Raw genomic sequence first — 284009 nt, 5'->3', positions numbered from 1 at the left:
CACACACACACACGCACACACACGCACACCAGGTTTCCATCAGGAAGGGAGTGGGGCGGGAGCGGCGCCAGTGGGACTCCAACGGCCAATGGGGGCGCAGAGAGAGGGCCTGGGGCTGGCCCATAGGAAAGCTCAGCCAATAAGAGAGTGCCTCACATCCTAGCTCGGCAGCGCCGCCCCCGGCAGATCGCATTCCAGCAGGTCGCGCCCAGGGCCACGCCCGGCTGCCCAACACCCGAGACCGGTGCCCACGCGAAGGGTGCAGAGCATGCGGTGAGCCCGCGCTGGAGTCGGCTGAACAACCATTGTGGCGTGAAGCCCGGCCATTTGCTAGGTGTGAGGGACCCTCTTCAAGAACTACCAGCCTCGGTGGGGTCAAAAAGAGCCCTGTGTACCCCCAGGAATGTACGGGGTGCCCAATAAAGGAGATCACCAAGCCCGGGTCTCCGAGCGCAGGTCTGCGGTTTTAGTCGTGCCATCTACCACTTCCTCCAAGATAATTCCGCACAAGACGCAGGGGTGCTAGAGTACTTAAGAATAATGGGTACCTCTGAGGGATGGCGGGCATGTTGGTTCGGTGGGAAGGTTCTGAGCTGGAAACGTTCTTTTTCTTGATCTGAATGCTGGTTGCAGTGCTGTGTGAATGTGTGAAGATCCTTCCAGCTTTTCATACACAGTACACTGTACTCCGTTTATGAATGACAACTGAAATTTTAAAATAATAAGAGGATTGTGACAATTGCACTGTAATAGACAATCCCCACCATTCAAAAATTACGAACCATTTTAAGTAAAGGGAAGAAGTAAAAATGACCAAAAGTTCTTGGCATGGTGAACTTTCAAGGACGTGCCTAGATGAATGCAGGTGATTTTTACCCCTCTTGTGGGGGATTTGAAGTTAGTAGCATGAAATCACTGGTAGTACTGCTCCCAGTTAGGAACCTTAAAAAAAAAAAAAAGCTACTGAGTTTGCCTACTTTGTGGCAGACCTAAATTCTGAGCCCAGGACATGAATACTGTGGTTTCTTTCTGCTCTGGAGGAACTCAATCCAGGACAAATAAAAGATTACAGAAACACAAAGCTGACAGCTGCTTACTTACATTCAGGTATGACTCAGTCTGTGTTAGGCAAAGCAACGGTGGCCTAAAACCCATTCAGTCCAGTAGCAGAATTCTCAAATAGCCAGTGGGGTGATTGACATCACTAAAACAAACATAAGAACTTGGCCGTGCCAGGTACTACCCATCCCAAATGATTTGAGAAGCTACACTGGGAGGAGGAACACTTGAGCCCAGGAGTTCAGCTTGCTGCCAGCCTGGGCAACACAGCAAGATCCCATCTCAAAACAGAACAACAAAAAGATCTCTGGGCCAGTTTCTTAAACTCCAGAAGAATGCCAAAATAAAGTTGAAATACAGTGTAAATGTGTGGAGATGTAACAATCAACCCCCCATATAACTAATATAAGCTAATATTAAAAATACTACAGTTTTCATATATATTGATCCAGTGATTAATTTAATTGATTCAGACATGCCTTTGTACAAAGTCTCTAAACTGGGCACATGAAGTTATGTATGCCGATATTTTTCACAGAGATAGGTTAAATGAAACAACTTCAATATAATGAAGTAATATACAGAAAGAAACCCTGAATAAGAGACTGGGAGACTTGGGAGCTAAGTTATCCACTGATAAGTTTTAGCAGCAAATTATGCAGTTCGGCATTATTTCTAGAAAATACTTTCTTACAGAACTTTTACCACTTGTGCAAATAGCTTTAAGAAATATCTGTATATAAGTGCAAAAATGAGTGCTTAGTTTTAGCCAAGTGCTGATTGCTCATGTCTGGGATCCTAGTTAGTCAGAAAGCTTTGATTTGGAAGATTGGAATAGAAGCCAGAAAAGTCCACAAGACTCTCCGCAACAACCAGCAAAAAAAGTATGTGGGGCATAGATTTAGTGATAGAATGCTGGACCAAGAAGCAAACTGAATGAACTCGAGGCCCTGAATTCAAACTCTAGCATGCCTTCAAAAACAAATGAATGAAACTTATTTCTGGGTAAAACATAATGGAATCATGTATTGTTATTATGTATTTGCTTAATGAATACATTAGTTTAAAGTGTAAAAGCATCTCAAATGGACTCAAATCAATGTGTTTTAGTATGTGCCTCCACAGAGGTCCTACACAGATGAGTGGAGAGCTTTCCAGAGGAAGACTTAAAAATAAAAATTTCACTCTCAAAACTATCGAGCTGGGTGGTGGTATAATCCTAAGCCTGTAATCCTAGCTACTCAGGAGGCTGAGATATGACGATTGTGGTTCAAAGCCAGCCCCGGCAGGAAAGTCCATGAGACTCTTATCTTCAATAAACCACTAAAAACCTGGAAGTGGCATTGTGGCTTAAGCAGTAGAGTGCTCACCTTGTGCTAAAGAACGCAGGGACAGCACCCAAGCCCAGAGTTCAAGCCCTATAACAGACAAAAAAAAAAAAAAAAAAAGATGGCACTATCCCATTGATAGGATATGTTATATGGCCAGAATCTCCTATGAGGAACAATCAATGTTAAATGCAGATTTTCATATAGCTATAAAATGTAATTAATAATATTCACAAAAAGTAATGAAATATTTTGCTCCAGAATTTTTTTCTAGAAAAAAAGTAATAATTCTGCTACAGTTTGGGTCTGAATTGTTCCCTAAAGACTTGTGTTTATTTTAAAGACTTGATCCTCAGCTTGGCACTATGGGAAGCTGTATAACCATTAAGACATGAGGCCTGGTGGGAAGTCTTAGGTCATGGGGGTATGTTCTCAAAAGGAACTATGGGACACAGACCTTTTTCTCTTTTATTCTTCACAGTCACCATAAGATGAGCAGCTTGCTCCACCACAGGCTCCCTGCCATGATTTGCTGGCTTGCTAGAGGAGACAAGAAATGGATCCAAAGATAATGGATTCACCTAACTATGGACTGCAATCTTGAAAACTATAAGCTAATGTAAACCTTTCTTCTTTTATGCTAATTATCTTAGGTATTTGTTACTGTAGGGAAAAATGAATTAACACATGCACATATGCACACACCCACAAAAGACAACTTTCATTTTACTCTTTTCAATCTTTTTTTTTTTTTTTTTTTGCCAGTCATGGAGATTGAACTCAGGGCCTGCGCACTGTCCCTAAGCTTCTTTTGCTCAAGGCTATCATTCTACCACTTGAGCCACTACACCATTTCTGGCTTTTTTTTGTTTATGTGGTACTGAAGAATTAATCCAGGGCTTCATGCATGCTAGGCAAGTACTCTACCACTAAGCCACATTCCCATCTTTCCCATCATTCTTCAAAAGGTCCTGGGCTGCTAGATATTGGGTTCTACTACATTGCAATTTTTTTTCAACTATGAAACACCTGTATCTGCTTTTGATCTATGCAATAGGAAAATAGATCAGTAAATTACACCAAGGAAAAACTGATGCTATTATTGTTTCCAGACTAAAGATTGACACCAAATATTTACATAGAGAGAAAATACATAGAAGAAAAAAAAACAACCAAAAACCACATCTGCTACATGTAGTAGTTATGGCCCTCTCAAGAGTTCATAACCTCTTAGAAATTAAAAACACATAAAATCAAACATTAAGTTTATGCAAATGCCATCTCTTCCTACTCCAAGGAACTATTTTTCTTACAATCTGTATTATTTTCTAGCTCATAACATAGTTTTCTATTAATTTCTTATTGAGCATAGTTTTGATGTTCTCATTAAAACTTCACTTCATTCTCACAGCAACTCACATAAGTGTTCTCTAAGTTATTTCTAATAAGGAATTGAAGCTTAAAAGACAAGTAATGAAGTTGCTTGGTTGCAGAACTAAAATCTGTCTATTTAATGGAAATGTCATAGTCTTCCTGCCACATTCCATTTCCCTACTCCAAACCAACATCAAGTCTTTTGTCTACTGTATTCCCCACAGTCTTATATGTGTCTTTCATGGAATCCAGCAGGTTAACAATTATTTTCATCATGCTTTAGCTTTACAGATTTCTTGACAGTTTAAAAGCAGGTATTGCACATTAAAAAATGTTTGGCAAAACTGAAGGTAATTCAACTCTCCATAGTCATAGTGGAAAACCCATTGCACCTACCTGGAATTCATCAGAGATGGTCACCCTCATAACAAAGTTTCAGGCAAGCAAAATTCTCTATAAGATAGCTATTCTCTGCAGTTTGTTTAGTAAGCTCTGCTTTGTGCCAAATTATAATATCCAGAATTTATCTGTTTTCAAAAATGTTTTTGTGATGGTGGGGATTGAATTCTAGGGACTTGCACATTCTAGGCAAGTGTTTTGCCACTGAGCTACATCCTCAACCCTTTAAAAATAGTTTAAAGGCTATCTATCAGTGGAAATGCAAAACAACAACAATAAAAATATTGTTAATTTTCTATATAATTTCCCCGGACACAATTGCCAGTCTGGGCAAGTATAAACAGATTCTTGTGGCTTCATTTTCTCATCTATAAAAAGGAGAGTTAAAACCCAGTGTCTGTATTGAGTATTTGAGAGAGCCATAAAATACAGTCTGTTTTTATCCGGGGGTGAATGATTTGATCTTCAGATATTCTAAACTAGAGCATAAATTGCTATATTCCTGGCTCATCAAGGTACTCTTTGTGTTCTGGTCATTGATTTTCTGGTTCTCATTTGTCTCCTCTAGAAATAGAGTTTGTAGATAAAGATATCCTGGTGTTATGTAGCTCAGAGGTCTTCAAAGAAAAAGGTACTTTTTCTTTTCCTTTTTTCTTTTTTTGGTTTTGCAAGAAAAGATTTATTTTGGCTCACAGATTTGGAGTTTCTGGTCTGTGAGAAGGTTTCACATTTGTAACATTTCTTTAGATCCCATCATTTTTATCAGTTTTCCAGTCATCATTGTGACAAGAAAAAACTACCTTGCTGGCCAAGTTCTTTCTATATCTGATTACCTAATTTGGGCCATTGTTTTGTGGTTACAGTGTTTTTCCCATCTTTTGTGGTTGGCATTGTCATAGTTTCGGCTTTAATCTTGAGATAGCAGTCATTGAATAAAAACTCAGAGAACTGGAAATTCTATTTTTCCCCTCTGTTCTGCTTTTTATTTCTTTCCTAGGGATTTACTCCCTTTGTGTATGAGTCAGAACAGAACTGCTGTAGATTGCCAAAAACAAGAATCACTTCTTTGTCATCTTTTTTTTTTCTAACAACATAGCATGCCCAAAGTGTAAGCCATAGGCTCTGACCAGTCCATTTCCTGTTCTTTGGATGATCCCTTTTGAGAACAGAGCCTGAACTCTCCAAGGTTAGTAGTTACATGCCCTTGAACTACTAATGTAGGCTTTCTCTCAGGCATAGGTGCAAAAAAAGACCTCAAAGTAGAAAAAACCTCAGCAGCGAATCATACTTTTATGTTAAAAAAAAAAAAAATGTTGCCGGTGGCAGGTGGCTCACACCTGTAATCCTAGCTACTCAGACTCAGATCTGAAGATCCAAATTCAAAGCCAGCTTGGAGCAGAAAAGTCCCCCAAAAGACTCTTATCTCCAATTAACCACTCAAAAACTAGAAGTGGAGCTGTGGTTCAAAGTGGTAGAGCACTAGCCTTGAGCAAAAGAGCTCAGGGACAATGCCCATGCCATGAGTTCAAGCCTTACAATGGACAAAAGAAAAAAAAAATTGCTGTGCTCCAAAGGTTTGACTCTTGGAGGAAATAAAAATTGTTAACCTCACAGATTGATTTATTCATAAGCACCACCATTTAATCACTTCAATATGCCATGTCTTAGAGCCAGTTGTAGATTTCTTTTTTCTAATGAAATCAGCAGATAACTTGGCTTGAGAAGACTAGAAGAAGGAGCCTGATCCAAGAACTGAATCCTTAATGTAGACTAGCACTGTGATTTACTACTTACGTGATCTTGGGCTAGTTGTTTAACTACTATGCCACAATTTCTTGAAGCTAAAATACAAATGACTGTAAAAATACCTACTCATAGAGTGCGTGAAGTGAAGCTGAATGTTTTAAACCTCTTAGAATTTTCTAGCATATGGTAAACTCTAAGAGTTTTGGTAAAACTTACGAAAAAATTAAGTAAAAGACTTTCCATAGCCAGTAATAATCTCTCTGCTATTTTCTTTTAAGATGCTTGTTCATAGATATTATTTTGGAGGGGGCAGGAGTATGGGATTTGAATTCAAGGCCTTGCTTGCACTTTCTAGACAAATACTCTTACCAGTGGAGTTATGCCCCCAGCCCATCTGTGTTTTAGTCATTTTTCGCATAGGATCTCAAAATTTTGCCTGGGGCATAATCACACAATCCTCAGACAATAATCCTACTACCTGTGCCTCTTTTTTTTTTTTGGGTCCGGTAGTGGGGCCTGAACTCTGGGTCTGGGCGCTGTCCCTCAGCTCTTCAGCTCAAGGCTAGTGCTCTACCACTTGAGCCACAGCGCCACTTCCGGCTTTTTTGTTTTTGCTTATGTGGTGCTGAGGAATCGAACCCAGGGCCTCAGGCATGCAAGGCAAGCGCTCTCCAATGAGCCACCTTCCTAGCCCACTACCTGTGCCTTTTACTTACCTAGTATTACAGACATGTCTTACCACCCCCAGCTAGTCAGTTGGGTGTCTTGCTAACTTTTGCCCCGGATGCAATAGAATAGAGAGCCTCTTTATCTAGGCCACCAAAGCAGCTGTGATTACAGGTTGCATCATCATACCTGGCATAGGTATTAATTTTAAGCCTCATAACAAGGTCAGTACTACTACTTCCATTTTACTTACAAATAAAGAAGAATTTAGTCAAATTGCCTAAAGGCATAGAACTGAGAAATAGACTTGAACATTCTATTACCTAATTCCAAAATATTGCCCTTCCACCATACAACATTACATCTTAAAACATCCACCCATCTAATGTTTCTCAATAACTTTGTCCTAAATACTCTATGTTCAGATAAAGCCATAGTATTTTAGAGACAATCTTAAGTTACTTTTCCATTTACAAAGAAGCAAACTGACAGCATAAGGATTAGGTGATTTTTCCCAGACTCCCTAATTACTTATTAGTTATCAAGTCCTTGAATATTAGCTAACCATTTTCTGGTAAGAAATAAACATTTTTTTTGTTTTTGTTTTTTTTGTTGGTCCTGGGGCTTGAACTCTGGGCACTGTCCCTGAGCTCTTCAGCTCAAGGCTAGTGCTCTTCCACTTGAGCCACAGTACCACTTCCAACATTTGTATTTCTTTTTTCTTTTTTTTTTTTTGGGTCCAGTCATGGGGTCTGAACTCTGGGCCTGGGCGTTGTCCCTCAGCTCTTCAACTCAAGGCGAGCGCTCTACCACTTGAGCTACAGCGCCACTAAAATCAAGCTGCATTTTTTTTGTTGTTGTTGTTGTTGTTGGCCGTGGGCTTGAACTCTGGGCCTGGGCACTGTCCCTCAGCTCTTCAGCTCAAGGCAAGCGCTCTACCACTTGAGCTACAGCGCCACTCTAATGAGCATTTCTTGACTTGTAAAATAGCCAGTTAAAGCAAGTATCTCCCTTAAGGAAGAAGTCAACTCACAGACCAGTAGATTTAAAGACCAATAATAGAAATTTTAGGGAAGGATATGAAGAAACAGGAACTCCTTTGCAAACTAGCATTTTGAGCTTTGTAGAACACTTTGACAGTTTGTAGTAGAATTGAAAATGTGCTTGAATACAATTCAACTGTTGGGCTTTTAAATTCTAAACCTTTTTGAATTCTAAACTCCAGGACATTTGTTGGAAGAAAATGATTACAGCTTCTAATTGTAGGCATTTAAAAAATATTGTTTCTGAAATGGAAAAGAAATTGAGGTTAGTATAGAAGGATTGAAGCTGTCACTGTGAAAAAATACCTAAAAGAATCAACAAAAAAGCCAGGCGCTGGTGGCTCACGCCTATAATCCTAGTTACTCAGGAGGCTGAGATCTGAGGATCATAGTTCAAAGCCAGCCAGGGCAGGAAAGTCCGTGAGACTCTTATCTCCCATAAACCAGTAGAAAACCGGAAGTGGTGCTGTGGCTCAAGCAGTAGAGTGCTCGACTTGAGCTGAAGAGTGCAGAGACAGCACCCAAGCCCAGAGTTCAAGCCCCACAACCGACCAAAAAAAAAAGAATTAACAAAAAAAGAGAAAAGGGTGAGGTAATAGCTCAATGGTAAAGCATCTTTATAGCATAAAGGTTTGACCCCTGTAATACACACACACACACACACACACACACACACACACACACACACACACACACACACACACACACACACACACACACACACACACACACACACAAAATCATTTAAGTCATTGGTTTATACTTATGGAGGTTTCAGTCCATGATCAGACCCATCACTTAGGGCCTATGAAGAGGTAGTTCATTGGCAGGGAGTACATGACAAAGGAAGCTATACCTCTCATGATAGGCATATATGTATATAAGCATATACATACATACATACATACATACATTTTTCATTGAAACATGGAAATAGTAAGAAGTTAATAGATAATTTATTACTAAAACAGATGAGCCAAGATAGTAGTACATTCATATTACTTAGGTTTATAAAAATAAATGATATATTTATGTAATGAGATACCAAAGACATAAGGACACTGATAGTAGACTATTCCTGGTGTAAAGCCACTGACATGAATTCAACAAAAACCAGTACAGGAAACAGAATTGGGTAAGTGTTGAGGAGTGTAGCACATGGGCTTTGTGGCTAAGGAACATCTGGCCAGAGGCCTGACATGAAATTAGTAAAGAAAGGATCTAAAAGTTAAAGCTGTAGAAAATAGAGAAACAGTATGTGAGGGAGTGGAATTTGCCCTATCTTACCTTTTCATAAAATGTTAATTGGAAAATTCAAGTCCAACCACCCTTTCTTGTTGATGGTAATAATACAAAAACTAGAATTGGGCACAATCGCTCATGCCTATGAGCCTAGATATCTGGAGGGCAGAAATCAGAATAATCAAGGGTCAAGACTAGCTCAGGCTGAAAGCTCCTAAGTCCCCATCTCAACTAATAAAACATAGCATAATGTCATTTGCCTGTCACCTAGCTACACAAGAGGATTGTAGCTGTGCACTGATGGCTTACATTTGTACCCCTACCTACTCAGGACACTGAGATCTGAGGATTATGGTTTGAAGCCAACCCTAACAGACAAATCTTCAAAGCTCTTATCTCTAGTTAACCAGCAAAAAGCTAGAATTAGACATGTGACAAAGCTGAATAAGAACATGAAGTCCTATGTTCAAGCATCATTACCAACATGAGCACATGCACACACACATACAAAAAGGACAAGGGTAAAGCAGTAGAAAAGGACATGGTGTAAAGCATGGCAACAGCAGAATGGTCATTTGCTTTCATTTCTTGCATTCTCCCTTACTTCATTTCTCTTTAGCAAGGAAGAGAAATAAGGACAAAATGTAAAGGGAAGCTGAGTCAAGGTCTTGAGATCCTGGTAGAGGTGGTAGTTTCCAGAGAAAATAGTAATGAGAGATTAACTGGTAATATACAATGTATGTGGAAGAAAATTCCTCACTGTTTACCCTATCCAGAAAAAAGAGTACACTGAAGTTGGCCTCCTATAAATGTAGGCATGTCTATAGTAATAAAGCAAATGTTTTATCAGTTAAAATTGTCTTTTGAATGTTTTTAAAGTAAAAAAAAAGATAGAATTTGTTTGCTACAGTAAAAAAAAAACAAGCTATATGTAATAAGGTTTGAAAAATAAAAAGGAAACAAATATGTCACACACCATTTTTCATTCTAATTTAACACAATGTCTCTAGGCTTTACAATCTAATCGCTAACACAAGACATTTTGGTGGAGTTTGAACAGTAAAACTCCCAGTAACCGTCATTAATTATTAAAAGTAGTTAGTTATTGACATCCAGTAGAACTTGAAGTTCATAACAAAGTCTGTGAAATGATTTAAAAAATAAAGTGAGAAAGAAGTACTTAGTAAATGAAATGCAAATAAAATGTATGTTTCAGACTTCATTTCCAAGAAGAAAAAGTGGCAGTTCAGGTTACCCAGGCCTTCATGAATAAAGAATGACAAGGAAAAGAACAAGGAAGGGACACAGAGATTTTTTGAAAGTCATACAGGATGGCTTTTCTTTCTACATATTAATCTTGTTATGGCAAAATTCTAGAGTCAGTTTTTTTGTGCTGAAATTTTGTTTTGAAGTTTAGCAAGGGTTTATTTTAATGTGACAGGATAGAAAAATATAAAAAGATCAGAGAAACATCTCCTGCTTTACATGAATGAAAACTTCAAATGGTGGTTAATTAATAATTTGTTTTATTTTACTTATATAGTTTTCTGGTTTTGAAGCTTGAACTCAGGGCCTAGATGTTGTCCCTGAGCTCTTTTGCTTGAGGCAAAAACACTCTATCACTTGAGCCACACCTTGGTGGTTAATTGGAGATGAGTCTCATAGCTTTTTGCCTGGGCTGGCTTTGAACCTCAATCCTCAGATCTCAGCCTCCTGTGGGCTTGTGTGTTAGGATGATGAGTCCAGCCTGGCCTCATGCTCACCATGTAGCCCACACTGGCCTCAAACTCATGGTCTTCCTGCCACAGCCTTCTTGTTGAGCTTTGTTGTATTCTAGTTTTTCCAAAGGGGGAAAGAAATGCTATTCTAAAACATGACCGAGACTGATATTCCATTGTCCAAGAAAGTAAAAGAAACACCAAGGTATCAGAAATAGCTTTATCCTATATATTGCTATGGGAATTTCTGAAAAACGAAACAAAACTAGCTGCCAGGAGGCATGGGCTAGAACAACTGTGGGGAAAAATAGGTGAAGGGACAAGGACAGTAGCGAGGAGCTGGGGATCTCTCCACACTGTAGGATCTCTTTTTGAACTTTGTGGTCTGGAAATTTGACTTTGATCCTATGATAGGCAAGTCTCAGTGAGAGACTCAGTAATCAAACTATTTGAGATTGGTACAATTGATTTGAATGCCAGAAGATTTACTTACATGTAAGGGGGCTATCTTTTTTCCAAGAGGATGCTACATGTGTGCTCTTCAAAGCTTTATTTTTTTCTCAGGACCATACTGCTATGGGCTGAATTTCAAAGGTTACTGGGTCACCTGGGTGTATTAGTCTTTTTTTGTCACTGATAAACACCTGAGAGAAACAGTTCAAAGACTTACTTTGGCTCACCATTTCAGAAGCTTCAGACTGTGCTTGTTTGCTCCATTGTTTATGTGCCTGATGAGTCAGAGCATCATGATAGCGAGAGTGTATGGTAGAGCAGAGGCATTTACCTCATGGCACCCAGGAAGCAGAGAGAATGATAGGAACAGGCCTATTAAAGTCATATACTCAGTGACTTACTTCCTCCAAGTAGGCTTAATCTCCTAGTTTCTGATAGAAATAATTCAGTCCCTGAACTAAATGCCAATTCACAAACAGTGAGAGTGTTGTAAGGTAAATTTCAGTTGTGTATCCAGTCGAGAGAAAAGAAAGAAGCCACATTTTGAGAAGTTGAATCTGGAGTCTTTATTAACAAGCCAGCATCTGCAGGTGGACTCTTGTCACAAAGACAAGATACACCAACTGCACCAAGCTTTTAAAGACAAAAACCACATGCTTGGGTGGGGACAAAGCTTCCTTGTCTGGGTCTAAACAACATGATACATTTGCATATCCTTTCTGGGGCTAAACAACATTATGCATCTTCACATTCTCTAAAACAAAGTCCTCCTTGCTCTACCAACTGAGCTAGGCATCTTCAATTCAAAGGATGGCTTGTCTTACCTCTAAGCCTTTGAAGATGGGTGAAAAGCCCCCATCACCCAGCTAGGTGTCAGGATGTCTGTGAGAACAAGATGGCAGCATCTAGACCTGGTCTCCCTACTTCAAGAGCAGGGTTTTGGAGAAAAATAACAACTGTGTTAATTTTGCTACGCAAAATGAGGACCATCTATGACATCTGAACAGGAACACCTCCTTCCCTCTTGGCTAAGTTTCCGCCCAGTATCTGTTACCTAGGTAACTGGCAGACCTGGAAGCAGTCACCTTCCTCTCCTGCTACGTCCTATCCTGGGCCACCTCTGGTCACATGCCTCCCATCTGACCTTAGGAGGGTCCCAGACCCTGAGGTCACATCCAGATGCAGTGTGGCTACTATCCCTGGTCTAGATAAGTTCTGGCTCAGGGGTGGGTCACCCCCCTTTACTTTTCAGCCAGGCCTCTTCACCATGCAGGGTGGGGGCAGCAGTTCAGTAAATAAACTTCTCCTGCTCATGGTGTTCTCTTCATCGGCTACCTAATGGGGAGAAATATAGTCCTGTCCTGGGAGATATGGAGGTAGTGAGTGAAGAATGGGCTTTTAAATGAAAGCCCAGTACCATATAAGTATGTACTTAAGACACAATTTCAAGCCAAATGTTGGCCATAAGTCCACTTATTTTCCAACATGCTGGCATTAGTCTCCAGAGATGAATTCCTTGCTATTCTGAGTGTGACTTTATTCCTGTAGTCAGCAAGATAAGGTAAGAAACATTGTGATCTTACCTGGAACTGGAAAGACATTTTTGAGTTCCCTCATGTGGGAAAATGGTGGTGGTAGGTGCAGTGTGTGTGTGTGTGTGTGTGTGTGTGTGTGTGTGTGTGTGTGTGTGTGTGTGTGTGTGTGTGTGTGTGTGTGTGTGTGTGTGTGTGTGTGTGTGTGTGTGTGTGTGGTAGGATAATGAGAATGGAAAGAAGAAAAGTCATTTTTTAGAACTTGCATAAATAGAGCCTGGGAATGTGGCTTGGTGGTAAAGTGCTTGCCTAGCATGCATGAAGCCCTGGCTTTGATTCCTCATTACCACATGAACAGAAAAACCCAGAAGTGGTGCTCTGGTTCAAGTGGTAGAATGCTAGCCTTGAGCAAAAGTAGCTCAGGGACTGTGCCCAGGCCCGGAGTTCAAGCCCCTGATGGCAAAAAAACAAAAAAACAAAACAACAACAAAAAAACTTACATAACTAGAAGCAATCTAGTCAGTAAAGTGAGTTATTGAGCTGAAACTGTAATTGTGAACATACTGATGAAGTTTTTCTTCCATTCCTATGGCAACAAGGGCATTATAATAATCTGCTTCCTGATGAAGTCAGACAATAAGGGATTCTTCTAATGGAAAGTATGAACCTGTCTCTATCAATTATCCTTATGGGCCTTGACTGTGGTTTTGCATATGTAGGGTATGCAATAAAGTGCTAAGAGGAAAAATAGGTATACTGATCCTATAATTAATGTGATAGTCACACCAAAATGGAAGACACCTAACAGAACACTTTACCTTCATTAGGGATCTGGTAAGATAAGCTAGAAAATCAATGTGTCAGTTTGGCCCCAACTCAAATCACATTTGTGATATTCATGTTTGTTGTAACCTAATAGTTTGTGATCTGATTTTTTTCTATATTAGTTTCTACTGGGGATGAATTACTTATATGGTAAAAGTAGACATATTAGAAGAAGTCACATATACTACAATGGACTGCCCCAATGTAAACTTTTCACCCTCTTGGAGCAGGTCATAAAGACCAGCAACAGTCTCTAAACAGGTCTGTCATCTTTTCACTGTGATTTTTCAAGTTGTTTTGAGGAGACACAATCAGTTAGGGTATACTTCCCAAAGTCTGCAGAAGGACTCTGAGGGCTAGGCCTTGCTTTTCACATGCACACAATTTAAACGATGTTGTAAATTCATGTGGTATTGTTTTAAAGGTTTTCTCAGTCCAAACAAAGGGTTCAATGTCAGTTTATTGCTGAGGGCTTCATAAACTCTGCTATTAGCACAAGATCCATTCAGTTTTCTCTTGCTCGGTAGGACAGGTAGTTTAAAAAAAATAACCTGTTTCAGTCTAACATGAGGTGTAAGTTCTCTGGTTAATCTGAAAACCTTAGATAGGTAACCTGTTGCATGCAAATCTAAGCCTTTTAGGTGATACTATAACTGCATCAGGAGAGATGGTTCCATACTGTGATTATGTTAAGACAGTGCTCAAAATTAGGGCCAGTCACTGTGAGCTCATTCACATATTTTAACCAGACCATCTGAACTAATTGCAATTCCCAAATGTCTCTTGCGAGGCTTTTACTAAACAGGGTAGTTGAATCTTTAAATCTTTGTGAAAAGATTCTCCAATAATATTTCATAGTCACCTGAGTACTGGGATCTCACTGTTCAAATGAAAACAATAATTGAGAATTTTTCCCTAAAGGATAAAAAAAAGTATCTTTAAAATTCAACACTATGAACCATTCCTAGTACCCTGGCATGATAAAAATATTTCAACACTTGTGTCATATTAATATCTAATCTCTCCCCACCCTTTTCTCCCCTTCTCTCTGTCTTTCCTCCTCCCTCCTCTCTTTGCCAGTCCCTGCTTTTTGTGCTTAACTGGACATAAGAGTCTCACAGACTTTTCTGCCTGGGCTGGCTTTGAACCCTGATCCCCAGAGCAGTCTCCTAAGTAACTAGGATTATAGGTGTGAGCCACCAGTGCCCAGCATGTCTCTTTCTCTTTCTTTCTCTCTCTCTTCCCCCCTCCCCCTCTCTCCCATGCAGGTCCTGGGTTTTGAAGTAAGGATTTGGGCACTGTTGCTGAGCTTTTCTGCTCAAGGCTAGAGCTGTTCTACAATTTGAGCCACAGCTCTATTTTTTTTTTTTTTTTGGTGGTTAATTAGAAATGAGTGTCACAGACTTTCCTTTCCAGCTTTGAACCATGATCCTCAGATCTCAGCCTCCTGAGTAGCTAGGATTACAGATGTGAGCCACCTGAGCCCAGCTTCTCTTGAATCTTATTTATGCTCTTCTTAGATATTGCTCTGCAAAGTCCTCTATACCTTTAACACTGATTTTTCTTGTCTTTTCTTTCTTTTTTAAAAATTTATTTATTTATTTATTAAAGATCCTAGCTTGCAAAGGAATAAACTTTTCTGTTAAATAAAACTTTGTCATTATGTGACTATATGAAAAAATAAAATAAAATAAAAAAATAAAAATTTATTTATTTATTTATTTAATTGTGGGTCATGAGGCCTGAACTGTAGGCCTAGGCGCTGTCCCTCTGCTCTTCAGCTCAAGGCTAGTACTCTACGCCACGCACCATTTCCAGCTTTTTCTGTTTATGTGGTACTGAGGAATTGAACCCAGGGACTCATGTATTCAAGGCAAGCACTCTACCACTAAGCCACCTTCCCAGCCCTATTTTCAGTTATTTTAAAGGTAATATACAGAAGGATTACCATTTCATAAGCCAGGTAATAAATACATTTCTTTTTTGGAAATATCACCACTTCTTTCACTCTCTCCCAGTTTTTCTCTCCCACACCCACCCGTAAGTTGTATAGCTCAGTTTCAACATAGTGTCTAGTGAGTATCACTGCTGCATTTTTTCACCCTTTATCCCTCCATTTCTGTGTTGGACTTAACCCCCCAAAGACAGATAAACAAACAAGACCAAAAAAACCCAGCAAAACCAAAAATAGACGACAACAACATTTTAACCAACAATAGCAGGGGGAAAACCACCCAAATTCTTGTTTCCATTTCCTGCAGTTCATTTCATTAAATATTATATGTTCCGAGGCACAGAGGCATTACATCTTTGGGTTCTTCCCTTAAGACACTTCCTTTGCTCTCACAGTGTGTATGCCTACAATCCTGTATAATTTATCATGTCCCAGTGTATATTAGATCTAGCCTTCAGCATGTGAGAGAAACATACACCATTTATCTGTCTGAGCTTGGCTTACCTCACTTAACATAATTTGTTCCAGGTCCATCCATTTCCCTGTAAATGACATATTATTCTTTCTGATTGCTGTGTAAAATTCCATTATGTATAAATACCACAGTTTTTTGATCCACTCATCTATTGTAGGTCATCAGGGTTGTTTTGATATCTTGGCTACTGTGAATAGTGTAGCAATAAACATGGATGTGCAGGTGTCTTCATGGTATCCTGGTTTATGCTGTCCTAGGTAGATGCCCAAGAGTAGTATGGTTGGGTCATAGGGAAGATCTATGTTTAGTTTTTTTGAGGAACCTCCAGACTGCATTCCAGAGTGGTGGTACTAATTTACATTCCCACCAACAGTGCAATAAGGTTCCTTTTCCCCCACATCCCCACCAATATTTATTATTGCTCAAATTCATAATGTTGGCTAATCTATCTAGCGTAAGATGGAATCTCAGCATTCTTTTGATTTGTTTTTCCGTTATGGCCAGGGGTGTTGAGCATTTCGTCCTATTTCTTTGCCAGTTTTATGTCTTCTTCTAAGAACTCTCTCCTTAGCTCTATATAGTGATTTGTTAATTGGTTTGGGTAGGGGTAAGTTTCTTGAACTCTTTGTATATTTTGGATATCAGACCTTTGTCTGATGTATTCCTGGTAAAGATCTTATCCCAGTCTGTTGGCTGTCTTTCTAGTTTAGTAACTATGTCCTTTGCTGTGCAGAACATTTTCTCTCCTATCTGATGTGTCTGTGGGACTTATTTCAAAAAGTTTCTGCCTATGCCTATAAGTTCTAGTGTTTGCAGTAATTTCAAAGTTTCAGGTCTGACATTGAGGTATTTAATCCACTTTGAGTTAATATTTGTGCATGGTGACAAATAGGGATCTACTTTTAGCTTTCTGTATATGGATGTCCAGTTTTCTCAACACTAATTATTGAAGAGGCTATCTTTTTTCCACTGTATATCTTTGGCTCTTTTATCAAATATCATATAACTGTAAGTATATGGTTTTATTTCTGTCCTCTAGTCCATTTCATTGATCTTCAGGTCTATTTTTGTGCCAACACAGATTTTCTTTTCTTTCTTTTTTTTTTTGGTCCGGTCGTGGGGCCTGAACTCTGGGCCTGGGCGCTGTCCCTCAGCTCTTCAGCTCAAGGCTAGCACTCTACCATGAGCCACAGCGCCACTTCTGGCTTTTTTTTTTTAATGTGGTGCTGAGGAATCAAACCCAGGGCCTCGAGCATGCAAGGCAAGTGCTCTACCACTGAGTCACCTTCCCAGCCCCAACACAGCTGTTTTTGTTATTATAGCTCTGTAGTAGAGCTTGAACTCTGGGATTGTGATACTATTAGCATTTGTTTTATTTATTTATTTTTGCCTAGAATTGCTTTGGTTATTTGAGGTCTTTGGTGTTCTATATGAAATGTTGAATTATTTTCTCTATCTCTGTAAAGAATGCCATTGGGATTTTGATCAGGATTGCATTAAGTTTGCAGTTCATTTTTGACAGTATGTCCATTTTTTACCTATCCATGAACATGAGAGGTCTTTCCATTTCCTGATGCCATGTCCAGTTTCTTTCTTCAAATTTTTATAGTTTTTGCTATGTCTTTTGCCTCCTATTTTTTGTGGCTTAATTTTGTGTCCTGCTACTCTGCCAAAGTTATTGATTAGCTCTAGGAGTTTTGGGATGAGGTCTTTCAGATTCTTTAGTTGTAAGATCATGTCATCTGCAAATAGGGATAGTTTGACTTTTTCTTTCCCTATGTGAATCACTTTATGTGTTTTTCTTGCTTTATTGCTCTGGCTAGGAATTCCAGAATTATATTGAAGAGGCATGAAAGGAATGGAAATCCTCGCCTTGTTCCTGATTTTAGATAAAATGGTTTTAGTTTTTCACTATTTAGTATGATGTTGGTTGTTGGTCTGTTATATAGCCTTTATTATTTTGAAGTATGTTCCTTCTACTCCTAACTTCTCCATTTTACTATGAATGGCCATTGGATTGTTTCAAAGGCTTTTTCTGCATCTATTGAGATGTTCATATGGTTTTTGTCTTTGATTCTGTTAATATGATGTGTTTCATTTATTAATGTATGTATGTAAAACCAGACTTACACCTCTGGGATAAATGCACCTGATCCTACTGTTTTGGTTTTCTTTTATTAGTTGCTGAATTCTGTTGGCAAGTAGTTTATTGAAGAGCTTTCCATCTATTTTCATCAGAGAGATTGATCTATAGTTCTCCTTTTTCATTAGATCCCTACCTGGTTTTGAAATGACAATGATGATGGCTTCATAAAATGTTTGGATTTGACCTTTCTACTTCATTGAAAGGTTTGAATAGTACTGGTGTTGGATGCAACGTTAAAAGTCTTGTAGAATTTGGCTGCCAATCACTAGGACCTGGACTTTTTCTTGTTAGAAGACTATTATTTCCTCAATCTCATTGCTGTTATGGAACTGTTTAAGTGGTTTATATCTTTTTGGTTCAGTTTAGCTACCTTGTATGTCTCTAAGAATTTATTCATTTCTACTAGATTTTCCATCTTGAGTATATGTTTTGAAAGTAGTCTTTCATAATCTTTTGGATTTCTTGGATGCTTGTTGTAATGTTTCCTTTGACATCTTCAATCTTGTTGATGTGAGGATCTTCTCTCCTTTTTTTGTCAAGCTACATAATAGTCTACCAATTTTATTGATTTTTTTAAAATAAAGAACAAGCTTTTTGTTTTGTTGATTCTATATATAGTTTTTTAAGTCTCTAGTTCATTGATATGCCCTAATTTTTACTATCTCTATCTGGTAATTTTATTTTGGTTTTTTCCTGTTTTGTAGCAACTTTTTTACTTAAGCTGCTTCTTACCAGAGAACCAGATAAATATAGTAAGAATTGATGAGACACAGATCCTTTGAAAGTGAGTAACATAGCAGGAACTACCAAACACGTCTCAGTCCTAACTCTTAATCATAATGGACTTAACTCACCAATTAAATGACATAGATTGACTAGTTGGATCAAAAAGCAAGATTCATCCACCTGTGGTCTTCAAGAGGCATATCTTGCATACAAAAACAATCATATTCTGAAAGTGAAAGTCTAGAATAAACTCTATCCAGCAAATAGCCACCATAAATAGACCAGAGTTGCAATCCTAATATCAAATAAAATAGACTTCAAGTTAAAATTAGTGAGAAGATACAAAGAAGTAAATTACATATTAATAAAAAGATCTCTCCTACAGAAGGATATAACATTCTAAATATCTATATAGCAAATTCCAGAGCACCCAACTTCATCAAACAAACACTTCTTATCCTAAAAATACACATAGATCTGAATACATTGATTGTTGGTGACTTTAACACACCACAGACTTCTCTGAATAGATCAACCCAGCAAAAACTCTACAGAAACATCTCAGAACAAAATAACTTCATAGGCCAAATAGACCTAACAGCCATCTACAGAATGTTTCACCCAGCAGCATCAGAATATACATTCTCAGCATCACATGGAACATTCTCCAAAATAGGTCACATTTTAGATCACAAAGAAAATCAGAAATTCAGAAATGCTGGAATTATTCTCTGCATTCTGTCAGAACACAATGGAATGAAATTAGGGCTCAAAACCAAAAGGCATCATAGAAAATTCTCTAACTCGTGGAGACTGAACAATATATTGTTGAATCCCCAGTAGATCATTGAAGAGATCAGAATGGAAATTCAAACATTTATGGTATTTAACAAAAATGAACACACAAAATACCAGATCCTCTGGGACACAGCAATGGCAGTATTCAGAGGAAAATTTATAGCTCTGAGTGCTTATATCAACAAATTGGATAAATCTCAAGCCAACAATTTAATTATATACCTTAAGCTCCTTGAAAAAGTAGAACAAGCCAAACTCCATGCAGTAGATAGAAACCAATAATTAAAATAAAATCAGAAATAAATGAATTAGAGACAAAAAACATAAAATCAAAAAATCATAAACAAGATTCAGAAATTATGAGAGAATACTCTACAAACCTTTATGCTAACAAATACAAGAATCTGGAAGAAAGGGAAGAATTTCTAGCAAATATTGATATACCCAAACTAAACCAAGAAGATTTAAAACAAGTAAATAGACCCTTTAACAAACAATGAAATGAAAGTGGCAATAAAAGACCTCCCATCCAAGAAAAGGCCAGCTCAGATGAATTCACAGATGAATTATATAAGGCCTTCAAAGAACTCACTCCAATCTTCAAACTCTTCAATGAAATTGAAAGTAAAAGATCTCCACCAAACTCATCCTATGAAGCCTGCATAATCCCCATCCAAAAACCAGATAGAGACTCATCAAAGAAAGAGAATTATAGACCCATTTCTTTGAAGAACAGTGATGCAAAACTTCTCAATAAAATTCTGGCCAGCCAACTTCAAAACCTAACCAAAAAAACCATGTACTATAATCAAACAGGATTCATTCCAGGGATGTAAAAGTGGTCCAATATATGCAAATGAATTAGTGTAATTCAACACATCAGAAGCAAGGACAAGAATCTCATGATCATCTCAAGAGATACAGAAAAAGCATTTGACAAGATCCAATATCCATTTATGATAAAAGCTCTGGAGAAGCTAGGAATCCACGGAACATTTCTCAATAAAATAAAGGCTAAAGGCTCTACGTGACAAACCTACAGCCAATATTATAATTAATGGTAAAAAGTTAAAACTATTTCCTCTAAAATCAAGAATGAGACAAGGATGTCCATTCTCTCTACTCCTTTTTAATATGGTATTGGAATTCCTAGCCAGAGCAATGAGGCAATAGACAAACATAAAGGGGATCCAAACAGGGAAAGAAGAAGTAAAACTCTCCCTCTTTACAGATGACATGATCCTGTATTTAAAGAGCCCTATAGCTTCCTCTTCCAAGTTACTTGAGCAGATTGGAAACTTTGGCAAAGTAGCAGGATATAAAATTAACCCACAAAAATCAATAGCTTTCTAGTATGCCAACAATTAGAAAACTGAGGCTGAAATCAGGAAAGCAACTCCATTTGTAATAGCCTCAAAAATAATATCTAGGAATTAACTTAACCAAAGATGTGAGGGACCTCTATGATTAAAAACTTAAAAAACCTGAAAAAGGAAATTAAAGCAGATTTAAGGACATGGCTGGAATATGATATGGCACCACCACCATGGAAAATAGATATAAATAAGGTTACTATGGACTCATGAATTCTACTTCCCTATATATACATATATATATATATATATATATATATATATATATATATCTGCTATAATTTAGATGTTGAATGCTACTTTTGAGTGGCATTATGTTAAATGCAATTCTTAAAAATATAATGGTGGCTCTCTGAGGACTTTTTAGGTACTCCACAAAATCCTTCCTTTTCCAACTTTATATCTATGTGATATCAGTCATTCTTTATGCACTTGAACCAAGGAGAATATCTTAAGTCATTGACTGTCATCAGAATGAGAATTAGCCATTTTCTATTGAGTCAAATACTAAAAAGATTTATAAAAACCATTTCATGGAAGTGCAGCTGTGGTTCAAGTAGTAAAGCGCTAGCCTTGAGCTGAAGAGCTGAGGGACAGTGCCCAGGCTCAAAGTTCAAGCCTCATGACTGACAAAAAAAATCATTTCACTATTTTTAGAAAATATAGTTTCTCATAAAAATTTTATTTCTGCTACATAACATTATTGTTATTAAATTTGAGAATTAAAAGCAATGATGTCATAGCTGTCATTTTTATTGTTATAAATGTGATATATAGAGAAGTTACAGTTATATAAGTCAGGTATTGAGTGCATTTCTTTTTGGACAATGTCACTCCTTCCCTCATTCTCTCCCAGTTTTCCCCTCCTGTTCTCACTAAAGTTATATAGTTCAGTGTCCAATGAGTACCACTGCTGCATTTGTTCATGCTTTGTCCCTCAATTTCTGTGACCCCACCCCCCACCTTACCCTCCCAAAGACAGATAAATGAATGAACAAGAAAACAAAACCAGCAACAAAGAAAAACCCTCATTTCCATTTTCTGGAGCTCATTTCAATTAGTTGTAATTTTGAATACAGGGAAAATATTGATAGATATGACTTCGTAAGTAAAAATTCTTTACAGTTCTAAGAGTAAGATTATGTCGAGACCAAAATGTTTGAGAACTACCCTTCTAAGGGCCAGACCTGGGTGGAACTGCTGGCGATACCACTTGGATATTGAATTTTCCCCAAGGGCCCATGTAAGGCTTGGCCCCTGGTGCTATTGGGAGGTGGTGGAAACTTCAGTATGTAAAGCCTAGTGGGATGTTCTTGCCTCCTTAGTGGCATACTCTCAAATACAACCATGTGACCCTAGCCCTTTCTTTCTCTTTTTCTTTGCAGCATGAGGTGCACAATTTGTTCCTTCCTGTGCCATCTCAGAGGCCTAAAAGCAATACAGCTGCCTGATATGGACTGGAACCTCCAAAACCAAAATACAAACATGTTCTCATTATACATTATCACATATGTTTTGTTAAATGATGGAAAGCTGACTTACCACACTACCACAAAGAATAAAATAATGTATTTCATACAAAAGCCAGTCCATGATGTTCATAGTAGCAGTGTTCATAATTGTTCAAAAATGGAAACAACTCACTGATTAATGGATCAATATTTTGTGATATGGTCATGAAATGGTAAATTATTTAGTCATAAAAGGAATAAAGTATGACACATGCTACAACATGAGTGACCCTCAAAAGATTAGGTTAAATTGAAGAAGCCATACACAAAGCCCCTTTGATTATTTGCTTCTCTTTTTATGGAATATTCAGAACAAGCCAATTCATAGAGACAGAAAATAGATGAGTAGTTTCCAAGAGCTGAGAAGGGAGGGAAGAATAGGAAAAAACGAATGAAAATATTAAAATTATATAATAGATGCACTGTAGTGGTTGTGCTGGTTGTACAGGTTTTGAATATACAGCCACCAAATAGTTTGTCTTTAAAGGGTGAATTTTATGGCATGTGAATCATATCTCAATAAAAGAAAAGAATGATGGTGTATGGTGAAGGCCCTTAAATTGCCCCTTATTTGTGCTGCTCTTCTGAGCCATACCAGGCTAAAACATTAACTGAGAAAGTAAATAACTATATTATGATCTCTTCCCTTTCCTCATGGAAAGTGCCCAAACAGAAAGCTGACAGGAAAGACAGGAGTATATAGTAAAATCAGGTGTGGTGGCATACACCAATAATGTCAACACTTGGAAGGCTGAAGCAAGAGGACCATAAATTTGAGGTCAGCAGGTAAGCCTGTGATACATAGAAATACTCCATCTCCAAACAAACAAACAAACAAACAGAAAAAAAAACGATGGGCACCAGTGGCTCAGACCTGTAATCCTAGCTACTCAGGAGGCAGAGATATGAGGATCGTGGTTCAAAGCCAGCCGGGGCAATTAACCACCAGAAAACTGGAAGTGGCTTAAGTGGTAGAGCACTTACCTTGAGCTGAAGAGCTCAGGGACAGTGCCCAGGCATAGAGTTCAAGCAAAAAAAAAAAAAAAAAAAAAAAAAGTAGCCCGTATAATCAAATGCTCCCCCAAAGAAGCATAATCACTTAAAAAAAAAAAAAAAGCTTTAATTTTTGTAGGAGATCCTAAAAACGCATGATAACAGTACTCAACAATACTTACTCAATAGGTACTAAAAATACATTACAACAGTACTCAACAATATTTACTAGCTATTTTGGTTATAGGAAAGAATCATTCAAGTACCAGTTTGGGATTACTTGTTATAACCATACTCATAGAAACCAAAAGACAGGAATCATAAGCACATAGGAAAGGACAATAATCTATGTTGCTTGGGGCAGTGGTCAGTTTATGGTTTAGTTTCCATGATTTCATCTTTTTCCCCTTCTTAGCACCCAATCTTTGCAGAATCAAAAGCAGCACTAGCAGTCTGCAAAAATTCAGGAAACCGTCTCTTACTAACATTTCTAACTACTTTCCGACTCTGTATCTGCTTCTCTACCATTTTTTTACTTCTTTTGTCTTTACAATTTTCTCCAGTTCAAAGTTTCTACACACTCAAACTTTTCAATATTTCTTAACACACTCATGATTCCCAAGTCATAAAAGGAAAAATTCAGGTTTTGCAGCTAGGCCTGCAAATTAAACAATTGTAACACAAATTTACAAGAGAAAAGCACATATATTTTATTTAACACTTCAAATGCAAATAGGAAAAATGAAGAGCCAATGAAGCAGTTTAGATCAATAGCTTATATATATATATATATATATATATATATATATATATATATTTAAAACCAAGAATGATACATTATAGAGAATTGTCATGACCAAAGAAAATGGCTTCCAGGGGTGGCAAACTGTGAGGAAAGCAATTATAAGATTTATGGGGGGAAAACAAATAGAAGATGAAAGTATTTTAGTAGATTTATTTGTACAAATCCTTTTTAGCATAGGCACTCTAATTTCAAGTGATATGAATATTCTCTTCCTGGTCCAGAGGAGTACCTTTCTCATGGAAAATGTTATGACCTACTTTTAGGGAGAAGAGAAGAGAGAAACAGCACATTTGCTGTTTCTGAATTATCTTTAGCTCAAAATAATCAATTTGCTAAAGTGACATACCTTGGTGTGGCATGTTTTGGAACCACTGAGAGCCTCTTTTTTGGAATATTTGTTCATTTTTTTTGTTTTGTTATGAGACAATTTTGCTTTGTAGCTTGGTCAGTGATCTTTTTCCTTCTGCCTCTCCAGGACTAGTTTTACAGGCACACATACCATCAAGCTCTGCTGTCCTTTGGATTTCTTAACCTCTGCTCTTATCTCCAACTTGAATGTTTCAGTTATAGTAAGCAATTCAGACTTCTATAGATGAGAATATGTTTGCCAACCTTCTCCTGCAATGATCTAGAATGCCAGAAGGCACCAAAATTTCAAAAGGTACTTAGTTTTGACAACCTTGTACTTGCATAGCTCTGAGAGACACACCCTGACAGACTCACCTGCTTTGTCCTTATACTAGCCCTTGCCTACTTAGCAAAGTGTTGGGTAGGCATGACTTATTTACCTACATAATGAGGGCTGAGCTAACTTTTGGTATAGTAACCAAGAACAAATTTCTCCTTCCCAATGATTATTTCTTAAATCCCAAGGTTTGGGAAAATAAAATTGCAGAAAAGTGCTTAAATCTTCCCCATAGTCTTCATTTTATGTGTCAGCATTGATCTCCTCCCAGGATGATTATAAGTAGAAGTACATATTCAATTTATATATACACTACCATCACCACTACCCTTAGGACTATCCTTTGTTATTTCAGAATCTCCCAAAAATTCCTCTGAAAAAATAAGCAATATATTTTGCACAATTTAAACAATTCAGCTTTTGATAATATAGCACAGGTTTTAGGTCAGCTAGGTTCATTGTGGATAATTATGGTTTGTCTCTGGTTCTAATTTTCTATTTTTAACTAGTTAGATTTAAAAAGTCACACGTATTTTTTTTCAAAGTAGTAGTTTTTGATAAAAGCTATTCGAATTGAAGATTAGAAGAAAATGCCTTTAATGTTTTTCCAGGGACACAGTTGAGAAAGACTTATTTTACTTCTCTAAACAAATCACTTTTTCATCATGAATCTACTATATTTGGATATTTTTATTTTTTCTTCCAAGAAATGTTGATAGACACTGGACATATATACACACTAAAAAGGTATTCCATCCTGGTGGCAGAAAGTGCTTACAAACTATAAAATGAAAATTTTTCTGCAGCTACATTTTTATTAGGGTTAGTGGTTAGCAAAGTCATACTTCAAGTCATTGTGCTGTATAGGATGTTGACCATAACTGTGTATTAAGGGTTCTTTAGAGAGAGACCTACATGGCTCCAATGAAATGTGGCCATGGGGTATGGGGTAGGCAATCAGTGATATAAAATAAGGTTGTCAATATGAACCATGAAGGGAGCACAGAACATGATAAGCATTTAAACTGCTCTTTCTGGTATCCATTATCAAATCAAGTATGTCACAACTTGATAAAGCAGACACATTATTCTAAGAACTTGCATGGGACCTCTGTCCTATAATCAGCTATGAAAGCAACCCAAGTTCCTCACTCAAGTTTCTGCTTCTACTGAGTAGCATTATATATTTGTGTATTTCCTGCTGAAAGAGCTTAAGTCCAGAAAACAGATCAAAATAGGTAAAAAAAAAAAAAAAATTTCAGGGGCTGGGAAGGTGGCTCAGTGGTAGAGTGCTTGACTTGCATGCATGAGGCCCCGGGGTTCAATTCTTCAGCACCACATAAGCAGAAAAAGCCGGAAGTGGGGCTGACACTCAAGTGGTAGAGCGTTAGCCTTGAGCTGAAGAGCTGAGGGACAGCGCCCAGGCCCAGAGTTCAGGACCCACGACCGACCAAAAAAAAAAAAAAAAAAATTCACTAGATAGTGGTGAGGTAAGAAGTGTTTGGTTATTTGGCAGAACTAAGATGAGATTTTCTTGCACTAGGACTACAGCCCTTTATTTGATCCTATGAGTTTCCTTTGTACAAGGAGAGGGGGAAAATGCATATAGGATGAATTACTATAAGCCAGAGATGAACTGCTTCTGGCTTAGAACTATGTTCAGCAGAATATTATTTTCTTCTTTATTTTATTTTAGAAGTTGAGTCTGCAATTGCCTTAGAGTCTTTCAAAGTCAAGAATGCCAGAGGCAGGTATTATTAGTTTCTGCCTGGCTCTGCAGGTAAAAGTTAAGCTGGGCATCGTGACACATATCTGTGATCCCAGAACTTAAAAGGTGGAGGCAGGAATCCCACAAGTTTGACTCACTGTATTGTTTCTCAGGCAATGACTCTGTTTCAGTTTTTGAAATAGCTTCTCTATCTTTGGACACTGTTCCCTCCAGGCAACATCTTAGGTTCTTATCACACAACTTCCTCTACAGTGAAAACAGCCCAAAGTGGACAACTGATCCTTCTTACAAGAGTCTCTAGCTAGTTTACCTTAATCCTAGCAGTGTTGCAAGCAGACCCACTGCCCTGAGCACTGAACCATGCCCTCAGATCATTTAGTGAGAAATAGGTCTTCAATCTGACGACTACACTGTCTTGCCTGAACACTGAGTCTGTTTCAACTAAAAGAATACAGGGTGGGACTGGGAAGGTAACTCAGTGGTAGAGTGCTTGCCTTGCATGCATGAGGCGCTGGGTTCGATTCCTCAGCACCACATAAAAAGAAAAAGCCGAAGTGGTGCTGTGGCTCAAGTGGTAGAGTGCTAGCCTTGAGCTGAAGAGCTGAGGGACAGTGCCCAGGCCCAGAGTTCAAGCCCCATGACCGGAAAAAGAAAGAAAGAAAGAAAAAAAAATACAGAGTGATTAAAACTTCAATCTTTGACTTGTTTTTAGATGTGGAATATCCTTCCCACCAGAGAAACACATAGGTCTTCTCCAAAAGCTAAGAATTCTACAATAGAAGATTGGAATGAGACTGGTGCAGATGAAATTTAAAACAATGCACTGAAAAGAACAATTATAAGGATGATCAATAAAATTCAATACAATGGATAAAAACACTTAAATGAATTCAAAGAGTCAACAATTCAACATAGACAAATGAACAGGAAAAAGGAAGACAAAAGGATTTCAATAAAATATAAAAATATACAAATTTTGAAAAAACAAAAATAAAATATCTGAAAACAAATGTTTAAGTAATTCACATAAAAACCCAAGTATAAGTTTTAGTAATAGGGGCTGGGAAGGTGGCTCAGTGGTAGAGCGCTTGCCTTGTATGCCTGAGGCCCTGAGTTCAATTCCTCAGTACCACATAAGCAAAAAGAAAAAAAGCTGGAATTGGTGCTGTGGCTCAAATGGTAGAGTGCTAGCCTTGAGCTGAAGAGCTGAGGGATAGCACACAGGCCCAGAGTTCAGGCCCCACAACCAGTAATAGACAAATTGAAAAATAGAGTATTTGTGACAGAAGATAGAGAAGTTACATCAAACAGACAAAGACAAAAATTTACTGAAAAATATTAACAGGACATATAACATCTCTGGGACACCATCAAAAGAATCATGGACATAGAGAAAAGGAGAGAGGTACAAGCTGAAAGCATAGAAAACTTTCAATAAAATAATAGTAGTAAATTTCCCCAATCTTGAGAAACATAGTGTCATCCAGGTACAGGTGGGTTTTTTGTTGTTATTTTGTTTTGTTGTTGTTGTTGGTGGTGGTGGTGGTGGTGGTGAATTGTGAGGCTTGAACTCAGGGCCTGGGCTCTGTCCCTGAGCTCTTCAGCTCAAGGCAAGTGTTGTACAACTTGAGCCACAGTACCACTTCTGGTATTCTGGTGGTTAATTGTAGATAAGAGTCTCATGGATCTTCCTGCTCGGGCTGGCTTTGAACTGGGATCCTCAGATCTCAGCCTCCTGAGTAGCTAGGATTACAGGTGTGAGCTACAAGCATCTGGCTCATGTGTTTTCTAATGGAACACCAAGCAGGAAAGTTCAGATAAGAAATATCTTTAGATATATTGTAATTAAAGGCATAAAATATATCACAATACTGAAAGCTGCAAGAGAGAAGGGATAAAACACATATGAAGGCAAACCTAACAGAATGACAGTATATTTTCCCATTAAAAATTTAAAAGCAAACAAAGCATTATATATTCTAAGCCTTTAAAAAATTATTAATGCAGATTAATGTATCTACAAGTATTACACTCTCCCAAGTTGTTCTTCTTTCTCTCTCTTTTTACAATTAAAACATGTTTCATTTTTGTATTTTTATATATGCATATAAAGTACTTAGAGCAGGGGCTGGGAATGTGGCTTGGTGGTAGAGTGCTTGAAGCCCTGGGTTCAATTTCTCAGTACCACATAAACAGAAAAAAACAGAAGTGGTGCTATGGCTCAAGTGGTAGAGTGCTAGCCTTGAGAAAAAGAAGCTCAGGGACAGTGCCTGGGGCCCTGAGTTTAAGCCCAGGACTGGCCAAAAAAAAAAAAAAAAAAAAAAAATCACTCTTTCCATTAGCTCTCTACTCTTCTACTGGTATTTCACTGATGTATTTTTATGTATATTAATTGTACAGAGGGGTTTCACAATAGTATGTGAAATACCATGCCTTTCAATGTCAACACTTAATGCTAATAGTTTCAGTACTTCAATCAAAAGACATAGAATGGCAGGTTGGAATAAAAAGTAAGACCTGACTGTTTCCTATGAGAAATGCATCTTACTGGCAAAGAAAAACATTTATTTAGTGTGAAAATATATATTTAAAAAATTTTATTCAAGCAAGCAGTAGTAAACCCATATCTGATAAAAAAAAAACAGACTTTAAACCAAAGGTCACTTTATATTAATAAGAGGAACAATACATCTAGAGAAGATAACACCTGTTAACCTATTTACACCAAATATTAGTGCACTCAGTTTCATTAAATAAACACAACTGGATCTACAATCACAGATAGACCCCAATACAATAAGAGTCGGAGTCTTCAATACTTTAATACTCCCACCAGTAAATAAATTATACCCCCAAAATCAATAAAGTGAGAATTATTCTTCTTAAAAGACCTTAAAGATGCCACCAAAAGCTCCTAGATCTCAGCCTAGCCTGAGTAGCTAGGATTACAATATACATATTGTGTAGTCATATATAAATATTATAAGTAAATATTTAAACATATATTATATAAAAGTATATATAAATAATATAGGTATATATTATATAATAAAATTCTGTAACAGTTTTTATAATACATAAACAATTATATATTATATATAACAATATATTATTTATTGATATTTTATACATGTATATATAATACATATTAATAAACATGTTTATATATTTATATACATTATAACTATTTATATTTATAATTATCACTAATTTGCACTATGAAATTCTATTCAGAGTGTGGCAGTTGAAAGCCACTGCAGAAACTAACATTTTTGAAAGCTTACCTAAACTATCTTGTCATGGGGCCTGAGCTCTGGGCCTGGGTGCTTGTCCCTCAGCTCTTCATCTCAAGGCAAGCACTATACCACTTGAGCCACAACACCATTTTCAGCTTTTTCCTCTTATGTGGTATTGACCAATCAAATCCAGGGCCTGCATGCAAGGCAAGCACTCTACCATCCTAGCCCCCTAAAATACTTTTTTAACACATAAGATTATTCAATAAAATAACTTCTCTAAAATAGATTTATGATTTTTTTTACTTTTCATTATTAAAGTCCAATTGAAGAACACTTACACTAGTACAGAATATCTTTTCTAAAAGATAAAAGACTGTGAATCCATTAAATGTAACACTTTCTAAACAGAAAGGTATTCAGAGTACTTATTCTGCAGCAACTCTTCATTGTGAAACTTAAGTAACATGCCAATCTTTTATATCTGGCCCAGATTAAAGTATTTCTTAATTGCTAAAGGGTTACTTCCTTCTTTTATGCTTACTATTCTTGTGAAGGACTCCTGTATTATCACTGAACAACTTTCCTTTATCTCTGTACTTCATGAGACACAATTGCTTGAATTGCTGAATCATGAACTCTGTCCTCCTCAAGCTTCTTTGGAATTATGTCAAACATACTAAGGTGTGTGTGTGTGTGTGTGTGTGTGTGTGTGTGTGTGTGTGTGTGTGTGTGTGTGTGTGTGTGTGTGTGTGTGTGTGTGTGTGTGTGTGTGTGTGTGTGTGTGTGTGTGTGTGTGTGTGTGTGTGTGTGTGTGTGTGTGTGTATCTGGATGAGCTCATGGGCTGGAGAAAGAAAGAATATATATTTTTTCTAGAAAGAATATTTTTTAAAACATTAAATATTTTTCATTTACTTTCCTGGTATAGGTTTATGTAGCGTGTACTTTTTTGTCCCCTAGGCATCTCCATCCAGCATGGGGTGGAGTAGCAGCTCTGTCTTCAGTCCCATTCTAGGGACTGAGCCCTGGGGCCTAGTGCTAGTAGCAGTTCTAGTGGTGAGTTGACATGCAGAAGTTCTCCCTCCTTTAGCTTTTCTTGGGCTTTGATATTCAGCTGTTATTGCGCTATAGGGTATCCCAGAAACATTCCAGGGGCAAACATTGCTGGAGAATGAGAATCCTTGAAACAAAAAATACTTCAGCATCTTGAAGATATTTTTTTAAATGTTTATTATCTTTTAAGTATTTGTACAAAGGAATTGCCCTTCAACAAAGCAGTTTATGAGTAAGGTAATGAGTACCCCCTCCTTTATGATTCTTTAGGAGTGTCTCAAAGAGATTGAGCTTCAATTGCCCATGAAGTCCTTACTTACTTTAATAATACATCTGTTGTCAGCAGTCTACTTATCTATGTCATTCTTTTTATCTCTTCATTCCCCTATTCCTGTTTCCTAGGATTTTCTTTTGCAATTAAATCTTTTTTCAGACTACTATGTGGGAAGCTTAAGGGACAAAAGTCAAGTCTAGATTCTCAGTTGACCAAATTAACTTTCCCATTATTCTGTGATTAAGTAAGTCTTTAGTGACCTAGTAGTAGGATTTTGATTAGAAGAATTACTGTCTTGACACATTAACAGGGACTGCTTTGAGGGACTGACCCCTCTTACCCATTCCCATTACCACAGTAATACTGCATTTCTGGTTTTTTCTTTCCTCGAGGTCAAATTAAATCTTATACTAATGTTGATCTTTTCTCTAGCTTCCTTCTCTTTGTAGATGAAAGAATTATGAAGCTGGGCACTGGTGGCTCACACCTGTAATTCTAGCTACCCAGGAGGCTAAATTCTGAGGATCTGGGTTCAAAGCCATCCCAGGCAGGAAAGTCCGTGAGACTCTTATCTCCAATAAACCACTAGAAAACCGGAAGTGGCGCTGTGGCTCAAGCGGTAGAGTGCTTGCCTTGAGGTGAAGAGCTGAGGGACAGTGCCCAAGCCCCACCACCGACACCCCACCCCCAAAAAAAGAATTATGAAGTTTATTCAACTCCTACATAAATGGCTAGTGGAAACTCCATTCTTTAGACTTTTATGGTTATTTGTTCGAGAACTAGGCCTATTCAGTTCCTGAGTGGCCACAGGATCACCCCTTCTTAGACATCTCGTTGCACAGATAATTGTGTCCACAGCAACCTTTGTGACAGATCTCCAAATCACAGCACCCGGGATTCTGCTTTGCCTTCATGTAGGCATCTTTATCTTCTCAATCCCTGGCTTTTTGTTAGACTACATTAATAAATCCCACTGACATGTCTTTCTGCCTGCTAGAAGCAGAGGAGAAAAAAGAAGGATGGCATCACATCACAAAAACTGATGTTCTAGCAAAGTGCTGGTGACTCACTCCTGTAATCCTAGATACTCAGGAGGCTGAGATGAGAGGATCATAGTTCAAAGGCAGTCTGTGTAGGAAAGTGAGACTGTGAGACTGTTACCTCCAATTAGCCACCAGAAAACTGGAAGTGGCACTGTGGCTTAAAGTGGGAGAGAGCTAGCACTGACCTGAGGGACAGTGCCCAAGCCCTTGAGTTCAGCCCCACAATAACCAAAACAAGGCAAAACCAAACACAACTAAAACAGAAAAAAAACAAAAACAAAAACCAAACAACAAAAACTGATGTTCCTAAACCTTATCCACAGAATGAGCAACAAGCTCATTCTCTTTTTTTTTCCTAATTGGATTCTCCCAATGATCTGGATATCTAGTCTTTCAACATTGGAAAAGCACACTGGTTTTCTTCCCATTTACCTTCCTAATAGTTTTGACAGATTATTAGATGCACTATATATTGCAAACAATCAGGAACCAGTCTTCACATCAAAGGAGAAAACATTTTCTAAAGATAGGATGCTCTCAGTCTTTAGAAAATTAATAAATACCAGAGGTGAGCAGTATGCTTCTGTGCAATATACAATAAAAATATTGCTACATAATTCTTTCTACATTTTTCTATTTTTAATTCTCCATAACTCACTCTGTTCCACTTATTTTAATTTAAGTGGTATTGCTAGTATTTCTTGGTTAATTTTACGGTTAATTCTTCTTAGTAGAAAAATGACATGAGGGGCTGGGAAGGTAGCTCAGTGGTAGAGCGCTTGTTTTGCATGCATGAGGCCCTGGGTTCAATTCCCCAGCACCACATAAGCAAAAAGAAAAAAGCCGGAAGTGGGGCTGTGGCTCAAGTGGTAGAGTGCTAGCCTTGAGCTGAAGAGCTGAGGGACAGTGCCCAGGCCCAGAGTTCAGGCTCCTCGACTGGATCCAAAAAAAAACAAAAAACAAAAACAATGAAAAATGGCATGAATATGTAATGACAAATTACCTGAGCATATTTGTGAATAGTGCCCCTAGAAACTTGGGAATTAGAAGACCAGTGAAACAACTTAGGAGAAATTCTTTCTAACATCAGAAAACTGTTTTGGCAGGATCAGATGGCTATGCCTATCAAAAGATATAATGAGCCTGACTCATACTCTCAGCTCATATTATAAATCAACAACAAAGAATAGTTGAATACAACATGGGTATGTGGACAATGTTGAGCTGGTAACTCCAGTGATACTCCAAGAGAGATGGTTAGGAAAACACAATAGCTTTACCACAGAACTATATTGCATTAGAGAGTCTTTTTCTTTTTCTTCTTTTTTGGGAAGCACTAGGATTTGACCTCAGTGTCTTGTACTTGCTAGACATAACTTTACCAGTTGAGCCATGTTCCTAGCCCTACACATTCTCTTAACAGAGAGATAGTGTTCATAAACTTCTTCAGAATAAATTTCAGGAGCATCAGGTTTTGAGATGTGATGTGCATCTTTCTTTGCTCCTCTAGTAGGCAGAAGGAAAGTGAATCAAACTTGTCAATAGGATTAATAGAGTCTAGCAGAAGGCCAGGGATCCAAGAGAGGAACAACGGAGAATGACTAAATTGTAGTACCATGGGTTGGCAATGTTGGTAATAGCAGTTGCAAGTATGACTGAGCCTGGAACAGAGAATAGCTGTGAAAGAGTTTTACCAGCCCAGGACAAGCATGCTCCCTTGCTTTTATAAGTAATGGTGCAGGCCTAAATGAAAATGCAGACGTGATACTTCCAAGATGGGAATGAATCCAAGAAAATAAGGCAAAAGCAAATAGAGGGTGCTGAGCTGGCCCTGCCATGACTGGTCATGTACTATCCTGAGAGAAACTAGATGAAAGAAGATAATCTCCAAGGCAGAACTTTCAGGAAGAAGCTCCTGTTTCTTTAACTGTATCCTGATGAATGGTTTCATTGCCTACTATTAGTGCTGCCACAATTAATCATTTTATTTAGTAAGTTTTATATTGATTGTCTAAAAGAAGAAAAGTAGGATAAAAAAGTAAATAGAGAAACACAATAGCTTCTTAGAGTTAATAACTGTTGGTTGCAATGCTGTATAGAGATTTTTTTAAACACAGATAAGTTAAGCTTTTGTTGACTGACATAATACTTTTAAATATTTATGGGTACAGTAGGATATTTAATGCATATATTGTGTAATTAGTCTTTCTAGCGTCCCAAACATTTTGTATATCTATTTGTTAGGAACCTTTAGCTATTTTGAAATGTATCATAAATTGCTACAGGCTATAGTTAACCAACTGTGCTATAAAACATTAAAATTTATTCCTCCTACATATATAGACTCTAGTACCTTTTACTTAATCTCTCTCTCTATTCCCCAACCCCACATTTACCATTCCTAACTTCTAGTGACCACTGTTGTTCTCTTTTCTATAAGGTCAACTTTATAGCTCCCACAAATGAGTAAGAATATGCAGTTTTTATCTTTCTTTGCCTGACTAATTTCACTTAACATGATGTTCTTCTATTTTATTCAGTTGGATGCAAATAGCAATGTTTCATAATTTTTTGTAGCTGAAAAATATTCCATTATGTATATATATATACCACGTTTTTAATCACTTATCTAATGATGGACACCTTTGTGTAATTCCATTTCTTGCCTATCATGATAGATAGACACAGAAGAAGACATAGAAATGGCCAATATATATGGAAAGAAAGTTCAGTAATGCTATTTATCAGAGAAATGCAATGCAAAACCTCTTACTCTACTTAGAACAGGCTTATGATAAAGTAAAAAAAAAATTGCTGGTGAAGGAACATAGAAAGAGGAACTCATGGGGCTGGGAAGGTGGCTCAGTGGTAGAGTGCTTGCCTTGCATGCATGAGGCCCTGGGTTCAATTCCTCAGCACCACATAAGCAAAAAGAAAAAAAATGGAAGTGGCACTGTGGCTCAAGTGGCAGAGCACTAGCCTTGAACTGAAGAACTCAGGGATAGTTCCCAGGCCCAGAGTTCAGGCCCCACAACTGACAAAAAAAAAAAAGAAAGAAAGAAAGAAAGAAAGAGGAACTCACATGAATATTTTTGTTGGGGAAAAAGATGAATTTAAACAATATGTACTTTTGTGACTTGCATTCCTGAGGAACTGCTTGCTTGCTTTCCTTTCTTCTTTCTTTCTTTCTTTCTTTCTTTCTTTTCTTTCTTTCTTTCTTTCTTTCTTTTCTTTCTTTCTTTCTTCTTTCTTTCTTTCTTTCTTTCTTTCTTTCTTTCTTTCTTTCTTTCTTTCTTTCTTTCTTTTGTTCTTTCCTTCCTTCCTTCCTTTTTTCCTTTGTTTCTTTCTTTTTTCCTTCTTTCTCTTTCTTTCTTTCTTTGACTGTTAGAGTTTAGGTGTACAGAAATGAACAAAAAAGTTTATTGTGGTTACAGAAAAGACTGCAATTGTTTGAACTAGTGATCTACCTGGGATGGATCTCTCAAAAGGCCCCAAAGAACTAACTTGGTCTGAAGGTTTGTATGTTTAATTCTAAGACGATAAAGGACAGTTTACCTAATGCCCTAAATTTCAAGAGCTGAATAATGAAGCTAGCTCACAGGCTTATATCAGAATGATTGTGTTTCTCTCAAAGTCTCAGACCACATGGTCAAGAGAATGACTGAAAATAGACAGTACTTTAAGTCATCAGCAGTACCACTTCTACTCTGGTTTCACTAATACAACAGTTCCCACTTTTGAACATCGATATCTTTTATCCTGTTTTGTTTCTTGGGACATAGTCTTCCTATTGTTCCCCAACCTTCAATTTATTTCTTTGGCCAGTCCGGGATTAACCCCTTGAAGTTTTCTTTTGAGGAACAATGAGATAGCTCCAGAACAGCAGCCTAGGAAATTTTACATAATGCGTATCCATTGCCAGGTAGCTCTGGATTTAGTTTGTCAGGGAGTGGTATGACAGGTGACTAAGGACAAGACCACCGGGGTCAAAGTTCACAGGCTTCCATTTTGGCTGTGCTGTTTATTAGTTGTTAACTCACCCAGTGCCAGTTACTTCTCTGTTCTTTAGCTTCCTCATTTGGGGTAATTTTTATTAGAACTTACTTCATTATATTTATGAGTTTGAATGAATTTTTACATATAAAAGTACTTAAGGCTCAATACAGTCAACACTTGTTAACTATATTAGCTTTTATGGTGGTTAACTATATTGGATTTTTTTCTCACTCAGGAAGGGTTTCTCCCACAAACATCACTTCTCTCACAAATCTCCCCCTCCTGTCTTCCTCTACCCCACATTCAGAAGACTTGGGAAGCTGTCTTGTGTATTTGGGCTTCCTATAAATGATAAGAGGCATTTGAGATATCACAGGCTGTAACATGAATGTTGAAACTAGAGTTGTAGGTGGTACTGAGTTTATTTTATTTTATTTTATTTTATTTTATTTTATTTTGGGTCCAGTCATGGGCCTGAACTCTGGGCCTGGGCGCTGCCCCTCAGCTCTTCAGCTCAAGGCTAGCGCTCTACCACTTGAGCCACAGCACCACTTCCGGCTTTTTGCTTTTTGCTTATGTGGTGCTGAGGAATCGAACCCAGGGCCTCAAGCATGCAAGGCAAGCGCTCTACCACTGAGTCACCTTCCCAGCCCGGTACTGAGTTTATTTACAGCATTCCTCCTTCAAGAATATTCTGAAAGCTTACTGTCCTTGACCAGTAGGAAGGCCGTTATATTTATAAATGGTGATGCAATTTGGTATTTGTACATTATTGAAGTTATTAAATTACAACCCTGTGAATGTTTGTATATCAGGGACCACAGGCAGGATAAGAAACTTCTTTTTTTCTGTTCCTTTTTCACCATTACATACTCTTCCAATGCTTTTAAATATGCTTTTTCACTGCCTGCCTGCCTGCCTGCCTGCCTGCCTGCCTGCCTTCCTTCCTTCCTTCCTTCCTTCCTTCCTTCCTTCCTTCCTTCCTTCCTTCCTTCCTTCCTTCTTCCCTCACAGAAGTTTTGTAATTTGAACTCCAGACCTCATATTTGCTAGGCAGGTACTCTAACCACTTGAGTCAGGTCCTCAGCCTGTTTCTTTGTACTCCATTCTCCATTTGGTAAGCCTGTTCTATTATCCTTTTTTCATTTATGTGACCAACAGCTCCTCTAAGGCATTTCTATTTATCTTTAAATATTCAAAACACCTCATATTTAAAAGATCTCTACATCATTCATCTTAATTCAAGATTCTCAGTGTATCATTTTTAAAAATGAAATCAAAAAATCTTGTAATTACTTAGAAAACAATAAAGTTGTATTCCTACTTCACACAGTGACTACCTAGAAGCACTCCAAGTGGATTAGAAATTTGAATTTTGAAAACAAAATAGAAAAATGTTAAAAGAAAATATGAGAAATTCTTTTATATAACTTTGGAGTATGAAAGATCTTCCTAACCATTATTCAACATACAGAAGTCATATAAGAAAAGATCGAAACAATTGTATGAAAGAAAAAAAAACATTTGAATACTTATCTTGGGGTTCATTCCCCTAACATCAACTTATCTGACCTTTTCTGCTTGACTCAGACATATACTAGTTATTGCAAATAAGGGAAACCATGGGACCTATGTTTCTTTGGGCCTGGCTTACTTCACTTAATATAATTTTTTCCAAGTCTTTCCATTTCCTAACAAATGGGGCAATGTCATTCTTTCTGATGGAGGCATAGAATTCCATTGTGTATATATACCACATTTTCTTGATCCATTCATCTACTAAGGGGCATCTGGGTTGGTTCCATATCTTAGCTATTGTAAATAATGCTGCAGTAAACATATTTGTGCTGGTAGCTTTAGTATGGTCTTGTTTGTGATCATTTGGGTAAATGCCCAAAATTGGGATTGCTGGGTAATAGAGGAGCTCTATTCAAATGTTTTTTTTTTCTTTCATGAAATTGTTTCTAACATATTTATAAGATGATTTCTATGTTGCTTTGTATGTCCCTCCCCCACGGTATAACCCCTGCTTTCACTGTATTTGATGTTGGTATAATTTGTGGAGGGGAAGGGCAAAAACAAATCATTTAAATAGAGATACAGGTGGACCCATTGCAACAATGAGATGTACAAGTCATTATGTCGAAAAACGAACTTTACAACTTTGGGTGGGGGGAGGATCGGATGGGGGATGTGGGAGGAGTATGGGAAGGGATGGGAAGGGGAAACAAAGAGGAGGCAACCATGCTTGATAAGAAATGTACTCGTAATCTTGCCCATAATTGTAATTGTAATTGTAATTGTAACTCCTCTGTATGGTATTCTCACAATAAAAATTTTAAAAAAGGAAAAGAAAAGATTGATACAGTCAATTCAAATAGAATAACAGTAATTTTTTTTTTGGTCGGTTGTGGGGCTTAAACTCTGGGCTTGGGTGCTGTCCTTGCGCTCTTCAGCTCAAGGCAAGTGCTCTACTTGAGCCACAGCACCACTTCTGGTTTTCTAGTGGTTTATTGGAGATAAGAGTCTCACGGACTTTCCTGCCCGAGCTGGCTTTGAACCATGATCCACAGATCTCAGCCTCCTGAGTAGCTAGGATTACAGGCGTGAGCCACCGGCACCCAGCTAGAATAACAGTAAATTCTATAAAACAAAAGTAAAACAAAACCAGGAAAACATAAGCATAATCAAGAGGCAAAAAAAACCTAGAAAAGATATTTGCAATTTACATCATAGAGCTACTATTTCTAGTATGTAAGAAGTTCTAAAAAATTAAAAAGCCACCAAACCCAAAGGAAAAGTGGACAAAGACATAAAAATGTTCAAAACTTTCCAGCTGTCTCACTCTATTTTCTTTCCTCCATATTGGCACACTAAAAGTATAACTTCTGTTCAGATTATATAATCAAATTCCTCTTAACTTTCATGCTCAGTAACTGGATAAACATCGCTCCATCTTTTGCTTACATCTTATCTCAGCAACATTGTACAAACTATTAGCTTCCTATTGTACCTACTTCCCTTGATTTTCAGGCAACTCAAAGTAGGAAAAATATCCTCCCATCTCTCTAGGTTGCTTTATCTTTCTTCACCTTTTTCTGTTTACTCTTCTTTTCCTTCCCTTTTCTGCTGATACATTAAGTATTGAATTTCCTCAAGAACTATTATAAATTTCTTTTTCTCAGCATTGCCTCCTGAATACATTTTGCATGGAACTAAAGATTAAGTTGATAACAGTGACTTCTGTATTTATATTTTCCAAGCACTTTCACAACTGAGACATCATTTCTTAGCAGCCCCCTGACCAAGGATAGGGTGTAAAGATTGACCTGACTGTTGAGCTTCTTGTAGCCCAAACTTCTGGTAGTTGTGGACTGGAAATCTGGAGGGAGTATTACCATATCCTTTGCAGGTAGATGTGTTGTGAAAATTTTCTCTCAGTATGTGATTTGTCTGTTAATTTCCTTTTCAGTGTCTTGATGAAAGGGTAAGTTAAATTTTTATGTACTCCTATGAATCATTTGTCTAGTGTTTCTGTGAAGATTAAAATAATTTTACTATGGTTAAAAATACATACTATAAATACCATATAAGCACATAACATAATTTACCATCTCAACCATTCTTTTCTTTCAGATCATTGTGCTGTGAACTAAACTGAGGACCTAGTACATGCTAAGGATGTGGTCTACTACTGAGTTACATCCCAGCTTTCTAACTAATTTCAACAGTGTTAAGTGTGTTTGTATTTTGTGAATTAGATTTTTCAGCAGAATTTTTGATCTTTTAAATCTGAAATTATAACAATTAATGATAACTTTCCTCTTTCCCCTCTCTGAGACTCCTTGTAGTTGTCATTTTATTTTCTGTCTCCATAAATATATTATAAATATAGCATACAAGTATAAATCATATAGGATTTTTCTTTTTGTGACTATCTTGTTTGACTTAATATAATCTTCTTGCAAAGAATCCATGTTGTAGCATGCCACAGGATTTTCTTCCTTTTTAAGGATGTGTACGTATCTTATTTTACTTATCCATACATTGTTTGACCTTTGAGCTACTATAACTTGTTTTCTACTGTGAATAGTGACCTGTTGTGTGCAAATGATCTCCCTGAGACCTTGCCTTCAATTCTTTTGGATATAGGAAGTGGGAAGTACATCTAGTTCATATAGTTAATCTCTTTAAAATTTTTTGGTCACCTCCATACTGTTTTCCACTGAAGTGGCATTATTCTATAATCTTTTTTTCAGTTATTTTTTTATTGTGAAAATACTGTACAGAGGGGTTACAATTACATGGGCAAGATAATGAGTACATTTCTTATCGAGCATTGTAGCCTCTTCCTTTGTATTATTCTATAATCTTATGCTCAGGGTGCAAGGCTCACTTTCTCTAAATACTTAGTCAATGCAAGTATTTAGAGAATTTATATCATATTTTTAATTTTCTCTCTCTGATTCCCCAGTGCTTGGGATATAATCCAGAGCTTTGTGTGCAATGGGAAAACACATCCCCAGTCCCACTTTCACTCTTTTCTTTAAGAAATATTTCCATACCCTAAGGATTCAAATACATTCTTGTATGTTATAATTTTGACTTTCACATGTAATGATGCATCTCACAAAAATGTTTGTGGTATGATTTTTTTCCTGGTTGGCATCCAATTATCCTGACACTATTGATTGAAAAGACTTTCTATGTTACATTGATTTTTCTTGGCATCTTGGTGTTTTCTTTTGACACTGGCTTTATGAAGGATCTCAACTGCAGAAATGCTAAGCTGTGGAAATGAACATGAATTTTAAAATTTAGAAAATAGCTACTTCTTTTGTATTCCCGTAGCATCTTTGTCACAGTATATATGGGTTACACTCAGGGAGTAGCATATGGTATTTTGAAGATTAGAAAAATTAACCAAGTTAACCAAGATTATATTGGTAAACAATTGGTATTGTGAGGTAGTATGATTTCTAAACTACTTTCCTAATCATACATGATACCACTAAGCAGCCTGTGGGGCTAAGATTTATTCTGTTTTAAGGTCTTCAGGTTATATGGAATTAAATAGAGTGAATAACACATTACAAAGCTAGATTTCAAAGCAGGCAAAAAGGAGTATCATCTTTAATCTAGTAATGATGTGCTGTCTCATGACAATTGGCCCTAAATAGATCATCTCACTTAACCTTCAAAATACAAGGATTATGGATTACTATAGATGAAGAAACTGATACTCAGAGTCATTTAGTCACATACAGTGATAACTTTATTTGGTTAAAAGTAACAGGAAGCTTCACTTAGTATTAAACAGTAAGGGAACATTTTCTCTCACTTATTAAACCTATAAATAAGGTAGCCTTTTTATGCTGACAAGATGCTCTCCTTTAAGTTTCAGAATATAAGAACAATGGGATTATTTCAAGTTTAGCTAGGTAATTTATCCACATGAGAGATTAATAATACTTTTGGAAGCAAGTGATTGTGAACTTCACTCAAACTGTATTATACAATAAAGAAATTAATTCTCCCATGTAAGTCTAGAGATCAGGCAGCCTTTGAGAGGTAGCATTCCTAGATTTCAGGCTTATCTCTCTGCAGTTCCCTTGCCTTTTTCTTCCATAGTGAATTGCCTCATCATAAAGAATCTGGAGTGACTTAGGTATCTCATTTTAAATACATATCCAAAGGAAGAGAATTTTGGTCTAATTTACCAATGAAGGAATCTTTTTTTAGAAGATCCCTAGATCTTCTAGAAGATCCCTAGATCACATCTTATATTGCCATGACTGACCTAATCCTGCACTAACTACTGGTAAAGGGATAATTATGTTCCTACCTGAGGTGACAGGTATGAATAGTATAGCCTGATATACCAGGCTATAACTCAGAAAATATGGATGAGTTCTGGGTTATTTTTGCTCAGTTTCATCCCTGAAAGACCTGCTCTTTTTTCTGGCAAGTATTTTCTCCCAGGGACACCTCTTAGGACCCATTGACTGAAAGTATAGTTCTTGGGACCACAAGACATTTACATATAAAGAATTATCTTAGCCACAATCCAATCAACCAATTTTAAAAGAGAGATTTTTGAAGACGGTATTAGTTAAGCCACAGCCACTAGAAAGGCAATAAAGATTAAGTCTCTAGGGAGAGGGAATTGGCAGCATAAGGTAATATAGCCAGGAGAGGTGGCACACAACAGGAATCCCAGCATTGGAAGGTGGAGGTAGGGAGATTTCAAAAGACCTTGTCTCAAAAACAACCCCTTTCTCCACCAATAGTAAGGCAGTATAGCAAGAGCTAGAGTTGAAGTAGATAGAGGGGGAAACACTGTAACCCAGGTGACATGAAAATTGATTGCTAGAAGCAGGCTTTGATGGCTCATTGTTGTGATCCTAGCTACTCAGGAAGCTAAGAAGGTTTGAGGCCCATCCAGGCAGGGAACTGACATAGTATCTCCAAGTAACCACCAAAAAAGCTACAAGTCGAGCTGTGGTTCAAGTGATAGAGAGCTAGCCTTGAGAGAGGAAAAAGGAAAAAAAAGAAGAAAAAAAACTTAGGGACAACACTCAGGTCCTGATTTTAAATACCAGGTGTGTACATGTGCGCCTGTAGACACACACACACACACACACACACACACACACACACACACACACACACACACACACACACACACACACACACACACACACACACACACACACACACACACACACAACTTGATTGCTAGAAATCTGTCTTTATGGAATCTGAGAACAACACAGAGACTTACAAATCTGTACCAGAATTTCTACCATGGGAAGACAAATACTGCTAAATTGGAAATGGTTTTATAATCCTTTAATTTTATTGTTTGGGAACTCAGGTGGGGCAGTTGCTGGTCAACCATGATGCATTGAGCCAACAGTGAAAGAAGGGAAAAGACAGGAAAAGCAATGCCAGTGTGCTCCCTGCTAGGGAGTGGAAGTCAAACAACCAAGCCTTTACACATGAAAATCCCATTCGTTGTACAGTTCCAGAAAAGTAGGAAACCCTGATTTTGAATCTTCTGTTTATCTAAAAGAAAAAAAATTAATCATTTATTGGAAAAAAATAGGCTCTGGCTGTAGTTATATATGTAGTTACATCCTTACTTTGGGGGAGTTTTTACTAGTCATATAATTGATACTAGTTGGAATATTGTACATCTAATTTAAGAAAACATGGAAATACAGATATACACTTACAGATTTATTTCATAGAAATGTTTACAACATATTGTTGAGGGGAAAAAGTGCTATAGCAATAGGTATACTGTGATCCCATTTATGTTTCAAATGATTAATAAGTACGTTCTATTCATTTACTCAGGTATAAAATAAATTCCCATATCTTTTATTCTTCAAATGATAATAACTTCAATTTCATTCTGCACAGATTATCAGAAAATAAGAGTTTTCTCTCTGGTTCTTCTAGACTCTTAATGACATTCTTTAATGTTAAGTTTGTTTCAAGTTTCTTTTCAATGAAAATATTGTTTCTTTTCAAAGGACAGCTTTTTATTTTGTTGTTTTTTGGACTCTGTTTTTCTAGTCTCTATTTAATTTATCTCTGTTTTACCTTTATGATTTTTTCTTCCTTCTGCTACCTTTCAGTGTAGCTTCCTGGAAGGTGCAGTTAGGTTTTTATTCAAATAACACATGTCTGCCATGGGTTGCCTGAGTCAGCATACCTTGTGACCAGTTGACAACCACTTAAACTATTTAAGACCACAACTTTAATTTTTTTTTTTTTGCCAGTCCTGGGGCTTGAACTCAGGACCTGGTCTCTGTCCCTGAGCTTCTTTTGCTCAAGGCTAGCACTCTACTACTTGAGCCATAGTGCCACTTCTGGCTTTTTCTAAGTATGTGGTAGTGAGGAATCAAACCCAGGGCTTCATGCATGCTAGGCAAGCACTCTACTACTAAGCCACATTCTCAGCCCCACAACTTTAATTCTTAGTACCTCCTCTTAAGGAGGACCTGAAACTCATTCCTCTTGGAGGCACAATGCATCTTATATAAATTTTCTTCCTATCTGCTATAAATCTCAGATTATGTACATAACATAGGATGTATGATTGGAAGGATTTTACCAAAATACTAACAGCAGTCATAACATATTTGTTGAGTGAATATTTTTTTCTTACTTTTCACTTACATGTATTTTTGGGTTTTAGACTATTGAACACACACATTTTTAAATAATCAGAACAATAAACAGCTAGCACTAATCAGTTACTATATGTAAACATATTGCATTTAATCCCTCACCTGATCTCTGTTAGATACTATTACTGTCCTCATGTGATCAAGGAAGACACGCAGGTAGAAAGAAATCAGAGAATTTTCTGGAATCATACAGCTGGAAAATGGCAGAGTGAGGATACAGTCTGTGGAGTCTTTTGTTATCTTTTAACCCATATTTCATAAAGAATTTTTATTTGTGGCAATGAAAAGTTAGGACCCAAAACAATGTAAATTATATTCTCAATGTATTAATGTTAATGTTACAAAGGATTACTAAAAGACAACATTCTGTATAAGCCAAAAGATATATTACAAGATCATACCACATTAACACTAATTTTTAAAAAGTTTACCAAGTATTTCAGTGCTTGTGCAGCATATTCTCATGCATGATCAAATTTACAAATTTCTCCTTTTTTTCAGGGTCTGGGCACTATCCCTGAGCTCTTCACTAAGGCTAGCACTTTACCACTGTGAGCCTGAGTGCCACCTCTGGTTTTCTGGTGAATTGGAAATAATAGTCTCATGGACTATCCTGCCCAGACTCGCTTTGAGCCATGATCCTCAGATGTCAGCCTCCTGAGTAGCTAGGATTATAGGCATGAGACATCAGTCCCCACCTGTGAATTTGTTCTTTTGCTTAGCAGTGGTTATCATTTCCAGAAATTATGCCCTTATATTATTTTAAACTTAGAAACTTTTTGTTTAAGCAAAGTGAAAGTCATTGGTAATCAGATATTGCTAAATAATAGTATCTGGTAGAGGAACTTATAGTACAAGCAGCCATCAAGGTCTAATGAGTGAATGAGTAACACTATGAGTTGAATCCCTGACAGGGATGTTATCAAGGAAGAAGTGTGAATGATCACCTCTAAACCAAGGGAAGTTGTCTTTTGAGTCATTAAATTCACTAGACTAGATTATATACACCCAGTTTTTCTGTGCATAATATCTTCCCTGTAAGCAAACAGACCTAGCAAGGAATTACCAAAGAGGAAGTGACATTAAGTATAGTAGGGCTCTAAAGGAGTATATTCTTGAGAGATTATTATACAACAGAAGAAGCTTTAAAACAGATATAATAATTTAGGTATGTTGCTATGCTATTTTTGTCTCAGTTGCAAAATACCTACGAAAAAACTTAAAGGATAAAGGACTTATTTTGACATATGATTTGAGGTTTCAGTCCACTGTAACTTGGCTCCATTGTTTTTGGGCCTGTGCATGGTGAGGAAGACCTACACAATGGTGGTAGTGGGGATATGTTGGAACAAAGTGGCTCATCTCATGACTGCCAGAGAGTAGAAAGACAGACAGGAAAATGCTGGGGAAAAGATACTCTCTTCAAAGGCATGCTCCCGTGACTCAGTTCTACCAGTCAGAAACTACCTTTCAGAGTTTCCCCCATCTTCAAATAACCCATTCAATTATAATCCATCAGTAGATTAATCCATTGATTAAGTTAGAGCTTGCATGATACAGTCAGTTCCCCAGAGTGCCTTCAGCTGTCAATCAAGCCTTTATTACCTAAACCTATCAGGGGATCCTTCATATCTAAACCACAATAATTGTAGAGTTTGTTTTTATAATAATTTACTTTCATCAAGACTGTACCAATCTACCACCATTTGACATCATGATCCTGTAAAACACTGTATATCAGAGTGCTTACAATGAACAGAAGATTTGGAGCCAGTAGGCTCCACCATTTACTGGCTCTTATGTTCTACACAGAGATAAGGACAGCATCACTTTCACTCTGTAGCTCACACTCAGTAAACCCACCTTTTTTTTTTTCAAGCATATAGGCTCCAATGGGTCACTTAGATCTGGGAAATCTGACTTCTGATGGCTCTTAATTTTGTCCTTTTGTCTTTATCATCATGTGTCTAGTCTTATAGTCTCCTAACTGATCCACCTCCTCCATTTTGGTTTCCTGATTAGTTTCAATCATCTCCTTAAAACATTCCTACCTATTTTGTAAGCAGTGCAAACACACAGATTATTTTTTAAATCTGGACTTCTGCATGGCATTGATGTCCTATATTCACAGTCTGGTTCCATCTTATATTTAGTTTCAGCCCTTATGACTTCCCATTATATATCCAAAGTCCAACCCGTAAAATTTTCAACATTCTGTCACCACTTTGATCTTCTGTACTCTTGTATTTTTTTCATAGGATGTTTTCTTTGTCTGGATATCTCTTGCTCCTCTACATAACTACCAAATTGATTTATAATCTTTGAGATCCAACTCATTGCTCTTAAGAAGTACTTCCTATTTACCCATCCTCATAGTTAGAGACTTCTTACCCTATATTCTCTTTATGTTATTTTTTCACATTCACAATGAACAATATGATTCTCAAATTTATTTCTCTTTATAACTATGAAATCTAGTCATGGGTCTGGTAAGTAATAGAAGGAGTTAAATTTTAAAGTAATTCTTTAAAAGTTGTGATGAGGAAAAATTTTGCATTTCTAATCATTGGTTTTCTCTTCTTTAAAATGAAAATAATACCTACTGGCAAAGCTACTTGTAAGCAAAATCAAATAATTTGCAAAAAGCATTTTGTATGCCACACATTTTTATATACTTTCAATGATCTATTCTTTATATATCAGTCTAATACCTGCAAAATAAAAGACTCTTAGCAAAACTTATTGAATTACATGCAAGCCAAACATATTCTACATTGCTCGGGCTGGTCACAGAAACACCAAGGATTAGGAGCATTTAAATGGAGTCAAAATAGCATTTGTTTCTCCCCTCCTCTGGAAGGTTCTTTTGTCCACTTGAGGGCAGTATTGCTTAAGGCAGTAACCTGAATCTACACTAGAGGGAAATACATCTACAAATGGCAATCAACCTGAATACTTCTGAATTCAAGTTTGCTTCTTTTAAAACTAGGCAACAAATAATAGAAGTTACAAGCCTGGATGTAATATAATATCATACATTTCTAAACTACTGTCTGAAGTTTTCAGGTTTTTCCTTAGTCCATCTTTTTAAAATAGAGGGAAAAAAGAAAGGGAAACATTATTTTTCTTTTGCCAGAAAGATTTAAAAACCAAAAGTATGTCATCCACTGATGATTCAATATACTTTTTATGATCAAGAGGTTTGATTCCAGGTGGAGCTTAAATAGAAGACAAACTTGAGAAGACAAATGTTGAATTGCCTCCCATTTTCCCAAGAAGATACTGTGAGAAAAACCTAAAGAAATTAAAGTATATTTGATGCTTTTCTTTCTGAGATATTAAGCTGCAAGATGAAGACTCAGGATGATTCTAGTGCTGAATGGGCTTCTAAGCCCTGTCACTTGTAGATCATTCACTTTTACACTTCTTTTTTACTCTAAATGAAGGGTTTGGAGTGATGTTCTTAAAAAACTAGGTTGGCTCTATGTAGTCTGTAACTATATCCCATGATTCAGGACATTTTTACCTATGTTTTCTTTAAGGGTTTTGTCAATCTAATTGTTAAATTTTGACACATTTTGAGTTAAGTTTTGGCTATGTTTTTGTTTGCTTGTTTGTTTTTTTTGGGGGGGGGGTCCGGTCTTGGGGCCTGAACTCTGGGCCTGGGCGCTATCCCTTATCTCTTCAGCTCAAGGCTAGCACTCTACCACATGCGCTACAGTGCCACTTCCTGCTTTTTTTTTTACTTTTTGCTTATGTGGTGCTGAGGAATCGAACCCAGGGCCTCCTGCATGCAAGGCAAGCGCTCTACCACTGAGCCACATTCCCAGCCCCTGGGTATGTTTTGAAACAAGAATTAAACTTTATTTTTTGAGTGTGCAGATACAAGTCTTCATGGAACTGTCTTTGTAAATTTGTCAAAAATTTACTGACCACAAATATTCCTGCGCTCTTTATTTGATCCCATTAATGTGTAGGACTAGTCTTATGCCAGCATCATCCTGTTTTGACTCTAATAGCTTTGCACAAGTTTTGGAATCACAAAGTGTGCGTCCTCCAATTTTGTTCTGTTTCAGAATTGCTTTGAATGGCTAAGTTTTCATTAAGTTTCTTTCAACTTCAAATTCTATGAAGAAAATATTTAAGGGGTATTTTGATATATCTATATATACCATTTTATCATGTTAAAAACTCTGTAGTGTATTATGAATTTATTTAAGTAAATAATCACACTTTTTAGCATCTATTATGTGCTAGGTATCATTGATACAGAAGTCTGAATTAAATGTAGTATGATTCCTGTTTGCACACTAGGGCAGTTGAGGCTCAGAAAGATAGCTCACTCGCCCCAATAGCAAAATGTATTAGAATACAGTTCTATTAACTCTGCAAGAAAACCAACAGGTTGGTTCCTTTTGTATATTTCTCAAACTTCTGCTATGATTTCTTTCTGATCTAGGCTAGGTGAGTTGCAATCTGAGTGGCATGAGGACATGTAAATACTAGAATTTTACAGTCTTCTCAATTAGAGAGTACATCATTCATTTTGTAAACAAAGTATTCTTTTGAAGAATGTTTATCCAGGCTATCATACGTGCCAAGAATTAATAATAGAACTAAGACCAAACAGTGTTACTGTGTTCATGATGTTTACATATATATATATATATATATATATATATAATGTTATATAATATATATTATGAATTTCACAAATAGAGGAATAATTATAGATTGCTATAAAGAAGATGTGTTATAACTGAGAGAATTAAAGACAACTACTTTAGACAGCAGGTTCACAGAAAGCCCTTTTGAAAAGGTGAAATTTTGTCAAGCCATGAAGAATAAGAGGGAGAGATAGGCCTATCAAAAACATTCTAAGTAGAGAAAATCACAGAAGAAAGTACAAGAACCAAGTCCCCGAGGAAGGAAAGTGCGAAGTGTAGTCTAGGAACTGACAAAGTACCAGAGTAATCAGAGTACACCAAGCAAAGGTAGCCAGTAAACAGGTGATAGATAACTTGCAGAATGTTGTAGCCTAACTGAAAGAGCTGATGGAAAGCCATTAAAGTATTTTAAACCAAACATTTTTAAAAGCTTGCTGTGGCTAAAATGTGTGGAATAAATTGGGGTATACAGTGTAAAATGGAGTAGAATGAGGAAGAACAGTTAGGAACATATTGCAGCCATCAAAATGAAAAAACAAAAGTCTTTGACTGGCAAGGTATTAGTGGAGAGACTAATGGAAAAATCTCAAACAAATTTTTTGTATATATATATATATGCATACATATATATATAGGAAGTGAAAATAATGGTTTACATTTGAGTTTCTAGCTTTAATAATGCATTGGACACTAGCATTATTTGCTGAAATGAGTAAGAATGGGAGAGGATTACTAGGAAATATGTAAGTTAAAAATCATTGAGAGGCTGGGCGCTGGTGGCTCACACCTGTAATCCTTGCTACTCAGGAGGCTGAGATCTGAGAATCCTGGTTCAAAGCCAGTCCAGGCAGGACAGTCTGTGAGACTCTTATCTCCAATTAACCATCAGAAAACTGGAAGTAGTGCTATGGCTCAAGTGGTAGAGCATTTGCCTTGAGCTGCAGAGCTCAGGGACAGCACCAAGGCCCAGAGTTCAAACCCCATGAATGACAAAAAAAGAAAAAAATCATTGAGAATTCTATTGTCTATGGAAATACCAACAGGAATTTAGAATATGAGACACGTTCTTCCAGTGAGAAAAGCAAGGAAAAGGTAACTTTCTGGGTAGGTCTCAGATGAAGGAGGCTATTGTTCTGTGAAAAAAAAAACAACAACTAATAACTAACAGTGCTATCACAGTTCCTCTTAGCAAATATTTTTTGAATGGTGATAAGAAAGAGCACAGATATTAGCAAAAGCTATGATCTTTTTTTTTTTTGGAGGGGGATACAGTCGTGGGGCCTGAACTCTGAGCCTGAGCACTGTCCCTCAGCTCTTCAGCTCAAGGCTAGCGCTCTACCACTTGAGCCACAGCGCCACTTCTGGCTTTTTTCTTTTTGCTTATGTGGTGCTGAGAAAATTGAACCCATGGCCTCAGGCATGCAAGGCAAATGTTCTACCAGTGAGCCACCTTCCCAGCCCAAAAGCTATGATCTTAAGGAGATTAGATTGCATAAAGTCTAATGACTTTGATTAAGTTTAAGCTTCTTTTTTCTTTGTTAGATGACTGTGAAGACCAAGTGAAATAATCCATGTAAAAGCATTTAACTATACAAATGTAAGTTCATATAGTGTATTTGAGGAGAAGGAATTACTATGCATACACAGTAATCACAAATACGGGATAATATTGCTTTCTGAAGACAACCAGCAACTTTGACAGTGACTTAGAACAAGCTTAGCTGATCCTGAACAGGTAAGCTCTTGCATCAGTGAGGTGAAGCAGATCAGAACAAAATGATACCAAAGGTACTGATGTGTACTCTGAGCTCCCATGTGGGCGAAGCAATATCCCTTAGGCTCACTTAAGCTCAGCAGATGTTTACCTTGATTGCATGTGACCATTCTAATGTTCAGAGCTTTATAACATTGGCTTTAATCTCTTTGACATTTCATCTAAAAAATATCATTATTATCTATACAACTTGTACTGCTTCAAAAACCTTTTCAGCATTACCTCGCAGTCAGCAAAACATGCCAGGATCAGTTTGTATTTCCTCCTATACAATTACAATTACATTGCTGTTTTGACAAAACTAGTATTTTTTTAAAAATTCCTTCGCTGACATAGGACAATTCAAATTTTCTCCAACACTAGGTACTTTTACAGCTAAACCTTTGTATCTACAAAGGTTTCTTTGGTCTAGAATGCCCTTTCTACTCATCTTCTTGCTGATCTATTACTTATATATAAAAGCTCAGATAAATATAATTCCCATTTGTCTTCAACACACTAGGTGGAATTCATTATGTCTTCATCTATATTTCCTTATCAGGACTCTGATATTCATAACTCTCTTCTTCCCTCACTCCCTTTCCTTCATTGCTCACTTTCTTTCTTTTTCTTTCTTTCCTTTTCTTTCTTTCTTTCTTCTTCCTTCCTTCCTTCCTTCCTCTCTCTTTCTTTCTTTCTCCTTTCCCCTTTCTTTCTCTTCCCTTCCCTTCCCTTCTTTCCCTTCCCTTTCCTCCTTCATTCTTTGTTCATCTTCCTTATTTTTTGGTCATACTAGCAATTGTCATTTACACATTTATGATTATATACCATAATAAAATGCAACTATGACTGAAAATCCACATTTTTTCTGGCAGTGTATGAAGTTCTTGGCTTGCCACTATTTTTTTGTTCCTCAGACATTAAACCTTTCCAATGTCCAACTAGTTTTCAGTGTCTCAGCTAGATGCCCCTAATATGATTCTCTGTAATAAATCTACAAATATTATTGCTATAAAGAATTGCTCCAAGTAAAAATAATTATTAGAAGTCATTACTACACAAAAACCTATGGCCTGTTTTTCTAAAGTTACTAGTCCAACAGATAATAGAAAAAGTTAATTCCATTACTACTTCCCAAATCTAAATTTGACTGGTCTCACTTAAGAGTTACTCAATTGAGAATACTTATACATATTGTTATTTTGAGTTTTATGGATATTATTATATCACTCTGTATACAGCACATAAAACATGTGAGATACAGTCTGATTATCTTTTTACATTAATTAGCAGTTTTATACAAATAGTTTCTCCAGTGAATTCGTTTGAGACCAATTGGCCACTATTTAGAAGCATAACTACATTTAAACACTAGTGCTTTATTTTATCTTATACCTATAATTTAAGTAATGTTTTAAGTTGAAGTGATTTACTTATTGGAAGGATTACATGGGAATCCATTGTCTTGCTGGTTTGAGAAGAAAACTTAGGAATACAGCTCACTAAATTTGGATTCAGCATAATTCTCATTATTTTGCAAGTTAAAAAGCAAGCTGGGCCTTATAAACTAGAGTTCCAATTGGACTATTTAAAAAATTCAATTTTTTTTCTTTCATGCGATTGTTTCTAACACATTTATAAGATTATTTCTTTGTTGCTTTGTATTCCCTCCCCCACAGTATAACCCCTGCTTTCACTGTATTTGATGTCGGTATAATTTGTGGAGGGGAAGGGGGAAAACAAATCGTTTAAATAGGGATACAGGTGGACCCATTGCAACAATGAGATGTACAAGTCGTTATGTCGAAAACGAACTTTACAACTTTGGTGGGGGGGGGCGGGGAGGATTGGGTGGGGAGGGGCGAGGGAGTGGGAAGGGATGTGAAGGGGACGCAAAGAGGAGGCTACAATGCTTGACAAGAAATGCACTCATTATCTTGCCCATGTAATTGTAACCCTTCTGTACAGTATTTTCACAATTTAAAAAAAAAGAAAAAAAATTGTTTTTTTCTCCAGTTTTTCATGGCCTGCCACGCAGCTGCTAATGAGGTATAACCATGTCCTATTTGCTTCTCCTTTTGTCCATTCTCTTGAGCTTTGGTTGGTTCTCATTAACATTTCTAGATTGAAGGGCTAGATGTCATACTGCCTCCTCCCCACCCATCTTCAGCTTCTCTGTCACCTTTCAGTCTGCTTTTCAAATTTCACAATTTCTATCACCTGTTCCCTTCCTTGCTACCTGGTCCTGAGCAAGAGGTGTTGCTCTTTGATGGGCCTTTTCCTTTGTCTCCATACAGATATTTTCATGGACCAATCTGCTGAGTTCAGACTAGGAGTTGAAGCCAACATCTCCTCACTACACAAGTTTGGGAGAAGTTCTCACAACTTTCAATTTGGACTGTAATGACAGTACTTCCTTTTTTTCATCAATGCCTCCTTTTTGGAAAGAGAGAAAGAGCCCTGACAAGCTAGCTGCTGCTGCTGCTGCTGACCACTCCCTGTATCTCTAGCCCCAAGACCTAGAGCGTTTTATTAAGCCTTGTTTTATGGCCAGTCAAGTACAGGGTGATCCCAGCTATGGTTTTAGGTTTTAAATCATGTCTTACTCAAGGATAGCTGTAAAGTTTGTTTTGAAGTATGGTATCAGTAGCATATGCACTTGCTCTTGTGTACAGGCCTCAGGCATGACAGAGTATTTTCAGGGATTGCCTTAAGAAACTTAGGTGTTTCCTGGACTAACACTGTGAGGTCAGCTTCATGATTCTTAAAAACTTAATGTTTACTTCCTGTTGAAAATTAATCATTGCCTCTACTTTGGTTAACAGATCATTCCCTAAGAGGGGAATGGATACTCAAGAACATAGAAGACTAGGCTTTAAGATCTTTACATTCATTTCATAAGTCAGAGGCTTGAGAGACTGTAATTTGTGTTCCTGAAACCCCCTTTTATGTTATATTCCTTCTTGGACAGAGAAACCTTTTCATTAGTAAACAGTAAGTATTTGGCCCTACTATCAAGTAAGAAGTTAACGTCTCTAGCTAAATCTAAAATAATGTGGGGCTCTATGGAGGAAGTTCTGGATGACACTAAAGTGAGCTAAGCAGGGAGTTCAAAGCCCCAGTCCACCTTTATCTTCTGCCAAAAAAAAAAAAAAAAACTGAAAGGAGTGGGTTGGCCCTAGCTGCTTTCATAGTCTCTTCCAGTACAGCAGAATTTTCTTTCCTCATCAGAGGGGTGGACAGGAAAGTCTGAATATCTTCAGTGTAAGATTATGGTTTGTAATGATAGCCCTAATATGAGTAATAAATCTCAGACTTTGAGTGTGTGCCTTCCAGGTGCACAAGTCAAAGATAGTGAAAGGCATGTACACATGAACTGGACTCCCCTCTCTTTTTGGTACTTATTGAAGGGGAAAAAATTTCCCTCCTGGCCTGTAATTGGTCCTATATCTAGTGGTACCTGAGAAAGAGTGGGTCTGTAGGCTTCAGGGAAGGTCTAGGTACAGAGGCTTTGAGAGAGGTCTCCAGGCAAGGGGGCTGCAGCTGCACAGAGTGGAGGAGGCTGATTGGCCTGCTCAGCAGGAACCTGAGGAGCTGTAAGGGTTGTCTCTTCAGACCCAGGGGGAGGCTGAACAGGTTGTCCTACTCCAGAGGACTTTAAAATACTGGGCAGTTGCTTTCCTTTTTTTGGGGGGGGGGTCCAGTCGTGGGGCCTGAACTCTGGGCCTGGGCGCTGTCCCTCAGCTCTTCAGCTCAAGGCTAGCGCTCTACCACTTAAGCCACAGCGCCACTTCCGGTTTTTTTTCTTTTTGCTTATGTGGTGCTGAGGAATTGAACCCAGGGCCTCAGGCATGCAAGGCAAGCGCTCTACCACTGAGCCACCTTCCCAGCCCACTTTCCTTTTTTAATCAGAGGTCTAACATTCATTTTAATGTGTGTTCTTTTAGAGGCTCATATTCTAATATAAGACCATAAAACACCGTACATACAGACTTTTTGTCTTTTTCTTCCTCCTTCTTGTAAAAGGGAGCTAGTTGCAAAATAGTATTGTTTCTTAATCATGGTGAGTAGCTAAGCCTCTATCAAGAACTAAGGAGACACCACAGTAGGCTCTCCTCCAGTTTGGACACTTTGTTGCCCATTCTATCTACTAATGGCTGAAAAGAGAAACAGAGACTGGAAGCGAAAGAAGGAGAGGGAGAAAGAGAAAGAAAGGGAGAGAAATGGAAGTACAAATTTTACAATTCTTTGTGTAGGTAAAAATTTTGGTGTTAGAGGGGATTCAATTTAATGCCTCCACACTTGCTAGGTAAGTCCACTACACTTTGAACCACATCTCCAGTCTGATATCAGTACAATTTTTGAATTAATATTTTCCTACTGAAACCATGACAATACATATTTAGATAATGTTGACTAGTTGTTGACATTAGCCTAGACTGTTATATCTCAATTTCCTATTCTCAAACCCTAGCACCTTTGTAAGGTACCCTAACCTTCTCTACTCTGTTTTCAAGACCACATTAACAAATTAAAAAGTCCATCACTACTCATTGGTCCAGAGAAACATAGGCCCAAATGTCCCCCAAGATTACCAAGGAACACAATGGCTATGCAGGAGCACTAAGTCAGGGCCCAGGATGTTCCCTTTACTAGCTCAAGTCTTGTTTCTATTAGTATAGGAGGATTAAAGCAGAATGGTTGCTGACTCTCACATCGAGAGTTGGAAAATAAAAGCCCATGATGGGAATGTCTCATTTGGGGTACCAATTTGTAAACTGAAGGCAATGGGTTCATATCTTGGTAAGTGTAAAACCAAAACAAGGCCAGCCAGGAGACAGAAGAGTGGAGAAAGATTTCTTACTTGTAGCAAGTAAGGACAGGTATGGGAGTGATGCTCCCCTTGAACAATGGAAAGAGAAAAAGTATTTAATTCAGGGAACACACACACACACACACACACACACACACACACACACACACACACACACACACACACACATATATATATATAATAAATTCATGTGAGAATATATAATAAATTCATGGGGAAAGGCATATTCTTGAGCATGCTCTATATAAGAGAAACATTACATACTCAGTTTCAGACCATAGTGCAAGTAGGAAAGATGGACAGGAACATTCTGGATATGTTTAGCTTGTATTGTAGTGAACCACTGAGCATACTCAGCTTCTTTTCCAAAGAAAAGAAAACATATCTTTGAAGTCAAACACAACTTGAAGTTGCGTTAATTTAGAAATACCTCAGGGTGCTGCCTTCACTTAGCTGCTAACACACTCTGGTCACACTAACATATATATCTACTAACAACACAAAGATATTTTCAGTTTTTGTTTTAGTTTACAACTCCTTGTATAATTAGCAAAATCAGAACAGATTTGATGAACATCAAAGCTTCCTAATGACTAAGCATTCTTATTACTTCAGGAAGATGGCTAGAAAATATGGAAGCAAAGAGATCATGCCATGTGGACTGGAGCATGCTGCCTGGTGCTTTCTGTTTACTACTGGATTGAAATGGACATTATGGAAGGGAATGCATGGGGAATAGCTTCAGACTTTAATTCATTTTTTGAATACCAATTCTATACAAAGAACTATCATATACGATAGCTCTTATTTGAATGCTCATAACTCAAAGGAGGGAAGGTAGTATTCTACTTTGAAATGTGAAATTTAAAATACTAGAAGTATGACATACTTTATGACATACTTTAAAAATCATGTCAGAAGCCCCTGGTTCATACCTATAATCCCTGCTATTCAGGAGACTGAGATCTGAAGATTGTGATTTGAAGCCAGCCTGGACAGGAAAGTCTTTTGAGGTTTTTTTTTTTTTTTTTTTTTTTTTTTTTTATCTTCGATTAACTACCAAAAAGTCAAAAGTAGAGGTGTGGCTGAAGTGGTAGAGCACCAGCCTTGAGCAGAAGAGCTAAGGGACAAAAGGACAAAGCCCAAGTCTTGAGTTCAAGCCCAAGTACTGGCAAAACACACGTGTAAAAACATATAAAAATAAATTCAAGAAGATAATTATGGTCAAGAAAACTGCTACTGCTTTTTTCCTGTTTCAGGCAAATCTTTCCTTGAATGTGAATTCCAATTACAGCCTTAGCATTGGCACTCCTGAGCCAGAAACCTAGAACCATGACTATGCTTCAGATTTACCAGTGGGAATCCAATGCCTCTCCCTTGTTGTCTTCTCACTGTGTTTCCAGTATATATAACTGAGTCAGATCTACTCCAATTAACTATTGGAAAGGAATGTGAACATTAAATTGATTTGGTTTTGTTGTTGTTGTTGTATTGTTAAGATACCATATTATCTGAACCTCAAATTAGAAACTTTGGCCTGTAATGTATAATTACATTTTTCTAATCCATTAAGGAGAATATTTAGAATAAAAATGTTGACGTAATTGGGCAGCAGTAGTTCAGGCCTGTAATCTTAGCTATTTGGAAGGTTAAGATTGTGAGGACCATGAATTGAGGCCAATCTGGGCAAAAAGGTTCATTAGATTCCATCTCAATAAAAAGCTGCCATAAAATTGTATATACTTTTCACTCCAGCTATATGAGAGGCTGAGATCAAGAAGATTATAGCTCAAGGCAAAAATATTCATGATACCTACATCTCTGCATAAAAAGCTGGACAACCTAGTGCATACCTGGCATTCCAGCTGCAGCAAGAAGCATAAATAAGAAACTATATATGAAAAGTAACCAGAGCAAAAGGCTGCAGGCATGATCCAAGGGGTAGAAGGCTTGTTGAACAAGTGCAAAGCCCTGAGTTAAACTTCAAAACTGGGGGATGAGGGAGGCTAACATCAAGAATTTGTTCTGGTTAGTAGAAAAGCATACAAAAAACCTGAGACTTCACTTCTCAATTAAGTTGTTATGGGTGGTTATCTTCCTTATGGTCAACAAACACACAAACACCCATGACTCTGAGTTAAGTATTGTTTTTCCATTTCCTTAAGAAACCGACAATGCAAATATATTAAGTATCAAGGGAACTTTGAATGAGGAAGCTGCAAAGACATATGCTTCCCTGGGTCATAGAGAACATTGCAGAGGCACCTGCTCCACTAGAGATCTTTTCCCATCCAAAAAAGACCTAAATAATTCCACAAGTGACACCCCAGTTTACACTGTGACAAGAGAGAGACATTTCTTGAAAACAGCATCTCATTCTGGGTACCCAATAGCTCATTGTTTCCTTGTCCATCTCCAGAGAAACTTCTGACCATGTAAATAGTGTAGGTAGTTCACTTACCACTCTTCCTTTCCACACAGACATGTAGAAGGCTACAGACATATAGAGATTTGATGTTCCTTAATAGCATGGAGAACTATTTTACCTGTGAAGTAGTTTCATGTTTTATCTTTGAAGCCCTATCCAGTGCAGGTGATTCCAATTTTTCTAGCAGCTCATGCAGGTTAAACAGTCAGTGGGTTATTAAACATTGACTCAAAGAATCACACTCACAGTTCCTGTCAATAAAGATTATAAGAAAGAACTATAAAGAATCACATATTACAAAAATAGCTTCAAAATTCATCAGTTATTATGCACTAAGTCATTTAAAGCATTGGGTACATTATAACAACAAATAAGTTTTAGACCTAGGAGGGACAGCAAGAAGAAAACTTTTCTTCTACAAAATTAAAAGGAGCTCAGTATCCTACTGATGGGCTTAAAGCAAACAAATGAGTGAGCTGTTAAAATAGACACTATCCAGAACACAATGCTTATAGATAAAGATACTCTATTGTGCACTTCAAAATTTATTAAGAGGCTATCCCTCACATTAACTGTTCTTCTAAAAGTGGAGAGAATAAAAAGAACCTTTGGCAGGAGCTGGATAGGTCCATTACTTGGATTGTGGTGGTAGCATCATAAATATCTTTGTGAGGTTAAACTCACCAAACTTTACACATTAAGTAAATGGAATTCAGACTGGTCATGGCTCAAAGGATAAAGTGTTTTCCCAGCATACATCAGATTCTGGGTTCAATCCCCAGTGCTGCAATATGTGTGTGTGTTGTGTGTATGTGTATAGTGTGTATGTGTATATATGTATATTCATATGTGTACATCCATGTACATTCATTCCTTGTATACAATTGTAACTGAATAAATCTGTTCTTAAGAAAATAGACACCATAGACACCATCATTGGAGGAGTCTTACTCCCATTTTCTACATGTAGAGTGGAAATGTTTTCTTTCCCCATTTCCCCCTACTTTGTCATATTATATTAAAATAAATCCTTGCTAAAACTTCAAGAGTGAGAGAGTAAAATCTGTACACAAAGAAGGCATTAGGAGGGTTTTGGTTGGGTTTTCTTGCCCTGGGAGTTTCCTGCTGTTTGGGCCTCAAAGTCACCCTGATTCCTGCTGAGCAAAGAGAAGGAAAGAGTATCACTCTCCCATCAAACTTTCCCTAAGGCAAGCAGAGCAGAGCAGAGCCTCTAGTTATTTAGCATTTCCTAAATGCATGAGGTTTTCTGACATAGTTTTAGAGAACTTTAGAATGGCAAGAGAGGCAGAGCTTTTCAAAGCAAAAGCTTTGCTCAGCTATTTGTTACAGTGTCAACAGCCCCCTATGCCCATATCACCCTTAGCTTTTGATTTCTCAATAGTTTCCTTCTATCTAATGCCTGCAGTTCCAGAAGCCTGATGATTTAGATAAAGTATGGGAAGCTACATCTCTTCTTTGTGGGAAGGTCAGTTAGTCCTTTGAAAAATTTAAAGGACACCAAAGTATTACAAATGTCACATGGTTATAGATGAAAAATACAAAACTTCCTAGCACAATACAATAAATAGCCTTCCAAAACTGTACCCATCTTCTTCTTGCTTATCATCCACTTTTTCTCTCCTTGCACTACCATATGTTCCACATGCATGGCCTTCACATCTTTGCACTTGCTGTCCCCTCTGTCCTTTCTACTTTCCTCTGATGGAAAACCTCATCACACTTGAAACTACTGCAGTTTCTCAGTAAAAGAACTTCCACAATGCCAGGGAAGTTTAGTTGCTCTCTGTGCTTTTAAAAGTATTTATTCATATCTCTAGTAGCACACTTGTCACATTATGCTAAAATTATGTGTTGAATTTAAGAGCAGGGATTCTTTCTCAAAACTCCAGTGATGTGCACAACCCTTGGCAGATAGCATTTCTTTGATGTTTTATTTTGGATGTATGCATGAATGAATGAATGAATGGAGTGAGCATTGTCTAGATAGCTTATTTTTTCTGTAAAAGTAGTTTAATATTGCTACTATCAGGATAATTTGTTCTATAGACAAATGTAATTGGAGTAAGACAGTGAAAGCATGATTATGTCAATTATGTCAGCCCACTTCCCTCAAATGTTGGAAAAACTTCAAACTCAGAACCTGACAATTTGTTGTCTATGAGAAACACATTCCACTGATAAAGACATATGCAGGTCTAGGATTAATGGATGGAGAAAGATTTTCCAAGGTAATGTACTCTAAAAGCAGGCAGAAGTGGTCTCTATATTTATGTTTGGCAAAACAGATTTCAAACTAAATTTAAAAGAAACAAAGAAGATCACTTTATTTAAATAAAGAGGAAAAATCTATCAAAAGGAAATAACAATTGTTAACATATACTCACCAAATGTTGACATACCCAAGTTCATCAAACAAATATTTGTGATTTATATGTACTGGTAGACCTCAGTATAACTATAGTGGGAGAATTTGATAGCCCAGTTTCACCAATAAACCTATCTGAACAAACAAAAAAAATCAAAAAAGAAAACACAGAACTAAATGTCATTATAAACCAAACATTCAAAGAGTATTTCAGAAAATTATATTAAGCGAAGTAAGCCAGACCCAAAGAAACATAGGTTGTATGGTTTCCTTCATTTGTAGTAATTAGAATGTGCCATGATAAATTAAACAGGACTCTACAACATCAGAGGATATTCTTAGGAAAGGATCAAAAAGGCTCAATAGCTGTGTGCATATGATAATATGATGTTTATTGAAATGAACTCCAAGAAACGGAAATGAGGTTTTTGTTATTTTTGTTATTTTGCCTTTTGCTTTTTGATTTTTTTCTCCTTTGTGCTGTTTTTGATTTCTGTACACTTTATCCTTTGAGCCATGACCAGTCTGAATTCCATTTACTTAATGTGTAAAGTTTGGTGAGTTTAACCTCACAAAGATATTTATGATGCTACCACCACAATCCAAGTAATGGACCTATCCAGCTCCTGCCAAAGGTTCTTTTTATTCTCCTCTCCACTTTTAGAAGAACATGGCCGACAAAAAAAAAAGCCTCTTCAACAAAAGTTTCTTGGAAAAGAAATGGTTCTTCAGGAGGCTGAACCCTAACCCTTCTCTCACTCGGTAGAATGTCACCCTCAAATAGATCACAGATCTAAATATTAACATCTACAACTTGGAAATTAACTATACTAATACATATGAAAAATTGGAGTAAGATTCCACTTACCATAATATGAGTAAGAAGGGACAAATGGTACTACATCAAATTTCAAAGTTTCTACACAATGAAAGAAATAATTAGCAGAACCAAAAGATACCCCTAAGGAATGGGAGAATAACTTCACCAGCTATGGAATGGATAAAAGATTAACATTCAGAATATACAAAGATCACAAAAAATTAAGCAGGAAAAGAATAAACAGTAAAATTAATAAGTGGACAAACAAGTTGAGCAGATAATTCCTAAGCAAAGAAATACAAATGATTTATAGATACATGAAGAAATATCCAGCGTCCTTAGATATAAAGAAAATGTGAATCAAAACTACACTAAGATCCATCTTACTCCATTCAGATTGCAATTGTCAAGAAAACTGGTTAAAAAAAAACAATGCTGGTAGGATTATGGGAAAAAAGGAACCCACATATATTGTTGGTGGGAATGTAAACTAATCTAACAACTATGAAATCTGTATGGAATTTCCTCAAAAAACAAGACAAATATATCTATCTTATAACCCTGCCATGTATGACCCTGACGTACCACTCTTGGACATATATTTTGAAGGAGTCTAAATCAATATATATGTAAGAAAGACTTGTATACCCACGTTTATTGTAGCTTTGTTCACAGAGTCAGAGAGTTATATCAGCTGAGGATCCCAACAACTAATGAGTAAATACATGAAATATTGTACATATATATCATGAAATAATACTCAGTCACAAAGAAAAAAAGTGAAATGATGCCATTCTCAGGAAGGTGGATAGAGCTGGAGATTATCATATGGAGCAAGATAACCCAAACCCAAAAAGCTAGATACCATATTTTATCCATTTGCAGAATTCAAACTTTAAAGACATACACTTATGTATCTATGTATGCATGCATATACATATATATGTGTATATACTCATACACCTTGACTGTAACTATGATAATGTTTAGGAGAAGAAGAGAGGAGAGAGAAAAAGAGAAAGATGGAGGTTGAAAAATATCAAAATACAATGGAGAGCCAGGCACTGGTGGTTCATACCTGTAATTTTAGCTCTTCAGGAAACTAGGATCTAAGGGTTGCAGTTTGAAGCCAACCTGGGCAGGAAAGTCCTTGAGAGGCTAATCTCCAGTTAACCAGCAAAAAAAATCAGAAGTGGAGCTATGGTAGAGAAAACAAAACAAAACAACAACAACAACAACTTTAAAAAAAAAACAAACAAGAAAGCTCAAGCCCCAGGATTGACCCATGCTCATGTACCCATGTGCGCACATGCACACACCACCACCACCACCACCATAACAACAACAAAACAATGTGCCTATATATGAAGATGGCCTAAGAAACCTCTGAAAGCTGTTAAAACAATAGGAGGCGAGGAAATAGGAAAAGAGCAATAGAGGGGGTTATCCTGATTAAAATAATATGTACTGTGAAATACCATTGTGAAACCCTTTTGTACAATTAGTATACACTAAAAAATGAATGACAGAGGAGTAAAACAGACTTGTAAATAGGGAAGGGAGGAAGAATGGAGAGGTAAATGAGGGTGAATATGGTCGAAGTACTGTATAGGGATGTATGAAACCTGTTGAAATTATTTTAAGAAGGTGGGAGAGGGGTAAAAGAAAGTGATAGAGGGTAGAGGTTGATAAAATTCATTCTATTTATGTATGGAAATATCACCATTAAATTCTGGACATCATTTTTTTAATTTGGGAATCAAGCTGCCTCTACAAGCCCTAGCTATATCCAGGATACTGAGGTGTATTGATCAGCGAAGAGCAGGCTGTAATAATACTTGAAATCAAACAAGTCACACCATGATACTTTCTTTAGTGTTTGGAGCAAGCTCTTGATCATTAGTTGGAGAACATGAGAATCAGGACCCAATTCCTGGAGAAAGAGCTTGCAAAGCACTAGGTCCATGAAAGCCAGTAAGATTGAGGTTTAAAGAGGGGCTGCATTTCTAAGAGGAAAACATACCCAAAATCAAAGCAGGTCTGTTGAATTCCATCATCTCCACTAACTCCTGTTTCCTCATATCAAAATAGGAATGACTATCACATGATCATATGTAGTAGGATAATGTATGTGAAGAAGAGGACACAGGTAATGCTTATCAAATTTTATTATGATGCATTTAAAATGCATAAAATTTGTAAGTTAAATGAATTCAAAAATAATTTTCTTTTGAAGCTTTAAAAATGTGCACTGAAAGCTTTTCAAACATTATTTTAACATCAATAAAAGCACTAAATGGGCCAATTTGCTTTCTTTTTTTGGAAAAATGTTCAAAAGTTTTAGGAATTGGTTGGAAATGGATTGTAAAATAAATGTAACATGTATGATTTGTTATCACAACTGTTATATCAGTAGTGATAGCACAAATGGACATCAGGTTTTATTTTTAAATAGCATTAACAATGTCATTAAAAGCCTTTGAAATCAGGATCTGTAAAGCACAAACTCAATGTCATCAAAAATGTCAGAACATTTTTTAGATGGTACAACTCAGTATTTGTTAGAACTATTTTCCCAAGTCTTTTCTCTGGCATCATGATGTTTTGTTTTTGCTATCCAATTACTAAAAACTTTAGAGAAGTGGGTACCGCCCAATGGTGGTATGGGGCTACTTTGGTCCTATTGCTGAGATCTAGAGACTTAGGAGTGACATTTGTAACAATATAAAAGCTCCTCCTGTTGAGCAGAAGGTGTAATATAAAGGTCACACCTGAGGCGATACAACACAGCTCATCAGCTGTCTCAGGCTATTCTGTTAGTGCAGCATCAGCTGGTAGCACAGGTGAAAGATCTGCTCTGATGTCATTGTATGGTAAGTCATCTTTAAGTTTAAAAATTTCATGAGACTTCATGTGAATTATTACACAACTATCATGCTGTTTATTCACAGTAAAATGTTAAAGGAGTTGGATTAGGTTAAATATAATATACAATAATGATATAATAACATAATAAATTTGTTAAATAAATCATTTATTGGTATGATTAAATCCTGAGATTTTTTTTTAAAAAATCACTCAAATTACATAAAATTAAGATATGCTTTGGTAGGCTTTCAATGTTTTAAAATTAAAACTGACTGCTTTTATATGAATAATTCTGGATATAAGTAATATGAATTAAGTAGAATAAATTGTCTTTTTCCCCCATGGAGGATCTTTAACTAAACTATTTATTTTCTGGTTCAATGAGAGCTCACTCTGATACTGGAGTTGGAAAAGTTTCCTTTCATTGTTGAGTAGTAACTTCCCTTATATAATAGACTTTTCTATTCTGAAAGTTAACAAATTGAATGATGTTGTAAAGTCACTTTCAGCTTTTTCATGGCATTCTTGTGAAGGAGCCCACTTCCTCTTTAAAAAAGAAACAAAGCAGAGATGTCTGAGGTCATCAGGTGAAGGGGACAAAGCTAGGATTAGATACCAGTGCTCCTGTCCTCCAGCCAGTGCTAATTTGTGACACAAGGAAAGGCTTCCTTTGTTACTCTACCCAAAACTGTTTCACAGTAAGTAGTGATGTAGCAGGATCCAGTTTCTTAGGCAACTTTTAAGGGATGTGATTTAAAATACTCCTTTAAAATAGTGGCACAGAGATTGTGTGCTTTAAGATAACTATAAGCATTTAGAGAAAGTGTTCTGTAATAATATTCTTTGCAATTATTGAACTGCAGAATAGGCAAAATATTCTATACTGATATGAAAGCTTTGTGAGCAAAGGAAAGCAAAAGAGAGAAGTTACTTTTACTTATGACTATGTGTTTGTGTCCATAACTCTTATTCTTATTTAGAACAGGTATATGGATTTATTCACACACACATAAGGTATACCATTGGATGGAACTTTATATAATGGAACATCTTTAATATGAGTTTTAATAAAGAACTGGATTCAAAAAATAAATTAAAACGCATAATTGCTAATGAAGTGAGTTAAAGGAATAAGAAACGACAGATATTAAGAACTAAATTTCAGATTTTCAAATGCTGTCTGGGGCTCAACTGGTAGAATGCCTTCCTGGCAAATACAAGACCCTGAATTCAAACTCTAAGACTGTCAAGAACATATAAAGTTTAAAATGTGCACAACAAGTAATTCTGTCCAATTTCTAAAGGCTTTGACCCAAACTTTTTAACGCAATGAAGAAAATTCTCTGAAAAATCAGAGCAAGGTTGGTGTTTATGGTTATTATGGAGTGCCTAAAATGAAATTTCATCATGAAAACAGCATTTTCTAACCAATTTACTTAATTCTGAGATCAATTTCAATCACATAAGCATTTAGTTATAACCAACATAAATCAAGGGAGTAAGTCTTCAAGAGAAAGGTAATTTAAAATTCATATATAGTACGTGGCTTAAATTCATAAATTAAAACAAACTAGAAACCTCAAAAAGTTGCCTAGTTTCTCAGTGAAAGTGTGTGTACATGTAAAGCTATTTAAATAGTTTGTATTTAAATAGTTTGTAACACAGAATGTTTCTGAGTGTCTTGATTTTGCTGTTTCTTGTAGTGAAGATGATGTCTACCAAAGACATGGCTAAAGTAATGATTGTCATGCTAGCAATTTGTTTTCTTACAAAAACGGATGGCAAACCTATTAGGTAAGTATTGCAGCCTACTCTTCATTGGGAAGGTATGGGACTGGCTTGTTTTATCTGATTGATGGGAAGCTAATAAAGTGCCTCTCTTCTGCTTTTGTTCTTCCTAGGAAGAGAGCAGTCAGTGAAATACAGCTTATGCACAACCTGGGAAAACACCTGGCCTCCATGGAGAGGGTGGAATGGCTGCGTAAGAAGCTGCAGGATGTGCACAATTTTGTTAGCTTTGGAGCCCATTTAGCTGCCAGAGAAGGGAGTTACCAGAGGTTTCCTAAAAAGGAGGATAATGTCCTCATTGACAACTTTCAAAAAAGTCTTGGAGAGGGAGACAAAGCTGATGTAGATGTATTAGTTAAGGCCAAATCTCAATAAAATACAGCTCTGATTAGACTGCTGCTCTAGGCAGCAACATTAGAGGTTGTTAACTCTTTCTCAAGCTTTATTAAGATTATAAAGTGCCAATCCTATTACCAAAATTTGCATGTGATCCATTGCCAACTATCCTAACTGCCATTTTTGGATCATTTTAATATCAGTCTATAGTATATTATTGCATGAGAGAATAAATCACACATTTCATGTCTACCCCTCCTAATAAAGCAAAATAAAACTTTATGATCATGAATGGAAAGAAGTGTTTTTGTCATTAAAAGTATGGCTTTTGGGGGGGTTGTAATGGATGTCAAGTGATTATAGTGAGAAGAGTTTATAGAAAAAAACAAAAAAAGGGCTGGGAAGGTGGTTCAGTGGTAGAGTGCTTGCCTTGCATGCATGAGGCCCTGGGTTCGATTTCTCAGCACCACATAAGCAAAAAGAAAAAAGCCAGAAGTGGCGCTGTGGCTCAAGTGGTAGAGTATTAGCCTTGAGCTGAAGAGCTGAGGGACAGTGCCCAGGCCCAGAGTTCAGGCCCCACAACTGGACTCCCCTCCCAAAAAAAAGAAAAAGAAAAAAAATTTTCTCATCTATTTCACAGTTTGATGTTTTCATCATAATTTATTTCTAATAACAAACAACTAGATTCCCAGATCCTCACTATTTGGACACAGTTGTACCCTTAATTTAAGTAATAGCAGTGAAATATTCAGAAAAAAGGACAGAAACTGGTGTGAAGCTTGACCACTTGATTTGTCACCACAAAACCCCATGGATCAACTTTACTAGAATCCCAGACTCTAAGCAGTACAAATGTAATATGAATTATTAGCAAATGCCTGTTGAATATGTATTATAACATATTTGTTCTGCACTACACCCACAAATAGTCCAAACAGTTAACAAAATACATATTGTCCTTGTCTTCACTAGCCCCTAATTTTTTATTATTTCATTATAAGTCTGATGATTGCTATGTTGGAAAAACAAGATACTGCCAAAGTATAAAATCCAGAGCCCTATTTTTACTTAGCAATGTTGTCCAACAGAATTTTTTGCAATAATGTTGTATTCTATATTCCAGGCTAACTGGTATCATGGTCCCATAGGTATTTCTCTAAAATGTGGCTAATGTGACCAACTATGCATTTTAGATTTAATTTGAATTCATTTAATTCAAATAGCAACACATGGTAGATAATCACAGCATAAATCTATATCAAGATGATCCCCCAAATCAGGGAGATGAGTCAGAGAAAAAGCCAAGTAAAAAAAGTAGGTGAGGGGCTGAGAAGGTGGCTCAGTGGTAGAGCGCTTGCCTTGCATGCCTGAGGCCCTGGGTTCAATTCCTCAGCACCACATAAGCAAAAAGAAAAAAAAAGCCGGAAGTGGCGCTGTGGCTCAAGTGGTAGAGCGCTAGCCTTGAGCTGAAGAGCTGAGGGACAGCGCCCAGGCCCAGAGTTCAGGCCCCATGACCGGACCAAAAAAAAAAAAAAAAAAAAAAGAAAAGAAAAAAGTAGGTGAATCTCCCAGGGAGGCTGTGAGCAGGGAGGGGCCATAGCTAGATACTGCAAGCTGGGATGACACATGGTGAGCCTCAAAGGGTTCAAGTTCCTATGACAGAGAGAAGCAAGGGATCTTCTTCAAATGGCAACGCCTTGAGATACACAGAAGGGGAAGGGCTCTTCATGTTGGAAGGGACTTTAATGGCAAGTAAACTATGCCAATCAGAAGCCTATGAACAGTTGTCTGGCATACTGGTGTAATCTGTCAGCCTGTAAATTCTATGCTGGGAAGCAAATCTACTTTAGGGTAAAGGGAAACTGATGCATTACATAATCACTAGAATGCAGAAGAAACAAATCCTAACTGGCCCTGTGAAGAATGACTCAAAGGCTCAGAGGGTCCTGTTCTCTCTTCTTATCTCAATACTGCTTGAACAGAATCCTGAAACAACTCCAATGAGAATCAGGAGGCAGTTGTTCCTGCTGCTGTGCTGCTGTGCTGCTGCTGTAGAATGCAGTTTCCCAACAGCCCAGCACGTCATAAGTCCACTCCACTACCTCTTACTGTCCAGTCACTGGCTTTTGGCTGAAAACTTTGCCAAAACCAAAAAAGCTGATATCATACCCTCCATACTCATGCTGCAAGCAGGAATAATGTAGTGAAAATAGGGCCTTAGTTAAATCTTTCACAGTGTCCCAGGAGTTTATAAGACTGACTCTAAATCTCTACTAGAACCATAGTTGCAGAGAGGCCCTCTTTTGGCTCTTGAGCTCATGTGAGGAAAGAGTGCGCACTGGACAGTGGCAGGTACTTGCTCTTTACTCCTGATAGTACCAACTCCACAGGGAATATCTCGACTCCTTACCTATGGAGCTCTTTGGAAATCTCCTTGATGTCTCTATGAGTGTTATCTCAGATATAAGCCAGTTTTACAAGATGACCTGTGAAGCAGAAGTAGAGGCTATGTTCAGACCAGCAGACCTAGGTGATCCTGTCTCTTTAATTCTTCCTGCAATTTAGAATTATATCTCTTTATCAGAAATGCCACTATATTGATGTCAAGTTATTGCTCATTGTATTAAATGGTACAGCAGTCATTATTGGTAGAATGAAACTCTGGACAGTATTGGATATTTGGGCTTCCCTGACTTGTGTGCTGATTTTTCTCAGATGTCAATTTCTGTTTTAGTTTCTAGTCCAGCACATTTGGAGCTCTTTGTGTATTCTACTCAAAATATTTTATGGGTTTTATATGTCACAATCATTTTTCTCTCAGCATTTCAGACCATTTTAATTTTATCTATTCTAAATTTTCAGATACTTAATATAGCTTTTTTATTTGAAATTTTATTGTATTTTTTGTAGTTAGGGGACTCTCAAAGATTTTTGTTATTTTCCTCCTGATAGGATCTTATTATGGAGTCTAGGTGACTTCCAGCTGACTGAATAGCAGGCTGGCCTGGAATTCTCAATCCTCATGAGGTAGCATTCTACATGTTTTTGGTTATATGAGTGTAGCACCATGCTAGGCTTTTATATCTTTCTTACTCAAACAGGAATCACAAAAATCAATGTATCTAACCAAATTGTGGCAGCAAGAACATATGGTGTGTGTTTATACCAAGTAGAAGGAAGCTGAAAAAAAGAAGGGCCTTAAAATCTGGTGTAACATCCAAAACACTTCCTCAGAGACCTCAGCTAGGCCCCAAAATATACTACCTCCAAAATCCAAGACAGCTGAGAGCCCAGTGGGGACTTTACATATTGGAACCATAACTTGGTATAGGGCAGGAGAAGTAGAGGACATGATTAGTGAATATTAAACAGGAATCTTGGAAAAGACTCATGCCCTGCATAAGACATTTCTAGGCAAAGATGGTGGGCATATATGCTAAGTGCTTCTACAATAGTACTATACAAGGTGAGGAGTGTTTATTTTTTTCTATGCTTAGTTCAGCCTAAGTCACAGCACCTTCAATTGCTTACAGCACTCAGTACAATAACATACTGTAGGATTGCAGTCTAGTATAGACCATTACATAGAGCCAAACATGTATCAGACCAGGCAACCTGAGTTTAGATAAGTGTGCCCTGGGATCCTGTGATGCTCCTAATCCTCTCACTCTCTCTTGTATTCTTGCATTAATTGTGTTTCAGATAGGGGCTACGTTTTTTGGAATGTTCAATCCTGGAACTGTGATTCTCCTATGTAAAGCCTCCTGTATACCTCAGATAACAAGTATGTACCACCATTCAGGATTTCATATTGTGATGTAACCTTTTTTTTTTTAAATCAAGGTTGGCTGCTCAATATGATCTTCCTGATCTCTGTCCTCATTCCCTTGCCCCCAAGTACCTGGGATTACTAGTGTAAGTCATTGCTCTTAGCCCAAATAACCATTGTTTTTTTTTTTTTTTGTCGGTTGTGGGGCCTGAACTCTGGGCCTGGGCACTGTCCTTCAGATCTTCAGCTCAAGGCTAGCGCTCTACCACTTGAGCCACAGAGCCACTTCCAGCTTTTTCTGCTTATGTGGTGCTGAGGAATCGAACCCAGGGCTCATTCATGCAAGGCAAGCACTCTACCACTAAGTCACCTTCCCAGCCCCCAAATAAACATTTTTAAAGAACAATCTTTGTCTTTAAGTAATCCATGAATGAACTTTAAGATAGGTCACTATTTCAGTGTTAACAATTCTCCATTTTGTATTCTTAGGGAGATTGCTACTTTTTAACTCGGTTCTGGGCCTCTTATAGGAAGGCATTTTGCTTACTATATTACACTTGAATTATTGTTTCTTAAGCCGTGAAGCCTGAGACTTACTATTTTACCATTTTATTGACTAACCTAAGTTAATAACCTAAGTTTGTTTTGACCTTGATACATTTGTTCTAATAAGAGTTTATCTAGACAAACTGTACAACATAAATAGTCTTCTTTTATAGACATTTCTATGATCATATTTATCAGTTCATTGAGTTCTTCCAAAATATCCATCAGGATTTTTATGGGAAGCATGTTAAAATTATACATTGTTGGTAGGAAATTTTTCATCCTTACCTATGTCATCCAGTATGTCAGCATTGTGAGGTCCTCATTTGTTCTAATCTCCTTTTATGCTTTTTATATAATTGAATTCTCTCTAGAAGGATCTTCGGCATTCTGTGTTGTTAAATACTATATAGTATGATGGCTATTTTGGATGGCATCTATGTTGTTAAAATTTTTCTAGATGGTTATTTTGGCATAAAGAAAATTGTTCCTTCTACTAATTTTCTCCTTAACCCAGTATTGGAGACTCTTATTAGTTCTAATGGTTTGACTTTTGATTAAGTTTGTTTTGCAGTGCAGTTGATCACATAATGTAAAATTATGAAATTTTCATGTCTTCTTGTCTCTGATTATACATTTTATTAAAGATTCTTATATTAGTGTCTAGAAAGTAAAGTTTGTGTTGATGAGTGAAGATATTGGCCTAAGATCATTCTATTGTTGATATGAGAGCAAATATGCATTTACACTGTCAATAAGAATAAGACCCTTCCATATTGAGCACATTCTCTTCCATAATTAATTTACAACAAGTACTCAGGAAATGTCAAGAAGTATTTGGACTTTATGTTTTTTTGTTCAACCACATATAAATTTCATTTTTAGTCAGCGCTCTAAATTAAGGTCTAAATAGGGATACAGGTTGACCTATTGTAACAATGAGATGTATAAGACACTATGTTGAAAAACGAACCTTACAATTTAGGTGGAGGGGGGGAGTGTAGTTGTGGAGGCGGGAGGGAAAGGGTGGTAGGGGAAAAACAAAGGAGGAGGCAAAAATGCTTGATAAGAAATGTACTCATTGCCTTGCTCATGTAACTATAACACTTCTGTACAGTATTTTCACAATAAAAAAAACATTAAAAAATAACTAGGGAAAGCCAAATCATACTGTGCTAGAAGCCTCTTACTCCCATGAGAATGGCTATCAGAGAACAAAGTTGACCAAACAAACCAGAGATCCACAGAGATCCACAAAAGCTGGTAAAAAAAAAATCAAAACAAAACAAAACAAAAAAAGTTTAATATGCTCATGAAAAACTCTATTAAGTATTTTTTAATCTTTCAAACAACAAAAATGTATCATGTGTTTAGAATCTCATATACATGTAGTTTTTAAGAAAAATTAAAATAGACATCTATCATCATCTCTAATAAGATTATGAAACAGAATATGCCTCATAGCCGGGCGCTGGTGGCTCACGCCTGTAATCCTAGCTACTCAGGAGGCTGAGATCTGAGGATAGCGGTTCAAAGCCAGCCCGGGCAGGAGAGACCGTAAGACTCCTATCTCCAATAAACCACCAGAAAACCGGAAGTGGAGCTGTAGCTCAAGTGGTAGAGCGCTCGCCTTGAGCTGAAGAGCTGAGGGACAGCGCTCAGGCCCAGAGTTCAAGCCCCACGACCGACAAAAAAAAAAAAAACAAAAAACAAAAAAACAGAATATGCCTCATGGCTTAGAACTTCCTTTTAAGTTCTTCCTGATTACACACCAACTTTTTTCCACAACCTGTTTTCAGATTTATCATTATTTGCTTTTTGCTTGCTTTTCTTTGAACCACATATTTATCCTTTAAAAATGAATAGTCATATATATATATACATATATATGGGGAGAGAGAGAGAGAGAGAGAGAGAGAGAGAGAGAGAGAGAGAGAGAGCTTACCAGTCCTGCGACTTGAACTTAGGGCCTGGGCACTGTCCCTGAGCTTCTTTTGCTCAAAGCTAGCACTCTACCACTTGAGCCAGTGTCATTTATGGCTTATTCTGTTTATGTGGTATGAAGGAATCTAATCCAGGCCTTCATGCATGCTAGGCAAACACTCTACCAACAAGCCACATTCCCAGTCCCCATGTTTTTTTTTTCTTATACTTTCCTTTCAACAACTCAAGGCTATCTTTCCAGCCTATGATACCAATTTTTATTCTTTTCATCAGTGAAGGACAAATATTAAGTAATGGGTGTATTTTAGGTGTTTGCTAGTCAGCTACGGATTTAATGGCACTCATTTCGTATTACTTTAGATAATAAAATTGTTATGATGATAGATCTCAAAGTATATAGTACACATCTAACCTAAATAGGATTTGTTCAGCTGTTTGTACCATATGAATGGATGTAATATTAAGGAAGAGATGAACAGGTTCATAGGTTGCCTCTAGAGTCCACTCATATCAAATCATACAAGGTTTGTTTCCATTGCTTTTAGTCAAAGGTATGAAAGTACTATCAGGTAGGCCTGGAAAAATATATACCATGGATTTACATCTCAAGACTATGATATAATTCTGAAAACACACTTGATAATATATACAGGAATATACATAAGGTACAAATATGTATGGTGATCTTTGCCCTATAAGATACTTCCCAGTAATAACTCTACATCAGGAAATTACAAGTATTGACAACAACACAGATATCTCTGACACAATCCCCAAATACTATAGTAAACATCGTTAGTATCCAACTATCTGAAAGTTAAGAGAAGTAAGACTACCCATTGGAGTGGATGTGGCAGCTTTGGCACTGTCCTTGAGAGTCAATTGAGAATGAAATCATCTGTAACCACACAAAAGATCCTCCTGTAATCAAAGAGCAAATATAAAAGATACACTTGATATGCTACAGTCCAAATCATAGGCTGTCTCAGGTTGACTAGCAACTATTTAACATCATCTGCTAACAGATCTAGAACTTCTTTAGTGATTAAATGGTAGGTTTTGTTTAAATTTTTTCAAATCATTGAGCTTCTTGATCATTAAAAAATGGCTTGATATGTACCAATTTCTACAAATATGTCAATTGGAGATTAAAACTGGGAGAGAGCAAGGGAAAGGGTGACATTGTCCAAAAAGAAATGTACTTTTACCTGACTTATGAAACTGTAACCCATCTGTACATCACCTTTATAATAACAATTAAAAACTTTTCAAGTTAAAAAACAAATATGCCTGTTATTCAGTTTAAATATTAAAGAGAGTAACACTGGATTTAATATAAAGTGGCAAGCTACAGAGTAAATATATGACAGGAAAGACTCAAAAATTATTTTTGATTAAAGCTTTTTGAGTTACTTTTTTGGGAGGGGGTAGGTTGTGGGGCTTGAACTCAGGGCCTGGGCACTGTCCTTGAGCCTCTTTGTGCTCAAGGCTAGCACTCTACCACTTGAGCCAGCCCCACTTCCAGCTTTTAAGTGGTTAAATGGAGATAGGAGTCTCACGGGGACTTTTCTGCCTGGGCTGGCTTCTAACATAGTCTTCAGATCTCAGCCTCCTGAGTAGCTAGGATTACAGGTGTGAGCCACTGGCACCTGACTATTGAGCTACATTTGAAACAACAGTAAAAGAATGAATCCTTACTTATGTAACTGTAATTCCTCTATATGTCACCTTTACAATAAAATAAAATAATTAAAAATAAAAAAGAATGAATATCTGACATAAAATTCTTTAGAAATCTCTCTATCTTGTAATCAAAGAGGCTGGTGGGGGAGAGAAAGATTCTGATGCAATGTTAATGTATAGAAAGATTATTTTTCTGAAGAAGATCCTTACCTACTGTGTTTATTTTCTGGCTACACTCCAAATACTGACTACACTCCAAATACTGAAGTTGATAAAAAAAACTCCTTCACTCCTGAATAATCATTCTCTTCCACAGGTTTCAGCCTTTTCCAACTTTCTAGTCTGATGATTATACATGAATTTATTTTCAGCTCTTGTTCATGGCATTCCTATAAAGATGTCACTTCCTCTCAAGAACAGGATTAAAAACAGAGATATTTGAGGTCACTAGATAAAGTGGTCAAAACTAGGAATAGATAGCAATGCTCCTGTCCTCCAGGTAACAGTGCTCTTTTGTGACACAGTCCAAGGAAAGCTTCCTTTGTTATTCCACTCATAGCTCTTAGCTGCCTAGTAATGTAACTATCAGGATATATGCAGAAGCAGCAGAATATAAAGTTTCTTATGCTACATTTAAGGGATATAGTTTCCCTTTAAAACATGAAATTATGTGTTTTAAAATAACCATGAACATTTAACAAAAGCATTCCTGTAAAAATAGCCTTTGTAATTATTGAAAGGCACACAAGGTGAAAATATTCCACGCTGGATTAAAAACATCATGAGCAAATGAGGAAAGAGCACTACGAAGTAATAAGACATCATTATTAATAAAATAAACGGTGGAAATAAGATTCAGTCCAACATTCTATTAAGCAACACATCCCAAGATTCATATTCAATTGATGAATCCAATGCTTTTTCAAAGCTTGCACAAATTCTTTTAATGCTGAGAAGAATGTACATTAAGTCAGTAAATAGCTTAAAATCAGGCTCTGCAAAGTTGCTATTCATAGTTATGATAACAGTTATAATAATGAAGTTCCATCCTGAAAACATTTACAGTACTACTTAAGTAAACAGTGATCATATTGTTCCCAATCAATACATAAAATTTTTTTTGTCAGTCGTGGGGCTTGAACACTGGGCTTGGGCACTGTCCCTCAACTCTTCAGCTCAAGGCAAGTGCTCTACCACTTGAGCCACAGCACCATTTCCAACATCAATTTTTAATTATAAGTATTTAGTCATAAAAAATTTAGTCATAAAAATTTAGTCATAAAAAATCATATGAAGAAATCCTTAAACTTTGATTCACCTGTGGCTTACAATTTATATATCAAAATTTTCACAAGAAATCTCAAAAAGTACCTAGACAAGTAGTAGTATGTATACTATGTGATTTATATACATATAAAATCATGAATATTTAGTAAAGACATTACTGCAAAAATAGTCTTGGCAATGAAAAAAAATAGTCTTGGCAATGAAAAAAAGGTATTAAAACTTCTCTCTCATTTCTCCTAATGTGTATATATATATGTTAGTAACATGTCCATCCTATATAAAGGCTGATTCCAAAGGCTCTCATGAAAACCAACTCAATTAGTTCCTATCATATCTGTTACTAATTATGTGGCTATAAATGGAAATGGTTATCAATGCATTTATGTTGTTTAAATCACAGAATATATTTTTCAATAGCTAATTTTGCTTTCTCTCACAGTGGATGTCTACAAAAGATAAGGCTAAAGTAATGATTGTTATGATAGCAATTTGTTTTCTGATAAAAAGAGATTGCAAACCTGTTGGGTGAGTATTGAAGCCTGTTGGGCATTGGGAGGTCATGGAATTTTTTAAATTACATTTTATTATCATTAAGTAACTGTACATAGAAGTTACCATTCAATAAATAAGTTTATGAGTATGATACATGTTGCTCAATGTACCCCATCTGGAATGGATTTTTTAATGTTAGTTTTATAACTTGAACACTGAGAGTTTATGGGGTTGTCTTCTCTCTTATTGTAGATCTAAGATGAAAACCACAGCTGCAGTGCCATTCACTGAATATTTGGAAACAGATGTGATCTTCCAGGACAGACTTTCTTACTTGATTGTTACTTTAAAACTTAAGAGAATTTCAATGTTACATCATACAGATTAGCAATCCTACATGCTTCAAGAAACAGAAAGCATGACACAACATACATGACATACAGCTATCAAAAAAGTATTGGAGAAGGAGGCAAAGCTGATATTGTTGCATTACTTAATGCTAAAACTCATTGAAAACAAGATGTATTGAAAGCACTGTTCTACATGTCATAAGACAATCATTTTTGTAATCCTAGCTACTCAGGAGGCTGAGATATGAGGATCCTGGTTCAAAGTCAGCCCGGGCAGGAAAAGTCCTTAAGACTCTTATCTCCAATAAACTACTAGAAAACCGGAAGTGGTGTTATAGCTCTCAAGTGGTAGAGTGCTCACTTGAGCTGAAGAGCTCAGGAACAGTGCCCAGGCCCAGAGTTCAAGCCCCAGGACTGACCAAAAAAAAAAAAAGACAATCATTTTACATTTTGATGTTACATTTTACATCTTACATGCTACATTTTCAAAATCCTACTCAGATTTTAAGCGCCAATATTTCTAATACTAACATGGAATATAATCTATTACCAGATATAATAGCCACAAATTTAAATAAATTATCAATTTTTAATAAAGGAGTTTGCTCCTTTCTCTAAGTTTTATTTATTGTTAGTAATGGGGCTAGAATTCAGGGCCTGGGTATTGTACCTGAGCTTTTGTGCTTAAGGCTCATGCTCTTCCACTTTGAGCTACAGCTCAAATAACTTTTATTGTCATGATTATAATCATATGAGGTTAAATGTTCATCATATAATAGATACCCATATATATATATACATATATATATATATATACATATAAAAATGATTCTTATTATGTAGTGCTGTTATCCTTTTCATCTTAGGAAAAAAAATAAATTTTCAGGATAAAAAGACATACTCATTAGGTGCCAGTAGCTCATAATTCTATCTACTCAGGAGACTAACCTAGAGGATAATGGTTCAAAGCCAGTCTGGTAGAAAAGTCTGTTAGATTCCATGTCCAACTAATCAGCAAAATGAAGACCAATGGGTTGGAGACGTGGCTCAGTTGGTAGAGTACTAGCCAATGAGCAAAAGCAGTGGCAGATACTGCGTTTGAGTCTTTGTCTCAGACCTTAAAGAAAATAAAGTAAGTGAAGACTGAGACATTAATCAAGTGGTAGAATGCCATTCATGTGCAAGAAAGTTGAGTGAGAGATCAGTCATCAGTTCAATCCAAAATAGACCAGAATCAAAAAATGCAGATTAGTCTAATACCTAATGAATAACCAATCCACTCATGTTTCTCAGATGAAATCAAAGTTTTATTTTTACTGAAAGAAATTTAATTGCTTGTTTCATTATTATACTCAGATTCAGTGGCTTTTTCATGAAATATATCAGCCATTGCATGAACTGGTATACAATATAGACATGGCTCTTATCTTCATGAAGCCTACCACCTGGTGAGAAATATACATGATATTTGACTTTTTAACTTTGATGGTGTATAAGACACTGTAAGAAAGTGAAATATAAAACTATATAAATGATGTTCAAAGAACTTTCAGTAAAGATAAAGTGTTCTATGATCTATCTGATATTATGACCACTTAACAATTTCCTAAAATATAGCTAATATGATCAGTGATGGATTTTAGGTTTAAATTAGTTTGAAGTTATTTAATACAAATAGCAACACACTGGGAGAACAGTGGGGAAGGGATCACATTGTCAAAAAATAAATGTACGTTTTCTGTACATCACCTTTATAATAACAATTTAAAATATTAAAAATAGCTTGGGTTGGGAAGGTGGCTCAGTGGCAGAGTGCTTGCCTTGCACGCATGAGGCCCTGGGTTCGATGCCTCAGCACCACATAAGCAGAAAAGCCAGAAGTGGCACTGTGACTCAAATGGTAGAGTGCTAGCTTTGAGCTGAAGAGCTGAGGGACAGCGCTCAGGCCCAGAGTTCAGGCCCCACAACTGACCAAAAAAAAAAAAAAAAAAGGCAGGTGGTCACTTACTAAAAGAAAAATCTAGCCAATGATGGCAGACACATATGCACATATGCTAATACTTCCACAATAGTACCATACAGGTGAGAAATGTTTACTTTTTCTATGATTAGTTAAGCAGAAGTGCACAGCACGTACAATGGTCTATAAAACTCACTACAGTAATTTGCTGTAGGATTGTAATCTAGTAGTTTAGTCCATTCCATACAGCCTACATATATTAGACCAGGCAACCTGAGTTTATATGTGTGCCTGTGATGTTTACAGGGTGAAGATGCCATCTAACAGGATGTTATTTATTTTTGTGGTGGGATTCAAGATTAATTTCAGGGCCTCAGATGTCACTTGATTTTTAACTCAAGACTACTTTTCTTCCATTTGAGCCATACTTGCACTTCAAATGTTATTTTAATACTTTAAAAATTTTTAAATTTTATTGTAAGGGTGATGTACAGAGGGGTTACAGTTACATAAGTCAGGTAATGAGTACATTTCCTTTTGAATAGTGCTACCGCTCCCTAATATTTTAATGTATTTTACTTTATTTATGTTGCTAGTAATGAAGTGAACTCAAGGCCTGCAACCTTTCTAGGCAGACATGACACAACAAACCCAGTATCTTTTTGTCATTAGCTATTTTTTTTAGATAGGTCTTTTGTTTTGGAAAAGACCAGCCTTGGACTTTAATTCTCCTAAGGAATGTGTCACCATTTGGGATTATTAGTTCAAATGGAGTCTCACTAACTTTTTGCATGGTAGGCTGCCCATCTGATCTCTGACCCTCTTAAGAAGCTGGTATTTACATGTGTGAGCCTGTGTCTTGGCCCAAACAACAATTTTTAAAGAACATGTTTGTCTTTAAGCAATTCATGAATGAACTTTAAGCTAATTATTTTGTTTGTTTTGGTCATGGTCACCATTTCAATGCCATAATTCTATTTCGTATTTTGGGGGAAACTATTGATTTTTAACTGGATTCTGGGCCTTTTGCTTAAAACATTGTTTCTTTATTTTTATTTATTTTTTTTTTCCCATCCCTTGCCATCCTCTCCCACCTCCCCACTCAATCCTCTCCCCCCACCAAAGTTGTAAAGTTCGTTTTCAACATACATTGTTTCTTTTTAAATATAATTTTGTTGTTATTTTTAAGATGTTGTACAGAGAGATTACCATTTTATAAATCAGGTAAAGAACAATTTCTGTTTTTGGACATTGTCACCCTTTCCTTCTCTTTCTCTGAGTTTCCCCCTCCCATCCCTGCCCATTGTTACATACAATTGATTCTTAAGCCATGAAACCTGAGACTTTCTATTTTACCATTTTGTTGAATAGAATGACCTAAGTTTTTTGTTTACTTGTTCGATGGAGAGATTTATATGTACCTGTAATATGGCCAAACTGTTATTTGCAAATTCTTCTTTGTAAACATTTCTACTATCATACTAATTTATGAGTTTATTAAGTTCTCCTAAAATACCCATCAGAATTTTGTGGGGAGTATATTAAAGTTACATTGTGGGTAGAAATAATTGTTACTTTATTATCCTGTTTGTTAGCATTCTGAATCATTTATTTTAATCACTTTTTTTTTTCTTTTGGGTCTAGTCCTGGGCCTGGGCGGTGTCCCTCAGCTCTTCAGCTCAAGGCTAACGCTCTACCACTTTAGCCACAGCGCTACTTCCGGCTTTTCTTTTGGCTTATGTGGTGCTGAGGAATCGAACCCAGGGCCTCATGCATGCAAGGCAAGCGCTCTACCACTGAGCCACCTTCCCAGCCCTCTAATCACCTTTTATGTTTTCTATGTACTAAAATTTTTTCTGGGACAATCTCCTGTGTCCCACATCAATTGCTAAAAATATATATAGTACCAAGGCTATTCTGGATTATATGTTTTTAATGTTTGTAGATGGTTATTTTTGGTATAGAGTTAATTGTTTCTTTTGATAATTTTCTCCTAAATCAAGGAGTATTGTGGGGCTCTTATTAGTTCTAATAGTATCTTTTTTTCTTAAACTTGTTTTCCAATGTAAATGATCACATAAAGTGAAATAATGATGTTTTCATGTCTTCCTGTCTCTGATTACACTATTTTTAGTTTTCTTTTTTAAATCAAATTGAAAAAATTAATTATCCTCCGGTGGTTGTTTAAAGGGATTTCAATTCAACATCAGTTTGTGAAAACAATGCACCTTGATCAGTGTCACCCCTTTCATCAATCTCCTCATCTCACTTAGCTAACCCAACCCATTCCCTAAATTTATCTGATTACATGTTTTATTAAAGATTCTTATAGCAGTGTCTAGAATGCACAAGTTTATATTTATGATGAAGATGTTGGCCATGGTCATTCTATTCTTCATACTGACATTAACTTAAAAAAAACTTCTTAATATATTGATCATATTTCTTTCCATTATTAGTTTAAAAACAATTCTCTGGAAATGTCAAAAAGTATTGAATGTTATGTTTTTTACTCCAAACTTACATAAATTTTCCCATTTAGTCAGTGCTCTAAATTAAACACTTTTATATACCTGTGATAAAATCTACTTCCTAAATATTTCCTTTATGATTTTTAGTATTTTATTTTTAGTAACAGTGCTTAGGCTTAAACTCAGGGCTGTCCTTGGGTGCTGTCCTTGTGCTTTATCTGCTCAATGCTATCACTCCACCAAATGAGGCACAATTAAACTTCCTTTTTTATTTTTGAACAGTAAAATGCACTATATATTCAGAATCTTATAGAAAACATATTTAGTTCTTAAGAAAGAGCAAGCTGGGCACCAGGGGCTCACACTTGTAATCCTAGCTACTCAGAGGCTGAGATCTGAGGATCACGGTTAAAAGCCAGCCCGGGGAAAGAAAGTCCATGAGACTCATCTCTAATAAACCACCAGAAAACCGGAAGTGGTGCTTTGACTCAAGTGGTAGAGCGCTCATCCTTGAGCTAAAGAGCGCAGGGACAGCACCCAAGCCCAGAGTTCAAATCCCATGACCAACCAAAAAAAAAAAAAAAAAAAAGAGCAAAATGGATATCCATTACTCACTGTTCAGATTATGAGACAGAATATCGCTCACAGCTTAGTCTCTCTTGTAAGTTCTTCCTCTATCACACACCAACTATTTCCCATATTCTTGCTTACAGGTTTACAGTTACTTGATTGCTTTTCTTTATAATTTAAACACATATATGTATTTTTTAAATGGAATAATCCAATATATTTTCTTCATACACTAAACAACTCGTCTGTCTTTTCAGCCCATATATAAATTTTTATTTATGTTCACCAGTAATAGGAAAGTATTAAAACTTATCTGCATGTTTAATGTGTTTGCAGATTTAAAGGTACTTATTTCAATATTACTTTGGGTAATAAAATTGTTATGATTTTAAAATCTCAAATCTACATACATCTAATGTGTTTACACCATATAATTGGATGTAATATTAGGGTGAGGTTGAACAGGTTCATAGATACTAGGTTTGTTTCCATTTCTTTTAGTCCAAAGTATGCAAGTATTATAAGGTAGGCTTGTAAAAGCATATATCATGTGTTTATATCTCATGGAGTATGATATAATCCTGAAAACATGCTTGATAATATACACAGGAATGTAAAAAATAATTGAACTAGTATTCTTTGCCTGCATAGAAACTTCCCAGTAACAACTTTATACCAGGAAATCACAAGTATTGAACACTGCAAGCCAGGTATCTCTAAAACTAGCCTAATCACTATAATAAACAGTATTACTCTCCAGTTATTGGAAAGTTAAGAGGAATGGGGACTGCCTCTTGGGGATGTGGCATCTTTGGTCTTGTACTTGAGAACCAATTGGGAGCAATGTCATCTTTAAACATATGAAAGATCCTCCTGCTGGGCAAAGACATATAAAAGACACCTTTGACAGGCTCCATCCAAACATTTGCTGTCTCTGGTTTACCAGCAACTATTTAGCATCACCTAGAAGAAGTTCTTGCGTTTTAAGTCATTCTATGGTAAGTTTTTTTTTTAATCTTCTTAAAATCACTGAGCTGGTTGATTATCATACAATTAATTTGTACCAAGTGTTACAAATATGTGATTTGTCCTCTGTAAATATTAAAGACGCGATCATTGGGTTTATTATAAAGTAAAAATTACAGAATAAATTTATGCTGAAAAGTCATATTTCTTGGTTAATGTATTCTAAGCTACCTTTTTAAAAACACGTCTGAAATAACAATGAAAGAATTAAATCTGGCATAACATATTTTAAACATTTCTTTCTTATCTTGAAAGCAAAGAGGCTGTGGGAGAGAGAAGTCCTGATTCCAACTATTAATCTGTTTACTAACTAGAAAAGTGATTATTTTCTTAAAATCCTTACCCCAGTGTTTCTTTCCTGGTTGATACTTTACTCTGAATAAAGTCATTTTTAGCTTTTTTTCATGACATTTTCTCAAAGACACAAAGTAGGGATGTTTGAGGTTACCAGGGGAAGGGGAACAAAGTATTAGATTAGACACCAATGCTCCCATCCTCCAACTACAGTGCTCATTTGTGACACAAATCAAGGAACCTTTCATTTGTTCCTCTAGTCAGTTTTTATCTGCCCAGTAATGTAGTAATATAGATATGTAACAGGCTATGAAGTTTTTTATGCTGCTTTAAAAATAAAATACATAGTTTTAAAATAATGTACTTTAATATAAAAGTATTAGATTATGTGTTTTAAGATAACTGTGAGCATTTAGAAAATATGTTCCTATAATAATAACCTTTACGATTTTCAAAAGGCACAGGACACAAAAATATTCCATACTGGTATTAAAATTTTCATGAGTAAATGAGGAAAGAGCACTAACTTATACTAAAACATCATTGTTAACAAACAGAGGAAAGAAGATGTAGTCAAGCATTCTATTAAGCATCACACCTCAAAATGCAGAATCAGCTGCTATCAAAGAGGAGTGTTCATTAAATCAATAAATATCTGAAAAACAGGTCCGCCAAATTTTCTGTTCAGATATGATAGCAATTTCTCTAATAAAACATCCTGAAAATAGCACTTGCTTCATAAATAATGATTACAGTTTACCTAATTAAGAAAAATCAATTTCTAATGCATTGTACTTAGTATAAAAACTTAAAATAGGAATTTTTTTAAATTGCACTCATCATGTGATTTAAAATTTATATAATTTACAAAAGAAATCTAAAAAAATAAACAAGACAGTACGTCTTATGTCTAGTTTCTTTTAGCAAAAAAGTATCGACAGTAAAAGTCTTCTGTCTAGTTTATTTTAGCATGTATATATGATGCTACTAATGTATTATCCTATAAGACTGGTTATAAAGGTTCTCATGAAAAGTAACCAAATTAGTTTCTGTCATATTTGTTACTATGTGGTTATAAATTGAAACTGCAATCAATGGGTCTATATCATTAACTGAATGTATTTTTAAAATACTTTAATTTTGCTTCCCTTCACAGTGCAAATGATGTCTACAAAAGATATGGCTAAAATAATGTTTGCCATTCTAGCAATTTGTTTTCTTACAAAAACGGATGGCAAACTTATCAGGTAAGTACCAAAACCTATTGTGCATTAGGAGGTGATGGAATTGATTATTGTGGTTCTTTTTATGATTTGGACATGGGAAACTTGTGGACTGGTCTTCTTTGTTTTTGTAGTTCTAGGATGAAAATTGTGACTCCAGAAGATATGCTGGCCTGTGTGAATGAATTTGTGACCAACGAGGAGCGACATACTTGGTTGACAAGTTATCTGGAACAAATGAAAGTTTTGAGTGCAGGTAATCCAGATCCACATACTCATGGGCCTGAAGGAATGGAAAGCAATAATCCTGCTAACAGCTCTCAAGAAAGCACTGGAGAAACTGGCAAAGCTAATAGAAATGTATTACTTAATGCTGAAACCTAGCAAATACATGATGTATTTAAAGCAATGCTTTACATATAGGACAACTGTTTTTACATCTGCTACATTTTCAAAATCCTACTCAGATTTCCAAATGTCAATATATTAAATACTACTAACCACTGCATGTGATCCACTAATGAGACATGATAGCTACAAATTTCAATAGATTTTTTTATTGTCACTTTTATTCATTTTACAACTCTTTGAATAAATAGAATATTCATCACTTTAAATTATATTACTTCACTACTTTTAATAACTGCCTTTTCTTTATTATGAAAAATAAATCTATAATGATCATTATAAACATATGAAGTATTCATCATTAAAAGTATGTTTACTCAGTTATAATAGGCACTCAAATATTAATACTGATCAGGATTGCATAGTACATTGATAAAGATCAATAGCACTCACAAGCTGATTTGTGGAATTGAAACTCCTTTGTACTACTACTTAATATTAAAAAATTATGCAATTCAATAAAAGTATTGTTTGTCCCAATCATGTATTTCACAGTTTGACATCTAGATACTTTCTATTGTTAAGTATTAGAGCCCTCACTCCTCATTAGCAAGGTAATATTATCTCAGTCATTTTAGGAAAGAAAACGAAAAGTTCAGGATAAAAATGCAGATTGCCCACGTGCTGGTGGATTTCACTTTTAATCCTAGCTACTTAAGAGGTTTTGACCTGGAGGACTGTGGTTCAGAGGCAGCCTGGGCAGAAAAATCTGTGACATTCATCTGCAGTTAACCAGCAATATGTTAGACTGAAGGTGTGGTTAAACTGATAGAGCATCAGCCATGAATAAGAAAGCTAAGTACAATGACCTGATTTTAAGCCATAATACCAGTGCACACAGGCACGCATGCATATATGCACGCATACATGCATGCACACTCACACACACACAATGCAAAAATGCAGATTGGTCTTAAACCTAATGGGAAGGCTATTTATCTTTGCACAGACCCATTCTGATATTTCTTTTTTTTTTTTTTTTTTTTTTTTTTTTTAAATTGTATTTTATTTTATTTGAGAACATACTGTACAAAGGGGCTACAATTACATGGGCAGGATAATGGATACATTTCTTACCAAGCATTGCAGCCTCCTCCTTTGTTTACCCTTCACTTCCCTTCCCCGCCTCCCCCCTCCCCCCACCCAATTTTACCCCCCTCCCCCCACCCAATTATACCCCCCTCCCCCCCCACACCGGCATTGTAAAGCTGGTTTTGACATGACATTTTGTACTTCTCATTGTTGCAACAGGTCCACCTGAATCCTTAAACGACTTGTTTGTCCCCATCTCCTCCACATGTTATACTGACATCAAATATAGTGAAAACAGGGGTTACACTGTGGGGGAGGGACATACAAAGCAACAAAGAAATAATCTTATAAATGCATTAGAAATACATGCATGAAAGAAACGAAAACATTAAAATACATATTTAAGGGTTCATTTTCCTAGCATCACATTATCTGACCTTTTCCGCTTGACTCATACCTATACTAGATATTGCAAATAAGGGAAACCATGGGACCTATGCTTCTTTGGGCCTGGCTTACTTCACTTAATATAATTTTTTCCAAACCTTTCCATTTCCTAACAAATGGGGAAATATCATTCTTTCTGATGGAGGCATAGAATTCCATTGTGTATATATACCACATTTTCTTGATCCATTCATCTACTGAGGGGCATCTGGGTTGGTTCCATATCTTAGCTATGGTAAATAATGCTGCAATAAACATAGTTGTGCTGGTAGCTTTAGTGTGGTCTTGTTTGTAAACATTTGGGTAAATGCCCAAAAGTGGGATTGCTGGATCATAGGGGAGATCTATGTGAAGTCTTTTGAGGAACCTCCATACTGCTTTCCAAAGTGGTTGAACAAGTTTACATTCCCACCAACAATGAAGTAGGGTTCCTTTCTGTCCACATCCCCTCCAGCATCTGTTGTTATTGGAGTTCTTGATTTTTGCTGTTCTAACTGGAGTGAGGTGATATCTCAATGTTGTTTTGATTTGCATTTCTTTTATGGCTAGGGATGTTGAACATTTCTTCATGTGTCTATTGGCCATCCTTCTTTCTTCTTCAGAGAAGCTTCTCTTTAAGTCTTTCGCCCACTTATTTATTGGGCAGTTGTTTCTTTGAGGATTTGTTGTTGGGTGGTTTAATTTTTTGAGTTCCAAGTATATTTTAGATATGAGACCCTTGTCCGTTGTATGGCTAGTAAAGATCTTCTCCCAATCGGTGGGTTTTCTATTGATCTTGCCAGCTATGTCATTTGCCCTGCAGAAGCTCTGCAATCTTATGCAATCCCATTTGTCCAACCTTTCTTTGATTTGTTGTGCTTCCGGGTCTCTATTCAGAAAATTTCGACCTGAGCCAAGGAGACCTAGGGTTTCTCCTATTCCATCCTGTAATGTTTTCAGAGTGTCTGCTTTGAGTTCAAGGTCTTTGATCCATTTGGAGTTGATTCTGGTGCAGGGTGATATATAAGGATCTAGCTTTAGTTTTCTACATGTAGTTAACCAATTTTGCCAGCACCATTTACTGAAGAGGCTGTCTTTCTTCCATTCTATTGTTTTAGCTTCCTTATCGAAGATTAGGTGGCTATAGGTCTGTAGGTTCATTTCTGGGTTTTCAATTCTATTCCATTGGTCCTGAGGTCTGTTCTTATGCCAATACCAAGCTGTTTTGATTACTATGGCTTTATAGTAGAGTTTGAAATTTGGTATTGATATTCCTCCAGCAGTGTTCTTTCCGTTGAGGAGCGTTTTTGCTATTCGGGGTCTTTTATTGTTCCATATGAATTTTTGGATTGCCTCCTCTATTTCCTTGAAGAATGAGGGTGGAATTTTGATAGGAATCGCGTTGAATTTGTAGATAGCCTTGGGAAGTATTGCCATTTTCACGATGTTAATCTTGCCAATCCAGGAGCATGGGAGGTTTTGCCATTTTTTAAGTTCTGTGTTGATTTCCTTTTTCAAGATTTTAAAGTTTTCATCATAGAGGTCCTTCACTTCTTTGGTTAAGTTAATTCCTAGGTATTTTATTTTTTGTGGGGCTATTACAAATGGAGTTGCTTTCCTAATTTCAGCCACACTTTTCTCATTGTTGGCATATAGAAAAGCCATTGATTTTTGGGGGTTAATTTTATAACCTGCTACTTTGCCAAAGTTTTGAATCAGCTTGAGTAATTTGGGAGTGGAGTCTATGGGATTCTTTAAATACAAGATCATGTCATCTGCAAAGAGGGAGAGTTTTATTTCTTCTTTCCCTATTTGGATCCCCTTTATGTCTGCATCTTGTCTTATTGCTGTAGCTAGGCATTCTAATACTAGATTGAAGAGAAGTGGAGAGAGTGGGCATCCTTGTCTTGTTCCTGAGTTAAGAGGAAATGGCTTTAGTTTTTCACCATTGAGTATAATGCTGGCTGTAGGTTTGTCATATACAGCCTTTATTATATTGAGGAATGTTCCATGGATTCCTAATTTTTCCAGAACCTTCATCATAAAGGGGTGTTGGATCTTGTCAAATGCTTTTTCTGCATCTATTGAGATAACCATGTGGTTCTTATTCTTGCTCCTGTTGATGTGATGAATAATATTAATTGATTTGCGTATATTGAACCAGCTTTGCATCCCTGAAATGAATCCTGTTTGATCATGGTGTATCTGATATTTCTTAAAGGTCCCAGATTGAATGGAATAGAAATTTTATATTTATAAGAAGACAATTTCATGGTTATTTTCATGACCAAATTCTACCAAGTGTGCAGTTTTCCTGTACTCCTCCTCTCAGTACTACCTGAGTAAAAGCCAAAGGCCACCAATCAGGATCAGGAGGCAGATGGTCTTGTTCCTGCTATAGCATGCATGTCCCCTGCCACAGCCCAGTAGTCAGATGCTCAGTACTCTGCCTCATGACAAACTTGTAGACAAAAGAGATTTGGTTATTGTCTTCAGTAAGTCTACCTAATGAGAGAAATGTAAATAGCATATGCATTTTAACTTTGATGAGTCCTCTGAAGAAAAACTGCAGGACACTAGAGGAATGTGAAATACAGACCCCTACTCAATTTATATCAATGCAGTCCAAGGTAATTTTTCTCAAAGATGAAGTATCACAATCTGTGATAAACTGCAGCTAATGCAACTATGGCTTTAGATTTAACTTGAAATTAGATTAAATCAAATAGCAACATGTGGCAGCTGGCCACTTACTAAACAACATAGATCAATGTCACTATAATCTCCTGAATCAGAAAGATGAGTCAAGAGTTAGTCAGGTAGAAAGAATTCAATCTGGGGCTGCAAATGTGGCTTAGTGGTAGAGTGCATGCCTAGCATGCATGAAGCCCTGGGTTCGATTCCCCAGTACCACATAAACAGAAAAGGCTGGAAGTGGTGCTGTGGCTCAAGTGGTAGAGTTAGTTAGCCTTGAGCTAGCCCCAGGTGAAAAAAGAAAGAAAGAAGTCAATTTCCCAGGGAGGTGGTACAGCATCTTCAGAGGCCCTGAACATGGCTGGTTCTGCAAGCTTGGATGATCCCAACCTGATGGCTTCAAAAGGCTCTTGGCCCTATGAGGAAGACAAGGAAATCCACTACAAATGGCAATCCCGTGTGATACACAGGGGGTAGGGGTGGGGGGAGGGGAGCACTGTTTTGCCTAGTGGATGGGAAAGTGGATATGGGAATTTAATGTAAAGTGTACTTTGCCAAACCAGAAGACTATGAACAATTGTGTGGCATCCTGGTATAATCCACCAGGCTTCATTTAATGCACAGATTCAAATCTACTTGTTTAAAGAGAAAGGGATGACATTACAAAATCACTAGAATCCTTAAGAAACAGATTCCAGGTGGTCCTATGAGGACTTAAAGGCTCAGAGGGTCATGTTCTCCTTATCTCAATACTGCCCAAGTAAAAGCCAGAGACCACCCCAATCAATCAGCATCAGGAGGTAGTTGCTCCTGCTATAGAATGCATGTCCCTGTCACAACCAAGTAGTCAGATGTTCAGCACTCTGCCTCCTATCTAGTAACTGCCTTGCTACTGATCCATTTATCTATACCAGCATGTTGACATCCAACTCTCCACATTCATGCTACTAGCAGGAATGGGGTAGCAACACTAAGGACCTTCTTCCTTCTTAGTGTCCCAGGAATTCACAAGACAATCTACATTTCTTCCAGATCCTTTGCTGCAGGTGTCTTCCCTTTTTTACTCTCCAGCTTATGAGACAAGAGTGTGCATTGGAGGGTGGCAAAGACTTGCTTCCTTTATTAGCAGTGTTGCTATATGTCAATTCCTGTGAACTTTCTCTACATGCTGGCCATTTGGGAATAAATCTCCGATTCAGGAGCTGATTATTCCCCTTCTCCTGCTTTCACATTCCTGGCCCTGCAGACTTTGAGTTCTTTGTATCTTCTAATAATTCTTTGTTCTTTTTACATACAAAAAATATGTTCTCCATTTTTCAGAAAGGTTCAAGTCTTTCTATACTTAATTTTGATTATCTTAAACAATGAGTTTTACAGACTAGGGTAAAAACCTTTCACAAATAGGGTAGAAATCTTTTTCCAATTTTGGACCACAAAGTTGTACATTACATTGTTCTATCTTTACTTTCAGATACTGATTCTTCTGGAGTATAATCTGGCACCTAACAAAAGTTACGTTGTTTTTATCTTTTGTGCTTTATAGGGTCAGTTAATATTATAAACATTATGTGTTTATAATTTTATAATTATAAAATTATAATTTGTCATTTTGTAGTCTTTTAAATTCCTGGTTTATACGAGTTTAATTTTATTGTGGGAGCTGAACAATTGTTTCACTGTCCCTACTGAGTTTTTACTTTATGCAAAGCCAGTCTCAAACGATGACTCAGTATTCTCTATATTCTGACATTCCCCCCACCCAATCTCCTGAGTTTCTCCTTGTGCCTTCTAACAGTTTTTGGCCTCATGATTCCCCTTCTCTGTTTGGCATATACAAACGAGTCCTTCTGACCTCTGTCCTTAGAAGTTGAGTTCATGAATATTCATCTCAGATGCTCTTTAGATACTAGCTCTTGGTTACACGAAAAATTCATGGAGGTGGTGGTTTCTGGGAAACATGACAGAGGATGAAAGAAAATTTTAGTTCTGGTTCAATTTCAAGTAAATATCAGCATTTAGAATTAAGACAAGATTTTAAAATCAACCTTAGAAACTCTTGTCAATATTACAATAGGTTGGGTGTGTTTCATTCACTATGCTCCTCCTTTTGGGCTGAGATCCCAAGTCTCCTTTAGAGTATGGTGTCCAAATTTTAGCTCTTGTATTTTTTTTTTGTCGGTAGTGGGGCGTGAACTCTGGACCTGGACACTGTCCCTCAGCTCTTCAGCTCAAGGCTAGCACTCTACCACTTGAGCCACAGCACCACTTCTGGCTTTTTTTTTCTGCTTATGTGGTACTGAGGAATTGAACCCAGGGCCTCATGCATGCGAGATAAGCGCTCTACCACTGAGCCACCTTCCCAGCCCACCTCTTGTAGTTTCTTCGATACAGATCTTAATGTTATATGCTGTCACCTCTCTTGGGTTCTCAGGCCATTAGTGGGTAGAGCGACTTTCATGTAAACACATTCTGGAAGTGTGTGTTTAAAATCACTAGAGAAGTTGAAAAATGAATATGTTCCTAGGTCACAGTTTAAAAAAACCTTGCATACTACCACAATAGTACAGTCCCAGCAAATATGAAGTTCCCATACCAGACCCATGGATCTAAAGATTCTTGTAAAGTCCTATCTGACATGCCAGATTCTCTACAAATCTACAGACCATTCTGCTGCTCCTCCCACTTTTAATTTCAATTGTGTCTGCCACAAGTGAAGGGGGAGGTCAGCACACACATAGCAGAAATGAAACCTCAGGATTCTTTGAGTGTTCCATCTGGATATAGCCACATTAGACACTCTGCAGATCATTGGAAAATGAGGGAGTTATCTATGGCTCTGTGAACATAGACTCTCGGCATGCATCTGTAACATGCTTAGCCCAGGCATTCAGTACTTGGATTTCTAGGGCCGTGTTGATGAATCTTCTGGATCCAAGATATGTTAAGACACAGCGGACAGGTAAAAAGGCCATTCTGTCTGTTCCTCTCCAAAAGGCCTGAGGCAGATGGAGTAGAATGAGAAAAGGAATATCTGATTACAGATATGTACCACATAAGGATTGTTTGGTCAATATAAATGATTGTAGCTCCATAAGGGTATGACAGAACTGATGATCCTTTTTAAGAATTAAAAAAATTTTTTATATTGTTAATATAAAGGTGATATATAGAAGGGTTACAGTTTCATAAGTCAGGTAATTTCCTTTTGGACGTCATTCCTTCCTTTGCCCTCCTTCAGTTTTTCCCTCCTGTCCTCACCCACAAATTGTATAGTTCATTTTCAACATAGTGTCTACTGAATATCACTGAGAAGTGAAAATTCTTATTACCAGTATTAAAACTTTATCTTTGTGTTTAGTTATTCATAAAACACAGCACCTACAATTGACTGCAGCCATCAGTACATTAACATGCTGCAGGTTTGTAATCTAGGAATAAAAGGACATTCCTTATAGCCTAGATGCAGTAGGCAATATTACTTAGGTTTGTGTGTGTTCATTATAGAATAAGGACTTCACCTAACAATACTTTTATATCTTTAAGCAACATTTAACTAAAATTTAAGCAGATTTTTTTTTCTTATCTCTTGTGCTGTGACCACCAAGTCAATGTGACAATTCTGTTTTACATTCTTGTGGGGACTGCTGCTCTTTAAATATGTTTCCCGTGAAGGCATTGCCTCAATTATAATTATATTGTTTCTTAAGTTACCAAGATTGAAATTTTCTATTTTGCCATCTTGCTAACATCCTAGTATAGGTTTGTTATTGAGCTTTATTTGTGGATTCTATTTTGAGATATTTGTCTGTTCCTGAAATACAAAGTGTTGGCACCTGCACAAATCCTTTTTTTTTCTATTTATTTTTTTAAATTTTTTTGTGAACACACTGTACGCAGGGGTTACAATTACATGGGCAGGTTAATGCGTACATTTCTTATCAAGCATTGCAGCCTCCTCCTTTGTTTACCCTTCACATCCCTTCCCAGCCTCCTCCTCCACCCCCCCCATCCCCCCCCCCCAATCCTATTTTATAGACATTTACTATCACACTTCACTTACCTCTTTTACCTACAAGGATTTCATTATGATATGTGCCTAGAAATATATTATGTGGATCTTACAGTATATGCATCTTCACCTTTGTTAGCAGATACCAACCTATCTTCCCAAGTGGTTGCAGCATTTGCTTTTGTCCCCGCATTATATTCTTTTACTTAAAAAACTAAAAATTTTTTGCAAGTCTAAAGATTATCTTTTCTTTAAATTTCATGTCCTAGGTTACTTATGTGGTTTGAAACAAGGTCTTGTTGTATAGCCCAGGTTGTCCTCAAATTTACATTTTTCCTGCCTTAGTTTCGAGAATGGTGGGATTACAGATATGTACCCTCATACATAGCTGGCCCAGTTCTCTTTGTTATGCTGTTTATCTTTTACTATTGATTTATAAACATCTTTTATGAATTCTGAATAACCTCTTTTAAGTAATCTGTTTCTGTGATTTGAATGTAGTCTTTCAACAATTTGAAGCTTGATCCCTAGAGTAATGATGTTGAGAGGTTAAAACAGTTAAGTGATAGAGTGTAGTGAGAAGTAATTAGGAAGTTGAGAACATAGTCCTTTGAAGGAATTAATGTGGTTCTCAAGAACTTGATTCATTCTTACAGGAGGGGGTGTTGTGGAAGTGCAATTATGGATCCTCCTCTTTATTTACTTTCTATTTTTTGCCATGTGGACTCTGTTTTTCACATGCCCTCTCACCATTTGTCTTGCAATGCTGGGAATTGAACCAAGGCCTTGTATATGCTAGGCAATTATCACTGGACATTTGTAGGACACTTTGAGTCCTTACTTCTCCATAGTGCATTATTTCTCTGCATAACCAGACTTGTTTTCCTTTTGTTATTACCTATGCATCTTGTTATCAGAATATATATATCAGCAATATCTGCATATCTCAGTATTCTTAGAGTAGTATCTATATAGTATTTGCTGAACAGGGATAGAATTCCTTGTGTGCGTGTATAGTTTTCCTGTTCCTCTCATTAGTTGGCAGGATACAAACTTTGCACTACAAAGAAATCTAGGCTCCAAACCTTTTTTCTTTAAAAAAATTTTTGGGATGGGGTGGAAGCAGAACAAGTGCTCTATCAGTGAGCTGGACCCCTATGCCCAATTCCTATGCTTTAAAAGTAGCCTCTTGTTATGCATGGTAGCCATGCTTGCAATTCTAGCACTCATGCTAAGGTAGAAATATCAGTTTGGGCTAGTGAAATTTTGTTTAAAAAGTAAGACTCTCATATGAATTGTTAATTTACAAAATTATTCAACTTTAGGCTACCTTATCCTCTGCCTTGAAACCATTTTTATTTACCATGTTATAATGTAGGCAATTGTGGAGATCAAGCTGTGCCCTGGGCTAGATATTCTACATTGAATAGAACAGTAGCTTTTAGAATGTATCTTATCATGAGTAACCCCATTTTATGAAGCAGAAGTTTGCTTATTTATTTTATTTTGGTATGGTCATTGGAGCTTGAACTGAAGAGCCTCCTGCTGCTGTCTGGGCTCTTCCATTCAAGGATGGTGCTCTACCACTTGAACAATGCCTCTGGTTCGTTTGCTCAATTTTGAGTACAAATACTGAGGAAGAATGACTGCATTGTTTGTGCAAGCCACCAATCACCATTTATTCAGCTTAAATCAAAAGGTACAAACTGATAACTTACTTTCATAGATAAAAAATTTACCATCTATGAATTCAATCATTATGAACATGTAAATGCAGGGGCATATCAAAATCATTCCAGAGGAACTTAAGTCTGTGAGTTTATCAAATATAACAAATAAATGTAATCACTTCATCTGGATCAGATTAAAGAAGGGACACTTAACATTGGTGAATATAATCACCTACCAATCCCTCACTATATAATCACTATCAATTCCCCTACTGTATGACTCACAGGATCAGCAGGTGACAAACTCCTGTCACCAGAGTCCGGTTTGATATAGCCCACTGAAACTGCCATTGTGCCAAGCTCTGAAACTTGGATGAGTTCTGTGCCTTGAACCAACTCTGTTTTGGCATCTCTGATCCTGAACAGTTATGTGACTGGGATCATAATATTAATGTCTACATACCACTTGCAATGACTGCATTTTGATCAATTCTCTGGCTCTTATCTTCAGTAAGACTCCTTTGAGCCTCACAGCTGCTTAAATCCTCTTATCTGTAACTGGTATATTTCTGTGAAGTTTAATGGATGATCTGAGAGTTAATATCAGTAACAGATTGTGATGGGATAAAAAGAACCTGTGTTTGTCAATGACCACAAGAACCAAGTGAAATCAAGAATTCTTGGTGACTTAAAAGTCTATAAAATTGACACATCTTATAAATTTGTTTTCCAATAAGTTTGGACACTGGGAAGATACAAATATGTCTATGTTGCTGACATAATTTACAACAGCAACCACACAAACTTGTTAATTCATTACTTCTATATCAAACTGCTGGTTTATAAGATTTGTAAATTTATTTATTTTTTTGGGGTCTGGTCGTGGGGGCTGAACTCGGGCCTGGGCTCTTCAGCTCAAGGCTAGAGCTCTACCACTTGAGCCACAGTGCCACTTCCGGCTTTTTTCTTTTTCCTTATGTGGTGCTGAGAAATGGAACCCAGGGGCCTCATGCATGAAAGCAAGCTCTCTATCACTGAGCCACCTTCCCAACCCAAGATTTGTAAATTATTGAATAAAACAAATTTGTGGTCTGAATCCATGGCACTACATATATATTAATACATGCAAACAGTATTTGAAAGTTCTCAGTTAAAGTGAATAGGAACTTTACTCGATTTTTCTTTCCCCTTTCTCCCTTTTTGCCTCCCTCCCTTCTCCTCCTTTCCTCTTCTCTATCCTCTCTCATTTCCCATCTTTCTCTTTCTGAATAACTGTATGACATGAATTCTTTGTATCAAACCTTTCGTTATTTTTCTTGGAAAATTCCTAGAACTTGAACTAGAAGTTTTTTGTGGTCCTATTAAGTGCTGGGCATTTTTTGAATGGAGTCAAAAGTGTGTGTGTGTGTATGTGCTCATATAAATAAATATTTACTTACAGGGATATTTTTAGCAGCTCTGTGATCTATCAAAGACTTTCTTTAGAACATGAACAGATATATTGAAATAAGGAAATAATCCACGTTTGACAGACCTTATTATGCCTAGCTTGTGCTTTAGACTTATCTCCTTTGAGCATAGCTTGCAGGAGAAAATATTGATGAGGTTGTTGTTAGGCTTTTTTGTTGTTGGATTTTGTGTGTGTGATTTTTGGCTTGAGGATCTGTATTGCAGAGTTTCCATTGTACATTTTTCAAAGATTATTGGCAATAACAATTTGATACGCGATGACAAAAACCTTTGCTTTCCTTTGGTCTCTGACAGAATGCTTACAATTTGCCCATCTCAACTGCTCCTATGTTTAACAGTAAATATCGGTTTGGAAAGTTATCACATGTGGAAAACGGGGGAAATTCTCCTCCGAACTAAACAATGATTAAAGGATTGGCAACAAAGTTATTTCCATAAATCTGTTTCCATACCAAAATTACGTAAATCAGGTTCTCTTCCTTTATTTTGTCCCTTTGCAAGGCGAAAACTTTTTACTCATCTTTGCAGCTTCAATGTCTTCCTCTGGTAGTGGTTCTCTTCACCGTGGCAGGTGGAGCCTGTGGAGTTAACTACGCATTCTGCTCACAAGGCTCCCAGGGGCAGCAAAGTCTTTAGCAAAACGTAATAGGATTAGGGATTTCCCTGTGGCTCTTCTCCCCAGGACACGAACTTGCCTTTCATAATGCACATTTGGCACTGGGCAGGCTCCGGACCAGCCGGGCTGAAGCTTTGGGTGGGGGGAGAGGGGGCGGGGACCTCCTCACTGGGGCACGGTTCCCGTCAGGTGGGCCCTCGACGTCCCAATCCGCAGGTGCTTCAGCGGGAACACCGGCTCCCGCCAACTGAACGTCCGCGTGGGGAAGTGGAGCTGGTGGCTCAGAGCGGTAGAGGTTAGCGTTGAGCGAACGAGCTCAGAGACGGCGCCCGAGTTCCAGCCCCACGACGGAAACAAACTCCAAACCAGACAAAACCCAAGCCCGGGTGGATTCCAGAGGAAGAGGGCGCGCCCTTTGGGACCACAGCCTTCCATCGGGTCCCGTCTGTCCCCGCGCGCTCCAAGGCCCCGCCGAGGCGATTCGGGGCTTACCCTGCCGAGGGAGGGGCGGCGGACGAACCAACTCGGCGCTGGAGACCAGGCCTGCCCTTCCCCGCCCCCCTTCCCCCCGGGAAGTCGAGGGGGCTGAGTGGGACTCAAAGCCGACGTCGGTGAGGAGCGGGTCGCACGAAACTTCCCGCCGCTCCGCCAACACGGCTGGTGGACGGCCGACTCACCTCAGGCCCGCCACTGCCTCCACTGCCTTCGCCCTGAGCTTCCCACCCACCTGGGGCGGAGAGTCGCTCATTCTCGCGAGAACACGGTGAGCCTCGCCTCTTCGAATTGCGGGCTCTCGCGAGAAGAGGCTGAGGAGCCGGCCAGCAACCTGCCGGGGGCAGCTCTGGGTAGGCGCAGCCGCCCAAGTGGCCGCCTGGTAACCAGCCACCCCGGGAAGGATTCCGTTGACGGGGCAGGGGTGGGGGGGTGCGGCGGAAGGCGTCACCGACGCGGCTCTTGCTTTGATCCTCCGTGACCGCCCAGGAGAGACTACAGGTTCGTCGGAGAAGGGGCTCCTGCCGGCGAGCGCCGTGGGGGCGGCGCGGGAGGTCTGGCTGGCTGGCGGGTGAGGGAGGAAAGAGGGGCGGAGTGCGTGAGAGTCGGGGCCGGGGCCGAAGCGCGGGCGGGAGCGGGGGTGGCGTGCTGGGCCTCGGCGGCGGGCACCCAGCTCCGAGAAGCAGAGGTGGGACTGCTTTTGCGGTTGGCAGTGCGGAGGCCTTTCGCCGGGCATGAAGGCGATTCCCCCTCATCCTTCTTTTCCAGGGCAGAAGAACCGTGTGCCCCGCCCCTTTCCTGTCATCCTGGGCCTTGGCCGCGACCGCCTGAGGGGGGCGCATCACAATAGCGCGGTGAGTACTTTTCCTGGGGGGGGGGGGGGTTGGGGTGGGGGGGCAAGTCTCCCTTTCAGTGAAGAGGAGACACCCCCCCCCCAACACACAGACAATCATGTGCTGGCGTGGTTTTGTGTGCTCAGACTTGCACGTTGTGGTGAAAGCTTTGTTTCCCCAAAACTTGTAGAGAAAAGGTTCTGATTTCTTTCCTCTTCAGATACAAGTGCCCTTAACACCACCTCCCTTAGCGTGGGGGAGAACTTAAGACCTTACTAATTGGTTAGTAAGTGTGATTAGTGTTTATGAGTCCTGACCCTAACCAATTGTGTATTTCTCTTCTTAGTGTTTTAAGTCCATGATAGTAGTCCACACATGCTGAAGATAGTCCCATTTGGCTTGTCACTCGGTGCCTTTCGCATATGAAATTCTTTGAGGAATCTTTATGTTTTGTTTTGTTTTGTTTTGTTTTTTAAAGAACAACTCTAAATGAAGCAGCACAATATAGTGATTTTATTTGGACCTTTGATTTCCTGCTATCCATTCCTTCTATCCAATTTTGTCACTTTTTTTCTTCTTCTTAAATTTTTTTTAACTGTATTTTTTTTGTCTTTTCTTTTTTGGTACTGGGGATCAAACCCAGGACGTTGCACTTGCTAGGCAAGCGCTTTGCCACTGAGCTACATCCCAGCCCTCTTCTTCTTAAATTTTAGAGAAGGGTTTAAGGATAAATTTTCAACGAAAAAGCCTATGGAAAATTTTAGCGAAAAGATAAACATGTAGGCATATGGGCTAAACGAGTTTCAGTATTGGAGAGAGCATCCCAGGATTGAAATTTGTTCTTGAAACCCAAGAACTGAAGTGTCATTTGTACATCAAGCAGAAAGTAGTAGAAAATACTTGAGAAATGATTTGATGGTAGATTACTGGTAATAAAGTGTGTGAAGAGACTTATTTTTGAAGGTGTAAATGTATTTGATCAATATCCTAAACATTTCTTAAGAGTTAATGAATTAACTGAAAGTGATATGCATAAAGGAAAAGGAGGATGGGAGATTCTGAATACTGGCCTGTGGTAAGGAACTAAAATGTTAAACTTTTGGTATCATAGCAGTGTTTTTGAGTACTTAAACCTTTTTCTTTGACTCTCAAACAAGCTTTCAGATGGACTTGTGGCTTTGTGTATATTATCCCCCTAACCATCTGTTTTGTTCTATTGCATTTTTTTTTGGGGGGGGGTCCGGTCGTGGGGCCTGAACTCTGGGCCTGGGCACTGTCCCTCAGCTCTTCAGCTCAAGGCTAGCGCTCTACCACTTGAGCCACAGCGCCACTTCCGGCTTTTTTCTTTTTGCTTATGTGGTGCTGAGGAATCGAACCCAGGGCCTCAGGCATGCGAGGCAAGCGCTCTACCACAGAGCCACCTTCCCAGCCCCTCTATTGCATTTTTTATTCAAGGTGTTATAAATTGTTTTATTTTTAATTATGCAATCATAAACAACTAAGTTTTATTTTGTGGCCTTTTACATTTAGATAAATTAATGAAGTGTGAAAGATCTAGAAAGTATTATTCACCTTTCATAGGTGATAGGTTATAAGACTCAAACCCACATGCCTTCAAGGTACTGGACAGGTAATGAAAATGTGATGTTTATTAGAATGTTCAGGTTTTGTCTAAGAGAGTCTTCCAGTATTGAGGGCTACCTGATTAGTTCTGTATATGAATATGGTCTTTTAGCCTTTTTAACCTTCTCAGAGAGTACAGGAAATCTAGATTTTTTTTTTTTTTTTTTTAATGAGAATTTATGTTTTTTTTTTTTTTTTTTTTTGTTGGTCGTGGGGCTTGAACTCTGGGCCTGGGCGCTGTCCCTCAGCTCTTCAGCTCAAGGCGAGCGCTCTACCACTTGAGCTACAGCGCCACTTCCGGTTTTCTGGTGGTTTATTGGAGATAGGAGTCTCACGGTCTCTCCTGCCCGGGCTGGCTTTGAACCGCGATCCTCAGATCTCAGCCTCCTGAGTAGCTAGGATTACAGGCGTGAGCCACCAGCGCCCGGCCCGGAAATCTAGATTTTTATGTGTAGTCCCTTTTAAATATTATGACAGCTAGTTGAAATAATTAAAATAATTTTATGTGAGCCCAATCAAATGCACACCTGTCTATAATTGCATTCTGATTTCTAGGACCTGTGTTATTGATCCGGTGTAATCATTTTTGTTTTGTTTTCGGTTTTGTTTTGTTTTCGGTTTGCGTCAGTTGTGGGCTTGAACTCTGTTCAAGCTGAGTGCTGTTCCTAGAGCTTTTTCTCTCAAGGGTAGTGCTCTACCACTTTGAGCCACAGTGCCACTTCTGGTTTTCTGGTGGTTAATTTTAATTGGAGGTAAGAGTCTCACTGACTTTCCTACCTGGGCTGGCTTTGAGCCACAGTCCTCAGATCTCAGCCTCCTGAGTAGCTAAGATAATAGGCATGAGCCACAGGCACCTTGCTTGTAATAAGTTTTTAACTGGAAATAAAAAGAGGCATACATATGTTAATTAGTTTGGAATTTCAAACTGTTGGAAGACTTAGGGAAAGCTGTCAAGTCTAATTGAAACCAGTTGATAGGTTTAGTAGCCTTTAAACACATTGGGACAAATTGAACTGGAATTTCCTCAGAAGTCTCTCCACACTTTTAGTTTTTGTGGTTTATTACCTATAGTAACCAATGCCTAAAAATATTAAATGGAAAGTTCCAGATTTTTTTTTTTTTTTTTTTTTGCCGGTCATGGGCCTGAACTCTGGGCCTGGGTTCTGCTCAGCTCTTCAGCTCAAGGCTAGCGCTCTACCACTTGAGCTACAGTGCCACTTCCAGCTTTTTCTGCTTATGTGGTGCTAAGGAATCGAACCCAGGGCCTCATGCATGCAAGGCAAGCACTCTACCACTGAGCCACCTTCCCAGCCCCCCCAGAAATAGTTTTTACATTTCAAATTGCATGCTATTCTGAGCAACATAACGAAATCTTGTGACTTCCCCTTTGTCCTTCTTGGGATGTGAATTTGCACTGTATATGCTACCCATCCCTCAGTTACAGTTATGTTGGCTATTAGAGGGATTGTTAAAGAACCCTTATTTTACTTAACCCTTAAGTGTAAGAATAATGATCCTGACAATTCAGATATGATGAAAAGCCAGAGAGTGCTTCCTTTAAATTGAAAAAAAAATAAAGTTCTTGGCTTTGTAAAGAAAGAAAAAATTGTATGGTTGTTGAAATAATAAGGTGGTTAAGATCTAAAATAAAATATTTTGAGGAGTTGAGCGCTGGTAGCTCTCGCCTGTAATTCTAGTTATTCAGAAGACTGATCTGAGGATCATGGTTGAAAGCAAGCCTGGACAGTAAAGTCTGTGAGACTCTTATCTCCAGTTAACCACCAGAAAACCAGAAGTGGCACTATGAATCAGAGTGGTAGAGCACTAGTAGCCTTGGCAAAAGTGCTCAGGGATAGTACCCAGGCCCAGAATTCAAGCCCCAAGATCAACCCCACCCCCCAAAAAATGTATATATATATATATTTTTGAAAGGCTATCTTTACATCTTTTATTACAATATATTTCCACCATTGTTTTATAACAATAGTTACGTTAGTTATTGTTAATCTTTACTGTACTACCTTAAAAGTTAAACTTTATATAGGTATTTGTGTGTTTAAAAATTGTGTGTGTGTGTGTGTGTGTGTGTGTGTGTGTGTGTGTGTGTGTGTGTGTGTGTTTCATTTGGTACTACCCAAAGATTCAGACATCCATTCAGGTATATCCATTCAAGTCCACCATCCAGGTAGGCTTGAAGCATATGCCCCCAATATTGGGGGGATACTATATTAATATTTTAACTGTGGAAATAACTAAAGAAAAACTTCTCAGTATTTATAGTTTAAGTTAGAATTTAGGGTGAAGTTGATTTATAACTGTCTTGTAAAACACACTGGTTCATTTTTAAGTTTTTATTATACTTGCAGTTAATGTGTAATATTAAAGCCCTTTACAATCACTTTAGTGTTTGAATGTTTATATTGTTTGCTGTATTAGTCCACATTTTTTACTTGGGTATTAACTTTTACTCGATGAAATTCTCATCTCCTGGAAGATGGGGAGGGGGAGTTTTGGAAAGGGATGAGGCAAATATGATGTGAAGGAAACACTTCTGTGCCTCTTGTCTTTATTGTCCATTAAAAGATTATATTTTTTGTAACAATAGATACTTTATGATTAGAGTTTGTGCCTTATATAAATTAGAGTTGAATGATACTGTGGGATTGAACCTTGGATTAAAACTCATTTATTTATTAGTTGGAAGTACTTTAATCACATAATCTGATTCTTGCCTAGTTGGGTTGTGGAAAACAGGCATTTTGGAAGTAAGAACTAAGAAAGAGATAGACCTCAGAGATAAGACAGACAGACAGACAGACAGACACACACACACGCAAGCACGCACGCACGCACGCACGCACACACGGCAAAGTGAGGGAACTAACTAGAGGTGAGGATAAGAAGAATTTAGATGGGGAATAGAATTTTGAAAAGGAAGCCAGTTAAGTACCTTTTTGTCTTCTGTGCAGTTTTACAAAGAGGACTGACTTACAAGGACTAAAGGACTTAACTTTATCATAGTTCATGCAAAGACTACATAGGATACTTAAAAAGAATCAGGACATCTTTGGGAATTTACAGACTTCTTCCTTTTTTTTTTAGAGATACTAGCTAGGCTAGTATCTCTAATCCCTGTCTCTCTGGAATAAGAGGTAAAAGAGGAGGAATTATTATTGTCATTGTTATATGTTCCTTTTTGAGAGTTCTAAAAACCTTTTGAGAGCTCTGTTTAGTATTTGTGAAGACTGAGCTTGTTGAGGGAGTGGAACGCCATCATTTTCCTTTCCCAGTGTTTCTACAGTGACTTGTAAACCAGGAAGTTCTTTCCTGGAAGTAGCTTTCTGCCACTACCTCTTCTCAGCCTCTGAAATATCCTCCCAAATAAGAATCTGGAGAAACTAGGAGGAGGAATTGACTATATTTTTCTTGATGCCTTCCAGTTCTGTTTTTGGAACTCCAAATTCTTAGGATATATTTTCTATTCATCTGTATGGTAGGTTTATTGAACTTACTGGACCCTTATACGAGAGAAGGAAATGGAACCCCTACAGTTATAACTGGGTAAGTTTAATTTATAGTTGAAGTAATCAAAAGCTTGGCTTCATTTCATTTATATTTTTGTTCTTATTTGCTAAATTCCTTTATTTTCTTCTTTTGTTGGTTCTGAACTAAAGGGAAAGGGGGAAGAAGTAGTTACGATGTTTGTTATTGGAGGAAAAATTAGAGGTTGAGCCATCCTAATCTTAAAATCATTTCAGAAATGCTCTAAAAATCTATATGTTACTCAGCATTGACATGGCATCACAAGACTGATGATTCAGTGTACACAAACTTTGTTTCATGTGTAAATTAGATAAAATTATTGTACCTACAGGCTATAAGTTACAAATGAATGTTGTGTTTAGATTGGAGTCTTATTTCCAAAATAACATATTACGTGTATGTAAATATTCTGAAAAATCCAAAAAGTCTGAAATTTGAAACACTAATGATGCCAAACATTTCAGATAAGGGTACACTCAGCTTGAGATACACTCAAACTTGTTTTATAATTTTATTTTTTTCTGTAGGGCTTAAGCTAATGTTGCATTTACACTACTATGTTAGTTTACTTTGGGAACCTTGAAACCTACACCTACCTTACTAAGAAGCTAGCAAACTAGAACTCATAGGTGGCTAATTAGAATTCAATGAGATGCTCACTGGGAGAGGACTAAGAGGTTAATGTTAAATGTTAAGTATAGGTAGTGGGAGTACAATGAACCAAGTATTGCTTTCAGTACATTTTGGATTGGAGTTGCTTAATTTACAGTGTTTGCAAATATTCCAATATCTGAAAAACTTGAACATGTGAAACACTTTGAATACTCAACCTGTTTGAAAATAGTAGGATGTAACAAGCAATGAGTTTATGTTAAACATGGCACCTTATATCACAGATTCTGAAGATTTTAAGATATCTTTGTCAAAAAAGCATCCTTTTTAAAACTTGTCAGTAGTAGAATTTTTCTGTTTAAAAATGTTGTTACCATATTACATAGTACAATTAGCCATTGGTATCTGAGAGGATTAGTGCTCCCCTCTCCAATCTTTAGTGATAGAAACCATCAAATGCTCAGCTCTCGTATATAAAATGGAGTAGTATTTGCATATAACTTATACATAATAAATCTTTCCATATACTTGAAATCATTTCAGAAATTACTTAAAATACCTATTACAATGCAAATGTTATACAAGTAGTGGGAATAATGACAAGAAAAGTCTATATAATCCTCATGGGTATGAGGATTGAATCATGATGAAATGTGAGAATACTGAGTGCTGCCTATTAATTTTTATCTTTGTGATTCAAATGAGTGATCTATTAGTATTTCTGATTACAAACTGAAATTAACATTCAGTATTTAGCTGGAATGAGATGAGATTTTTGTCACAGTGAATCACTGATTGAAGTACTACTTGGTTAGAAACTATGAATATTTTTCTAAGGTCATTTAAAATTGTACTACTTTCCTGTTAGGAATGTGTCATTTGGGAACATTTAGATCTGAGTTTAAAGCCCACTGTTTGCTCTATGATATTTAAGTTGCTTAACTTCTCTAAGCCATTTTTCTCTCACATGGAAAAGACGTGAAGCAAAAATTTTCTGGAATTTTTCTTAAAGTATCTAACAATGCTATATAAATAGTAAAATGATGTATAAATTCAAGTTTTGAGAATTTTTTTGTTCTCTGTTTATGTCCAGAAAATAGTTTTCTGCATCATTGCCTCATACTCTTCAGTCCCTCTACTTCTAGTGACTTTGAGACACATTCATCAGATCATATTGATATCTACCAGTCTCATTTGGAGGGGACAAGTTCAGTGGGCCATTTACAGCCCAATAGGGAACTCTTGTTTCCTATGGTGGCTTTCATTTACTTATATTTGGTTTTCTATGTAATTTAAGTGCCAGGTGGAAAAATAGCAGAGAAGAGAGAATAGATTACAGAGAGATGGTATAGCATTTAAAAAGTCATCTATGGGGTGGACTTCTGTGGCTCATGCCTGTAACACTAGTTACATTTTCATAATAACCAGAAAAAAAAACTAATCGAGAAGTCTGATACAAGTGGTAGAGATTGAAGAAGAAGGAAACCAAGAGAATTTAAGGGCCGAAATTCAATCCACAGTTCTGTGCTCCCTCCCTGCAAAAATAAGACATTTATTGGGAAACTATTATCTGCATCTTAAAAATGAGCATTTTTTTTGGGGGGGGGGGTCTGGTCATGGGGCCTGAACTCTGGGCCAGGGCGCTGTCCCTCAGCTCTTCAGCTCAAGGCTAGCGCTCTACCACTTGAGCCACAGCGCCACTTCCGGCTTTTTTCTTTTTGCTTATGTGGTACTGAGGAATCGAACCAGGGCCTCATGCGTGCAAGGCAAGCGTTCTACCACTGAGCCACCTTCCCAGCCCCCAAAATGAGCACATTTTATTGTTTGGCTTATTGCACTTTAAGATCTTTGGTTAATTTTGTTTATAGCTGATGAGTAGAAAATTATCCTGACTTTTCTGTTTGTAGACTACATTAAATGTCAGCTTAAAAATAAAGTTTAAATCCAAGTTCTGGTGGCTCATGCCTGTAATCCTAGCTACTCAGGAGGCTGAGATCTGAGGATCACAGTTTGAAGCCAGCCTAGGCAGAAAAGTCCATGAGACTCATCTCCAGTTAACCATTCAAAGTGACTCTGTGGCTCAAAGTGGTAGAACCCTAACCTTGATCAAAAAAGCTCAGGGACAATGCCCAGTCCCTGAATTCAAGTCCATGACCAACAAATAAATAAAACAAATAAATAAATAATTTTAAACTCAGATGCCTACGAATCTCAAGTACCAAAGTCATATCATATAACTGTTTAAAAATAATTTTTATGCTGCCTACTTTCAGATGAGCATACAAAGTATTTTAAAATTGATGATTGTTCTAAATCAAATACTAGAATTTGTTATTTCTTACAGTCAATCAGATACTAGAATTTGTTATTTCTTAGAATCAAGCAGTGTAATCTGTTCCTTTCATGCTTTTCAAATCTTTTTTGTCATTTTGGTGCCAGTTCTAGGCCTTGATATCAGAGCCTGAGCACTGTCTTTGAGCTTTTTTGCTCACTAATAATGCTCTGTCATTTAAGCCTCAGCTCCATTCTTTTGGTGGTTAATTGGAGATAAACATCTCAAGAACTTTCCTTTCTGGGATAGCTTTGAACAATCATCCTCAGATCTCAACCTCCTGAGTATCTAGGATTACAGGTGTGAGCCAACATTGCCCAGCTCTTCAACTTCTTATTCATTTAGATTTTGTTTTATTGTTTTGACAGTATGAGGGATTCAAACCCAGAGCCTTGAACCTGGAATGCTAGACAATATTCTTCTTGGCCACACTTCCAAGTCCCTTTTAAAGTTTTCTTAGATTATTCTATCTATAATGATTTAGGCATTTAGGAAAATTAAAGGAAGTTCAAACAACATAGATTATATTTGAATTAATATTTATATATGTTAATTGATCATATAATCTTTCTTCATTTAAGACATTATATTCTTTAATACAGAGAGACTATAATGTGTTATATTTAATCAACTCCTTTTTGAAATTTAATGTCTCCAATTTTCTCTGTTGTAAATGCTTTGATAAAAGTAATTTTTTTTGGTCAGTTATGGGGCTTGAGCTCAGGGCCTAAGTTCTGCCCCTGAGCTCTTTCACTCAAGGCTAGAGCTCTACCACTTTGAGCCACAGTTCCACTTCTGATTTTCTGGTGGTTAATTGGAAATAGGAGTCTTAATAGACTTTTCCTGCCCAGGCTGGCTTTGAACTGCAGTCCTTAGATCTCAGCCTCTTGAGTAGCTAGGATTACATACATGAGCCACCAGCACCCAGATGATAAATACATTTTTTTTAAGGATAAAAATTTAAGAGTTCTGTGTCAGAGTATGTGGAATTTTCAAAGTTTATCAATTTATACTTCTACAAACTTGGATACCTACTTTTCTAGTACTTCACCCATCAGTAGTTGTCATTAAAAAACAATATATTGAACATCTGATTTAATTTGGGTTTCCCTTAGTGAATGATGTGAAATATTTATTTCTTCCCCACTTATTTTTGGGGAGAGGGGTCAGTCGTGGGGCTTAAACTCCCATCGTGGGCACTGTCCCTGAGCTCACTATTTTTTTTTTTGGGGGGGGGGTCTGGTCGTGGGGCCTGAACTCTGGGCCTGGGCACTGTCCCTCAGCTCTTCACCTCAAGGCTAACGCTCTACCACTTGAGCCACAGCGCCACTTCTGGCTTTTTTTCTTTTTGCTTATGTGGTGCTGAGGACTTGAACCCAGGGCCTCAAGCATGCAAGGCAAGCGCTCTACCACTGAGTCACCTTCCCAGCCCCCTGAGCTCACTTTTGTTCAAGGCTAGTGCTCTATCACTTTGAGCCACAGTACCATTTCTGGTTTTCTGGTGGTTAAGTGGAGGTAAGAGTCTCACAAACTTTACTGCCCAGGCTGACTTTGAACCACAATCTTTAGATCTCAGCCTCCTAGGTAATTAGGATTACAGTTGTAAGTCACCAATACCCTGCTATTTCTTAATATTGTAATTTGTTAGTTCACAAACTTGTTTCATTTTGTTATTTGTTCACTAATTTAGATTTTAGTTACATACTTAAATTTTTCTCATATTTAAGACTCTGATCTTTAATAGTGTAAAAGTTTTAGTTTGTCACCTATTTTTTGTAATTAAAATATTTTTATGATCTAACCTAATGCTTCTTGAAAGCAGCTCTTTAGTCCTAATTCTAGTCTCTTGGTTTCTCTAGTCTTTGCAGAAAGCTAGCAGTAAATATTCCTATTTCTGATATTAGCAGTGCTTAGATTAAAAGTATTTTTCTTTGGCTAAGCTGTAGCAATTTTTTTTTATCTATCCTGAGAATCAGTTAAATATTTGCCTGTCCATTTTTCTTTTTCCTTTTTTCCTTTTTTTTTGGTCGGTTGTGGGGCTTGAACTCTGGGCTTGGGCGCTGTCCCTCAGCTTTTCACCTCAAGGAGAGTGCTCTACCACTTGAGCTACAGCGCCACTTCCAGTTTTCTGGTGGTTTATTCGATATAGGAGTCTCAGGGTCTTTCCTGCCTGGGCTGGCTTTGAACTGCGATCCTCAGATCTCAGCCTGGTGAGTAGCTAGGATTACAGGCGTGAGCCACTGGCACTCGACTTTTTTTTTTTTTTTTAAGTGACTTTATGTTCTACTTTGAGCTTTTTGGCAATTTGGAATTTGAGAGAGAGAAATAAGAAAGGAAAGTTCTTTGCTAGAACAGCCAAATAATGTTTATAGATAGTATCTATCTTTCTATCTCTTAGTGGTTTGAAACGTACCACAAAGACTCACCAGTTCCTGGGTAGGATATTGGATAGGTTGTGTGTTAAAGATGAAAGATAATATAAAATGGTGGGAAAAAGCCACTAAATTTTGTGGATCTCATCCTGCTTATTAAAGTAAGTATTGAAATAAGCCTCAATTCTTTGGATTGTAAAAAAAGTTTTCATTTTGTTAAAGTAGAATATTGCCTTTAATACTAAATCACTAAGACATCTAATGTCTTTGTTGGCCAGATTTTTATCTTAGGAGAAGTTTAAAGTTCTGTAAGAAGTAGCATTTACAACAAAAAATAACTTCTTTATTGGTGAAGGTTCCAATATTCTTGCAACTGATGGCAGATATGGTAGCTACTATCCATATGTGAGACTAAGTTAATTAAAAAGGAAAATGAAAATTTTAGTTCTTTAATTGTAGTAGCTACGCTTCATAAATTAATGTGGCTAGTGGCTGCATTTTAGCACTGTACACATTTTTTTGGGGGGGGGTCTGGTTGTGGGGCCTGAACTCTGGGCCTGGGTGCTGTCCCTCTGCTCTTCAGCTCAAGGCTAGCACTATACCACTTGAGCCATAGCGCCACTTCCGGCTTTTTTTCCTTTTTGCTTATGTGGTGCTGAGGAATCGAACCCAGGGCCTCATGCATGCAAGGCAAGCTCTCTACCACTGAGCCACCTTCCCAGCCCGTGGCTGCATTTTACACAGTGAAAATATAGAACATTTCCATTATTACATAGAATTCTATTGAGGAGGATCACAGTCTAGAACTTGAATCATATTTAGAACCTTTTTCTAGTCTATTGAGTTGATGGAAGATATACAATCAAAAAATCTGAAAGTAAGTATACAATCAAAAAATCTGAAAGTAAGTAATCTGAAGGTAAGGAGAATATCCCTGTAGTTCAAAATGCAGTAGTATAGTAAAGATTATATGAAAAAAAAAAAGTATCATGGAGGAAAAGAAGAAAGTGCTGTTTGAGTCTTTTGTTTAAAAGATGTAACTTCTTAGAAGTTGGATGTAATCTCCTTTAATTTTAGGTACTTTAGCAGCTTACATAGGATTTGCCTATATTAAAAATATGTCAAGGTGATTTGCTTTAAGGTATTTTTAGTTTTAAAGGAAAAACTTTGGTAATAACAGCAACTATAAGCTGGGCACTGGTGGCTCACGCCTGTAATCCCTAGCTACCCAAGAGGCTGAGATCTGAGGATCATGGTTCAAATCCAGCCTGGGCAGGAAAGTCCATGAGACTCTTATCTTCAATAAACCACCAGAAAACCAAAAGTGGTGCTGTGGCTCAAGTGGTAGAGCACTAGCTTTGAGCAGAAGAGCTGAGGGACAGCGCCCAGGCCCAGAGTTCAAGCCCCATGATGACAAAAACAAAACCAAAAACATAGCAACTATACTATACTAAGCATAGAAAACAAAGTATATTTCTCTAAACAAAAAAGTAATATACTTTCTAGTGAGTTTCAAGAACTTAGCACTATAAAGTGTATTTGGTTACTTAGAAAGCTAATCATTTAGTGCAAGTACTTTGTAAGTGCTTAATTAAGATTGGAAAGGTTATCAAACATTTATTGAGCCACTTGTGTTAAGAAAAGAATAAATGAAAGAAACTATTTTTTTGTGGTGGTTGTTGGTTGTGGGTCTTGAACTCAGGGCCTGGGCACTGTCCCTGAATTCTTTTACTCAAGGCTAGCACTCTACCACTTTGGCCACACTTGCTACTTCCAGTTTTCTAGTGGTTAATTGGAAATAAGAGTCTCACAGAGTTTTCTGGGCTGGCTTTGAACCTTGATCCTCAGATCCTAGTCTCCTGAGTAGCTAGGATTTCAGGCAGGAGCCTGAACAACCTAGATGTGATGATGTTAGAAAGCTGAGGCCAGACAAGTGGATGTTCAAGGCCTGTCTGGGCTACACAATGATACTCAATTTTAAAACAAACCCAATAAAAAGTGAACAAAATTTGAGTAGAAATTCTGCATAGTTATTAATTTTTGGAGGGGAAGAGGTTGTAGTGTAGTGGTAGAGTACTTGTTTAGCATGCACATAAGCCTGAGTTCCATCTCTAGTACTGTAAAAACATGCTATTTCGACTATAACAAATTAGAAAAGGATAGCAGTTTTTTTGTGTGAAGTAAACAGTATTTTTGGAGGGAATTCTTAGGCTCATTTGATAATATCTTTAAAAATTATTTCTCAGGCCGGGTGCCAGTGGCTCACACCTGTAATCTTAGCTACTCAGGAGGCTAAGATCTGAGGATCGCTGTTCAAGGTCAGCCCAGGCAGAAAAATCTGTGAGACACTTATCTCCAATTAACTACCAGAAACTTGGAAGTGGAACTGTGGCTCAAGTGGTAGAGTGCCCGTCTTGAGTTGAAGAGTTCAGGGACAGCACCCAGGCCCAGAGTTCAAGTCCCACAACCAACAAAAAAAGAAAAAAAATCAGAATGCTGTTTCTACTTTCTTGACATGTATTTCCTGAGTGCAGAAATTAAATTATTATTTTTTAATCATTTGAGGGTAAAATTTACATGATTTGTGCTCTGTGTGTTTCTTCCCTCCTTCCCTTCCTCACCTCCCTCCCTTCTTTTATTTCCAGTAAACTACCAAATAGCCAGAAGTGGAGCTGTGGCTTAAGTGCTAACCTTGAGCAAAACAATCCCAGGGACAGTGCCCAGGCCTTGAGTTCAAGCCCCAGGAATGGCACACACATACTAAAAAAGTAACTGAAAGCTAAGACTTTATAAATATTCATTCTTTGTATTTCCTGTGCATTAGTGTATTACATGAAATGCCCTTCAATTTCTTTCATCTTAATTGATGTTACTGTTAAAGTTTATATACAAATTATACAAAGCTATTGGGACACAGAAATAAATTATACTTTGTTCTTGTCCTCAAGGATTTTACAGTTTTGGGAATATTAGGCAGAAACATTCTGCCAATGAATATGTATTAACCATATGCAAAAAATAAAAAACTGCTACATTATATACATATATGTATACTATGCATACATTTTTCTTAAAAATTTTTTTAAAACATTTAAAAAAATTTCTGTAACAGCCTCCAGTATATGTATAAAATTTAAATATAGGGATACAATAAAGAATAAGTTTCTCTTTTAGCATTATTTAGAGGCAACTAGTCATGTTTTTTTTTTATGTGATATCGTAGACATTATTTTAAATCGGCCTTTTGTTTAATACTTTAAAGGGTAAGTCATGGGGCTGGGAAGGTGGCTCAGTGGTAGAGCGCTTGCCTTGCGTGCATGAGGCCCTGGGTTCGATTCCTTAGCACCACATAAGCAAAAAAGAAAAAAGCCGAAAGTGGCGCTATGGCTCAAGTGGTAGAGTGCTAGCCTTGAGCTTAAGAGCTGAGGGACAGCGCCCAGGCCCAGAGTTCAGGCCCCACTACCGGACCCAAAAAAAAAAAAAAAAAAAAGGGTAAGTCATGTTGTTATGTATCAGTAGAGACTGCAAATACTTAACACATTGTATAACTAGTTACTACCTGTCTCTGTAGTTTTGTTCATTTTTCTTTTCCATCTGCTATTGTGCCCATTTAAGTTATTATTTTATTCTTTTCAGTTACAGCTGGATTGCCTTTTTTTAAGGATAGTTTTTCACTTCTGTACTGAAATTCCTTTCTGTTAGTCATCAAAATAATTTTCTTACTTTAGTTCCTTGGATGTGCTTTCCTTTGAATGCTTTAAAAAGTCTTTGCTAAATTGAACATCTTGGCTCACTATTTATTTGCATGTTATGTAGTTTTTTGTTGAAACCTAATTATTATAGAATTATATTCTTTTTGTTTGTTTTTGTTGTTTCTTTAGTACTCAGGGTTTAACTTAAGGGCTTCCCAATCTAGGTGCAGGAAGTTCCTCTTGCATCTATATAATTTGGTGGTCAGCCCAAAATTTGGGCAGAGATAATATTTAGATTCTGAATTTTATCTTCTCTGTAGGTCTTTTCTATCTGAGAATTTCCTTTTAATTTCTGGCTCATCTGCTAATAGTGGTCTCTGTTCTCAGATTAAACAACTTTCTGCTGCTTGAGCTTTGTGTACTAAGGGAATATTCTCTGTTATAACATCATACTCATAGATCTCTTTCCATGGGACTTTCAAAGATAGATTCTTCTATAGTTTGTGTTTCTTTCCCCCTGAGTTTTTTTTTTTTTTTTTTTTTTTTTTTTTTTGTCATCTCTTTCATCTACCTGTGTAATTTATCTGTTATCCAGAAATCTGAGCATAGTTTATGCTCTGACTTTGGGTCTCACTGTTCTGTGATTCTTTTGCTCCTGCTATATCTGCCTTGTATTTCCACATGGACTTGAACTATGTGACTGGTTTCCTTCACCATATTTATGAAGGCACTCAACCAACAATCTTGGAACTGAACTTGTTATCTTGTTCCTTCCATTTGTAGTTTTTCCAGAGTAAACTCTCCTTCCACTACTTTTTGCTTTTGGACATTTTACCATTTCAGAATAGGTGTTTTTGTTGTTGTTGTTGGTGGTGGTGGTGGTCATGGGGTTTGAACTCAGAGTGTGGGTGCAATTCCTAGGCTTTTTTTTGCCCAAGGCTAACACTCTACTGATTGAGCCACATGTGGCTCCACTTCTGATTTTCTGATGGTTAACTGGACATAGGCTTCCTGCCCCAGAGGCCTTTGAGCTCCAATCCTCAGCCTTCTGAGTAGCTAGGATTAAAGATATGAGCCACCAGTGCTCAGTTTCAAAATAGGTTTTAAAAAATAGCTTATCCTAACTTTTCTGCAGGAAGGCTTGCAAAATCACACCACCTGTCTGCATTTGCAAAAGGATTCCTTTCCATACTTCATTTCCATTTTTTTAAAAAAAGTTGTTTCTACTTGTTTTTTGTGAATATATGTATTGTGTTCAGTCCTGCAAGGTCTTCTAGCTCTTGATGCTGTTAAAAAATGACTGTTACATTATATTCCATGGGAAAATTTAAAGTGTTTTAACAATCATAAAGAAATTTAAACATTTCTAGAAAAATTTCAAGGCTTTCGTGGTGGTTAGACATTATATGTTGTTTGCTTTTTTTGGGTGGTATACTCTTTCTTTCATACCTAAGGATGGAGGTTCATTAAATGATCCTTAAGTTCCTGGTTTCTTTCTAGGTCCCTATGATGGCTCTTGGTCAGTACAGAATTAACTATATGAACTTTCAGGTGTTCTTTTGTCTGCTGGGATCAAGCGATTTATTCTTCGGGGCTATTTCTCTTCCTTTTAGTCCTTTACATACAGGAAATGTTACTTTAGGATGTTTAGCTGGCTCAGATGTCTTTTTGGCTTCCTTCTAGTCAGTGTTTATTTCCTATACCCTTGGACAGCTGAAGGCTGTCTTTTGCTCCTCACCCTCTCCTTCATTGTTCCCTTTCTCTTACCTGTCAGGAATGTCTCTTCAGTAATCCTAAGACTTGAATTGCTTCGCAGTTTAAGAAATAAATATAATTTCATGTCAATTGAAAAGCTCTTATGTGATAACACTGTTTACACTGAGATACCCATGGGATGACCAAAGCCACAAAATGGCTGAGGTTAAGAAGAGATACTTGTTGGAGTAAACAAAAAAATTCCTAAATACTTAGCTTGGTATATTAGAAAGAAGATGGGTTTTTGCTTTAACTGTGATTATTTTTTTTTCCTTTTGATGGTACTGGATTGTACTGGATGGTACTGGATTTGCTAACTTTTATTGAGCTACACCTGAGTCCTTAAACTGAAATTTAAGTTAAACTGAAATCTTTAGTTCTATGATTTTTCTCATATGAAATAGGATAATATAGGGTTGAAGTTTTAAATAGAATGGTTTTAAATAATAAGTATCTTAATTTCTTAGTTCATTGATACCTAGTAAGAACAAGAGAAAATGATCTATACTTTTTTAGAAGTTCTTCAGTGGATCATAATAATTAGTACTATCTGAAATACTGTCCTGGGAACACTTATTTATTATGACTGTTGTTTTGAAAATTCTGTGAAGAATCTGTTTTTTATATGTTAGTATTCAAAAGAAGAGAAAGTACTTGAGTCACCCTTTTCTCATTTGGCTTTTGGTAATTTCATGAAAAACAAACAAGACATATGTACTTCACCAATATGTCCCAGCTGTGTATAGATGATTTCTAGATTGTTTGGGATTCAAATTGTTTCTGTTGTCTAAAAATGCAAAGTGACATATTTTCTGGAAACTGTTTCCAGTAGTCCAGCAATTTATTGACAATTGTTCTATAAACAACAATACATTTAGTTTGCCAAATATGATATAGACATTGGGGTTTCAGTGCCAAATTTTAAAAGAACTTTTTATGGTAAGATGGTTAGATATAGGAAATGGAGAGCCATTAAAAGTTTTTCAAAAATAATTTTGGTTATGGTAGGGCAAATGGTCAATTAAGTGGTTGTAAAAACTTCAGCCAAGAGCTTATTGATAGATGACAAGAGTTGAAATGAAGGCAGCAGCCTTATGAATTAACAGGGAGAAAAGGAGTAAAAAGAACATTTTGAAATAGATTTGATGTGAGAAAAAGAAGTCAAGGATGACTTTAAAGGGGGAAGCTATGTTGATTTCTTGAGAATTTAGATTGAAATGATGAATAAAGGAAATAGTGTTTGTAGTGTGTATAAATCCTGATATTCTCAGGGATTTGATCCTGATATTTTGGGGAGAAAGGTTTTTTTGTTTTTGTTTTTGGTCAACTGGCTCCTTTGACTGAGCAATCAGAAAAAAGAGAGAGGCTGGGAAGGTGGCTCAGTGGTAGAGCGCTTGCCTTTCATGCATGAGGCCCTGGGTTTGATTCCCCAGCACCACATAAGCAAAAAAAAATAAAAGAAAAAAAAGCCAGAAGTGGCGCTGTGGCTCAAGTGGTAGGGTGCTAGCCTTGAGCTGAAGAGCTGAGGGATAGTGCCCAGGCCCAGAGTTCAGGCTCCACGACCGGACCCCCCCCCCCAAAAAAAAAAAAAAAAAGAAAAGAAAAAAGAAAATAGAGTCCTAAAGAACACTTAAGATTTAATGGGATAAAGCGTAGAGTAGTCGGGCGCTGGTGGCTCATGCCTGTAATCCTAGCTACTCAGGAGGCTGAGATCTTAGGATCACGGTTAGAGCCAGCCTGGTCAGGAAAGTCTGTGAGAATCTTAGCTCAAATAAACCACCAGAAAACTGGAAGTGGCACTGTGGCTCAAGGGGTAGGTAGAGCACTCACCGTGAGCCGAAGAGCTGAAGGACAGCAGCCAGGCCCAGAGTTCAAGCCCCATGACCGGCCAAAAAAAAAGAGAGTAGGGTAGCATACAATAATTTTGAAACAGATCTTTTTATCTCTTATTAAATTTTTTCTGAGGAATATGGTCTGACTTACTTTAGCATCTTGTAAATTGTAAGTCATATTGTAATAGCTGATTAGTAAGTGCTTGAATGAGTGAATTAAATAAAACAAATAGGTCACAGAGAGTTGTTAAAACTGAAGAGATCATTAGACATTACAAAACATAATGTATGTCAGTTGTCTTTTTTATTTATAGTGATAAATTTTAAATAGATTCATGTATAGAAAATGTCATCTTTTTTTTCCCCAAATATTGCTATCAGAATTCTACTTTTTTTGTCAGCATGCTTATCTTCCTAGGACTATTAAATGTAAGGGGTGAGGAAAAATCTTTCACATGGTAATACACAAATTTTATTGACAAATGAAGTGTAAATGTTTTTGATAACTTTCAACTGCGTATTTCTTACTTTGAATCAATTAGGAAAATAGACTGTTATTTTCCTGCTGCTAGATGTGTACCAGCCACTGTAACGGTGGTAGGAGATTGTATTTCAGTTTGCCTTATTCATTCCTTTGTGGTTAATATTTTTGGCCACTGTCTACCATGGTTTAGGATTTATATATATATATATATTTATATATACAAATATACATATTATATTATATTTTATTTTTTTGCCAGTCCTGGGCTTGAACTCAGGGCCTGGGCACTGTCCCTTACCTTCTTTTGCTCAAGCCTAGCACTCTACCACTTGAACCACAACACACTTTTGGCTTTTTCTGTTTATGTGGTACTGAGGAATTGAACCCAGGGCTTCATGCATGCTATGCGAGCACTCTACCACTAAGCCACATTCCCAGCCTTGATATTTGTTTATTTTTGATGGTAGCTTTTTTTTGGGGGGGGGCAGGGATAGTGAGGGTTGAACTCGTGCTTCACACTTAGGCAAGCATGCTTAACACTTTAGCCACACTCCTAGTTCTTTTGGCTTTAGTTATTTTTCAAATAGGGTTTTTGTACCTTTTACCAAGGCTGACCTCAGACCACAGTCCTTCTTCGTATGTTTTCTTTCTCTCAGTAGCTGGGAATACAGATATGATCCATTACCCCTGGCTCAGGTCTTAGATTTTTTTGAGATAGGGTCTCCCTATGTAGCTCAGGCTCGCCTTTGAACTCTTGATTCCCTAAGTTATACCAAGCTGGATTCAAAAAGTTAATGAGTTTATCTTTGGTATTTGTTGTGATACTGAGTTTTATAGAAGATATCATATAAAACTCAAGAAGATAGAGTATTTTTCCTATTCTGGAATTTCTCTTTGACTTTTATGTACAACTTTACCTTATTTCCCTCCATCAAATCCAGTGTAGAAAGATACAGAGAAAGGAGGCTGGGAAGGTGGCTCAGTGGTAGAGCGCTTGCCTTGCATGCATGAGGCCATGGGTTCCATTCCTTAGCACCACATAAGCAGAAAAACAAATACCAAAAAAAAAAAAAAAAAGATACAGAGAAAGAACACTGGAGCTGATGGCAGGAAAACTGTTTTCCTACTCAAATTTATAAAAGTTGTAAAACAATTTGAGCATTTGTTCAATTTTCAATTTTTGCTTCTGTTTCTTACCTCTAAAAGTCCAATGTGAGCTACTTTCAAATGAATACTTTAGTCCGCACATTTTTCCAATTGGAGACTTCTGTGTTATAAATTGTCATTTCTTTTCTTTTCTTTTTTTTTTTGTAATTCCTCTGTTGACCAGTATGGTGAAGTTCGGCTAAGTAAAATTGTGAGGATGTTTTCTGTTCTGTATGTGGAAATTGTGATGCTTAACTTGCAAAGTGGTTGAGAAGAATAAATGGGAGAGTGACTATACTTGTAAAGTGCTTTTTTTGGCTATCTCATAAAGCTACTGGAGTTTCTTATGATTGTATACTACTATAGGAGATTTACCAAGCACAAACCTCATATGTGAAAAGAAGTATATAAATAACTGATAGAAACATTTTGTGATAATTGCACTATAAAGAAACATCAAGATGTTTATATATAATTATTTTTGAGCAAAAATATACTTTATACTCAGCTTCTTTATACTCAACTTGAGTAAAGAAACTGTAAGGGTTGCCGAAAGGAGAAACTCCCATGTGGCTCAAGAGAAGAGGGTTTATTGAGAGTGAGAGAGAGTAAAGCTTCAGCTGCACAAATGGAGTCTGGTAGAGCAAGAGAGATTATGGCGGGAGGAGAGAGATTATATAAGGGAGGGCAGGAGAGGGAGTATGGACACACCAGAAGCAGAGGAGACCTCAGAGTCTGGGGACTTCCCACTGCACCCAGGCATGCCAGTTGCCTGGGTTACAGGTGCTGGGCGGGGACTAGGGTGCAAGGGGAGAGAGAGAACCAAGGGAAGGAGACATTTCTCCTGAGCAGACCTAACAGAGATAATATTTGTATTTGGTTTTACTAAATGCTTTGTTAAGTATCTTAATTTTTAAGAAATGTGCACCAAATAATGTTTTATATTAAACTATCATTAAATGGAATTGTTTTTGCCTTTTTTGGAATGTTATTAAACTTGACATAACAAATTTAATATCTGAGTCAAGTGAAAAGTACCAAACTGAGTGTGGGGGGATTTGTTTTAATCTGGTTTGCAGATTTTATATGTTCATATTTTATGATCTCTATTCATTACTTAAAAATATGTCACAATAATATCAAGTATTTAAACTTCTGTGGCTGTTTCGTTCTGCATGGAATAGATTTAAAGGTCAACACTACTCTTTTATGTAGGTTATGGGTGCTACATGTGTGCTTTCAGAGCAGTAGTGTGAGGAAACTTGAAGTGGGATGGCAGGACGGCCTCATCCCTATGACAGTAACTCCAGTGACCCAGAGAATTGGGATCGGAAATTGCATAGTAGACCTCGTAAACTTTATAAGCATTCAAGGTAGGTAGAAAATATATATTACATATCAAAGTTCTGCTAAACCTGATTGTAAAGACTACTATTGTATTTAATTGTGGCAAGTTCTGTCAGTGGATAGGGGCTAGTTTACAAAATATTATGCTTTTGGGCTGGGAATGTGGCTTAGTGGTAGAATGCTTGCCTAGCATGCATGAAGTCCTGGGTTTGATTCCTTAGTACCACATAAATATAAAAAGCTAGAGTGGTGTTTTAGTTTAAGTGGTAGAGTGCTAGCCTTGAGTAAAAGGTACAGTGCTCAGGCCCTGAGTTCAAGCCCCAGAACTGGCCAAAAAAACCCCAAGAAACAAACTATTATGCATGTTTGTATTTCTCCTTAGATAGTTTTTAGAGAAATACACATTTTAATTTTTAAAAACTTATGTTTGTTTAAATATTTATTTCTACTTCTAAATTAAGTCTAGATCTTAGTTTACTCCATGGTTAAGTGTTAAAAATTGAGTCAATAGGAACTAGCAAGACATTACTTCTCTGTGTTTGAAAATCTCTAATAAGAATTTATTTGTACCCTAAATAATGGGTGCAGATTACACCTGATAATTTGTTTCTGTCTGTGTTTGCTGCTATATATTTTTTAAAAATTTTATTTGTATTTAAAATTACCTTTAAGAAGTTGTGTGGGTTGGGAAGGTGGCTCAGTGGTAGAGCGCTTGCCTTGCATGCATGAGGCCCTGGGTTCGATTCCCCAGCACCACATAAGCAAAAAGAAAAAAGCTGGAAGTGGTGCTGTGGCTCAAGTGGTAGAGCGCTAGCCTTGAGCTGAAGAGCTGAGGGACAGCGCCCAGGCCCAGAGTTCAGGCCCCACGACTGGACCCCCCCCCCAAAAAAAAAAAGAAGTTGTGTGAAGGGAGGTGCCATATAATAAAGCAGTTTATGAATACAGTGCATCTTGATCACTGTCACCCCTTCAACATTCTCAGCCCCCTTCAACCCATTCTTTCCCTTACTTTTCTTAGTTTTTTTAACTATGTGAAATATTGGTATTGTCACTCTGATCCTAAGGGGAAGATGTATCTTTCTGGATTAACTGCTAGTTAAAGTTTGATGTGTGAAAAGAGATTTATTTTAAAAGTATACATTCATCTATTATTTTTTAACTTTTATTTTGTGTTATATGACTAAAAGAGGAATACCTCATTTATAATACTTTGTGATGATATTTTTAATATGTTAGTTGACAGCTTATAAATGTCATATATTTCAGGTATGTAAGCATGTTTTATAGTGGATTTTGTGTATGAATATTATGGATATTAATGAACATTTAACTTACTTGAATAGAAAAATGTCTCCCAGTCACTGTTAACAAACACCAGAATTCTTGAAAAACATTTCCATGATACTGAAATCCTTTTTGTAATTTCAAGGAAATAGTTTAATACAGAAGATGTTCACCTATATTGTTCAGTTTTAATATGATGACATCTTAAAAATGTTAATGTGAAGTGAATTTGAGTATATGCCACATGGTATGAATATGTTTGTGTGTGTGTGTGTGTGTCTGTGTGTGTGTGTGTCTGTGTGTGTATGTGTTTATGTTTATATAATAGAAAAAGAAAGAGGAGAGGTCTAATGGGGCTCTAGTTTTTTTCTTTCTGTGTTCGGCAGATAGTTATCTTGTCCTTTAGAATAAAAGTATTTTGATTTATTGTATGAAATGGGATTATATTTGAGTCTAATATGCTGTGTATATATATCATACATATGTATTCAGGTGATATATATGTTACACTGGCTAATTCTTGGGATTTTTCTGCTGGTGTGCAGTACTGTATTACATAATGAAGAGGTGACAGAAATGTCAAAGTTGACTTTATAAAAGCTTTGTGTATGCAATGAGAAAAATTTATAAAAACTTACAATGATTTTTTCCTTGCTGCTGTTTTATTTCAGTAACAAGTACAGCTCTTCTTGATAACTGTATGGTAATAACTTTTATTTTTGTGGTGCTATGGTTCCAGCCCAAGTCCCTGAATATGTTAGGCACATATCAGTTAGTTACACCCCATATCCCAGATCCTTCATTGGTAACCTTTTGATGTTTTTGGGTGTACAGTATCAGTATTTGGAGTTTTGAGTGAAAACAAAAATAAATATTAATAAATTGATTAAAAATTTTTGTAATTGGAAGACCATGAAGTCCTTTGAATGAGTTTATCTTAAGCCCTTGTGGAAATCCTATGCCAGCAAGAACAGCTTACTTTTAGAGACTTCTTATCCCTATATATTTAGGAACATATAACTTTAGAATTTTTAAGGTGCTGTTTGGCTTTTTAAAGATGGCATTTTAGGAGCTGATGGAAAACTAATGCAGAGAGAAGTTTTAAAGCCCATCAGTTTGGGCTGGGAAGGTGGCTCAGTGGTAGAGCCCTTGTCTTGCATGCATGAGGCCCTGGGTTTGATTCCCCAGCACCACATAAGCAAAAAGAAAAAGCCTGAGGTGGTGCTGTGGCTCAAGTGGTAGAGCGCTAGCCTTGAGCTGAAGAGCTGAGGGACAGTGTCCAGGCCCAGAGTTCAGGCCCCACGACTTGACCCCCCCAAAAAACAACAAAAAAATACCCCATCAATTTGTATATCTAGAAACTGACCTCAGTTCAGAGAAATTTGAAAGTGTCAAGCTACTGTTATAGAATGCTTTATAATTCACAAATGAAGCAAATAGAGAACTATAGAATATTTGACCTGTGGTACTGAATTGTAAAATAAAATTCAGAAAAGGAATCCATATCAAGTGAGAAGGTGAAAATAAGACTTAAACTAATCCTAGGTGATTAGAGAATTAGCATGGATGGAAGGACAACTCTCAAGGACATTTAGGAGATTATCTTGACTCAATCTCTGGACAGTATGTGCTATAGATTTAACAAATGGAAAAAGTAAGGTGAATAAGCAGCTAACTTGTTAATGGCAGAGCTGGAGTTTATAACAAGTTTTTCATTCTTTTTTCAAATTTTAAGCAGTTTATATTATAGAGAGACCAAGTACAATGAATGCCTATTGCTCATCACATAGCTTCAAGTTAGCAACTGATGGCTAATTGCACTTTGGCCTACTCATCACATGTTTTTAATCTCATATATTTATTCTTATTAGGGAAAATCAGTTTTCCAAAGGGATTTCATTGAGATATTTACAACTTGAATATAATATACTTTGATCAAATTTCCTAATCTATGTTATTCTTTATTAGCCACCCATTCTCTTCATCCTTTCTCAAACCTAACATATTTTACTTGGGGATACTTGAGTAAAAGAAGACCAGACTGGCTGGTGCTGGTGGCTCACATCTATAATCTTAGCTACTGAGGAGGCTGAGATCTGAGGATTGGGGTTCAACGCCAACCGGGCAGGATTAACCCACCAATTAATCCACCAGAAACCAGAAGTGGTGCTGTGGCTCAATTGGTAGAGTGTTTGCCTTGAGCTGAAGAGCTTAGGCATAGTGGCCAGGACCAGAGTTCAAGCCCCATGACTGACAAAAAAATAAAATCAGACTGGCTTAAGTTAGAGATTGATTTTTCTTTTCTCTCTCCTCCCCCAACCCCATTCTTTCCTTTTTTTTTTTTTTTTTTGTGCCAGTCCTGGGGCCTGGGGTTCTGTTCCTTTAGCTTTTTTGCTCAAGGCTGACACTTTACTACTTGAGCTACAGTTCTAGATTTCTGCTGGTTAATTGGAGATGAAAGTCTTAGAAGTTTTTCTGCCTGGCCTGGAGTTGAACCATGATCCTCAGATCTCAGCTTCCTCAGTAGCTAAGATTACAGGTGTGAGCCACCACCACCTAGTTTGATTTATTCTTTTTACACTAGGCATTCAGAGGTAGCTGATGGTTGATACATCTTTTATTGCTTAAGAATATCAGGGTCAACAGTCTCTGATTTGCTTGACTGTTCTATTGTTATCACAAAGAGATGTGTAATTCCAGCCATCCAGGACAGTAGAAAAGTCATCAGAAAATTAAATTTCTCTTGGTCTTGGAATGTGGTTTAGTGGTAGAGTGCTCGCCCTAGGTTTGATTCCTCAGTACCACATACACAGAAAAAGCTTGAAGTGGCACTGTGGCTCAAGTGGTAGAGTGCTAGCCTTGAGCAAAAGAAGCTAAGGGACAGTGCCCAGGCCCTGAGTTCAAGCCCCAAGACTGGCAAAAAAACAAAATTAAATTTCTCAGACATTACTTATCTGAGAAGTTTATAAGTTGCATCTGATAGCTGCTTATACATCATTAGTTAGAACTATGTTATATAGATCAAGGATACTAAGAAATGTAGTTTATTATAAACTGGGTTTACTGCTACCTCATAATTTTAAATTTATTTTAAAGTAATCAGAAGACTTTATTGGTCAGTTTCTGTAGATAATCTAAAAATTGTTTTGTTTTTGCTGGTACTGGGGCTTGAGCTCTGGGTCTGAACTCTCCCTCTACTTTTTGCTGGCATTCTACTACTTGAGTTACACCTCCAATTAAACTTAACCTTTAAAAAAAATGTGTTTTGCTTCATGTATGTTTTTGAATTGCTTTGTTTTCCCACTTTTTTCTCACCTTTTCTTGCTGGCTATGATTAAAATACACTTTGTGTGTGTGTGGTGGTGCGGTGGGGTTCTGGGACTTGAACTTGGCCTGGGTGCTCAAGGCTAGTGCTCTGTCACTTGAGCCAAGCGTCACTTTTGGCTTTTAGTTGATTAGAAATAAGAGTCTCATGGATTTTAACTGCCTGGGCTGGCTTCAAACTGCAATCCTTACATCTCAGCCTCCTGAGTAGCTAGGAATATAGGCATGAGCCACTGTTGCCTAGCCCAGCTCCTTTTTGGTTTATGAAGGAAATACTAGTTGCTGTCATACATGTACTTACTTTTCTATCAGAGTTTGGGAGTTTGGCAGGTCTGGCTTATGATTTGTTTATGATATAGTACAATTTTAAGGTAGTTTCTAAGTTTTCTTTCTTTCTTTCTTTCTTTCTTTTTTTGGGGGGGTTCTGTCCTGGGGCCTGAGCGCTGTCCCTCAGCTCTTTAGCTCAAGGCTAGCACTCAACCACTTGAGCCACAGCACCACTTCCGGCTTTTTTTTCTTTTTGCTTATGTGGTGCTGAGGAATCGAACTCAGGGCTCATGCATGCAAGGCAAGCGCTCTACCACTGAGCCACCTTCCCAGCCCTCTAAGTTTTCTTTTGACTATCTATCTATCTTTGATTTAAAAGCTAAGGCGGAAGCTGTTCTGGACATAGATTGACTTCAGTGTGGTATAGGCAAATTACTTTAAAAATGAATGAATTTTGTGTTTTTCTGTGACCAGTTGTATAGTTAATAACATTATATAGGAGTTTTCATAGCTTGCTGATGATGTTGAATTTGCTTTCAGTTGAAGTATGTTTGGCCTGAAACATGACAACTTCTCTATAAGTTATGAATTAAAGGACTGTTTTGCTCTTTGGAAAAGAAAACACTTCTTCAGTAGAATGCTAAAATGTCTGCATAGAAGATATGTCTAAGCTCTTGAATATTTGAATTGTTGAGAATATAACTATATAAAAACTTCTGTCTGCAGTCTGCTCAGGTTACTAAAGATAAATGCATCATACATTCAATTTCAGACTTTGCCGCAAGGGTTCGTTCCCACACAGAAGTACGCATGCTCATTTTTTTCTGAGACTGCATGAAGTCGGAGTGTTCCAGTTTCCCTTTTAAGTCACTCTTGTAGTCCCAGCAGCAGTATAGAATGGGGAAGTTTGATTGCTTGAAAGACTAGTTCTTGAGTGGTTTCTTAAAGTACAGATAATATTTTCCCTGTGGTTTTAAAAAAGAAGCTTTACTGCCTAGAATGATATACTGATGTTAAAAGGAGAAAAGTTATCTGCATCCTAATTTTCTAGAACCTGGCAAGCTGTCAGAGCTAGAATTAGCTTTACAGATGGCATTTGGCATCTCTAAGCCCTCATTCTCCTGCGTTTTCTTCCACCTGTCTATCAATTACAATATCCAATCACTGTTCAGAGATGAAAAAATGGGATGATCACAGCTCACACGATGCTGTTTGGTTAGAAACGTCAGTGCTGCAACAACCCACGGCTGAGTCAGTGTCTGTGAGAAAATGAACTGAATTAATATATAGAGGGGGTTGAATCTCTGAACATTTAAAGACTAAATATCAGCAATAGCATTATTACTCAGTAGAGGGAGGGAAGCTAAAGGAAGTCAGTGGACAGGTGAGGTAGGAGGAGGCTGGGGAATTTTCTGGTTGTTAAGAGGAATCTTGAAGATGATGGAAATATCAGATGTTCTAAAGTTTCTTAGTAATGCCCAAGGATGCTGACCTGGCCTTCAGTGCTGCATTGTTTGAAAGAGCAGCATCCCTTTATACTCTGATTTCAAAATTTTTTTCTTGTTTTTGTGTGTCTACCTTGGCATGTACTAAAGGAAGGTGTGTATTCATTTATTACATGTTATCTTTGGGTTATAATTATATGTATACTTATATGTATGTGGTAGATACAAGAAAGGTTGAAAGATGTTGGCCTTTGTTAAAAGATATATGTCAGTTTAATGGCAAATTAATTAAAATAAATGCAGTATTTTTATTGTTTTCATAGGTTTGATGCTTTTTTACAAAATGTAACTTGAAAATGCATTGTTTGGTATTGTGTTTTATGAACATAAAAACTTATTTAAGTGAAGGCTAATTTTGAAATATTTTTGAAATAAAATTCATGATAAATGAAATTATTGAAATAATTTCTTAAAGATGCATTTAAATAACATTTTTACTGTTGGATGAATTAGGGATTAGTTGAATTTATTTGTAATAGTATTTTACAGCACTAAGTATATTTGAATGATAAAGTTCAAATTGGTTAAAATGACTTTCTAGTCTGACAGAACAGAAAATGTAGATACTGTTACTGAAACAGAATAAGCCAGATAAGTTTTGGATTAGTGCAAATTAATTTTCAATCAGATAAAAATTTATAAATAAAGATAAATCTTACTGTGAGATTTAAAGTTTTAACAGGTGACATTGCTTACCTGATTAGGAAATTTTAGTACAGTTTAAGATATATTAACGAATGACTTTTCCTGTTTTCATTATCACATGCTATAGATAATTTTACAGGGACTTTTGGAATATTTCATATTTCAAGTTCTTTAGTTTTGATGTTTGTAAGTTGTTTGTAACAGACTTGTTATGGAATTTTTAATTATATATAATATGTGTTATATATATATATGTAGATAGTTAGTATCATATTTAGTTGTATATGTGTGCTGGGTGTGCTTAGGGATCCAAAAATATCTTTCTAAGTTTGTGGTAGTAGTAAGAGTTATAAAAGCAGAACCTCAGCTAGATCTTTTTGTCTTAACACTTTTTTTTTAGAATATTTTCCTCTGCTGTTCTGCTTATTCTACTTAGATAGTAATGCTTTCTTATTATAAAAAAGATATATATTTGTTACATGAATTCGGTGCACAGGACAACATATATAAGAAAATAAAAATGTTATTCTACTATTAAGAGAAAAATACTTTAGATTTTGATATATAATCATATATCTGTAAGAATCACACAGGTATACTTAAAATGACTTTCAGATATTGTTGTATGTATTGTTACATAACCTATTTTTTTCAAAATGGAAATTATAAACATTCCCTATGTCATAAAATCATCTGAAGCATAGTTGGGTTGCATACTGTTGTATGTATAGATATTCTGTAACTTTTTTGATTAATCTGTGTTTGTCAAAAAGAAAGAATATCTTAGGGAGTTAGGAAAAAAAGGTAATTTTGGATAGTTTTCTAGTAGAAATAAAATCCTTAGCCTGCTTTCAAAGTGAATTCTTTAAAGATATGCAAACTATTTTTATAATGAAGCAAATAGCTGTAAAATACAAAAAATAAATTCCTTGAAAGATCCAGAAAATTGAGCTAGCACCAATCAAAGGATTATTTATAATACATTTAATGAGAAGGTAATTCAGGGAAGTGCATCAACAATATATAACAATGAGGAAGGAAATTCAGCTCTTACTTGGAAGCTTCTTTGTCATAAAGGAAAGAAGAGGCCACCATAAATGCCAATAATAAAAGTAACAAAGAAGGGCTGGGAAGGTGGCTCAGGGGTAGAGTGCTTGCCTTGCATGCGTGAGGCCCTGGGTTCAATGCCTCAGCACCACATAAGTAGAAAAAGTCGAAGTGGTACTGTGGCTCAAGCTGACAAACTGAGGGATAGCGCCCAGGCCCAGAGTTCAGGCTCCATGACTGACAAAAACAAAAACAAAAACAAAAAACCAATGAAGCAAACACTGTTAAGAAGGACAAAGAATGCAGTACAGGCAGGTGCAGAGATAAAAATGCTTTTAGTTTATGTGAGTTGTTCTGGGCCATTCAAAATAGCCTGAACAAGGACCTTCAATGTCACACCTTGAAATTACTGGTAATATTTGTGATCTTTGAAGTTTTTATGAGAAGATAGCTGCTAAAAGATGAGAATTTTGGTCTTATTTTGAAACTGATAAAATGTTTTAGACTAAATGCAAAGGATAATTTGTGATTACCTTGAAGAAAGCCAGATAAAAAAATGTGAAATCAGTTTGCTAAGAATAGATTGTCAAACCAACTTTAATTTTCTACTTGCAGTTAGTAGGCTAGTGCCAATATAAGAAATCTGGATTTTATACTTAGCTTTTAGAGAAGCCCTTTTAAAGTTAAAAAAACATATCCTTGGATAAGATATGAGAGAACTAGTTAGCAGCTAGTTATGCTAATTAACCAATTTTGATATTTGAATGACTCTATCTAAAAGTAGATTGTTCTTGAAAAGTGTTTCCCCCCCTCATTTGGAGGAAGCACATTAACACATTTAGATGTAACAGTGTAGAAAGAAGAATAGTAAATAATATTGTGAATATAATATATGGTCTCTGAGGCTGGACTGTTGGACTAATATAAATGAACTCTTAAGGTGTATATTTAAGGCTTAAAACAAAACTGTACATTAAAGTAGCATGGCTTTACAAAATAACATATAAAAGTAAACTTTATATATAAAATAACACAATCTGGCTACCATCATCTTCCCGTACTCACCCTCCCTTCAAAAATAAAAAATAAAAACCAGTGATTGCTGATTGGTCATGCCTGTAATCCTAGCTACTCAGGAGGCTGCAATCTGAAGATCAGTGTTTGAAGCCAGCCTGGGAAAGTTCATGAGACACTTTTCTCCATCTAACCACCAAAAAAGCCAAACCAAAGCATCCTCAGTTAATGAAAGAATAGAGTCACTTTTCTGTGTATTAAAATATTGTCTTGAGTTCTGTGTATATTCAGGAGGAAGATGATGAGGAAGATTGATGCCTTGCACCGTTGAATAAGAATTTCAGAGGAATATGGGATCATTTCTGAGTAGAAAGAATAGAATGAGAACTGACTTCAAATATTTGGATTTTCCTTTTTTTTTTTTTAACCAAAGGAAAATCCAAATATTTGAATTAAACTTTGAATCAAAGTTAAACTTTTGTTCTTTTTGGGTTACATCTTAGACCTACCACTTAATTAACTATCATTTCAGGCAAGTAATTTAGCCTCTAAACAACTGCAAAAAGGAGATGGTTTTAAGGATTAAATATTGTGTCTGGCAGGTGACAAAATAGTGCCTGAATATTACCATAATTTGTATTTGGTTCCAGCAGGCAGAACTGAAACAGTTCTTGTTCTAGGGTGGCATTTGCAGTGCTTGGAGACTTTTTTGGTGGTTTAAACTTAAGACTCAGGCCATACTTTAATATTGAATTTAGAGGTCAGAGATGTTACTAAATGTAATGAACAGGACTATTCCCCACAACCCATGCAAAACCCTGGACTCCAGAGTGAAGTTAGGGAAAACTGCCAAAGTCAGAGCTTTCCAGAGCTAGAGTAAATCTCTGAAATGAAAGGATAATTTGGTGTGGGGTCTTTGCTGCACTCACTCCTTCCTTAGAGATTTACATAGTTTACATTTGTTACTTCTTTAGGACTCTGCTCAGACAGGCTCAGACATATTCCTTCAGAGAGTTATGCCTTGACCTCTTAAAATGCTAACTCTGTTCTCTTCATTTACTGTGCATATATCTCAGTCTTTATCTCCATATAATATTTAAAACATGTTGTATATTTGGTTTTCATTACAGTATATTATTTTTGAGGGCAGATATATTTTGTTATAGTCACTAACACTAGAACAGTGTATGGTATATGAAGGATATTTAATTGAGTATATTTAAAGTTTCTAAGTTTCTATTCAGAGATACTTCATTTTGGAGACGTGCTTGCTTAGTCATATCCTCCTTTAAAACAAATAAAAAACAGGAACAAAGTAATACACTTTTTTTTGTCTTTTGCAATTGCATCTCAGTGTTACTTGGATTGTGTGTGCACACGTGCATGCGCACACACACACCACACACACACATGCAAGCACATGCCAGTACTAGAGTTTGAGCTCAGGGCCCCGTTATTGTCCCTTAGCTTTTTCTCTCAAAGACAGCACCTTATCACTTGTGTCATAATTCTACATCTCTGGCTTTTTGTGGTGGGTAATTGGAAATATGAGTCTGTACTTTTGGTTGAAGTTTGTAAAGATGCAGTCTCACAAGGGCATGCATGCCAGGAGGCCTGCTGCCTTCATTCCTTTTGTCTATAGACTTCTGATGTGTCTGGCAGTGAAATTTTAGAAAGAAAAGACATCAAGAATTAGGACTAATATTAAACTATGGTTAGACTGTAATTCTTGCTCAAGTTGTCTTTTATGGAGAGGAATATGAGATGTAAATATCACTTAAAATACTTTTTGGGAGAAAATGTATCAGAAAAAGTGTTTTAGAGATGATCTTTGAGATCTGAGATCTGAGCTCATTTCTAAGTTGAAAATTTTCCTTTTGCCTAATTAGCCTTTGTTCTTGGGAAACTGGCTCATGTATGGTTAAGGGAAAAGCCAGCAGATACATAGAAGGCATGGTGACACTGCCCTTCAAAATGAGAACTTTTCATTAAACCTTTTAAAAATAGATTTTGACGTTTGTAAAGTTTAGATAGTAACTATTTTTGGCAATGTGGACTATACAGCTTCTGTCTCAACCACAAGTTTGCCATTGGGGCAGAAGCAGCTATATACAATAATACAGGTTGTGCATCCCTCTGCTCTCACCAGAATTATTTCAGATTTTGCATTTGGGGAAAATGTTAGGAATGATTGTCTATAAATAATAGGTATTTTGGGGTGGAACCCAAATTTCCATGTCATATCCTCCTCATACATAATAGTCTAAAGTCAATTTTCAATAATAGTTTTAGTGTGTTTGTGTTTGATCATGACTCATCACACAAAAGTCAGTTATAGCACTCACTCATCCTGATCAAAAGGTTTATGGCTACACCTGGTTGTATACTAAAAACCTTTATCAGACACAATGGGTTGAATTTGACCTAGGAGCCATATTAGCCAGTTCCCAATTTAGCATTTAAAAGGTACTGATAAAAAAACAACAACATACAAATGAGTTTCTTAAAGTATATTTAAAGGTAAAATCTAGTGCGTACTTTAGTTAAAACAAAAACAGGATTCAAGTCAGGCACTGGTGACTCATGCCTGTAATCCTCACTGCTCAGGAGGCTGAGATCTAAGAATCTCAGTTTGAAGCCAGCATAGGCAGAAAAGTCCATGAGACTCATTGCCAGTAAACTACTAAGAAAAAACCCAAAGTGGGCTATAGCACATGTAATAGAGCACTAGCCTTGAGCACAAAGAGGTTTAGGGACAACGCCCTGAGTTCAAGTCCCAGGATCAGAAAAAAAAAAAAACAACTAAAAGGATTCACATATGATATTTGTTAGAGTAATGGAAGCAGCTTATTTTCCCCAAAAATAAAAGTTGAAGATTAAAATAATGTTTCTTTATTGAGGATAGACTAATTCAAATAGATAAAGACATTAGGCAGATATTTATAGGGTTGCTCGCTTCATTTTTAAGAAAAATATATTTAAAAAATTTTTTAAAATCTTAGAAAACCTTGTGATGCTCCATCTTATATTTCTACACATACATAGTGTTTAACAAAAAATAGTGTTCAGAGTGCTTAGGCACTGTACACACTGTGAACCTTAGGTTAGATTCAACAAATATCAGCAAGATGTAGCAGGTCATGATGGTAGTTGCTCGAAGTACTAAAATAAGAAAATTTCTCAAACCAGGAGTTAGTATCATATATAGTTGTGCCAGATATGTACTATATATACTAGTGCCATTTGAAAATGAATACCATTCAGTTTTATGCATTTATTAATAATTTCTGATATTGATATATCAATTACTTATGGAAATTAGTTTTGTATTCATTCTTCCATAATTTACTCTTCTGTTTTCTCTGAAACATTTGTATTTTTTGAATTTTGGCTTCTTTAATTAGTAGTTTAATTTTCTTATCATTTTACTCTCATCTACTTTTTTTCTTTTTATTCTTTTCAGGATATTCCAAATATTTCAGTCCTTATAGTAGTCATTTCAAAACTGATAATACTATGTTCTGAGTGTCTAAAGTTATTTTCTGCTTGAAAGTACCAATCTGTCTTTGTTTTATGGTTACAGAATCTGTATATTTTTAATTTATTGTTTATATGTTTCTTTCCGTTTCTACATTGCCTGCTGGCTTTTTTCCATTATGAAATAATTTTAGATTTTTAAGAAGTTACAAAATATTGTGCTGTAAGTTCTAAGATGCACTGTATAGCTTCTCTAAACTGTAGCATCTTAAATACATGTAGTGTGTTCTTACTCTTTTTTTTGTGTGTGTGTGCTGGTCCTGGGGCTTAACTTGGATTATACCATCCCATGGCCTATCAACTAAACTATTGGCCTCTTTAGGTTCTATCAGTTTTCATAGCTACCAGAGACATTTATCATATGTAATTTTATACTACCTGTGTAAATCTCCATAATTTCCACTTTAGTCAGGATTACAGAGCTGTTACATAATCGCAGAGAAATTTTCTTGTGATACTCCTTTATGGTTAATACCTTCTTTCTAGAACTGGCTCAGAGTTTTTTATCCAGTACTGTGATTTTTGTATATCAAGAACACTAAATACATGGATTCATAGGATACCTAAATTTTGAGGGTTTGGGCTTTTTTGGTCAGTATAATGCAACATCCTTGTGATTCATTTTAGTTGCACATACCATGCACCAGTAGTTTTCTCTCCCTCCCTTCCCTCCCTTCCCTCCCTTCCCTCCCTTCCCTCCCTTCCCTCCCTCCCTCCCTCCCTCCCCCCTCCCCCCTCCCTTCCCTCCCTCCCTCCCTCCCTCCCTCCCTCCCTCCCTCCCTCCCTTCCTTCCTTCCTTCCTTCCTTCCTTCCTTCCTTCCTTCCTTCCTTCCTTCCTTCCTTCCTTCCTCTGGAGTAGTTAGTATGACATATGAGAGCTACCAGTATCCAGCTTGTTCTTTTAATTGCTGATTGCCCTATAAAAAGACTGTACCATGGTCTGTCCATAGACAGAGGAGCATGGTTTAGATTATAAACTATTCTGGCCCATTAATCTATTCATCTGTCGAGTTGTTAGATAGAGTTGCTAACTTTTGGTCTTAACTGGCCATGAACAATCTTCCCCTTTCCACATCTCAAGTAGCTAGGATTATAGATGTGCAACACTACTGTACCTGGCTTTAACAGTATTGAATTTTCTGGTTGGTGACAGTATTTGTCTTTAAATTTTATTTGTAAATTTTTTTTAAAAAAGTTCAATTCAGATAATTTATTTCTAGTATATAGAAATACAACTGATTTTTAAAATGATCTTATATTCTGCAATCTTGCTAAACTCAGTTCTAGAAACATTTTTGAACTAGAATCTACAATCAATGATTAAGTGGTTTGAAATGAGATTAGTTTTATTTTACCAATCTGAATGTCTTGAGATAATCAGTTTAAGAAAGAGGAAAGGCTTCAGTTGATAATCCTTTAGCTATGTTGCTTTGCGCCTGGAGTGGCATAGTACTTCACAGAAGGAACAGGTAGTGGTTTAAATTTGCTCATTTCTTTCTAAGTTATTGAATTTATTGGCATAAAATTGTTTATTATCTTTCATTATTTTTTAATATCTGTAGACATTGTAGGATGCTTATCCCTTTTATTTAGTTGGTTGTGGAGCTTGAACTCAGGACCTAGGTGCTGTCCCTGAGCTTTTTTACTCAAGGCTAATACTCTACCACTTTGAGCCACAGTGCCACTTCCAGTTTTCTGGTGGCTAATTGAAGATAAGAGTCTCACAGACATTTCTGCCCAGGTTGGCTTTGAAACACAATCCTTAGCTATCAGCCTCCTGGATTACAGGTGTGAGCCACTAGTGCCCACTTTCTAGCATTTTTTTATATTGGTCAGGTTTATCTTTTTAGAATTTTTTTCATATGATCTGCATAGTGGTTTATGGATTGTTTGATCTTCTAAAGAAAGAGCTTTTGTTTTTATTGTTCATCTCTCTGTTACATTTAAAAATTATATTGATTTTACTCATCTTTATTATTTTCTTCTATGGTTTGGTCCTCATTTTCTCTCTCTCTCTCTCTCTCTCTCTGTGTGTGTGTGTGTGTGTGTGTGTGTCTGTGAATATGCTATTGGTGTGTGTGTGCGTGTGTGTATGTGCGTGTGTGCATGCATGTGTGTACATGCCAGGCCTGGGGCTTAAACTAGGGCCTGGGTAGTCTCTTGAGTTTTTTTGCTCAAGAGTAGCTCTCTACCACTCTACCACTTGAACCATAGCTCTACTTCCAGTTTTTTGATGGATAATTGAAGATGAGTCTCACAGACCTTCTTGACTGGGCTGGCTTTAACCACAATCCTCAGATCTTAGCCTCTTGAGTAGCTAGGAATACAGATGTAAGTCACCAGAGTCCAGCTTGATTTTTGTTTTCTTATAGTCGAAACTTAGGTCATTTAACTTAGATCTTTTTTTTCTTGCCAGTCCTGAGGCTGGAACTCAGGGTCTAGGCACTGGTCCCTGAGCTTCTTTTGCTCAAGGCTAGCATTCTACCACTTGAGCCACAGTGCCACTTCTGGCTTTTCCTGTGTTTATGTGGTACTGAGGAATCAAACCCAGGGCTTCATTCATGCTAGGCAACCACTCTACTGCTAAGCTACATTCCCAGCTCCTAGACATTCTTTTCTAACATTGGAATTTAATGCTTTAATTTGTAACATATCAACAGATTTTGATAATGTTGAATAAAGTTTTAAAGTTTCTTTCAATTAAATTTAATTTTCCTTTAATTTCTTTGTTCCATTAGTTATTTAGATAGAAGTGTTATTTAATTTCTACATATATGGAATTTTTCTCTATATATGGAATTTTCCATATATCTGTTATTTGAAATTTAATGTAATTTCCATTGTAATCACAGAAATAGTTTATATGATTCAATGAGTTTTTTTATCACCCAGAATATGTTTTGTGTTGGTAAACATTTTGCATATGAAAAGATTCAAATTTTGCTTTTGTTTGGTAAAGTTTTCTGCAAATGTCAGTTAGGTCAAGCCAGTTGCTAATATTATTAAAATCGTACTAATTCATTTTTCTGTCTCCTTGTTCCATTGGGAGCTCAGGGATAGAGCAAATGCTTATCATGCACAAAGTCCTGGGTTCAATCTTTAGCACCTAAATAAAAAAACAAGTGAGCTGGGTGCCAGTGGCTCACAACTGTAATCCTAGCTACTCAGGAGGCTGAGATCTGAGGATTGCGGTTCAAAGCCAGCTGGGGCAAGAAAGTCCATCAGACTCTTATCTCCAATTAATTTACCACCAAAAAAAAAAAAAATCCGGAAGTAATGTGGCTCAAAGTGATAGAGCACTCACCTTGAGCTGAAGAACTCAGGGACAACGTCCAGGCCCAGAGTTCAAGCCTCATGACTGACCAAAAAAAAAAAAAGAAAAAAAGAAAAAGCGAGATATCAAGTCACTGATTATACTTTTGAAATATAGTTAAAATTTTGTCAGACATGTTCTTTGTGTAATTTGAAGGCCTGGTTACTCAGTTTGCATTACTGCACAATTGCGCCTGCAGAGCTCTGCAGTGGTAAAAATTCATTTGGATTGTTGCATATTCTTAATGAATTAGTTCCATTATGAAATACTGTGGTGTAATAGTCTTTGCTCTGAGTGCTGTTTTGCTTAGAATATAACCACTTTCATGCTTTCTGTGGACTCATTTCTTTCCTCAGCCTTTAATATCCAACCAACCTCACCCTCTCTGTGCCTTTATATTTAAAATTCTTTTTTTTTTTTGGTCATATATAGTTGAGTCTAGCTTTGATGTCCAATCAGAAGAACCTTTTATAGTTTAGATTAAATGGCTTTAGGTAATTTGTATATAATATGATTGTTGACATAGCTGAGTTTATTATCTTGCAGTTTTCTTCTTTCCTTTTTCTTTTGTTGGTCTTGAACTCAGTGCCTGGGCACTGTCCCTAAGCTCTTTTGCTCAGCACTTTTCCACTTTGAGCCACAGCACCACTACTGATTTTCTGCTGGTTAATTGGAGATAAAAGTCTCACAGACAAAAAAAAAAAAAGTCTTACAGACTTTCTTGCCCAAGCTGGCTTTGAACCATGATCATCAGATCTCAGCCTCCTTGATAGCTAGGATTCTAGATAGGCATGAACTACCAGCACCCGTCTCTTTTGCTATTTTTCTATTTGTCCTTTTTTCACTCCCTGCTATTGTCTTCTTTTTTCTTTTTTTTTTATAATAAAAGAATCTTTTTAGTGATTTCATCTTATTTTAATTGGCATAACTAAAATTCTTTGCTTTGTCTTATTTTAGTGGGTGTTTTAGCATTTACAGTATATGTCTTCCATCATAGTTTGTCTTAAAGTTATGTCATGGTAGTAGAAAAACCTTATAAGGGTATACTTCCATTTCTTTACTCCTAGATGTATTCAGTTGTAGACATTTGTATGTTATAAGCCCTATATTATATTGCTTTAATTATTATTTAAACTATAATTTATTAAGGAGATTAAAACAGGAAAAAACCCATGTTGTTTCAAGTGTTTATGTTTCAAGTATTCTTTATGTTTTTATATAGGTACATATTTTTTACCTGGCATTAATTTTTCTTCTGCCAGAAAGATTTCTTTGTAATTTTACTTACAGAACAGATCTGCTCATGATGAATTTTCTCTTTGAAAAATGTCTATATACTCCTTCCCCCCCCCCCCCCTCACTGGGGCTGGGCTCTGCCCCTGAACTTCTTTTACTCACGAGTAATACTCTACCACTTGAGCCACAGCCCCACTTCTGGCCTTTTCTGAATAGTCTATTGGAGATAAGAGTTTCATGGACTTTCTTGCCAGAGCTGGCTTTGAACTAGATCTAAGATCCTCAGATCTCAGCCTCCTGAGTAGGTAGGATTACAGTTATGAACCACTGGTGCTCAGCTTCTCCTTTGTTTTTGAAAGAGGGTTTTGCTCACTAACAAACCTAGAGTTTTGTTTAAAGTATATAGGGTTTGTTGTACATATTATATCTGTGGCTGTGTAATTTTCATCAAATTTGGAAAAAGTACAGCCATTGTTTTTCTTTTGTATCTTCCTTCTATGACCCACATACCATGTTTTGCTTATTTTTGTTTTGTTTTTGTTTCAATTTGACTGTTTTCTGTTACCTTCTTTCTGTATTGTATAATCTGCCATTAATTCCAGTCAGTATATTTTTCATCTGTGTTTTTATCTCTGCTAGTTCATCTTTAATTCATCTTCTGTTTTTCTGTATAACTTTTGGAAGAATGCAGTTGTAATAATGTGTTGGGTGTTAATATTTCTAATTCTGGCTTGATTTCAGTTGATTCCTTTCCCCCTTTCCCTTTCCCTCAATTATGATATGTGTTCCAGCTTCTTTGCATGAATGCTATTTCTTGTTTTTACATTTGATATTTCTTATTCTGATAAGTATTCCTGAGGTTTGTTTTAGGATTCATTTGTTCAAACAATGTGGTCCTTTCTGGTCTTATTGTTAAAATTTAAATTATTTTCCGTATCAGTGATAAGACTTGTAATTTTTCCCTTTCATTGCCCTATATCATTTTAACCTGTGGAAACAGTTCCTGTTCACCAGCATGTGTGAGGCTGGGCAGTGTGTGTTGACAGGTAGTCATCTTAGTACTCCATGTGGTAGCTGAAGATCTGTGAGGTTTTCTGTCCACACTGCTCTCCCTCTCCAAAATGTTCCTGAGAATTCTAGCTGCCTATTATCCCAACATCTCACCTCCATTACTTTTAAATTTTAGTCTCCTGGGTTCTTCCTGGGCTTCCTCTCTGTGTTTATTCTGCAAACTGTCAAGATAGTAAGTTGGGACAGTCACTAGTCTTAATTCATTTGCTTTCTATCTTTCAGGGATATTTATTTTTATCTTTTGCCTGATATATGATGTCTTGCAAATAATTATTTTGTATATTCTGTCTGAATGTTTTTGGAGTTGTTTGTACAGAAGAGTAAATGCAATCCTTGTTATTCTGTTTTGGTGGGAGTAGATATTGAGGCTAATCTACTCTCTTTCCCTTACTTGTCCTCAGTTCTTTTACATGCAGCCTAAACAGTTATCCCCTTTGAATCTGCTTACCCTTATTTTTCTCTTCCTACCCATTCTGTTCTTTTTCCTCCTCTTTCTTTCCCTCTCTGACTTTCTCCTCCTTTCTCTTCTCCCTTTCCCCATCTTTTTCCCCTTCTTCTTGCTCTTCTTTCACTCTTGGGTACTAGAGAGTGAACCCAGAGCCTTATGTGGCAAGTTCTGTACTACTTAATTTATGCCCCAGCCCTTTAGATTATGTTTTGTCTTTGAAACAGGCTCTTGTATTAACTTTGCCTGGGCTGGCCTCACATGGAGATCCTCCTGTCTCTTCACTCTGAGTAGCTTGGATTACAGGTCTGTGTCACCACACTCAGGTTTGTCCTCATTTTCTGTCGCACCTAATGGTTTTTTTTTTTTTTTTTTTTTAATACCGTGGACTACTTTTCTGATCTAAAATTATTTAATTAAATAGAGGAGGAAATAATTAGTCTTACAATTTTTTGGAGGCCTAATTCAGGATACATTCTATTTGCGTATGCAAAGAAAGATGGAAGTTGTCATTTGCATTAATTTAAAATCTAAGCAGTTTGGAAATACAGGGGCAATATTTCAGCAGAATGCTTAGCAGTGTATAATCTTTTGGCTACAAAAGGTATTTGGTGGAAATGCTGTTTCAATTAATTAGTCTGCTTGGCTCTTACTCAAACTGAACATTTAGCTTGCATTTGCCTTAGATATAGTTGTGTTTGTACATTGTCTGTTAAATTTTCAGACTCATATTTAGGAAATGTGCTTTCTTGTTGCTGAAACGACTAAAACTTAGAATAATTTGAAGAAGTGGTGCTGTGGCTCAGTGGTAGAGCACTAATCTTGAACAGGATAATTTGAAGAGTTATTCTATATATGATCCTTGTTTCTATTAGTAGGAATTCTGTTTTCTTTCCTACTTTAAAACAAACAGAAATGTGTGCTCCTATTCTAAGGTTCTTAAACATAAATGCAGTACAACCTTTTGATTTGTTCTACTTAAGATTCTATTCTAAGAATAGAATTGTCCTCTTTCTCCTCCTCTTTTACTGGAAAAGGATTAACAGTGGAATTTATTTTTTCTTTAAATTTTTGAGAGACAAATGACTGAGAAACACTGATAGACTGCCCATATTTTCCTAGGAGTAACTTTCAAGATTACTGAAGGTCAGCTCTGTCTTCTTTCCTGGTAATCTATGTTATAACAAGGTGATGATTGATTTTCATAATGAAGCAGACTACTAAAATAATATAAAGCATTAAGGCTAAGGAACCAACAGAAGAAATGACCCTGAGTCACTGATGGTGAATTTAAAACCACTTTCTCAATCCCTAAAAAGCTTCAGTTTTAAACTGTGGTTTTGGTAAAAGAGCACTATGTTAATGGGGGGTGGGGGAAGGACTGAAATGAATTGAAGCTTAAAGTTACACTATTATTAGCATCACTGCTAAATACTCGGTGACTGAGAAAACTATGTGACTGAGATAACTATTGTTATCCACTATAACTTAAATGACCATTTAAGGGTAGTTTTATTAAGCTGAGTACATTAATGGCCTGTTTACTTAATCCTAATAAAAACTTTAGCAAGTAAATAGATTTTACATATGAGAATACTATTTGTAGAATATTGAGTGACACTCAGAATGTCAATCAACTATAGTATTAAAGAACGATTTAATTTTTTAATAAGTTTTTTATTGTGAAAATACCATACAGAGGGGTTACAATTACATGAGCAAGGTAATGAGTACATTTCTTATCAAGCATTGTTGCCTCCTCCTCTGTTTTTCCCCTACCATCCCTGCCCTCCCATCTCCACAACTGCCCCTCCACCCCTGCCAAAGTTGTAAAGTTGGTTTTTCAACATAGCAACAATTTAATTTTAAAACCATGATGTTCCTTCCATCTCTAAAGCTATGAACTATCATATATGCTAACATAGTAAATTTCCAAATTGCTTTGAATCTGACTCTAATTATTCTTACCATCCATCAGTTTTCCTACCTGAATTGCATTTTCACTGTATAAAAACCTTACATGTTTTTACCAGACTTGCTGCACTAGTGACTGTCTTCTTTGTTTGAGATCTTAAAGCATTTATTATGTATTTTTCATTCACTTAGTAGTTATGCATTTGAGATATATGTTTTAAATTTAGAAGTTGGATGGCTCCTAAATTATTTAACTCTCTGGTTGTATATGTATTACTGCCACACTTAGATTGGTAACCTACAAAGATACCTTCCTGGTCTTTTGGCAGTAACATACCTTTGTGTCTATAGTATAACTGAATAATGTATGAGTGAATAATTAGCTAGATTTTTAGCAATGAACATTCTTAGCTATTCACTTTTTTTTTTTTTTTTTGGTCGTGGGGTCTGAACTCTGGGCTTGGGTGCTGTCCCTCAGCTCTTCAGCTCAAGGCTAGCATTCTACCACTTGAGCCATAGCACCACTTCTGGCTTTTTTCTGCTTAAGTAGTGCTGAGGAATCAAACCCAGGGCCTCATCCATGCCAGGCAAGCACTCTACCGCTGAGCTACCTTCCCATCCTCAGTTAATCACTTCTCATGGGCAAATTTATGTTTTGTGAAATTTCAAATTCTGTGACATTTTATCCAGGAAAGATGTTTTTCAGACTTTTAAATTATAACATTTGAAAGAATTATCAAAGTGAGTTAAAGTTTGCATAAAAGATACATTTTTTTCTACAGAGAAACCAGTTACTTTGCCATAGAGCTGTTTTTTTTCTCTTTCTACATTTTTTCCCTGCAAATAAATCAGAAGAACATCTAAGTAATATTTAAAATATCTGTTTGCCCTACTACCACTAACTTGGAAGTCAGCTGAACACCAGTAGCACACACTTATAATCTTAGCTATTCAATAGGAAGCTGAGAACTGAGGATCTTGGTTCAAAGCTAGCCTGGCAAACACATCTGAAAGACTTACCTCTCCAGTTAATCAGCAAAAAGCCAGCAGTGGAGATACAGCTTAAGTGGTAGATCATTAGGCATGAGCAGAAAAAAACAAGAATAGTGTGGACCTGCTCGTCTCCCCATACCAGTATTGAAAAAAAAAAGGGCAACTTTTGACTGCCTGCCATCCGTGCTTGCCTTTCATCCCATCCTGGTTTGAGGGTGAGGACTGAGGCTGAAGTATCAAAGGTTGAGACCACCCTGGGCTTGTATACATAGCAAGATCCTATCACAATATAACAAACAAACGAAACAAAAAAGTCAGTTAACTTTTCTGGGTTTTAATTTTCTCGTCCATCAAAAAAAAAAAAAAAGCTCAATCATTACTGTCTTTTGTAGGTACATTATTCCAGAATTTGCTAAATCATTAGGTTTGAGATAAATTAGATTTCAGAATTGGGAAGTAGCATTTGAATTTTGTACTTAACACATTATATTAATCATTTTTCTTAAAAGTTCTTTGTGATTTTACTTTTATGCCTTTATGGTTAATTTTCTTTTCTTACTTATCAGTACTCCCTCACGTGTTGCTAAAGGAGGAATCGACCACACCAAGATGAGTCTACACGGTGCTAGTGGGGGACATGAGAGATCAAGAGATAGACGAAGGTCAAGTGACAGATCACGAGATTCATCTCATGAAAGAACAGAGTCTCAACTCACTCCTTGTATTAGAAATGTTACTTCTCCAACCCGACAGCACCATGTTGGTATGTACAGTTGGCTAACTTTACCAGCTCTTGAAAATACGCATTTCCTGTTACAATGTGACAGTTTTTCTTAATCCTTCAGAGTAAAATTTGATTCTTCCTCATTTAGTTCTTTGTATTTTAACTGAACTTGATTCTTGCTGTGGAAAAACAAACAAACAAACAAAACACACAGCTTATTGAATACAACTTAAAGGTGTTTACTTTTTTGTAGGTGCCAATCTTTAGGCTTGAAGTTATGGCCGTGATGTTGTTCTTGAGCTTTTTTGCTGCCATTTGAGCCACAGCTCCACTTTCAAGTGTTTTTGGTATTTTATTGGAGATAAGAGTCTTACTGATTTTCCTGCCCACATTAGCATCAAACTGCAATCTGCAGATCTCAGCCCCCAGTAGCTAGGAATATAGGTGTATATATAAATATATATGTATATGTAGTTTTATTATAAGATAGTTTATAGTAAGTTATTAAAATTCTTATTAATGCTTACAAAGTGAAAGAATACCACTATAGAATAAATTACTGATTCTCATTTTGCCACTGTTTCAGATTTTATAATAAAAATAGAAGAGAGAACTGTGAAGTGTTTTATTTTCTTAACAAGTAGCATAGGTCTTTTCTTTCCTCCCTACTCTATGCTGTAAACGAACATTATTACCCCAGTTGAACACATTGTGTGACTGTAAAGCATGAGTGAAGCAGATGTTTCTAAGCAGTATGAGTTTGCTGATTGTCATTTTCCCGTAGGGAAGGCACAAATTAAATACTTTGATGTAGGTCCTAGGGATATAGTTTTAGTAGTAGAGTAAGTGCTTAACATATGAAACATGCAGATGGGCTCAATCCCTGGCACCTGAAAAGTAAAAAAGATAAAAATTAATTTGGGCCAGGTGTATAGCTCAGTAGCTGAACACCACCTTACCATGTTCAAGTCTTTTATTCCCTAGAACATACAAAAAAATAACTATATGAGGTAGTTTCTGGTAGTTTGTAAATCAAAATCTTTAATATTAGGACATAATTATGTAAATTGATTTATTGGACAATATGTAAATAGATTATTTTAAGAAAGACTAATATTTATAAGCCAGAAATTAACAGAAATATAAATAAGAATTGACATTACGTACAGTTTAGTGTCTTGAAAGCAGGATAGGGGAATATAAGACATTATTTTATTAGCTTAGCAAATTTACTTTGGGGATGCTACTAGCCATTGTGGGAGCAGGTGATAGAAAGGAGGTGTCAGAGTAGCTCTGTATGATATACAGCAAACCTAATTATATAATCAGTAATGTTGTACAGAGTGTTCTAAGTAGCCTGAGTCATGAAGGAATTTGGCAAAGCTGATGAAATTGATGAGACAGAGGTACATTTTTAGGTCACCTTTAAAGTTTAGTAATCTAGCCTTTACATAAAAATGTATCACGAAATCTTGGTTTCCAAATTTCAATAATGATTTTTGCCTATAGAAGTTATACATGATAATTCCAGAGCTTATAAAATTTGTAGAATCGTTTTATTTAACAACAAAGAATAAGAATAGAACATATAAGCAGTTATTACTAAAACTACTTTGTATGGTAGATATTGAAATCGTCATGTCTTGAAGTAAGTAATTATTCTTCCATTAGGATCTCCCTTTTGTGAGGTAAATTGTTGATTTTATTTTTTTTTTTTTATTTATTTTTTTGGTCGGTCATGGGGCTTGAACTCTGGGCCTGGGTGCTGTCCCTCAGCTCTTCAGCTCAAGGCTAGTGCTCTACCACTTGAGCCACAGCGCCACTTCCAGCTTTTTCTGCTTATGTGGTGCTGAGGAATTGAACCCAGGGCCTCATGCATGCAAGGCAAGCACTCTACCACTGAGCCAACTTCCCAGCCCAAATTGTTGATTTTAGAGTGTCCTTATTAACATAGTGACTCTAGAGTTTATACTTTATGTTTCAGAGAAGTGTTAGTCTTTTTAGTAGTTAGGATAGTTTAAGTTGCTGTTTTTATTTATTGTGATGGTCCATACTTACAATAGTAGCACTTAGAGGATGAGACAATAAGATCTTGAGTTCAAGGCCAGCCTGGAATCTGTCTCAAAAATAAAAAAAAAATTGATAGTTTCATTAATCTTCTGTAAACTTTCACTGAATACACATTTGACTTGCGAGAATATTTTATTCCTTTGGTTTCTGTGTATTTTTCAGGAGAATAACAATATAAAAATTCACTTGAAGTTTGATATTAGTAGAAGTCAATATTAGCTATCTATTTCTTTAAATTAGTCTATGAATAAGTCTGACATTGGTGACTCACACCTGTAATCCTGGCTATTCAGGAGGCTGAGATCTGAGGACAGCAGTTTGAAGCCTGTCCAGGCAGAAAAGTCTGTGAGAATCTTATCTCCAATTATGAGCCAAAAAAAATCTGAAGTGGACCTGTGGCTTAAGTAGTAGAATGCTAGCCTTGAGCAAAAAGTGCACAGGGACACACCCAGGCCCTGAGGTCAAGCCCCCCAGTATTGGTACACACAAAAAATGTCTGAAAGTAAGATTTTATAAAGAATATTTTGATGTTTTAAAACAATTTTACTGCTGGAAAATAAACTGCTTATTGTCTTTTTTGAAATAATAAAGCAGATATGCTGTTTTACTTAAAACAATTTTTCTAATTTAAACATTTTTTAAACATGAATAGTTCTTGAATTTTTTAAAAGAAAATTTGTATAACTTTGTTTATATTTTTGTTCCAGAGCGAGAAAAAGATCATAGTTCTTCTCGTCCAAGTAGTCCTCGCCCTCAAAAAGCCTCCCCAAATGGTTCCATGAGCAGTGCTGGGAACAGCAGCAGAAACAGCAGTCAATCAAGTTCAGATGGCAGCTGCAAGACATCTGCAGAGATGGTATTTGTGTATGAAAATGCAAAAGAAGGAGCACGGAGTATAAGAACATCAGAACGTGTGACATTAATAGTGGATAACACTAGATTTGTTGTAGATCCATCCATTTTCACTGCACAACCTAATACAATGTTGGGCAGGTTGGTATTGCTGCTTTTCTTTTATGAACTAGAAGGTTCTTTTGAAACCACTGCTTTATTGATTTTTTCCAATTTATGTTTTGTAGTAGTTCTCTGTTGAAATATAGTATAGTGTTCCACTCTTTTTTCATGGATGAAAAACTGTTTTGGAGATTAAATTACTAGTTCAAGTTAATACAGCTAGAATATGGCAGAGATAAAGTTTGAACTTTATTTTGTTTCTAATGTTCTTTGCAGTAACTGTAGGAATAGGCAAATATCAGGATACTAAAGGATCTCTACAGATTGAGACCATAGATTGAATCTAGTATATTTCTTGAATGTTCCCAAATTCAGCCACCAGGCACAGATAGAAGCAGCATTGTTTAAAGAAAAAGAATTTTTCTCCTGTGAAATCAACATGAGTTGTCAGTTTGATGTAGATATTCTGAAAGAGAAAAAGAAGAGTGACATTAATATGTACACTTAAGATAAAAGAAAGGAATTAATAGTTCTGATTTGTGCTGGTACAGAGTAATAGATTAAAGTTTGTAGTTTTGCAAACACAAGCTAAGAAGCATACAGATAATATAGACTTGATTTTCAACATGTCCAAAATGAAGATAAGATAGTTCTTAAATCAATATTGTTCTCTGCAATTAAAGTAGTTACATAAATGTAACAGAAGTTTTACATAAGGCAAAAACTTAGGATATTTTTTTCTAGTTTGCTTGCATGATGACTATGTGAGTGTGTATGTGAGTGCATAACCGTGTAGTGTGTGTAAATATGATTTGTTAGTATGATGGAATATACAATAAATGCTGAGATTGTGATTTTATACATTTGAGGAGCTAATAAAATTTTCTTTTAACATAGACACTTGACTTTACCTCTGAAAATGTATTTTTTTTACTATAATGAGGGGGGGATTATTGATGGAAGCTATTAGAAAGATGACATTGTTAATTTATTTTTACATAAAATTCAAAGCAATAAAAAGTGATTTGAAATTTGTATCTGCTGTTTTTAAAATTTTTTAAAGCATTGATATTAGTCTGAAAAGAGTAGCTTTTGCTTTTTTTAGAAAGTTCAAGTATTTGAGAAAAATTGCATGACATTTGATTCTTGAAAGACTATCTTCTCTTATTAAAATCAATGAAAGCTTTCTTTTATGTTTGTTGACTAAAGAATATCTTTGGGGATGAAAATTAATATTCATTGGAGAACAGTGGCATTCTTTTGGAAACTTTGAAATAAAAAAAGCTTTGTCCTTCGTGGATTTCTGTTACAACAAAAGATGAAACCATTGAAATTAGGAAACTATTGAAGAAAATACTTTGGACAACTGGACTTATTTTCCATATCACTGAATTCAGACCATGATTTTAAATTTTTCTTGAGTACTGCATCAGGCTTTTCAATTTCAAAGAACCTATTTTGTAAATTATCTCTTTTCTAAATAATACTGTAAAAGAGTCAACAGTGTTACTTGAAAAATCATAAATGCACTTACCTTTTTCTTATATAAAAGTATTAAGAGCTTTCTACTCAATTCAACTTTCCATTTACTTCTTTATCTTTGTTGGATAGAAAATCAAATTCTGACATTTGATTGTGGCCTTTTCAATTCCAGGATGCAAATTTATCATTTTGAATAGTTTGTGAAACATGAAGAAGGCTAACTTGCCTGTCTCATCTTTTTTTCAGTTTACCTTGCTATATGTACTATTACAGCAATAACTTTGTGATGAAAACAGCAGTTTAAGGAAAAGGCAGATAACATGGTTCTCCCCTCACCCTCCCTTCCTCTCTCTGGAATAGAAATAACCCTTTACTCTTGAATGTTTTATTTATTTTTCTCCTGAGAAGAAGGAATTGGACATTTTTTTTTAACTTCTAAGTATTTTCATTTAATTTTATCATTACTTACAGAAAATCTATACTGCTGTTCCTACCTATCAAAAAACTTTAATTTTCTTTCTTTTTTCTTTTTTTTTTTTTTTGGTCTATTGTGGAGCTTGAACTCAAGGTTGGGCACTGTCCCTGAGCTCTTTTGCTCAAGACTTGTACTTTACCACTTTAAGCCACAGCTTCACTTCCAGTTTTTGAGTAGTTAATTGGAGATAAGAGTCTCACAGAGACTTTTCTGCCCCAGCTGCTTTGATCTTCAGATCTCAGCCTCCTGAGTAGTTAAGAGTACTGGTGGCATGAGCCAACAGTACCCAATTTAATGCTCTTTGATTTGTAATGTTTGTTAGGTTAAATTTCTGATAAGGACTCTGGAATTAAGTTAATGATATTCTTTTGTGTTTAATTCCTTTTCATTTTTGGGCATCAAACTGATTTTCCCTATTGAAATATTCTGTAATGCTTCTTAATTATTTGCTGCTATAGGATGTTTGGGTCTGGCCGAGAACATAACTTCACACGTCCCAATGAGAAGGGAGAGTATGAAGTGGCTGAGGGAATTGGTTCCACAGTGTTTCGAGCTATCCTGGTAAGTATGATTTGTTTTTGTTTTTGTTTTGTTTGTGTGTGCAGGCCTGTGCATCCTGGAGCTTGAACTGGGGCCTGGATGCTGCTTCTGAGCCCTTTAGTCTCAAGGCTACTGCTTTACCACTACTTGAGTTGCAGTTCTACTTGTGACTTTTTAAAATTTATTTTATTTTTATTTTTTGGGGGGGGTCCAGTTGTGGGGCCTGAACTCTGGGCCTGGGTGCTGTCCCTCAGCTTTTCAGCTCAAGGCTAGAGCTCTACCACTTGAGCCACAGCGCCACTTCCGGCTTTTTTCTTTTTGCTTATGTGGAGCTGAGGAATCGAACCTAGGGCCTCATGCATGCAAGGCAAGCACTCTACCACTGAGCCACCCTCCCAGCCCATACTTGTGACTTTTTGTGCTTAATTGGAGATAAAAGCCTCACAGACTTTTCCTGCCCAGGCTGGTTTCAAACTGCCATCCTCAGTTCTCAGCCTCCTGAGTAGCGAGGATTACAGGCATGAGCCCCATTGATTTATTATTGTAACTCTCTCCTTGGTGCAGGTATTAAATTGGAAGCAGAGCTCTATTTTGCTATCTCTCTGAAGATAGGCAAGATATTTTGTTTTAAATACCTTTTAATTCATGTTTTTTGATGAGATAAAGATGATAGGTTGTAAGTAAATGAATTTATGACCTTGGGAAGGTAAGATAGGAAGATTGATCTCTTAGGTGGGCATAAGCAGGTCTTTCAAGTATTTAGTAATAGCATTTTCTGGAGTCATATTATTATTATTTCTTCCTTATATGGTAAGTCATTCATTCTTTTTGTTGTTGTTGTTGGTCATGGGGCTTGAACTCTGGGCCTGGGTGCTGTCTCTCAGCTCTTCAGCTCAAGGCTAGCATTCTACCACTTGAGCCACAGCGCCATTTCCAGTTTTCTGAGTGGTTTATTGGAGATAAAGTCTCAAAGACTTTCGTGCCTGGGCTGGCTTTGAACCATGATCCTCAGATCTCAGCCTCCTGGGTAGCTAGGATTACAGGCATGAACCACCAGCACCTGGCTCATTCTTGCTTCTTGAGAATGAATGTGGCTTCTTGAATCATAATAACTTTATTGACCCAAACCAACAATATGGAAACATTTGAAAACATTCAAAACCACCTCCTTGATTTTTTGTCCTTCTTTTAACATCTTTAATTTGGGATGAGGGTAGAATTTAAACTTTTGTTTTGAAGAATATTGTAATAAATATTACCAAATCCCTGAAAATTACACTGAATCTCACTGAACCTGAATTACCCTTACAGATATTATAAAAAAGATACTCAAGCTGGGCACCAGTGACTCATGCCTGTAATCCTAGCTACTCAGAAGGCTGAGCTCTGAAGATTGTGGTTCAAAGCTAGCCCAGGCAGGAAACTCCTAATTGGGAGCCAGAAAACTGGAAGTAGTGCTGTGGCTCAAGTGGTAGAGCACTCCTTTTCAGCTGAAGAGCTCAGGGACAGCTCCCAGGGCCAGAGTTCAAGCTCCATGACCGACCAACAGAAAAAAAAAAAAAAGATATTTAATGAACTTTGAAGTTCCAATTTCAGAAATTGGACATTTGAGAACCTCTATTACTATTATTGTTGTTGAAAATGCTATTTAACTTAACCTTAGCAATAAGTTTTAGCTACCTTTTACTCCAGGTGTTTTATACCCTTTTGTCACTTTTTTTTTTCCAGGATTACTATAAGACAGGAATTATCCGTTGTCCTGATGGCATATCTATTCCTGAACTGAGAGAAGCATGCGATTATCTTTGTATTTCTTTTGAATATAGTACTATTAAATGTAGAGATCTCAGTAAGTATGATGTTTTATGTGTGAGTGATTTATAGAGTTATAATAGATTGTAAAGCAAAGACTGAAAGTTTATTATTTATCCAGACTTCAAATATTAGTTTAATTGTAAAACACTTTGGTATTACAAAGATTATTTCTAGAAGTATTCAGAGTTCTATATAGTCTCTGTATAATTGTCCAAAATTTTTCTTTTTTTTTTTTTTTTTGAGTCCTGTCGTGGGCCTCAACTCTGGGCCTGGGCGCTTTTTTTCTTTTTGCTTATGTGGTGCTGAGGAATTGAACCCAGGGCCTCATGCATGCAAGGCAAGCACTCTACCACTGAGCCACCTCCCCAGCCCCATGTCCAAAAATTTTTCAACTTTATTTTTATGAACCTTCTTAAATTTCCTTGCTATTTTGCTTTTTTTTTTTTGTCCAAGCCTGGGACTTGGATTTGATATCTAATGCTTGCTTTCACTCATTGGTTGATGCTCTATGACCTGAGTCATGCCTTCAAACCCATATTTTGCTTTTTGTCAGTGTCTCTTAGATTAAAGTCTTGGCTTTGGTTAAATGTGATCTGATTAATTTCTCAGATCAAAAATTTTGCAATATGTTATATTATGAAATGAGATAATATCCAGAGAACTTTGGAAGATACAAATAATTATCATACGGTACTTTTCATTAAAGATCATAAACTGTATTAAGATGGCTTTATCTGAGAATTTTAAATACTGTCTTAGAGCAGGGTCTGGCACTTTAGAATTCTGATCCTGATTGATGATACCTGCTATTATGTTTGTACCTCATAAAAGAAGCAATTCTTTACAGAACCAGCAGATATTATCACACGTTGACTTGGATATTAAATGGGTAGTGAAGTTCAGAGAAAGATACCATAAGGGCAGAGGGATTGGAGAATAGTTCAGAAAAGACAGTAAAAAATGAACAGGAAAGGTTTAGAAAGAATTGACCAGGTTATTCTAAGAGCTCAGAGTCATTGTAAGACCTCTGTACATATGTTTTATAGCCTTATCTAGCCCTGTTCCTATGGTTGTTACCTTTACTTCATTACCTAAGCTCAACCTTAGGTTGGCAACATGGTATCATACTTTCCCAAATAAGTTCCTAAGTAAGTTTTTAAGGCACTGGGTATAAACATAGATATAACCAGCCCTTTTCTTTTTCAGTTATGAGCTGAGTCCTTGAAAATCAGTAACATTATTAAAGTCTGTCCCAAAGTGTACTATGCTATTTTTGTCAAACATTTTTTTCAAGTCTCCATAAAAATACTGATAGGTAGGGCAAAGAAGTAGGTCTACCTCTGAATCATTTCTCTGTATTGTTATATTTAAAAATTTAAATGAAGTCAAATAGTCAAGCAACTGGAGAATACAATTATAAATTTGAAAAAAGTTGCTGTTTTTATCTAAAAAATGGTTCTAGTAGAAAACTTGAGAATTATAAATCTTTGTTTTTAAGTTTTTTGTCTTTTTATTCATCATACCATTGAAAAATTTTGTTTTAAATTTTTATTTTTTTTGTGTGTGTGTATGGTGCTGGGGTTTGAATACAAGGCCTCACAGTTGCTTGACAAGTGTTCTACCTTCACTTGAACCGAACCTTTAGCCAATATCAGATCATTTGAATTAAACTTTATGTAACTAGATGCTAAAGTTTGGTGACTTTCATATTAAAAACTACTAGAATTTATTACCACACCTCCAGCCATTATTAGATCAGTTGACTTAAACTTTATGTCACTAGATGCTGAAGTTTGGTGACTTTCATATTAAAAACTAGTAGAATTTATTACAAATGATAAGCATTTTAGTTCTATCCCTTGGACAGAGTTTATTTTCTCTATTAAATACCAAATTTTTTGAAATTAAAAATAAGCATCTTCATATAAAGTATATGTAATATGATTTTCCTAGATTTTTAGCCCTTAAATTATAATTGTTATTTGATTAATATGGTCACTAAAAGTTTAGAAATTCTCAAAGATATTATTAAGAAAAAAACTACCATGCTCCTGTAACTAACCTTCTGTACAGTATCTTTACACACACACACACACACACACACACACACACACACACACACACACACACACACACACACACACACACACACACACACACACACACACACACACACACACACACACACACACACACACACACACACACACACACATATATATGGAAATCTGCAGAGGGGATCCCAGGAAATAACAGAAATTCTGTTTCAAAATGTAATATATATATATATATATATATATATATATTCACAAATATTTAAATACAAAAGCATTACATTACTGTCTCCAATATTCACAATGTTTCTCTTTCTTAATACACTTCAATATTTGGCAAATATTCTCCAACCTGTTATATGCTATTTTTCTATAATGAAATCTAACTCAAAAGTTTACTTTGTTCTACATAAAAATTTGGGAATTGAAAAAAAAGAAAAAACTACATAGAATTAGAAGAAACTAGAAATGTTCTTGTACAAATATAAAAAATACTTTAGGTATAGACTTGACTCTATACATTTTTTTCCTGCAGATATGGGTCTTTTGACTGGCCCGCCCACCTGCCTGCCTCTCTGCCTCCTTCCTCCCTTCCCTTCCCTTCCCTTCCCTTCCCTTCCCTTCCCTTCCCTTCCCTCCCCTCCCCTCCCCTCCCCTCCCCTCCCCTCCCTCTCCCCTTCTCTCCCCTTCTCTCCCCTTCTCTCCCCTCCCTTCCTTCCTTCCTTCCTTCCTTCCTTCCTTCCTTCCTTCCTTCCTTCCTTCCTTCCTTCCTTCCTTCCTTCCTTCCTTCCTTTCTTCCTTCCTTCCTTCCTTCCGTTTGGTTGTGGGCCTTGAACTCTAGGGCCTGGGCACTGTCCCTGAGCTCTGTATCTCAAGGCGAGCGATCTACCTCTTGAGTCACAGACTATTGCCCCAGCTGGCTTTGAACCACAATCCTCAGATCTCAGCCTCCTAAGTAGCTAGGATTACAGGCGTGAGCCACTGGCACCGGGCTTGACTTTATTTTCATAGTCCTCACCACATAAGAACTCCATAAACTTTTGAATTGTTTTGTGTTCTTAAGAGCCTGTTACACTTGTCCCCTCGAATAACATGAATTTTCTCCTCATGCTAAAAGCTGTCTTCATGTCTCTAGTAGATATTTAGAAATTTATCATCTCAAAATAGGTTTTTTGAAAGTTTTAGAAGAATTAATATGTTTATTGTGATACCTTTCCATTTATTCATACTGTAGTAGAGTTTCTGTCCTGTTTTCCATGTGATTTCTGCTCTGACTTTGTTTGATTATTTGTATATTTTATTATTGTGTTTAAGAACATTAAACTTTTCTAAATGCTAATTAATGTATAGAAGTTTATTGAATTTGTACATTTGTATTTAGTACATTATAAAACTCTGTCTAATAATCTCAGTTGATTATCATGTATTTTTAGATAATTGACCCTGTTGTAAATAACTTTTTTTTTTGCCATGTAATATTGGCTAAAGGATTTTTTTTCCCCCTTTTTTGTTGGCCGTGGGGCTTGAACTCTGGGCTTGGGCGCTGTCCCTGAGCTCTTCAGCTGAAGGCAAGCACTCTACCACAGCGCCACTTCTGATTTTCTGATGGTTAATTGGAGATAAGAATCTCATGGACCTTCCTACCCATAAGCTGGCTTTGAACAGTGATCCTCAGATCTCCTTAGTAGCTAAATTACAGGCATGAACCACCAGCACCTGGCTGGCTAAAGGATTTTGAACAATGTTAAATTTATTTGTAATCTGGACCTTGTGTTTTACTGTCACTGATTTCTTTTTGCTTCCCTCTTCTTGCTCTTAGGCATCTCTCTTTTCAGTCTTATACTTATTATTCTCTTCATCTGCTCTCAGATCCTTCATCCATTCAGTGTGATTAATTTCCTCTTAGATATGTAGGCTATAAGAGCTCCTTTTAGGAAAAGTTATGGCCACTGTAGACAAGTATATCCTCTGTAAGATTCCAAAATAGATATGGACCTAGTGTTTGATTTTTGCTTTACTTCTGTTTTTCTTTTCTTTCTTTTTTTGTCAGTCATGGGGCTTGAACTCAGGGCATAGACACTGTCCCTGAGCTCTTTTGCTCAAGGCTAGCACTGTACCACTTTGAACAAGAACTCAAAGTTTTCCTGTAGACAATTGGAGATAAGAATCTCATTGACTTCTGCTTTTCTTTACTTTAAATTAAACAAAATTATCCAAAAAAAGAAAAAAAGAAACAGAGATTTTCTGTGGGTTTTATTTCAGGTGCCCTAATGCATGAGTTATCAAATGATGGTGCTCGTCGACAATTTGAATTTTATCTGGAAGAAATGATCCTCCCTCTTATGGTAGCTAGTGCCCAGAGTGGGGAAAGAGAATGCCATATAGTGGTGCTTACAGATGATGATGTGGTTGATTGGGATGAGGAGTATCCACCACAAATGGGAGAAGAATATTCACAAAGTAAGTTATGGCATGTTTTCTTTCTCTTCAGTCATAGATTATCTCTTTTATTACAATCAAAGGTCAGGCTTTGTAGGTGGTCATAATAGGCATCAAACATCAGGGGTCAGCAAACTAGCCTGGGGGACAATTTCAGCTCCTTGCCTGTTTGTAGAAAGGTTTTTATGTATTGCCTATGGCTGCTTTTCATGCTATCTTGGCAGATTTGAATAGCTGCAACAGAGATTGCATGGCTCGCAAAGCCCGAAGTATTTACTCTCTGGCCCTGCAAAGACAAAGTGTACTTACCCCTGTCACATAGAGAAGTGCTCTTTTTTTGACTGTAGGAGGATAACTTTAAGTTCAAAGATGTTCTTGTTTTATTGTCTATGTGATCCTGGAAGATACCGTGGTCTTTCCAAAAGCATTATGCACTATACTTCTATTGCTGTTTCTGACCCAAAGAGCCTAACTTTAGTAGCATTAATTTCTCATTTCATCCCAAACTTTCGTGGTTAGTCTTGTTTGATTTTTTTTGTTAGAAAATCTGTCTTATGTTGTTTATCTTAATGAATCCAGTATTAGCATTTTTGCTCAGTTGCACAGATGGAGAAAATTTCCAAAAGTATCTCAAAAAGCTTAGTAAATAGTCCAGTTTTTGTTCTGTACTCTATCGGGTGTGGATTACAGGAATATAGAAAGTACTAAAACTCAAGTAGGTGCTGGTGACTCACACCTATAAACCCTAGCTACTCAAGAAGCTGGAATCTGGCAGAAAGTGTCTGGGATACATTAGTTCCAAAGTAGCCATTAAAAAGCCAGGCTGCACACATGACACAAGTGGTGTTATCAGCTGACAAAGCAAGCCTAAAACCTATTAATCTCTGGTATTTCCACTTTACCCTTTTCTAAGAAAAAGCAAAATGGAAAAAGCTGACTCTAATTGATGTTCTTGTTTATTTTAAATTATTATTATTACTACAACTATTACTATTTTGTCAGTCATGAGGCTTGAACTCCTGTGTGCTGTCCCTGAACTCTTTCTCTCAAGGCTTTCACTATACCACTTTGAGCCACAGCACACCACTTCTGGTTTTCTGGTGGTTAATTGGAGGTAAGAGTCCCGTGGACTTTCCTGCCCAGGCTGGCTTAGAACTGCAATCAGCCATGAGCCACCAGCACTCAGCAAAAAGATTATTTTAATATGAATTATGGTAGCACTTTTTTGAGAGAATGCTCAGAGTTTTCTTTGAATGATGTACTTAGAGTGTTTTGCTCTTTTGTAACTACTTATAAGCAATTCTCTTGTTTTCCTCAGTCCTAATGATGTATTTTTCTAATATTACATAAAATCAAAAGGTGAACAAAACATGGGAGGAATGAAAGACCAAAGAAATATAATGTATTATTTTATTTTAGGAAAGTGGAATGAATAAGTGTATCATTTAGATTTCAGTTTCCAAAAAGTTAGAATTCAAGAGAGTGCAGCCAAGCAGTAGCATTATAGTGGTAAAAGGGTTATAATAAGCTTACTTTTCCCTTTCCTGTATTAAACTTTCCATTTCATTTTTTTTTGTTTTCTTATTTTTAAGCTTTGAATTGTAAAAGGACTAAACATTTTTATTCTTTTTAAGCATTTTAAACACATTTTTACTTTGTGAAAAATGTTCCATTTTGTACCAAAATGTTCCATACTGAAAAAGATACATTTGAGAAGTTTTATCACGTTCAGCCTGATTTCCTAAAATGTAACTTATTATTTCCAAAATGTCAAAAATTCTTTATCAAAATACCAGGAAACTGCTGGGCACTGATAGCTCATGCCCAGTGCCTTATGTTAGGAGGCTGAGATCTGAGGATCATGGTTCAAAGCCAGCCTGGGCACAAAAGTCCATGAGACTCTTAAATTAACAATGAAAAAGCTAGAATTGGAACTGTAACTTAAGTGGGACAGCGCCCAGGCCCTGTGTTCAAGCCCCTGTAAGCAATGTGTGCGCGCGCACACACACATGTACACAACACACACACACAAAAGAATAATCTTATGGATTTAGTAATAACCACAGATATATCCCATGAGTAGAATTTTGTTGACGTATTTTCCTTTATTGACTCTTAAACCAGCATGTTTGGTTTGTGAGTGTGTTTTTCTGTTTTTGAAAAAACCTCTGCAGTTCACCTTTTAAGGGAGATAACTCCACCTGAAAGACAGAAGGCGAGGAAGGCCCATCAGTCTAACTCCCTGAAGTTCCCAGCACATTTGGAAGACTCAACATGTTGTCAGTGGAATGTCTGCCCTTTGCAAAGCCAGTTTGCTCTAAACAGACTAACCTAGGCAGAACATGCTCGAATCTGCCATTGTTAACATCATTATTAAATGGGGCTATTTGCCTGGATGGAAAACAGTTTGTGGGAGGGTCTTGCCTTTGGGGGAATTATTAATAGTTGCTCAATCCATGAAATGTAAAATATACCTTTTTGTACTTTTTGACAAGGCAGTTCTTCCTCCATTCCAGGCCTTGAAGGCATCTTAGCAAAGTCCTTTACTTTGCTTGCTCAATAATCATGTTATTGATGTCATCTTTTATTTTTCTTACTTGAAACTTGGGGCAGATCCCATTCCAATAAGTGTGGATAAGATGCATCTTCAGAAGAAATTCTTCCTATGGATTGGGTTACCTGATTGGTTATCAAAGCTTTTCTTGTTTCCACTTAAGTAGATATTTGCTTCTACATTAACTATACTGAATATTGTCCTGTCATGTCGGCTACTCTGCCTTTAGCATTAGTGCATCCATTATTTGGGGTTTTAGGGCTGTCAGGACCCTTTGATGATAAAGGTAAATTTAAGTTTATTTCTGAGAACTTTCATATTAATATGAAATCTTTTTGTCTTTTTGTTTTCAGTTATTTATAGCACAAAATTATATAGATTTTTCAAGTACATTGAAAACAGAGATGTGGCCAAATCAGTTTTGAAGGAAAGAGGTCTTAAGAAGATTAGATTGGGAATAGAAGGTAAGACATTATTATTTTTATTAATCTGTTTTTGGGAAAAAAAACTGGGTTAAAAAATGGATCCTGTTTAGGCTTGGCATGGTGGCTTATGCCTAAAATCATAGTGATTTCTTAGGGCTAGATTGAGGGGATTATGGTTATAGGACAGCCAAGGCCGAAAGTTAGTGAGTCTCCATCTCAGTAAAAACTTGGCTGAAGAAGTGCATGCTATAATCCCAGGTAAGGTGTAAGGAGAAAGGTTACCACCTACTTACCACCATAGCACAAAAAAATCAAACTTTATCTGAAAAAATTAGCTAGTGAGTCTCCATCTCAGTAAAAACTTGGCTGAAGAAGTGCATGCTATAATCCCAGGTAAGGTGTAAGGAGAAAGGTTACCACCTACTTACCACCATAGCACAAAAAAATCAAACTTTATCTGAAAAAATTAGCTAGTGAGTCTCCATCTCAGTAAAAACTTGGCTGAAGAAGTGCATGCTATAATCCCAGGTAAGGTGTAAGGAGAAAGGTTACCACCTACTTACCACCATAGCACAAAAAAATCAAACTTTATCTGAAAAAATTAGCTAAAGTCAAAAGAGCTGGAGGCGCATGGCTTTAGTAAGCGCAAGGCCTCGAGTTAAAACCCCAGCTCTGTCTCCTCCCTAAAATGGATCCTAATAATTTGAGATAAACTCCTGACAAGGGATTATTAAATTCTTTTGCAGAAAACATGCAAATAACAAATTAGCTAATAACTTCTTTTGAGAAGACAGGCCGTTATAAAGTTTTATTTTGTAAACTTCTCTAGTGATATAGAAATGAGATTTTTGTCTTTTCTGCCATAGCTCATTCATTTTTAAAATTTATTTATCTTTGAATATTTTTTTATTAACTTTAAGTAGCTCTACAAAGGAGTTGCCATTCAACAAAGCAGCTTATAAATATAGTATGTCCTCTTGATCAGCGTCACCCCTTTCAACATTCTCTCCTGTCTCTCCTACCTCATCTCTTCCCTCACTTAATTTTTTAGGATATGTATTGAATTATTTTTTTGCCATTTGCCAAAACTGTATATATATAAAATGATGAAATGAGTGTGGATGAGGAGTGAGGGGGCTTACCTGTGTGTACTTTTCTATAAAATTGACAAGGCTTTTTTCCTAGTAGTGGTCTATTTTTAAACCATTTTTTGTGCTCATTCATGTATGCGTGTGTGTGTGTGTGTGTGTGTGTGTGTGTGTGTGTGTGTGTGTGTGTGTGTGTGTGTGTGTGTGTGTGTGTGTGTGTGTGTGTGTGTGTGTGTGTGTGTGTGTGTGTGTGTGTGTGTGTGTGTGTGTGTACTGTGTCTTGAACTCAGAGCCTATACTTTCACTTGGCTGTTTTGGGCATGGCTGACTCTCTAGCACTTGAGCCATACCTCTCTGGTCTAGCATTTTGTTAGTTGATTGGAGCTAAGGGTCTTTTGGAATTTACTACTCAAGCTGACTTTGAAAGTCTCAAATCTCAGCCTCTGGAGTAGCTAGAATTAAAGATATAGGCTTAAGCCACTAGAGCTCATCTGAAAGCTACATTTTGAAAATTCATGTAGAAACAGTAGCTGACAGTGCGATAATAGTTTATTTTCAAATTTTGTACAAATTACAAAATCACAACTTGCTTAATTTTTAGATAGCTTATTATTTAGATAGCCCTGGTTACAATGACGGCTCTAGGCAAGGAACAAAACAAGTGCAAAAGTGTTGAGGTAGGAATCAGCTTAATGCATTGGAGGTAGAGAAAACACAATGCAACTAGAATATTAGGCGATGAGGGGATTTGAAGAAGAGGCATACTTGTTATGAATAATGTAGATATAATGTTGTGTCAGAAGATGTGTAGTAAGGAATGTTGGCCAGGGATCTTAAGTCAAACCTTTTGTTTGTATCTAGGAAGTGGTATACATCAAAGGATAGTTGTTATGATCAAATGAGGTTGACTAGAAATTACTTTTTCCCACTTTCTTTCTCTAATGGCTACTACTATTCTTCAAACCTTTTCAAACCTTGGAGCTTCAGTGACAATGCTCCTCAGAACAACATACTATGTCGTGTATGATATAGTTGGTTGGTCATGGGCTATGAACTCTGTGAGAGAAATCAAGTTGTCTTTTTGTCTTTTCTTTTTTGGTACTGGGGATCGAACCCAGGACGTTGCACTTGCTAGGCAAGCCCTTTGCCACTGAGCTACATCCCAGCCCAATCAAGTTGTCTTTTATGTATATACCTGATAATGTGGCCTGGTGCTTATATAGATTCTCAATGAAGAAATAAATACCTTATGTAAAAGCTTCATTTAAGTACTGCAACTGAGTACTTGTTTCTGTATACAAAAAAAATACAGTGCTCCAAATACTGAGTTATTTTTAATGTAATTATAAAGATCTAGTTACAAGTACTGCTTATTCCATTAAAATCATATAGCACACCTTATATCATGATATATAATAGTTTTGTAAAAATTTTATCTTGCTCTACAAAATGAACAATACATTTTTTCTTTTTTGGCAGTACTAAGTGAGGTTTGAACTCAGGGCCTTGCACTTTCTAGACCATTTGAGTCATACCTTCAGTAATTTTTTGCTTTATTTTTAAAAATAGGATCCCATGTTTAGGCACAGGCTAACCTGGACCCTAATCTTCATATTTGCACTTCTCATGTAGTTGGGAACACAGACATAGAGTGTCACACCAGCTTTTATTGGTTGAGATGGGATCTTCCTAACTTTTTGCCTGAGCTGGCTTCAATCCTTGATCCTCTCAGTATCTGTCCCTTGAATAGCTAGAATTGCCTGGCTAAAAATAATGTCTTAGTATCAACCAGCATTAAAATTGCCCAGTGCCACCGCTCCCAAATGCTTTTTGTGACTGTCCTCCAAATCACGATCCAGTCCATGATCATACCTTATAATTGACTGCTGGTTATTTCTGATCTCTCAATATTGAATGCCCTTATTTATCACACCATCCTATTAAATAGCCTGGGCCCACTGTCCTGCTTCTGGATTTGTCCTTTATTTTATTCCAGATATAAAGGCATAATTTAATTTTTTTCTTAAGCTGTTTTTGGATATGATGTTACTTTGATACAATAAGAATGTTCAGCTCACAAAAATGTCCTGCTTCATTAAGACATACACTAAAATTAGGACGAGACAGAGAAGATTAGCCTGGCCTCTGCACAAAGATGACATGCAAATTATAAGGCATTAAGTGCAACTCACTATTCATTACCTGAGATTATAACTATTAGCAGACAATTCTTGCTTAGGTCAGTAATTTGATTAGGTATTGCAAACTATCATGTTTTAATTCTGTCATTTCTTTTACATTTTTTACTTGTCATTCTTGTAGTTTTCTCTCATTGGTAGAGATGGTTACCCAATATTTGTTTTTTTTCATGTGTGTATGCCAGTACTGTAGCTTGAACACAGGGCCTGGGCCCTGTTCCTTAGCTTTTTCACCCAAGGCTGGCCTCTGTCACTTGCCACAGCTCCATTTCCAGCTTTGTGGTAGTTAACTAGATATAGTAATCTCATGGACTTTCCTTCGTAGGCTGGCTTTTTTCAATAGAATTCTCAGATCTCAGCCTCCTGAGTAGCTAGGATTATAGGCATGAGCCACTAGCACTCAGCCTATCTCTATTTTTAAAAGTCAGTATAAACATAATTTGTATATTTACTATTGATATTACTTGCCTAGATAAATTGGTCTTGACTTTGGTTAGGCATTAATTAACCAGGCTCTTATACTTCCTTCAATATCTGTTTCTAGATATTTCTAATGTATATACTACATCCATATTTTCCTGTCACGTCAGTAATTTTTTTTCTCTTGGAAAAATAAGTAGAAATGTTGGTGGTATGTTGGAGACTAAAGGGCAAATCTCTTTCCATATTAGCTGTTTTGTTCTCTCATTTTACCCTTTCTCAATTCATAGTTCTTCAAAAGAAGTCTGCTTTCAGAATATTGAGTGTGTTGACTCATGGGAGCTCAGTTGACCTGATGCATAAGAAACATGAGGAGGATCCAAGAGAACATAGATAAATAAGGAGGAATTGGTAGAGCCAACTGCAAATCCGTGTATAAAAACATCAAAGGATATTCAGGAAAAAGTGAAACATTTGATATGGCCAGTATACAGAGAACTTGGAATTGGAGGGAGTTATGTGATAGTAGAAGTGATCAAGTTAGGTTGATACATAGCCCATATACTATGTTGAATACAGACCTTCCCTTTGAAGTGTAATGAAACCATTGGTAGTTTTTAAGCGAGGATGCAATGTAACTACACTTGTATAGAGTGGTGATGCTCTGTGGAAGACAGTGTAGAATACAGTAAGGTAAGAATTGTCAAGTTTCTTTAGTAATTCAGGAGGAATGAAGGACAAGGGAATATAGACAACTTTCCTATCTCTGGTGATAGTGATAAACTGGATGCTCTGCAGGCTTTTAAGATGATTTTGGCCCTTCTGGCTTTCCCTACTCCCATCTCATACACACTTCATACATACCTAAATATACTAGCTACCAGTGATGACTACATGCATTCCTTGATCTGGTAATTTTAAATGAGTACCTATTTTGTAAGGCTTTTGTAGTTTTTTTTCTGACATCGTAGTCTTGATTTTGGCCAATGAGCCTGTTGTAGTCCATTGCCTAATTTTTAAAATAAATACAGTTTTATTGGAAACATTGACATTTTTTGTGACTGATTTTTATAGTGGCAGAATTAAGTAGTCTTAATAGAAAAATTACCCACTCTGAAATGTTTATTCTAGCCTTTTATAGAATATGATTGATTATCCCTGGTTGAAACTAGCAGTTTTTGCTAATAGTTGGAGGAAAGGGACTTTTAATAATTTCAAAAGACTTTTTATTTGGAAAAATGGCTTTACTGGTAAAGTTTTCAAAAACTAGGGTTACTATCACTAGTTGTTACTTTTTGTAGTGACTGTGATCTAGAAGATATAGTTAGGGAAAACTGCTTTGGAGATACAGATTTAAATTAACTGCTTTGTTGTTGGGATAGATAGACATGTTAAAATGCTATAAGAGATTAAAGTATTGCCCTTACTGATGTAGCTGAAAATTATTATTTAGGAACCAGCTAGGGAGTTAAGTACTTTGCTATTAAACAAAAAAAAAAAGGCAGGGAGAACCCAAGAACAATATACAGATGAATTTAGACTTAAGGAACCAGAGGTTAATGTAGTGATAAATTGCAGGCCTTCAGGCTAGATCATTATGTGAGAGTGAGAATATACAGCAAGAGCCCAAGACCTGTTCGGGCTGATACACCATTGTATTGGAGAACCATCCCAGCCATAAACTTTAAGAATTTTTTTTTTTGGTGGTTTGTTTATTGAGTAACTGGAAAGATGGAGGAGGCTTTGTGAATTGCACCAGTAGAATTTTAGTTTCTGGCGAATTGATGACTAAGTATATGGAATATTGGTTTCCCTTCTTGTTTCAACTTTCTTATTTGTTCAGGATGTGTACCAACCAGCAAAGCCCTTAATTGCTAAATTGGGTGTGAAATTGTGTGTGTATCCTGTTTTTTTAAACCTTTCTTTCCTCTAGGTTATCCTACCTACAAAGAAAAAGTAAAGAAAAGGCCTGGAGGCCGCCCAGAAGTCATTTACAACTATGTCCAAAGACCCTTTATTCGAATGTCCTGGGAGAAGGAAGAAGGAAAGAGCCGGCATGTAGACTTTCAGTGTGTAAAAAGTAAATCTATCACCAACCTGGCAGCAGCTGCTGCAGACATTCCCCAGGACCAGTTGGTGGTCATGCACCCAACTCCACAAGTGGATGAGCTGGACAGCCTTCCCATTCAGCCCCCTTCTAGCAACAGTGACCTCGATCCTGATGCCCAGAACCCAATGCTGTGATGCTGATGATCCTTGAAACCATAGCATGCTACTCTTCACAATGACGGTGTACTCCTCATTCTGCACTGCAAGGCCACTCTTCTTCATTGTGAGCTACACATATTTAGGATATTGCAGTGTAGGCTTTTTTAAAGACCAAAGGTAGCCGAATGGTTTTTTTTAAATGAGTACAACTTTAGCATCCTGAGGTTCTAGTTACATAAACGTATTTGTTTACCAGTAGGTTTGTGAAATTGGTTCTTTGTATGGGGGACAGTCCTTTTTCACACACATCTAGGTCTTTTCAGAAATGGTGGAAATTGGCACCTGGGGTATTTTCAGTGTAGATTGATATTCATCTCACCTCAGATAAAATGCAGAATATTATGTAGTTGCACTTTATAAATGGTGGTTAAATGGAACTGTTCAAGCCATTTTATAGTTGTGATGCACAATATAACTTAAATAAGTGCTTCTATCAAAGTATTCCTTCAGTAAAATGTGTATAGTTTGCTTGTGATGAGCAAAAAAGTGAGTATTTATCTTGGGCTTATTTGAATGACTAGGGTGAGATTTGATGCTCTTATCTTATCAGTTCAAGTGAGTCAAGTGCAGGGAGTGAACATCAGAGGTGGTTTATTATCCAGTCTGCCTTACCCTTAATCTGTTCACAGATATTTATTTACTAATGCTTTTTCTTAAAGAGTTATGGTATAGGAAAATGAAGTGTTTGCTCTTCATTTACTAAATGATTGTAAACTCAAGTTTTTCATCAAAATAAAATTCCATTGTTTTCATGTTTCTGACCAGCTTCATAACCCCCCTGATTAGATGTAGTTTCATGATTAATAGACTATCTTGTTGGTATAAATATAACTAGAGAGCTCTTATTTGGTATATTTGTGGTGAGGCACTACTTAAATTTCCTACTAGTTATAAAATATACTCTAAATATCAGAGCTTAAAAGAAAGCATTTTTCTATTCCAACTTTATAAGGAAGATGAAGTCACTTTACCGTAGTGTGTAGTAATTTTGCTGCAGAGGCAACCTCTTATACCAGTTCATTGCCTTTTCTAGTATACTGTTCTGCTCTGCTTAGCTTGTTATTTTAAATATTCTGTAGTCTAATACAAGAAAAACAGAAATACTGAGGTGCATTGTGTCTGAGGTCACTTAACCCTTGAAGCCCTTGAACTTAAATTAAGATGGTAGGATAAGGAAATTATGTAAGCTCCAGAGTTGTTATGAAGATCAAGAAGGCATCGCAGAGCTGAGTTGTGGCTCAGATATAGAGTGCTTAAGGCCCTAAATTCAATCCCAAGTACTGTAAAAACATTGCAAATGTAACTAGCATGGATAATCCATAAATATCCACTGTTGGAACTGATGGTCCAGCCCTGAAGCATATAGATTTTTTTAAAAAACTGAAATGGGAATAGTATTTATAGAACAAGGGAAACATTTATTAAAAATATTTAACTGTCTAATACATTATACTTTAACCCATATTTATAGTAAAGGATTCTTACAAGGAAGAATAAACGGCTTTATGATACAATTAGTATAAGAAATATCCACATGGAGGACCTCTTTGTAGTGTAAAAACACCATACATCTGAAATGACCATTTTGCATATAAAAGCTACCAATGATGCTTCTGTGCACAATGATTAAAAAATTCAACACAAACAGAATCCAAAATATACAAGTAATGCAAGCTATTGACAGCTAGCCCAAAATCAATGATGAGGAAACACTGGAGCAGGCTTAGTTCCACTTTGTCTGAAGTTACACATAGACTGACTTGTATCAATGGCTCTGAGATGGCTTTTATGAAATCAGTACATAAAAGCTGTTCTCTCCCTACCCAGTAAGCTTCACAGACTGTAAAACTCCACCAGTAATGCACTTTGATACTGTAGCTGTTGCCAAAGCAACACGTAGTGTTTACAGCGGCCATGGCAAGTCACTAAAGTCAACAGGACCACCCAGCCCAGCGTCTGCTTCCAAGAGGCTCATGATGACGGCCATTGCTGCTTCGTCATTACTGGGACTACTTGATCCTTGGTCATTGTCTATCATGTCTATGCCTATATGGGGGTTCTCACCTGTGGAAGAGAGAAAGACTGGTCAGAAAATTTCAAACCATGTTTAGATTTATTAAGCACTTTCTAAGCACATTTAGAAAAAATAAATGAACAGTAGCAGACTACTTTTTTAGGGCTATAGTGCCTTTTTTAACACTTGTTTTTCAGAGAAAATAACTTTTTAGAAATCAGAGTAAAGTGCTTAAAATTCAGTAAATGTTAAAAATAATTGAGTTCACTTCATTTTAATATTCTGATAGCCAGTTAAAAAGACAGAGTTACAGAAAGAGTAACGAGTAGGAAAGAGGAGGACAATAGATAGAGAAAAGGATATACGGGGTTGAGAGAAACAAACTAGCATCATTTAATGGCTTTTGCTACCTGCTGAATTTTACTGATCACTCTTAAGGCTTTATTCTGAATTGGCATTGGCTCTCTTTCTAAAGATTAAGCACCATATGGACAGAACCTGTCTAAGCTGCATTAAACATACTTGGATCCCAACTAAACACCACCATTAAAGTCAATGTTGAAATACTTAAAGTTCTAACTTTACTTTGTTCTTACCAAATTTATCTAGAACTTATTTTGTATAATAAGTTCTTCAAACTCTCTTTATGCCAGATGTATTTATTGTAAGCTCATTGCATAGAGACGAATATCAATGTCACTTACCAAGAATAGATGAACTATCAGAATATGGATAACCTGGGTTCTCCTGAGCCTGCCCTGGTAATAGGCCACTGGAAGGAATGTCTGGTGTCCCTCCATTTAAAATCTACAAACAAAAGGGGGAATGTGTGATGTCTTCCACTCGAATGGAATTTCCAATTAGTATCATGTACAGTCACCATAAAAGTGTTGGGATTTGTGTTACACACACACACACACACACACACACACACACACACACACACACACACACACACACACACACACACACACACACACACACACACACACACACACACACACACACACACACACACACACACACACACACACACACACACACACGGCTATTCTGAAAAAAATAAAAACCTCTCCCCCAAACAATTCTTTCTCTACATTTGGTTTAGCCCACACAGGTAACTTAAAGGCAAACTAAAATTCCCAACTACCTCAGATCATGCTGTCCACATATTTAAGGCCAAGGCCTAAACATTAGTAAGCCCATCAGAGCAGTTATACTGTAAGGAAGTAAAACGTAACAGCAGATGTTGCTGAAGGAGTAATTGAGATTGTTACCAGGCTGCTCTAAGGAGTCACAAATAAACAAGATGCTAGAAGTGTATCACCTTCATCACAGTTAAAGTATAGATGCCAATATCAGTAACTTCTGATTTCCATTCTTAAGACAAGCCTCTGGAGGATTTACTACCATTCCTTTAATTCTGTCTTGAAATCTCTCACCTTCCTAGCTTTGTTCCCTTGGTTGAGTCTCAGAGAAGAACATCCTTTGGGAAGTATTTTACTGAAGGAAACTGGTTGTTGGATTTCACAAGAAGCAGTGATTCTGATTTTGCCAGTAGGTGGCATTACAAGTTTATCTCTACAGTTCATTATTATTATTAAAGACTCTAACACTTTTGGTAGGCTATATTTATATTATATTTATATACTTATAGTTCCTAGACTTGAAATTAAAACTAGCATTTTTTTCAAATATCATAAAACCATCTCATGTTAACATGAGTAATAGCCTTTTAATGGAAAACCAAACTTTCAAAACAAAAAAATTAACTATTGTTTTTACATTTTTGAAAATCTAATGCCTGGCTTACAAGATTTCAATAGATCCTCATATTTGTGTATCCAGTCTGTTTAGATATGTTTTTGATTGAAGTATATGAAAGAAATCTACCCACAAATAAGTGGCTAGAAAAGAGTGAGATAATAACTTTTTAATAACTGGTATTCTGATATTACATCACATTAACAAATGAATGTTTCCTAATATTTGTTGTGGTATAGAATCTGAAACTTCATGGATCTTTTGTATCCTGTTTCAGTCCATTGAGATCTTGGCATTTAGGATGGATTACCCATCAATGATTTTGAAATGTCTTGTATCAATCATTTATAAGATATTAGTTTACTGTGTTAGTTGAATCTTCCATATGTTGACATTTCATTATACAAGATCAAATATCACCATTGTTTATACAATCTTACAAGTTTTGGGTAGAAGCTGGGCTCCAAGTAGCAGATACAACGTATCTGAAAGTTCCAATTTTGGTGACCACTATCAGTTGTTTTCCTTAAGTGACAAATATGTGCTAAATACTCAAGTTGGAATAACCGGAGTTTGTTAGAGTCAAATGATGCCCTCTGAAACAAGCAGCTTGTTTATTTTAGCTCACACCTTAATCACACAAGATCTTTTCTTTAGACAACAACCATCATAGTAAGTAATATAAATGCTTAAAGTAATGATTTTTACTGCTTCATTCAGGGCATTCCTAAGTGAAGTACCAGGAGTTGCATCCAATACTGCTTTTTAACACAGTGAAAATATGGGGTAATGCCTTAGCATTGTTACAAAAACAGCACTGACCTTGAGACCCTTGAAAGAGTCTTGGAGGGCAGGGGGCTAAAAAAATCATAGGTGACATTTGTGGCATAGCTTTATCTGAACTTGCTTCAGTGCCCTTACATGTCTCTATTCTCCTGAGATGTGTAGAAGATCACATAGCCTCTGCTTTTTTAACTTGATCCTGATTGAAACAACTGCAGACTAAATGACAAAACTAGAAGTGATTGGGAAGGGCCACCTCTGGTCCACCATGCCATTAATGCTGTCATCTTGTTTAAGCTGTTTTTCTGAAAAGCTCTGCTACTAAGGACTCTTTTCATTGTAAGGACAGATTCAGAGTTTCTCTTCTAGACCCACTTTTTTTTTTTTTCTTTTTTCTTTTTTTTTTTTTGGGTCCGGTCGTGGGGCCTGAACTCTGGGCCTGGGCACTGTCCCTCAGCTCTTCAGCTTAAGGCTAGCGCTCTACCACTTGAGCCACAGCACCACTTCAGCCTTTTTCTTTTTGTTATGTGGTACTGAGGAATCGAACCCAGGGCCTCAGGCATGCAAGGCAAGCGCCTTCCCAGCCCCTAGACCCACTTTTTAGACCCTAAGAAAAGGAAGATGTTCATATAAATGTCTTCAAAGCATTTGGGGCTTTGTGGTGAATAGTATGATCAGATTTCTGGCAGCTGATGTTTGTCACAAGTCCTAGGTTAAGTTTAGGGTCCTATTAGGCAGTGCTGGGGAGCTTAAATGTCATCAACTGTAAAATTGTGAGGCCAAGATGACAAGATAATATATGAAAACTCTGAATAATATTTAAGATTGTACTGGAGGGATAAACTTTCAAGTCCAAGTAGTAGAAAACCTTAGTTGGACCAAGAAATCTGGTGCCTAAAAATTACATTTTGATACAGGGACAGAAAGGGACCAGGGGCATAAAGGGAGAACCTAGTTAAGGGCACAGCTGGCAAGCTATGTATAGGTGACACCCAGGGCCAGGAACATTCACATACTCTCCCATAATCAAACTTCATGTACAGAGATGCTGCTTATCCTAACCAATATTTGCCCCAGTATAAAGATACAAAAGTTACACAAACTCATGGAGCAAACCTAGGCTTCAAAGTCACGTCTGCCTTGCTTTGACCATCCAATTATCCATTAATTTGCTGACTTTTTCAAGTTTTTAAGGAAGTTAGGACCCTTTTCAAATGGAAGTTTCTTCTGAAGATGCCTATATAAAATAAAAGAAAAGCTTCTCTTTATCGAAGCAGGTGTCCTGTCATTGCCCTCGCCTGGCCAACTACCTCTGGGCCTAGCCCACCTAGAGCACTGCTTACCTTCTTCCTAACTTAGCCTCTGAGGAACCTACCACTGAAAACCCCAGCCTTGTTTCTGATGGAGTCTGTGCCCTACATGGTCCCATCTGTGTAAATTTCTGATTCTTTGTATGTTTGGGGAAATAGGGGAAAGAGGACTTCATGTCCTCAGATGCTGGTCTTTGTGCTGCCCTAATTCTGGCACTATTTCTAGATTTATGCCTTACAATTAGTATGACCTATGTTGGAAGCCTTTGTGGTGAAGATAAAAACAGGTAAGTGGTTTCCAGACCTCTTTATAGTATTGTCTTATTAGGGAGCTTTTCAAGAGGGCTTGGTGACTGATAAAATCTGTGCCCAGTGTGGTCCCATCACAGGAAAGGCAGGTGGCAGATCCCCCATAATGAACTATAAAGCTTGGCTTGATTTACAAAGTGCTACTAGTACTATTGCTGTTTACAGTGATGTCTTAGAAACTAGTGATACTCTGACCCCTTAAAACTGGTTATGGGGCTTGAACTTAGAGCCTAGGTGCTGTCCCTGAGCTTTATCACTCTTACGACCAGCACTCTATGACTTTGAGCCACAGTGCCACTTCCAGTTCTCTGGTGGTTAATTGGAGATGAGTCTCACAGACTTTCTTGCCTGGGCTAGCTTTGAATTGTGATGCTCAGATCTCAGCCTCCTGAGTAGCTAGGATTATAAGTGTGAGCCATTGGTGCCCAGTGTAGAGGTACTTTTCTGTGTGAGGTACTTACTAATCCTTTGCCTTGAATTGCTCTGTCAGTGAACAAGACTGACAGCTCCCCTTTCCTGATGTTCTTTCTTGCCTTTCCACAGTCTCATGGGATAAATCCTCTTGAGGACAGCAGTTAGTCTCCCTAGCTCTACCAGTATGCATGTTCCCAGCCATGCACAGATGCATATGTTTCAAGGAGGAACAAGTCTAACTTCACAACTGCAGACTTCCAGCATTTCAGGACTTAGGCCTGAGGTCACCTAATATATAAGACTTACCTTCTTGCCTCCTGGAGAGGAGGCATCAGGGGGAGGCGTGCTTGTGATGTTCAGTGGGCTGGAGCCACAGCTAGAAGGTGATGACCCCCTTATCCTGTCAGAGAAGAGAAGGGCGGTTACACTGCATTTTCTTTTTTCAGAGACAGTTTTGTTAAGGGGTAAGGATGAGAAAGAGGATGAAGATCTAGACAAATTTTTCTATAAGGGCTAGATAGTTAAACATTCTGTGGGGGGCTGGGAAGGTGGCTCAGTGGTAGAGCGCTTGCCTTGGATGCATGCCGAGGCCCTGGGTTCGATTCCTCAGCACCACATAAGCAAAAAGAAAAAAAGCCGGAAGTCGCGCTTTGGCTCAAGTGGAAGAGCACTAGCCTTGAGCTGAAGAGCTGAGGGACAGCGCCCAGGCCCAGAGTTCAGGCCCACGACCGGACCAAAAAAAAAAAAAAAACATTCTGTGGGTCATATGATCTCTGTCTCACTACTACATGGACAGTGCAGAAAAATGAATGGGTATAGATTTGTTCCAATAAAATTATTTACATAAACAGGTGACAGAGTTGGCCTAAGCACCAACTAGCAAGAGCAAGACCTTGGTTCAAACCCCACTGTAGCCAAATAAATAACAAAACAACAACAACAAAAAACTCAAGTGATTAGTGAGATTTGTTCTTTAGGCACCTGTTCTGTAATACAGACCCTGATGTAGTTACCTCTTAACAAAAAAAAAACCCTTGGGTTAGGTTTGGATTCAGGCTGTTGAGTTTTCAGTGCCCAATGTTATTTCCTCATATAATCTAGATGTGTTGGTTTACCTTGGGAGTTTAACTACCATCCTATGAATTGCCGTTTATAGCAAATGATTTATCCTCTCCGCTACATCCTGAAATGAGGATATTTTCTTAGGAAATGGAAGGTGCCAGGGGAGCTTGCCTGCACCTAAAAAAGCACCCCAGGAAAAGTAGCAGCCTTCTAGAGAAAGCAGTGGTACAAAATGGACCTGGGCCTTTCTTACAATGTCTTATTGTAGGCCAGGTACAGAGAACAGTAAGTACAGACCTCAATCTCCTATGGACTGCTTCCAAGCTCCTCTCTCATATGGAAAAGGAGGCTCCTCCAAGAGAGCTGTCTCTTTTACTGTCTGTTCTTCTAGATCTCTATTACTAACCCTTAGTAGCTTCAAGAACATACAAATGTTAAGCCCCAGAGTAACCTGGGTTGTAACATTCATTACTTGTGTAGTGAATTGTACATCCATCCTCACTAAGAAGGTCCTTGGATCATATACAAAGTATTAGGAATTGAGCTTCCCCAAGAGTCCCCCTAGCTCTGGCCTATTTTGGTTTAGCTTTTTATTTAAGGGAAGATTTCTAAATCTCAGCACTATTGATATGTTAGACTGATTAATTCATTCGTTGTCATTCAGCTAGGGGACTGTTTTGTGTACTGTAAGATGTTTAGGTCTTGAGTCCTTGGATGATTAGCAGCAGCCTCCTGCCCAACTGTGACAACAAAAATGTCTCCTGACATCACCAAACATTCTCCAGGGTGAAGTGAGGAGGGAAAACTATCCTGGTTGAAAACCATGTTCAGGGGAGCAACCAGAAGGTGTTACTTGCCTGTGGATTTCCATGATTTCCTCAGCAATCATTCGACCTATTTTTCCTGCTCCAGCTCTGGTTCCCCCTGGAATTCCTGGAACAGTGGGATGGGTTCTTTTCGGGCCACCTACAACAGAGGAACCTGAGCATGAGAAAGTGGAAAACTGAAGAAGAAATGCTAGTATGTGTTAGATGAAGATCCTATGATCCACTTGAAGTTTAATACCAAGATTATGTCTTGTCAGGAAAAGGCATTCTAGCATGGAAGGCTGAATGTTCTGGGATCAGAGGCCAAAGTGTTGGCATGGAGCACTTAATGCCTTTCATGCATTCAGAAATTATTTTACTAAATGGCACTTTCTGTGTGAAGTTGCAGAGATAAGACAGTGTCCCTTCCCTTGAAAGAGCTCACAGTCTAATGGGGCTAGAGCTAAGTTGGATAAGTTTAGCAGGTAAGCACATTCAGGACCAGCCACGGCTTTTGGGAGTGGTTAGCTCTTAGTTGAATCTTGGCAGAAAGGTAAGGAGGGGAATGTATTCCAGGCATAGAAACCAACATGCAAGAGCACTAAGGCACAGGATGGAACTTCAGACTGCTCCAGGTATTTGTGGAGGATGGTGAGGGCATGAGACATGGAAGTGGTAGGGCAAATACTAGACATCACAAGGGGTTCTGGATGTTCCATTAATAGACCTGGACAGCATCCGCAGGGGATGAGGCCAAAGGATTTTACACAGAAGAAGCACTGATTGAGATTTAGATTATTAAAAAGTCCACCACATGGAGAATGAACTAGTTCTGTATTGCTAAGTGACAGGGTGCATTCTTACAAGTGTATCATTAATTTTATTTACTGTATAACAAATTCAAACACAGTACAGGCTATTACACAGCTAGGCTGTAGGGTTATATAGCCTATTGTTCCTATGCAAGTGAGCATGTTATTGTGCTGAATACTGCAGCCAAAAGTAACACAGTAGTGGTATAGCTAAACACATACAAACAGGGTGTGAGTAATGTGTTACCCTAGGCTACCACACCACTAGGGTGATAGAACCTTTTCTGACACATTATAATCTTATGGATTCACTCACATACATGTGGTCTTACATTAACCAAAATGCTGCAACATTGGTATGGTTGTATAGAGGAGGATGAGATAGGATGAGAACGAGTAGTATTATGAAGTGACTGGCAATAATGCAGGCAGATGAGGAAGGCCAAGTGGTGACGTGGAGCTGGGTGAGTTTAAGAAACAGAAGGGTTAGAACTTTGTATTTAGGCATCATGGAGGAGGGACAGGAGCAAACACTTCTTGCTTGGATAACTAGATGGAAAGGTACAGAGAATCAGTTGGGGATATTCTGAATTTCAGATCCCCATGTTCTACTCTAGGTAGTTCTGTCCAGGAGGCCTTTGGAGAGACAACTGGAGCTCAGCAGAGGTTGGTGCTAGTGCTTTGGGTGTGGGAGGCACTAGTAGAGAGCAGGGACTGAAGCCATGCAAGTAGAAGTGGTCCTAGGCAGGACAAGTGTCGAGTGGAAAGCAGGGGCCAAAGTTGAGCCCTGGGGGAGGATTCCATTGGGCATAGCATACTCCCCAGCATACAACCACAGAAGCCAGGGTCGATCTTTGAAGAGCACCTCCCATCACAGCCACAGGGCAACAGAGGAGGAAAACACAAGAGGAGTGCAGAGTTTACTATTTCACAGCTCCAGAAAGTACAACGATGAGTCCCCAGTATTCTAGACTCCACTGAGAGAGTGACCACAGCATTCTTCATACTCAGAGAAGTCAGCATATCATTCCCTCGGGGCCTCCCTGCTCCATAGAGTGTGACAACAGGGGGTCCTGAGAACTTGGAGGTAGAGTGTCTGGCCACAAGCAGCTTTGCATGGGCAAGCCCCGATGCCGCAGCAGGACATAGTTACCTTCTCCAGAGGGCAGCATGCTGTCCATGCTGTGGGGGGACGCTGTGAGCTGCGGGAAGGTTGGGTCCCTGCCTTCCAGGACGTTGGCTCTGTGAACATCCCAGCAATAAGGAAATGTGAGTCAGGCCTGCTCAGAACTGTGAACCTTGCACCTTGGCCAAGGTGTCCGGTGTCCACTCTGGATCTGGACAGGCCAGAAAATGAAGTTTCTGCTTGAGTGGTTGAACAGGTCTTCTTGCTGTTTGAGGATGGACAGTATCCTGACCTTTGACCTCACTGCCTGTCAGGAGCTTCCTGATTGGTGTGGGACACAGTCCAGTGGAAGTGGTGGCTACAACAGCCCACTGCCACTGCTATAGCCAGCACCCTGTTCCTGCCAGCCTGCAGCAACCCAGCCCCAGTTCCTCCCTCAGCTTTAACCACTGGTGGAATGGATCATGGAGAAGGAGTTGTGGGGAGCACAAAGAGGAGGCTTTTTCTCTATTCACCTAGCAGTGTTTGAGGGAGCATCCTAGCTGCTAGTGCTTGGGCCATCAGCCTAGTAGACATGGAGACCTGTCCATCCCCTGCCAAGGATAGTATGAGCTAGAACCTATGTGAGCTTTTCATGGATTAGTCAGCCCCATTTCCATAACAGCACAAATGGATAACCAGTGTGCAGGGCCTCTGGCATCCCAAGGTTGGCTGCTTTATGTGGGGGCAAATTCCCCACCCCCCACTGTTTCCAAGCATAATTTTCCTCAAGCCAGGTTTACATGGTATGAGTTTTGAAACTTGCCTTTGTTAACAGCTCCCTGCCTCCTGCCCATCCTAAAGATTCGCAAGACATTAGCCAGGTGGCATTAAAAGATAAGATACTAGCTATTGCCTAGACTCCTTTACCCAGTAAGGATCCCAAAGCATTTCCCACTAAAATAAGGGAATTTCTGACATGATATACTTACAAAACAACAGTGTTGGTTGAGACAATATATTCTACTTCCTTGGTCCAAGGGTTCATGAAACTGAACCATCGACTCCGTAGTGTGATAAAAGAACCATCTTTGATTTTAAACTTGTAGCAATTAGTGGTAATTTTTTCTCTTGTCTGTAAAACTGAAAATGCAAAGAAACCATGAACACTGTCATTTCCTGAAATCAGAATATTAAAAGATATCCAACACCAAATGCTAGTGGTGCTCAGGCTCCAATACCATCATTCTTTAATAAGCCAAGGAAGCCAGCAGTCAAAACTCAGAGAACAGGTTGGGGTTTTTTGTTTTTTGCTGTTTGTTGTTGTTTTTTGTCAGTCGTGGGGCTTGAACTCTAGGCCTAGGCACTGTCCCTCAGCTCTTCAGCTCAAGGTAAGCACTCTACCACTTGAAAGCTACAGAAAACTTCCAGTTTTCTGGTGGTTAATTGGAGATATGAATCTCACAGACTTTGGCCCAGGATGGCTCTCAACCGTGATCCTCAGATCTCAGCCTCCTGAGTGAGGATTACAGGCATGAGCCATCAGGGCCTAGCTAGGGTCTAACCCTTTTAGTTTGTGTGTCATGTCACTCTTTTTCAGTGTCTATGAAAATTAAGGCTTTGGAGAATGCTAGGATCAGCTCTGACATGAACCCTGACAAATAAAAGGGCATTGTCAAAGGACTATGCTCTTTCCCAACCAAAAGTCTGAAGGTAGTCTCGTACTTCATCTTGGGAAATTTGAACCACTGACCTATTCAAAGCACATTCTCTTTTGTAATAAACATATCATGAGTACATTTCATATGCCAGGCCATGACTCCTGCCCTCAGGAAAGGAATAAGCTAAGGCTACCTGGAGTCAAGAAAGGGACACACATTGGCCAAGAGGAGGAGAAAGGAAAGAAGCCAGCATTGCCTGAGGAATGGCAGAGCCTAGTGGGTCAGACCTGGACAAGAGGGTCAGGATAGCTGGAGTATACTGGAGAGCCAGATGGGAGGTCTTAATTTGATGCTGATCATAGGTAGTTGGGCTTAAGTCTAAAAGCATGAGAGTTTTAAGTGGGAAATGTGACCGCAGATTTGGTCTGAGGAGAAATGGAATAACCATGGAAGATAGTTAGGGGTGAGTGATCAGGGAGACTCATTAGGGTTGTAGGTCTCTGGGCGGGCACAAAGCTTAAACTATAGTTGAAGGGAGTAGGTGTGATAAAAGGTGGACTTTAGAAATACACTCTGAGATGAGTGAATAGGATCTGGCAAAGACAGTGAAAGACGGGATTTGGGGGCTACAAACTAGTTAAGTAGGAAAATACAGGAGGCAGTGCAGGAAAAGTGCAGGCCATACAAAAATCTGGGTAAACCCTAAGCAAGAGAGGCCTCCTGGAAAGAGCTGTGGCCTGAGTGGAGTGAACTGCTGTGCATGCTTCTAGGGAGGTCGGTGGTGCCTGGCCACTTGGTCTTTCCTCACACATATTCCCTGCATACTGCAGGGGGCAGGTTTCTCTGGAAGGTCATGTAGATGAATCTAGAAGTGGGGGAACACTTGGAACTGAAACTTTTCCCATAGCCTGGCTCACCTTGCCTATGACATTCTGCAAGATGTCCTATGTCATCTTGATGAAAATATTCATAACAGGATGTGCCTAGAAGTTCTTGTGGTAGATACGCCAAAATAGCTGTCGCCCTAAAAGAGAATAGGGTATTAAAAAAAATAAAAAGAAAAGCCATTCAAACAATTAACAGCAATGTGGTAGTGGCTAAATGCTGCTCCAGCCTGTAAGAGCAAGGTGGGTTTTCAGAGGGCTTTCCTGTTGCTATGGGTTTTTTTTTTAATTAATTGAGCAGAGGCTATAAAACCAAGGAAACAAAGCAAAGAAGCCTTTTAATGCCTATTTTCATTAGAAATCAAATTTTAAGAGTTTTTTAAAGAAACAGATAAAAATGTAGTAGGGAGCTAAATTCCAGAGCAAAGCTGCTCTTTACTATCTCTTTATCATAAATTCCAGGAGCTCTAGCATCTGGGGCCACAGGGCCTTGAAAAGTAGCCATCTCCTAGCATTTTGTGGCTGTTTCTATTGCCAGAAATGTTATTCACTGGCTATCTCCAGAAGCCTGTGAATATTCTTAAGGAAGCAGAAGCAGCAACAAATTGGAGACATCTGGATTTTCAGCTAGCTGTGATTCCAACAGGCCTCTGTTTGGCATCCATAAAATGAGGCTGCATCAGATCACTGTCCATTGTCCTCGAGAACTTTCTGCAACGACAGACATAGCCTGTGTACCTACCAGGGAGCCCAAGGAACCGAATATTTCATTTTATTAAATTCAAATTTAATCAATCATGTTGAGACTTCCATGGCCAGCAACCACTTTGTTAGACAACTCATGATTAAAAAGTTGTTTCTCATTCAAAGTAATGGTTCTAAAACATTTCACAGATTTAAATAATATGTTTACCCTCTCAGCCATTGGACTTCAAACCACCCCCATATAACTGTCTCTCTGTACCAAGGAATGACACCGAGGAAAACTATTTACGATGACATGCTATGGAGTGTCATTTTAGCATCAATCCTCACCCTCTTCCCCTCTTTATGCAGAAGCTGCTGCTCTGCAGTAGGGGTGGAGTATCTGTAAGGGGATAAATGAGGTCAGGGGCCATCAAGTCTTTTATTAAAAAAAATTCTTTTTTTTTTTCTTAGAAAAGCTAGCTGATAGCTATTCAACCCAGAGTTGCAAATTCTCTCCAATCATTGCTCAAGGACCACACTCTTACCTTTGGTCTACAAAAACAAACTTCCCATCTATTGCGTGCCGAGATACATATTCCATAGACTTCACCCTGATTTCCCCATTCACCGGCTGTGGAACCACATGAGAATGCAGTCTTCCAATTGCTACAAGACAGCTGAGGTTACATCCCTCATTGTCTGGCTCATTGTCTTCATCAAGTCCCATCTTTGTGGGTGGCCAGCTTTTCAAATAGCCTGTGCTATGAATGGTGCAGAAGCTTTTTCGATCCGCTAGAAAGCAAAGTTTATGATAAGGGTCAGTGCTGGGTTTGGATCCTGGAGGCAAAGGCAGATGATGGTGTGTAGGTAGTGAGGTGTAGGTAGTGAGTCAAAAGATTTTAAAAACAAAGCCTCAGTGTCCACAAGGGGACCATCAAAACCATGTTAACTAGTGCCAAGTAAGCTTGTTAGAGCCATTGACATTACATACAATATACCAATGAAGGAATAAATCTACCTGGAGAGAAGAAGGCCCCACCTCTGAAAACCTCTGCAGGAGGATAGCCAAGAAGGACAGGCAGTGGTTAAGGCTCTAGGGTGGGTAAAGGGTAAGAATGTTCAAAGGTAGAGATACCGCCTATTCAAGAAACAGTTAAGCTCCTTGGGACTGAAGTGAAATGGAAGGTTCTGATCACTAGAAATCTAGTGAGTAAAGCTGTAAAAGCAGAATGAGAAGGTCATACAGCCCTTGGTTTATTTCCTAGCAAATTTGTTAGGTTCTTGTTAGACATGAAATGAGTTTCAGATGGTGTTTCAAGCAGGGAAACAGCACAATCATGTCAGGGGTTGAATGCTCTAGAATCAGTATTGGGGGAGTGGAAGAAGGCAGAATTGGTTCAGAGACCAGTGGCAAGAACACAGCAAGAGGAGATGAGGACTGGATAATCACAGGGCCTGTGGGGAAAGCAAGGGAAATTTCTGAGATAGAACTATTGGAAAGAAAATAAGTGTAGCTCTCATTTCCTGGACTGGGAGGGTGCTGGTGTCATTCATGCTGAAGAGGGAAACAACCAATCAAGAGAAAGAGACTGATTTGGATGAGTACCTGTGGGCTCCCATCATGGAGCATTTACTAAGTACTGAGCTGGTTATTGGAATGCAGTGTAACACAAATCAGACATGGACAAATACATGAATAATTCTGGAACTGCAACCAGAAGAAAGCACTAGAAAGAAAACCTGCTGGGTGCCATGAGAAGAAACAAATAAGGAGAGGAAGGAAGCAGCAAGGAGAAGTTGTTTCACTCACAGGTGACAGCATGTGCAGAAGCCTTGCCTAAAAGGAGGCAGGCAGCACAGGAAAGAAACATCGTGCAAATGCACTGAGTATGGCAAGGATGTGACCATATTAAGTATTTTGAACTTTTCTTCAAGAGCAATAAAGAATTTTAAGCAGGGAATTAATGAAAAGTCCCCTTTAAAAAGATGATTGGGCCAAGCACCAGTGACTCATCCCTGTAATCCTAGCTACTCAGAAGATTATAGTCAAAGCCAGCTCAGGTAGGAAAGTCCATGAGACTTTTATCTTCAATTAAACATCAAAAAGCCATAAGTGAAGCTGAGGTGCTTTGAGTAGAAAAGCTCAGAGACAGTGTCCAGACCTTGAGTTCAAGCCCCAGGATTGGCATACACACACACACTCTCTCTCTCTCTCTCTCTCTCTCTCTCTCTCTCTCTCTCTCTCTCTCTCTCTCTCTCTCTCTCTCTCTCTCTCTCTCTCTCTCTCTCTCTCTCTCTCTCTCTCTCTCTCCTCTCTCTCTCTCTCTCTCTCTCTCTCACAAAGATCACTGGGGAATCTGTGTAGAAGGCAGCAAGCATGTAAAAGCTGCAGATGGCCGGGCTCTCAGTGTTAGTAGGAGCAGAGTCACGGCTACACACACTTGCAGCGAGGTCCACTGATGGGCTCATGACATGACTCTCTCATGAATGAGAGTGGGTGCTATGAGTCTCATACCTCCTAGGTCCTCAGCAGAAGCAAAGGAAAGGCTCAGCTCAGGTAGCCACTTGGGCAGATAGGTTAGACAGAGAAGCTCTTGAGATATCTAAGCAGGTAGATTTTCTAGGCAGTTAATTTATAAATCCGAAGTTCCAAAGAGAAACCAGGGCTGGAAATGTAAACTTGGAAGTTACTGGCATGTGCATGAGATTTAACATGATGTACTATGGAACAGTGCAGACAGAACAGAGGAGGCCAGAACAGAGAAAAGGAGACAGTCAAAGGAACTGGGAAACTGGGAATAGGCTGAGTGGCAGAGGACACAGACATGAAGTGGGAACCATGTGGCTTTGTGGAAAGTCAGGGAAGGGAACACAGTGACAGGGGAGAACAGTGAATCCATCCATTGCACTTAGCAAAGTGAGGTCACTGGTGAAGTGGGCAGAGTACTGGGGGCTCCGGTGGCAGTCAGAATCATGGCTCAGGGTGTTCTTTCCCAGCCACATTAGGACACAAACATACTTTACACAGAGGAAAACTAGTCACAAATCCTTGTCCCCTGTTCTTCACAGCCCTCGTCTGTAGGGGGATGGCAGATCCCTGGCTTGCAGGTCTTCAAGCTGCCATTCGTGCCAGCCAGAAGCACTAAAATTAAGCATTGGTTGAAAGCCCCACTGCAGAAGGCAAGCCTCCCCTTCATGGGATGTGAAAAAAATGTTCAACTGTACCTTTTTTCTTTGAGCAGGTGGAGGGGAAGTCCTTGTCTTCAACCTTTACTGAAGGCCTGTTACACTTCATCCTACAGAAGAAAGAACGGCGAGCTCCAGAGCATAATCGAGATGGCCCAGGGGTTATATCTGTTTTAACTGGAAGTCCAGCTGCAAATCAACACACAAAATGTGGTGAACTGAGAGCAGTGTTGTCTGTCAGACAGGGCTCTGACCATGAGCAAAGTCTCTTCTTTATGGTCTTCCTGTTCTATACCCGCGATGCCTGTCCCTAGTTTAGACCTCAGGCAATACCCTTGATTGGTGCTTTATTAATATGGAGATATTTGTGGATTATGTAGAAAATGCTATTGAACAAATAATTTAGGTGTTCTGGGGATCAAAGTAAATACACCACAGCAACAAGAACTTACCAGTGAGAAAGGGAGATGGAAGGGCACTGAAATAAGACCAGAGTGATGTATGATTAGGGCCAAGCAGATGGCAAAGACAGCCTGTGCTTTCTAGGGAAGAACTTCACTTAGTACCTGAAGGATGGGCAAAATTTGGATGTTGGAGTAGAAGGCAGAGATTGGGATTGCCTTGAATTCACAACCTTGCTGGAGGCCAGAATCCCTAAGGTACTTTGTCAACACAGATTCTTGGACCCCATTTGAGGTTTGTGCTGTCTAATACGGCAGCCACTAGCTACATGCAGCTCCTAAGCACATGGGATATGGGTTTTCTGAAATAAGATGGTTGTAAGTGTGATATCACACAGGCACTGCTGGCTCATGCCTATAGATCTCAGGACGCTGAAATCTTAAAGGTTTGAATCCAGCCCAGGCAGAAAAGTCATGAGACTCCATCTCCAACTAACTAGTAAAAAGCTGGGCTGGAAATATGGCTCAAGTGGTAGAGTGCCAGCCATGAGCAAGAAAGCTGTGCAAAAATGTGAAGTCTAAGTTCAAACCTTGGTACTGAGGGAGGACAAAAGAAAAACAGGAATGAATGAAGTTGCACAGAATTTCAAAGATAGCACTAAAATAAAGACCGTTAAATTTTTATTAAATATCAACTAATAGTTTAGCTTTAAGTCAAATAAAAATATATTATTAATGTTGCATTCATTGTTACTTTTTAAAAACATGGCTACCAGGAATGTAAATTTATACATGTGGCTCATGTTTGCAGTTTACATTTTTGTGTGTCATTCTGGGACTCAAACTACACAAAGGCCTCATGTATGCTGGGCTAGCTAGAGCTCTATCGTTGAGTTTCACCACCAGTCTCATTTGCATTTTATTTCTTTTATCTTTCTTTCTTTTTTCTGCCAGTCCTGGGGCTTGAACTCAGGGCCTGGGCACTGTCCCTGAGCCTCTCTGTACTCAAGGCTGGTGTGGCTGCAACCACCTGGGGCCAGGACCAGACAGGTCATAACAGGTGTAGTCATGCTGGCAATGGCTGCATCCTATGGTCCCTCATGGCACCTCCCACACACCTGCTTCTCATTTCGCCACCTCTGTTAATGACTTCCCAAGAATGCCAATCAGAACCTGCCCACCCAGCTCAAAGCCCTTCACTGGATGCCCCTACCCTGCATACTTTGCTCCAAATGCACCAAGTAGGCCACGAGGCTCCACAAATCATTTCCTCTGCTTTTTTTCCTCCCTTCACTACCTGACAAACGTTAATTCATCTTTTCAAACCCACCTCTGCTGTCACTGACTGTGAAGCCTGTCCCCGCGCCCACGTGAGAATTACTCATCCCTCTCCATGCCCGGTGCTATTTTCATGGCTGCACCTCAGATGCAGCTATCTGGGTGCTATCTGGGTCCCTGTCTCCTAACCTCTTCAAAGGCAAGGACCAAACACCATTCATCCTCTTCTCCTGGGGACCCTAGAAAGATGCAATAGGCACCTACATCTGATTTTAGGAAGACACAGAGCTCATTAGTGAAAAGGATGCTTTCGAGCACTGTTCTTGGATGGTATTCCTTCAGGGACTGAGAACTTAGAAGCAAGAAACTGGTTAGGCCATGACTGGCCTAGCCCAAGATTAATATAACACTGAAATACTGCTAGGTACAGAGAACTTCATGTAGTGTACTAAGATATTTAATCCTAGCAACAAGTCAAAGCAATGGGTGCCATTCTGCCTGTGAAAACTCTGAGGCACAGAAAGGTTAAATAGATTGCTTGACACCCCTCAAAAGTGAGTAATGGACTCAGGATGTATGTGCCTACCAGTTGGGGGCATGAGAGAAGACAGATCCCTGATGGCCTGGCACAGGAGGCACAGGACCAGGTGTGGGAGTAGGGGTGAGGGGATGAGAATGTGTGTGGTGATTCCACTGCTGTGGAAAGGAAGCCAAGACGGGACCAAGCTAAACTAGGAGGAGCTAAACAGCCATTTTGGCCAAGCTTAGGAGAAAGAGACACTTGGGCCAATCCTATTTATGTTTGAAATGTTCTTTCCTTTTTCTTCTGAGCTACATGGTTGCAACTCAAAGAGATATGATGCCTGTACAGTCTGGAGGAAGGTACAACTTGGGAAGTTCTTGCTTCTGGAAAATATTAAAAGACTAGAAATCAAAAAGAATCAAATCCAAGTGGTTCTTTCTTCCATTAAACTTGGACATTTGAGTATTCTTCTTCTTTATGTAGACTACAATGAAAACAAGCCCAAAGGGACATAGATAATTCCATTTAGCCACAGACAGCAGCTGTGGGAAGAGGGAAGCTGAGGCCAGGACGCACACCCTCTCTGTACTTGCTGGTGCCCCACGGGGCAATGGGGATGGACTGCTGAGGAAACACCAGCCTTCCCCTCCACTCACTTTTTGCATCTATGAGCCTCTCCCTTGGTGCCGTGTCAGAGGAAGAGAGCTGCTCCTTCACTTTGGCGATATCTTTAGGATGCAGGTAGTCAAACAGACTCTGGCCAATCAGATCATTCTGTGGGGATGAAATGTTAAAAATGACAAGTTATCTATAGGTGGAATAAAAAATTATGCAACAAGTGCTCACAGGCTATGCATCTTTTGCCATTATTTTGTATTTTTAAGCATGAGTATTTCAAATCCTTCCTATGTGAACCTGCACACGTGTCCCGGCTCTTTGCCTAGACGGATATGGTAAAGGAGGCTTCAGGAAGATTTTGATAACCAATGAAAGAGAAACAGTTCATGTACCTCTAGGGCAAGAATATTTTGGCTGGATGTATTCTTTTTAACTTACTTCTGCCACTACAAGATCCCTGGTAAGGCCTAAGAAGGAGGAACGTAGGATGTGGGATGTTTCCAGCTCTACCATTAAGCCTTTCTCTTCTTCATAGGTGTATTTATGTGTTTATCTATTGTTTCAAGACAGAGTGTCATTTGATAATCTAGTCTTATCTTAAACTTGATGTGTCATGGCCTCAGAACTTGTCATCTTCAACCTCTAGAGTTCTAGAATTATAGGCATACATCAGCCTGCCCATCTAAGCCTCTCTTGAGTTATATGATGCCTTAGTTCCCTTATCTATACATAAAGGTAAAACTTGCTCCATAGCCAAACACTTTGGTAAAACTAAATTTGCATTCTAATTGATATAATTTTAATTCAGTCCTTCTGCCTACCAGGCTTCCATGCAAATATTAGTATGTAAAAGAGAAAATGAATGAAAAATTCTGAGGGCATAATTGGGGAAAAGCCTAGTTCTAGAAACTTTGTTACTCTTATTTTATCATAAAAAGTACGGCTGATAATCAACATTTACAGGAAGCTGAGGCTCAGCAGAGCTTCATATCAGTTTACCCTCTAGTACTGAGTTACCATTCTCCTTCATCAGGTTGCCTCATTCTCCAAACATAGTCCATAGTTACAGGATACTTATTTTACATTAAAAAAACTATAAAACTTTTGATAAGATTAGAGTTAGGGATGGGCACCAATAGATCACGCCTGTAATCCTAGCTACTCAAGAAGCTGAGGCCTGAGGATTGAAGTTTGAAGCCAGCCTGGTCAGGAAAGTTCAGGAGACTCTTATCTCCAATTAGCCAACAAAAATCCAGATGTGAAAGTATGTCTCAAGAGGTAGAGTGACATCCTTGAGTAATAAAGCTAAGGAACAGCACCCAGGCCCTGAGTTCAAACACTGGTACTAGCACATGAGTGTGCTCATGCGTGCACACACACACACATCACATTGCACAAAAGATTAAAGTCAGATATTTCGGTCAGATATTTCACTGAGGAAATAAAACATTAAAAGGTTTCTTTTCCTACATTTAAAAGTTCTCTGTTAAGAAATTAAAGACTTTGTAAAAGGATTTCATGTGTGCATTATGTAATTGTCCTGAAACATGGAGTTATGACTGCCATTAGCTGTCCCCCAACCAACAGGAACTTGAACAATACCTGGCTATAGTTGAGGATCTTGAAGACGGACTCTGAGACAAAGAGAATCTTCCCTCGATCGCATCCTACGACAAACAAAAATCCATCTGCTGCCTAATCAGAGAAATGGACAATCAATTTATCATACTTCAGGACAGATGATTTGTACAGCAGCAAATCAAAGATTTATAAGTCTCCAAAGCACAGGCACATTCCTGAATTTCATTGGTATCCTAAGAACAGGATGCTTAAAACAAATGTTTCCAGAGAATAAGATTCTCCCCATATAGATCTATATATCAAAGTCCAATTAAACTAAGTTTTAGTTTAAATTTGGCTTAAGAACTTTCTTTTGATTGTGTGATGATGCCTAGAAATCAATTCACTGCTCTAGTTCTAAGAACTCTGTGAAGAATAATAGAATCCTAGACTGGCAACATCCTGTAAAATCCATATCTCAGCCACCATCTGCCTATAATTTGAACAGCTTTACTTGTTTTGGATTTTGTGGTCCCAGGTTCAAGCTCAGGGCTTTGCACTTGCTAGGCAGGTACTCTACTACTTGAACTATGCCACCAGCCCTTGGTCAGGTTTAAAGAGAGCTTGGCAGAATGTTTTCTGGAGTGGTGAGTGATGTTTTGTGTTCACTGTTTTGCTGGAAGGCATGAAAATGATCAGTAGGGTGACTTTAACCCTTATTCCAACATGATTCAGTGACAGATCAGGACCTACTGCTATCAACAGTGTTACTCCAGCCAGGGCTAGCCCATTTGCATTCAAGACAGTCAGGAAAAGAAAAGCCAAATTTTCCCATGAAATTCTTCTTATCCTTTCACAAGTGAAAAATCTAAAGTGCCAACAAAGACAGGCATAGGAATAAGACATTTGTTAGAAAGAATGAAGGAGGCAGATGCCCAAGTTACAGTGCCTGAGAGCTCAGGCTGTTTTGACTACTCAGCTCCTGGTGAGAGCGTGGGTGAAATCTTCTTCTGATGGGGACAGCACGTCACATTCTAGCATGCACTTGCTCTAATGACCCCACTCCCCTGATTCTAATGCACAGCAGGTCCATTAGTATCTTGTTCATGAGTTTTCAAGCTGTTATTTGGAAAAAAAAAACTTAGACAAATTTTGTTTCCTTTTCCACACAAGGGCCTTGGGATGGAGTTTAATTCAAATAATTGATAAATGTATTCATGTACCAGAAGATTAAGAAAAAATTGTATGTGCACCCGGGCTGGAATAGAAGTGAGTGAGGGCAGACAGAATCACTAACTAGAACCATAAGAACCTAGCTAGCCAGCCAGCTAGAGAAAGGCTAAGGGACCTAGTCCTAAGTCAAGTCCCTAAGCTGTCCCAGGGCAAGAAATGACGACAACGGGGGTGGGGTGGACAATTTTCCAAGCACCATCTGCTGAAATTCTCATTCCGTCAAAAGAAAAAGTAGGATATTAATAACTTCCTCATTTGCCTTGGAGACAATCTTATCTAAGAGAAATGTTTTCAGGCTGTTCACTAATGTGGCTATGCAGTACCAATGATGCCTGGGAAGGTGACTGTGACATCTTACAGAAAATGCCGGGCAGAAGTAGATCTAAGACCAGGGCAAAGGCAGGGTGATTTCATCTCACCGCAAAGGTCATGGATGGATTCAGTCTGCATTGCCATTCTGCTGCACTCTGGCAAACAAGCCACCAGGTGAGGAGCTGGGGCTAAGGGGACAGCTGAGGAGCAAGAACACTACTAGCATAAGGCCCACAGGACAGCCTTGGAAGATGCTCTGGTAGGATTGAAATAGTATTCACTGGTCCCTGACACTCCACTAGATATCTGGAATACACTTAAGGCATGGGTGAGAAGTGGAAGCCAGGGCCTGCACCTAACTGTCTAAAAGCTGTGAGTGCAGCCTGCCTTCTGTTCATGCAAATTGCTGGCAACTGAACATCTGGAAGTTGGATAGTATTTTCCAGGCCCTGACATGTGTCAGAGAAGTGAGACAAGCTTTGCCAAGGAAGACAAATCAGCGGGAGCTCTATCTGAAACAGAGGAGCAGAAAAGCCCATCCATGAAGTGTTTAACAGAAGTATTAAAATCCTTGTTCCAGACCCAAATATATGTAGGTATATGATAGGAAATCATTTTAAAAGAACCCACAAGACAATTATTAAATGGGATATTGCAAAAGGAGTATGTATGTGGGTACATATGTATATATACATATATAGACATACACATATACATACATAACATATGCACATACATACATACATATATACATATAGCTCATGGCTGTATTCCTAGCTTCTCAGGAGGCTAAGATCTGAGGATCATGGTTTGAAGTCATAGGAAAGCCCTTGAGAATCTTATCTCCAATAAACTATCCCTGCAAAGCTGGAAATGGTGCTATGGCTCAAGTGGTAGATTGCTGGCCTTGAGCAAAAAGCAACATAGGAACAGTACTCAGGCCCTGAGTTCAAGCCCTAGGACCAGCACCAAAAAACAATCAAGATTAGCAGCATAATTTGTGGGTAAGGCATAAATGGCATAAAATGAAAATGCAGGCCCCTTGTTAAAAAACTAAGGTTTTCAAGGGACAGGTTTGTGACACATGCTTGTAATGTCAGTTACTCAAGAGGAAGCAATTGGGAGAAATACCCTTTGAGGCCAGCCGAAACAAAAAGTTACCAAAACCCCATCACTTAAAAAAAAAAAAAAAGGAAAGAAAAAGATGGGCATGGTGGTTCACATCAGTAATACCAGCTACGAAAGAAGTGTAAATAAGTGGACCGAGGTCTAGGTTGCCCATGCCCCACCCCCCCATCAAAAAAACAAACCTGCAAGACCCCATCTAAAAATAATAATACCTGCCTAGCAAGTGCAAACCCTGGTACTGTTATAATAATAATAATAATAATAATAATAATAATAATAATAATAATAATAATAATAATAATGTTTTTCTGGATAGGACAGCAAAACTTTAAACCAAGCGGGAGCCCTGGATGACTGTACCTTGGCATGTTCATAAAGCCAGCCCTGGAGGCAGATGCTTACATTAACTTTATGGGTCCCCTGACAACGAGGATGGATGTACAGAAGGCCTGAAGTGGCGGGGCAGAGTAGGAAGTCTGGATAACCATGTCTGCGAGCAGTAACAGTGCCATGCATCCACTAAGTATGTAATAATGCTTGTGGATCTGGTGACTAAATAAGAACTGAAAGCACACAAGATGCCCACTAGACATGTAAATCACCTAGAGATTCAGAGGATTGTGTGTAGCAAGCTGACAATGGAACCATCCAACAAGATGATTTTTCACAGAGTTCAAAAAGAAGTCCTACCTTAAGTTCAGAAACACACTTGCATCTGTAAATTATGTAAAAACCCTGACCTACCAATGTTTTGTGTACCAGAAAGCTGGGGAGGAGCAATACTACAGCTGTCCCAAATATGGCACTAATAAAGTAGTTTCTAAGGTTCCATTCAACCTCAGAACACTTGACCACTGGTCAAGTGCTGAATTGGGTTGTGCAACTCACTCATGGAGGACAACCTAGCAAATGGATGTGGTTTTGGAAACTGTGTGTGGTAAATACTTCTGAGGGGCCAGTTCTTATCCTCATTTCCCACCTCCTTTCTCTCTTGTCGCCTCTACAGTGGAGGCTGGAAAATCTGTACACTTGCTTCTATATCCTGCCCTGTAGCTAAAGTGAGACCAGGTAGCATATGTCCCAATAAACTAAAAGGGATTGGGCTTCCGGGAAGGAGTCTCTTTTCCTGATAAAAAGGAAAAATCCTCTGGGTAAAGCCCCTAGTCTGTCTAACTACTCACACCTGGCCTAGTCATCTTGTTATGTGAAGGAAATCAGCAATCATTCAAGCTTGGCAAGGCTGTATGAAAAGGCAGAAAGAACCCGGCCCTCTAATGTCCATAGCCATCCTAGCAATCTGATCCAATCCTCCCTGAACCAGTTGTCCTTGAGAAGGGAAAGCCTATGGAGTCATCAGGTTTTCTGTTCCCTGAAGCTAAAGCCTTTCTACAACATATGGTGAGCAGATGGAGAGAATACTAGGGCAAGCAGACAGGCCAGGCTTACAGAGTGCCTAAAGCTAGGCTGAGCAAAAGATGGACAGTGATGATGCTGGGGCCCAGCAGGACTACCTCTATCTGGAAGCATTGCAAACTTCTACAGAAAGGCCAGGACTTCCACGCTGTAGAAGCTAGGCAGGGAAGGTCAGGCCTAGCTGTGTGGGAGGAGGAGGCAAGTACTCTTCCTTCATGTTAGGTTTTTTTCTGTTTATAAAATACAATATGTTCATGATATTATAGGTCTATAAAACCTCAGAACTGTTCAATCTAGTTTGTTGCCCTTCAGTTTCTATTAATCTCCTTCTGTCCAGCAGCACACCTCAGAACCTTGTGCAGAGCTAATTCTGCCTGAGAGTCCTTCACAAGCTCTTAGGAACCTGGTTGAGAGGTAATTCTCAATCATCTCTGTAGAAACTTAACAAGGCAAACAGCACTAATGTCAAGTAAGCAAAAACATGCACATCTGCTATGCATTTTCCTCTTTGGCAATTCTGTGGTTTGGCTGGGTCTGGGTGTAAAGATTTAGGTACATTTTTTTGTGCCAGTGGTTAAAGTCAAGAAAAGCGAAAGTCTCAAACATTGTCATATTCAGAAGTTTCTAAATTCTTCATGTAGGAACATAATTCCTAACGAAGTCTTGCCTTTGGTAGCCTAAGATCAAGTAGCTTAGACCTTCCATTTTTGCCTAAATAGAATTAGGAGAGAGAGACAGGTGCCAGTGGCTTGTGACTGTAATCTTAGCTACTCAGGAGGCTGAGATCTGAGGATCATGGTTCAAAGTCAGTCCAGGCAGGAAAGTCCATGAGACTCTTATCTCCAAAAACTACTCAGAAAAAGCTGGGAATAGTGTCATGGCTCAAATGGTAGAGCACTAGCCTTGAGTACAAAGAAGCTCAAGGATAGTGCCCAGCCCCTGAGTTTGAGCAACAGGACCAGCCCAAAAAAACCTTAGAAAAAAGGTGACAGGTTTCGGTGGAAGGAATGTTAAGTACCTGATAATTCTTACTCTGAAATGTATTTAAAAATCAGTGTTGTGGGCAGAGGGTGTGGCTCAAGTAGAAGTCCTGCTTAACAAGTGCAAAACCCTTCTATCAAACACTAGCACTGTGTATGTGGGGAATATCTGTACTGGTAAAATAATGCCATAATTGCAACATACCCTGAGAATGAGGTGTTTCAGTTCATCATCTGACAGAAAAGTTGGTTTGTAGTTTGCTTCTGTATATGGATTGGTGGCACCTTGGGGGGTGGGGGTGGGGTGGAAGCAAAGAGAGAGTTGGAAGACTTTATATTCAGATATCACCTCATTCTACTTAGCTGTCTCTCATCTTCTAGATAAGGCCTAGAGCCTACCACCCAGGGTTTCCCTTTTATCCTCTTTTCATTCACTAGGATAGAACTAGCTCTGGGTTCAGAATCCTGTCACTCCAAAGAGAATGCCACTGAAAAGAGAACACTGTTCCCCACAGGAGACTTAACAAGTTTGCCTTTCTTATAATAGAGAAAACCAAGAGATAATAGAAGTTAAAAAATCTGCTTCTAAGAGAAAAGGCAGATCTAGAGGCAAACTGGTGGAAGTTCCTGAACAGGTTTCTCCCTCCCAAGGTCTGCATGAAGTAGACTGTCAAGCAGTCCACCACAGCATTATTCTAAAAGTTCTTGGAAAACTATCTAGGTCCCAGGTCCTGACTGATAGAGTGCAGAGGATCTGTACATGTGCTCCCCTTCAGCAAGGTGAGCTAATGAGCTTGGAAGCCTGGAGAAACGCATTACCCAGGCCACAAAGCTCTCGTTCCCAGGACTGAAGGGGACAAGACTTGTGTTTAAAAGTATTGCAGCCGAGTGCGGGTGGTTCATTCCTGTCATCCTAGCTCCTCAAGAGGCTAAGACGTGAGGACTGAGGTTCAAAGCCAGGTCAGGCTCTTATATCAAATTAACCAGTAAAAAGCTATAACTTGGTTGTATGGTCAAGTGGTAGAGCACAGCTGTGAGAAAATATAAAAGCCAACTGAGAGCTTAAAGGCCCTGAGTTCAAGACCCAGTTCTGGCACACACGCGCGCGCGCACAAACACACACACACGCACGCACACACACACGCACGCACGCACGCACACAAGGACTGCACTGCAACCTGACATTTTTCAGAACAATATCTGAGAAAAATGTCAGCAGCAGTGGATGCCTTGGGAGCTACAGAACAGTAAACAGAGTGGTGAAGGAATAAAATGACTCAGGTCTGTAACAATTCAAAGCACCCGGGGAAGGAGGGAAACAACAGAATGTTTGTGATTTTTTTTTCTTTCTCCATAGCCCTGCTTTTTATTCTACTTTGTAATTTTCCAGTGTTTTGTTTCTTATATGTAATTTCCCTTTGCAAAATTAATGCATGCTAATAAAAAAGAAATTCCTTTATCATAACCCATATTATCGTCACTAAAATGAATTTTTAGGTGTCATTCTTCAACTATTGGCTACAACATTTACATTTTTGAATAATGAACAAAATCAGAACAAAACCAACTACTTCTTATTTCTAGTGGCCTTACACAGATACCAAGATGTGTCCTTGACCACTCAGGACAGATGAAATTGAGTGCTCACTATCGCCTATATCCAATAATCCAAGACTAACTCTGGAAAATTACAGCAACAGGATTCACCAAAATGCCAGATATATTTCAGATTTCTCCCGAGGTTTGATGAAGTCACTTCCAGTTTTCTGCTTCTTTTTCTCACTCTCCCCACACTCAGCAAAGAAGAAAAATACTGCCTCCCTCACAGAGTCAATCCAGTTCGGGAAAATTCCAGCAAGATGAAAATATCATCAAGTGTTCATTCCTGACAATAAAACACTGTAAGAACTATCTATCAACCAGTGACTCACTTGTCAAAGGAATTTTCTTTAAGAACTGAAGCTGCTTGTCTGCGTCACGGTTTGAGCCTCCATTTCTGGTTTTTCTCACTGTAAAGTGGGATTCTCCCCCCAACACATACACACACACACACACACACACACACACACACACACACACACACACACACACACACATATGCAAGATGGGACTTAGGTAGTGTCCTCCCTGATCTGCAGGGAGTTTGATACCTTCACACTTCAGTGTATGCAAAGTATGCAAAACTCTCAGCTCTTGTGCTCTGGGATGCAGGAGTGCAAATCTGTATCTCAGTCCCCACGGCAAATCAGTTGCTGAAAAGTACTAGCATGTTACACAGGGCTACATACTTGCAGGTAATCATCATTTCCCTCAGGACTCACAGCTAGCCTAGGCAAAGCTGGTAACATTTGGGGGAATGATCAGAGAGGTAATCCTAGCTACTCAGGAGGCTGAGATCTGAGAAGCACGGTTCAATGCCAGCCTGGGCAAAAAAGTCTGTGAAACTCATATCTCCAATTAATTACTAAAAAGCTGGAGGTGGAGCTGTGGTTCAAGCAGTAGAGTGCTAGTTGTGAGTGAGCAAAAAAGCTCAGAAACAATGCCCAGGCCCTGATTTTCAAGCCCAGGACCATTACAAAAATTAATTAGTTAATTAATTAATTAACATAAAGGACCTTAAAGCCCAGGGTCTCACCTCTTAATGTTTTCATGTGTTGAACAGCCATCCTCAACACAGTCAGTTTATCTAATTTCCTGGACATTGCATTGCACGTTGGTACCAGAGAAGCCAACTCATCAATAAAACTGTTCATCTTATCCCGACGCCGCTTCTCAATCTGACTGTGAGCTTCTCTGAACGATATGAAAAATGACTTTTATGAAGTATGAGCAAATATCAAGTAAAAAAATGACAAAAATAAACAGTGAGTTGTAACTGTGTCCAATATTCATCTGACAGGACAAAGATAGAATCTGTAGATTTTTCTACTAAAGCCACTCCCCTAAAATGGTCACAATACCGCATAGGAATTAGTTGTTTGTACTTACAGCATCCTTTGTGTTAAGAAAGAATTTTATGAAAACTGACTTTCCAGCTGGGCACTGGTGGCTCATACCTGTCCTGCTAGCTACTCAGAAAGATGGGATCTGAGGATCATGGTTCGAAGCCAGTCTGGGCAGGAAAGTCTGTAAGACCCTTATCTCCTCTACACTACCAAAAATAAAAAATAAAAAGCGAGAAATGGAGTTGTGGCTCAAGTGAGCCAAAGGAGCTCAGAAATAGTGCCCAGGCCCTGAGTTTAAGCCTGGGACTCACACAAATAAATAAATAAATAAATAAATAAATGTATATCGCCTTTCCACAATAAACTGAATTGTTCATTTTTCTTCATTGCTTTTCTTCCCAGCCTCTACAAAACTGGATCTTGAGATGAGGGTGAAAGAAGAGAGAAGAGAGGTAGAGGTTTCATGTAGCCAAGCATCCAGCACAGCCACAGTGAATACCCCACTCCCTTTGAGGTCTCTGAGAAGCTCACCATGTGTCTTGAGGAAGGCAACACTTCTTTCTAGCTGGAAATGCAATATCAGAAGTGTTGGGTATTAATCTTACTTGTGATCATCCTACTAAGAAGGAATATTAACAATGGAGACGTAGCTATGGAGCTCTGGAACCTTTTCCAAAGCTCACATGCAAAGTCTCAGGTCAGCAGTACTGAAGCTCACCGGTACTCTCTGCCATGACAGAGCCTCAGATGTCCCTGGTACTAATGGCAGGGAAGCTGAGGACCCAATGGGCAGAGTCAGCAAGTATGGCTAAGGCAGGAAGGACCAGGTAAGAGGATCTCCTCAAAGAAGCAGGTATGCCCAGGTCTGGCCTTCAGAGGCCATTTGCTATATGGTAAGAGCCCCTGTTAGGCAAGGCACAGAGCATGAATGGAATGAATCGCTGAGCTATGTCATCTGTGGAAGGACCTCTGCTAAAGAGTCAAGAAAGCCTACAGCCCTCACTGATTTTCTGCTACCTCCAAAGTCCCTTTTGGGTTAAACATGCTCAAATAGCAATAAGTGAAGGCCATTGGTGGGAGCAACAGACAGAAGGCTGCATCAGGCCCAGACCTACTATCTCCTTCCCTGTTTCCTGAGGAAAAGATCTGACATATAGGGACCAAACACATGGACATTTCTCCACTGCCCTCAAAAGAATCATCAAGGGTTTTAGAGGGGCCAAGCTTACCTTGCATTTTTTATCCTTCCTTGGTGTTCTGTGTATTCTAACCTAGGGAGGAAAATAGCAAAAGATAAAAATGCAATCCCCTGGAGATAATTGGCAGTTACACACTTTTGGTTTTTGTCCTATCTAATCCCTGTCACCTCTCCACAGACATAAGGGTCCTTGGTAGTTAGAATAATAGGGACTGAGGAAGGAAGGACACTCTTGAGCTCATAGGCTCATGGCCTCCTTGCTTATCTCAAATCGAGACACGGGGAGGTCATACTCCAAGTGACAGAATGTATAATCGTGCAAAGAAAATAGTTATAAGGACACTGAAGTTCAAATGACTAGGTTCATGGTACCTGCCATGAGGGTCATCTTTGTCTGTGTCCATGCTTTCTCTGCAAAAACAAGAGAACGTGACTGCATGTTAATAAAGACATACAGCAGAGCTTCTTATTGTAACACAGAAGGCTCCCATTTATCCAGAAACCAAACAACTAGAGAGCTCAAGTAACCATAGTAGAGATTAATGATGGAGAATAGTAAAACAAACAAAAACAATTAGGTCAAGCCTACTATAAAAACCTGGACTGGCTTTGCACATTTAGTGAAATTTATAAGCAGTTTCAATTACAGTTTGCATCTCAAGTACATTATGCCATATTCTGAGTGCTTGAAAATTGGTAATACTGTTTATAGAACCTCTTAGTTAACCACAGTATCCAAGCATCGTTCCTTATTCTGGATAAATGGAGCTTATTCCATTTGCAAGACGTTACAAGCATGGAAGCTATGAGTGCATGTATCTAGTGGGTGAGGGTTGAGGAGGGCTAATTAAAGCACCAACAAAGGACAGAGAAGAGCCCCAGGCAGCGTTTCCAAGGCACTGCCACCAAATGCTCTGCTTCTCAGAGAGGTGGGAGATGCTGTGCTCAAGGAATTGGGATAGAGGGGAGTATGAGGCTGAGGGCCACAGAGAGTCCTGAGGCCACAGCAGAGATCTACTTCCCTTTCACAAACTCTAGAAATTCAAGTTTCATGAAGTCAATACAAAGCGACTGAAATTCCCAGAGTAAAAGGTTCCAAACTCTCCTTGGGGTCAGCTCACACTCTTCTCCAGCCCATATTAATCAGCAGGGCACTAACTGCAGCTGGGCTTCCCTTTGTTCCCCTTTATCCTACAAGAAAGGAAGACTTGGCCCTCAGATGATATACACAGTTCCTAGGGGTGGAGGATCACATCAAGGGCCCTCTAAGAACAGTGGCCCTCACCAAGACATCCTGGGGTCCTTATAGGCTTTTTCTCCAGCTAATCCCAGGGCTGAGGGGAGATCATACAGTCACCTGGGCAAATGCCTCCCCCACTTCAGCTGGAACTGTGTCTGCTACTGAGGTCAAGTTGATTCCCTCAGGTGAGGAGAAACTCATGGCTAATCAAATCTCTACAAATTATAAAAGGTTCACAAACAGGGGAAATGTGAAGGGCATTATGTGATGACAAGGTTGGAAACCACAGGAATAGATGACAGAAGTCTTAGAACACGTCAGTGGCTCTGGCAGCATTTGCCTAAGAAAAAGGGCTCATGAGAAAAAAAATGTTCTGGTCTCTGTTGAGGAGTTTGTGCTACAGAAGAAACCCCTTGGTCCTCACACCCATTCTCCATCCCCTGGGTATTGGCTCTCTCAATTATCTGGGATAACTTACATATTAATCATAGCATCTCCTACTGGGCATCTGACCTCCAGCCATTGTGCTCCCCAAATTCGACCTGTGAACTTCAGCAGAAAGGACATCTGCTGTAGGGGGGATACCTCCTTGGAGATTTTCCCTCATTAAACAAAAGAAAACCTCTTAAATGGACATTTGGGTACGATCCCACACAGTTGCCTCAGCAAAACAAGTGTGCCTTGGAATGTTCTACACTGCCTTCCTCCCTAGGAGATACGCAGAGGCTGAAGAGCGGAGGGTGAGTGGGAAAATTTACTTACTCAAAAGAAAAGTCATCAAGTCTAAAAAGAAACAGAAATACTATTTAACATAACAGGTACATACTGCTTTACATATTGTTTAAGGACAATGTCAGGATTCCTATGCTGTTTGCTGAGAGCCCCTCCATTTACCCATTCCACACATATTAATAAGTACTGACCCTTGTGAACTCCTCAGAGAGGCCTCAAGTGAGCTCTTGAAGCAATCCCTAAGATTACATCCACAGACTCAGTCCTCCTGCTCAGAGGAGGAAGGGGGCAATAGGAAGAACTTGGCTGTCAGACTATTCTTTCTTCCCTGACATGGAATCATCTGGGTTCAGAAGGGGACTTAAAGGCCTGAGCAATGCTGCAGGCTCCTTTTCTTGCTTGCAATCCAGGGGCAGATAAAATCAACCCCAAATGGGCAGCACCTACAATGGGACCTGTGCCTCCCAGCCCTTCTTCCAGAAGACAGTGACTGGCTCTGGGTGCTCCATGCCCATCCACTGAGTTCAATGCCAGGCAGACAAGCTGGAAAATCTTACTGGTAGTCGGTGGCACTGCCTTTCCGCTTGCGATTGCAATCCACACTGCTGGTGCCCAGAGAACTGGAGAGCAGGTCGGCAGAGCCCGGGGACATAAAGTCACTGATCGTTGAAGAAATGTCCATTCTCTGGTCCGCCATTGGAAGTTCTGAAAGGTTACAAGGGGGAATTTGTTTCAGTGTGTCCTTCCACAGTGATAATGAGTCTGAGTGATACTGAGGAACACAGGGGCTTGTTTCCAGCACTAACATTTTTCACATGGCCATCCTGGAAAAGGCACATGGCTGAATGGGGAGAGCATCATTCTAAGCGTTTACATTTTTAGAGGGAAAGGATGCAACATGGCAAATTAGAGGCATTCATCATTTTGACACAGGGAATAAGAAAAGTCATATTAACCCAGGAGAGACTATATTCTGAAGAGAGAGAGGAGTATCAGGAATCACAGGAGAGGTTCAGGACAGAAGAAAAGCACAAAGAAACAAAGTCAACAGAGAAACTAGATGGACCATTGTGATAGACTGGCAAGTCTAGCTGCTTATATATCTTCCATAAACCTTAATCTCAGTACAGGAATTTGGTGAGTCCTTGAGCTCATATGGAAGGTTAGCCCCAGTGAAGAAAATATTTTGTCACACTCTCCTTGTCTCTGAGAGCTATAGCAAGATGCCATGTTGAGAGGGGAAGCTGTTGAGACTGAGATACTCTGGAGGAGCAAAAGTAAGGGACAGCAAGGCTCAGGAGGTGTTGGGACACGTTGCAACAGGGTCTGAGTGGGAGAAGGCCAAAAGAGATGTTAGTAGAAAAGAAGCAAGTCTGATGTGGTCACGCAGAGAAATTCAAGCAATGGGGAAATCCACTGGCATGACCATCAAAATAGCACCAGACTTCTCAACAAAACTTTAAAAGTGAGCAGAGCATGAAATAAGGATTTCAAGTTGTGAAAAGAATACCTGCCAACCTAGATGGTTATACTGGACAAAGCTATTCTTCATAATTGATGAAGAAATAAAAACCTTCCATGAAAAACAAAAACTAAAGCAATTTACAGTCATTATATCAGTGCTACAAAAGATCCTTGAACAAATCCTACAAGCAACACAAATCAATATAAAGGGGATCAATGTGAAATTCTCTCTCTCTCTCTCTCTCTCTCTCTCTCTCTCTCTCTCTCTCTCTCTCTCTCTCTCTCTCTCTCTCTCTCTCTCTCTCTCTCTCTCTCTCTCACACACACACACAAATGAAATCCAGAGGATCATTAAGATATATTTCCTAAAAGTCATATGGCAAAACCTGATCAATCAATCAATCCTGAGCAAAAAGAGAATGCTGGGTATATATCACATTTATATGGCTTCAAATTATACTACAGAGCCATGGTAACAAAAAAAGCAAGAAGCTGGCATAAAAACAGATACTTAAACCAATGGAATGGTACAGAAGATCCAGTCTTAAGCCCACACAGTCACAGCTACAGATATAGCCAATTAATTTTCAACAAAGGAGCCAAAAACATATGTTGGGAAAAATAGAGTCTGTTCAACAAATGGTGTTTGGAAAACTGGGTATCCACATGTAAAAGACTGAAACTAGACCTTTATCTCTCACTCTGTATGAAAATTAATTAAAATGGATCAAAGATCTAAATATAAGACATGAAACTTTGAAAGTATTAGAGGAAAACAGGAAAAAAATCCTTATAGGTACATGTGTATCACCTTTCTTCAGTTTATAAGAAATCCTTATCTACTGCTGGTAGGAATGTAAATTAGCGCAACCACTACGGAAAGCAGTATGGAGGTTCCCCCAAAAAGTAGAACCAAATCTACCATATGATCCTGCTATACACTCTGAGGTATATATCCAAAAGAATGTAAGAGACACCTGTACACCATGTTTTATAACAGAACAATTTACAATAGCCAAACTATGGAATCAGGCTATGTGTCCTTCATCTGATGAATATATAAGAAATGTATATATATTTGTCTATATTTATATATATTTGATTATATGTATATTTATATAGTTACATGTGTATATACACACAAGGAGTACTATTCAACCAAAAAGAAGAATGAAATTATGTTGTTTGAGGAAAAAATATATGGAATTGTAAATCATGTTAAATAAGCCAGAATGATAAAGATAACTATTTCATGTTCTCTATCTCATATGTGGAATCTAGACTTAAAAATACAAAAGAATGATACAGTGTAAAACTGGGAGACTCTGGTGCAGTAGAAAGAAATTAGTTTGAACAAAGAGAGTGGAAGGAGAGTGAGTGCTGAGGTGAGTATTATCAATGTATGTCATATGCATGATAAACACAGATAATGAAACCCCCATTCAAAATAGTTCAAAATGGGCTGGAGGTATGACTCAAGTGCTGGAGCTCTTGTCTAGCAAATGCAAGATGTTGAGTTCAAACCCTAGTATCACTAACAAACTAAAATGTTTAAAAAACATGAAAAGAGGCTACTAAAGAGTGAAAAATGGGGTGAATCTAATCACATATATATATATATGTATGGAAATAAAACACTTTTGTATAGTGATTAATATATGCTAAAACTAAAAAAAAAAAAGATTATAAGGTAACTTTATAGGTAATGTCACAAAAGCCCAGAGAAGTTGAGTGGTTTCTAGGTTCCACTGTGGTATGATGAAGAATTAAATTAATGCCAGGCCCCAGTGGTTCACACCTGTTACCCTAGGAGCTCAGGATGCTTAGACCTAGAGGATCATGGCTTGAAGCCAGCCCTGAGCAGAAAAGTCTGAGAGTTTATCTCCAATTAACCTATAAAATGAAGGTTATATAGAAGCATGGTTCAAGTGGTAGAGCAGGTTATATAGAGGCATGGCTCAAGTGGTAGAGCACCTGTATGAACAATCAAACTGAACAAGGGTGTAAGGCCCTGAGTTCAAGCTCCAGGACTGGCAAACTAAACCAGAACCAGGCTTCGAGGCAACCCAGCATTTCATAGGTTCTCAGACACTCCTCATTTTCTTTCTTTCTAACCAATAAACATTTGATTATTGAAATGAATAAACATGATTTATGTGTTGTCTTTAAACTTTTATAGCCACCATCTCCTAGCATAATGATAAACAAATTTGTAGACATTTTAAGAATTCATATTTTACAAGCACAAAGTAAGCTGGCCCCAAAAAGAGGACAACAAATACCTTGCAAGGGACTCCAACTCCAAACTCAGTTGAAGAGGATGTGCCCTGTGGGCAGCCAAGGGCTGTGAGCTCCAGGGGATATGCCTGGAGCTGTCACTCCCCCCCTCTGGGCCCAAATTCCCTCATCTGCAAAACAAGAGAGTGAGCATAAGAACTGTTTTCCACAATTCTGCCCTGTACCTCATTCAGGTGGGTACCAATGCCTTACCTTTACAAGCACTGTGGGAATGCACATCTTTGTACATAGCTATCTGGGCATGAACTATGATCTCTTAGAATACATGTCTAAAAGTAGGGCTGATGGACCAAAAAGGGACCCATGTTGTACATTTTAAAGCACCTTGAAATACATATGTCTGAATAGCACTAACAACGCCTATCTCCAAAGAGCTTCTGCCATTATATTGTGTTTAACTGAACTTATAAATTATTACTGATAGCACTTCCACATTTATTTCTCAAAAGCTGAGGATGATAGTCTAACATGTGCAAGGCCCTGGGCTCAATCTCTAACACTACATATACATGCATGTGCACCCCCACACACACATACACACATGGAATTAGAAAATATAGGCACTTCTCTGAATTCTCTTGCATTACTGATGTGCCTTGTCTATCACATGTCCTCCTACCGTGTGTCATTTTTGCCCCCAGACATGGCAGAAGAAAATGCAGTACTGCCAGCTGCCGTTCACTCCCCTGGCCACTTCCAGCATCTCCCTGGTTTTCACTCTTAACCAATACTTTGCTGCTGTTTATTTGGGGTGGGTGGGTGATTGAATCTAGGCATATACATGCTATAGAAATGGTCTATCAACCTCTAGGCTATACCCCTCAACCCTTAGTACCTTTGCTTCTGATTTAACTAGAAATAGAGGCCACCAACCATAACCACCAGCCCATCTGGATGCTCCCGTCTGAGACATGCCACTCCCTAACTCCTGCTTAGAATCGACTTCTCTTGTCAACTCAAGTTGTCATTCCAGAGCCCCTGCCCCTGCCCAATTCTGCCTCAACTCCTCTCCTCACACTACTGGATTAAGCCCAGGGGAGAAAAAACGTAAGTCATAAATTCCCACCTTAGGAAAAATGAACTTTTTGGAATAGTATCCCCTCTGCTCCCTTTTTTTTTTTTTTTTTTGGGTCCAGTCATGAGGCCTGAACTCTGGGCCTGGGCACTGTCCCTCAGCTCTTCAGCTCAAGGCTAGCACTCTACCACTTGAGCCACAGCGCCACTTCTAGCTTTTTTTTTCTGCTTATGTGGTGCTGAGGAATCGAACCCAGGGCCTCATGCATGCAAGGCAAGCGCTCTACCACTGAGCCACCTTCCCAGCCCTCCTCTGGTCCCATTTTTTGATGCCTTCCGTCCTTTTTCTTTTAAGAAAACCTAACTCAGGGTTTTGTTCCCATCATTAGTATATCACTCAGGCCCTGCGCTAGGCCTCCTCTTATTTTTTCCCTATAGACCTTATCCAAATCTTATCTACAATATCTTTCTTTGTTTACGGGCTCTTCTCTCCATGATGGAGTAAACAACAGAACAATGAGGCAGTGGGGCAGTGGGGACAGTAGGGATTCTGATTCATTTGTTGCTTGGACTTACTGCCCAGAGTATTCCAGGTACAGAGCATGTGTTTAATCAGTAGACATATAAGTAAATTTGCATGCTGGAAATATTCTTTGTTCATGATAGATGTTGTAAAGACTCTTTCCTTTAACTTTACAGTATTTTTAGGAAGTGTTAAAAGTGACAGGTTTTAAAAAATATTTTCTTCCCAAACACAGTACAAACGCTCCCCCTTTATACCAATATTTATTCAGCCAGTACTATGGCTTTAAGCTCAGAGCCTACACTCTGTTACCACTTTTTCTGCTTATAGCTGGCCCTACAAGCTTCCCATCCACCATTTTTGCTGGTTAATTGGAGATGGAGTCTTGTGGACTTTTCTCCTCAACTACTGCGATCCTCAGATTTCAATCTCCTGAATAGGTAGGAGTATAGGTATATGCCACTGGCACTGAGTATATTGTATTTTACTTATTTTTATTTTTACTTTTTTTTTTTTTTTTTGCTGGTCCTGGGGCTTGAAATCTGGGCATGGGTGCTATCCTTGAGCTTTTTGTACTCAATGTTAGTGCTCTACCACTTGAGACACAGTTTCACTTCTGGCTTTTTGGTAGTTTATTGAAGATAAGGGTTTCATGGACTTTTCATGGCTGGGGTGACTTTGAACCATGATCCTCAATCTCAGTCTCCTGAGTAGCTAAGGACTGCAGAAGTGGACTACTAGCACCTGGCTATAATTTTGTTTCTTATCTACTAATTTATTGCATTTGGAAATTGGTATACTACCAAAGATTAGCAATCTGTTATTCCTTTCAATAGATACACTATTGTCTCAACACCATCTATTAGCCATATATCTTGCTATCAATAATTTCAAATAAAATTTCAATTGATTTCTTGTCTTTGTGTAGTCTTTCTATTTTGTTACTCTTTTCTTAATTTTTTTATGGTTTTAGGGCTTGAACGTAGGCCTGGGTGTTATCCCTGAGGTCTTTTTGCTCAAGGCTAGTGCTCTACCATTTGCAGCCACCATTTTTGAGTGGTTAATTAGAGATAAGAGTCTCACAGGGACTTTTCTGCCCCAGCTGGGTTTGAATCGAATCCTCAGATCTTCGTCTCCTGAGTAGTTAGCATTACAGGCATAAGCCACCAGCAATTGGCCCTTCTGTTCCTCTTAACTGGTTAATTCTATTTTAGAATTCATTTTAGCAAAACAAATTATTTTCCTCTTATTGGTCTTCATTTTCTCAGAAAATTCCTGGTTATTTTCTCTGATTTGTCCTTCTGGAAACATTTCATAATAACTCCATGGGTGACTACTATTTAACAATAGTAGTTTGCTTTGGAGAAGCAAGACCAGGTTTGAGCAGAGACTACTACCTTCCAGGCCATAGAAGCTTACACAGCCTTGATCCCCTGAGGCCACGGGTCATATGTGGGGGACCATCAAAACCATCCTTTGTTGTCGTTGTTGTTGTTGGAGATGGAGTCTTGTGGACTTTTCTCCTCAACTACTGCGATCCTCAGATTTCAATCTCCTGAATAGGTAGGAGTATAGGTATATGCCACTGGCACTGAGTATATTGTATTTTACTTATTTTTATTTTTACTTTTTTTTTTTTTTTTTTTTTGCTGGTCCTGGGGCTTGAAATCTTGGCATGGGTGCTATCCTTGAGCTTTTTGTGGTGGTGGTTGTGGTTGTGGGGTTTGAACTCTGGGCCTGGGCACTGTCCCTCAGCTCTTCAGCTCAAGACTAGAACTCTGCCAGTTAAGCCACAGTGCCACTTCCGGTTTTCTGGTAGTTTATTGGAGATAAGAGTCTCAATGACTTTCCTGCTGGGGCTGGCTTTGAACCATGATCCTCAGATCTCAGCTTCCTGAGTAGCTAGGATTACAGGCGTGAGCCACCAGCACCTGGCAAAACCATCCATTTTTGAGCCACCAAACAACAGTAACCTACTAATATTCATCAAGAGCTAGGGGTAGAGGGACTTATTTATTACCTGAAGTTGTAGTTCTTAAACCTCAGATCCTTGCGTGAGAGGAGCAATGGACTGACGGATTTGTTGGTCACCTCAAGGCAATTTTCATGTTTTATAATTTCCTTCCAGGCAGTCAACTTCTTCTAAAAACCTACAGTGGGAACCAACAGGGGGAGAAAAAAAACACACAAGTCACTTTGGGAGCAAATGAATCTGAAAAGCTCTTGTGAGCTAAAAGGGAATGGGGAGCTATGTCCTAACACCCAGCTTCAGTTAGTCCTACTGGGAAGCCGTCACACCCACTGGCTCGAGCTACTGTTGGCCATCCTTCAACCCCTGCGCCCGCCCCCCCCCCCCCCCCGTAACATGAAAATACATGAATCAATCTTGCAGGAGGCATTTCTTAGAAGAATAATGTTTTCTAGGTATGAAAATGCATGAGTTCTTGTGTCTCCCTGCTCAACCTCGAGCCCAATACAGCCAGGACCCCGGTTCCAGAGGTCTCCAGCACCAGCCCATGCCTTACTCACTCCAGTGATGTTACTCAGGGAACACATGACCCAGGTCCCTTCTCCTTCCTCTATGTCCCTGAAACTTAAAAGGAAGGTTCTACTATATTTCTAGAATCAGACTCCCCATGAGATGTCTTAACTTGGATCCATTTTTTTCTCCCAGAATCAAATTTACTTTACAAATGTTATACCATTACATGCTATTGGAGGTTGTGGCACCGTCTGTGGATAAGAAAACCACGAGGCATGTCTTACTTGCTTAGTAGGCAAGGTAAGGAAGCTGTGCCTCAGTGACATTTGACATTATCGTTGGACAACGCTTTTCTAAGATGTTCTTAGATATAAAAACAATAACTAAAACAAACAAACACAATAGCTCTTTCTCTACTATTCCAAAAGGGATTTGTGCCCCCAAGAAATTGCAGGTGCCTAGGAGAGGAGCCCTGGCTGGCACCGCCACTAAAATAACACCACAATGAGGAAACTCGGGTGCTCCTCTGAGCAGGGCAGGGAGAAGCTGAACACCAGCCCTTAAGAAACCCACCACTACAGGAAGACAGTCACACCCAGACCAGGCAGCTCTCTTCCCTGGCTCTGCTCCTGCAGAGTGGAAGGCCATGAGTAGAGAAAAGGAGGAGGAGCAGGGCAGGCTGTCTTCATGTTCCAAATACTAGCTACCCCTCCTGGTGGGAAGACTGTACTGCACCTTCATGTCAGACCTGGCCTTGAGACTCACCCTGCCCAACCAATGTGAGCAGCCACAACCTTCACACTGAACCCTTTGTACTGGTTCTCTGTTTGAATCTGAGGCCAACCATTTCCTGGGGCAGAAGCTCCTCCTCTAGCCAAGATCCTGGACAAACAGTAACATCAGGAAAAAACATACCTTTGATACTGTTGGCCACCAAGATGTGGAGGTTGCTTACAATGATGATGGCTATGGCTTGAACATGTCCCCAAAGCTCATGGGTTACAAACTTACTCTCTCTTGAAACAGTGTGGGGAGGAGAGGCCTAATGGACAATGATGAAGACATAAGGGCTTTTTCCTCATGAGTGAATTAATGTCATTATTGCTGGAATGTGTTAGTTATCACAACAGGGCTACGCAGCCAGAAGCTAATGAATCACACCTATAATCCTGGCTACTAGGGAGGCTGAGATCTAAGGATCATGGTTCAAAGCCAGCCCACGCAGGAAAGTCTGTGTGACTCTTATCTCCAATTAATCACCAAAAAGCTGGAAATGGAGTGTGGTTCCAGAATGCCAGCCTTGAGCAAAAATCACTAAGAGATAGTGTTCAGGCTCTGAGTTCAAGTCCCAGTCCCAGCACATGAAAACACAAGTGAGTTTGTCTCCTCTCATACTTTCCTGCCCTTTGATTTCCAAGATGAGATGAACAACACAGTACAAAGTTCCTCACCACCAAATGCCAGAACCTTGATATTAAATTCCCAACCTCTCAATTGTAAGAAATAAATTTCTTTTAAAAAAGAAACCAACAACAAGTAAAGTAGCCAATCTGTAGTGTTCTGTCATGCACAAATGGAAAAAGGTGGTGGTAACCAACTGGTCTATTTGTCCCAGACCTTCCCATTTCAGAAATGAAAGTCCTGCACCCAGGAAACCCTTCTGTCTCAGAAAACCTGGATGAGTCAGCCACCCAGATATTCCTGCTGTATGACTCATCATGAGGTAGTTGACATGGTAGACAGAAGGAAATAAATCCTGGAGCCACAGATTGAGCTAGATCAGAGAGGCCAGGAAAAGTTCAGTTCTCATAAGAAAGACCAATACCTTCACTGTGGTCATTGCCTCAACTCTCCAGGTGAGGAATTTAAGTCTTGAGAGGCAACATTACCTTGCTTTAAATAGCCCAGCCAGGAAGTGAAGATTGAAACCCAGGAGTGTGCCTTCCCGGCTGATGCTTGCAACTAGTGCACTACTGCCTATCCTACCTCAAGAAAACATGCCCAAGAATACAATACGAAGACCAAAGCAAGCATTGCTAGGAAAGGAATGAGGAGAAAAGTGTAAGAAATCCTCACTCAAGGAAGCTGTGGAAACTGCGTAAACGTTCTCTCTGAACTTGCTGGCAGCCAGGGCAAAGAGGGAAAGAGCAACTCTCATTGTGTGAGACCAGGAAGTTTGAGGAGGCTCATGGGGCTGACAGAGCAAGGAGAGGCATTTGTGGAGAGGTCCTCTCCATAGGGCTTGAGTACAGCTGTGCTGAATGGTTCTGGGAAAAAAAAGAATAAAAGATTCTCTTATAAGATCTCAGTATTAGGAAGAGAAGAAGTGAGAATAATGCGGGGGGGGGGGGTAGAGACTGACTGGGATATGTCACAATGAAATTCTCCCTTGTGCATTGCATTCATAAGCTGCTTTGTTGAATGATAACCCCTTTGTAGAATTACTCAGAGGTAATTTTAAAAAAGAAAAATTCTCCCTTATATAGCTAATGTATGCAGATTTAAAAAAACTGGGACCCCAGTGATAGCTCAACTTTCCTCTTACCCTCGAGTGTCACCCACGTGTGACAGCTCAATAGGGTTCTGCTAAGACATTTTGTGAAGATGCAGGATGAAATTCTGGCAGCAGCTTTTCATGAAGTAGCTTAATAACAGGGTATGCTTAGGAAAACAGGGACAACAATCAACCATCTTGATGGCCAGGTCTAGTGGCTACATGTTCATTGAACTACAGTTCCATAAAACCCAAACTCACCCCCCCCCCACCCGAGGGACACTTGTGTCCACAACCAAGGAGTAGCGGACTCTGGGTCCAGGAAGAACTGCTTTCCTTCCTCTGCCCAGGGAGGCAGCCCAGGACCCCTTGCCCCATTCTCCAATGTTGAGTTGCTCTGATCCGTTCCAATGGTGGTGGCCTATAAGCAAAAGCAAGATGCTAATGGGGCCCTTTACCCTCCCTGTATTCCTGTTGGATACTCCAACAGTCTGTTGTACAACAAATGGATTTAGAGAAACTTCACCAAGTGGAGCCAGATTATTGAAGGTAACGGGTATTCACAGCAAGATAGGTCAATGAGCCTTTCTGTACTCTCTAGCAGAAGCCAGGGCAATGGAAACACAGGGAGAAAGCTGAAGTCTTTGCATACAATACATCATTGACATAGTTGGAGAAGTGAGTATTTGAATAAATATATGATGCATTGCCAAGGCAACAGGCAAGGCCAGACTGGCAGCTGTGTGAGCCAAACTCCTGGAGGTGCTGGTGCCTTTGGGTGTCATTGTGAAAATTTTCCAGCAGGTGGCAGTCAAGTGCCTTGAGAAAGGAATGTGGGTTTTTTGTTTTTTTGTTTTTTGTTTTTTTTCCCCTAGCTGTGCAGCATGGATAAGACACAAGGAGGAAAAAATAATGAGCATAGTGCCTGGGTGATGGGGAGGAGCAAGTAATGGAAGTGAAGGGACCAGGAAGAGGTAAGTCCCTAATCAGGAATTATGGTTTACTGGACACACGGTCCACCAGGTTGTCAGGGCTGAGGGATAGCCACGTTTGTGGCACTTCTATTCACAGTCCTATGGTATTCCGCCCTACGTGAGCTAAAATGAGTGTAGATGAGAAACTGCATTTGGAGCTAAGGGGCTGGCTGGCTGGCTGAGAACTTACAAAGAAGCAGGACTTGTGGAGTGGGGCATTCTGTAAATCAGACCAAGGCTAGTCCTGTAGACAAGCCCTCCAATGTGGTAGATGGAAGACAGTCTCCAGAATTCCAGTCTCAGACAGCACTGAGGCTTGGTTGGTAGGGTGAATCAGAGGTCTAATGAAGAGCCACAGAACAGTTCCCCAAAGCCATGCAGCAACGGTACTCAGGAAATATTTGCAAAGAGAGTCATAAAGGGATGTCTGCTTGTCTTTGCCACATTCTCTCTGAAATATAGCATAAGGACAATTTACAATCCCACTAGTACTGGCGGGGGGTAGGGGGTGGATATACAGACTACTGATGGTATGGTATAGGGATGTAGACTGAATGCAATTGACAATGAAGCAGCTACCCAAACTGAAGTGGAGGGAACAAGGCAGAGCGAACAGCACAGTCATGATGGAAGGAGCTGATTGGATAAGCAAGCTAGGGACACGATTCTTTTATCAGGTTCAAGGAAAAAGGATTGCAGAGTGGCTTGAAGTCTCAGGAACTCTACTCCCTCTTAAAATCTCATCAACCATCTAAAAAGAACACCGGAACTACTTAGTGACTCTAAACTTGTGGATAAGAGCATGCTCTCTGATGGGAGATGGTGGTAGGGTTTCAAATCCTGACTCCATCAGGCATTCAAGCCTTAGGTCCAACAAATATGAGTGTTGTGACATTGGCCACAGTACCTAGTCTCTGTGTGTCTTGGTGCATACGATAAGGATGGTAACATTTCCAGCTCTGAGTGGTCATGGACTTAAAGGAGACATATAACGTGCTAAGAATGAGGCCCGGCACATGTGAACTATGGTCACTATCATTACTTCTTTCCTCAGTAGCCACCAAAAAAAGCCTTATAATAGTGGCTAATGTTATTTTGCCCATTTTACAGGTGAGGAAATTTAAGTCTGCCAGGATAATTAACTTGACCAAGGCCAATGATTTTATAGATTTTAAAATCAGGTCAGTTCTAATTAAAACTCATAATCTTCCCAGCATTTTGCATGGTTTCCAGCCTGGACCATGGCATAGACTCCATACAAAGTAAGAAAGGGGCACATCCCAGAGCATGCAGGGATTGAAAGATGCTTCAAACCAGCCCCATGGAACTGGTGTTCCATGAGAATTTATGACGCTATGTGGGGGTGGGGGGGGAGGGGGAGGGGGGCAGATGAAGGCAGGGCCAGGTAACGCTATGGGATAAGGGTTAATTAGGCAGATTTCTTTTCTCCTGGGTTTCAAGATGCCCTTCTGGAGTGCAAGGTCCAGGAATGGTGGAGACTCTAGCCCTCCCAGTATGCACTCACACGTCATTTTTATCTGGCACCTACTGGCCAAGGGTTCCATGGAACCCTGCTCTCAAGACCAAAGGGCCCCTCCTATGAGACCCTGCCTTATTTTCTCCTCCCCAATAATTTCCCACCTAAAAGTGCTACCTTTGAAAACAGCCCCAGCTCTGAGTCTCCTATCACAGGCCTTGTCCCATGAAAAGTAGCCAAGGACCTTTGCCTTGCCCTGCCTAATGCCTGCTCTCTGGCCTGGCACTGCCCTCAGCCTCCTGGCATCTTGTGTATTCAGCCCACGCCTCAGCCTGGGCCTGGGGTTTGTCTCCATTACCTAGGGGAAACCAAAGGAATCTAAAGCTATGTAGAAAGCTCCAAGGTGCCTTGCACCAGTGGCTCATGCCTGTAGTCCTAGCTACAGGCATGTAGCGCAGAAGCCTGAGATCTGAGAACCCCAGTTCCAAGCCAGCCAGGGCTGAAAAGTCCACATGAGACTCTTCTCTCCAATGAACTAAGAAAACCATAAGTGTTGCTGTGGCTCAAAGTGGTAGAGTACTAGCCTTGAGCAAAAGAGCTCAGGGACAGGGCTCAGGCCCTGAGTTCAAGACCCATGTCTGACTCCCCCCCCCCCAAAAAAAAGAAACTCCCAGGTATCACCCCTCCTGTGGCAGGGCTTAGGCCTTGTTCTCTTCTTCACCTCAATTCCAAGCACAGGAGACACTCCACATCTCTATCATCCGCCCATCCCTTCTGCACTGTTGCTCAGCTATGCGAAGCAGTCCTATTAAGGCTGTTTTCTCTATTACTTCAGCCTCACTATTCCCTGGCAACCCCAGAGGTGCAGGGGGAGAGACAATGATAGGAAGGCTAATGCATGAATAAGTGATACACAGGGCCTAGCAACTGAAGACATGTCAGACTGACCTTTCTTTTTCTTGTTGTCTGTCTGTCTGAATTTGCCACAGAGTAAGAGAGCCTGGTCCTAAAGACACCAAGAAGAAGACTCTGTCCCAAAAAACTTACTGCCTGAAGTTGAAGGAAATTCTGGAAAACATCTGCATCTTGTTCTAAGGAAACAAAAGAATGTACTGCTGTTATATGGTGGCAGATGGGAGTGGCTGGCATGAGGGAGAGCGAGTCAGATGGACCCTGAAGCGACTCTGCTTCTCTGGTTGGAGCTGCTAGCAGACAGGCTGGGTGGGTCCAGGTTGGGCTGAGAAGAGAAATGGAAAGAATATTCCACAGAAGACAAAAGGGATGCTGAGGGATCTTGCCTGATGCGGCCTTCACTTTTCTTCACAGTGAAGTGCAAGTCTGCCTACAAAGTGGGGATGGTGCAGAGAACAGGCCAGGAAAGTGTTCTGGAGACAGGTGTGCCCTGGGAGGCCAGGCACAGGCATGAATCCAGGACTGGCCACTCAGCAAGTGAGTACAGGACGTGGTTACAGCCCCACCCTCCCCCCTAAAAAAACGGGATCAGCTAGCATAGGCAGAATGAGGAGATGCTAGACACGGGAGAAGAAGTAAGACAGGCTGGCAAGGCGTGCAGTGCTTCCTAGAACCAAAGCTCAGCTCTGTGTGTCCTGGGCCAATCAGATGGCCTCTAGAAAACACCGTTTCTTCCTATGTAAAAGGAGAAAGGACTTCCCTGCCTGGATTGCGGGAAGATGGAGTGTGCTAACTGTAACCATGTCACTGAAAGAGAGGAGCTCATGCTGGGTGAGCAGGAAGGCAGAGGTGCAAGCTCAGATCTGAGACTTTAGGAAGATGCTCGGGGACAGTGAGACGCGGTGCAGGTGAGAGGCGAACTTGACGCGGAGTGATCTCCGGGTGCCAGGAGGCTGTTGGTGAGTGGGCTCAGGAGACATCCGCGGGTTAGCTTTGCGGCAGGAAGCATGAGGACTCCTCAGAATGTGAAGGGTGGGTGGAATCTGCAGAGCCCAGCCCTTCACTTCACCAAAACACAGACCGAGAACCCTCCATGAAAGCTGGGACGAGGATAATGAGGAAGCTAAGTCAGTGGGTGGTAGGTGACAGAATTTTGGAGTTGCTCAGGGAGATGAGAGGGAGAGAGCAGAGTACAATGGTTTCTCCACAGCTCAGGAGCAAAGGAAAAGCCTGTGGGCTGATGGCTGCCGATGGACCAGTGACACAGTAACATCTAACTAAGGGACACAGGGCTCCTCAAGTTCCATCAACACACCCCCGAGCCTTCAAGCAATGAGTGCATCGAACACATGTGTGGCACCCAGAGGTGCCAGGTGACTCCTGGGTGAAGGACCAGTCCAAGAGAGTAAATTTCCATCCCACACTACATGTGGCCACCAGATTTCCATTTGGGACACATGTTAATAAAGAAGATACTGTGAGTGTGCTGGCGGCAATCACTCATTCATCTTGCAGTAAATATTTGCTGAGGGCATCCGAGTGCCAGGCATCGTCCTCCACGGTGAGGTTGAGGTGGGGCAGGGAGACCAACCCTTGTCCTTGGTTGGTACACAGACGGGTGAGGACAGGAAGCAAAGGAAATGGAGACGTAAATCATGTCAGATGCTGGGCAAGGATGAATGTTCGGGAGAGGTAGGGAGGGGGGCTGGAGAGGGGGGCAGGCAAGATGGCTGGCCCAGAAAGACAAGACTGCTGTGAAGAGAGGGAGCTGGGGTTCTGCAGGTGGCAGCAGGGCAGAGAAACCAGGGACCCAAGAGCCAGAACAGCCGGAGGAGGAGCGGAGCAGTCAGGGTCTGGGCTTTGAATGAGGAGAGAGATGGGGTCTTCTTTTAGGTTTTTCAGTTGGCTGTCCTGGTGAGAAAGGAGGTGCAGGAGGGGAGGGGAGAGCAGAGAGGTGAATTGGGGATGGTGGGTAGAGGGATGATAAGTGACTGAATACCAGATGTCTTTGGGGAGGGGGGTGCTGTGCTGAGGGAGGATGTAGGGGGAGAGATGGGCCAATGTTGAGTGGCCATGGCCGGCTGGCGAGAACTAGTCCTTGAATACTTTGCAGGAAGGAGCAACAGGATTTCCTGACTGTAGATCTTCAGTCTGTGGCCTTCACAAAGCTTACCCCCCACACACACCCAGACTTTGAGGGTCTGCATTCCACTTGTTAGGCACCTGTGCGAGCAATGGTTGGAGAGAGAGATGCCTTTTTGTCTCCCCCATCAACCAGGGCAGGAGTGGCTGGTTTGGGATGTGTGAAGTGGGGACAGGGAGAGCTGGCTGAGCTTCCTCAGACACGAGGAAGACCCCTGCCTCCCTCCCCTTCTGGACCAGTGTCCATCCCACAAGAGCCGCATACAGATGCCCAGGGCAGTGCCTGCCCTGACAGCCCATTCTGTCCTTAAATGGCCTCTGGGGAAGGCACTGTTATCAACATGGTAGAGATTACATGAGTCACAGACATGAAGCAACATGTACGAGATTTGCCCAGCTTGGAGGGGAAGAGCAAGGACTGGAATCCAGAGATGCTCAACTCCAGAGCCCGGACTCTTGGCACATGCTTTTGTTGCTTCAGTGACTCAGCACATAAAAAGCGAAAGCTCTGTCCCAACTGGGAGAAGCAGGGCAGGGCAGGGCAGGCGGACACCCACGGCCCTTGCCCCCAGTGCCAGGCTGCCCAAACCAGTAACAAGTGCGGTTACCCAGAGCGCATGTGCAGGCAGTGGGGGAAGAGTAGATCTGTGTAAGGGGTTGGCTAAAGGTTAACCAGATGATGCTTCTGCTTCAACTCTGCATGACCGACAACTTTCCTAAGTCGTACTTGGCCTTTTGCCTGCCTGCAAGCACAATGTAAGCAAGAAGCCTTCGTCTTGTGATGAATCTCTGGGCTTCAATGTGCTGGGTAGAAGATGTTGGTCTGCATGCACTCTGACCTCAGGAATGACCTACAAGTTCCTCTTAACGGAAACAGACTTAGCCTGGTTTCTTTCATTTCTCTTTCCTGTGTGCGGAGTTAAAAGAGAATCAGTTTTATTTTTTCTGAGCTTTGGTTACCCGAGGTTGGTTCTCAGTCTAAGGATCTGAACAAGTCTGAGTTGTGCATCTTGAGAAAACTTCCTGAGAAAATATTCAGCACAGAATCAGAACAAAAATAATACTACAAGAGGTGAAGCAGCAGAAACCACATACTGGGCTTTTTTTTTTTTTTTTGGTTAGTCCTGGCCCTGAGCTTCTTTTGCTCAAGGCTAGCACCCTACCACTTGAGCCACAGTGCCACTTTCAGCTTTTTCTGTTTATGTGGTCCTGAGGAATCGAATCCAGGGCTTCATGCATGCTAGGCAAGCACTCAAAGAGCTAGATAACTCTGAGAAAGGTCAGGTAACTGCTTGCCCCACATCTCCCAAAGGGGACAGCCAGGATTGAGTCAGGGATGATGAGCTCCAGAGTTCTGTGACAGGAAAAGGAGGACTCCCTGTTCTGAGTTAAAACAAATCGCAACCCAAACTTCCCAGGAAGCCGTAAAAAAGAAAACACTTCAGATAAAAATAAGCAAAGAATAGAAACAAGAAGTCACAAAAAGATGAGCTACAAGGATCAATAAATATATGAAGACATATGATCAAGATATTATAAGCAAGCCAGGCACCAGTAGCTCACACCTGTAATCCTAGCTACTGAAGAGGCTGAGATCTGAGGATTGTGGTTCCTGACAGGCAGGAAAGTCCGTGAGACTCTTATCTCCAATAGAAACCACCAGAAAACTGGAAGTGGTACTGTGGCTCAAGTGGTAGAGCACATGCCTTGAGCTGAAGAGCTGAGGGACAGCGCCCAGGCCCAGAGTTCAAGCCCCACAACTGACAAAAAAAAAAAAAAAGATATAATAAACAACAATATGTCATGTCCACTGCCTGTATTAGCAGAGATCATGCTCCTAAAGACAAAATCAAATATTAGTGAAGGTGTCATGAATGGACATTTACATCTGGTACCAACTCTCTAAAAGAAATCTAGCACTAGGTAACAAAGCTTTAAAAAGATCTGTTCCTTTGGAAAAGGCAATTACATGTGTAATTAAATTAAATGTATGTCTAAGGATATCACCTGTTACATAGTATTCATTTCATAACATGTATCTATATGAATAGAGATGTAATATATGTAAATCAATGAATACCTGCAGATTTTCTTACAATGTTAAAATAAAGACTAATCAAAAACAACTAAATGTTCCTCCTCAGAGGACTGGTGAAATAAAGGTATATTTAAGATGAAGACATCTTGTTTCTCAGACAGTGGATACTGCTAAAAATTCTTACTTCTGCTATAAATCCTTAGATAAAAGGTTATTTCTAAGATAAATGAAACCATCTCCTCTGTTTCAAGTGTGACCTAAGGTTTCTCTAGAAAATTTCTAAGCTAACACACACATACACATGCACTCTGTCTCACTTTAAAAAATACAACACAAAATGCAAGTAAGCATCTTTCTATGTTGCCTAGGAGAACCTCAAACTTGTGATGTTCCTACTTTATCACCCAAGTGCTGGGTTTACAAGCATATGACACCATGCCCACACCTAAACAAGTTTCTCTTGAAATAAAATTTGTTAATAATATAACCTATCAATGCTTATAATTTCAAAAACATTCAATATAAGACTCTGACTCTAAAGCTGGGCACTGGTGGCTCACGTCTATAATCCTCGCTACTCAGGAGGCTGAGATCTGAAGATCATGTTTCAAAGTCAGCCGGGGCAGGAAAATCTGTGAGACTCTTATCTCCAAAACACCGCCAGAAAACTGGAAGTGGTGCTGTGGCTCAAGTGGTAGAGTGCTCGCCTTGAGCTGAAGAACTGAGGGACAGCGCCCAGGCCCAGAGTTCAAGCCCCATGACCAACAAAAATAAATAAATAAAAAGATACTGACTCTAATATAAAAAAGAAATGAATTAAGATTGGTTAAAATAAGATAATAAGATTAGTATGTAGGTACTGAGGCATGACAACAGTAGACAATAAGAGAAATGACCTACTGAAATGCTGGACCTTTTCATAGTAAATGAGTACTCTTAGACTTGGTATTTATATTTCTAGAAGACATGTTGTATATTAACATTATTTATGGGCAAAATAAAATCAGACTCCAGGCTCAGAGCATGATAATCGGAGGTTTGCTTACATGGATATCCACTGAAAACAATATATATATACTTGTGTACACAGACATTCCTTTGTTCCCCAAGCATTACACATAGCATCTTTAACTCCTTCCCCCATATATGAAAAGCCCTGTCCAGGTCACAGCCAAATCACCACACATTTCCAAGATGTCCTATAGGGGGTGCCATGAACCCACGCAGAGCCAGTAGCAGGATTCAACCCACTCTTGCATAGACAAAATGATATTTATCTAAAGCCATACAGAAAATCAATGGTCCATAGGACTAGAAAAGGAGGAGGAAGAGGCAGTGAAAGAAGAAGGAAATTCCTCTGCTAATATTTATATTTATCCCGCTAAACATTGTTCCGGGCACTTTCTGTTATACCCATACAGGCTCTCATCTAATACCCTGCCAGCCTTGCAGGGTATTACTATCATCACCCCCATTTTTTTTTTTCTCAGATAAAGACACAGTATTTTATGGAGGTTAGGGCACTATTCAGAGCTCCATTTTTGGAAATGATACAGGGAGATGTTACCCAGTGCTTTTTCTATTGATTCAAGCTGCTTCTCCAGGTCTCTGATGCCCCTTACACACACACACACACACACACACACACACACACACACACACACACACACACACACACACACACACACACACACACACACACACACACACACACACACACACACACACACACACACACACACACACACACCACCTTTGGGACAGGTCCCTCACTTTGCTGTTTATGTCTGTAGAAAATCTTATTGAAAGACATACTATTTGAAAAGCAGCTCACCAAAATTGATGGTTCAATATTGGCTTCTCAGACCTCTGGCCCAAGCATTCTAGTAAAAGCCCAACCTGAACCATCACGTGCTATTCAGGGAAATACATATTTGGCTCCTGTACCCCCAGCTTTGGAAGGCTGGTGGTCATCACCCTGTCCAGCCTATCACAGCTAGCGTTGTATTGAGACTCAACATTGCATTGAGATTGGAAGGTCTGGTGTTACATCCATAGGCATCTGACTTCTACTTTCAGGCCCTACAGCCATGACTAGGTATTTTGAATAAGTCTATTGTGGTAAACATGGTGTTCAGAAAACAAAACATGAATAGCTCTTGCTTGTGACCTTCATCTAATCCTATCACTTTAGGAGTCCTGTGCAGCCTGGCAGGGCTCGGATGAACCCATTTGGTGACAGTGCAGAGGCCTCTGCCCTGCAGTCCGTCCTGTCAAAACAAACTCTGAAGAGGTTTCATGGAAAATGGTTCAACTCAGACTCCTGTCAAATGATTTCTTGCAAAGTAAGTTAAATCAGGGCCAGCTCAAGCCTGGTGCACCATGGGCCTATTTTTAGCACTATGCAGGGAAGGTTGTGAGATATTCAAGCACCCGAGCTCAGAGCACATACTGCCTGAGCTCAGATCTTCTCTGCCTTCGCTGGTATGGCTCCAGATGAGCGTGGGCCTCCAGCTCCTTGTTTCTTCACTGGTGAGACGAGGATCATGAGAGCAAGCACCTCACAGGGAGGTTGAGAATCGCACCTAAGACAATTCATGGAAGGAGCTTATGACACCTGGCACATGGGAAGAGGCTCACTCAGCAAATGTCTCACCTACTAAGTATTACTATCCTACTGATTGCCCTGTCATAGGAAGAATGGCTGGAGGCACTGGGGAATACTGGAAAGACATGAAGGAAGGGGAAGAGGGAATGAAGCATGAGCCCAGAAGCACTATTTTCAAACTTCGGAAGTAGAATCATACCAGGCCTGCAGATCTTTGTTCTGTGTGGCTACCAAGGCAGAACTAGGTCAATGAGGAAAGTGCCAAGAGGCACACTGGAAGTCAGAATAAAGAAGGCTTTTTTTTGCACACAAGGTATCCATAAAGGAAACGGTGCCTCAGTGGGACATACCCTTGGGCTTTCCTGTGTCACTGGCCAGAAGAGGTGGACTCTGATGCCACTTCCCACTGGATCTCTCTACCACTTTGATAATGAGCAAAAAAGTGCTGACTGCCAGGGTGTGGCTGCTCAGCCAGAAGAATGGACTTTGGACCAGCCTTCAGGACTTTTACTTATTGCTCTGAGTACCATTTGTTATTGGTGATCAGCAGCAGCTCAAGGAACCAAAAGCTTTTTTTTTTTTTTTTTTTTTTGGCCTTACTACTCCAGCCACATTCCTAGCCCTTTTTGCTTTAGTTTACATTTCAGACAAGGACTTGTACTTTCTCTCTGGGCAAACCTTAGACTGTGATCCTCTTACTTCTGCTTCTCAAATAACTTGGATTAGAGGAATGTACCTACCAGACCAGGCCAGACTATTTTTTAGATAGATTTTTGCCCATCCTGGGGCTTGAACTCTGGAGTGCTTTGTACTCAAGGCTAGTACTCTGTCACTTAAGCCACAGAACCACTTCTGGCTTTTTCTGAGTACTGTACTTTATTGGAGGCTTTTTTTTTTTTTTTTTAAGTCTCACAGCCTTTTCTGTCCTGGCTGGCTTCAAACCACAGTCTTCAGGTCTCAGCCTCCTGAGTAGCTGGGATTACAGAAGTAAGCCACCAGCATCTGGCTCCTGGAGTATTCTTAAATAGCAGTCCTCCTATTTCTACTTCCTTTGTAGCTGTGATTACAGAGGTGTGTCACTATGGTTGGCCCCCCCAAAAAGCATTTCTGGAATACTTGGTGCTGGGCTAGGAATCAGACAATATGAAATGTCCAGGAGGGGAGCTAGTAACATCTTACTTTAAAGACAATATCAATTATATATGCCATTCTGATCTGGAGGTGCTCAATGAGGAAGTGATCAGTCCCGCTGGCCCTGTAAATCTGGAGGTCATTTATTTATCCACTCAAACAAGAGACAAACAAGACTTGACCTGGGGCTTACCAGAGTTGCAGACACACACCAAGAAAGATGCTGGGACAAGAAGGAGGCAGAGGCGAGGTGGGGTGGGAGTGGGGTGTCTGCTCCCTGAAATATGGTTCAGAGATAAGGCATGTAGGAGGTACTCTCCATCATGGGAGATTGTTATCTTTCCAAACTATAAAAACTAAAAATAGACTTAAAACTAGAAACTATAAATTACAAACATTTGTATGGCTGAAAAAGAAATCCAAGGAAAAAAAAGTTGTAATTCCCAAACTATAGCTCATCAGCTATTTTCAAAATATTTTCTTGTGTACTTGTTACTACCAATTCATTTGTCTCAACTCTGAGAACCTAGGGGGTAAAAGCATGCATGGAAATGGCCGTGGGGATTATGCTGTGTACTCATTCAATTACGTGCCATCTGGCTTCACCTAACAACATGTTTGAGATCTGTTATCCAGGCTGGCTAGGATCTCACCAAGGCACGAGACAGGGCATTTCTTCTCAGAGGAAAAGTGCTCAATGATGTCAAGGCTACCGTGTTGGATCTAAGCTGCAAGATCTGTCCCCACTTCCCACCTCCTCAACAGTGGTAGTATGTCACTGTCCTTCAATCTCTGTTGGCTGTCATCTGTAGCCAAATCCTACTGCTTTTTTTTTTTTCTATCTTTCACAAGTGCTCCTCCCTGACTTGTTCTTTTCCCTGCTGACTACTGCGGCCTTAAGGTAGGCTCAGACCACCTCCCTCCTGGCCTACTCACATCCCCTAATCCTCTGGCCTCTGGCACTGCTCAGAAGTGACTGCACAGGTCACCCTCTCTTGGAGAGGTTTCTTAAGGTCCGTCTGCTGCTCCCATCTTCACAGTCTACTTTGGTCCGGACACTGTGCCCAGGCTATACACAGCGACAAGAACAGGATGCAGGTGCCATCTCACATGCCAGCTCGCTATAGTCCACTGACACTGGCTACCAGGATTGGTTATTATTCTGTCTGGGGTAGCGTCAGAGGGATGGGAGGTTGGCACTCATGCCACCCACATCCTACCTGAATAAAGCGCAGGGAATGCCACAGAACCCAGAGGTGCCTGGCTTCAGCCTGTACCCCGCACCTTCACTTCCTTCTGTATTCCTAGGAAATCTTCCCCGTGACCTCGTCCCAAAGCTCCTCAAGTCATATTCACTGCCACCCATGGCTCACTGCCCCATGCTTGTCCTCCTCCCAACACCTAGCCAGTGTGTGGTACCTTTTTCATTAGAAAACTGTAGCATTAATAAAGCTCTCCCAGTGGGTCAGAGAGCAACTGAGTTCACCTTTGCCTTAGCATCCAAATACATGGATTCGAGAATTCCCCAGGCACACCAGTCCGATCTCTCAATGAATCTGTGGTACACATACTTGCTCTACTTGTATGGCGATGTTTTGGCCATCTCAGCCTCCGTATCTTCTGAGGCTGTGAACCCCTGCGGGAGAGGGGTGGAAGTCACATCTGTTTAACTTACGGGCTCCTGAACATAGTAGCATAACACAGTGGGACTCGGTTGCAGAAAAGCAGAGACTCCTGTCCGCCTCCATCATGGCTCATTCTGGGTCCCCAGGCAACATTTCCTTCTAGATCTCGACTTCAGCCAGATTGCCCACTAACAGCCAGAAGTAGCTGAACTAGAAGGTTTCCCAGGTTCTTTCCAGTTCTAACATACAGAAGAACATGGGCCAAAATGCACAGGACTTTTCATGGCTGTGTGGGTAATAATAACTCAGCACTGTGCTCAGTGATATGGCATACCACTGTTCCTGCAAGTGGCACGGATCCACATGGCAATGAGTCCAGATCCTTAAGGGGCACTCAGTGCTCTGGGATGATGTTTGTGCAGTGAAGTATGATGGACAATGAAGAGTGAATTTATCTCCCTGTGAGAACGTAAGTACGCCATTCTATATTTATACCTTCCATCTCCTAATTTAGATGGGAAGAACTTTTTCTGATCAGCCCTCACTTGCCAATAATTCTGTTCTACATGGAAATGAAGAATAGGAGTCATATAAGTTCACAGATTGAATGGATGGCTGATTTACAAAGCCCTTAAGAATATGGCTGCAGGCCGATGCTGGCAACCCCATAATTAGATATGGCATGCTCTGCGATGATGTATTTTTTACTGTTTTTTTAATAACTCAGTCCTCCTTCTGGGATGAGGGGAAAAATGGAATTTGTTAAAAATAAATTGAGATTTAGTGGCTTTTCAGCCTTCTGCTGCTTGTTGCTCAAAATATTCTCTAAATAAGAGAAGCCCTGCCCTATAGTGCACTGTAAACACCCACAGACACTCAGAGCCAAATTCTTCCAATTATGACCCTGTGCCTGTTGCCAAGCTACTGCAAGGACCTACTTGAAAGGCAGCCATCTAGGCCATTTCCTGATTAAGCTGCCCTGTAGCAAGAAGTCGAGGCCTGCTGCTTCGCCATCATATCTGCCCTCAATAATCATTCTATGTTCTGGAAATTAAGCCTTTTCCTTGTGATAGAATTACAATTCAGAGGTTAGTGCAAAACTAAGCACCTGCTCATCTGTTCACCTGCCTGGAGAGAGGTGTGTGTGTGTGTGTGTGTGTGTGTGTGTGTGTGTGTGTGTGTGTGTGTGTGTGTGTGTGTGTGTGTGTGTGTGTGTGTGTGTGTGTGTGTGTGTGTGTGTGTGTGTGTGTGTGTGTGTGTGTGTGTGTGTGTGTGTGTGTTGGAGATCTAAAATCAGGTAGCAGAAGTGAATGCACAGCAGCAGTTCATTGTGCTGAGCAAATCAAGGTCAAACAAAAGTAGGTCAGCTATCCACAGGACAGGTGAGTCAGAAGCAGCCTATCCTTCTGCAGAGTGATTTCCTCTCTCCACAGCTGGGGTCACCCATTGTTCAGTGCAGAGGCTGGAATGGTCATTTATTGTACCCTAAGAGGGGCAGTGTGGCTGGTATTGGGTGTTAGGCTCTGCCACCAGGTGTTCCTGCAGCTTCCACAAGCCCTAAAAGAATCAGGAGATTGCCATGTGCCGCATTCTCACTGAGAAAGAGAAATTACTTCCAGCTCCTTAGAAACCAGAATGCTCAGTGCAGCTCTGAGCAAATTGGGCTCTGGCTGGAAATGAAGCAGCCTCCTTTCCCACATGAGGATCTTCATTCACCATAGGCTCAACTAGTTCAGACTCTGAGAGCAGCACTCGAGGCCTTCAAAAGGCCCTGGAACATGGGTCCCAGGACAGGAATTTCCACTCTTAATGGAGCAAGCATCTCCTGAGAGAACTGAGGGGTATTATGTAGTCACACTTTTTAAACTCAAAATTAGGACCTGTATTCGTAGTGAGGCAGAAGTTTGAAAAGCAGGAGCCCTGAAATACTTGGGATAGAAGGGTCACAAATCATTGAGTCTTCTCAGTGAGGTTTACCTTACACATCCAGTCAGTCCATAGGTGTTTTCTATGACTCTTCCACTACCCCCAGGGTTCCATAGTCTCAATTATTATCATGCTTGTGCTTGCTTTGATTATATATGATTATCAAGAGAGAGTGGGCCCGGGGGCATGGCTCAAGTGGTAGAGTGCCAGCCAAGCAAGTGTGAAACCCTGAGCTCAAATCCTATATGTATATATTTAAATTTTTATTTAATTTTATTGTTATTAGAAAGGTGATGTATAAAGGGGTTATAATTACATGTCAGATAAAGAGTTCGTTTCTTTTTGGGCAATGTTACCCCCTTCTCTCACTCTCTCCCAGTTTCTCCTTTCTACCCCCACCCACAAGTCCTATAGTTCATTTTCAACATAATATCTAGTGAGTACCACTGCTACATTTGTTTATCCTTTGCCCTTCCACTTCTATGCCTTTACTTATACTCTCAAAAACAAATAAATGAGCAAACAAGACAAAAAGAAAAGAAAACAAAAACAGTGACAAAGAAAAAACTCTCATTTCCATTTCCTGTTCATTTTGATAAATAAAAATTTATATAATCATATGCACATAGGCAATACACCTTTGTGTTCATCTCCTAAGAGTATCCTCCAAAAAATATATTTAAAAAATATTGTTGGAAGTGGCGCTGTAGCTCAAGTGGTAGAGCGCTCTCCTTGAGCTGAAGAGCTGAGGGACAGCGCCCAAGCCCAGAGTTCAAGCCCCATGACCGACAAAAAAAAAAAAAAAAAAAAAAAAAAAATATATATATATATATATATATATATTGTTGTGTGCAATAGCCCACACCTTTCATCCCAGTAAAAAGGGAAACACAGATAGGAAGATCATAGCCTTGACCAGCCCAGGAATAAAGCAGATCTTATACTGAAAATAACCAGTGCAAAAAGGGACTGACAAAATGGCTCAGATAGTAAGGTGCCTACTTACTGAGCATAAAATCATGAGTTTGAACCCCAGTCCTGCCCAAAAAAAGGAAAGAGAGAGAGAGAGAGAGAGAGAGACAGAGAGAGAGAGAGAGAGAGAGAGAGAGAGAGAGAGAGAGAGAGAGAGAGAGAGAGACTCTGCCTTGTTTTTCACTTGTTTCCAGAGCTACTGGACCAGTCACTGGCTTTTAGGATGTGCTCAATAAGTGCTCACTGAAGACACACAAGCATGCCAGATTCCCTGCCAGAGCATCATGTAGACCATGTTCCCACAGTCCCCACCACAATGCTACTAGGTAGAGCCACTGGATCTCCTGCACAATGAGAAACATCAAGGCTTAAAGAAGATTCATGCCTTGCCCTGGGTTATGTATTTTAAAAAGTGATTGAACTAAAATTCAAAGCCAAGCATGGAGAGTTCGAGCTCTGGTTTTGTAATGAGCATCCATTGCCTTTCCAATTAGAGAAAACAGACAGACAGACAGACAGACAGACAGACAGACAGACAGACAGACAGACAGACAGAGACAGAGTGTGTTTTGGAGGAAAACTTGCTTGTCCAAAAGAGCTTTGGCACAGGGTAGAGTTCTACCTCCACCCTAGCTGTGTGGCCCTGGGCTGGGGCTGGGGATGGTGACAGTGACAATGATGATTACATCTGCAATGTGCTATTATTTACTCACAGCACAATGTCTGACACATAGTGAGCCAGTACTTTTGTGCTTATGAAATAACATATGTCTTTAATTTATTTTTTACAACTCTATAAACCATCTCTGTATGAGCTCCATTTTCCAGATTTGTAAAAAGAAAGTGGAAGAGAATAAGTGGTATTTCCAAGGGCCATAGATGGTTGTGATTCCACCCAGATCTGTTCAACTCTAAGACTGGAAAGGACAACTGAATGCATATGAAATGTCTAATGCTATGCCCGGCACACAGAAGCTCTCCAGTGCCACTGCTCATGTCACTCCTGTGAAAGGGAAACCTTTGGAAGGGAGAGGAGAGGTGGGAGGTGAGCATGTGGCTCTGCAGATGGTAGCATTGCACTTTCCAGGACTCAACAAGCTGACTGGGGACTCTGAACCCATGCTCAGGAGTTGGGGTGACACACCCTCAGTTAAGGACACAGAGGGACAGCCAGCTAGATGAGCAAGAATGTGTTCATCCCGAGATGAAAAGATTGAGATGAAAAGATCAAAACTTGAAGAGGAATGCATTTTTTGGAGGAATGTGTTTTGCAGCATGAAGTATCATGGCGAAGCCTACGCCAGGAATGCAAGCCTGTAGGCAGACTGGCCCCTGGATACTGAGGAAGGGCAAGGGCTCCTGCACATATGTATTAAAGTGAGGGAGATGCTGAACCCCTGCCCATCGGCAAACTCAAACAGGGACTCAACCTATACATTCTAAAGAAATACGGAGATAGAGAAAAGGAGAGACACAGACACTGAGACAGAGAGACACAGAGAGGGACAGGTGGGGAGGAAGGGGAAGGAAAGAAGTCAGGAAGGCAAGAAGGCAGGCAGGCAGGGAGACAGGCAGGCAGTCAGGCAGGCAGGAAGGAAGGCAGGAAGCAAAGAAGGAAAGTAGAATGCAAGGAAGGAAAGCAGGCAGGCAGGCAGGAAGATTTTTTTTCTGAAGTAGTTCTGCTCTGGAGTCAAATATGGAGAAATGTAGCCATTACAAAAAAAGAAGGAATGATGTCGTGTGGTTTGTGGTGTAAAGCTCAATGGGTCCATCCCCGGAGGAAGACATAGCCATCCGTACCACCATCTTGACCCCCCTCCTCTGGAAGCTGCAGGAGGCTGTATGGCTGCCCCCAGAGGGCTCCTCAGAGGGCCCACGGTATTGCACACAGCTTGCCTCCCTCCCCAGGCTTATGTGTACGTGGTGAGAAAGCCATCAGGATGGGCAGCCTCTCCCCAGGCAGCTTGTCCCCTCCTGCTGCTCTTAGAAAGGAATCCCAATGCAAACACATTATCCCAATGCAATCAAAGAGCCTCAGAGGTCTTTGGGTCCTACCATCTACCCCCTCATCTCCCTTCAGCCCAGGCTCAGCACCAATTTTCTGGACCATTTTAACAGGCTCTGAAGTAGTTCTGCTGCCTCCCGCCCACAGCTCAGCCCCCACACTGCCACCAGCTGGCTTTCTAAAATAAAAGTGCTGACCACGTCACTCACCTCCTGAAAGATGTCTGCTAGAATTGCACTACTGATGGAATAAAGGCCAAAGTCTCCATTTGCAAGCAGGCATGTGCTAACTCGGTCATTTGTTCATTCACTTAACTATGTCACACCCTATGTCCTAGGCTCAGAGTTTGGTCCTGAGAGCAGTAAACAAGACAAGAACTCTTCTGGAAGATATACATCTGAATAGACTAAGACACAGAGAGCACAAGGAAACAAAGGACAGAAGGACAGAATGGGAGGGCAGCAGGGGGAACAAGGACAAAATGGTGTTGCCAGATAGTGAAAGAACACTGACTTGAACAGAGACCAGAATATGAGGTAAGGGAGGCAAAGATGAAGGGGACAAACAAGTGATCCAGGCTGGAGACAGAGAGTGCAATGACCCTGTGGGAAGAAAGAGAAATAGCAAGAAAGGGGTAGTGCCTAGAACAGAGTAAGCAAAAAAGAGAGTGCTGAGAAGCTGAGATCGAAGGAAGCAAGACACCCCTTCCCTCCCCGTGCCCACAGCCAGTTTACATAGTGCCTACTCCAAGCATGCACAAAGCCATCAGAGTTTCCAGCAGGAAGGTGACATGAACTTTCCTACTTTTTAAAAGATCATGTTGCCTGATGAGATCAGCATGGAAGGAAGGAGAACTGCTGAGGAACAGGGAGATGTAGACGCGGGTGGAGAGGAATGGTGGCTTTGGGGAGATACTCAAGAAAGAACTGTGAAGAAGCTCTGTAATCAGTGTGAAGAACACATGGGGTTCCCCGTGAGACTAAGGAGGAGCAAGACTGTTTATTTGGTATGTTTTACTTTTCTATCTGGAATGCCCACTACTTCCCAGGGTAGTAGCTTTTGGCTGGACACTGGTTATGAGGCTCAGGCAGAGGGTTGTTCAGCATGTGGAGATTACCATGAAGTGGCAACATGGGTGCTTTACCACTTGGCTCAGCTCCAGACATGTCCCAATACGTCACCTTTTACCAGGGTTCCTTACCGGATGCTCTCCCTGCACTTCTACAGCTAGCAGAGTCTTCGATAACTTGCTCAAAATCCACCTGTTCTCTGTGAGGCCCCCCAGACAAGGCCACAATCTTCTCTCTTCTGCCACAGCCACCTTAAGGCCACACCTTGACGAGGATCTAGCCACATGCCACAGTATTCTTTCACCTCTTTCGTGCTCACGAGCTCCTCTGTGTGCCAGTGATGGAAAGCTTACTCCTCTCTGCATCCCTAGCACCCAACACAAAGCCTGCGCATGGCAAATACTCACTAAATGAATGGAGGCGCAAAGAAGTGACATCCCTGCACACTGACTCACACCACAGCTGCTGTCTGAAAGCAAAGAGAGGTGAAAAAAAAAAATAACGCACTGCTGCTGAAGCACTAATAAAACTCAATGGGGCAGAATGGTATCTTCCCTTGAGGAGTTTCTTCACAACAAAGAGCTTCAAGAAAGATAAGAGCTGAACATCTCAGGCAGTTCAGAGGTGTAATGAGCACTGCATCTAATGAACACATTTCAAAAGCAGAAACACCCCCACAGAGTCCAGAACCAAGACACAGTCCTTTGCATTTAATCCTGAAAGTGATCCAAAGAGGCAGGATCTATTAGGCCTCCTTTGTAGCTGGAAAAAGTCTAGGTGACATGATTTGCCCAGGGTCACAGTGCTGAGAAGTACAGGATTCACACCCAAGACTGCCAGACACCAAACCCGATTCCTTCTCATCCAAGTCAGTCTCTTATTCCATGATGCAACATTCTACAGCACGCAGGATCTTTAGGACCACTGAGTCCCAGACTGTACAGAGCAGGTATGGCTGTAAGATTGGGGATGAGGTTTACATTTACTGAGGAGTTACTAGCAGAATGGAAGCTGGAATTGAATAGAATCTAATCTCTACCTCAAGGCCAGCTCTTGGTGTGCTGTCTGTAACTCAAGCATATGCCTTAGTGGGCAGAAACAAAGCCAAAACCATGATTTCCAGTCTATTCTATTTGCCTACAAGTTCCCTACAAGTAAATGTAAGAGGGGAGGGAAAGTGTGCTCTTTATCAGCTGTGACTGCTGTGTGCCCAGGGCCCCTCCATAGACAAGAAGGTAACTGAGCAGTTGATTCTGCATCAAAGCATTTGCAACACTGGCACCACAGAGCAAAATGACCTATTCATGGCAGCTTTCATATGTGTAGATGCACACTGCCCCTCTCCTTCAAACAGGACTCTAAGCAAGGCAGCAAAGGCTGGGGAAAGCCTGGCAGTGGACTGAGATCCCTCACATCCACTCGGGGACTAGTTTATTAGGTAGTGTAGGCCTCAGTTTCCTTGTGTGCATAAAGAATGCACAACCCATTTCCTGGAGCTGCTCTGACATTCTGAGAACTGAGCAGGATGGCATATGTGCCTGGCATAAAGCATACATCAAATGGTTGGTGGGTTGTTGATTGCTGAGCAAGCAAAAGGATTTACACATACCATAGAAAAAGAAATGTAAAAAAAAAAAAAATCCCAGTTATACCAAAGCTCTTGCAAAATCTGAGTAGGGTAAAATAGCACTCTCTGAGGACTATGAAAATATAAAGAAACTACTTGAAATTTTTAGTGGCTGAGTCTTTTAAGGCAGAGTGGGGGAAGAGAAAGGCAGAGTGAGAGGAAAAGGAATAGAAAAGAGATGAGCTGAGTTTGAATACATCAATATATTGCAGGAGTTGAAAAAAGTTAACATGTGGACATAAAAATATTTCTTTATCTCTAATGGATAGAGCTGCCTACTAATTATTTATGGCCTTAACTTCTCTGTCAAACTTCTGTTTCCACCTGCAATACTCCACTTGCTTGATGACGGTTTTCTTCCCACCCCACCTGGAGTTTCATTCATCTTTCTTCTACAAATCAATTCCTACTATTGCACTCATTTCACTCTTTACTTGTTGAGCTCCCTTACTAGGCATTAAGCCCCTGAGAGTCCATGTTGAGTGGGAGTTACCTCTGGGCTCACACATATGTTCACCTTCCTCTTACTCCAGGATCCCCAACTTCTCCAAGAAGATTCGCTTCTTGAGTAGAAAAACAAGAGAGGACTCGTGTTTAATTTATCATGTGTTTATTCTGTGATGAACATCTAAAGCACATCTTTCAAATATTAATTCATGTCTTCCCCCAATGTCCCTGGGAGAGAAATACCAATCCCAATTTGTAGGAGATACTGGTGCTCAGAGAGGTAAGGTCAATCGCCCAAGAGCTACAATACTAGTAAAAATGAGGCCAGGATTTGAAACAGGGTCTAACTCCAAACCTCTTCCCGCTAGACCAGCTGGTCCAGCTTGGATCTGAAGAGGCTGAGGGCACAAGAAGAAGGAAAAGACTAAGTGAGGTCAGGGCTAAGGAGCTGTGGCCAGACAGAGGGAAAATATCAGTTTAGAGAACCAAACAGGAGGCCTCTGGTGAAGGTGGAAGTCAAAATTTCATATTCCCACCTAGGTACTGAGACTCGGTCCTTGCTGGGAAAGACAGGTCAGCCCTGATAGAGCTGTGAAAAAGGAAGATGTGACTTGCTATTATTCTTCCTAAGACTACCTGATCCAGCTGAGATGGTCGTAATTGGGTACAATATTTAGGGAGCATTTTGTCACCTTGTGGTTTGGTAATCATACCAATGTCAAGATGTAAAATCATTTCATTAAATCCCACAGACTTACATATTTTGAATGTTTCTCTAAGACAAATATGTCACTTTAATGGCCTACTTGTGAGCTCTTATTTTATTTTATTTTTTTGTATAGAGGTCAGAAAAAAGGAGAGAGAGAAGGAGAGAAAGAGAAGGAGAGAGAGAGAGAGAGAAGGAGAGAGAGAGAAAGAGAGAGAGGGAGAGAACGCCCCACAAAAGGTGTTCCTGGGAGAAACATGGATTGGTAAGGCCTTGTTAGATGACAATTTGGTAATATTGATTCAAATTTTAAATGGAAAATGACTTAAGCCAAAAGTCCCACTTCTAGATATCTATACCACAAAAAGATCATGCATAAAAGCTCACTAGTGTGTGCAAACATTCCCCCTACAGCAATGGCTGTGATGATAAAGACCAAAAAGATTAAATACATTTAAAATAGTGTGACATATGAAGCTACACATTTGGGAAGGTAACTATAATAACTGACAAAAAGTTATTTAAAAAGACAGTTGTATAATATTACATAGAGAGATCTTGTTTTCATTAAACAAAACAAAACTTGTGTATGTTGGGAGTGAGAGCAAGGGGTGGGCATGCAAGCAGGTACAAAAGTCCAGGTATCTGGCTGGAGGTGTGGCTCAGTGGTAGAGCTCCTGCCTAGTAAGCATTAGGCACTGAGTTCAAATCCCAGTACTATCAGAAAAAAAAAATGTTTAAGAGTATAAGCAACAAACTCCCAAGACTGGTTATATTTAGAGGAATGACTGCAAGTATCCCCCCTCTACCCTGTGGGGAGGAAAGTTTCAGGGGCCAGCAGAGGGGAAGCCAGACATTTTATTGTTGTTACTGTGCTTTAGTGTTTGAATTTTTGACAAGTATCTGATACTTTCCTGACAAAAACAAAAGTCAGCTTTCAAAATCTCATTGAACAGTGATAAGTTTTAGGAACTTAGAAAGTGTCTGGGGAGCTGCTTTCCTTCTTCATCATCTGGTCACAGCTGGCTGCAGGCTCATTGGCTGGGAGGGGTACAGGTGTCTCTTATAGGGACCATCACAGAAGCTAATCATCAAGAACGTCACCCATGGTGATACTGAGTCTGCCAAATTACAACTCTTGAAGTGAAAGGGTAAATAAAAAGGACTAAGTGTCTTTAATTTTTCAAACTTATATCCTAAATTGTTCCATTAAAGCCAGTTCACTTGTTTGAAACTACCCTTAAGTGGTAGCTATGAAACTATACATGCTGTATTACCCAACATTTTATGTTGACATATAAGCTTTGATACAGTTTCAAACATTCTTAGTAAGGACCTCCCACAGGGAGAAAAGAAGCCAGAAATACTGTGACCACTGGGATTGTCATATATGATTGACAACTTAGCAAGTGACATGACCTTTTCTTTTTACCTGTGGCCAAACTTGCTAACGAAGATAACTACAGCCTCAATAATCTACCGGCTCAGCAAGCTCCAGAAGGTACAAAGGACAGGAAAGACTAGAGAGAGAGCTACTGGTTAAAGTGACCTGAGGGTTTCTAGATCTGGCAGGAAATTCAGATTTTTTTTTTTAATATAAAATCTACCTGTTGGGCTGGGAAGGTGGCTTAGTGGTAGTGTACATGCATGAAGCCCTGGGTTCAATACCTCAGTGCCATATAAACAGAAAAAGCTGGAAGCGGCGCTGTAACTCAAGTGGTGGAATGCTCAGGTAGAGGCTCAGGGACAGTGCCCAGGCCGAGTTCAAGCTCCAGGACTGACAACAACAACAACAACAACAACAACTCTACCTATTGTTAAATATTCATCACAAATTTAGTGGTTGTAAAACACTATGAACACTAAATAAAATGCCTTGGCAAGCCAAATTCAGCAGATGAACAGGGAGTTTCACTCTGTGTCTACAGGCATGTACCTCTTTTTAAAGGGCTAATTTTATTTAATTTTATTCCCAGCAAAACGGAAGAAAGTGAGAAAATGGCACCGAACAGAGAGAAAAGCAAGAAAGTAAAGCAATTGTTATTAAGAAACTATTCTAACACATTTGTAAAGATAATGATAGCTATCTATACCAGATTCTGAAGAAATCACTTGTGTTTCTCTAGTTATATGAGACAGACAGCTGGTTTCTTTCTCTGTACTTCCTCAAGACTAAAATCGCTTTAGTGGTCCTGCAGCAGGTGAAGGTTAGAAGCAAGGGGTAGCATTTCTCAGACTCACAGCAAAGAGCAAATCAGAGCTCTGCCCAAGATGTACTGGCAAGGAACTCAGAGCAACTTACTATCCTGCATTAATGTCCATCATAAAAATTTCAAATAACAGCAGCCACCACAGAAATGCTCCTCTATGCCAGGTGCTGTCCAGGCACTTGGCAGACCAGCTTGCCAATGTAGGTCACACAGCCACTGGCACCATGCCAGTCCAGGCCTGCCTGACAAAGCTTTCTCAGAAACGAAAAAGGAAAACAATAATGGACTTAGACTCAACATCCTAAAAGTGGGCATGGACAGTTTTTCTAAAGCCAAAACAACAACAGATACACTTAGGCCAATCATCATACTGGGACATAATCTGCCATCCAAAGTGCTTTCTTTCCAGACTACCTCATGCACTCATCATGGCCATTCAACTGCATCTTAGACTTTCTATCTTGTCCAAAGTCTTTTACAATTCTGATGAACAGCCAGACTTTTAGAAACCATCAGAATGGTGGCAGATTCTGTATATTTGATATTTTCTACATGCCAGGCACAGGGCTAAGCACATTTCACTCCACTCTCACTGGACCTGATAAGGAATATTCTTATCACAGTCACACTCACAGAGAAGAGCCAGGATGCTTGGTCCTAAGTCCTGCCACTAGGACATGCCCAGCTGACCCTCAGCGCAGGGCCTCTTCCAGCACCTGCAGCCAGCATGCCAAGTATCCTCTGTAGGCATGTTGGAGGCCTTCTGTACCTAACCCACCTCAGTTTGTGATTGATAAATGTGCCTAGGGCCTGGCTAGTTTCACCACTCCCCTCCCCCTCAACATCTACTTCCCCCACTTGGCCAGAAGCCATTTAAAAGTTTTTGTTTTTCTTACTAAATAACAGTGTGAGTCACTTGGAGTTCTGCCAGACTGGCCTTAGAGGGCCCTGGCAGCCACGTTCCCTGGGGGCTGGGCTTCCCCTGCTGCCCAGCCCCTGCCCAGTCAAAATTGAAGCCTAGACTGGGTTGGAACATCACTATCATCTGAACAAGGTCTGGGAAGAGTGTCCTGATAATCACAAGCCGGTGGTGTGGTCACTAGAGGTACCAAAGTGGGTGTGTATGGAGAGAAATCTTCAGATTGGGAGAGGAGAAAATGTTTATTTAGCTAAGAGCTGTGATATATCTATTATTCAAAGTGGTACATCAGACTCGAGAGAAGGACATTCAGCAGGGTGATAAATTATGCAAGTAAAAACACCGTGTGTGAGAACCACGCATGCGCTCGTGTGTGTGTGTGTGTGTGTGTGTGTATGTGTGTGTGTGTGCACACACGTGCACGTGCACATGCACAGCCTGCATCACAAAGTAGCTACTTTCAGAGTAATAATGTCTAGTTATCCCTAATCCCTTCTGCAGTGCTCTGAACCCTGATTATCTAAGGTGCTTTCCCACCACAGAGACCACAGCCAGAACTGTTCTCCTTCTGAAGAGCACCTGGAGAGCTCACCTGCTAAGGTAAGCAGGCATGCAGGTCATTCGGACCTGCTCAAGTCAGTCATCCTCAGAGTGTAGCAGGAAGGGCAGCTGACTCTGCCCCAGAGGCCAGGGGGTTCCCTTCCTTACAGATGGACAAGAGGTGGGTGCAGGGTAGAGAAAAGCACAAAGGCAGTGGCAGAAGAATCAGACTCCCTGGAGGCATGGATGCCTCCTTAGCACAGTTGGCTCTGACAAAGAAAGTGGGGGTGAAGCTGAAGCCTGAACCCCAGGCACCCTGCCAGGTAGCTCCAAAGAGTCGAGTCCAGTCCACAGCCAGAACCCAGTCTTTTGTGATGCAAGAGACAAGAAGATGCCCACAAGTGTGAGTATGACAGCCTTTCAGATTGTTGGCCATCCCAGTGTGGAACACCTACCTACGTCTAGGTACTCCTCCTGCCCTAGGGCCTACAGGGACCACTCAGAGCAGGAATAAACATTCACTAATCTAACAACCACACAAGTAAATGCAAGCTGACCTCTGTAATGAGTGCTGAGGGATGAGTGGGGCTGCTGGGGCATGTGGCAGAGAGCCTGTGGGGCGTAGATGAATGGATAAGAACACATACCCACAGGCCTTCTCTAGAGCCTGGTGCTATTCTGTCACAGACTCAGTCCACTGGGCCCTCACTTTCCTCATATGTTGTCTTTGGGGTCCGCTACAACACTTTGATCGTGCTTGACACAAGGTGAGCAGACAATCCGCAGTGGTATAGACATGGGAGAGATGATGACAAGACCCAGCCTTTTATCAGGAGTCATGGAAGACTTGCAATGTGAGGGGGAGCAGATGAGAACTAGGCAAACAGGAAAGAAAATGCATTCCACATAGAAGAAGCCGCGGAGGCTAGTCCCCACAGGGGTGGCAGAGGCTTAGCACTTCTGGACAAGGAAAGCAGCTTCACTGACCTCCTGGAGCACCCTGGTCAGCAGGATACCTGTACCAAGACTGGCTCTCCTCTGAGAAGCCTTCTGCACTTACTGCAAGTCCTAAATAAAAGCTGCATACTAGCCTATCTTCCAGTTCTGTGGCAGAAGTAGAAAGTGAAGAAGATGAGCAGCCAGATGAAATCCTCGTGAAAATGTGAATGCATTTGCTATAGACACTACTGTCCCAGCTCCTGTGGGGAGCATGGGCACTGGCCCCCAACCCCGAACTGGGTCGAAGTTTCTTCCTATCTATGTTACTCCTTAGTACACAATCTCTGAGGACTTCACAAGTGGGGGTAAAGATGCCCTTGGTGTCCACAGGACCCTCAAGATTCTCATCCTTAGTCTAAAACATATTCTCAGCTGGACTGGTGGGGAGGTGGGGAGAGTTATCACACTGTGATTGGCAAGAATCAATGTTTTGGCTACATTAGGGAATCTTGGATTCATTTAAGACCAAGCTAAGTGGAACTCATCCCTGAGAATTCCTTGATGGATTATTTTTCATTTTGAACTGCACTTATTCCATAGACAACAGGAGCAAAAAGAAAAGGAAAGGAAAAAAGGAAGGAAGGAAGGAAGGAAGGAAGGAAGGAAGGAAGGAAGGAAGGAAGGAAGGAAGGAAGGAAGGAAGAAGGAAGAGAGGGAGGGAGGGAGGGAGAGAGGGAGGGAAAAGAGAGAAAAGACATAGGAAGAAAGGAAGGAAGGAAGGAAGGAAGGAAGGAAGGAAGGAAGGAAGGAAGGAAGGAAGGAAGGAAGGAAGGAAGGAAAGAAAGAGAAAAAGTCAGAGGCAAAGAACACAGGGAAGTAACATTTCTGAGGTTTCAATATGCTGGGAGAACCAATAGGCAGGCAGCTACACACCAAGGTCTAGAGCAACCTGCTCTGTACTTGAAGCTAAGAAAAGAATGGGCCCCACCAAACCCAACGGCCAATGAACCTCCATGTTAAATACATTTGATCATGTTACAAAGCTGCTGTATAGCTGTACAAACAGACTTTGCTATGCTCACTTTTACAACAAACACTTCCTGAGCCAGGTACACTTCCTGTGCTTGGCATTGGGAACACAGAGATTGTGGGTGAATGTATTCACCCCCTCCCTTAAGGAGCTCAGATAAGTAAGTCAACAGCAACTCAGATAAGTGCTTTGCAACAGAAAACAGGGTGTTCTGGAAGGCAGGAGGAAGGTCAGTTCCAGGTCAGGGGAGAAAGGTAGAGGGTGACAAGCTGAGTCACCTGGACAAGGAGCAGAGGTCAGGTCGTTCCCAGGAGAAGACCCCAGCACTGGCAGAGGCACCAGAAGTAATGGTCGCTGGTGGCTGTACTGGGGTTAGCACTGTAAATTAGAGAAAAAGCACCAGGAGAAAGGCGACTAGAAGCCAGGTTATGGGAAGACGGCAGTCTCACTGAAGGGCCTGTGGCTTTTATCTGCTAGTACTGAGGAGCCCGTGGGAAGTTTTAAGCAAAAGAAAGTCTCGATGGAGGTGTGAATTAGAAACAACATGTTCACAAGACTGTGGAGGTGGGATGAGGGAGGATAAAGATGGACAGGATGACCAATTAAGAGGCTTTTGTTTTAAAAAAAAAATTCCAAATGATGAGTCCTAAATAAAGGAATGAGGAGAGAGAAGGGCAACAACATAACTGAGAAGAAAGGCTCTTTGCGATCTGGGAGATGGTGCAATAGGACAGCTGGGGAAAGGATGGTCCAAGGATAAATTAGGAAGTGGCGCCAACTGAGAGGCCTGGACCAAGGGCGGGAAGAGTCTGGCAGTGGGTGGGTGGGCTGGGCCCAAAGGACAGAGGATGTATGAATGAGCTCATCAGGGAGAACACCAGGGATGATGTAGAAGGGACTGAGCAAAACCTGAAGCTGAGGACAAAGAAAAGACAACAGGCAACACAGGTCCTGGAGGCTAGGGTCTAAGGCTGGAGGAGAACTAGGGGTGGCCAGGCCAGATGGCCCAGGATGGCAATAGTCAGAAAGAAGACTCAGTAGGGATCTCTTGCTGGAGAAGAAGGTAATGCAAACCAACAACAGAATTCACAGCATGTGTCGAGGGCTCCGCTGATAGTGCTGCAGTCACCTCAATGGACATGGTTATGATGTTCCCCCACAGGCTCACAGTGCACTGATTGTTGGAGAGGCCATTCCTGTCCACCCTGCCTGATTCATCAGCCTCTATCACTTTCTCATTTGACTTCACAGCATGCTCATGCCTGATAACATGTCAGATGTCTCCTATCTAGAAAACCTGTCTCATGACAGCAGACACTTGTCCTATGTCACCTCTGGACCTGTGATGCCAAAAGCAGTGCCCGGCACACAGATGCTAAGCATTGTGACCTAAATCACATGGTTCATTGAAAGCTATACATAATCAGTGAGTATGTCAAACCCCCACAGGTCAGTTATGTGCTAGATTCTGGAGATACAGTGACTTCCTTTTTGTGTTCTAATCTATTCAAATGCAATCATTTCCCACAATGCATCACATCTTTTGTCTCATGGCAAACAGGTCCAAACATAGGCTGGAGCCCTGTAATGCCAGCGGAGGCAGAGTTATGCATACCACACCTCAAGAGAGACAAAGAACACAATCACAAGTCTACTGTACACAAACTCCCAGCACAGCTGGGCTGCAAAGGAGGGATGAGAACTGCTCACAGAATGATTTGCCTGCCAAGTTAAGGATAAGGTTATTCTGACATGCAAATATCTAAATATTATAGGTCTAGCCAGACTTTCTACAAGCACGGCTTTGTTATCATCTCCATTTGTTATCTCTCATTGATGTAACCTGCCTTCCTCCTTCTTTCCTTGCCATGGCATTACATTCCTCAAGACCACAAAGAGCCTGTCACAAATCAGCAGCCTTCCTCCAGGTCCCTTCTCCCAGTCTCCACTGCCCCCATTCTACGGCCTTTTATCTCCCTTCTTTCTCCCTTACCAAATGTATGTACATTCACAAATGCTCAGTGCTCTACTCATCTTGAGGAGAATTTATCAAACCTATGATGCCCACTTTCACTTCCAGACTTAACTCTTTCAATCCAGATTCCAGACCTACATTTTCAACTGGACATTTCCTTTGAATGCCCAGTGTCATCTTGAATTTGACATATTCGAAAACAAAGCCAGACATAGTAGCTCATGGTTATAATTCCAGGTACCTAGAAGGTAGAGATCAGGAGGATCGTGGTTCAAGACCAGCTTGGGAAAAACGTTTGTGAGATTCCTGTCTCAACAAATAAAGTGTATTTGATGGTTCACACTTGAAATCCCAGCCATGCAAGAGACATAGGAAGGAGGATGGCACTCTGAGACTGAACTTAGCAAAATAAGCGAGATTCTATCTGAAAAAATAAAGCAAAAAGGGTTGGGTGTACGACTTAACTGATAAAAAAACCCCTTCATAGCAAGCATGAGGCCCTAGATTGGTTCCCTAGACCATAAAGATAAAATTTAAACTTTCGTTTTCTGTGACTCCTGTCTAAGTCTAAAAAGGTTGAAAATTTGGGTTTGGGTTATCCTTTTGCAATCTCTCTTCTACTGGTCATTTACTAATTACTGTTAGCCACTCAACCTCATGCCTGGATTGCTGCTGCTACCTTTCAAAAGGGTCCTGTGCCTCTTGCCATCAGATTGAAGGTTCCTAAAATGTTGTTTTTGTCATTTTTCTTCTTGGCTCAAAACAACTTCAATACGTTCCCACTGCCTTCAGGATAAAGCAAAGTGCATTAGCCTAGCACTTAAGAGTCTAGAAAGGGGGCTGGCAAACTACAGACCACAGGTCAGATGCAGCCCAACATGTGTGTCCAGAAATAAGGTGTTTCTAGAATACATACCATCAATGGCTTCCTTCATGTTGCCAAAGCAGAGGTGAGTGGCTGAGTCAAGAAACCATAGCTATATGGAGGTTCTTTACAAACAAGTTTGCTGATATGGTGCTAGAATAATCAGATGCTAGTAGGGTCCCCCAACATTCTTGCCCAGGATTCCTTATAATAAGGCTTTTGCTTCTGTGAATCTATGGATGAGCCCACTGAACATCTTGCACCACATTCTCAAGCACTGAAACATCCTGTCTCCTTCCTGACAAGACCTTTTCCATCTACCTTTTCCTTCAAATCATGGCCAAAGCTCCACTTGTCTATGAGGACAGATACACCCATCACTTGCCATGCCTATGCTGACCTCCGCTAGCCTCCATCTCTGCAGCTACCTAGAAACAGACAGATTGCATGTCTATGTATCCTTCCAGCCAATGCTAAAGGTTTCCTAGGGCTCAGACTTGGTGACCTCCACAGAGCCCTCACCTTGCCCTCCATTCCAAATACCAGTCTCCAATGGCATAATATGGTAAGAAGGCATCAAACAAACTTACCAATGAAGGCTTGGAGTTCCACATCTGAAAAGTTATAGCTGCATCCAAAAGCATGTACTTGTGCCAGCAATACCTGAAACCAATAAAACAGTTTAGTTTTAAAAGAGAATGTGTATGCATGTTTAATTGATAATATATATTGGGTTTTGATGTATCATCAAAACAGAATGCCCATCTCTGCTTATTTGACTAGGAACCCCTTTCCCTGAATGCTTCTCCAATGTTCCATCAGGTCACATACTCCTCCTCTCAGATCCCTACATCTCAGCTCATTTATTTATGGTGACATATAGCGCACAGCAGCATAATTCCTTGTTCAGAGATGGGAATTTCTAGACTGTAGGCTTTTCAAGAGTCTGTACTGTTGAATTCACCTGATCCCTTATTCCCTCTATCTAGAACACCTCAGGCATGTAGATGGTTGGTCCTTGGTAAAAAATTTGTAGAATGGATGAGAAAACAGCCTGCTCAATTCATGTCTTAATATCTAAACTTCTTGCAGGCCATGACTTTCACCATAGAAACAAATGCCTTGGTTTTACTGCTTTCAATAGGCAATGGTTTACCAAGGAGAGATTAATCTAAATGCACACCTTTACAACCAACACTCCCTATGGGCAGAAACCTTCAGAAGTTCCTAGATTCTAATGAGGCAAGACCAACTCTGCAGCCAAGATGCCTGGCCTGCACCAAGACCTGGTCTGAAGTGGGAGCCTAAGCTTGTCTGGGTTCCCCCAGTGGACCATACCATCTACACATGCAGGAGTGATAGTCCTCAAATGCACACTATTCCCTCTCAGCATCCTCTCTAGTCAGATACCTTCACCTCACCTTCCTCCATACTGTCTCCATGTACTGATGTCACCCAAATATCATACCCCAGACCAAGTCTACACTGAAGACCCCCAAAATTTACTTTATTTCTGTGTGTTTTATTGTGGTAAAACATATATAACATAAAGTTTATATTCTCAACCATTTCAAAGTGTACAGCTTGGTAGGATGGAGTACCTTTGTATTCTTGTGCAATCAGTACAAATGACCATCTCCACACCTCTCTACATCTGCAAAATGTAAATTCCACATCTGTTGAACAAATGATCCCTCTCCTTCTCCCCAAGCCTTTGAACCCAACAAGTTTTAGTGAAATGAATCAGTGAGTGAGTGAGAGTGAGTGAGTGACTCAATCTCCCCCTAGAAATACCTTCCCCTTCTGCTAGGTTCCCAGGGAACCCCATTTTCAGATTCTCTTTCTTTTGGCACAATTATAAGCGTTAGTGCAGAAGCTTACACTTATTTTCAATGTTAAACTTAAGTCTAAATGTACATTTGTGGCCTGGCTTGTCCTTCATATTACTAGATCCACTGTTCAGATCTTATTCCTTCTCTTGCAGTATTTTTTTTAGTGGTATTGGAATTTGAACTCCTGGCCTCATACTTACTAGACAAACATTCTACCACTTAACCGCCCCCCCCTCCCCACCTCTGGGTTAATTAGCTTTGAGATAGGGGCTCACTTTATGCTCAGACTGTCTTAGACTACGATCCTCCTACTTGTACTTCCCCATGTAACTGGGATGACAGGCACACTCCTACCAGTGTTTCACCTACCTCGTTGTGTCTGGACATTGGCTGAGTTGGAGTCTCAAAATCTTATCACCAAGAACACCACCCTGCTGGCCTTAAACAATGATCCCTCAATCTCTGCCTCTCACAAAGCTAGTATAACAGCCTTGAACCACAGCATCTACTTCCCCTTGCAATTTTTGATTACAGTAATCCTTCCCTCTTGCTTGACCATTATTCACTTTGTTTCCCAGGGAGGACCCTCTCTTGGTTTCCCACACATCTGACTGTCTCATGTCAGGGACCCAGGGACCTAGTTTTCTTCTCAATTGCTTCACTGCCACTCCCTTGGGGATCTCATCCATCAATTTCAGAGATTCAAGTATCACTTCTAGGTGGATGATGCTCACTGAGATTTCTCTCCAACCAACTCCCAGTATTAATTCACAAATCAAGCTCTACATGCCAAGCATCTCAAACTCAACACATCCAACATACTCCTGACCTCCCCCAACCCCATTCCTCTTAATGTTTCACCCACCATGGTATAGCCAGAATGCTTCTGGTTGCCAGGTCAAAAGAATGGAATTTGTTTTCATCCCTCTTTCTCTGTCACTCCATATCCAGTGCTCAACAAAATGGATTTTCATCCTTTAAATATATTCACAATATGAACATTTCTTATAAACTCTGCTGATATTATCCTAGTCTCATGATTACAATAGTCTCATAATTGTGTCTCTGCTTCTACCCTTGGTGCCACTCCTACCTCCACCCATAGTCTACTCCCAGTGCAGGAAGAAGTCTGTTATAACATGAATCACTACCATGCATTCCTTTCCTAAATCCCTTACCTTAAAAGTCTTACTGGCAAGAATGATGCCAAAGGGACTGGAATTTCTAAACTAGACCTACTAGTCCCTTGATCAAGCTTCCAGTCAGTATGGTTTCCTGGCCAGTACTGGAAACCTCCTGTCATTCATCTATTTCTTTTTGGCAGACCTGATATTATCTCCAACCACCAGAAGATAGGATCTTTTCTCAGATATGTATCTTTTCTATCTTGCCAAAGAAAAGAAGTTCAATCAATCAGCCTCTCTTTCCGATTAAGAGTACCACAAAAAGCCAATAACTTATTCTTGAGAAGAAATAAGTTACTTAGACCATTTAATAACTACAGTCCCAAGCATAGTTATATACTTATGTAGGGATGGTGAAGAATCTTGCTTAAGCCTCTTTCTTCCAGTTTCCAAGTGGTCACCATGTCTTATTTGCCTACCATCCTTAACTCCATTTTTCTCCCCCTCACTGATGTTGTACCTGGAGTCCAAGTGCAAATTCAGTCACTCAGGATTATTTAAGCCCAGATCCCAGCAGTTCACCACAGAGCTCCAGCAGCAGCCTCCTAACCAGGCCATCTCTAGTTACTTATTTCTACCACTACCTCATACAATGCCTGAACTAATTGCAATAAAACCTAAGTTTGATCAAGTTCCCTACTTAAAACTACCAAGAGTCACTGCATTATTTTAATATAAATTCTTCAAAATCTATTCCAATGGAACCATCTGTTTTCTGTCTCCTAGGTGCATTTCTTCTGCCTTCTATTAAGGCAGAACAGGAATACACTCCAGCCCAGATTAGAATGCTGACTGGCCCAAAGGAAAGGTATATCATACATACCAGGCCAATCAGAGCCTTTCTCCAGAAATGATAGCCAGATGCAAAGAAAAGGAGCTCCTCCTTCACTGGAGTTGTAAATGGTGGTATAGAAGGTAGCCCCCCACAAGGAGGGTAGCCTATGTGTACTGATGCCAACACACAAAGAACAGAAAGCAGGAAGTCAGCACTGGCAGGATCAATGCCCGTTCTGACAGTTCAACTTCTTGTATGGACTCCTTCAGCATCCTTGAACAGTAACTACCCACTTACGCTTCAACTAGAAGGTAAGAATGTTTTGCCTTCTTTCTTTTTCTCTCTCCTTTACAATATACCCTAGGTATAGAACAGTTCCAAGAAAGTTGTTTTCGAGTGGATGAATGAATAAATAAATAGAGCACATGGGCTTCTGATCAAGGCCCAGCTCTGCTATTTACTTACTAGCTGTGAGACCTGGAACCAATTTTTCCATCCCTGTGGACTCAATTTCTTTATCAGTAAAATGGAGAACTCAGTATTATTTACTGATAAGGACTAGGAATAATTCAGATCATTAACATAAATCCCTTCCTACAGTGCCTGGAAATGGCTCAGGCTCCCTGGATGTTGATTGCCATTGTTATCAGTTCTAGGCCACAGGACCAGACTGGGTGTCAGATCCTAGCAGGGTCATTAGTCAGGTGACATTTCAAACAGAAAGGAGCTGCATGGTATTTATGTGCACAAACTCTTCCAGAAGCAATGAGGCCAACTGTTAGGTAGTGAGATTCAAGAGCTGCCTAAATGTTCCCAGCAAATTGCCAACGATCAGAGAAGCCGACAAGTGGTGGCAGGGGTGAGGAGAAGTGTGCATGCAGTCTACAGAAAGCGAGAGACAGCACCACCCAAATGATAAGAGACACTTTGTGCCTTTTAAGAAACAATTTTCACAGCAAAGCTCAAGAAGGCAGAGAAGCTTCTTACATCATGGGGACAAGGTAATAAGGCTATAAAAATGGAACTCAAATAAACCACATACAGGACCCACATGGGCCCAATTTTCCAGGAAAAATAGTGATTACCACTGCGTTCAGATAGAGGAAGTCACACTTGTATCTCAGCACACCAAACAGCTTTCAAAAGTCATTAGGCTGCAGAAAACTCACCGGATCTCCCTCTCCCCCCGCCCTGTCTCTGTCACATTCTCTCCTTCTACAGGTAAGAAGAAGGGACAGTGAGGCCTGGTGGCTGTGTTCTTCACAGAGACACAGCACCCACAGTCAGGACAGACCCTCTTGCCCCTCCTGGGGACCACAGAGATTTCTCCTCCCTCAGCCCAGACCTACACCCAGGCCTCTCCTACAATTGTGAAAACCTAGGCATGAGACTCCCTCCCTCTATATTCCTCTCACTGCCATCTCTGCCCCCTTCCACTTCTGCATCCCTGAATTTTGACACCCTCTAAGCATATGGCATCTGCCCATCTTTTTTGGTTTTAGTGCCTATTCTTCCCCTGCAGGATAGCTTTATGGTCAGCAGCATAGTCTGGAGTGAATGAATTGGTTCTCCCCGGCTCTAGCAATGTGAGCTTGGTATTTAATTGTTACCAAGTCTTAGACTCCCCCTCTAAAAAATGAGGTGATGATAAATGCCTCATTTGGGTCCCTGTATAGATTAAATGAATATATATATATATATATATATATATATTTATTTATTTATTTATTTATCTGTTATAACTTGTCTGGCACTTGTTGCATCACATAACCATTATTGCACTTGCCCAATACTTCAGGCAAATCTCAAACATAGCCCCATGTCCTTCCACCATCTTTTCTGGTTGGGCCTTTTACTTCTTCCCTGAATGTCCAGCTCCATTTCCCCCTTGTCCTGTTAGGACTGATAAAGCTAACTATCTCCACAAAACCTTTTGCAATTCTCCTGCCCCCTTCCCACAGAGATGGCTTTTCTCTCTCTTCTGACAGGGTGGAAACTAACTTCTCCCAGGGACCTCTTTGCAATCCCCCTCAAATAATCATCAGCTTTAAACTTATTCCATTCTCCCCATAGGTCATACACTTCTCAGAAATGAGTTCTTTCTCCCCTCATCTTTATTCCCTGCAGCCTTATATGGTCTAAGGACTCAGTAAACACTTGCTGGATTAAACTGAAATGCAAAGCCTACCACCCCAGTCCACATAAACAATCAGAAATGGAAAAATAAAAAATAAAAATCACAGCAGGTCAGAGAAAATCTTGCCTGGCACCCTACAGTTAACACAGACTTCAGACTCTATACAGTATTGGGCATCTGTTGAAGATGTCTGTTCGTCATTTCCTAATGACCAACAAAAAGCTAATGCCTTTTAGTGAGGTGTAGTAGCTTTCACTTCTAATGGCACCTGCTAAGCTCACACTTGCCTAAGAAGAAATGTTTGTTTTTCCTCAGAAATTCTATTTTCCTACCAGGCATGGTTGCACACACAGGTAAATTCCAGCACTAATGAAGCTGTGGTAGGAGAATTAAAAGTCGGGGGCCAGCCTGGGCTACTTGCATAGTGATATTCTTTCTGTCTTTAAAATAAAAAAGCAATCCTATTTCCTTTTCCTTGTTTTAGGGCATTTCTTTTTTTGTTTTGTTTTGTTTTGTTTTTTTGTCCATCATGGGGCTGGAACTCTAGGCCTGGGTGCTGTCCCTCAGCTCTTCAGCTCAAGGCTAGCACTCTATCACTTGAGCCGCAGTACCACTTCCGGTTTTCTGAGTGGTGTATTGGAGATAAGAATCTCACGTCTTTCCTGCCCCGGCTGGCTTTGAACCGCGATCCTCAGATCTCAGCCTCCAGAATAACTAGGATTACAGGAGTGAGCCACCAGCGCCCAGCCTAGGGCATTTCTTAATATACCCTTAGGAAGAGATCACTTAACTTGCTACAATCAAAGTATCAGATAGAAGGAGATTGCTCCTTAAAACAATTTAGTGGAAAGTTGTTTCCATTTAAGAACAAATAAACTATGAATTGCTTATATATATATATATATATATATATATATATCACCTTTTACTTATACTGCTACCTTCTTTATTCAATGCTCTGTTGAAAAATATAACAGCCAGCCACTGGTGCCTCATGCCTGTAATCCTAGCTACTCAGTAGGCTAAGATTTGAGGATCATGGTTCAGGAAAGTCTGTGAGATTCTTAACTCCAATTAAACACCAAAAAAGACAGAAGTGGGGCTATGGCTCAAGTGGTAGAGTGTTATCCTTGAGCACAAAAAAGCTCAGGGACAGTGCCTAGGTCTTTAGTTCAAGCCCCAGGATCAGCACAAAGAAAAATACAACAAAGATGACTCCTAGCATTTGAAGTACATTTTTTAATACATCTGTATAGCATTCTTCTTGGAAAAGAAAAAAGAAATCTGATTCTCCATCCAATCTTGGGCCATTGCCATTAGCTAGATAAATGCCAACTTAATGAAATGATTCTGTAATATACAAAGATGGCTTAATGTAGCATTAGCTGAAAGAGCAGAAATTAGAAGCAATCTAAACGCTCTGTAACAAGCTCATGGCTTACTGAAGATATTCCCTGGATAGAACATTATGTAGCCATCTTAAACTAGCATGGGGAAAACTAGAGACCACTCTGAAAAAGGTTGAAACAAATTGTAAAGAATGTTTGTCACCCCGGTGTCAGTGGCTCATGCCTGTAATCTTAGCTATCCAGGAGTCTGAGATCTGAGGATGGAGGTTCAAAGTTGGCCTGAGCAGGAAAGTCTGGGAGACTCTTACCTCAATTAACCACCAAAAAAGTCACAAGTGGAGCTGTGGCTGGAGTGGTAGAACACTAGCCTTGAGCACAAAAACAAAGCATAGGGAAAATACCCAGGCCCTGAGTTTAAGCCTGAGAACCAACACACACAAAGAGGAGGGGCAGGGCAGAAAAAAAAGAAACTGTAGGGATCTCCTGAGTTCAGGCCACCAAAGGTGGGGCAGGTCTAGGGTTTGAAGTCAAAGGATACTTAACTAGGAGGAATCTCAGCATGAGGGCAAAAGGAAAAAAAATGATGGCAGCCACAAAAAAAAAAAAAAAAAAAAAAAGGGAGAAACCTGGGTCCAGCACTGGTGCTTGCTTAGGAGCACAGGGTGGGAGGTGGAAAGACTCCACAAGGCCAAGCTCATTCCTGGAATCCTATCCTACAACATGCAAGGGAAATGGCCAAGGGCTTTCTCTAGGTATTTTGGCTGAGAAAATAATTTTTAAACCCTCCAGACAATGCCACACCTTGTCCCCTTCACAGTGTGGTCACTAGGTTCCCATGGGACAGCAAATGAGTGAGCTCTGAGGATAATTCTGACCCAAACTAGGAGGGATGTGGCTTGCCTGGTGTTCACTTGATAAGAGAGTGTCTCAGCATCAATCAGCTTTGCTGTGATGGTTCAATAAACTCTGCCACCTACGAGGGAGCCAAGGCTGATCTCTGCATGATCTCTCCGTACCATGTGCAGAAGACACAAGCTCCTAAAAAGCTCCTCCGTACATCCTGTTCCCCTTGGTTCCTATCCGCTCTCCATCAAAGTCCCCAATATGTAACCCTCCTGCCAAATATGAGAGGCCAAAGTTATTTCCTAGCATTTAAGATTCTCCTTCATACAGTCCCAACCTCCTAGTACATCACACCTCTAGGATCCTGAGCTCCTGCCTAGCTTTGGCCAAGGCTTCTCGCCTATTCCTGACATCACCCAACAAGCCAAATTCTCTACGATCCAGTCCTTTACAGGCCCGCTCAAGTCTTTCCTTCTCTCGTCCCCTCCAGCTTCTTCTATACAGGCTAGTTTCACTAACACTGTCTCCCTTGAATGACCCCAACTCCTTAGAGCCTGAATATAGCCATGGGGTCAAAGACTTATGTTGAACAATCTGGTTACCTAGATACTGTCATCCAAGGTACTCTCCTCCCTACCATTTGCTCTCTATAGACCAATCAAGCAAATAAATTACTTAAGCAGGGCTAGGATGTAGCTCAGTGGCAAAGTACTTGCCTAGCAAGGGCAATGTCCTAAATTTAATCCCCAGTACCAAAAAATAAAAAATGTACACAAACAAGTTACTTAAGCAGCCACCATTTAAGTGGTTTAAGGGTTAAGTTTCTTAAATTCCACATCAGTGATCACATACAGTGATACTAGAACCAGGTCTGGTCCTACAGAGGAGAGAACGTATTCTATCTGCCACAGCTGCCAGCAACAAGCATGTCCTAAGCACCTACTATGTGCTGATTGGTAGGAGCAGGATGCCTAAGGTATCTGTTTGAATAGGCCAGCCTTTACCCAGCACAAGCTCAGACTCGAGCAGGCAGAAGTGTATACGGGCCCCACAAAAGCAAAAGGCAGAGAGAAGGCAGAAGAAAGAGGAATAAGGAATGGAGGTGGGGGTGGTTTAATGCCACTTGAGAAGCCGTGTTTGTGTGTCTCTGAAGGATAATTATCTGCAGCCAATGCTTACTTGGTGTTTTCTGAGCACACATAACACTTCACTGCTTTAATAAAGTTAATTTGCTCATTCATACTTGATCCCTACTGTCAGGCACTACTCTAGGCTCTGGAGATAGTGAACATGTCAACCTAATGCCTACCCTCATAATGCTTATGAAACAATAGACAATATGTCAAATACATAAGCAAAATATATAATGTATCCTACGTGATCATAAACGCTAACAGGAAAAACAAAGTAAAGAGGGAGAACTGAGCACCTCTGGCTCACAACTGTAATCCTAGCTAATTAGGAGAGTGAGATCCTGAGGTCTGGGGTTTGAAGGTAGCATGGGCAGGAAAGTCCATGAGAGTCTATCTCCAAGTAACGAGCAAAATTCTGAGCTGGAGGCATGGCTCAAGTAAATAGAATGCCAACTGAATAAATAAGCTGAACGAGCACAGGCCCTGGATTCAAATCCTAATACCAACAAAAAGAGAGGGATATCTCAGGAACAGTGGGCCGGGTAAGCAATTTTAAATAGGGCGACATTTGAAAAAGACCTAAAGGTCAGCAAACAATCCATTAAAAACTCCCTGGGGGAGCAGCCAGTGGGAAGACCTTGAGCAGGAAGCAGGTCTGGCATGTTTGAAGAATGGCAAGGATTCCATTGTGGCTGGCTTAGAGCAACAGGGCAGGAGGACTGACGTTGCACAGCCACACAAGTTGCACACTGCCTAAGTCAGAGGATACATTCACATTCACCACAGTGAGCCATGCAGAACCCAGCCTGGGTGGAGATGAGGTCAGAGAAGTACCAGGAAGCTTTGGGATCCACGCAAAGGTTTGGCTTTTCCTCTGAGTGAGACAGGAAGCTACTGTTGTGAGAGTTCTGCGCAGAGGCCTGGCCTGGCCTGACCCCCTCATCACAGGATCACTGTGCAGAGAGGACTGACTCCACCGCAGGACAAGGCTGGAAGCAGGAGATTGCTTGGGAGGCTACTTCAAAAACCACACTCAACACTCCCAATGAACGCTTTCCAAATGAAGACACTTGAGGCTCGGAAGGGATCTGGTCACTTCTCAAAGCCACTGGGCGAGGCAGTGGCATAGAAGCCCGATTGGGAAATCAAATCCTCTTGCATTCCTGAAGGAATAAACAGCAGTAGCGGTAGATGAGCTTGGCAGGGCCTGGCATACTTGGGGAAGGCTGGGCTCATGATCCAGGGAAACTAGGTCTTGGGCTCAAATAAGTCATTAAAAAGCACTTATTCTCAAGTGATTTTTTTTGTACATTGCCACATTGTGGTCCCATACAAGAAGGTCTGGAACTTTGTCTGTGACAGGCATGTTCTAAATGGGGACAACGATACCCCAAAGCCAGGTTAGCTCCAAAACTCTAACACTTCTGTCACGATGAAAATGGGAGCAAGGCCGCTTAGGGCCACACATTTATAGGCAGGAGGCAGGGAAGGAAAGGTTTCCTTGCTGAGGCTGAGTCTAAGGGGCAGACTCTGTGCCCATATTCCTCCTTGCATGCTGAATACAGTGAAACCCCAAAGTCATTAGAGAGAGAAAAAAACATAGTGAAACTAAGGCTGGAAAAAAAATTTACAGATTTGAGCCAATAAATACTTGAAGAAAATAAAATATTTGTCAAGAGATGATTCCCATTTCTAGATGTGAGGAGGGCCCATTTTCTACACAGCCATGCATCCACATAGATACACTGTCAGAGGTTAGAACTATGGCCAAAGCTCCCTCTCCACCAAGAACACTACCTTTAGTAAACTCTTCCTACCAGCCCCATTAGAAGTACTAACTGATTTCTGCATAATTCTCTGCTTAAAAGCCCCAATCGGTGGGTGGGAGAGGGTGAGGAAGCTTAAGAACCAAGTGATTCCTCAGACCTCTTCAGGAGATGGATAACTTGAATTTTTTTTTCCTTGCCATATCAAATAGGGACCAGACAAACTTCAAAGGTTTGGCCCTTTGCAAAGAAGTTTGGGAAAGGAAAAACTAAGAAAGGGCCATCATTAACATCTCATGGAGGAAAGGTGCTGAGTCTCCATAGAATTGGAGGGTTTCCACACACAGGGAACCTGGAGAGTAGAACAATGACCAGTCTCAAGATCTGACCAGGAATTGCTAAAAGAATGAGGAAGCACAGGGAAATTTGCCAGCCACCAAGTTTTTCTGGGTGGTCTACAACCCTGCAGTCATGCACAAAGATCACGTATGCACTGGTGATCAGAGTTTCAGAAAGCCAAATAAAAGCGATATATTTTCAGTATGTTCCCAGACCAAAGTCTGAACCACCAGGAAAGGGAGTGGGGGTGATGGGAAGCTGGGAGTTCATTAAAAATAGTTCCCTGAAGGTACCAGCCAGTATCTTAGCTGACCTCATTAAAAGTTGAAAATAATAGAGAAAAAGAACAAATCTGGATTCCTATGTGCAAACGGATTCATTAGTCTTTAGAAAAGCTGGCTATTGACCCAGGACAGTGTAGAGATGGGCAACTGGAACTATGTAAGTCGGCCAGTCCCTCAGGCTTCTGATTCCTAGCCTGAGGCCATAGCCTGGCCCAGGCTGCTAAATGGGAGAAGAAACTTAGACCTTCTATGAGCTATCCTCAATCTCATTCCTCTCCTCCAACAAGCACAGGGGAGAGAGAGGAGCCAGGCCTTGGAATAAGAGACCCAGTCAGACAGGAATCCAACCTTGGCCCTCCTGTTCCACTTTACAGAGTCACTTGTCTCCTCTTCTGGGGCCATTCAGGAATTAATTTCTGGGGCCAGTAATTAATTTCATCATTGATTCCCTTGTTAAGTGCTTCTCCCTCCCACTAGAAGGCAAGCTCCATGTGGACCAAGTCTACATCTGCCTGGCTGATCCCTGTACTTCTATCCACCATCTACAACAGTGGCCTCCACACTGCTGGACCTCAACAGATAAATACATGGCTTGAAAACTGTCTGGCTTCAAGCACCAAGCAGGCATCTGAAAGGCCATATCTAAGCCTGCCTTGCCAGGTATAAGCCAAGGGTGAGATAGACAGTCCATTTTGCTCCATTAAGTTCTGCCACTGGTTTGGTGTCCCCAACCCCTTCCTCCAGTATTGATTCCTTCCTATTTGCTCCATCCCAGAAACAATGCTCATGCCTCTCATCTGAGCATTGACAGAGAAGCTGCACATGGAAAAAGGTGACAATGTGCTTTCTTCAGTTCATAGCCACACTGGAAGGAAGATGCTACCATCAAACCAACAGTTGTAGATATGACAAAAAAGAGAACATTACAAATGGGAGGGGCCTCAGAAAACCTGGGTCAGCCAATCACAAGATAACAAAGCCAAGCCACCTGTGGGACACACAAATGCAGAAGTAAGCCTGTAAAATTCCTTTCCTTCACTAACTGATAAATGCTAGTATTGTAGATACCTTTCCTAACACACGATGAGCTTCACCTTTTTAGATGGTTTATAGAAGTGAAGCCTCCTCATCTTGTTCCTTAATGACCAAAAAGGAAGGATTCTGGGTAGGTCTATGATCTCACCTAAGAATGTATAGTCCAGGCTAATCATTCAAACCAAAAATTTCTTGATTTATCTTGAAAGTATTAATTTGTAGGGATAACTATTCCTGTCCTTCTAAAGTAAGAGACGTGATACATGCTCAGGGTTGAAAAGAAGCAGCCATAGAGTAAGAGAGAGGAATAAAAATCACCTCTAATTCCCTGAGGTGAGAATCATAGATAATATTTCAGTACCCTTTCCTCCTTCTACGAATAAGATTTTAAAAGAGCTGAGAGCATACTGTGAATATAATTTCAACAACTGTTTTTAGCCAGAAAAGTCCATCTAAAAGTACTCTATAAAGTTCCAAGAAAGAAACTCATCACTACTGAGCAAATAAATAAATAACAAAATGATTAATAAAAATCCTTCATAAAGTAAGAAAAAAAGCAACAAAACTGATTACTTTAGCACCCCCCTGGCCCCACCAAAAGACCTCATTACTGTTCCTATAGAAACAGTCCATAAAAGCATGAAGCCATTTTATATCAGTCAATACGTATTGTTTTAAACAAAGCATATTTTTTTTAAAAATCAACAAAAATGATTTGTGTAACTGCATCTTATTTTTTGAAATAGGAAACACTTTTGGTGGCCCTGGAAAGGCTTAATCTCCAATTTGCAGGTGGCGCAAATCATTTTAAACTAGATGGTTCACTCTGTGGACTGTATATCGCATATATATATATACATATATATACATATATATATATATATATATTAGTGAATGATCAAATGCCCTTGCCAAGGACATCTGCTTCGAATACCACCCAGCTGGGAGCTGCCCTGGTATTAGCCCTCATCTTGGTTGTACATATGGCTCCCAGGGGGCCCACAGAGAACACAAGAAGACATCCTAGGATGGAGATCTCCTAAGGACATACATTTTCCACCTGGTGTAATATTCACACTTCATTCAGCAAGAGGCCCATGCCAGGTGCCAGGTGCCAGGTGCCAGGTACTGGGATACACAAGTGAATAATGGAATGTGCTGTTCATTCTCACTGAGCTGCAGTGTGTGGAGTGGTCGCCATCCTCAGGCCGTATGATAAGCCTGGTGGGAAATGCTATTGCAGTTACTCTTCTTTACTAGATGATAAAGCAAACATGTGCTGTGGTGTTTTACCCTTGATTGTGAGGTTAAAGGGCTGGCCTCAAACCCAGATCTCTAACTGTACAATGCTCTTTCTACCTAACATTCACACTGGTGAATTTCCTGTAACTGACAATCTAAGTCTTTTGGATTATTCCAAGTTCCTTCAACACTTGGGTGAGATCTGGCTGCCTGTACTGGTCTCTGTGGCTGCCTAGATTCAGATTCTTGACTCAGGCACTTTCCCAGCAATCTGGGCTTCAAACTCTACTTACCCTCTGACAGCCACACAGTGGTAGACTACTAGCTTTCCACAGTGCTCATTTTCCTCTGTACCCTTGACTTTGATGGATTAATGGCCCCCCAACTAAAGATTCTTTCCAGTCTCCTTTGCAGCTATATGTGGTGACTAAGTTCTATGAGTTATGTGATTAAGTTCTAGCCAATGGAGAAAGAGAATGTACCACTTCCACAACTTCCTCTTAAATGATGGTTTTGTGCCCTGATTTTTTTTTTCCCATGGGGGAAGGGTAAATTGATGTTTTTACCTTCAGCTTTGAATGGAAGTCCTATGTTGAAGGTACCAGGCCTAGACCAGCATATGAACTAGCATATGAGAAGAAATCATCTTCCTGGTTGCTCTCACTGTAGGCCTGTGGGTCTCTTTATTAGAGAAACTTGCCCAAGAAGCTTAGATGAAACCAGTCCAACATTTACCCAGCCAAGCCCCTTACTATCAATTAAGTAACTTCAAAAGGGGTGCTCAGACCTATGTAAGAGAGTGTTCCATTTAGTTTTATCTTGTAGCAAACAATAAAAATCATCAGGCCCTCAAAGATCATTTGTGCTCAGGTTACAGGGAAAACAAGGAGGATCCAGAAAAACAAATCAGCCTTCTACAGAAACAGTAGGAAAGAGTGAACAGGGTGACAGCCAGAGTCCTCTCTTTTTCAGCAACTCACTCTATTCCTAGAAAAGCCATTGAAAGTTGAAATGATGAGAGCCAATAGTAATGTCTCCATGGAAACTAGTATAATAGGAGCATGTGTTACTGACCAAGAATTCACTGGTCAACTTTTTAAATAAATTGTATGAATTCCATGTTTTATTAGCTGTTAAAGCCTTGGGACCTTGAAAAGTAGAAGGCCTGTTGGTTTACTAATATACCACAAATGATACATATGTGTTTTGTACTGTATCGAGTAAGTGCAAATCAATTAAACACAAGAAGCAGTCATGTGATGTTTTATTTACTCTCAGCCAGTAAAACAAAGTAGATCACTTTAACAATTCCCTGACTTCTAAATGCAGGCAATCAAAATATTTAAGAATAGCTCTAGCAGGGAAGTCAAACAGGAAAGTTAGGTACAGAGTAGAAGTGAAAGTCTGAAAAAACAACATTGAAGTCCCAGCTCTGTCACTGACCAGTTATGAACCCTGGATGGTAGACCTCTCTAGGCAATTTCCTGGTCCATACAGGAAGATTTCATGGACACCTATCTCCCTGGGTTGTGGTGGGAGACTGAAAAACACATTGTTTAGTAGTTTAAAGTGACTCTGTAAATCACACCGGAATGTTAAAGCATTGTTTGGAAAGGCTTTGGTGCAGAGATTCTCGCAAGCATCATCCTGAGGTCCTAGAGCACTCTACAAGTTTCCCAGCCCTTCTGAAAAAGCCGACCTAGAGCCATTTCTTTTGCTGTCTTTCAAACTCCTTCACATGCACTAGCTGGCAAGCATCAGTTTTCTGCTGCATTCATCACTGGTGTCCATTTGCTCGCCAGCCATACAGCAGCCAGCAGGACGTCAGTCATGGGCTGTGAAGAAAAGAAAGCTGCAGTGAGCTAGGGCCACTGCATGGTGACATGTCTACCCACTGCACTGTCAGGAGCCTCAGCACTGAGTCAGGAAGCATTTTGGGGGGAAGAAAACAAGCTCTGGTTTAAGATGTCTTGGATTTGAATCATGGCTTTTCCTCTGTGGTATATACCACCTGAGGCACCTCTGAGTCTCAGTCTCCCTAATGAGAAAATGGGACCTATGCCACCACACGATAAGATATTGTAAGGAGCAAATAAGAAGAGGAATCTAAGCACTTAGCACAATTTCTTGGCATATTGTAAATAGCCAAAGGTTAGGTACCACATTAAGAAGCAATACATGTATATTGCTGACCAAAGCTGGTTTGGCAGATCTCCAGTCAAGGCTCTGCTACAGGCCTTGTAATCAGCTATTACCTGGACAGCATGCTGGCTTATTTATTAATCTCCCAGGGATAATCAGGGTTCTTCTGGATTGCTGCCTAGTGCCCCAGGATAGGTGAAATATTCAAGAATGTCCAACTGGCCAGCTGGCTACATCTTGACACTTATTTTTCAGGTTCATAGTTATCCATCATTATCCTGAGAGCAATCTCCAGAGGAGAAAAGATTGTATCTTTTACATCCATTCCCATGCATGTGGCTCTCCATCTCTGGGGGCGGGGGGTGGGGAGAGGAATGGAAGGGGGGGTAAATGCTGAACTGTTTAACATGGCTCTACTCTGCAAAGTGATTTGTGTCAGCACCCACCTGGTGGACAGCGCCATGTCCTCAACAGGCCCTGGAGGCAGGGGAACTTCCACTGCCTTCCTGGTGCCTCTAAGTCCAGCACACCTTCACTGGTAAAAATTCACTGCAGCCAAAAAGCAACTTTACCACTTCAAAATCCTGTTCTTTCTTTCTCTCCCTCAAGCATCATCTCCACACTGTAATGAGGGGTGGAGTCTCACTGTAAGAATTGCTATACCTATCTTAAGGAATCAAGCTCAGTTGGATGTACTAAGTGATCTGACTCAGATTAAGTAGTAGAAGTAGTCTAAAATATAGGTTCTCAGATTCCTAATTCCAGGGCTCTTTCCAGAAAATAGGCTATTTGTTTTGAAAATTGGTCTTCCTTCATGGTGCTTTGCTTTTTGGAAGAACTCATTAACTAAGGTCACAGTACATTGTGCAGATTCATTCACACACTTGAAAGCCATTCACAGGGGCAGATGCTTACCACACTCCAGAAATCTACAGGGTGACTGATAACAGCCATGCCAATTAACATAATTGTTAATTAATGCCAAGTTCTGGCTTCCTCTCCCCTCTACCTGGCTTCATCCAGTAGCCTCCTTTCAGACCTCTGCTGCATTTATTTAATCTCTCTGCTTCCATCCAAATGGAGCATTAACATTGGATACATGCTTTAGTGAACACTACTCATGTCATACTAAAATAACTCCAATGGCCAGGTGCCAATGGCTCACACCTATAATCCTCACTACTCAGAAGGTTGAGATCTAATTGCAGGCCAAAGGCAGCCCAGGCAGGAAAATCCATGAGTCTTTTATCTCCAACTAAACACCAAAAACTGAAGTAGAGCTGTGGTTTAAGTGTAGAGCTCTAGCCTTGAGCAAACAAAGCTCTAGAACAGTGCCCAGGCCCTGAGTTCAAGCCCCAGTATCAGCACAAACAAATAAAATAACCCCACTGGCTTTCTGCTGCCTACCAGTTTCTACCTTATGAGCTAAACCATGGCTTGACATTAATCTCCCCATTTCTTCACCTAGAAAATGGGGAGGGGCACTAAATAGAGGGTGCCTGCTTTTGGCTCACAATTCTCCAGACGTCACAATACTGTGTCTAGAGGTTACTAAGAGACAACAGAGTCCAGTGGTCAAAAACCTCCAAGGCCTTGTCCTTAAACCATGTGAATAGCTCAGTGACTCAATTTCTCCATCTCTAAAGCAACAATAGCAACATAATCTACTTGATGATGGTTCTCTAGGAATGAAATAATACTTGTGAAATACTTAGTATAAGAACTCTACAGATTAGCAATTATCATGATCCGAAAAGCAGGATTTGGTTCAGGCTTTGAATGATCTCCTAATCTTCAGATTCCACTATTACTTAAGAACATTCCTCAGTAAGAATTGGCCATTCCTATTTCTGTGACTTTAAGTGTCTATGTTCTCACCCTCAGAAAGCCCTGCCCTACTCTCATCTGTAAGTCTACATCTTAGCTAATTTAAAGGTCTAGATGAAACTTGACCATTTTCATGGAGTTTCCTTTCTTCTACGACTCCCACAAAGACTGGCCTGTCTTCAGATCCAAGGTACCCGTCTAGGCCATGACACTGACATTGCATGTGACCTAGAATGATTTTTAAAGTCACAGCAACTATTCTCTTCCTCTGCATTCAGAATGGTGCCTGACATACAGCCCTTAAGGTATATGTTGTCTGAATAAATAAATTGGTTGGACTATGCCCAAATAAGTTTCCTTTTAGTTCATGTGGTCAGATACTGATTTGCTGCACTTTGGAGCCAATTAAAGATAACATAAAGATGAACATCAATCAGCAGGGCAGGGACAACCATGGCCAGTTAACTTCTCATCAATATAAGGCACTGATATCTGGGCAACATGGAGAATAAGAAAAACACAGATATCCAAAGGAAATGGTAATCTAGACTTCAAAGTATCACACAAGGCCAAGCCCAAAAGCCTATATTGTTAACAAGTGAAAGACATTTGAGGTTTCCCTAAAGCTGAATTCACTCACTGAATGAATAAATATTTACTGAGTGACTCTTCTGTACTGACATTGATTGTCATAGTTGCCTGGGATATAACAGGGAACAAAGCACATGGCACTCTTGCTTGTATTCCAGCTACTAAAGAGAAAAAGCTAGGGATAGCACCAAACCCTACTTCCAAAGTGATGCCCACAAAGCTACACCTTCTTGCACCAAGTTTTAAAAAAATGACATACCACCTGCAAGTAACCAAACAGAGGCAGTGCCACAAGTGCTCTGTCACTACAATGAGGAACCCTCATTCTACAATGCCCTTGGGACATCAGCAGCATAGCACTCTGCACCCAAGTGAGTTCAACACTGCCAGTTGAGTTCTACCACTACCTGGCATTTAGGCATCAAACCTCTCAAGTGGTTCATGATGCCAAAACAGAACTTACAGGTGGAAGGGGCGGGCTGGTAGTTGGTTAAAGGATCAGCTAGTTTTCACCACTGTGAAACCTTAGGCTCCTTCTTCCTTTGAAGCAGAAATCTCTTCTATCATCTTAAGCCTTGGGTTTTTTTTTTTCTTCCAGCAGGATACTGAAAATAGCTTTGCATTTAACATTTAAAGTTGTTTTTGATCCCACACTCTTCAGCTCTGTTCTAGCAAATTCATCCCGTTCCCTAAGGGCACTTATAAGTGTATTTCACAAGCAAACAAGCCAGGCACCATGGCTTTATCCCTAAGAGTAAAAAGAAAAAAAAAGATTTACATAATTATATGAGAGATGAGTTGGCCATGAACACAGAAATCTTATCTGAACCAAAAGTTCTAGGGCAAAATTTCTTTCAACTCATCAAGATAGATAACAGATCAAAATCAAGGTTGATACTGAAAACATAACTGCAAAGAATTCCGGGAAACTCCTTGAATTCCTCTGTAGTTGTGTGCCATCTACTTCTAGAAGAAACTGGAGGTGGCCATTTGAGGGCAGATTTGAATGAAGTACATGATATGCTTTCCTGTAACAGTAAGAAAATATAGGGTTTTATAGCCCAGAAGGACCTGAGAAACCAAAGGTGCCCAAGAACAACTTCCTCAAAAGTTCCTTAGTAAATCAGAGGTTGGTCCCACAGCCCACCCCCCTTTTGTCTCATTTATAAAGAGAGAACAAATGTTAAGAGTATCAAGGTAAATTTTTCTTTTATAAAACTTCCTGACAGACTATAAAATAGGAAAAGTGACTGAAGTAAGTAGTTAATGCTAATAGTAAGTAACTATGGTGCTGTACAGCTGAAGGGGATTAACAAAAAACAGGGCTTAATTAATGCTAATACCGTTCAATACTAAACAGTATGATTCAGCTCCAGTTGCCAATAAACAGCTTTTGTGGACTTGCCTGGGAATGAAACCACTATTTAGGTGATTTTTTTTTTTTTTTTTTGTCGGTCTTGAAGCTTGAACTCTGGACCTGGGTGCTATCCCTGAGCTCTTCAGTTCAAGGCGAGTGCTCTACCACTTGAGCGACTGCACCACTTCCAGTTTTCTGGTGGTTAATTGGAGGTAAGAGTCTCATAGACTTTCCTGCCCAGGCTGGCTTTGAACCACGATCCTCAGATCTCAGCCTCCTGAGTAGCTAGGATTACAGGTGTTAGCCACCGCTGCCTAGCTTAGGTGATTTTTTGATATACAAAAACTTATACTAAGTTTCTATCAACTAGCTAACAAATAAACTTTTAGAACAAAATTTGTTTTTAAGATGGCTGTGCATATAAAATAGAAATTTGCAGTCTAAACATCATTAAAACAGTAATAATTGGTGATATATGCTAGAAGAGAGTTTATGAGGAAAGCTTCAAACTCTTAATTTGTTTATATGCAACAATGCATATAAATAATGCATATGCATTCTGAGCAGGATACTATAAACCACTAGTTACATAATAAACAACCAAGACCAAATACTCTAATTCTATAGGCAAAGTGCTTACAAGGTCTTTCTAATTCTGGACATAAAGTTATGGGAAGGAGAAGGCAGGGAGAACAGAATTTATAATCCAGTCACAGTGACCTTTTCTTAGAAATATCAACTACTTCAAATCTCAAGGCCTTGGCCTTTGTACTTGTTGTTCCTTCTTCCTGGGATACTTTCTCTAGATTGTTCCAAGGCTGAGCTCAGATGTCACCTCCTCAGTAAAGTTTTTCCTGGTGACACAGCTAATGAAACCTCCTTGCTACCATTCAGCATCACTATTGTTTTACTTGGTTTCTTTCTTAGATCTGTCACCACTAGTATATCCCATTGTTTATTGTGTGTATCCTACAGGGCCTCAGTATTATTAATGGCTATATCCTCAGTGCCCAGAATGGTGCTGTGTACATGGTGGGATCCAAGAAATATCACCAAATGAGTGACAAGTAAAACTGGAGATTGGAAGTAAAGACAAGATTAACTTCTCACAAAATAGTTTAAAAATAGGCAAACTAGTCATCTTGATAAGATAGGAGATAGTAACTTGCTAGTTATGAACTCTCAGGGCTTCTGAATGAATAGCTGGCAATGAGAGAGGGGTCTTTCTGATCTAGGGAACCTGGGCTAGGACAGACCGGAGGAGAGAGAATGATGCAGGTGGTTCAGGGAGGACAGAAAGACCGAATCAGAACTGCAGGCACAGAGCTGGGGCTAGCAATAGAGAACGTAGACAGGGGCAGGGCTGCCAAGGAGGAACAGAATAGCCTTGGGAGGCCTGGAAGACTGGACACAGGGTGTTCTTCCAAGGCCAAGCTGACCACAGCATGTGAAGGAAATTCAAAGAAACAGAGAGTAGAAAAGAGAATTGGTCAGAAGTTGACCTTGGTGATCTGATGAGACAAAAGAATAGGTTCTTTTCTCAGTTACCCAGGAGAGAGATCCAAGTGAGCATGGTGTTTGGGCATTTCCCTCCCCCAACAGGCAACTTCAGAGTACTTTGATAGAGCACCCCACAACAGATTAAGGGCCACTCCCATGCAACCCATTCTTGGAGCATTCAGGAAAGGTAGCTGGGTTCAAGCTTCCTATCCTGAGGTTAATTACATTCAGCATAGCCTGTGATTATTATCCTTTCGTTCTTTGGAGAGAAAAAAAAAAGTAGTATCTAAGTTCAATGTGCAGTAAATATATGAACATTATATAATACATTTTTATGTAACAGGTTCTTCATAAAACAATGTTTCCCTTGCTATCTAAATGTATTTAGGGAACAAATGGCATTAAAAACATCAAAAATTGTGTGTGTGTATGTGTCTGTATCTGTGAGACCAACAGACAGAGAAAAAGAGAGCAAATGAGAGACAGAAAGAGAAAGAGAGACCAAGACTATAGATACACCAAGGCTGAGAAGTGAGTCTTTGGTGGTAAGGAAAATGAAGGTAATAGACTTTTGAAAAGGTCTTCTCCTTGGGAGAAGTTCTACAGATAGTATGGGTGGGACCAGTGTTAGGTCCCATCTGGAGACTCATCTCACACAAAGAGCTGAGAAATGGTGGGACTGGATGAGAAGAGGGGACAAGGGGGGAGACAAGACATAGAAAAGGAAGCAAGAGACATGGATATTCATAACAGAATGTGAGAAGATGCTCACAAGCCCTTGTAGCTTCCACTGGGGTAATATCTTCTTTGTGTGACCTTTATGTCCTATGGCAGAGGCCTTCAACCCTCCTATCAAGGAGGCACATTCCACCCTTGTCAACACTAAGACTAGCTCCTGATCTCTCCAGGCCCAGTGGGCTTTTGGCCTGGTGTTGGGTACTTTGCATATGGGATCTAATACAGTGGTACCTTCCAGAAGATAACTGTTCACTGGTCCAGAGCAGGTTCCTGACTCGATCCTATGCCAATTGAGTGACCTCGAATAGTATACAAAACCTTTCACTTGTAAAACAAGGTATAATAGTGCTGACCTCATAGGGCAGTTATGAAGATTATACAAGCTAATAAGTCTAAGATGACCAATGTATTTGCTGGCACATAGAAAATGCTCAATAACTGTTAGCTGCTATTACCATAAAATTATTATTTTTATTTTGCAGCTGAATTATATCAAACTCAACAACTTTAACTAGGTCACACATTTTAGACAGTAGTGTAAAGATGTTACTGGTTTACTTAGCAACATGCAAACACAGAGGATACAGTGTTAACCAAAGACTAGATTAGGCAGACCATTCATTCTCTTTTCGTTCATGCTGGACAAATGAATTTATGCTACTTAGAAGGACAACATGTACTCAAGTAAAAAAAAAAATCGTTTTCCATTATATGCCAGTACTCCGCGTTCTCCAGAAGCAAAGATGACTAAAGCTTATCCAATTTTATCTACCCTTGAAGTTTAATCCTCAATTCAGCCTCCTCTTCCATGAGACCCAATTACTCAGGGTCATTTCCACTTATGCCCGAGCTGTATCCTTCACCTCCAACCTCCACCAGTCTACAGTACGCATCCCCATCTCTTCTTCCAAATGCCCAAGTACCCATCCTGCCCCAGCTCTTCTTCCTCTTCCAGATCTTTAACTGGATGTACACTGAACAAGCATATCCTAAAGGCTCTCTGTAGCTGTCATTTGAGGAAAACAAAAACTGTTCCCAAAGTGCTTAGCTTTGGCAAGCAACTGAGATTCCAAGAGCCAGCCTAACGATATAAAATAGAACCAAACCTAGGAGAATTAGAGAATTAGAGATGGTTAAGGGCTTGGGACACAGCTGCGAGGAGGAAAAACAAAGAAATAGTTCCTAAAAGTCCAATACCTAGTTCTTAAAAGCAGAGGAGGATTTGAACATGTAAAAACTGGGGACATGTGAACTGGGAGGTGACCAGGAGATGTTGCAGGGGAAAGACATTCTCAAGTGGGCTGGATATGGAGGATCATACTGAGCACCTTCTAGGTATCCTGAATAGCTTAACATATGTTTTCAATCTTTTAATTCATTCAATTCACCCCATAATTCTTCAAGGTGAACTGATTCCAGTTTCATAGAGGAAGGCATCATCAGATGGCAAAATCAAGTTGACCACAAATTATAAAGGTAGAGAGGGAGATTTGGGATGTAAAATCTGGCTCCAGTTCAACCTAGTAGCCTTACAGGACAGCTTGAGGATAAAGGGGATATATGTTCCAAGATGTTATGAGGATTCAGTGGGGCAGTAATTGCTAGGACTTTGTAAGCCTGCAGACCCAAGGCCACAAATGTTAGCTATAGGCTACTGATGTCTGCAATGGACTTGCTCTCAGTTAAAGCAGGAGGGGCAGGGCAAGAGTAGAGATGGGACCTCTGGCTGAAGGGAACAGTGTGAATAGCAAAGGTTAGGACAGATGACTACTGCAGCAGGCACAGGAAGAAAATCAAGAAAGCAACATGATCCAAAGTCAAAGAGGAGGACACTTTTAAAAAGGGAAAGACAGGTGAGTTGAGAGCTAAAAAGGAACCAAGAACCATCATTGAGGAGGAGACAGGCTCTTGAAAGTCAAGATGTAGAGTTCTAGGAGAAAACTTTGAAAAGAAATGTACAGAGAGATAATAAGGAGAGAAGCCAGACGGCAGGTGCTAAGGATGAGAAGGAGATGTGAGTGGAGGAGGTGAATGCTCACAGCTCTCTGAGAGGTTAGGTGCAAGGGAGAGATGCAGACAGGATAGGAAGTAATTGCCTGGCACAGGACATACTCACAACAGGTCTGTCCTTTCTCTCCCAAATCAAGACAAATGTTTTTCTGAGGTTTGAGAGGCTGAATGCAAATAGCACAAAGGATATTCTGGGACAGGATTCTGGCAAAGGTGAGAGGGAATGGAATATCGGCACTTAGGCAAGGCTTACTATGTGCTGTGCATTTACACACTACTTTCCTTCATCCCCACAGACTCCAAGAGGCAGCCACGTCACTGCACCACACAGGAGGAGCCTAAGGTCAAAGGAGTCAAGCATGCATTGGTCCAAAGCTACACAGTCTTAACCCAAGATATAGATTCTTCTGCCTCCAGAGCCCAAGTTCATTGTGAAAGCTCAATAAAAGGAAACAGGAGGGATGTACTTGCTTTTTGTGAACTGAGAGGAAAGAGGACAATTTTGACAGGAAAGAAGACATGCTGAGAAAGCATTAAGTCAGAGCAGGTCTTCTCTCATGAGAAAGAGAATCAATGACAAGATAGATATTTGAGGTAAGTCTGAGCCTTGTGATAAAGTAGCAATGAAAAGAAAAAATCATGAGAAGGATGACATGTCTGCATCTCTGTGCTCCTAAGTAAACCTCAAGGTCTAGAAAGGACTTTTTATTTATCTTCAAGTATCCAATTGTAGATAACATAATACTAATTAAAATCAAGGCCAGAAATTATAATAGTACACAGAACAAATACTCTCTTGCCACAGTGAGAGTTGATGGAATCACAAATAGAAGACAGTTCATAGATGGATGGCAACTCATATACCAAAGTCAGAGATTTTTTTTTTACATATGCATGGACAGATTTGTTATATAGCCAAGTCTTTCTGCAGTGCCTGTCCATCTTTTAGTACATAAATTCCATGAAGACCCTGGGCATGAAGAGATAAATCTGAAAACATGGCCACTTCCCTATCCTGCCCAGTGGCATGCAAACCTCTTCTGCAAATAGCAGACAAGCTCGTTACTAGTCATCATTTTATAAATCATTTGAAATGGATCCTTTAAAACACCATCTGTTGATCTGCTTAACTTCCCTATGAAAATAGGACTTTAGCTCATATTTTAGTGCCTCCGGGAGGTAAATACCAATCTAAATTCAACTGTAATAAGTATTTAGAAATTTAGAGAACCTCAGAAAAGCAGAAACTTTTGACATTAGTAAATACCAATCTAAATTCAGCTGCATTAAGTATTTAGAAACTTGGAGAACCTCAGAAAAGCCGGGGAAAACCTTTGATATCACCAAGTTTAACTGTTTATTTTCCATCTAAGGCAGAAACAACCCAGAAATGTTCTGTTCAGCCATGAGAGCCCCAGTCTGGTCTACACCCAGATTGTCTGCCTTCCTCCCAACTCCTAGGTTAGCACTCTTCTGCCACACCTGCTCTTTCTCTCCCTTTCTAAATCATGGGGGTTGACATAATTATGGTACAAATTAAATACAATTTAAACATTATTATTATCATTATTATTCTTCATTGGCTGTATCTACAGTCAAAATCAAATGGCTCTACCTGTCTAACTTCAAATGATGAAGGCGATTTCAAATCCTCCCTAAGAAATTTCCAGGCCTTCTAAATACGTTCAACAGACTTTCAAAGATTTAACAATAAAGAGAACTCAGTTACAAAGCATGAGCTGAAAGACTGAAATTTGTATTTTAAAAAATATTTTGGAATGTCATTGATATGGAAATCAAATTGAAAGCTGTATTTTTTTTTAAGTCTTTCAAGCACAGAGAGCATGAGATTATTCAAAACTGTTCAGGAGCAGCAATGATTATTTTAAGCTCATGATTCAACGGGTACATTAATTAAAAACTCTACCAACCCAAATTGACAGATCCTAATATCAATGGGGCCAGGAGAACAAAAATAATAGTTATATAAAAATAGATTAAAGGGGGCATGGCAGCAGATCTTGGACAAATGACAAGTGTTGTAGAAAATAAAATGCAGCTAAATGGGCACATTTTATGGATTAAAACAAACAAAGCGAAGATCCTGGAAATATGTGAACTGTCAAGTAATGGTTCCTAAACACCAAATCTGATTTCTGGAAGGTGAGAAGGAAAACTTGGCTCAGTTGCTAAAGAGAAGCGATCTAAGACAGAATGCAAACGCCAAACAGAATGCCAAAACAAGGCTAGGTGACCGCCAAGGGGCCGAAAAGGCCAGAGAAGGCGGCAGGAATGGGAGTAGATGTGGGGTGGCGGGGTGTCCCCCATGGGCTCGCAGAATTTGTCAACAGACGCCAGCGTGTCTAGAGCAGCGCTTCCTTCCCCAGCATCTCGGCCCCGCACCGGAGAGCTCCAGGCTTCCGCGACCCCTGGGGGTGGCTGGCACGCGCGTTAATTTCTACCTTCCACTTTTTGGAGCAACCCCCAGCCCTTTCAGCTGTCAACTCCCGACAACTGCGAGCGGAAACCTTTTTCTTCCCGAATCTGTCAAACCCAGGGCTGAAGACAGCCTCGCGGTGCCCTCCGCTGGGGCTCCAGGACCCCAACCAAGGCCGGTGGCGGGACCGCACCAGGACGCTGGGCGACGTCTCCGCGACGCCAGGCACCTGCTCACAGGATCCACAGGGGATCCTCCCCGACAGCGCAAGACCTGGACGACGCAGGCCCGACGGAAGTTCACCGGCTAGGGTCAGCCCCACGCTGGGCTCCGGCCCCGATGGGACGGGCGAGCTCGGACTCCCCAATCCGACGGAGACGCCCTCCCTGCCCCCACCCAGCTTCGCGGGTTCTCGAAAGGGAAGTGGAGGTGGAGGGGAGGAAAGGAAGGGCACTCTCGGCATCGTTCTCCCAACACCTTTGGAAGGACAGCCACCAAAGATGGTCCCACAAGGGTCTCTGCAACTCCCGGGGAGACATCCTAGGGCTCGCCCTCAGCCGGTCATTGCCCCCCGAAGGGCAGAGCTATCCCTTTAAGAGGCGGCAGGCTGCGCCCTCTCTCGCCAGGTAAAGATGCCCGCGAAGCGAACGTGGGTACTCCGGGGGACACTTTCCCGGTGGCTTTCAGGGTGTCTGCGGCACCTCTGCCTGCCCCGGTCCGCAGCGCCAGCCCCTGAGTGAAGGATGGAGGCGGGCGGGCGCGGCGCCTTTAAGGGACGCAGCCTCCCCGCGGCCCGGGTGGGGGCAGGGAGCGGGCACGGGCCCTTTAAGGCCGGCAGCGGGCACGTCGGGCAGGGTTCCCCGGCGGCCGGGCTGCGCCCCGGGCGGCGACGGGGGCGCCCAGCCTGCCAGGGTGTTTGCGGCCCCCCGACGGGGTGCCCGGGGCCGCGACGCTGGCCGCAGCCGGGCCGACACTCACCAAGGCTCGCCGGGAGCGCCCGCGCCCGCGCCCGCACTCGGATCCCGCGGCGGCGGTGGCGGTGAGTCCGGCGCGGGTAAACAGGCACCTCCGTCCCTGACCTACTTTCTGCCTTCCCTAAATGTCGCACCACTAACCTACTTTCCGACCAATCCGCTCCCCGCCGGCCCAGGCCCGGCCCCCCGCCCACCAATCGCTGTGCCCAACCCCCCTTCCCCGCCCACCAATGGAGGAGCCGCGGAGCCCGGATACCTGCCTCTTCCCCCCAGCCAATCCGAACGCGAGAACTGAGCCGGCCTAGGCGGACCGCCTCGGCTAATCCGCGCTCGGCTGGGCTGCTCGATAGCCAATAGGGTGACGGCTGGAGAGGCCGCTGGCCAATAGCGAGGCGGAGGGGGCTGGCTTACCTGCTATTTTCCCGCCACCAATCATTTGGTTCTCGAGAGCTCACGCCCCGAGGAGAGAACCAATCAGCGAGCTCCCTCTGGATTTCCTCGCCTCTGCGCTCTCCTTCTCGGTTCAGGTCTCCACTCTCCCGGCCACTGCAGGTGCGAACGCCGCACTCTCTCGCTGTCCTCGTCGTCGTCCCTGAACCCGTCGCCGGGGAAGTCCCTCTTCTCTGGGTCCACGGCTGGCGCCTGGCTCCTTACTCTCACCCGTTCTCCTTCCCCTTTCTCACTCCGGGCACCCTGACTTAAGCACAGGCTCTTCCTCTCTTTCCTGTCACCAACTCCATCTAGGAAACCAAAATTTAGGAACACACAGTGCCGGACCCTTCCCTGCAGCATCTCGTTTGCCAAAGTCGGAATGAGAGACCGAATACTTCAATATTTCTAGAAGGTTTTTCCACCCAAAGACTGCCAAGTGTTCTCGTGTTCTTTCCGTTCGCCTTGACCTCCAAGCGTCCCATGGTCCTGTGGTTCTCCTTGTTGAAAAGAGAGAACTCAGAGCTCAGTGGTTTCCTTGCATTTCCTTCCAGTGGCCAAATTCTGACCACCTACTGTGTGCCCACACCGTTTTGTTTTGCCAGAAAAATGGGGGGGGGGGGGGACGGGGGGGATACTGAAAATAAAACTGTCCTAAAGAAGGCTATGTGGGTGCTGGGAGAGCAAGAATCGTGTCATTTTTACATCTGAAGCATTTAGCTGCTAGCATTTCCTCTACCAATGAGAACTTGCAGTCCTTTTAAATGTTAAACCCCCTTTAAAAAAAAAAAAGCAGCTTCTTTTTTAAATCAAGGCTTAGCTCCACTTAGCACCTCACAGAGTGGCTGTAAGGGGAAGGCTACACTTAACTCCAGAAATGTCTGAATATAAGACCAATTGGAATGAAATCACTTGGTCCCTGTGATCCAGACTAGTCCCAGAAACTCTAAAAATCTAAACTTGCTACTGTTTCAATCCTTGTAAAGACATTGCCGGTCACCAACTACATTGTCAGGCACACAATGCTTGTTGAGTGAATAAGAGCATTTTGCAAGATCAACGAAATTCACTGGTAGCTTTCTTTTTCTAAGTTTACATGCAGTTGGAATCATATTGCTGCTTGCCTTGTGTCTGCTCCCATTTTGGGAGACGACCACTTTATGTAAGTGGGACTCTACATTTGAAAAAATAACTTGGACGAGATGAAGATATGGGCTAGATGCTAGCATAATTAACTATCCAACGCATAACTAGTTAAGTAACGTAACTTAAAAATGCTGATTAGTGAATCTTTATTGACTGGAAGAAAGGGTGGAATAAACCAGGCTTCCAGCAGCACCTGTCCCGAGTCAGGAACTGCACTAAGAATTTTTCCTGCATTTTTCCACTTAATCCTCAAAACCACCCTGTGAAGGAGCCATTTTTATCCCATTATATAGAAAAGGAAATGGAAACTCAGGATTTCATTAGCTGACCCAGGGTCTCACATAAGTGTCAGAGTAATGACTCAAATCAGATTGTTTTTATTCTTCCAAAGGCTCCATACCACTCCACTTAGTATAAACATGACAGAAGGCTTCCTGCGAGTCCCAGACCAGTGTCCTGAATGAAAATTCAGAAGATTTGTGTTGTGCTTCCAGATGACATGAAGCTGGAGAGGAAGATAAACATAACCATTATATGAACATAACCAAACCCAATAATGCATCTAATAGGGATAAATGTGGCAGTTGGAAAACCAAATGCTTATAGGCAGCTAGGGACAGAGGTATCTTAGATGCATGTAAGAACACAATATAGTGATTCAAATGACATCTGAATCTGAGCCCACAATGAGTTGTGGCCACTAAAATAAGGAATGCTGTCTCAGGCTGGCTCAGAGAAAGTCTATGTTGTTATAGTGCCTGGGCTGTTAGTACCTTCATGCAGTATTGTCTACCATTTAGACTGGGCAAAGAGACATTATCTACATTTACAAGGAGAGAGGCCAGGATGTAAGGGACTAGAAAGTATGTCACATGGGGAAAGATGAAAGGAAACAGATGGTTTTGCCCCAGGGAATACAAGGTAACTGTTTTCATATATTTGAAGAGCTGTCAAATAGAAGAGAAATTAAACATAATCTTCAGGGCCCTAAGGGATAGAAATGGAACCCATGGTTAGAAACTCTGGAATAAATCAATAGGAAGATTTTCTAGCAATGGAACCTTCTCTGCCATGATAAGTTGAGTTTCTTGTTACAGAAAGTTTCCATGCAAGAAGTGGATGTAGAGGAGAGAGGGCTAAGATGGTATCTTTAAAGACTGCTTATCTGAACGAAGGTTATTATAAACCTCAGTTTTCTTCTTTTAAGGGTTATCTTCTTGCCTTTCCTACCTCAATGGCCAGAAACTGACTTTCCTCATATATGCCTGTTCTTCCATATGCAATTATATTTTCATTAGTGTTTCTCTGTATTGGAAAACACAAACACAGGCATCTTTCCCTGGTACCTTTCATTTTCTACTTTCCAGAATACAGAACTGCCAATTTGCTGGGCACTATTAAAATCCAAGTAGTGTTCTCTGTCTCAAATTCTCTGGGCATGTGTATCAGTTGCTTTAACCCTAGCAGTTTATATGCCTGCTGGCCACTCTTCACAGCTGGATCACATTCATCAAACTGTTTAGCATTTTTGTGCCTTAGTTCCCTCATCTGTAGAATGAGGAGAATCTGATGCCTACTTTTGAGGATTATTGTGAGAGTTAAATGAGATCATTGATAGAATTCCCTTAATACAGTGCCTGGTATATAGTAAATGTTCAATACATATTAGGTATTACTGTCAATAATTCTAAGGGCTACATTCTGGTCCCATTGTTGAAGTGGCTTCTGATGCAGTGGCCCAACTATTAGAATGATTAAGAAATGCAAAATACTGCCTGATTCAATATCTTTGGTATCTAAGATGAAATTGACTTTTGGAAAACTGCTGGTCTAACACAAGAAACCTGGGCTCTGGAGTCAAGCACTCAAGAGCAAATTCTAGATCTGTTGGGATGAATAGAAGCTAATGGTAGGACCTGGAAGTTTCAAAGTCATGCTCTTTTGAATGGAAGTCCTGAGAGGAGAATGTTAAAGTTTTTGTGTAAAACAAAATAGGACTGTGGTGTTATAAATAATGACAACAGCAATGTTTACTGCAGCTTTACAATGTGCCAAGTGCTATTCTAAGAGCTTTGTATATACATTACCTCAGTCAGTTCTCACAACCCACCCCCTCACATGGTGGGTTCCTCTATTGTTCCCACTTTCCATGTGTACAGAGAGATCTAGAGATCCCAGGCTGCTTAAACAATTTAATCCCAAAGTTCACACTCTTAACTAAAGGCTAAAGCTAAATTGCCTTTTCAAAATTCCTTTGGCAAAAACAAAGAAACTTGATACTTTTGAAACACTGTGTAGATTAAGGAGCTCTCAATTTACAGGTGGTATTTTTTTTTAATTTAAATCTAAGCTGGGTGACAGCGGCTCATGCCTGTAATCCTAGCTACTCAGGAGGCAGAGATCTGAGAATCATGGTTCAGAGAGAGTCAAAGCCAGAAAGTCAATGAGAGGCTTATCTCCAACTAACCACCAAAAAGCTGGAAGTAGAGCTGTGGCTCAAGTGATATGGTGCTAGCCTTGATCAAAAATAGCTCAGAGACAGTGTTCATGCCCTGAATTCAAGCCCCAGAACTGACGTGCACACACACGCACACACGCGCGCGCGCACACACACACACACACAATTTAAATCTACAATTGTCTGGGGTTTTATAGAGGCCTCAGGTATAGAGTGTCATCTGGCACTTAGGGAATAGAAGAAAAAGAAACCTCTTGAGGCTTTGAGGGGGAATTGTTAGGTAGACTCCAGGGGGGAAAGGGGGGATGGGCGCGGGGGGGGGGGGGAAGGGGGATGGGCGCGGGGAGAGGAGGATGATAGACAGAAAGATGTGGCAGATAACATGCAGTCCATCATGGCTCTTCTTGTTCCCATAGTGCCTTGACTCCTGATCAAATGCTTCTTCTTCACATAATGCCCTGGGTGTTTGCTCAACCAATGAAAAGAGCCAGATCAGCATGTACACAAGTCATGAAGCAATCCATACAAAACCCAAGAGAGGAAGTATAGGAGGAGCCCTGTACTATAAAATCCACCTTCAGAGAAGGCTCCATTACAGGACTCTTTAGACTCCATTGAACTTTTCTTTTGTAGCTTTTCATTCACTTTCAAATAAGCATGTTCTATCTGCTTTAAACACTTTCCTAACTTTTAATTCTTTAGTGACTGGAGAAAACCTTGTATTTTGACTTGATTTTCATCACACTGAGATTTCCTTTGGCCTCCTGCTTTTGAAAAATTACTGGGCTGTGAATGTTATCCCATGCCTATTGACCTTCTTCATGCAATGTTCTAGTGAGTGGAAGAATCACATTGTATTATCAAAACCTTTGGTTAAAAACATTCACACAAGTAGGGTGCTGCTGGCTCATACCTGTAATCCTAGCTACTCATGAGGCTGAGATTTGAATAAAAGTGAAAGCCAGCATGGGCAGGAAAATCCAAAAGACTTTTATCTCCAATTAACCACCAAAAAGCCAGAAGTGGAGGTATGAGTCAAGTGGCAGAATGCTATCCTCCGAGTGAAAAAGGGATAGCTCCCAGGCCCTATATTCAACCTCCAGTACCAGCCCCATCCCGCTAAGAAAAAATTCAGTTTCTGCTTTATTTTTGGGATTTTGAACCTCAGGGTTCTGTGTATGGACCAGGCTTGTGGGACTGGTCCTCAGCCTTCCTGCCTTACACTGGACTCAATTGTATAGCCAGGAAATGAAACTTACATATTTCTTCTTGATACGTTTTAATATTTTCTCTTCTTGCTGCCATTTCTCTCTCTACCATAAATCATATTTTTTTCAAACACAGAACATATATATACATGAATTAACTACAAAACTGGAAATAAGTATAGTTTAGTAAGTGGTAGGTAGAAAATGTATCATCCCAATTCTGTGTTTCAAAGGAAGCTGCATCTATTAAAAAGATTGATTGTGAATAAAATTTACCACAAATACAGATCTCCAAATCTTAAGAATTAATAGAATCAATTTGCTTTAGTTATATTATTACAATTAACCCCAGTGCTCACTTTTTCTTTCCCTTCTGTGCTGCTGAAATGTGCATTTCTGTATCTATCAGAAAGCCAAGAAAATGTAACCAAATGATGCTACTTCTTAATCCTTGGTAGACTGACAAGGATTGTTGGAAGTCAGCAGAGTCAAGGTTGCACACTGCCTACTCTGCGTATAAAGGTCTCCAGCAATCTCCTATTGCTTTTCTCCACATGGATCTGCCTCATGCCTGCTGGGCTGCCACAAAGTCACTTCTTTAGGTAATCCTTCTTTCCCTGTCCTGCAGCTATAAAACTGTCCTGCAAGAGCACCCTTCATTTCTCTTTCAAAGCATCTGCACACAAAAACTGATACTGTTTGGACAAATGAATTTTTAAAAAGAGAAGAAATCTGGGCACTGGTGGCTCACACCTGAAATCCTAGCTACTCAAGAGAGTGAGATCTGAGGATCACGGTTTGAAGCCAGCTTGGCCAGGAAAGTCTGTGAGACTCTTATCCCCAATTAGCTACCAAAAATGCTGCAAGTAAAGCTGTGGCTCAAGTGGTAGAGCTCTGGCCTTGGGCACAAAAGCCCAGTCCTTGAATTCAAGTCCCAGACTGGCAGAAGAAGGAAAAGAAGAACGAGAAGGAGGAGAAGGAAAAAGAGAAGAAGAAGGAGGAGAGTGAAAATGATCTGTTCTTCTTGAATGAACACAAAATAGGATTTTGAGCATTCACTTCTATACTCCCTCATTCGAGAAGCGTTTCCAGGTCTCTCATTCTGGTAATAGCACTCCCACCGTTTCACCTCAGCCACAATCCTCTTCTCTTGCAGTCCTTCTTATAACAGCACAACCTGAGATATATTTTAATTTTTGTGTGCTCCCCTAGCAAAGCCTATAAGGGAAAGGGTATTTTTACTGCTAGAACTTTCATGCCTAGAGTAGTCACACACACACACACACACACACACACACACACACACACACACAATAGGTATGATAAATACTAGTTCAATTTAAGGAGTATATAAGTGAGTAAATCAATGAATGAGATTCTTGGTGTAGCACAATTGAGTCATTAGGCCATTTTGGTTTTCTGAATAGTCATATTGGCTTTCAGCCAAGTCCAATACATTCTCTGACACAGAGCCATAAAATAATAAACAAACATTTCTTACTATTTTCTTCATTAATTGCACTAGTTCTATCATTTGTTAGTTTTTAGAGTTGCCACTACCAAATATTTAATTGCCCAATAGTAAGTTGACAATGTGATCAAATTAAGAATCTTACTGAGTATAAAAAGCAACAAATTGGGAATCATAGAAACAGCAGGACAAAGGATGAACTAATGGAACATTGATACTCACTTGATACTGTTGGAAATGAACTTTACAACTTGGGGGGAGGGAAGTAGGGAGAGGTAAGCTGGAGAAAATGAGGGATGGGGTAACAGTGTTTAAAAACAAACATACTCATTACCTTACTTATATAACTATATCCCACTTGCTCATCACCTTTTCAATAAAGATAAGAGGGGAAAAAAAGCAACAAACTTTTCCATGTGTTCTAACAGGTTGATTCTTGGGATATGACAGGAGAGCCAACTGGAATACAAAAAACTGATTCTCCTTTCAGACTATGCACTGTGGTATCAACTGGATACAATATTATACCATTCATCAAAAATTCAACTATACAGAAAGCAAATAATGTAATAAAAATGTTTCATAAAAGTAAGATATTACCATTAGAGATGCACACATATGCACAAACTTGAATTCGGAGACATCTTGAAAATTGCATTTTGTCAAAGAGGCAATGGAATAAACTTTCTACAAAGTTGCTTATAATCATGAAAATAATTTTTGAAAGGAAACCATGAGAGCCAAGTGTCTCCGAACACGTCATGTGTTTTCTGGCACCGCTTCATGTTATTCTGGTTTTCTCTACTTAAAGTCCCAGCGATCCACCCTCAAGTTGGCCAGCCTTGAGATGACTTGCCCTGGTGTGGCTGTGATCCCTGGAAAATTCCAAGCTGATCTGCTTTGAGACTTCAGAGCCCTTTCAAAAAAAATTTATTTCAGTAGAGTAATTGAAAACTATCAAGAGTTGTATTACAAATTTCCAGTTCCCAGATGAAGTCCAGAATAACCCAGAGTTAAGTGGTGCTTAGCATTCTCCTTACTTTCAGGAGATGTCTGGCAAAATGCTCTGTTTCTGGAGAAGACGGAAGCTTCTAGGAGTGTGCAAAGCTAAGCACCCTGAATGGCAGCACAGCTCTCTCTTGCCCTCAGGACATTGCTTTGATCAAGGGTCTTAGTCTGGGACCCAAGTGAGAAAAAGTGTTTGTTTGTTTTCTCCCTCTGAGGCTATAGATTTAGTCACTTCCTACTTCCAGAGAAAGCAGGTTTTAGAAAATGAAGATGCTAGCTCTTCTCATGGAATCCTCACTTTGCTCAGTCCTCTACTCTTTTCCTCCAACGCAAGGCCATATTGGCATCTTGGAGACTTAGTCAGGACTCTGGTTCATTATAATATTTAAGACTTAACCTTTCAAGTAGGTGAAATAGTTGGCAACCACCCTATTAAAATAACATTTCCTCTCCCACTCCTGCCTAGTCCTAGGAGTTAGGATCTAGCTGACACACAACCATTTCACTGTTACAGAGGGAAAGAATACATTAAGGCTCTCTCTATTTAATGCTTCCGACTGGATTGGAGGCATCCAGCTGTCTTCATTTGCAACGCATCAAATATTTTCATACTCCAAGAATGGGGCTATTGAACAATGGTAAATGAATGAAGTTCAATGCACCTATTTTTAGTACAGCAATTGTAAGTTAAAACAGTGAAATAACAATCCTGCCCAAGCTTGTCTGAGAGCTCCTTTCCATTTCCTCAAAGCAAGCCTTTCTTTGTCGGCTGTAGAGACTTGTTGCTTGTTTTCCTCTTGGTGAAAAATAGGTAAAACCTGACATTCTTTCTAAACCAAGTGAATGGTATGTCTGAAATTGTGGGTTTTGGCTAGACCCAATCTTCCCTTTCTTCTCCTTGTCTTTGTTTACACAGTCCAAGGAAAAGATTCCTTTTCTATAGACTGGTAAATTACTAAGCACCAATCCATTTATTTGGTACATAGGCCTGTCTGTCTGTCTGTCTGTCAGTCTGTCTATCTGTCTATCTATCTATCTATCTATCTATCTATCTATCTATCTATCTATCTATCTATCTATCTATCTATCTATCTATCTATCTATCTATCTGCTATCTGTCCACCTATCTAAGTTTTAATTTTAGGATGCTTTGTTTTTGTGGTTTAAGAAGAAGCATAGTGCTTGTCTGGCATGCATGAAGCCCTAAGTTCCATCAACATAACTGCAAACAAAGGAAAAGAAAATAAAGAAAAGTTAGCTTACACGTGTAATCAGAACAACTTAGGAGACTGAGAGCTGAGGATCACAGTTCAAAGCCAGCCTGGCTAGGAAAGTCCGTGAGATTCTTATCTCCAACTAACCACCAAAAGGTCCTAGGTGGGCTGTGGTTCAAGTGGTAGAGCTCTAACCTTTAAGCAAAACAAATGGCAACTAGGCCCTGAGTTCAAGACCCAATATGGACACAAAAATATCAATCAATCAATCAATCAATCAATAAAATAGGGGGGAGAGCCCAACCTATAACTCACTTTTTCACTCCTCAGTTTTTTCTTTGATTAGTTACTGACCATGTTTCAAAAATTGCACATGGACCTTCTGCAGAGCAAGCAGCGAGAGACCATTAAACTGCAATGCAGAAGCTTCTTTCCCCCTCCAGTTGCAAGGCTTCCCTCTCCAAATCACTGTTTGCAGATAGTCCTCAGTGCATGCTCAAACACACTGGGGAGAGAGCGCTCAGTGAACTCCACTAGAGAATGACTGTGAAGATCTAGATTAAAGCTTCTTGAGAAACAAGCCTGATTAGCATTGAGATCCATGGACTACACATCACTCATACTTTTCAGTACAGATGAGGACCCAAAGGGCCTTGAGTTTGTTTGTTTGTTTTATTTCTGTTTCAGCAGATTTTAAGCTGAAGTGTGACTTTCCACGTACAGTAATGATGAGGATTTTGCTGTGCTTTGAAATTTGCTGTCATCCAGTTTCCTGTTCATTTCTGATGTTTAAGACCAATTCAGCAATGGCAGCGTCCAGCTTGCTCTGTCTTTCCCAGGTCATTAGGACTTGATTCATTAACAGGTTTCTTCCTCTCACCAGAGTGTTACCCATTTTTTAACAATTTATCCTTTATAACAGCCTCCATTTTGAAACAGAAGCATTTTAAGTGCTCTTTAAAGAAACACACTTGGGAATCCATTGATAAAGGAATCACTCATGCGATGAAGCATTTAAAGGAGCAGAATGTGTATTTGAATGTGTTCTCCACAGAATATAGAGAACAAAAAATGTTTAAACTTCAGATTTAAAAATACCTGGTACTTTGCACTAAAGTCATTTCAAATTCACTGTGTGACTAACATCCACGGAAACATATTTTTATAGATGTATTATGTAGCAAAGTTATCTTTCTCTCTTACACATTATTGTCTGTGCTTGTGGTCATGTGTTACTCACTTTCAATTCCTTCCTTATCTGTACCCATTTTCCTGAATAGGAGTTTTTTGTGTTTGTTTTCTTTTAAGTCAACACTGACATTAGTGTTTAGACACCGATTCAAATGGATATTTTTTTTTCTCTTGGTCTTAATGTTGGGGAAAAAAAATCATGACCAAACTTAAATTTGACATATATTAAGTGACCTGCAATAGTATTTGGCTGCTTAGTCATTGGATGTAAATAATAAAGCAAGCATTATAAATAGTTTTAATCGACAGCATTATTTTACTTTTGCTTGATTGCATGTAATGTTTTCTATCTGTCAAGAATGATGCTAAACATTTTATGCTCATCATTTCATTTAATCCTCATATACTTGCAAAGATTTTTGTTTGTGCTAGTACTGGGGCTTGAACTAAGGGACTTTCTCTCACTTGGATTTTTATTCAAGACTGGCTCTCTACCTCTTGAGCAAAGTCTTCCAGTACTTTTGCTGGCTTATTGGAGATAGGAGTCTTATAGACCTTTCTTTTGGTGCTGGCTTTGAACTGAGATCCTCAGATCTCAGCTTCCTGAGTAGCTGGGATGGACAGGCATTAGCAACCAGGCTCATCTCTTGCAGAAATTATCCTTGGACTGGGGATATAGCTCAAAGTTAGAGAGCCTATTGTGCTTGAGTATTGATACTTAGCATTGAAGAAAATAAAGATTGTCTTATTTTACCAGTGATTAGAGGGAAGCTCAAAATGTTGGAGTAATTTATCCAAGATTACATGGCTAATGTAGAAGGATGAGGCGAGCCCATCTTTGTCAAAAATAAGCAATGGTCTTTTTTCAATTCTTGCTGTTACACAACATCAATTTTGATAGGCTTTCCTGGTACCACATATTTCTGTCTATCTATCTATCTATCTATTTATCTATCTATTTGTTTAACCTATAGTTGAAGATTTTGTTAAAAATCTATTTTTGTAGAATGAGTCTTTTTTAAAAAAATAAAAGGGGGCTGGGAAGATGGCTCAGTCGTAGAGTGCTTGCCTTGTATGCATAAGGCCCTGGGTTTGATTCCTCAGTACCACATAGCAGAAAAGGCTGGAAGTGGTGCTGTGGCTCACCTGGTAGAGTCCTTGCTGTGAGCTGAAGAGCTGAGGGACAGCGCCCAGGCCCAGAGTTCAAACCCCATGACCAACTATGTAAATAAACAAACAAATAAATAAATAAATAGGCAGTTGGATGCCAGTGGCATCCTAGCAACTCAGGAGTCTTAGATCTGAGGATTGTGATTTGAAGCCAGCTGGGGCACAAAAGTCTGTAAGACTCTTATCTCCAATAAACTACTCAGAAAAAGCTGAAAGTGGTGCTATGGCTCAAGTGGTAGAGCAGTAGCAAAAAGAGGCCCCGAGACAACATCCAGGTCCTGAGTTCAAGCACCAGAACCAGCAAATAATAAGTAAGTAAATACATAAATAAATAAAACGGAAGGGCATTCTTTATGTTTTCTAAACTCAAGCATTATAAAGATCATTCCCCAGTAGATAAGGCTATAGTACAATATATTTTACACATGCATTTATCCTGACAGTTACTCTGGGAGTCAATGAACATTCAAGTTTTGAATGAGATCCTGAGAGATAGGCTATAGTCCCATTGGTCAAAGCTTTCATGGTCCAGGAGGAATACAGGTCAATAAGAAAATTTATAGTTCAATGAAATAGCTATCATAAGGAAGAGATGGATTATGTAGTACAAGAGTGAAGAATGGCCAAGATCTGCTTGGGGAAGGCAGGAAAATCCTCACAAAATGGCTTTGATCTGAACAGAGACTTGAAGGACTGAGAAAAGAGTGGGATCAAAGGCACCTGAGCTCCATCATGTGAGGTCATTAAGCTTTTAGATCTCCGAATCTCCAAATCCTCCAAAATCTCCGGAGTTTGTGTACAGCTCGAATATCCAGAGCCCCTCCCTATCAAGAAAAACTGTAAATTTAGAAAGAAGAGGTCTGAATTTCCTGAACTATTATTCTATTAATATTTGATTCCAAGCTGTGTCTAGTGGTGTATACCCACCTGTAATCTCTACACTTGGAGAGTTTAAGCAGAAAGATTGTCTCAGTCCAGCCTGGGCTATATAGTAAAACTCTTTCAAAAGAGGGCAAGGGGGATGGCTCAAGTGTTAAAACATGGACTAGCAAGCACAAGGCCCAGAGTTCAACTCCCAGTACCATTAAACAAACATACTTCCCTATTCTCCTTTGTTCCTAATGTGCAGTTTTTTTGTCCCCAGCAATAGGAGCACCTGAGAACTTGGAAGTGTTCATTCCTAGACTGTACCCCAGATCTACAGAGTCAGAACATGAGTGGGGCCCAGTCATCTGCTTGAAATGAGCCTTCTGATTCCCATGCCACTAGAGTTTGGGAGCGACTGCTGCACCCTCCTCCCTCTGCTTTAGAATAGTAAAGGTAATTTCTCTGACAATTTTCAAAGGGAGGCTGCATCTGCTTTGTGCACCTGTACTCTGATGACTATCCCAACATCTGACTCATAGTAGGTGTTCAATAAATAATTATGAAGATACCGAGTGAATAATTAAAAATGAATCTCACAAGCACATAGGAAGCTTTACAGACTAACCCCACTACAAGAACTAATGTCCCACTGCATTTCTGACAAGAATGGGAGAGAGTAACTGACTAGGTGTCAGGGATTTTCCAGAACTCTCCCAATGTCCTCACAATGGCTTGGGAGGTTGCATTGTCATCCCAAGCTCAGAGAGGGAAGACATGTTCCCAGGATCACATGGCTTGTAGTGATGCACATCAGGGCCCTAGAAAGCCCTTGCCCTGTTCTACTCACTGTAGTATCAGTCAAGGACACCACTAACAGCCAGAAAGGGCACAAACAGAAGCTGAGAGCCCTGGAGGAAAAGAAGAGCTCCATTAACTTCACAGTTTTGCCTGTCATCGTCACCATCACCTCTACACATTGGTTCATTAATTTTAATTGGCAGGACACTGTGCTAAGCAGCTTCCAGAACCTGTCAGCATTATATCGTAGGCATTTGATACTTTAGATGTCTCTTCTTTGGAACATTCTCCTCTCTTCTCACTAGTGGCTATGACCCCACACCACTATCTGTCTTCTGTTCATCTGATGTGTTTCTCATTCACCTATTTACCCTTCCTTCCCTCCTTCTTTTCTTCCTTCCTTCCTTTCTTCCTTTCTCCCGTCTTCTTCTCCTCACTTTTCCTTTCCTTTCCTTCTTCTCCACTCCTTCTTTTCTTCTTCCCTCTTTCCACAGATCTGCCCCTGGCCACAGTAAGCTCTCATTAGGCTGATTTGGCATACTCTGCTTTCCTGGAGCCTACAGTAGGGGAAAGAGTCACAAATAAGCAGATAAACTAGTTAGAGCTTATATCCAGTACAGTGAAATAATCACACAAGTTGCTGTATAGAGAATGATGAAGGGAACTGCCAAGAAAGCAGTGGATATAGGAGGTGGAGGATGGGGGCCACAGCTGGGGCCAGCATAGAAGTGGGTAGGAATGGGGATCATAAGAAACCAGGAGGGCGCAAAAGGGATCTGACTTCATTGAAAGTGCTTTGGAAACCTTCAGAGGGATTCAAGTGGACCGTTACCCAGTCCAATTTGCACATAGACAAGGTTTGGGAGAGTCAGTGTCTTTCTAGCTATTTCTAAGAAGGAGAAAGGTAAGGAAGCTGTGGATTTGCCTTCATATTCCAACATCTTTCTCATAGAATATCCTAATTAGGACGTGTATTCTTCATTCTGGTTAAAAGAGTGAAAGACTGAGAATTATATTCCACAGCAGCCATGTTTCAGAGAGAGAGAGAGAGAAAGAGAGAGAGAGAGAGAGTCTTGTACATTGGTCATATAAACAATATCAACAATCCTATGGTAATACTGAGGCTGAGTGCGACAGTGACTGTGTACATGTACTATAAGTACTTACACATTTCTTTTTTTTTTTTTTTACTTACACATTTCAATACTCAACAACCTTATCACAGTGTGTGTCATTATCTGTATTTCTTGAACAGGGACAGAGAGGTTCATGACTGTGCCCAAAGTCATACAAGTAAAGGACAGAAAAAAAAGGAAGAAAGAAAAGAAACAGTAAACAAACACAATCAATTTTGATTATTTCTTTTCTTTTTCTCCTGATAATGCTCATTGTTGAAAATTCAAACTGTGCCAAATACATAAAGTAGAAGGTTAATTCTTCTCCTAAGGTGTGACTGGATTTGCACAATGGTTTTTCCTTTCATGATGCTGGAAAACTGGAGGTGTCCAGGTCCTTGGCCTCAGAAGGCCTGGTCCTCTCTACAGCTGGTTGCAAACAAAGGGAGATGAAACTACTTTCTTACCATCTCTACGACAGGAAGTGGATGCCAAATTTTTCTGGCTACAAAGAGAGCCACACCCATAGGGGCGATTTAGAGACTGCGTAGAAGGAAGGCCAGAAATAGCAGGAAGAGGACATGGACAAGTTCCCTTCACCCACCCAACAAGTAAGAAATAAGAAAAGACAAATCTGTTTGCTATTTCTATTTTCATGTCTCATTAGGAGACATCATTTGGGTGTTTTATTTTTTTTATTTTTGTTTTGTTTTTGGTCACAGAAATGGTGGCTTTTAGCAAATATGTGCAGACTCATATTCTGGTATGGAATAAAAAGTTAAAAAATGCTCATATTTCTACAATCCTACAACCCAAAAGGCAGTTTTCCAAGCAGAACCAGGCCACCCTAACTGTTGAATAGGAAAAGTAATTAGCCTGCTTGTGTGAACTATCTAGTCTTTTTTTAGGACCGGAAATCAAATGGGAAGGGTTCCCTCCTGTTCCAAGTGAGTTCCAGAAGAATTACTCACGCTCCTTAACCTATGACTCACACAGGAGTCTAGGAGAGTGTTTCCAAAACAGGCCCACAATTAGATAAACAAAACAACTGATACGGGACAGTAGAGTGGCTGAGTTGTAGTCAGCCTGGGCCAGGGGTTGGATGGAGAGGGGAGAGAGGGTGAAGCTGGATGAATCTGGCTTCTCTGAGGAATATCTGGACAACCAGAGTTCCACACAACTTGGAACATTGCCTCCTAGCCGACATTCACTGGAAGGCTTGTTTTCAAAGACTTCCTTGATCTCTTGTATAGAATTACAGCCTCTTAATGAACCCTAAGATGTGTATTCAAATTTTTTTTTCTTTCAGATGATTGTTTCTAACACATTTATGAGATTATTTCTTTGTTGCTTTGTGTGTCCCTCCCCCATGGTATAATTCCCGCTTTCACTGTATTTGAGGTTGGTATAATTTGTGGAGGGGAAGGGAAAAAACAAATTGTTTAAATAGGGATACAGGTGGATCCATTGCAACAATGTGATGTACAAGTCGTTATGTAGAAAAATGAACTTTACAACTTTGGTGCGGGGAGGGCGGGGGGGCGGGGAGTACTGGGTGTGGGACGGGGGGGGGATGGGAAGGGGAAACAAAGGAGGAGGCTACAATGCTTGATAAGAAATGTACTCATTATCTTGCCCATGTAATTGTAACCCCTCTGTACAGTATTTTCACAATTAAAAAAAATAAAAAAGAATTACAGCATCTTTTCCCCCAAGAGCCTTGACTGCCATCTCATTGTACTGCTCAGCTTTGCCTATCAGTGTGATTTGACATCTCACAATGCAGGATATTAATCATGTTAGGTCTGCGCTGATTCCCAGGATCCCATGTAAAGCCAGAAAAACAGTTCCTAAACACAGAGGCCTTCCTAATCTGAAATATAGAGTTGTCAAGAAAGTGCTGTTTGGGAAATAACCCATGACCTAGTTGGTTCCCTGCTGAGCAGGTAAAGGTTAAGCTCCTCATTTCTCTTTCTATGGAAGAAGTGTGTGAACAGGACTCAGAGCCTGATAAGAATTACAGGCATCTCCGAAGGAGGGTTCAGGGGCTTCATGGGGCCACAGCATCACCCCTCCATCTCTCATCACCAGAGAAACATCAAGGTGATGTGCCAGGCTCTACGCTGCCACAGAGAAAAGATGAAGACTTGACTGATACTTTTCTCCATCAATTACTAAACCCATTAAGATAGAGGCCAGCTGGAGGAGGGCTGGGCAGGGGTGAGGTGAGGATGGTGGTGCTGGGGTCCCAAATAGGGATCCAGCCTGTTCTTCTTTCCTAGGCATGCTGATAGTATGGGTACAGAGTGAGGGGTCTTCCCACGCACAGTCCCAGCCATCTTTCTCTTCCCAGATATCATTGAGGGGAGCCTTTCCTGCTTCTACACCTACAAAAAACTCCAAAGTTCTCCATGGGCCATGCAAGGCCATTCATTCTTTGACTCTCATCAGTAGCCACTCCCCAATCCACTAACCACACTTGCTTGCTAATCATTTCCTGACAACACTGTGTACTTCAAGCTCTGCCTCTTTTATTCCTGGGCTTCTGCTTGGGACAGCATTCCCATCCACCTGTGGGGTGACTGCCTGAGACCAAGGCCCTATCTCATCTCTCCTGTGGGAGCTGCCTACTTCCTTCCTCTCACAGAGTTCATGCCTCCTTGGTTCTTTCCCCATCACACACTGGATGCTGCCTCTCTGAAGTTCTTACCTTGTCCAGGGGATGGTCCATGTGGTGAATCTCCTCCCAGGACTGGGGCTTTCAGGAGTGGTGCTGGGTCTGTTCCATCTTGGACTTTCAGAGTCTACCATGCTTAGTTGAATCAAGGAGAGTTTCCCTTTGAACTGTTATGCTTTTGCTATTCAGCTAATGGTTACAAATGTAAAAGAAGCTGCAAGGCATTAGTGACACACATCTGTAATCTCAGCAACTCAGGAGGCTGAGATCTGAGGACTGCAGTTCTAAACCAACCAAGACAGGAAAGTCTATGAGACTCTTATCTCCAATTAGCCAACAAAAAGCTGCAAGTGGAGCTGTGGCTCAAGTGGTAGAGCACTAGCCTTGAGTAAAAAAGCCCAGGGACAGCGCCCAGGTCCTGAGTTCCTGCACTGTGTTGATGCCAGTCTGGGTATTAAAAGTTTTTCTTCTTTCCATCTTTTTTTTTTTAAGGTTAAAGTGCCTTTCAGTCATATTCAGCTTGCACCATAAGACATAGTGTTTAGTTTCCAAAGGGTAATGGTTTCAGGGTGCACTGGTTTCTATGTTTAATTCTTTTCAAAAGGGGCAGATAACAGCAGATCTGTACTACAAGTCTCTGTCAGTTGTCAACCTCTCCCTCACCCCCATACACACTCAGGCACAAACTCACACTCATGAAATCTTTTACTGACATATAAGCGAGGCATTCTGTACTAGACTTAGTGTGTGATCGTTTTAAGTGCTACATGATACAAGAAACCCATTATTTAGCAGGAGGACACCTGGGTCTCCAGTAGGGCCCTAAGTGAGATAACAAGAGACTTTAAAGGCAATTCATTGTGTTGTTTTGGAAAACAGCCAAACTGACTTCCCTTCCAGCCTCCAACAGCCTTCTTCTTTTCTCAGTTTTTAGCCACAGTCCTTCTGCTTTAAAAGCCTTTGCTCTTCACCCAAACCCTTCTTTAGGTTTCAGCTCAGACAGAGCTGCCAGAGACGGGGGCTGCCTGGACACAGCTCCTCAGAGTCTCTGTGACAAAGCTGTCCGAACGTTCTTCACAGTCCTTGACAATGATTTCATAGCATTGAAATTTAAATGAAAGTTTTTGCCTGTTTTTTCCATTAGGCTGAAAGCAATTCGAAAGGTAGAAGATTTGTTTGAGTTTTACTTTACACTGTATAATAGATACTCAATAAATACCTTTGAGTGAATTCTAATTGGAACCTGGAAGAGTAGATTACTTTGAACCCAGTGTCTTTTCCTCCCAAGCCCACTCCCCATAACATTTAAAACAATCAGACATGGAAGTGGTGCTGTGGCTCAAAGTAGTAGAACACTAGAGCTCAGAGACCCCTGAGTTCAAGCACTACAAGTGACCAAAAAGAAAGGAGAAATGTGGAGCACTGGTGGTTCATGCCTGTAGTCCTAGCTACTTAGGAAGCAGAGATCTGAGGATTGTGGTTCAAAGCCAGCCTGGGCAGGAAAGTACATGAGACTCTGATCTACAATCAACCACCAGAAAACCAGAAATGGTGCTGTGGCTCAAAGTGGTAGAGCACTACCCTTGAGCAAAAAAAGCTCAAGGATAGCGCCCATGCCCTGAGTTCAAGCCCCATGACCTGACTGTACATATCAAAGCCTCTTTATGTATCAATAGGAGCCTTCTTCTCTGCATTTACAAACACATCAAATCGTTGATTTCCCTCCTTCCTTCTTTCCTTTCCTTCCTTTATCCTCTCTCCCTCATTCCTTCCATTCCTCTTTTCTTCCCTTCATCCCTCTCTTCATCACTTCCCCCTCCTTTCTTCTCTCCCCCTACATCTTTCTCTCTTTCTTGGTACTAGTGTTTGGACTGAGGGCTCTCCACTCACTTGTTTGTTCAGCTGGCACTCTACCACTTGAGGCTTGCCTCCAGCTCTACTTTTTACTTGTTATTTTGAAGATAGCATCTCTCAGACTTTTCTGCTCTTCCTGGCTTCAAACCTCATTTCTCTAGATTTCAGCCTCCTGCATAGCTAGGATTACAGAAGTGAGCCACTGGTGCCTGGCTCAAATCTTTGCTTTTAAATTAAAGAAGGAACTGCTATAGACTTTTAGAAAGCAAAACAGAAAATGAAACAAAAACTCCCAAAGTACCAGATCATTTGGTAATGTTTTTCCATCACAATCTATTTTTATTAGAATAGAGAGTAACTCTGATTTCTGAATGACTGATTATTGTCCCATTGTGTGCTTATACCATCGCTTAAAAATCATTTTCTTCCCACAAGACAGTATATTGGAAATGAACTTTACAACTTCAGGGGGTTGGGAGGAATGAGGTGAGGGAGTGGGGGAAGGAAGGGGTAATGGGAGAACAACAAGAGGGGGGTAACAATACTCAACAAGAAATGTATTCATTACCTTACTTATGTAACTGTAACCCCACTGTACATCATCTTTACAATAAAATACAATTTAAGAAATTATTTTCTTGATGGCTACTTGGGAGGCTTCTATTTTTTTTTTAATTTCACATATGCTGACACATTAAAGTGGTTATTTCTCTGGGAGGTATTCCTAAAAGTAGAGTTGTTGGATCAAATGGTATGTCATTTTGTATTTTGATGGCTCAAGCCCAATGTCTTCTAAAAAAAGGCAATGCTATTTACACTTCCCACCCATTCTCTTTCAGTTCATTCATTCAGCAAAATTTTATTAAGCATTTGCTATATTTTGTAGTTGAGCAAGTAGGATACAGTAGTGAGTAACATAAGCATTGTTCCAGCCCACTAGCCCTTTAAGGTTAGTCTAATAGGACACACACACACACACACACACACACACACACACACACATATGTGTATATATACATATACTCTATCATCTACCTACTATATGTGTTTGCATATTTTTATAAATATGCAGAATGAGGAAGAGGACGAGGAAAAGGAAAGTCAAGGAAGGACAGTTTGAGGAAGTGATATTTAAGCTGAGATCTGCAAGATCAATATGTTTTAGGTGGTGAGGAGTAGCAGATTCTAGAGAGAAAGCCAGGAGAAGGACAGAAAAGTGGCAAAGGCTCTGAAGTGGGAAGGAATGTGGCTATTTCAAGAATTTGAAAGAGGCCAGTGAAGCCGGAGTGCAGGGCATGCAGTGGAGTGAGCAGGTCTGAGACATGGACAAAAGGCCAGATCATGCAGGAGCTTGGGAAGAACACGGAGAAGGTTCAGAATTCACTCCAACACTCTCCAAAAACAATGGCAGCTATGGTAAACCTCTTTTCCCTGTCTCTTTCTTTATTCTATATGAGGATGCATCTCATATGGAATTCTCTGATCGTTGGTCCTTCTGGCGACTCAGAGTCATGGGTAAGTGTCCCTGGATGGTGGATTTTTGAATCTTAATATCTCTGAAGTCCTTTTTCCAGCTACCTACCAGGATCATCCCTTGAGTATCAAGCTGTTTTCCTATATGCAAATGTTGGAAGTGGACCTTATCTTCCTTTTTAAAATCCTCCCTCCCCAATTGGATATGGTAGCACATGCTTTTAATCTTTTACCCAGGGAGTAAAGGCAGTAGAATTCAAGTTCAAGAACAGCCCAAGCTACAGAGCAATTTCAAGGCCAGCCTGAGCTATAGAAAGACCCTGTCTCAGAAAAAAAAAAACCTTCCTCCTATGTTTCCCATCCTGGCTTCCAACAGCCTCATTTGTTTTCCATTCATCCAGAGTGGAAATACTGGTATCTCTTGGAAACCCCTTCATATTCATTAATTCATGCATGCATCCATCCATCTATCCATTCATGCTGAGGCTATAGCAAGAAGCAAACCCTTAGAACTTGTGTTCTGGCAGGGGTGACCAAGAACCAACACATCAATCTATATTACAATGCCAGTTAGAACTAGATAAATACTACATATAAACATGGAGCAGACAGAAAGTAGTGGGATGGGGACACAGCTTGTTTTAATTTGGCCTCTTTGAGGAGTTATATTTGAACAGAAGCCAGATGAGATGAGGGTTCACACTACATGGACATTTGGGGGAAGAGTACTGCAGGAGGAGAGAACAGCAGATATGAAGGTCTGAAGGCAGAAGGACACTAAAGAACTACAGAAATGTTAGAAGCTCAGATACATCTACTCCCACCTATGAGGTAAGGAGATGAAGCCAGAGAAGCAGTGCCTAATATTGTGCTGTTATGGATTGGAGAAATGGGTTGGGGTTTGGAATTTAATTCTAAATGTGATGAGAAACCATCAGAGGGTTTCCATTCCAAAGATCTCCCCACCCTAGGTTACTGTGTGAAGAATAGACAGTAAAGTGAAGGCCACACAGTAATCCATGCCCTCTTCACACTCACAGGGTCTTGTCCACCTCCACCTGCCCTTTCCATCCTCACAACCACTGCCTTCAATCCACCTCCACCATCGCATGCCTGAACTTTTACAATGGTCTCACAAATGATCTGCTGGCTCGAGCTTCCATCTGTACAAATCTGATGAATTTTGAGTAGGGAAGAGTGTCCAGGCTTTCATTTGCTCCCTACTGCGTAGGAATTGAGCACGATTCATTTAGTCTTATACTCAAGTCCCTTGTGTGCTTTCTAACCCCCTTTCTCAGTGTTGCCATATACAAGTACACCGGGAATCCTGTACATGTTTCTGGCCTTCCCACTGCCACAATTCTGCCCAAATCAATTACGTTTCCAGAAAGCCATTTCTTGTCATATCTCATCCCTGTAACATTTTGATTTCCTATGTCTTTCCTGATCACTGTAGGCAAAAGGGATTCTTCTTGCCTTTGGTCTCCTACACATTTTCAGTGTCACTAATCGTTCTCTACTTAAGTTACAACTCTTCATTGTACATATCTTATCTCCTCACTAAATTGTAAATTCCTAGAGGTCAGGGTCCAAGCTCTGTATATCTATGGTGTACTTGCCACCCATACTGCCTAGTCCAATGCTGAGTAAGTACATAACACATATATTTATTGAATTAATTAATTAATAATTAATTTTAAGTTTTAAAATCATGTAAGTGAATAATATAAGGCAGGGTATACTATATATATTATATATATGTATATATATATATATATATATATATATTACATGGCATATAGTCTAAGCAATGTAGGAACTCAGTGAAATTCTACTAGAAGGTAGATTGGTCCAGGAAGAACTAACAGCAGCTGATCTTTCTGAAACATATATAACATTTCAGGTTCTAGGCCAAACACTTTTTCACAAATTATCTCATTCTTTTCAGCTATCCTATGCTATTACTACTGAGATGATACTCAGATGTGGAAATTGAGATCGAAGTCTGTTCTATAAAATTTACAATGATAGGCTTTCGACCTATATGTAACTAGTTTCTTAGCCTACACAAATTACTTTTCAACCTTTAAGAACCTTCAGAACAAAGACTCTGCTGTGGAAATTCTGTCTCATTCCCAAATGTATTTGAAACTACTGAACATGAACTAGGCTACACAAGTATAGAACCAGGACTTGAAAGTGAGGTGGGTATTTCTGGGTCAGAAGGCAGCAGTCTGTGGACTATAAGGCATACCTGCCACTGATGGGAGCAGAGTGAGTTGACCCCAAGGAGTGG

The 284009-nt window shown here is 39.6% G+C and overlaps 4 protein-coding genes, 1 long non-coding RNA gene and 1 other non-coding gene across 34 annotated transcripts; 4 read left to right on the top strand and 2 right to left on the bottom strand.

The window, feature by feature from the left end:
• Window positions 1-43046: 43046 nt before the first annotated feature.
• On the bottom strand, window positions 43047-97510 carry LOC138825052 (uncharacterized). Of its 13 annotated transcripts, none has more exons than XR_011371314.1 (9): window positions 96882-97510; window positions 96041-96697; window positions 90292-90387; window positions 68675-68750; window positions 62351-62470; window positions 60472-60587; window positions 58185-58317; window positions 44487-44577; window positions 43047-43251 (listed from the first exon to the last, which is right to left on the bottom strand). XR_011371314.1 is itself a non-coding variant. In XM_070019433.1 (2 exons), the coding sequence occupies exons 1-2, from the start codon at window positions 97430-97432 to the stop codon at window positions 90357-90359; spliced, it is 582 nt and encodes a 193-aa protein (XP_069875534.1). In that variant the 5' UTR covers window positions 97433-97510; the 3' UTR covers window positions 89858-90356. The 13 variants fall into 13 exon arrangements, 2 of the variants coding, with proteins under 2 accessions (XP_069875534.1, XP_069875533.1); XR_011371317.1 differs by lacking the exon at window positions 44487-44577 and having other exon boundaries at window positions 96041-96166; window positions 96284-96697; XR_011371313.1 differs by lacking the exon at window positions 44487-44577.
• Pth (parathyroid hormone) lies at window positions 64085-66444 on the top strand. Its single transcript, XM_070019389.1, has 3 exons — window positions 64085-64145; window positions 65844-65934; window positions 66042-66444. The coding sequence occupies exons 1-3, from the start codon at window positions 64133-64135 to the stop codon at window positions 66301-66303; spliced, it is 366 nt and encodes a 121-aa protein (XP_069875490.1). The 5' UTR covers window positions 64085-64132; the 3' UTR covers window positions 66304-66444.
• LOC138825037 (uncharacterized) lies at window positions 82248-84753 on the top strand. The gene is made up of 3 exons (XR_011371309.1): window positions 82248-82334; window positions 83813-83903; window positions 84014-84753. It is a non-coding gene; the product is annotated as an uncharacterized lncRNA (long non-coding RNA).
• Window positions 96695-162120, top strand: Btbd10 (BTB domain containing 10). 10 transcript variants are annotated; one of them, XM_070019423.1, is made up of 12 exons: window positions 97110-97197; window positions 97465-97550; window positions 102650-102713; window positions 110657-110779; window positions 118136-118293; window positions 140429-140625; window positions 143364-143649; window positions 146026-146128; window positions 147836-147956; window positions 152239-152436; window positions 155323-155433; window positions 161034-162120. In XM_070019423.1, the coding sequence occupies exons 5-12, from the start codon at window positions 118193-118195 to the stop codon at window positions 161342-161344; spliced, it is 1428 nt and encodes a 475-aa protein (XP_069875524.1). In that variant the 5' UTR covers window positions 97110-97197; window positions 97465-97550; window positions 102650-102713; window positions 110657-110779; window positions 118136-118192; the 3' UTR covers window positions 161345-162120. The 10 variants fall into 10 exon arrangements, with proteins under 10 accessions (XP_069875525.1, XP_069875524.1, XP_069875523.1 ...); XM_070019424.1 differs by lacking the exons at window positions 97110-97197; window positions 110657-110779 and adding an exon at window positions 96695-96967; XM_070019422.1 differs by lacking the exon at window positions 110657-110779.
• Window positions 158567-158678, top strand: LOC138825064 (U6 spliceosomal RNA). The gene has a single exon (XR_011371326.1). It is a non-coding gene; the product is annotated as a U6 spliceosomal RNA (small nuclear RNA).
• A 645-nt stretch (window positions 162121-162765) lies between the features above and the next one.
• Bmal1 (basic helix-loop-helix ARNT like 1) lies at window positions 162766-261799 on the bottom strand. 8 transcript variants are annotated; one of them, XM_070019411.1, is made up of 21 exons: window positions 261639-261799; window positions 234730-234802; window positions 201046-201175; window positions 197473-197598; window positions 194284-194431; window positions 193757-193777; window positions 192127-192165; window positions 191786-191827; window positions 190247-190404; window positions 187817-187896; window positions 182588-182680; window positions 181024-181141; window positions 178205-178354; window positions 175525-175771; window positions 174326-174432; window positions 172740-172890; window positions 171796-171884; window positions 169882-169990; window positions 168269-168362; window positions 164087-164189; window positions 162766-163432 (listed from the first exon to the last, which is right to left on the bottom strand). In XM_070019411.1, the coding sequence occupies exons 5-21, from the start codon at window positions 194421-194423 to the stop codon at window positions 163272-163274; spliced, it is 1902 nt and encodes a 633-aa protein (XP_069875512.1). In that variant the 5' UTR covers window positions 194424-194431; window positions 197473-197598; window positions 201046-201175; window positions 234730-234802; window positions 261639-261799; the 3' UTR covers window positions 162766-163271. The 8 variants fall into 8 exon arrangements, with proteins under 8 accessions (XP_069875512.1, XP_069875513.1, XP_069875516.1 ...); XM_070019412.1 differs by lacking the exon at window positions 261639-261799 and adding an exon at window positions 244227-244244; XM_070019415.1 differs by lacking the exon at window positions 192127-192165.
• Between the last annotated feature and the right edge of the window lie 22210 nt (window positions 261800-284009).

This window comes from Dipodomys merriami, unplaced genomic scaffold (genome assembly GCF_024711535.1).
Source record: "Dipodomys merriami isolate MVZ:Mamm:240054 unplaced genomic scaffold, mDipMer1.0.p SCAF_133, whole genome shotgun sequence".
Lineage (NCBI taxonomy): Eukaryota > Metazoa > Chordata > Mammalia > Rodentia > Heteromyidae > Dipodomys > Dipodomys merriami.
This window is presented reverse-complemented; position numbering and strand designations above follow the sequence as displayed.

Bases quoted from the DNA above. Each gene is read 5' to 3' on its own strand.
- Pth (XM_070019389.1), top strand. The intron at 65,935-66,041 runs GTAAGTATTGCA...TGTTCTTCCTAG, and splicing joins ACGGATGGCAAACCTATTAG to GAAGAGAGCAGTCAGTGAAA.
- LOC138825052 (XM_070019432.1), bottom strand. From the start codon at position 97,432: ATGCCCGGCGAAAGGCCTCCGCACTGCCAACCGCAAAAGCAGTCCCAC. The intron at 96,698-96,881 runs GTGAGTCGGCCG...CTCCCTCGGCAG, and splicing joins GAGGCAGTGGCGGGCCTGAG to GGTAAGCCCCGAATCGCCTC.
- Btbd10 (XM_070019419.1), top strand. From the start codon at position 124,617: ATGCCCAAGGATGCTGACCTGGCCTTCAGTGCTGCATTGTTTGAAAGA. The intron at 124,742-140,428 runs GTGTGTATTCAT...CTTACTTATCAG, and splicing joins TTGGCATGTACTAAAGGAAG to TACTCCCTCACGTGTTGCTA. The intron at 140,626-143,363 runs GTATGTACAGTT...TTTTTGTTCCAG, and splicing joins AACCCGACAGCACCATGTTG to AGCGAGAAAAAGATCATAGT.
- Bmal1 (XM_070019411.1), bottom strand. From the start codon at position 194,423: ATGGCGGACCAGAGAATGGACATTTCTTCAACGATCAGTGACTTTATG. The intron at 174,433-175,524 runs GTAAGAGTGTGG...ATTCTCTTTTAG, and splicing joins TTTGTTTTTGTAGACCAAAG to GGCGACAGCTATTTTGGCGT. The intron at 171,885-172,739 runs GTAAGTATATCA...GGATGTTCACAG, and splicing joins TCAACCAACACTGTTGTTTT to AGCCAACGTCCTGGAAGGCA.